General features: G+C 34.9%; 1 protein-coding gene across 6 annotated transcripts; it reads right to left on the bottom strand.

Moving 5' to 3' along the window:
* Nucleotides 1-9,877: 9,877 nt before the first annotated feature.
* LOC149808282 (cytoplasmic dynein 1 heavy chain 1-like) lies at nt 9,878-241,680 on the bottom strand. 6 transcript variants are annotated; one of them, XM_089975555.1, is made up of 93 exons: nt 241,356-241,680; nt 236,626-236,728; nt 235,646-235,819; nt 233,196-233,451; nt 227,645-227,831; nt 225,317-225,537; nt 221,133-221,353; nt 219,791-219,944; nt 215,643-215,734; nt 211,567-211,783; nt 210,850-210,936; nt 209,349-209,504; nt 207,713-207,847; nt 206,784-206,918; nt 205,428-205,499; nt 203,856-203,939; nt 203,076-203,255; nt 202,282-202,434; nt 200,415-200,561; nt 198,109-198,243; nt 192,552-192,655; nt 191,683-191,755; nt 189,275-189,385; nt 186,833-186,952; nt 184,067-184,306; nt 180,162-180,285; nt 177,092-177,112; nt 167,098-167,243; nt 166,442-166,552; nt 165,669-165,878; nt 163,526-163,672; nt 161,021-161,187; nt 157,109-157,282; nt 154,691-154,856; nt 150,008-150,193; nt 148,311-148,511; nt 147,582-147,864; nt 145,193-145,293; nt 142,421-142,592; nt 141,452-141,692; nt 137,028-137,211; nt 133,008-133,220; nt 128,994-129,146; nt 126,479-126,564; nt 124,588-124,744; nt 120,946-121,173; nt 118,934-119,137; nt 114,594-114,761; nt 112,525-112,758; nt 111,482-111,656; nt 109,401-109,554; nt 108,925-109,090; nt 105,729-105,892; nt 103,844-104,030; nt 102,924-103,187; nt 99,972-100,184; nt 95,096-95,187; nt 91,671-91,764; nt 91,119-91,310; nt 90,091-90,270; nt 88,428-88,581; nt 80,235-80,430; nt 75,668-75,785; nt 73,696-73,911; nt 72,078-72,216; nt 71,254-71,354; nt 70,712-70,896; nt 69,847-69,916; nt 67,376-67,522; nt 66,783-66,872; nt 66,413-66,473; nt 65,512-65,765; nt 64,595-64,726; nt 62,577-62,671; nt 60,713-60,815; nt 56,047-56,118; nt 51,116-51,191; nt 47,995-48,155; nt 47,393-47,504; nt 46,676-46,860; nt 45,908-46,021; nt 45,338-45,508; nt 45,004-45,105; nt 42,925-43,046; nt 41,355-41,461; nt 36,860-37,029; nt 32,529-32,543; nt 27,643-27,835; nt 24,679-24,821; nt 20,604-20,714; nt 18,418-18,475; nt 12,302-12,398; nt 9,878-10,932 (listed from the first exon to the last, which is right to left on the bottom strand). In XM_089975555.1, exons 1-93 carry the CDS (start codon nt 241,594-241,596, stop codon nt 10,764-10,766), a joined length of 13,995 nt encoding a protein of 4,664 aa, XP_089831681.1. In that variant the 5' UTR covers nt 241,597-241,680; the 3' UTR covers nt 9,878-10,763. The 6 variants fall into 6 exon arrangements, with proteins under 6 accessions (XP_089831681.1, XP_089831689.1, XP_089831703.1 ...); XM_089975563.1 differs by lacking the exon at nt 80,235-80,430 and adding an exon at nt 79,771-79,966; XM_089975577.1 differs by lacking the exon at nt 177,092-177,112.
* Nucleotides 241,681-243,825: the final 2,145 nt, after the last annotated feature.

Below are 243,825 nucleotides of genomic sequence, written 5' to 3'. Positions count from 1 at the left end.
ATCCAAAGCGTATTCAAAAATATGTCTGTCACTATCAAAATTAGTTGACGTTTCTTAGCTTTCTCGTTTTTTTTTTTTTCAGGCACGTTCGCTGTGTCTTCCTGCCACTGGTCATCCCCAATGACACGAACTATTTTGAACGGACATTTTTCTTACTTGTTTGTGTAACGTGCAAGTAGATTCTTGAACTAACCATTCTTTAGATTTACTTTATTCGCTCTTCTTTTTTTCTTATTTATCCAAATGAAGAGGAAACTTGCGGATGCTGTACTCATTCTTTAAAACTGGCTAAATTGACTTGAAACAATCATAGTATAATAACAACGAGAAACTACGACACGAATTATCTTGTATCCTTTGTATTCTATTAGAAATGAATATGAAAACAGTTTCCTTTTGTTTAGTGTACAGACTACAAGTCAGAATTCCCATTCCCCCCCCCCCATATATTTTTTTTCACAATTGTAGAATTTTACGTGTTATAAGCGATAGCCAAGAAATAGTAAGAAATATATCACCCCCTCCTTCATAGATCATAAAGGGTGTAAGACGAATATCTTAGGATTGCATGCCAGATAATTGTGGGTTGCTTCATTATCTTTCTTTGTGTTGTGAAAAAGTGACAGAAGACCAGGAACAGTGTTTTGGTTACCCCTTTTTGTAAAAGATTTGTGTGTGTTTTTTTTTTTTTTTTTGTTTTTTTTAATATTGGATTCCAGAGAACAGCATCACTAGAAATTAACAGAATGCAATTGTAATTTAAAACTGTAAATGATTGGCCTTCGTTCTAAATTGATTGTTGATCTAAAATTGTGACTCTTTTTTTAAATTGTGAAAATTATTTAAGTGCGACAAACCTAGCAAACTGTGAATTACCTCCGGTAGAATTAATAGTAAAACAGCAAACAGTTTTATTTTGTATTCGCATCATTGTTATCAGGAACCAAGCCGCATGAATGAATGTGAGACATACAAAATAGTCGCATGTTAAACAATATCAGCGTAAAACCGTATTATATTTTCTGTCGTCCTGAGCCGTTTTCTCGTGAAATTACTGGCTTTTAACACGATGACGTAAAACAGCACACTGTGACTGAAAGAAGGGGGTATACTTTATTCAATGAAAACAACGCGGTACGACTTAGATTTACCGTACATCCTCGTATAAAGTGTTGTCCAATAAACGCAAGGACCACCAATATGGGCCATATTTGACACCCATATGAAAGACATCTGTTCTGTCAGTTTGCATGCAGTGGCAAGCATCCCCCCCCCCCACACACATGCGCGTGCATGGCAAAAATTTTGTATAACAACATGGAATGCTTTTTCATGAAGGGAGCTCATCAGAGAAATGCTATTTCAGTTTTAATTTCTTTAATGTTGCATATATAGTGTATCCGTGTCAAAAAAAATAAATCCAAAGATTTCTGTAGCTTGTGGGACACCATTCCACTGCAAACACTAATGATCTTTACACAAACATAAACAAGCAGTAGAAATTTATCTGTACTAATGTACTCCTCCCAAAAATTAGTTAAATATCCTCTACGCCAATAAGGAATCCACCCATACAGTTGAAAACAGCGATCTACATCAAGTTATAGTTTCTTAATAGCAACAGTGTTGTTTGGTCGGGACTGTTTAGGATAGAAACTTACGGTAAAGTTGTCAGTGCGCATGCTGTGCTGTCTATTATAGTCTTAATTCCTTACAATATTATGAGCATACCCTTTCCAGGTCAACAGAGGCTTTGTTGTTGTTGTTGGGTTTAACGCCATTTTTCAGCAAAAGATAGGCTATACATGGCGGCCAGTATTAATGGTGGAGGAAGAACCCGGAAAACCCGGGAATGAACCACCGACCCAAGAGAAGCTACTGGCAAGCTTTCTCACAAGCCCACATTGGCTGAATCTTAGACTCGAACTGCCGCAGACAGAGGTGAGATGGCAGTGATCCGTAAGGAAGAGCGCTTTAAACCACTCGGCCACTCGGGGCCCCTCCAGGTCAACAGAGGCAAACTCATGATAATGAATTACAGCTACTGTTAAGTGGCCTAATGTATGACCAGCTTGTGTCCGTATTGTCTGAAAAAGTTGTTGCATCAAAACAGAAGGCAATTACTTTCTTGATTGTAATTATTGCTAAATTATTGTATACTTCAACCCATTGCACAGACATTCCTTACAAAATGCATGTGGGTGGTCGCGGGTTTGAACCCCGGCCGAGTCATTCCAAAGACTTATATCAATGGTACTAACAGTTGCCTCGCTAGGCGCTCAGTATTAAGAGGTTAGTGTTAACTTGGCGCTCATCATTAAGAGGTTAGTGTTAGGACTTGTCAGCTTGGTGTCAGAATAATGTGAATGGGTGGGACATCATGCTACATGTCTGCGACATGATGCCCCAGTGCTAAACATCACTATAAACTGCCACACTGCAGACATCATAGCGATATGACTGAATTTTTTTTTAAAGCTACGTTAAAATTCCAAATCACACACACACACACACAAACAGAATGCAAAGAAACCTCGTGTATAGTTAGTTATACACTGTGAATATGGATAGGTGCATCTGACTGTCACAGTTCTAAATACTATTAGTCGCATGACTGACTTGTGATCTTCCACAAAGTGCACATGGGTCTCATACAAGAAATATTATTGTGTGCAGAAACATTTCATAGTCGTCATGAAAATAAGATCTTCTCACAAAATGCAAACTGTTCTCAAAATAATGATTTCTATATTCTTCATCCAGGCCAGCATATATTTGCTGATTTACATTGGCAAGTAAAGGATGAGTAAGTTGTCTACCTACCTAAACATATGAGATGCAGCGAAAAAGTGTGTAATCATAAGTTTCGTGTGCATGAATGAAGTTCTATCAGTATATCGCAACAATTAAAATTATCAAAGTAATTGATAATGATGACAAAGGATGAGTGAACAAGTATATATATATATATATATATATATATATATATATATATATATATATATATATATATATATATATATATATGAATGAATGACAGATGATTTATGAATTGGTGAATGAATTGTTTAAGGAAAGGTATGACATGGTGGATGAAATAATAATCAATCCATGGATTAATGAAAGAGCTGATGAAGAAAAGAAAGAATTAAAGAATTACTGGTAACCAGGAAAGAAATAAATTGATGAAGATGCTCCCCTCCCAAAAAAACATTTTCACAAAACAAACAAAACTATTAATAATATTAATAAAAATATTATGCAGCAAAATGCAAGTTTCATTTATCTATTTGGCCAATTTCATAAGTTCATAAAATTGTAAATTGCACTTAAACTCTAATTTTCTAATAAATTTTATCGTAAATATCAAAATTTGATCCTTTTTAATGATCTGATCCTACAATACATTAAAGTATCATGCACTTGCAATCTTCTGATGTTTGGTTAATTTATTGACAAGTTCAGTGTTCATCCTTGTCACATCCACACCCAGTCTAATTCCCTTGTTTGGTTAATTTATTGACAAGTTTCTTTGTTCCTCTTTGTCATATCCTTGCCCTGTCTAATTCTCTTATTTGGCTTGAAATCTGTCCTATCACAAAACAATTTAGTCATGATTATTTGCTAGAATACTGGTTTATTCATCAGACAAGGAAAACAATATATGTTACAAAATCAGGATGTGTTGGGGTGTATTAAATAAAAATAGCTGCATGGTTCTATTCGGTCAATATACATTGTATTTATCCAGTGACTATGTTAATGTGCTTAAAAGTAATCACTAATGATGACAAAGATATCACCTTATGTTTTATTTATGTCCCTCCTGAAGATTCAAAATTTGCAACTAACGATAATATTTAATTGTTTGATGTAGAAATCACCATATGTATATATCACATGCCAATGTGTTTTTATTAGGAGATATGAAAGCAAGAACATAAAATGAGAATGACTGTATAAAGGCTGATAAACTACTGGCTGATTGTCTGGATTTTGACGATACAATTACAGATCATTTTAACATTTCTTACTTAGATTCAAAATATTTATTATAAAAACGTGCTAGTAATGATAAATATTTGAATGAGAAGAAGCATTTTTGCTGTTGTATAGAAGTACTCATACTTATCAAAGATGTCAAAAGATACTGATTTAGATTTATTTTGGTGAAGGTCCTTCTTCACTGACACTTCCTATTTCTAACAATGGTGTGGTAAAACGTATTCCAGGTCAGACACTTAATGGATTTATAAAAGACTGTGATGAGGGGCAAAATCTAAATAAATTTTGAGCAATTTGAGTAAATATACTCAAGCAAAACAACGCATTAATACTGCAGTAAATACAGCCAATTTAAATCTTGTCATCAAGCAATTATCATCCCTTTTCCAAAATCACCTGCTATCAAATCATTTAAAACTAGAAGCAAAATTATTACTCCTTCTGGATTTAGTAGACCTTGCTTTGGCAGCGATTGTCATAAGCTAAGAATGGAATAGAATTAGGCCAAGAAAAGGCTTATATACCAAGCACTGGTAAAAAACAAAGAAAAAAAAAAATGAAACCAAAAATAGATTATATAAGAAACCTATGAATAAAAATATTAATATTTGTAACAATATTACAAGGAACAAACTTTGAAAATGTCAGTTTTACTTCATAACATAACCTTTTATATGTTTGATTCTGTATCATTGCTAGTTATGTCCACTGATTGCACAGGGGGAATCAGGTGGCTGAGAAGTCTAAGGCACTGTACCGCACAGATCACTCACAAATCACATCTGTCCACATGGGTGCTAGTTTTGGCTCAACCAATGTGGGTCATTGACAAAGCTTGCCAGTAGCTTCCTATGGTTTGGAGGTTCTTTCTCCACCAGATATACTGGCCACCATGTATAGCCTATCATGTGCGGAAAACACCATCTAGACTATTATAGGATGCAAGGAGATGGTCTCAATTGGTGTTGCAATGCTTTCTTTATCTGCAGCAGCACTAAGGCGAATCTAAGAAGTCTGGCTGCATTTCTCCCAATGTGGTTTCTTGAGTGTATAATTTAACTTACAAGATGGTGGAAATCTTCATTAGCCATCATGGTGATAGGTTAACATATCGGAATCCTGGCTAATGAAGACAGACTGGACAAAGTGGAGTGTTGTGTAACACCAAAGAGAAAAATCTAAGAACACATTGCCTCACTTGCCATACTCCAAATAAATTAGGCTTCCTTGAACTGTTAAAGTTTATCAGAACACATTTCTTCAAATAAAACACTTCATTTTATAAAGACCAATTTTAATCCATTTTGGTATATTTTTAAATATTAAATTTTAAACGAAAAAATGAAGAAAACAAAAGTGTCCATATTTCAGGATAAAATCTTGGGTTGATGTTTTGAAAGAAAGATATCCCCTTTAAAATGGTAATTCTTATCTCGCAGTATATGGATCTGGTGAAAATAAATCACTTGTGTGCACCTTAGGTGAAATAGGAGTTCCTAGAGCCATTTTTGGCAATATGAAACTGCATAGTTAGTAGTCATCGTAATGTTGGTATACATGTTTGGGTATCAAAAAGAGTGTCATTTGTATGTTTGAAGATAATTAAACTGTTGACTAAGGTGCATTTACGAATTCCAGGCATTTCAAGCCCAAAATTGATCTCATTCCTTGCAATGGACTTGAATTGGAACCCCAGTGTATGCCGTATCTTAGTTCTACACGTCATTATTAATGGAGAAATTAAACATTTCTATAAATAATGGTCAAGAAATGTCTGTGTTCGTGTGCCAGTACCTGTTTAAAGTACCATGGTCCCATCAAATTGGATTTGAATTACCATAGTCCCATCAAACTGGATTTAAATTACCATGGTCTCATCAAATTGGAGGGACTGAGTGACTCACATGTGCCCAATTCCCACTTTAACATGCCCATAAAAACGAAGTAAACACCGAGTATAACAACTATGCAAGGAAGTTTTTTCTGCAGTTATATGAAGTTTCAAATTCATAGCTATGAAGCCATGTTACAAATAAATTCATAGCTATGAAACAATGTTACAAATTAATGTACAAATTGGGTGCATTTGCATCAATGAAATTTTGTGTAAACTGAATCCTTATAAAATGATGTTTTTTTGCAAATATGCACCAATTAACTGATTTTTGTAATTGTTTCAATTACGTGCATAAATCAGACGTCCATGAATGTATTTAGGATGCTTAATTATTAAAACAAATGTGTTCACCATGAGTTTTCCCCTTCAGGCTGTTAAAGTCATTACAATACTAATCAAGATTTTTCTTCTTAAACTGAAATTCACTTTATATTATTAAAGTGCAGATGTACCAAGTCAATCTTAAATTTGAATTAACATGGATATAACATATCCAACAGATCATGTTGTAGATTTAAAATAGTTGGTATTGAAATGGAATGACAAGAAATTGTAGTGCAAGTGATCTTTCCAGAACTGAGTGATTCATACCTCCTTTATCACTAGTGATATGATTTTACTGTCTCTGCCAAAATGAAACACCTTAAAACCAGAGTTTTTGAAGATATTTTTGCTTTAAATAAGGGCAAAATTTTAACAAGTCCTTTTTTCTTCTTTTTTATATATACAAAATAAATATTTTTTCTTAAGTTGTATTTTCATTCTTTAAAATCTACTGCTTCCTGGATTTTGCCACTCTAGGCAGCTGCCTTGTCTGGCCAATGGAAAATCTGCCAGTTTGTCAGCCAATGCAAATGAAAATGGGCTGAATCAAAACATTATTTTCTGTTTAGGCTTAATGCTGCTTTCTATAGAATGCAAGTATCATTCATCCATGGTTAGGAAATCTCCAGGTAAAATCAGAAACAAATGTGATATTCTTAGGGACTACAATGGGTGCAATAACAGCTAACTGGATCAATTAGCGTAGTGATACCTTAATACTTATGATTCTCAAACACGTTTGATCATAAGCAGTCTACATCATTATTTTTGTGTAGTTAGGGCCCCTGTCCTTATTTCCCAAAGTTTGGTTTCTGCAGTATAACAATATCAGATCATTTGATTTTGAAGCTAATTTGGTGTGAAGCTTTAGAGCGATTGGCTGCTGTAAGAGTCTGGCTGTAGGATTTACCATCATTATGTAAAACTGTGGCCCGATTGTTGAACACACCCACTTTTTTTTCTGCAGCCACTCTGTTTAAGGCGTTGTTAATCAAAGCCAGTGGGGCCTTGTGCGATACACCCATAACAATAGTTCTAGTAAACAATTCAAGTGAAGCTATCATTTATTTTGCCCTTAATGTATGAAGTACTTCAACTAATTTCATGACCTCAGGAAAAAAGTAATTCAACTGATTTCAGGACCTCAGCAAATTTTGATGAAAATTATTTGTGTACTTAAGAGTCATCGATTTATAAAACAAAAAGGAATGAAATACTTGTTCTTGATGATTATTGTAGTTCATAATTGGAGAAATACATCACAATATTTATTCTGACAATAGTGTGTCATGATACATATTTGATCTATTGATATAGGATGAAAGAAGAATGAAACTGACACAAAATGATACTAATTTTCTTGTCATTTTGTATTCCAATGAATAAAGCAAAGAACAAGACCATACATAACATGCACAACATTCTTGGCTGTTGTTCTTGTTGTAGGGTTTAATGCCATTTTTCAGCACATGATAGGCCATATATGGGGGCCAGTATTAATAGTGGAGGAAGAACCCGGGAAAACCCTGGAAAGAACCACCGACCCACGAGAAGCTGCCGGCAAGCTTTCTTACATACCCACATTGGCTGAATCTGAGACTCGAACCCACGTAGACAGAGGTGAGCTGGCAGTGATCAATAAAGGAGAGCGCTTTAGACCACTTGGGGCCCCCAACATTCTTGGTAAGAATTTAATAAATTTGGTATTTTAATCCCTTATTGGAACCAACAGCATTCATTCTAAGAATAATTTGGTGGGTATCTTGTGAACACCAGAAAACACCAGCTGGTGCTACAAGACCGAGTCATAACCATCACATTATAAATCATGCTCTATTTTAATACCTCATTTAACTTTGTGACCAAGACTACTGTTGAGTGCATTTGATTATACGGCTATGTCTGAATGAATATTCTTGCAGTAATTAAGTTGATTATATGGCTGTCTGAATGAGTGTTTATACAGTAATTATGTTGATTATATGGCTGTCTGAATGTGTTTTTACAGTAATTAAGTTGTTTATATGGCTGTCTGAATGAGTATTTTGTAGTAACTAAGTTGATTATTTAGCTGTCTGAGCATTTTTACAGTAATGATTATATGACTATCTGAATGTATTTTTACAGTAATTAAGTTGATTATATGGTTGTCTGAATGAGTATTTTGTAGTAATTAAGTTGATTATTTGGCCGTATGAATGAGTGTTTTTACAGTAATTATGTTGATTATATGGCTGTCTGAATGTGTTTTTACAGTAATTAAATTGATTATATGGCTGTCTGAATGAGTATTTTGTAGTAATTAAGTTGATTATTTGGCTGTCTGAATGAGTGTTTTTACAGTAATTAAGTTGATTATATGGCTGTCTGAATGAGTGTTCTTACAGTAATTAAGTTGATTATATAGCAGTCTGAATGAGTGTTCATAAAGTAGTTGATTATATGGCTGTCTGAATGAGTGTTTTTACAGTAATCAAGCTGATTATATGGCTGAATGAGTGTTTTTACAGTAATTAAGTTGATTACATGGCTATCTGTGTTTTTACAGTAATTAAGTTGATTATATGGCTGTCTGAATGTTTTTAAGGTAATACTGTTGATTATATGGCTATGTCTGAATGAGTGTTCTTACAGTAATTAAGTTGGTTATATTGCTGTCTGAATGAGTGTTTTTACAGTAATAAAGTTGATTATATGGCTGTCTGTTTTTTTTTACAGTAATTAAGTTGATTATATGTCTGTCTGAATGAGTGTTCTTATATCAAGTTGGTTATATTGCTGTCTGAATGAGTGTTTTTACAGTAATAAAGTTGATTATATGTCTGTCTGAATGAGTGTTCTTACATTAAGTTGGTTTTATTGCTGTCTGAATGAGTGTTTTTACAGTAATAAAGTTGATTACATGGCTGTCTGTTTTTTTTACAGTAATTAAGTTGATTATATGGCTGTCTGAATGAGTGTTCTTATATTAATTAAGTTGGTTATATTGCTGTCTGAATGAGTGTTTTTACAGTAATAAAGTTGATTACATGTCTGTCTGAATGAGTATTTTTACAGTAATAAAGTTGATTATATGGCTCTGTCTGAATGAGTGTTTTTGCAATAATTAAATTGATTATATGGCTGTCTAAATGAGTATTTTTACAGTAAGTTGATTATATGGCTATGTCTGAATGAGTGTTCTTACAGCAAGTTGAATATATGGCTGTCTGAATGAGCATTTTTACAGTAAGTTGATTATATGGCTGTCTGAAAGTGTTTTTTTACAGTAATTAAGTTGATTATATGGCTGTTGAATGCGTTTTTACAGTAATTAAGTTGATTATATGGCATTGTCTGAATGTTTTTACAGTAATTAAGTTGATTACATGGCTGTCTGAATGAGTGTTTTTACAGTAAATACTATTTGTTTTGTAAACATGGGGTCCTTTTTATATTTTCTCTTGGTTTATTATGCAATGCTATTGTGATAATATTTTAGCAAACATAATTATTGTGATTCAGTTAATGTATATACAGCTCTATTCATATTTGACCTGCTAGTTACATATCATGAATCAACTGACTTGTATGTTATAAAATTGTGTGCAATTATTCAATGTACAGAAAGTACATGTTTGCAACAGAAGATGCATCAATAAGACAAAGCAATTAAGCAATATCCTCTTTATTTAACAGAGAAGACAAAAAACGAAATTTCACAGTGCAAAATTACTGAAAGCAAACAAAACCAATTTTTTTGTTAAATTTCATGTTCAAGTATACATTTGAGTAACAAAGTACATGTGTATGAACGTTTTAAATGAAGTCTTCCGCCTTTTTGCAGTAATGGAGTTTTCACAATTAATGTGATTAAAATAAAGGTAGTATTAATTCATACTAATAAAAAATGAGTTTCTAATTATGACATAATTCATCAATAACAACTTTTAATAATGCGCATTGTTTGACACCAGATACTATAACTAAGTTTGCATCATTCACATTGGCATAAAAATTACTCATCTTTAAATCATGTCTATAATGATTTTTAATTAATATAAAGAATTAACAAAGAAACAACACTAAGATAAACTATTTGACGTATCAATTGCATTTACGATAAAATACATATACAAGAAAATAAATCAAAAACCTCATTCTATAATCTTAAGTTTTGCATTTCAATATAGCTTATTAAGTATTTCTTTTAGCATTATGCAATGGCAGATCAGAGTCTATGTTGTTTGCAGTTGGACTTGACATAAAAGCAAGCATATATGGTATGCAAAACTTGTAAGTAAACAGAAGCAGCATATTTACTAACCTGCTGAACCTTTTAAATCTAAACCATTTCTTCAAATTATTATTTATAATTCATGAAAATAGTCCATAAAATGTCAGCTGTCAAATGAACATTAATTACAATAGCAAATACTTGTACAATAAACATTAAAGATAGGAACAAGAGAAATCCAACACCAAAGAAAATGTTCCAAACAGTATGTAATTCTTAAATAATTCAGGAAAGTCCATGAAATTGGAGTCTCAATCCACTCTAGCCTAGAGTAGAGCTAATAATAGCCACACCACGTTCATAGAAACTGTGATCTTTTCCAGATCCCTCACCCTCAGTGTCAAAGTCTAGGGTGAAAAGGAGCTGACCTCGGGTAGCATTTAGGTATACTGGCAGGGTCACCTTGTTATCGGGGGCTTTTCCATCCAGCCTGAAACATAGTAATGAAAGTATTTTAATAACTTGAATTCAGTTTTTTAGCTTTTGTTTCTTGTGTGTGTGTTAATAACAATGCTTCTGTATTTCACATCAGAAGTTATTAGCAAATACAGTAAGCGGTTGCTAATACCAAGACACTGGCCTGATACAATTCTGATAATCAGTACCACAGACAAGTTTTCCAGCTGCCTAAGTACAAACCATTTTTGCTGTTCTAATTAGAAAGATAATTCAAGTTTAAAATCTTTATTCGAATAATGCCAAAATGTACATAAAAATCTGAAATCCTTGAATCCTCTTGAAAGACAATTCAACTTTTTTGACAATGTAACACAATGTTCTCCATAAGTCATGTATTATTTCCATTCATTCAAAGCAATCTTTTATGCAAATTGGAAAAATATGGTGTGTGTGGAGCAACTATAATCATAACAGTTAGCACCAACCCCATAAAATTAACTATTGCCTAATATTCCTACTGTAACTCAGAATTTAAAGTCCCTTTATTGACATGCATATAGTATGCTGCTTTTCTTATCATTCTTTCCTAGGAGTTGGTTTTTCTTTTTAAAAAAATCAAGCACCTAACATACAAGTACTTTGATCTGGTTGGCATTTTATGGCATATCAACACAGGTAGGTTATTTAGTGCCGAGACAATTGGAGTAAAGTGTCTTGTCTAAGGACACATCATGGTAGGATTCAATACCGCACCCTTGTCCAAGGACACATCATGGTAGGATTCAATCCCGTACCCTTTTGGCCGCGAGCTTAGCATTCTAACCACTGTTGTGAGTTTAGCATTTTAACCACTGTTATGAGTTTAGCATTCTAACCAGTGGCGAATTTAGCATTTTAACCACTGTTATGAGTTCAGCATTCTAACCACTGTGACACTACAGCTACTGTATCCATTAGTTGCCTCTTAATATATGGGAGGGTGCACCAAGCCTGTTCTACATACCCGAGTAAGCAGGAGGAAGTATACATTCAATATACAAAAGTAATACTGTATATACTCACTTATGAGCCCAACTGCAAACTCCACAGACCCAGATCTGCCCTCACAAAATACACCAGCAGATCTGGGTCTATGCAGTTTGTTAGGAGTTATCAGCAGAACAAACAACACAGACCCTGATCTGGAGGCATGTTATGCTACAACATATCTGGATCTTTGTTGTTTGTAGTTTGACTAGAATTATGAGCGAGCATATATGGTACCCAGGTTATGTTCACACTGATCAGTACTGCCCTTATTCCATGGTTTCCATTATGACCAAAGCATATTTATACTGAATTGTTCTGAAGACCAAATCAATGGTCCTAACTAGAGTTTATAAACCTGGTACAGAACTTACTTGATCCATCTGATCAGTGTAAGGGGCAGGTCAGTTGAGATGGTTGATGACAGCTGCAGTTTGTTCTGTTTACATATTGCTCCCTGGAGCTTCAAACCTGCGTAAAAAAGACATTTGACAGTTTAAAAAAAACAAAAACAACAAAACAAGAAGTTTGCCATGACCGCATGTCAAGCCTTCCTTCAAGCTGTTGGTAAACTGGTGTTGTACATATTATTCCCCCCACCAACATTTCCCATACAATCTGCAAAAAAAGTACTGTGTATTGTTGGCAGACTAGTCACACTGTTATTAAGGTTAATGAAAGCACAGATAAAATTCCACATTTTGACTTCCAGTATTATGTAAATCAGCCAGATACTTTATCTGGTCTAAAGCGCTCACCGTTATGGATCACTGCCATCTCACCTCTGTCTGCGTGAGTTCGAGTCTCAAGCTCAGCTAACGTTGGTACGTGAGAAAGCCTGCCAGCAGCTTATCGTGGCTCGGTGGTTCTTCCCAGGGGTTTCCAGGGTTCTTCCTCCACCAATTATACTGGCCACCATGTATAGCCTATCGTGTGCTGAAAATGGTGTTAAACCCTACACAACAACTTTATCCGAGTACACTGCTCTCTCGATAACTTGCGCCCGGATAACTCGCGATCCTGCTTATAACTCGGTGTCCATCTTGGCTCCCGATTTTTTCCAGAGAAAATGTATTTAAAATATCTTTAAAATATGCTGAACATGAAAAAATTATGATAAGAATTGATAAATTAAACCTTGATACATTGCTCATTTTATCATCGAAAATGGTGATTAATGCCCGTAAAAATATAATCCATATTTTGAAATTTGCAAGCTCTATAGAAGAATTAATTTCAGAGATCTCGAAAACGCTTAATTACGTGTATTTGGATGCCATATTTTGATCTGGGATGCAGAAAATCACTGAGGCGGGAGTCCTCCGTACGCATGTAATAGGTGCGCGGGAAAATTCAAAGATTTGCCGGTCCTGTTTCAGCCACCTGCTTTGTGGGAAAATGTGTTGATCAGTTAACTGTGCTGATATTTACAATGACAGAATTCAGTGACTGAAAGACTCTTTGATGTACTGTTGCCATTTTATAACAGTACATTAAAAAAATAAAAAGAACATGATGCAACATCTAGGCGGCTAGTTCAAAGGCTGTGATTGGCAGCCGAGTGAGAAAATGTACTGATATTTAGTGATTGAATTCAGAGGCAGAAAGACCCAGTTTAAAATCCTAGCGAGACCTCTGTTTAAAGGTATCATATATTATGTAAGTTTTTATGACAAATAGTTGTCAGTATACTGTAAATAAACAGTCTGGTGAAATAGCGATCAATGAAAACTTCTGGTAAATGCTAACAGGTGGCAACAGAGAATGAAATAAACACCAATTAAATGTCTTCCTGTGTGAAAGTCACGTTCTAATCCTTTAGTTCCGTTTCAGTGTAAACATTATAATCACAACATATTCTGTTCATTGAAAACATGAAAAGAGTCAATCGACCGTCACATCGAAACCCGTGAGTACTTCTGTGAGAACCTAATTACATGTACATGCCGGCTTTGTTTTGATCAACAACTTGGGGAAGTGTTTGCTGCATTAAAAAAAATTGATTACAAGAGACCTCGGGTGCTGGATTAAGGGTCTTGGAGCTGCCTTTGACGTAAAGCAAAACAGTAACAGACAACGACGATGATAGTGACTTCAAATGTTTCAGTGAAACTGATGTCATTAATGCCGATGCTGTTTGGGAGAAATTCGTACAGACTCATGGTCCTGAGATGGGCGTTTCTCTTGATGATATGGAGGAGTGGATATGTGCTGACAATGATTGCCCCACAGCCGAATACATGTCAGGTGAAACTATAATTTTTTCTATAGTGAACAAATTTGCAGCAGAAGACGATTCTAACTGGAGTAACACAAGTGTTGAAAGTGATGCAGACGCAGATGTTGCACACCCACCCCTCTGCACAGGAAGCAATCAAATATTTTGATATTGCCATAAGGTGGCTGGAGACCCAAAATGTTGACTATGTAAAGCTCATGCAGTTGAGAAATCTGAGGGATTTTGCTCTTGCGGCAGAGAAACCAAGGAGTAACACACAAAAAAAGAATAACTGATTTTTTCAAAAAGTGAATTGATATTTGTCAAGCGTGGCACAAACGGCAAGTATTATTCTAATTTACGTTGTTTTAAATTTGTAGACCAATTAAAATATGTTAGTACTGATTAACCCTTGTTTTTGTTTTGTTTTCCATTTTACTTCCATCGCATTCAAATCTATCTATCTATTGTTCGATCGACACTGTTTCTCGAAAAGAGTCGATCTTTTGTATATAAAAAAAATGTCTAATTTGGATCAAACAATAAAACTAGAATGTATCCCATTCAACATAAACATTAGTGACGTAGTACACAATGTGTGAAGTGGGACACATGTTAAGCGAACGGAAACCATGTGGAATAATGTTTTCGATGATCGCCTCAATATACTGTAATTTATCCTGAAATTAATGGTGTCCTATGAGGAAATAATAAAGTACACCGTTATGAAGAGATATTTATTAACATTTAATCTCAGAACGATTATAAAGTGAGTATTCAACAGTATAATCTGCCTACCCCCCCCTTATTTCTCCGTTATGTCGTCAATCACTTTATTGGTTTTGGGCTTATTTTATAGGTCCCTCGATAACTCGCGCCTCACTTATAGTGCGGTCGATGTTTCTGGACCCTGATGTGCACGAGTTATCGAGGGAGTGGTGTATAACATTTCATATACTGACTTCCCATATTAAGTAAATCAGCCAGTAACTTTATCCGAGTATAAAATTCCATATACAGTGTGACACTGCTATAACACGCTCCATTATCACATGAATACGGATACAACACGGTTGTGGCACAGCTCTGGAAATTTTATTTACATGTATTTTTCTCATACAGGAAAAAAACAAACTTTCTTAAAAGTACAAAAAAACTTAAAAAGTTTATAATCATTTTGGGGAAGAGATTGTGCATGAATAATATAAGACGATCATGGCATGGCTCCTGAAATTTTTTGTATATTTCACTTGTACAGGAAAAAAGTTTTTTCTTCTTAAAAGTACGAAAAATAATGTGTAAAAAGTTTATTTTGGTATCATGCAGAGCTTTGCCAATGTCGCAAACTGTGATTTTATTTTAATTATTGGCTGCAATTATACCATCTGGCAATCTTTCTTTATTGATGACATTGTTGCTGTTTAAACTTTTATATATAACTATTGGTTTGTAGTGGAGAAATTCAGAGGCTCCATGAAAGGAAGCCGCAAACTTGATATAAAATGGACTGAAATTTATCTACTGTTACAGAAACAATTTCTTTGACAATATTGACAAACCATCTTAACAGTGCACTGTTATATCATAATCAGCTTATGTTGACATCGAGCATGAGTACTGTATGTTGTGAGATATCCACTTATTTTGTTGTTGACATTTCTGGTAGCGGAGATCAACCGGACAAGGCATTATTTTGTAATCTATCTTTTGTAGGATTTTCGGCTCCTCTCTAGTAATTAATTAGTAATTAATACATTTACACAGACTGACATCTGTATGTGGATGGTAAGTAAAATTCCTCTTCTTTTCACTCAGAATTAAATCCTTCAGAACACACATTTTCTGTACTAATCCTTGTCATCAGACCAGAACACCTGTGTCTCTATCATCCGTCGACCCTTTGCTCAATTTCTGATGCATGTGTGGAAGGCAGCATCACTCCGCTACCACAAATGTAAAAAAAAAAACAAACCAAAACCCCCATCTTACCTGTTGGTCTATTCAAAAGGCAGGGAGGAACAGTAACTACAATCAACCAAATGATGGCAGATTCCTTTGAAGCACCAACTGTTATGAAAACGTACTAAGCAAATGGAAAAAAACAAACCAGTCTCAATCATGCAATACATATATTTGATATTGCCGCCACAATAATAAACGTCATTTGTTTGGTTGTCCTTTAGTGGTGACTTCAACACTGCATGCACGTTTCATCAAAGAAAGCCAACTACAATCTTCAATAAAACCAAAGAACTTTTCTTCAAAGGAAGTCAGAACCAAATTTAAATAAAAGCAACGGAATCTGATGAATTTTTTCATTTTCCAACGTGACTGGAACACGTTTAATGTGCCAAGTTTCCTTTTTGCAGGGAAAAAGTTAATGCTTACAAATGCTACAACTATGGCTTGAAACGCAAATTAACTTGTTACCGACTTGGGACGGACTGAAAAGTAAATGTGCTTCATCACTCATTACATGATTGTGCTATGTTTATCCACTGAATTCTGACCTATATGACCTGTGACAAAATTATGGAATATTTTAAAAGTGTGTTTGCATATTTTCGATGGAATTACATGTATTGTGGATTCAATGTATGTGATGAGATTCGTGGGTGAGTACACGGTGTTGATACTCTGTTCATGCTATACATTAGACATGTATATATAAACAGTATACACGTATATGTACCAATCTGTGGTTCTCTAAATAAAGTAAAATATTATATAAGCCTTCTCTGTTTTCACTACAGGTGTATTTCTCATTTAATATGCATTGATTTAAGATGGTAACTGTGCCAATGAAGCACATATTTTACAGCTCGCATTTATTACCTACCCCACTCCATCCCCTGCAAATTGTTTGGGGTACATGCATCATATTCTTCAGCTAACTGACCTGGTTGCTTACAACACGGTTTGGTCTATAACACGGTCAGGTTCTATGGCTCCCAACTACTGTGTTATAGCAGGGTCACACTGTACTGACTTCCAGTATTGAGTAAATCAGCCAGTTACTTTATCCGAGGATAAATTTCCATATACTGACTTCCAGTATTATGTAAATCAGCCAGTTACTTTATCCGAGTATAAATTTCCATATACTGACTTCCAGTATTATGTAAATCAGCCAGTTACTTTATCCGAGGATAAATTTCCATATACTGACTTCCAGTATTATGTAAATCAGCCAGTTACTTTATCCGAGGATAAATTTCCATATACTGACTTCCAGTATTATGTAAATCAGCCAGTTACTTTATCCGAGGATAAATTTCCATATACTGACTTCCAGTATTATGTAAATCAGCCAGTTCTTAAGACAGGGTGAATTAAAAAAATCAACAAAAATGCATAGGAACATCATACTTATCAGTGAATTCACTACCTTACCAGGAACTGATAATTATGATTTTCAAGGCCTGGGACTGATCATATCTAGCCCATCAGCCCTTTAATATATTTTACTTGTTTTAATAAATTGAAGACAATGTGCTTTTTAACCTGTAAACAGCTTAAAATGGTCATAAAGGTGCACAATACAAGTGGAAGTTGCTTGACAGTAAAAGGCTGTTTAACATGTTCATTCAATTAAATTATAAATGTCTTTCAAGCACTACACAGTAACAATCTTCTATGACAAATTTTGCAATTATCACACTGTGACAATGTATGTTTATCATACAAACAGCAAGAATAGAGATGGCTTGTACCCACATTAAACATGTAAAAACATCAAGAATCGACATAGCTTGTGCCCACATACACATATATTCTTACACACTCCAAGAATAGACATGGCTTGTGCTCACATTAGACATGTTATTTTCAACAGCAAGATTAGACATGGCTTGCCCACATTAGACACATATTCTTATAAACAGCAAGAATTTATAATAATATATATATTCTCTCTGTAAGGTGGCCGAGTGGTCTAAAGCGCTCTTCGTTACGGATCACTGCCATCTCACCTTTGTCTGCGGCGGTTCGAGTCTAAGATTCAGCCAATGTGGGCATGTGAGAAAGCCTGCCAGTAGCTTCTCGTGGGTCGGTGGTTCTTTCCGGGGTTTTCCGGGTTCTTCCTCCACCATTAATACTGGCCGCCATGTATAGCCTATCGTGCTGAAAAATGGCGTTAAACCCCACAACAACAACAACAACAACAACTCTCTGTAAGGGTCAATAATATAAGGATTATGGATTTCAACTTTATCCTTCATGAATGTTTGCTTAGCAAAGAGGTGCGATTAAAAATAAATAACATGTAATTACCTGTGACACAGAAACTGCATGGATCCAGGGAACTTTCTTTACCATTACTAACGCTTACCTAAAAAATAATTGTTAAAAGAAATGTAATTTTTCACATCGAGCATACTTGCTAAATAAGGCAACTTTTTTTTGTAAGCCAACTTCACAGTTCAAGACAGTATTTCATAAACCATCTTTGCATGTGCTAATGGAAACCCCAAATATTTTTCTGCAATGTGGCATCAATTTTCATTGAAACTAGATACTTGTCCAAGAAACATGGATGGCCCTGCCGATATGGTAAAATGAGGAAAGCTTGGTGCAATATACAGGGCAAAGTTTAAAGTAAACAAGGCCAATAGATCAGTGACCCAGGGTCTGACAAATTTCACAAGAGTAGTGTAAATTGCATATGATACACCTGTGTTGCGACTTTTTTCAATGCTTATGACCTTGACATCTGAGGTAAGTACTTGACAATTGTACAATAAGGTGTGAACCTGGGCAAATTTTCATCAAAATATCTGGTGTTAGAAAGGGACATCCTGGATAATAAAACAGGAATGACTTGCAGCATTTCCTGTTGTGACCTTGACCTTAAGGCCAAGGGGTATGACCAAATGTAAGACAAACTGTCAAGTCAAGATATATAATTAGTTAAAGTTTCTTTGAATTATCTTCAATGGTTCAATAGTTATGAAGATGTATGGACAAAATCCCAGTTTTACATTTCCCTTTTGGTGACCTTGACCTCGAGATAGGGGCATGGCTAAAACGCACTGTTTAGTCACGATACATGTATATAACTTGTTAAAGTTTCTTGGAATGTTTGGGGAATGCAAATTATTCAAACAATTTAGAATACACATATTTATAATTTTATGTGTCCCATTCATATTTTGATTTTTTAAAATATATTTTAGAGAACTTTAACATCTTTACATTTTATAATTTATCTTGTTGTACTTCATGTTTAAATTTATTTGGAGGTTTTTTTCTTCTGACCAAGTGCTAAACATCTATTTCATTGTCTCTTTCATAGATGACATGTCATGGCCACTGTGGATACATACACTGACATTTTATTATTAAATAAAGTACACTACTGTAAATTAGCTATTATAACATATGGGTTACCCATGTTTTTCCCTACCACCACCCCTCCCATTGGTATATATATATCTGCATGTTATACAATTTGATTTTTAATCATATTACCATGTTGTATAAAAATTTTAATAGAATCGTTTCCTATTTCAAACAACACACCAAGTTCAAAAAGTAAACAAGTCTAATGTTGATTATTTGGTTATTTTATGTTTCAGCTAAATTTTTTTAAGTTTAAAGATGATATAATAAAAAGAAAAGATCAACATAATAAAATCAGCATCTTCAATCTAATAACTTACTAATTTATCAATGGCGACAATGCTTTTGTGTTTACAAAATCTTAAACTGCCATAGATATAATTTTAGAACATGAACTTCTATAGCACAATATATCAATGTCAATAATATTAAAAAATAAGTAACACATTTTTTGTTAGAATTTAAATATACTCGCTGTCTTGAAAAATCCATAACCTCAGCTGAGCATGCTTCAGTGATGGTCAAGAACCGTGATGCTGCATTTGATTCAGTATCATAGAGTCAGTGATACATGAGTTGACTTCAGGAAGAATTTCACATATACGGAGTCAACTGCAAATAGTAGCTGTTGTTATTCTTGCCCAAGCTGCTGTACTCTGACTTCACTTTTCACTGGATGTGTGTTATATTTACTAATTTATGGTAGCTGGATCTATTTCAGACAAATATGAGTGAAGCTTTCATATCGTTGAGAGTCATCTGTTTGGTTCTACCTCAAATGAACAAAGATGGTGACTGACTGTCCTTGCCTTTCTTACCATTCAATACAATGACATGGGAATGAAAAAACAAATCCTTATACATATTTGCAAAAACATCACATAAAAATTAATTATTTACTGATATAATGTAATTGATAATCAGTACCAATTTTGAGATCAATTAGCCAGCAAGCTTTAGAGCTGTATTGTGGGCTTGCCTTGGACAAAAAGTTTTCTTTCATAAATATTTTTTTATGAGTGTGCAAAAACATGGGACAGGTTTATCATGAGCATGAGAGAAATAATATAATAAAATCAAGTATTCAGAATTTTACACAAACACAGGTAATGACTCACATCTAGGTAGAGTTCCTCCAAGGACCAGCTGTTAGCCTGAGCAACATATTGTCTGGTGGCTGTGATGTATGCTTCAGGGATGAAAAGGCCTCCAAGCCATACTTGCAAGTTCTGTAATAGTCAGACAAAATAGTCTACATTGAAGCTTGTGAATAAAATTCCAAAGATACTGATCCAGAATAATAAAAATGCAAATTTTTTTATGTTTTGTGCATTGGATATAGTCCATTATACATGTAATACTACAGGCCCAACAGTCTGCTATTCACCACAAATATCATTTACAGTTGTATGACTGTGCAACTAGAGTATGTTTTGTACTTTGCCAAACCTTGCATTAACAATGTTGCATACTGCTTACATTTATCTCTTGTGCAAAAAAGGTGTTAACATTCCATAACTGTCCGTATCAGTATAGTTAAATTTTATTTCAAGTAAATAACAGAGATCCTCATCAGATGTTTTATGAATACACTGAACTGAATTATCCTCTCTTCACTGACTGTGCCATCAAGTTTACTGTACACAGAAATGAAATCTATGTGGGAACTCTGTCTTCAATAATATTTCAAGTACAGCAAATCCAATTATACAAGATAGACAAAAATTAAACATAATGTGAGGAATTATCATGGTTTATGCATGTGGTTTTATAACTTCCTGTTTCAAACAAAGAAAAAAACATCTATAATGGATACAGGGTATCTTCATGCAAGTAATTCTGATAAGAAAAGTTTCAAGATGTGGGTGCCATTCCGGTTATCAGATCAGCACCATTTTCATTTAGGACCATTCAGATGTCATAAAAAGTCTTCTGGTGAACATCGTCTATGACAACACTACTTTCCATTCAGAAGAAGCAATAACAAGATTTTAACGTTGGCCAATGTGGCAGCTATATATTGGAAATCAGGTTGGCTCTATTTTCATTCAGGACCTACCAGACATCATTAGAAATCTTTTAGTAAAAACTCGTGTTAATTTGACCATTCAACAAGATTTTCAAGACGGCCATATAGGATACCCATTTTCGTTTAGGGCAAACTAGACCATGGGATAAATCTATGTAAAATTTCATGGCAATCTTACAAGTATTTTAGGAAGAGCAGCGATAACAAACTTGTGCCAACAGAAGGTTGGACTAGGGACCATCCCATAAGCTCTTCTGGTCGATGACCAGTGAGTGGATGTGAGCTTCCTGAGTTTGCATTCTGTCCTTTATGCAAAGTGGATTTTAAGACAGAATATGGAGGAAGGTATGATATCACCAGGCACATGCACACACCATTACATATGAGCAATAATTATTTTGTATCAAACACAACCATTTTGAAGGCCCTATTTGACACTGGATCAAATGTTGTGTCATTGCCACATTCCAATGTTTGTATCAAACAAACCCATTTTGAAGGCCTTATTTGACATTGGATCAAATGTTGTGTCATTGCCACATTCCAATGTTTGTATCAAACAAACCCATTTTGAAGGCCGTATTTAACACTGGATCAAATGTTCTGTCATTACCACATTCCAATACTTGTATCAAACAAACCCATTTTGAAGGCCTTATGAAAATGGATCAAATGCTCTGTCATTGCCACATTCCAATGCTTGTATCAAACAAACCCATTTTGAAGGCCTTATGAGACTGGATCAGTCATTGCCACATTCCAATACTTGTATCAAACAAACCCATTTTGAAGGCCTTATGAAAATGGATCAAATGCTCTGTCACTGCCACATTCCAATGCTTGTATCAAACAAACCCACTTTGAAGGCCTTATGAGACTGGATCAGTCATTGCCACATTCCAATACTTGTATCAAACAAAGCCACTTTGAAGGCCTTATGAGACTGGATCAGTCATTGCCACATTCCAATACTTGTATCAAACAAAGCCACTTTGAAGGCCTTATGAGACTGGATCAGTCATTGCCACATTCCAATACTTGTATCAAACAAACTCACTTTGAAGGTCTTATGAGACTGGATCAGTCATTGCCACATTCCAATACTTGTATCAAACAAAGCCACTTTGAAGGCCTTATGAGACTGGATCAGACATTGCCACATTCCAATACTTGTATCAAACAAAGCCACTTTGAAGGCCTTATGAGACTGGATCAGTCATTGCCACATTCCAATACTTGTATCAAACAAAGCCACTCTGAAGGCCTTATGAGACTGGATCAGTCATTGCAACATTCCAATACTTGTATCAAACAAAGCCACTTTGAAGGCCTTATGAGACTGGATCAGTCATTGCCACATTCCAATACTTGTATCAAACAAACCCACTTTGAAGGCCTTATGAGACTGGATCAGTCATTGCAACATTCCACTGCTGATACAGACAGCACATTCTCCACTTATTGAAAAATACAGAGCAATTCAAGGGAAAATCTGGACCAGAAAAGTGAGAGCCTGTCAAGTGTGAAATATAATAACCACAATAAATATCATCAGTGGACACCGGGCAGTAAACTTATGAAGGAACAAAAAAAATGCTTGCCAATTTTTATAAAAAACCTTAGCAGTGAATGTGATAAAAAAAAATCTTCCTTTTCCATTAGATTGGAAATACCTCAAGCAAAATGAATTATTACTGTACACTTACCACCCGATGAAGGTTGTACAATGACTACATATTATATATCAATAAGTGCTCTCGTTTTATTTTTAGTCTCCGTAAAACTTAAAAATTTATGTTTATTGAAAGCAATCAACTGTTCAAAATTTTTAAATGTACTGATTTAATATTCTGGTTCTGTCACATGCATCTGATCTGAATGTGACATCCCCAACCCACATCCTTGGTTTCACCTTGCCACACAGTCTGAGATGCACATCTTTACACTTATAGGAGATTCATGATATTCAAAGCCTGTTCCCCACTGACACTGAATAGACACCAAGATACAGGGAGGGGTGGGAGAAAATTCTGAATCAAGACCATTCCTCAGACCAGTGTTCAAAACCCAGCACTTAGTGACTGATGCTTAGAGAGAAAACATGAGAATGGTACTGATCACCGAGTTTCAATGCTATCTGAAACAACATTTTCCCAGATCTTTTCCAGATCTTTTTCCTTGATGAAATATATTTTTTCATGGTTCACTTTAGAACCTTACATAACAGAGTTACTATTTACATGGTGGTAATCTTTTTGAAGCTGCTAAAAATAAGCCGATGTAAATGACATCATAAGCACGAAGATGCTGTGTAGTGTCCAGCACACAACAGCAATGATAAAAAGCTCATCTAAACTTCGATAGTGTTTTCCAACATGTGTTTCACCCTCGAAAATCCCTCTCCAATCTGCTGGAGATGTTGGCAAATTTTGTTAATGTTAACCCTTTACCTCAGTATATGGCTTTTTAGCCCTTCGATACACATGTAGCAAAGTTACCCAAGCAATGTAGTGTATGTTACGTTTAACAGCAATTTGAACCATTTTACGTTTTTGGTACACATCTGTTATGTGCGGAAAAATTTAAGAGTAAGGTCCGATCGTTATAGCTGTGTAATTATTCTTCATGGAAGAATTTTTTAAGTGCTTTAAAATCTTGAGACAACTCATTCACCATCAAGTCAGTGAAGCCATGTGGCTGATGTAGCTGATATTTCACATACTCAAAATTTACAAGTTTTTGTCAGCATCTTCATCACTAAGTCATCTGAATTTGATAATTGATAAAAACTAATTGCTGCCTATATCAATATCAGAGCCTTTACCTAGGTTATTGAAGCTTTCATAGTTGTTTCATAGTTCTAATCATGAAAACTCAAGTACTGAACAAAATCTGCAACCTCCATTTTGGAGAGTGGAGAATATGACCCAGTTACTTTAAACAGATTTCGACCAGAGCATAAACAGTGACCATGTGATCTGACGTAATGGTCATGTAGTATCTAATAGGGGGTTTTCCCCAAAGGTAGCGCTACGAAAACCCGCTTAAAAGGGCTGATGTTTACAACAGATGTAAAAAGGCGCTTGTATGCGAATCAGGTAGAGGCATCCAAAGGCGCTTGCATGAGGTAAAGGGTTAACCTTGCATGTATTTCCTGTGTATACCTTGAGGTCCTTGGCTCCGCCCTGCTGGGTGGTTTGAACAATGGTTTGAAGCTGCTTGACCCTCAGGCTGAAGTCTGTAATCCACTGTATCACGGTAATACCTGCAGGTACGGTGTAACATCGCCATGATCGTGGGATGATACCTGTAAATAAAAATACAAATCTCCCGAGTCCTTTGCAATGAATGTTGGACACCTGGGACTATGACATTTGATCTACCATACATACATACTTTAAAGTCAGGGCCAACTGCAAACAACATAGACCCCGATCTGCCAATGCCTTATGTAACAGCAGATATGGGTCACTGCAGTTTGTAGTGGGACCTGACTTGTAAACAAGTATAGATGGTATCATTAATCGACCATTTAGAACGTTTCAACATTCAAATAGTACAAAAGTTCTTGTCCCTCTTGATGTGTCCGGCATCTAATACCATTTCATACCCCAAAAGAATAAAATATTCCGTTTCTCACTTTAAATTTTCTCTCCAGTCAATGGACAATAAAGGAAAGCAAGAGCAGACAATGCTGCCTGTTCTCAACTTTTCTGACATTGTAATGGGTGAGGTAGCAACTTCAAAATACATCGGAGGGTATATTTTTCTAAATGACTATCATGTACATAGAGTTTTCAAAGGTCCTCAGACAAATATGAACTTTTCATCTACAAACTATGTATTGCAGGATGTAGTTGGCCCTTGAAAATTACAGGAAGAGAATTCATGAGAACAGGAGCTGTTACTTTTAAGCAAACAGTAAGTTACTCCTGTGTGATCTGTTAAGCCAATAAATGTTCCTTGATCTTATAATTATGTGGAATTATGTGTTACCTATTTACTGTATATTAACAACTATTCAAACCTTTCAACTGACTGATTGCTTGGTTTCACTTCTCGTGTCTCCTGGTTGATTTAGTCGATAACCCAGTGCGCCATGTTTACATGTCATGATATACCTTACTTCAAAACTCTACCATCAACATCATTTAAGGTACACCAAAGTGGGTGGTATTACAGACAAGATGTATGTAGCTCTACCAAGATACCAAAAAAATGAAGACTTTTTACATGCATTACAAAATACAGCAGGAAAAACCCAACTTTTGCAACTGGATTTTTAAAGGCCAAAATTTACTGGTTTTCAGAACAGGAATTTGTGTACACATTTTATACTTTTTGGTCCAAAGTAAAAAAGCTAACTGGTCTAAACTGCACATGGACAGGAATCTGTTGCAAAAAGTACAATATGTTTGAGATTTGCTGCAAAACGTGGCCAGGACAAAAAATTCATTGGTTCAATATGAATTTTTTATAAAAAAAAGTATTTTAAACAGTTTTTTTTATAAAAAGTCCAATTTTTACCATTCTGCACATGCACGAGTGAAACAGCTGATTGAAAATGTCTTTTATACACCAAGGCATATGGCTAAATGAATATCTCGGAAGCAGATGTATTTGGATATATTCAGAAGTAACCCCAAAAATGCATTTCCTATTCCATTTCAGGCACAAATGAAAAGAATCTCCAGAGGTTAAGGAGTTATTGGTTCTTTTAAACAATTTCACACAGTAATACATAGTAATGAGCTGTCATGAAACAAATGACATCATATTCATTGATAAAAGCATGCAAAATGGTTGGTGTATGTATTAATAGCTTCTAATAGCGCAACAATATAATCCTATTTAGTTTATATATGCTCATAAAGGCATACACATCAAAAATAAAGACAAAAAAAGGTAACTACAATGTCACATTATTTACATAAACTCTTTCAAGAAATCCAAGACCTCAGCTGGAACATCATCACATGATACATCTCTGAGCAAGAAAGTTGCCTAGACAAGTCTCCATTTATGATATACAGGAAGGAACATCAGGCATATCCCTAAGCATACAGGGGCAAAGTGGTCTATTCCATATCCCTAAGCATACAGGGGCAAAGTGGTCTATTCCATATCCCTAAGCATACAGGGGCAAAGTGGTCTATTCCATATCCGTAAGCATACAGGGGCAAAGTGGTCTATTCCATATCCGTAAGCATACAGGGGCAAAGTGGTCTATTCCATATCCGTAAGCATACAGGGGCAAAGTGGTCTATTCCATATCCCTAAGCATACAGGGGCAAAGTGGTCTATTCCATATCCCTAAGCATACAGGGGCAAAGTGGTCTATTCCATATCCCTAAGCATACAGGGGCAAAGTGGTCTATTCCATATCCTAAGCTGACATGGGGCAAAACTGGCCAAAACAACAAAGTGGAGTTTTGACTTTAACTACACACCCACATTTAATGACCACTTCCTCTACGATTACCATTTTCAAACAGGAATGGTCACATAATGCAAGGTGTACAGAATTAATTTTAATCATAATTAGTGCTATTCAAAGTTACATTTACAAACTCTTATTACCACTGCCCAAATAAAACCACAACGACGAAAACAAACTTGATTATCAAGCAAACAGATGATGGATTTTACACATGGAAGTACATTTTTGTTCAATATGGTTTCAAAAATCCACCAGGAAATATCATTTGCTAATTAAGTTTACCCAAGTTTAGAAACAATTCATACAATGATGTCAAAATGGACAGAACTTCTTTATATTCAGATCATCAGTGCATCATTGTAACCAGTCATGATCTAGTGGGTGGGTGGAAACAAAAACAAAGACATAGATGTTAATAGCTTTAATTGTTAAAAAATGTGATTTGGAGATCTCGGATACCCATCAGATTACAGCTGCAATGGATTCCGGGTGTATTTCAATTTCACATATGGTTACTATACACACTCTTCGTCCCCACCAAAAATTGAAATGAAAAGCCTAAGTTAACCTCACTGTTCTAATTCCAGATCTTTTCTCATGCAATTAATTATATGAAACAGTAAAGTTCTGGCAAAAAAATGAAGTGATATCCAGTTTTAGAAACCATTCATCCAGTCATCCTGCTTACCTTTTGCCAAGTCAGCCATCATGGTCCTGTGGTGGTTGGTGGGTTTCTTCTCACCTTGGCACACTAAAAGTACATCCTGCAGATCTTGTCGCACATCAGTCAGCAGTCGTGCCCCAGTGTTAACCTCACGCTCAAAGAAACGGAACAATGGATCCCTTATGTTCTCTACAGTCCTCTTCATTGCACCCAAAGTCTGAGACATGGAATTTTTTTAAAAAAAAATGTCATTCATTGCTAAAATCCAAAGTTAAAGATTTATTTATTATATCTCTGTTAGTACTATATCAATATCTTGTCACTTTGTCAACGTCTCCAAAGCTCAAAAAACTTGTATAATTTGAAGGATCAAGTAACTACAACACCCACATGACCCAGAAAAGCTTGTGAGATCTGTCTTCAAGACAAAAAGGCATCATATACTAGTAATTAACATTCTGCATCCAATCAAATGATTGGATTAGATGTGTTTGAGTCAATGAGATTCTACTGTATTTAAAGATTTTGCTCCATCCAATCAAATGATTGGATTAGATGTGTTTGAGTCGATGAGATTCTACTGTATTTAAAGTTTTTGCTCCATCCAATCAAATAGTCAAGCTATTAACTTATTCAATCGCAGTCTTTCCTTCACAGAAGAGGAAATCTAAATGTAAAACTCTGGCCACAAGTTTGATCAAACTATTAAGTTTCAAGTTAATAACCATTTCTCAGCAATATGTCCAGTATAGTTTAAACAAAATTACCATTTGCTATAACTGCCATTTCTCAAGATCATGTCAAGTATAGTTTAAAACTAAAATTCTTTTCCCTTTAATCACCATTTCCCAACACTACCTAGTACATCAAGTATAGTTTAAAACTAAATTCTCTTTCTCAGTCTTTCTCTTACATGACAGGTGTTATTTTTGTTGGATACATACCATAGCTTACAAGTTGAGTCCAACTGCAAACTGCACAGACCTATATCTGCCATGTATATAATGTGCTGGCAGATCTGGGTCTATACAGTTTGTTGAGAGTAATTAGTAGTACAAACAAAACAGACCCTGATCTGCAGATGCACTATGTGTTGTTTGCAGTTGGTCTCTACTTACAAGCAAGTGAAAATGATATACAGTGTGACTCTGCTATAACATGCTCTGGTATAACACAAATTTGGATATAACATGGTTGTGGCGTGGCTCCTGAAATTTCATATACATGTACTTTTCTCATACATGAAAAAAAAATTCTTCTTTCTAAAAAAAGTACAAAAAGTAATGTGTAAAAAGTTTATCATTTTTAGGGAAGAGATCATGTATGAATTTTAATATAAGAGTAAAAAGTTTATCATTTTTAGGGAAGAGATCGTGTATGAATTTTAATATAAGAGTAAAAAGTTTATCATTTTTAGGGAAGAGATCGTGTATGAATTCTAATATAAGATGATCATGGCATGCCTCCTGCAATTTCATATACATGTATTTTTCTCATACTTGAAAAGAAAAAGTTTTTTACTTCTCAATAGTACAAAAAATAACATGTAAAAAGTTCAATCAAAGAAGTTTGCCAAACATTTTAATGTGTTCCAGTTTTCATTTCCATATCAATAGCCTCATCCCCTGAGTAACCTTGGCAAGATGATACTGTTTCCAGCTGACCAAAATCTAGGCCAATTTAAGTACATGTACACGTAGCATGTAAACAACTATAGCCATGTACTATTTGTGAAAATTGAAGTTAATTGTTAAGTTATAATTGGATAAAGATCAAAACGCGGACTACCATATAAAAAAATAATATGTATTATTTGTGTTTTCATATGGGATGTGAGTCATACATGAAGTTTATAACATGTGATCTATACTATAATTCATGGATTTATTATATACAAGTACAGTACAGTACTTAACAGATTATGGATTGTTCTACACAAATGTAGGTTCTCAATATACAAGTGTTTTTCAGAATAGTTTGTCTTCATTTAATCAAAAGAACATATTTTTGCATCCGCTTTTATTACCCCAACCCATTTGAGGTAAATGTATAATTTTCTTCAGCTAACTGACTTGGTTGGTTATAACACGGTTCATTCTATAACATGGTCGGGTTCTAAGGACCCCAACTACCATGTTATAGCGGGGTCACACTGTATTCAGTTTCCCTTATATACCTTTTCCCTTTTTAAAGGCATTTTCCTTTCAAAATATTGGACAATGTAAAATTGTTGGTTGGCATTTAAGAACTGTACCACATAATAAATGCATATATCTCGTTAATTCCTGCCAAGTTCATAACTGTCCTTCCAAGATGCAATAGAAAAATATTTAAATTATTTAAGTTAAAAAAACAAAGACAAAAGAAACTGATCCAGATCAAGTTATTTTAAGAAGACTTAATCCATTCAAACAAAAATTAACCAACAAATTAACTGCTTTCACCACTGAAGAGCTTACAAATAGGGCAAAACGTTTGGTAAATATTGAATTTTTTAATTTTTTCTTCATATTATATATTGAATATAATCAGTTTGACTATCTCAAGCAGTTCATCATCCTTTAAAGTATATGTTAAAAAAAGGAAAGTGGACAAATCTTTTGATAAACAATATGGGTACAAATAGCAGAGTTTTATTTTCAAGGTGGAGGTAGGGTCTTTTGCATGTGCAACATTACTAATTATATGAAGCAGGTTTCATCGCATTATTGCAGGTAAATTTTATGCAATATACTGTGCAAATTATCCTGGATTTCTGGGGCACTTGTTTTCATCAAACCCCCCCCCCCCCAAAACCACTAACAACCTTACCAGCTTTCTTCTGCTTTGGATTTCTACTGCAAATCAAACAAGATTCTGGTGAACAAGACTACAATAAAGCTTAATAGTGATTTCATAATCAAGTCTCCAAACTCTGGTTCACTGGCAAAAATGTATTTTCTCTGCTTGTATCATTAATTCTATATTAACCTGTATCGACGATGAATATTAATCTCATTGATCACATTCATGTTAGGAGCAAATGTACAACGGTCAAAATTCACAGATTATTAACCTGCCACAAGATGACATACCAAACGAAAAACACAATTTCTGAATTTCTGACTCCCAAACTCTGAAAAAAATCATGTTTCAAATGCAGCTGTGATTCAGTGAAAGGTGAACCATTCGAGAAGTGAGCAAATCTTAGCAAAACTAAATTTAAATGTCCTGGTTGATGGAATCTGACTAAATGAAGTGCAGCAGTAATCATTAGCATCTTAGTTTTTGCATGTAATGTATACACCATATTGACATTATGGATTGACATTTGCTTTTCCTATACCGCATAATAAATTTTTTGTAACTAATAGAAAGGATATAATTTTTTTTCCTCATACAAACCAGAGCAAGATAATATTTTTCAAGCTATATTAGGGCCAGATTTTTTTCTCTTCAAAAGATTTAAAGCACCTCCACCACCACCACCACCACACACACAATTAAATGACTGGTCCAGTTGATATTCTAGCATGTCCACTGACTAATATGGCACTAACATCAGAATTGGGACAATTTCAGAATGCAGAACTCAAACCCAAAAGCATCTAACATGTTTAAACATTCTATCTGAAGTGGCCGTTGCATGCTTGAAATTCCCTCACAGCAGCGCAGATGCAGAAAGATCATTTTCTATGCAAAGAAAATATCCAGCACAATCTCTAAGTAAGTTCGAACTACAGCACCATTCAGTCTCTGCTGTGTGCAAAGATGGACTGCAATGAGAAATCATCATCAAAGCATCCACTGAACTAGTGACAGCAGCAACGACTGTATCTAGTTAAAGCTTTATTGCCCTGTCCAATGGATTTTAATGACAGAAACTTTCAGTACTTTTCTTTATTTAATGTTTCTATGTGAATATGTGCACATGTGTAAATGTGTGGTGATGATATTTGACAAAGCCAAGTCAACCAACCATTTTATGTTAGAAAGTGTATTATATGCTTCAGAGACAACTGATATTTTTCTTTCTTTTATTCAGTTTGAATTTCCAGTCATTGTGTATAGGTTTACATAAATTCCTCTCAATTGCATGACTTTACTTTCAGGGGAGGGGGCCAACTAGCATTTACATGCCTTGATATCTCTAAATACTCTTTTGAGTCTCAAAAAAAGAAAGAAAAATGTTGCCAGGTATGTCTTACACATTAACAAATAAATGTGCTCACAGATGACAGTTCACCGTTCAAGTGACTCTTTACTTGTAAATTATGCATCAACATAAAATGTTTTATAAAGCCTATGGAATTATAGCCACAATCCCAATTTGGAAAAAAAAATCCCATTGACAAATGATCAGCAATATTGCACACCAAATACAATATATCCATTAGAAAGAAATGATGAAGAAAATGAAATCTCTCAACATCTTGGGTGCCATTCCTACTGCTGGATATGTTAAATCTAGGCTTTAACCACTTCCAACAAATAAGAAGGAAAAAAACGGAATGCCTTTTTTTTAAAATAAATAAAATTAAGAAAACAGAAAATAACTTTTCATGACTTGAAAGAAACCCTTCATCAGATACCTGGAGAAAATACAAATATTAAACCTCAGCAAAATGAAGACAATGGGCAAATATAGTTTTGTATAATAAATCATTTAAAGCCTTGGCCATAGCCTTCATCTAATTGAAATCAATTAATTACCATGATAATGAAGGCACCATCAGTGCTGGTCACCTGGAAATGCAATACCTGCTAAACTAACTGAAGCAGGACTAAAAAGCCAAACTTAAGCATTAAAAGAGGTACTGCTGTAACCAAATCAATGACCATAGGTTTTATCTGAATATTTGTTGAATTAAATGGTGATGTAGGAAACCTTGTTTGGGTGTTGAAGTGGGATACAGTATATACGTACTTACCATTTCTTCACATGCCTAATATATTAGCAAATACATTATTGGATTAGTGACTTTAAAGTGAACCATGAGTAATGATGTCCATACTACAAATTTCTAAAAAAATTCAGTTTGGCTATAGAAGAAAAGATGACATTAAAGAATACTTTAGATTTCAAATAAATCAGTGTTCTTAATAATCACTGAAAAACAAATTCAAGCAATTAGCAAACATAAACTCGAGTATATCTACTAGGTAAGATTAAATTGAAAACATGTTTTGTCAAGCCCACCATGGCATAAGCATGACAGCGATCAATTTGGCATCTGTGTGTCCACCCATCTGTCTGTACTGCCATCAATATACACTCTCCATTAACCTCAATGTTACAGTTTTTTTATGAGTCAATTTCTCAAATACAGTTGGTTACAGAGTCATGCTAATTGGTATGTTGATAAATCTTGATGAGTACAACACTAATTTACCAAAAAGTTTTTTTTTCTTTTTTGGGGGGCCTGGTATACAGCCTGTGGACAGCTTCTTGTATTTGTATATTTATTTTTGTGAAATCTGTTAAGTAATCTATCAATGAAAGCAAATATTAGATAACAATTAAATGTTGAAAATATCACAATGACTTACACAGGCCAGATTCAAATTTCAAAGCTAGCAGTGGATAGCTATACCATTTTAAGAAGTGACATGGTATTAGCCAAGTGATTGTTTGGGGAGAAATCTGCTCTTCAGATGCTGAGGTTGCTATGACCTATCCAGATGAATTGAGGGAATTAATAGTGGAAGATGAATGTTTCCTAGAGCAGATATATAAAGGTGATGAAACCGGTTATTGTCATAAAAACAATCCCTGACACTACCCTGGTTGTGAAACAGATGAACATAAACACAAAGTGCTTAAGAAAATAAAGGAGTGGGTGATTTTACTATTTTGTTTGAATAAAATAGGAAGTCACAAATTTAAACTGTTTTGTATTGGAAAATTAAAGTAGTTGAGGTGCTTTCATTATACATATATGAATTTGTTGTTGTTGTAGGGTTTAACACCATTTTTCAACACAAGATTTGCTATATATGGTGGCCAGTATAAATCGTGAAGAACCCGGGAAAACACCGGAAAGAACCACCAACCCACATAAAGCTACTGGCAAGCTTTCTCATGTACCCACACTGGCAGAGCCCAAGACTCAAACCCACGTAGACAGAGGTGAGACAGCAGTGATCCATAATGGTGAGGGCTTTAGAACACTTGGCTATCAAGGCACCATATGTAAATTAAGTCCTTATCTTTTTCATATAATACAATAAAAAATGTATGATGGCTACTTTGTTTCAAAACGGGTTTCCGAGTAAACTTGCACCAGCAGTTCAATGCCTCCTGAGAAATGCTAAGATGGAGCAGAAGGCATTACTACTGCTGGACATCTGTCCTGTTCACCCACCTCCAGACAGCAAGGTTAGTATGGATTGAGAGATATAAATTAGCGTCCTCGTGAAGAATACCACTTCCATAATTCAACTGCTGGATGAGTGCATAATTTCAGAGAGAACTTGTAAAAAAAAAAAAAGATTATTTCTCATTGGACTTTAGATTTACTTTGGAGGCAAATCCTAGGATGCCATTATACCAAAGTACATTGAGAACTACTGGGAGAAAGAACTGGGGGGTTGGCATGTCCTACTGGTCAGGATAAAGGTGGCGATGTCAGCAATAACAATGACAATTTGATGGTTTTTGGATAAGGATGTGTCGGATACTGAAAGGGCATTTGTGGTGTTAGTGCAGTCATGGCAACATGTGCATGAATGGCTTACTTATGATAAGGAGGGGTCCAACTGTAGATTATGTTTCTGGTGTGGAAATTATTCAGAGTGTTAATGGTGAATATAACCAATGGTTATGATTTGGATGATGACTGGGAATATCACTTCTGTAGGCCAACCACTATGAGCAACATCAATCCAAATCTTACACAGTGTGATGGATGGAAACTCAAGGTATTGATTTATTTAATTCTTCAGTTGAAAAGCATTATTTATTGCGAAATATATGCCACAGGGACCAGGTTTTGAGTGTATTACTTGTCATGACACATTTACCAAGTTACATCACGCTGTATGTAATAGTATCTGGGAAACTAAACAAAAAGGTTAACCCTGGAAAATGTTGAAGGAATGAAGATCACAGCAATCCATTCTAACTTAATGGTATATAACTCCTCATGATGAATCTGTATCCCAAAGTTAGAGGAATCTGCAAGCAACAGTTTCCATACATGTAATTCTACTTGTGGTAGGACAGAAATACTGCTTTTGAAAATTAAAAGATTAAAAAAGAAAACAGCAAAACTGAACAAAACCAAACAAACACAACAACAGTACTTTAACAGCTCCTATTTACCCATTACAGAAAGCAGCCAGAACCAGTCTACTTGGTACCAGAACTGTTATAGCAATGCAGTACCTGAGTAATCAGATTAAGAAGGCTAACAAGCTGTTAATTGATTATCCCACTGTTGTAATCTGGCAAGTTTAAGGCCAAATGTGGGATGATTGGAGGCACTATAAGTCACAAAGGAAACAAAGGTGGTCCATGATAGTTTTAGAGTTTTTATTACAAATCAGACCACCTTTGACAGAGATGAGATAAAAAGGTGAGATGTATAAAAAAATTATTTTGGTAGAAACACTTGAGTAAATATTTAAATACTGTTGTCTTGTTTAATTGTTACTGGGTTCCTCAAGATGTTTTAAGAGGAATATTTATAGGCAGTTCTTGTATTTTAGTTCATGTCAAAATGTAGAAATGTGCACTTTCTCTCAATGCAAAAAACCCACCAGCTAAGTCAGGAAAATATTTTAAATTCAACTTAGGAACTTTCTCCATGGGGTGAACTTAGCTTGCAGGAATACTGAACAGTCTGCAGCCTTAAAAGCACAGCCACAGGAAAACTTAAGAATTTTTTGCAGGCTGAGCATGGTTGTTTTGTCTTTGCCATTCTATTGCTGATACCGAGAGGACATTCTTCATCCTTTACAAAATGCCAAAAGAATCAAGGGAAAATCTGGGCTAGAAAACTATCATGGACCTATTAAGTGTGAAATTTAATAATCAAAATGAATGTCATCAGTGGTCACCAGTTAGTGACCTTGTTAAGGAAACTAAAAATGCTGGTGAATTTGATAAACTATCATATAATGCTTTAATGTCCTAGTTCTGTCATACATATATGAATGCCAGAGAAAATGGGCTGAATGAAACCTATATATTGAGTGCTGCCACCAGATGGACTGATACGGACAAATATCATCAATCTATAAGCCAGAACTACTTTGCAATCCGGCCAATCAATAATAGCCTTGAAATTTTTTTCATTTAAAAGTATATTGCAGGTCAATATTTTCTGTGTGTGAATGTTTGGTTAGACCTAACTAGATATATTGCAGGTCAATATTTTTCTCTGTGTGAACATTTGGTTAGACCTAACAAGATACACTGCAGGTCAATATTTTTCTGTGTGTGAACATTTGGTTGGACCTAACTAGATGATTAACATGTGTAGTATTCATTACTTTCATCTAAGCAGGACCCAAAAAAATCTAAGTAGTGAAAAATGTATTGCACTAATTGGAAAATGAAAAAAATAATCAACAGAAATAAATTCTCCAGCAGGATATCCTTTTTACTTGTGACATGACTTAGGTTAGTTTGGTATTCCATAGATTCCTTGTACATACTCGGTATCAACATGTACATAAAATTATCTTTGTCTTGGTAATCATGTTTGTATTAAGTTAACCTTGTTTCTGAAGAAATGCTAGAGTAATGGCACCTAATTAAACTGAATTATATTTGATTGGCATTTGAACATTAATATATTTTAATATATCAGTTTCACTAAACAGTTCTACAATTTATCAAGGGCAAAAGCTGGCCATGACCTGCAAGTTGAACCAATTCCTAAAGTCTAAATTTTGATAATGAGGGGACTTTTTAGCTAGATAAAGACACATGGTAGCTATATTCCAAATCTGAAGGTGGGATAAAATAATAATGAAAATAAATCTGAAACAAAATCTTAACAATGAGGTTAATGCAAGGTTCAGACAGATGTACTGATGGACATGAACATGGTTGCCAAGGCAGCCTGACAAAAACGAAGGATGAAACTAGTGAAAGTACTAAACTCCAGACCTTAGATTTCTCTTTTAGCTGTTAAGTGACACACATGTGCTCTTGAAGAAATCTAAGAAAACTGAGTGAACAACAACAGTGTTATTAACAGATGCACACCAAAGCTAGAATGATGGCTGTTGGTAGATATTTATTTCATATTACCTTTGGTATGAGGTCAAGCCATGTGGTCACTGAGCTTTGTAATGTACGCATCCAGGCTGGGCGCCCATCAGCCATACGCTGCTCCTTCTTATCAGTGGATTCCACGTACTCCAGATCATCATCAGCTTCCAGAATCTGGGTCCTCATCAATTTGGCTATCATTTCCGATCCTGTAACAGACAGACTTATCAATCTTTGGCAGACTGATGCTGATATTGGGCCATTAAGATTTATGATAGAATTTTAACTCCTCATCTGATAACAAGGGTTCCATTTGATATGAAGCCTTTCATGCAAATTTAGCTATAGCATATGCAACATGACTTTCAAAAGACTTAACAAAAAAGAGGCTCAAGTAGAACTGATATTACTCACCTGGATGAAATCTGCCTGATTGCCAAATACATGAGCAGCTGGCCAAGAATACATCCACTACCTGGCAAATCAACCCCTTTCATACATAATGCATATTAGAAGTACATCCACAACCTTGCAAATCCACCAACCTGTTTAGCAAGAAAAGTGCTAAAAAGTCATCTGCTGACTGAGGTGGAAGTCAGATGAAGCATGGTTTTCCTCTGGATGGAGATACTGGCACTAAATCCCATCCACTGGTCACTTACTACTTCTGCTTTTGCATAAAATCTTAATCTTTTGGAGTCCTTGCAAAATTGAGTCCAAATGTGCCTTTTCACCAGCTGAAAAATTCTGTAGTTTTCTCACACAAGTGAAGTATACTATATTTCTATTTATTTCTTTGACTATCTCTAGTAAAGATGAATAATTCACTCTTCACTTGTCTAAGTTCATAAAATAAGCATGTCCTTTTCAGCCTGCCCTAATGTCTACAGTACATCAACTTAGTACTAGCCATGGTCTATGAATATAGCTGATTGTCAACCATTACATGTTGTGAGGTCGGGGATCTAATTATCATTATCATTTTATAAAATCATAACTATCCTCTCAGAGTGAGTTCAATGCTAAATTGACTGACTTGACCTGTTTATGCCATTATTTTGCTCTCTCTAATTCATTATCCCCGAGTGCCGCATTTCTGTGCCAATAGGTAGTATTGACTGAAGTGGATGATGTTAAGAGAAAAGAGCAAAAATGTAGCTTTACAATGATACCAAATAATGAAAACGTTATAACAAATACAGTTGAACAAGCAGAAATTTTAGACCAGATGTTCTCTTTTCAGCAAAAAATTGCTGGCTCCAGAAATTGAGTTTGTGTTTGGATTTCAGACTACTTGCAAGTTTGAAATTTGTCGAAGAAGGGGAATGGAAGCAACTGAAAATTTCTTTTACATATCTATGCATATGGCTACACTAAATCTGTCTGAATCAATAAAGCTTTGTTTTCTAACAACATCTAAAGTGAAAATCAAAATAATCTCTTTGGTGTGAGTAACGCTGCCAGAAGAGAACCATGATGACTGTACTCAGTCAAATTCTGTTTGATGGGTTTCTTTTGTGTGTGTGTGTGTGTGATTAGGATTTTTAACGTAGCTTTTAACAATTTTTCAGTGTTTTTTTGGGCAGGTATTACATTATTTTTCTATTTTTAGTAATAGTTTATGGCAGATGTGTACAAAATTAAAAGCTCTTCATGTCAAGATGCTTTATATCACATCTGGTCAAAATCTGTTTTTTGGAATAATGTTTATTTTTAGCTCTATTGATCGTAGAGTGGAAGAGCTTACATATAACATGTTTCCACTATCTGTCTGTTAGCACAAATATCACTGCTCATAAACTACTTTAAATATTGCCATGAAACTTGATAGTAGTAGTAAACTGAAGTTGCTTCTCTTTTTGTTAATGGTGGACATATCTGATGGGATGCCAGCAACATTTGCACAAATTAAATGACCTTCTTGACTGGATGTTTTCTGTTAAATTGGTCATATTCTGTTGGGTTAATTGACAAAAGGCTTTCATATTCAGTAACAGCAACCAAACTGGATTATGGATCTACATCCTTTAAACAAATCTGATAAAAGGCCTTGATGCCCGTATGTAAAATCATATGCAAACTGGTCAAGTTGTTTTTAAATAAATTACAAATAACTGAAATGACACATGGCAAATGAAGGACCATACCACAAGCTCACTTTACCTTATGGCTAGGTCATTTAAAAATTTCTTCATAAAATCTGATCATCCTTCATGATGCTGATGCTAACTTGAAATCCTTATCCAGCTGGCTGAGATATTCTGAGAATTTGGGATGCTTACTTTTCTAGCCTTGCTGATTGTGTCAATTTGGTTGTTCTTAGGTACCATATTTTCTGCATGTCTTTGGACAGCAAAAAATAACTACTTTTTTCTATTCAAAAACATCTTAAAATATTATGTTCAACTAACTAAATGTTAACTTACATGTACATTTTAAGTTGTCAAAGCTTGGAGAACCAGGTTTAACTGTTCACTGTCTCGCCAACAATTGTATAAAGAATAATATTTGTTTAAAATTATATTACTCACCCATAGATAACAGTCTCATTGGTAAAACTGAAGAACATGTCACCCTTTATTAAAGGAGGAAACCATTAAAGTGAAAGTCATCATTTCAAAACTTAGTTTAACACCTCCATTGTAGATAAAACTACAACCTGCACCTGTCAAATACAGGCCAATAAACAATTCAATTCCAATACTGAAACTTTAATAAGACTAAGAGCAAACTACATTGAATCTGAATACTTCCAAAGTCATATATATGTATATTTTCATCCAATAAAAAAGCCGATTCCTATATATGTGACCAATCTGAAACAAGATGCAGGTTTTAGTTATCTACACTGAGGTATTGCACAAACTCTTTGAGATGAAGACATTCTTGCTGATCTCTTTTAATAAACGGTGACATGTTCTTCTAATGTCTTTTTAACAGAGACATTTTATCCACAGGTGAGTAATTTAGTTTGTACATATGTTATTCATTATATGTGTTGGCAAACTAATTAATAGTGAAATGTGATTCTCCAAATTGGATCAAAGATCTGACTTGTCAAGGTTATTTTCTAATTACAGCAAGCTATTCCCCAACTTTCTGAAAGAGGCACATGTCTATCTTATTTTATCACAATAGCTGCATATGTGTCCAAAAACTCAAGTATATAAACAAATTCTTTTCAAACAATGTCCAAATATTGAAGGCAAGAAAATAAGATTTTGGCACCAAAAACCCCTCAAAAAACCTTACATTCTCAAAAACAGAAAATAGTGTCTGACAACACATAGAAAATAAGGTAATCGGGTAACAAAAAAATTTATTTTGCCCCCCCCCCTTTTCAAACAGTGTCTGACAACACATAGAAAACAGTGTCTGACAACACATACAAAATAGTGTCTGACAACACGTAGAAAATAAGGTAATCGGGCAAAACTGGCTTCCATATTTGCAGAAAAACAAGTCAGTAATCTGATGCATAAGAAATAAAATAATTAGTTTTGCTATCCTCTTTGATTAATAAATGGATGGCGAAGATTTTCTAATTGCTGGCACCAAAATCCCAGGCTCCTAGTTACATCATTTATTCCTGATCTGTTGAGTTTCAATAAAGAAAACAAGGCAACCCATTTAACAGGATTTCTTTGTTTCAGTGCCAAGCCCAACATAGATTCTATTAGTTTTGTACACTGCTAATGATGGAAAGATCAAAATAATTTGTTTATATGAAATCCTGCTACAATAATTTTAGGACTAAAGTAAATATATGATGGATTACTGAGTGCACCGTGATACAATAATTTTGTGGATGTCTTCTAAAACACAGATTCTTGAATCAGCCGGTATGTAGTCAGAGTTTTTAGCTCAACTGACATATATGTACTAAATTTACAAGTTCATAAAGATACCCAATTAGTTTTAAACAGCAAACAAGTACTCAATTTAAAATTGAAGTCTTCTACCTTATAAATTAACCCATTATGCAACAGCAGATAAGGGTCTATGTTGTTTGCTGCTGGACTCGACTTATAAGCAAGTATGTCATTTAGCAAAATTCAATAATGGGTCCCTTTCTCCAATCCATAAATTTAAGTATCCAACAAAATGTACTGTTTGGAAAACCATGAAAACTGATAGCAACAAAAATAACTGAATTTTTGTTTAGTAATGCATAAACTTGTGGATTCTGTGGCTCTAAATGCTAAAAATTTCAAGACCTAGTGTACCATAATCCTTTTGTAGGAACAACAAAACTGCTTTCCAAATCAATGAATTTAGGTAGCAATGAAAAAAAACATGAATTCAAGGTAGAATGCAAATCACTTAGCCATTTCCTTGCAACTTGTTTAATGCACAAATTCTCAAAAAATAATAAGAAAAACATTCATTTTCTGAAGCATTCTAAGTATGTACCTAAAATTCCAAAGCTGATGCTATTTTCATTTCTTTCAGTTTCCATACTTGCCATTCTAATTTTACAACTCATTTTTCTCTTCAAAATTCAGGTTTTACATAAAAATTTTACTTAACTTACCAAGATTTGTAAGCAATACAGTCTCAGCATTGTTGGGCAGACCTAACCAAGATGGCGATTGCTTTTCACTTTCTAGGTGCTCTGCAAACTGAACAAACTGCTCACGTCTGAAGAAAAAAAATATATTGCAGGTGATATCCTTCTGGCAACACATGTATGAAACAGAAAATATAGAGGTGATATAATAAATATATATAGCATCACTTTCTTTGCACAAAATGGACAAGCAGTTTACATTATCTGGGATCTGGGCTAAGCAACACTCTTTTAATGTATATAATGTCTACTGCGACCATTCTTGAACAGTTTAGGTTGCATGCAGATTTTCTTGGCCCTTTCAATAATTATGTAGGGCAGTTTGACAATAATGTATGGGGGAGGCTATTAACTCCACACCTGGGGCAGTACTCAAAGTTTCGAGTTACTCCTCCAGTTTGGTATATAGTTACTTGAACTTTTTTATTATTAACAATCCATAATGTATGTTGATGCCTGTAATTTCAAATTTGCATTTTGCCAAGCTGCCCATGAAACATATAATTACAATATATTAAATAGTTAAAGACCTCTCTACATAAATATGCATGGATGTCACTCATAACTTAATTCATCTTGAGGTCTTGGTGGTACAAGTTTTCATGTAAAGTCTGAAAAGAAGCCTCAAGAATGTCAACAAACAAGTGTTGACTGATGGAGAGATCATGCATGATGGATAAAATGCCATACAATGAGCTCATGTGGCATTTGGTCAGGTGACTTAAAAATAATTTTTAACTCAAAACTTGATGCAAATTTTCTTGCTGTGACCTTGGCCCCAAGGTCAAAAGGCAAGCAAGCATGTTGCGTAATGAATTGTTCTAACTTCCTAATGACTCATCCCAAGTATGAACAAAACCCATCATATAATTTTGTGAAATATAAGTAAATAATAAAAAAAACTAAACCAATACCTTAATGGAAATTTTCTATGACTGTGACCTTGATCCCCAAGGTCAAAAGGGCAAGCATGTGTGTTAAAGAATGAACCGAGCTTCATAATCACTTAGCCAAGTATGATGAAATTCTATTATAGGGCCTTGGAAATTAAAGTCTTTAACCCAAACCATAAACTATTGATGCTGTTTCTGCAGACAGAAAGGTAACTGCTACGTCTTTTATCTCACTAATGTGGGGCTCAACAAAAAAGTGGCAAGTAAACTGCAGATGTACACAGGTTAATTTCTTCTGAAATTCAGTTGAAAGAATCTTGAAATGTGGTAGTTTGAGAAAGGTTAACATACATGTTCTCTGAGGCAAGTTCGAGTCTATCAATAGAATGTGCAAACACCCTGTATAGCCATACCATTATCATACACTATACAGCAAACACCCAGTATGGCCAGGCTATTATCAAACACTATACAGCAAACAAACAGCATGGCCAGGCCATTATCATATACTATACAGCTTGTCTGGATTAAAGATATTCAAAATGTGCCATGATTAATTAAAACTTAAATTCTGAGGCAAGGGTGGGGTTGGGGTTGTAGAAGAACAATATAATGGGAAGACAGAGGTGGTTGCAGCTCACCTGAATCCATCTGGCACAACAATTTTCTTGCTCTGACCTCCAACAGATGCAGCCACTAATGTGAAGTCACTCTCAAAGCTCTTGGCTGTGAACAACTTCTGAATGAATGAGGTCAGCAGACGCTGTGAGCAGAAAGATTATTTTTTGAAGGAAATATTTATCTGATGGTCTTACACAAGAGCTCATTTGAAATGAAATTTATGAAACAAGTCAAATAATTTATTTTGTGAGCCTTGGTGAGCACATGAGTGAAATTATTCAAAGCGTTACATAAATCACAGTTGAAATGAGCATAAGTGTAAAACTCTACATGATGAAAAATACTGATTTTATTTATGAATATCGTTAAATGACTAGGAGTTACTGTATATACTTGCTTATAAGCAGAGTCCAACTGGAAACAATGAAGACCCTGATTCACCATCACACAGTAAGCTGGCAGATAGGGGTCTTTGTTGATTTTCTATTGATTACTCATAACATACTGCATACATTTTGATCTGCCTGAGCATTACGTGAAAGATCTTTGTCAGTGTAGTTTGCAGTAGGTTTGTACTTAGGAGCAAGTATATATGGTAAATTCTGATGCCTTGGACATGATGTCCTCAGCTTATATGATACCAAGATATTATTTGTAATGTTTTATGTGTATAACATACCCAAGAAATATGGGTTTCTCCACCTAACATAGTATCATGTGATACAACCATGTCTCACAAGTCTCATTCTGTTACTATGATTATGCCTTTATCTTCCTCTACGATGCAAAAAACATACTGCATGACATGATATTGCTTGTTTGTCTCTAAGTCAGCATAATTTTACTGGGAATGGTTTGTATTAGTTATTATGACAAAACAGGGGCCAATCTGTGAGCTCCATATGTCCTTGACTATACTGCAGGATTTCAGCCATAAAGTAGGTGATAAACGAGAGAAATTATGGGTTTTGTAATATCGATTTCAAACACTAACTGATGTTCTTTTTATATTCAAAGACTTTTTACAATTGATTAAACTGATAATTGCAGAAGAAAAAACTATCAAGCCTAAAAGTGATACTATTACAAAACATCCATCCACAAATCTTAGATCTACACAATGACTCAACTTTTACAGACATCATATACATGAGACCACCTTGCTATCAAGCCCTACTTTAAGAGACATCACAAACAAGAGACCACTTTGTTATCAAGCCCCACTTTAACAGATATCATAAACAAGAGACCACCTTGTTATCAAGCCCTACTTTAACAGACATCATAAACAAGAGACCACTTTGTTATCAAGCCCCACTTTATCAGATATCATGAACAAGAGACCACCTTGTCATCAAGCCCTACTTCAATAGACATCATAAACAAGAGACCACTTTGTTATCAAGCCCTACTTTAAGAGATATCATAAACAAGAGATCACCTTGTTATCAAGCCCTACTTTAAGAGATATCACAAACAAGAGACCACCTTGTTATCAAGCCCTACTTTAAGAGATATCACAAAGAGACCACTTTGTTATCAAGCCCCACTTTAACAGATATCATAAACAAGAGACCACTTTGTTATGAAACCCTACTTTAACAGATATCATAAACAAGAGACCACCTTGTTACCAAGTGCTACTTTAACAGATATCACAAACAAGAGAGAGACCACTTTGTTATCAAGCCACACTTTAACAGACATCATAAACTAGAGACCACCTTGTTATCAAGCCCTACTTTAACAGATACCATAAACAAGAGACCACTCTGTTATCAAGCCCTACTTTAACAGATATCATAAACACGAAACTACTTTGTTATCAAGCCTACTTTTATTTGGCTGAGGAGAAACTGTAATATTGAACTATTATGTAAAACTTTGGAAATTGTAGTTAATCTAGAATGTGAATGGACACTAAGGAAATGAACATGGATGTCAAAGGGACTGCAATTTCAAGCTTCTCCAAAGGAAGGCTCCATTAAAGAATGTGTCACTCTTTTGGCCTATTTTTCATTCTCAAAGAACATTACTTAGTTGAACAGGCTAAAATCTTAAGATACAAAATCCAGTAGGTCGACAGCATCACCAATTACCTGGTCAAAGTCATTGTCAATTTTTCCTCCATAGATACACTGGGAGAGAAGTGTCTTCACTGCATCCCATGGAACCTTTTCTGGTGACAAATTGGTACGACCCTTTAAATGTAAGAAAAACCATTATCGTGAATTCACCAAATTTGGTCTGTAAAGGCCATTTATAAACCTTATAAGCAAAAGTACAATTTAATAGCTAGCATGAATTATTAAAGTCAACAATAACTGTATTTTATTTTCAACAAACAGTTAAATAAAGAAATCATAATACTATTTAAAAACAGGCATATTTATAAACTGATGTGATAATAAAACATGTAGTGATAACATTTACCATGGCAACAGAATCAATCCATGTATCCAGCATGTCGCATGCTACTCTTAGGTCTGATTCGGTAAACTCATACTTTTTGGCCCAGCCCAAGGGGGTATACCTCATTCTCTCCTGCACAATGGCATGAAACCAGGCAAGGAGGAAGTAGAGTCTGCTCCTTTCATTGGGAGCCTGGAAGACAAATGTTTGTGTTAGCAATGCTGTGATAGTTAAGGAGAGATATCAGCTAACAGCACAAAGACAGTTTTTATTTCTAAAGTGAGCATGTATATTTATGATGAAGCACACGAGGTCATAAGGTCATAAAAAGCATTGATAAATATCTAAGATTAATTTGTACATATTTCTGTGTCATTAATATAAACACTACTCGCTAGTGCCATGGAAAAAAAGGCTGAATGGTTGAGAGATATGCAGAACTTTAAGCTTTATTTGTGTGTATGTCTTCCTGAATGTATGCCTAATAAGATTAGCATTAAAAATGTTAGAACTATGAAAAGGTTAAGAAAAATTTACAAAAAAAAAAAAATCCCAACTTAATTTTGGATAACAAAAAATATATGTTTGTACCTTGCACATCCTAGTGGCTGGCACAGTGCTGAATGTTCTTAACAGATTGGCAGATACACCTGGTGGAGGCTCATAGGTGAACACACGGCCAGCTCGCAGCAAGTTGGTTGGAAGCTACAGCAAGACAAAATATTGTAAAGAAACAACTGTTGCATTCAAATTAAAAGATGTTTTATATAACATTCTTTGGTTTGGTTTACTTTGCAAGGCACAGGAACACATGAAGGTTATTGAGTTTTGAGGCAACTGGAGTAAAGTCCTTTGCCCAGAGTCACAACATGGAATCTGACATGGGCTGATTCAGTGGTAGGATTTGAACCCATACACTTGGCAAGTTTGGAATGCTAACCATGAACTAAATAATACAGCATGGGATAAATCAGCACTTAATTGTTTGCTATGGGTGATCAAATATAATTGCCAAAGAAATGTGACAAAGCCAAAACCTGAGGAATTAGTTTAATTTTAAATGATTCTCTAGATGACCTTCCATAAATAAAAATTAAGACAGCAAAAATAATGTAAGATTATTAAAATTAACAAATATCAGCATGAATTTCAAACTTAATACAACCTGCAAGTGAAAAATTAATATGAAGCCAATTTCTTTATCATTCATCATGGTGACAGAGGTCAAGGTCTGTTCAGTTAGCCTCACTGATTGGCAGATGAAGTTATGGAAATTATTAAAGCTAACATTTCAAGTCTTTAATTATAATTCATTACAGTAGCAACAGTGATCAGTTATCAGTGACCTGTGAGACTCACCTTGGGATTTATCTCCATGGTGAGGAACAGTCTGAAGCTAGGGTGGGGGGCTAGGTTATGCAGTTTTTTCTCCAGTTGTACCAGCCACTGTGGGGCTAGGTGCACGTTTTTCAGCATCACCCATCGTCCAGATTTGCTGGAGGAGTTAATAGCTTTCTCTGCCTGGGTGAATCCTTCCGCAGAACCTGTAAATAGCAATTAAAATTGACAGAATATACATTGGAATTTGACTCAGTTAGCCAAAATGGAATGGATGTCTCAAAGAGTAAAAAGGCCAGCCTTATACAAAGGAAATTCTGATATTTAGTGTTAATTCAATTAATAAACTAAATATCGGCGTAAAGATGAAAATGGAAAATTGATACTGTAGTGTATACCTTGCACAATTTCTGCATCACTTTTACTCTCTTTGAGGGTGGCATGAATATCATGAATCAAAATGTATTTTTGGGGGGTGGGCATTATTAAATATCAGAATTTTTGGTAGAAACTTGGAAAACTGGAATTTTTGCTTTTCTGATCAAAACGCCAGGATGACCCAGAGTAAATCAGGATAAGTGGAAGATCTGTAGTTACATTCCGACTATATGGAGATAACTACATTTTATAGGTATGTACAAGATTTTATGACTATGAAAATCTTTTATCAAGTCTGCAGCAGAAAATTGCACATATCAATACTGTTGGAACAGAATCGTGAGTTACAAGAACACTCACCAATAGCTATTGAGGTGATCTGTTTTCCCAACTCTGCAGCCCAGTCTTCAACTCTACCACTGGCATCATAACCTGGTACTGAGCACATCAGGACTGGAGTGTTAGCTTTTATCTGAGAGAAGATATAACAGCATCAATAGATTATGACATTCAAGTTTTAGCAATCCACATCTCTCCCAAGTCCCATCTTTTGCAGATGCCTTTTCTCTGAATTAAGTTTCAATACAAAAATTTCCAAATTTCAAGAATATTGGAGTCTTAAATTTATACCAGTGAAATAAATAATTTCAGTATATTTGTATGAAAATGAGCTTCATTACGAAGTATCTTTAAAATCAGAACAACAACCTTCGTAATTTATTTTAAAAACTTGTTTCTTTAGAGAAAGTGTATAGCAATCCAAAATTTATTTTCATGTTCAAGACTACTACTGGAATTCAACAATTTCAGAACATTAGATAGCAGAGCATTTACATCCTACTTATGACTCTGTGTATGTCTGTGTGTGTGTGTGTGTGTGTGTATGTCTGTCTGTGTGTGTGTATGTCTGTGTCTGTGTGCAAATATATTACAACAGACCATTGTCAAAGGTTAAAACCTACCTCATCTTCTATAATTTCTGCCATATTCAGTTCTTTTTCTGCATTGTGTATGAAGTTAACACCCATGACTTTTTGAACAAACAGCCTGGCCATGGCTATGAGTCGGTCTGGCCGAAAGGTCTGGACAACTAACAAACTGTTCACAGCCTTCCCAACTGAACCTAGTAAAGAAAAGAAACTATATACAAAAATACTGAAGGTTTAGATGTTTCTAGAATCCCCTGGAACCCAAAATAGGCATAAATTCCAATACAGATGGACCCAATTTCTAAGATAAAGATTTCAAAATTATGACCGATTCCCAATTCTAACAATACATTCATGGTTATGTTTTTTTTTCATAACAAGGTTTGGTAAAGGACCTATTTTTGAACAACCTTGAAAAATCTCTTAGTTTAACTTAGGTTTTCCTGAATATACCAGTGGCTCATAAGGCAACAGGGTTTCCCGATTGCCTGCACAAGAGCAGGTGATGCCAGTCCAATCCATGTGAACTCACACTGGTTGCTTACACTATTTACAGCTTGATCAACCAGTGCAACTGAAACCAGACATATTTCCATAGCAAATCTACATGTGCTATATATTACATTTTTCTCTCCCACTCCTGACCCAATGCTTGTCATCTGATATCAGACCAGTCAACCCTAACATGACTTATCCATAAAGCAATGTACATTTTTTGTAAGTTAGACCAATTTTCTGAAAATTGCAACAAAATATTATGTACTGCTATTGTTGACCTGAAAAATTTACATTGAAAAGGTTCCGAAATGTGATTTGAGACTGTTCAACTAAAACCATTTAGACCTTAATTAACTCCAGTGGTTTCAGAAACTGTAGCTCCAAACCCCATGGAACTCATTGTCTTCTTGCCATCACTCAACTTGACATAGTCTTTGTTTTTCCCTTCAATTTCATTATGTGATGGCAATCATCTCCCCTGCCTTAAGAAGTACTCAGATCAACTAATGTCCAATAAAAACATGACTGTTGCTTCTCTTGCTCCTCCCCAATTCTTAATATTCCATTTTACACTTCAGTGATGACTGTTCTTGAAGAGGCAAATTGCCCCTATCACCCTGAATGTATTTTCATTTGTTGGAAGCATTATCTTGATCATGCTTACATTCTGCATGTGGGGCCCCTGAGTGGCTGTGTGGTCTAAAGCGTTCTTCGTTATGGATCACTGCCATCTCACCTCTGTCTGCGGCGGTTCGAGTCTAAGATTCTGCCAATGTGGGTATGTGAGAAAGCTTGCCAGTAGCTTCTCGTGGGTTGGTGGTTCTTTCTGGGGTTTTCCCGGGTTCTTCCTCCACCATTAATACTGGCCACCATGTATAGCGTATCGTGTGCTGAAAAATGGCGTTAAACCCCACAACAATAACAACAATATTTTGCATGAAAAATATGGGCAGTTCAAAGCATCTGAGGTACTGGTGTAAAGTTAGAATGGTTCCCTGATGAAATCCACTGCATCTGATAAGAAACACAGATAAGCTAGTATCTGGATGTGACTGCAATGATCATGTTTTCATAATGTTTCCTTCTAAGGGTCCATTCAGTAAGACTTATGGTCAAATCGAAAGGGTTTGCAGGTCTGCCATATCTATTATAGTCATGCATCCACCTGTTAAGCTATGTGTGTAAAGCTTGGTCAAAATGTATGACAAAGTACAGCCCTCACTGTAGGAGCTAGTAGGTTTGACTCTGAAGGCTACGGACCAATGGGGGTCTCTGGACCAGGAGTTACAGTTACTGTCAAGAAAGGATTATTTTCTGAATTCAAGTCCAAAGACTCCATACATATAATTAATATCCATTTTCAAGTCATCCATAAAGTGTGGCTAAGGAATTTGCTTCAGAATATAAGTTATTCTGCAAAACCCATATTTCTTCTGGCCACAATCACCATGATATTGTTGACCACAAAATGTACAGGCCTTTTCCATAAATGTGACAGAAATGAAGTCAACTTAGGATAAATTGAGAAATTTTCAAAATTTGGTTATAACTTTTACTTCATAAGAGGTAGGATTTTCAATGAAAATGGTGGAATTTTAACTGCACAAATGTCTTCATCTTTCTTATCTCAATGAAGATCCAGAGCACCTGTCACTATGTGAATAGTTTCTGTTCATCTGAATGAGAACTTGTGTGTGATTTCTGTGTCAGGAAACATTTATTTGGCTATACCTGAATATCAATCTGCTAACGTATGTTCAGCTACAAGTATGGCAAGCAGTGTCTTGGCATGTATACTGTTATCTACATTTGATACCAATTTCATAAACATGGATTTCAGTGATGGTGTACTTGTTGTCATATTTAATATGCTTTCTTGAGATGGTGTTTCTACAAGAGGCATTTTGTCCTCCTTGCCAAGGTAGATTTTAAAGTCAGCTTTACAGGAAAGGCAGGTAACCAATCTGTGGCCTAATTGGTTAGAGCATCCAAGTCTGATGCAAGTTCGCCCCCATCTCCAAAACATACCAAAGACTTGTATAAAAATGTTACTAGCAGCTGCCTCACATGGCGCTAAGCATCAAGAGGTTCATGTTAGGACTGGTCAGCCTGGTGTCATGATAATGTGACTGGGTGGGGGACATGATGCTAAATGTCTGTGGCATGATGCCCCAGTGCTGGACATCACTATAAACTGTCACACTGCAGGCATCATAGCGATATGATTCAAATTATTAAAGCTCCATTAAATATCCACAAATACACACACATTCAGTGGAAGGGCAGAACGTTTACTCATGTCCTCTGAACTTGATTCAAAGAAATTCTACTTTCCATCCATCATTGAAATTTGTGTGACATTTTGGTTGTTTTGATTTTGTCATTTTAGAATTAAGAGATAATGCACATTTAGGTATCTTGACAAACTTTAAACACTGAAGCCAAACTTACTTTATTTTATACCAAATACCAATTCCCAAGTGCTAAATACAAGTTAATGTTTTATTTCATTCACTTATAATATGAAACTTAACTTAAATTTGATAACTTCCAACTTTCTAATTTTGAAACTTGACCACTGTAACTATATTAAAAGCACAATTTACCAGATGATGATGATGATGTTGATGGTTGTGGTGGTAATTTCTATACTTACTAAGTGGTTTAGCCTCTTCCCAAATCTGAGGGACACTCTCCTCTGGAGCTGAACACTCAAGCCAGCTCTGAAACTCCTGAAATGCACAACATTAATACATAGACATAAAAGGCTTCAATAGTACCAGTTTACAGTTTAACATTTAAAAAGGTGAAGGATTTATTTGGCTTTACATACATACATACATACATACATACATACATATATATATATATACACACACACATACACACACACTAACCCAAAGAATAAAAGAAACATTCTTGGGAAAACAGACAACTTCCATATTCTCACTGTGACATTAATAACCTTATTTTTAACCATTATACTTTCTTTTTTAATTTTCAAAATAAAACTGGAGGACAATAAACATCATTTTTTTAATGCAAAAAATATGTGTCCAGCTGTTTACATTGTCTTACTAACATCTTACATGCTTCCATATTCCTCCTTGTAGGCATTGGCTGGATTAAAGCTGGATGTTTTATCTTTTCAACAGAAAATTTAAGCAAGATTAACATTTTTGAGCAAATTTGTTTCCTACTAAAAAGAACAAATGACATGCTGATGTCAATTTCATGACATGGTTCACTGGAAACATGATTTATAATATATGCTTCATGTCAAATTTGATTTAGTTTACAAGGAACACAATTTACCATACATGGCTCACAAGGAACTTGATTTACAATATATGGTTTACAAGAACTTGATGAACTTGATTTACGTTACATGGTTTACAAAAAACATAATATACAGTACATGCTTCACATGGAACTTAATTTGAAATACATGGCTTAAAAGGAACATGATTTACAATACATGGCTTACAAGGGATTTGATTTACAATATATACTTTAGAAGGAAAATGATTTACAGTACACAGTTCACAAGGAACATGATTTACAGTACACAGTTCACAAGGAACTTGATTTACAGTACACAGTTCACAAGGAACATGATTTACAGTACATAGTTCACAAGGAACTTGATTTACAGTACACAGTTCACAAGGAACATGATTTACAGTACATAGTTCACAAGGAACTTGATTTACAGTACATAGTTCACAAGGAACTTGATTTACAGTACATAGTTCACAAGGAACTTGATTTACAGTACATAGTTCACAAGGAAGTTTACTGACGGGAAGAAATATTTAGTACAGTAGCATTTAGTATGAATTTCTACACCAATATTTAAATAAAAATCACCAAAAGCTTTTGTTGAAAAGCAATATAATTGGACAAAAAGAATTATTTACTGTACAGACGTGCAAATCGAAATATAGTTTCAGCTGTCAACCCTGTTTCAAAGCCAGAATACTGTAAATTAATTTCATGCATATCAAGTTTTTGTGGTTCTGCAAAACCAGACACTTCTTGCATTTCTGGACTGGCAAAAGGGTCCTAATGCCTTTGCAGGTGGATTAGTTTGTTGGAATCCTTAAACTGGTGGTTCATAACCACAATATCTGTGATGACTTCTGTGAAAAATCATATTTTGTGTAAGAACTAAAGTTAAATATAGCAAAAATACAATAACTGCAGGAAAACTAAAAATTCAGCAGACAGCTGTGTAAACTGGACACTGAATGGCATACTGATCTCTTTACCGGATTTGCAGAGGGATTCAAACTGCAAGACTAAAGCTGACAGCTGTGTCAACTGAACTATGAATGGCATACTGATCTCTTGCAATGATTGGTAAATGGATTCAAACAACTAGTCTATAGCTGACATCAGTGTAAACTACACTCTGAACAACAGCATAATGATCTCTAAAACTGATTCACAAAGGAATTCAAACAGCAAGTAAAAAAGATGACAGCTGTGAAAAATCAACATTGAACAGCATACTAATATCTAGAGCTGATGTGCAAAGGGATTCAAACTGCAAGTCTAAAACTGACAGCTGTGTAACAGCATACTGATATCTAGAGCTGATGTGCAAAGGGAATCAAACTGCTAGTCTAAAACTGACAGCTGTGTAACAGCATTATTGATTCTGGAGCAGACTTACCAAGGAATTTCAACAGCAAGACTATCGGTAATGAATATGCAAACACTGAATACCAACATACTGATCTTTAAAGCTGATTTACCAAGGGATCCAGATAGTACCGTATTTCATGTTGTTTTTCATACCCTTTAATTTTTTGTACATAATCTAGTTATCAAAATATAATTATTTAAATATATAATATTTTTTTGCATTTTTGAAAAATCCTTTAAATTACTGTACATAACATTTTTACAAAGATCTACGTTTGCAAAAAAGATTGAAAATATCTTACTGCCATTTTGTTTTTTTACAAAAATTAATAAGAGAATAGATATATGAATTTATACAGCTAAGGTGGGTTTTAGTGTTGTTGTTTTTCTTTGGTATTATTTTTAACCTCATATTTTGATGTGTTATGATTGGGCAGGTTCCCATTTTAAACAGCTTCGAAAATATGCCAAGTTAGGATTTATATAGGTCCAGTGGCGAAAGTATTGTTTTGCTAAGTGCATGATATAAACAGTGATTAACATTGGGTCCGTTTTTAAGTAAGACATTGAATAATGAATCAAATGATTAAGAAACAAAAGAATCACTATTTATAATCACACAGAAAGGTCACTTTTAATTTCGCTTATTAATTTTTTTTAACCACATACTTCTGTTTTTCACTTGAACCAAGATGAGAATTTTGCACTTCCAACGGCTTTGAAAAAATACAGATGTACGATATAGATGTCAAACTACCAATGTATTTTTTCTTCTGAGCATAATCCCAAATGAAAAACAACTATCTGTTGCCTCAATTAAAACTTATCCGAGTTTTTGTTAGCTTCCCGCAAATTTGTAACTGAGGCATCAAATAATGAAACAGGTGACTAGGTCTTCAAAGAATCACCATTTATAATTCATTTCATTCTTTTATTACTTATTAAACAAATATGTTGATGTTTTCTTTATTTGAATCAAGAGAGAAGTTAGCATTTTAAAAAGCATGGTAAAATACTGATGTAAAATATAGATACATCAAACTATGATGTGCAGACAGGTCATGGATTATTTCCTTCTTTTATGACTTTTTTTTTTACAAAGTATTTTGATATTTTTGTTTGCTCACGGAGAAGTTCACATTTCAAGCAGCTTTGAAAAAAATACCGCTGTATGATATAGATAAGCCAAACTACGAATACATTGTTTCTTTAACTTTTTTATTGCAATTTGACGAGATTATTGTTACTGTATGAATACCAGTTGCACTTAATTTCTTCATGTGTGGACTCGTATTGTTATGTACAATTTACAAATAAATAATACCCATAACTAATTAATGTTCAAACCATCTTAATCATTTTGCCCAACAGTACACACCGCAACAACTACAAAGAATTATGCTGAAAATGCAAATGAGCTTGCACACGGAGACATTATCCTCTCATAACAACAATGATCTTTTTGAATACTTTTATTTTTATTGTAATTTGATTCTTGAGTTCATAGCTGAATGAGACAGAAAATATATATTTTTTTACGTTTGTACCCTTAGTGTGTTGAGTAGCGCGTGTTCTACAGAACTTGTTTGGGTATGATCCCTTTATTTTTCGTACACAGTCAGTACCACAAAATGATAAAATGATAATTATTTGTTTTACATATAATTTTTCGCACACTGAAATTAATAATCATTTTTTGTGTAAATTTTTTAAAAATGAAATAGGGTAAAGCTACAGCAGACAGATATGGAAACTGAACAGTGAATAACAGCATACTGATCTCTAAAGCTGATTTACCAAGGGATCCAGATAGTAAGGCTACAGCCGACAGCTATGGGACTTAACAGTGAATAACAGCATACTGATCTCTAAAGCTGATTTACCAAGGGATCCAGATAGTAATGCTACTGCTGACAGCTATGGAACTGAACAGTGAATAACAGCATACTGATCTCTAAAGCCAAGGAATTCAAATAGCAGGGCTACAGTTGACAGCTATAGAAACTGAACATGGTATAGCATAATGATCTCCAGAGCTGATTTGCAACATAATTCAAATAACAAGGCTAAATTCAGAAGTACAAACTTACAGGAAACAATTAATGTATGTGGATTGACTTTTATAGTAGGTACTGGTATTTGCTGGGAAAATAAATGTACACAACAACTTAAGCAATTTAGATTTTACATGGAACATTAAACAATATTTTACCTTGCTTCCTATTTTAGCAGTCTATTATATTGGCAAAGAGATGAAGAAAAAAAGAATTAACATAAAATAATATATGGTCACTTAATGAATTCAGAATCCTTGCCTCTGTAATGGAAAATAAACTTGACCACTCTCTCACTCATACACTTTAACACAGGCATGTAATAACTTGAAACATTTGAGTTTGCTGACTTGATATCTTTAATAAACTCAAAATAGATAATGAGTGTCAGTGCCGAAGCCAGACCATCACTTTCTTTAGAACAGATTACAAATGACTATAGCATCATCAATAATGAAGGTGGTAAAATTGGTGCATAAAGATTTTAGCTCATGATCTCAGACCATGCTTGTTTAAAAAAATATACTACTGCTTATGAACCAATACTGTACTTGAAGAAAATGTGACAAAGAATTCTTAATTGACAATTGCTAGTTTTGCAAATAAAATGTTGCATATAACAATGTTCCTTCTCTTTTTAAGGAATACTAAAGTAGAAAATCTTTGCCAATGTTTGCCCTTAAAAATCAGGATTGTTTATAAAACCTCGATAACTTGTGTGCCACTCTGCACAGACTGCTGTAAAATCATTGATAATACCTAAGTATATGTTGTGTTCATTTTTCTTTCTTGAGAATTACCCTGGTTCTTGAGAAAACTTTTCTTAGTGTATTAACTATTTAGAAATTTCACCAGACAAGTGGCTATATGTTCAGATACTTACCACATTACTCTTTATTTCATCAACAATTTGCTTGAACTGTGGAAGCTGACTCAGTCGTGTAACTGCTGCTTGCTGAAATATCCATTAACGAAGACTTTTACAAAAATGTAATAAAGCTTATGACAGATTACCATTGATAGAAGCTATATATAAATATACTCATGGAACATGGATGTCCCACCATAAGTGCCTGAAAACTGACCTAAATGCTAAACAATGTGACCAATAGATATATGGACATACAGATGGATGGAGAGACAAGCACAATGCTATCATTAATATAGTGGGGCAAAGATCTATAAAAACATTATTGCTTGTTGGTGAAATCAGGCACAAAAGTGACAATTCCAATTCTCTACCCCTGAGATCAGGATTTGAATTTCTGAGAAGTAATCATCTTGTAGAGAAACAAATTAAACAAAAATATCAATAAAGGAACAAATGAACTTAAATTGTGAACACAAGATAAATTAAACTGGAATTATATAAAGAAATTATCTAAATGTGTCTGACCCCAATATCTCCTTAACTAATGCTTAAGACAGATTTAATTAATGAGATCCAATCAGATCATATAAGCAAGCAGACGCAAATGGAACCTCATTAAATACAGTTGTCTCTTTTACACAACCTGACTAACTATCTGCTTCAAAAAATGGCTGACAGATGTAAAGCATTTTTGTGTGATTTTCTTGCAATCTCACTCTCTCAACATTCATGTGATATACAACTGGTCATTTTCATCAAACCACAGCGGAACTCTACAAGTTCTTTTTTTTTTCTTCTGCAAATATCAACCCTTACACAAAATAAACAATAAGTGAGGATAAAACCCCCATTATTAATAAAATTGTTAAACTTGCTGCACAATATGCAATAATTTCTTCCTAAGCTGATAAACTACAATTTGTTTCAAAGTTGCTGTTTATTTTGATGAAGTTTAAAAATATAGATAAATGAACAAAAAGAAATTAAAATGTGTTCAGGGGATAGAGATTTCCATATTGATATGATAAAACTAAATCAAGCAGCATTCTGTAAGGGTATGAAGTTGATTCATCATCATGGGGTACATAACTGTTCCACAAAATAAATGAGAAACCAAATTTTGGAGTAAAATATGTTTCTTCAATAATACCTAAGCAATCATAATGCATTAGCAGTAATTACCATGCAAACTAATCAAGGCATTTACAAAAGTGCTAGAAAGTTGTCTGCTTGCTGAAACAGCTGCCAGACAAGAGTGGTCTCCTCTCATATAGACCGCTCCAGTGGCCTAGTGGTTAGAGCACCCACCTATGAAGCGGGCGGTCGTGGGTTTGATTCCCGGCCGAGTCATAACAAAGACTTACAAAAATGGTACTAATAGCTGCCTCGCTATGTGCTCAGCATTAAGAGGTTAATGTTAGGACTGGTCAGCCTGGTGTCATGATAATGTGACTGGGTGGGATATCATGCTACATGTCTGCAGCATGATGCCCCAGTGCTGGACATCACTATAAACTGCCACACTGCATACATCGTAGTGATATGACTGAAAAATTGTTAAAGCTACATTAGAAATCCTAATCACGCACCTCTCATATATAGAGGATTTGGCATTAAACCCATTCATTCATCAGTTACTAATGGAGTTGATGTGCATGCTCACCAAGGAATATAACTACTGTGATGGTTTGTAAGTATTATCATTGACACGTACAGTATTAAACTGAAACAAATTAGTTTCTTCTTTTAATATGTTACCCAATCATAATATACTAGGTGAATAGGTAAGAGATGGAGAGAGACACCAGTCTAAAATCATGTACAGCAGCTTTGAGTAAGATGTGAGATTTGGTCTAGGGTCAGTGCATGGACATAGTTTAGAGAAAATTTTGCTTGTGCAAATCCAGCAAAAGCAGAGTAGTCCATCTTGTTCCAAGCTACTGACTAACCGGTCAAGGTAGTCCATTATGCTCCTGATATAGTGAAATAGACCTGTCAAATTATTTTCTTGTCCAGTGCATTTGCATTTATCATTGCACATCGAGATAGTACGTATGTTTATATTTCCCTCATTTGGGAATGTTTGTGTTCCAAATGCTTCAAATAATAACCATAGTAACAGATTTTGAAAGATGAATTTTCTAAACAAGAAATATTTTTGCATCAGTATATCGTATTTGAATGATTGGTTCAAATATTCATGATATGGGGAAATATTCTGATGCCCAGTTTACACATGAAGTATTATAAACTGTCTTCACCTAGCTTGTACTCAGTAAAGAAATAAGCAATGTATCCATTGTTCTCCACGGCTAAGGTAATACTCATGTGTTTTCATATTTTTTCTTGATCAGTATGATGAAAGTATTAATGTTCAATAGTTATTCTGCTTGCAATTCATTGGGAAATGCTATCCCTGCAATTTGAAATCGGGCACCATTTTAACTTTTAATTTTTTTTGGCTTCCCACTAGAGGGCGTTCATGAAAATATTGTTTCCAAATTTAGTAATATTCATGAAAACTTGTTTAATTTCCCAAAACCTATACATATGGATGAGATCCACCATTCCGGCACTTGTAGTTCAGCTGGGTTCCAGTGCAGGTCTTGAGACCAAACTAAAATCTGTCTATCCAATCTTGACTGTTAAACTTTCTTTGAGCATAACAGCAAGGTAGACACATACTAGCAAGACATTAAAGTATTAAAAGTATATTACTTTCATACAGATTCTTGATGTTGACCGTTCAAGCTTCATCACACTTGAGACACTGCTGACCAATTGCTGTGAACAGCATTTCATTGGTAGTTTTCCAATAAATACTTTGATGAGACAAACTACTAAAATATTGATTATAATACTTGTCTTAAGTTGTTTGAACATTTAATTCCCTCTTTATATCAGACAAAAGTTTTCACATAAGGATTTGACAGATGATAACTCCCACTGTTTCATCATCAACAGAGATGTTTGCTATCCATATAAAAATCATTATTCTGACTGGCATTATTGAAATTCCTACAGAATTTTCTTGCATAAAAAAAGGAAACAATTTATAAGTTTGAGACAATATCCATTACTAGGCAAGTAGGCCAAAATTTAAATTGTTGCTCCCACTAGCTCTATTAAAGAAAATATAATGTGTCTGAAATTACCCATACCATTAAAAAAAAATGTGTGTGTGTGCGTGAATTTTCTGATAATATGAGAATTAAATGAGGAAATAAAGGTAGGGCTCCAAAAGATGATGCATGATTTTTCAGGCATTCTGTTAATTTAAAAATTAGTGTGAATCCTGCAATCATGTCATAGACTAAACCCTGTTCCTGTATTTTTTAAAAAGTGCTCAAAGGACATACAGAGCTAAAAATTGGGGGACATGGTAACAAATATAGTGGGACATCAGAAATCCCCCCACTCTAGGTGCAACACTGACTGGCATCCCATGTCAAAGCCCATAAATGGTAATCTTGGTAATGAACACCACAGTCAACACTGGTCTGCCTTTGATGATGGGACCATACCGTGTCAATATTGGACCAGTAGGTTGTGCCGTTTTATGTTCCGGTTCTGGCAGTGGTGCCAAAAGCTGGGTTGTGGCTGTTTGAGAAGCCCATGATGGCAAAGATCACTACATTTTCTTTTGGAGGGCAAATCTTTTCACCTGGAAAGGTTCAGTGATCAGAAAATTGGTAACAGAGGTAGCATCACTGAAATACACTTTTTCACCTGGAAAGGAGATACAAGTGGCATCTGCATTGTGTGTGTATTTCTTGCAGCTTCTATTCACCCTGGTCAATTGCTTGACTGTGATGGTCACCATTTCCTTTGACCACTGTGCACACACATCACATCTATAGTACAAACTGCACCCCATTCAACCAAAACAGGAATGGGTGGTTATGTTCAGATAAAATGAAAAACTTGCACCTCACACAATTCAACAACCTCTAATTTGAGAAAGCAAGATGATGTCATACACAGATGAAATCAAACAAACATTGCACTGAACTTGCTGTGATGTGTACACCATGAATTAAGATAAATACCAGAAAATAGATGCAAAATTGATCTTATTAAATGGAATGATCTCATTATAAGGAGTAACATCATTTACTTGACATTTACTAATTTAACTAACAAAGAGATAAACTACTAAGTTGAATTTCAAGACCTCTAGGCCATCAAACAGGCAATAAAGATGGCACTGATTTCACATGTGACAAAGTTAGAAAACAGAAGTTTAGACAGAAAAACAGATGGAGTTCCTTGAAGTAAGAAAACTATAAGGAAATGTGATGAAAAAGTACAAAGTAATAATTGGGATTTGGAAAAAATCCAAAGGGAGACCCCTCTGACAGACGTCACTTCTGCAAGCTGAGGACTACTTATCACTTTTGTTGCTGAACTAAGCTCAAGGACAAGGTGAATGTATTATTTAGATTCAAAGGGCCAGATGTATGATGTAGAGAACATGTACTCTTAATCATTGTGATCAGGAAACATATCTAAAAACAGTTGAAAATACAACTTGCATTACATATAAATGAATGGATGGATCCTCAATATTGCTGAAGGGATAGGAGAAAAAAATACTCTTTACTAATGACAAATACTAGCTGCTTTGATCTGAGAAAGAATTCTGAAGAGTTTTATAAATTTGTGACCATGTTCATACCTGCTGTGGAGTCAGTCCCTGTATAGCCACAGCCTGTTTCTCTGACAGAAGTCCCTCCTGACTTCTTAAGAACTGATGGAATTCATTGTCATAGGTACCCTCACTGAAACAATTTTTTTTCAAAGTTAAAAGGAGGAAAATGGCAAAAATACATGTAAAACAATGAATGTGCATGCAAACATACAGTATATCAGCTGTACACAAGCTGAAAAAAAAAATACAAATGAGCCAATTAAACTTATTTATTAAAACAGAATTACATTACAACAGAACAAATACAGATCTCAAGTTATTAGCAAAATGGCCCCACCACTCACTATCATTTACTCCTTGGAGTTTCAAACAAAGAACTTGTATTTGGAAAGCAAAGTTAAGAACAGATTGTTAATCTGGGGCAATTACTCCAATAAATAATGATGTAGAATGATTAAAATCAAACTCAATCAAGGACTCACCAAAATTAATGCACAAAAAGTTGATTGACATGGGCTATAACCATTTCCAAAATGGAAGTAGACAAAAATAGAAAAACACAAAAGACACACCTTGGTCTATGAAACAATCCTAATTAAAGAAACATTCATTTAAATATATCAAAATGGAGTAAATGAGAGAAAACCCATAAAAGGCACATATAGGCTTCAGAGACAATGTTCTTACCAAATTCCAACAGAATTATGTCGCATACTTCTTGGGCTACACTGACTGGATAAAACATTCCAAGTTGGCAGGTGAACATAAGGATTTGCTTGACAAGGGTCATAATTCTGTCAAAGCTGGAGTATGAGACTACATCCAAAAAATGAACATCTACATTTAAGTCATACCAAACTGCCTCAGAAAATACTGAATGGTTCATAAGCTATGCCAGATACAAGGAACCTACAGCGTGAAAATATGCAATTAACTGTCACAGGCTATTACTGTATTAAAAATTTAGTTGACAAGACAAAACCACAAAAAGGCACATCTAAATTTATGAGACAATGAATGCATCAGAAGATGTTGAAAATTTCTTAATTAAAGATGGTTACAAGCAACAAACATTCTATGTGAATATATGAAATTAATGGCCATGGGACAACTCTATCCAAAATGGAGTTGAAAAGACCAAACTGTAAAAAGCACATCTAGATGCAGGGGGATATGTACAAACTCAAGTGTCATAATATACAGAGTGGTCCCTGAGCTATGTTGGTTACAAGGATCTGCTGCACAGATTAAAAAGTGATAGAAAAAGTGCAATAACTCTATCAATATTGGATCTGAAACGATGAAACATTTAAAGGATGTGAAATAGGCAATTCATCTTCTCAATGATATCCAAAAGTGAAGGGTTGCAGTGCTTTGGTGGTTAAAAGAAGTGCAAACAAACAGACAAATTGCTCAACAGAAATGGTGACAACTATAAAGCCACTAACTCTTGTGGAGGAGGGGCAATAATCTTCAGCCTTATCATCTGAAGTAGCTAGCTAAAAAAATTAAAAGTACATAACTAAGTCAATGCACAGTGTTTCAACATAAACAAAATTGTAAGTGTTGTATATAGGTAGATAGCCACAATTTTAAAATTTGTTAAGAAAAAAAAAAACATTTTTGAGCAAACTGATGGCAGCTGACATATAATCATATGGACTTGTTTGTTATACCCAAAGTTTAAAAAAAAATTGGTTTCACAGTATATCATGCTGATTATCTAATTCCACTACTATTAAGAGGGGCATGTAACTAATTGGGAATCATGTATATTATAACGTTAACAATGACATATAATGGTGAGATGACAATAAAATTTAAGCATGAATCTTTCTTCTTTCTTATTTGGTCATCAGAGGCAAATTAATTTGTAAGTGAAAGCACCAACCTTGCCATTCCTTTCAGGTGGATCCTACATAACTGGATGCCAAATGTAACCCTGTCTTCATGCAGCATCCCTCGACCAACTCGAATGAAGGTTTCCTTGATTAATAATGCAGGCAATATATAAGAAATCAACATAACTTAATGAATAATTGAGTAAATATGTAATGTGTTCATTGTTTCTACAGTACAAATGCTCATTCCATGACCAGTATTCTACAGAACACAGTGTCTTGCCTGTAAACAGCAATGATTCTGCTTACTCTTGCAAGACAGGAGCACCCAGCATACCTGGGTATAAACTTCAGACACATACCAAAAGTCTTGCATGAGTATTCATTTGATTAGAAATTTATAAAACGTTTTGAATAATATTAGATGACCACTATTCTGCTGAAAAAATATATCATGTTATAATGTATTATTCAACAAGTTTATTAAATCTGATATCAAATAAACAAAATGTAACATTCTGTTTATCATACAATGTTATGGACTTTGACTTATCAATGAGATTACCACTGCGGTATGTCATGATGATAGTAAGCATAACATGGTAAAGTAATGATGTAACAACAAAATACATCCATAGTACTATGATGATCGGCAACATTTCCATATGTGCCATCATCATGCATTTACTGAGTGTCCTGTTGCTTTCAGCCATCTCCTCCAGTACAGGATTATTTATACTAAAAATAAATTTTACAGAAACAGACCAATGACTTGCATTATGTATTGCTGCAATCCTGACCTTAGGGTTTCTGGTGTGCATGTATATGCATGACATTTTCAAGTCAAGATGCACAACAAGCGAAAATTTAATTAAATGTGTTTATTGGTTCCAAGTTATACCCATACATGGATATTGATTTGTTTGTCCCCTTGCAATATAGATAACCTTGAGATGCAGACCATGGGTATATGGCATATGATACAGTGTCTAGCGATGATATATGATTGTCAAAATTCCATTAAAATATACAGGGTAGTTAACAAATATTTTACTCTGAAATTGTTACAAGCCAGAATAGACTTTTCCTTGCCAGGCAGGCGAGATGCACTGTTTATACATTATATACAACTGGCTAAGTTTCATTAAAATGTCTTCAGTGGTTTGAAGATGTACTACAGAAAAGGGCATGGCTATAATACATAACATTGTATATTCATGATGAAAGCCTGGGAAGAGTTCATTAAAATATCTTTAGTTTCCAATGTTTTACTTTTGACAAATACACAAATCATGGAATTACAACTTCCCCTGCTGTCACACCTTGACCTTGAGGCAGATTATGTGGCTATGGTACATGATACACCATCTAGTCATATACATTTATATCTGTGATACATAACTGGGCAAAGTTTCATTAAAATATCTTTTGTGGTTAAAAGATATACTCCAGAAAAGGATACAAGGCAAAGAAATATATTTTTCCTTCGCTGTGATCTTGTTCTTGAGTCGGGCGTGTGGCTTTGGTATGCAACATAGTGTTTTGCTTTATTACAATATCTTCAGTAGTTTGAAAGTTAATCCACACAAGAACTCAAGTAACAGAATTAAGTTTCATTTGCTGTTTCCCTGACCTTGCAGCTGGAGACAGGCATCTGGTTCACGGTACACCATCTAACTGTGATACCAGAAGTTTCATGAATATTGCTCCAACTAATATAAAGTCATAGGCTGGACAAGCAAATGTTAATGGATGAACTGACAAATCCCCATAACATAATAAGCTCAACTTAAAATGGGTTATAAAAATGAAATATAACAGTTTTAAAGACACAACCCTTCTTGTTGTATATTAATAGGCTATTTAATTCAAAATAAATTTTAAAGATGTCCATTTCTGGGAAATGGATCAAATGCATTTTGCTGATGACATTATAATGCTACATAATCTAACATTTGGTAATTAACCATGTGTGGTATTGACATCATGTGGTGAAGGAAATACAAGTGTGATTAGGTGATACCAAGCAATGTTCACTGATTTTAGGACTATCAAACGGTGATGATACCTGGAACAAATCTGTGGTAATGGTGGACAGTCTAGCCCCATACTCTTTGACTCCCTTCAGGTTGTTATTACTCAGCACTGAATGAAAAATCTCTAAGAAAAACTGCAATGAGTACTGGTACAGGAAGTGAACCTGGAAAGAAACAAGAAAAATCCATTGCAATTATATGCCACTAAAGTAAATTCACACACTGCAAGTTTAAATTTAAGTGTCAAGTTTGAATGAGAATATTAAACTAAATTCAAACTTTTTCTTTTACTAGGTTACACTGTTAATGATAAGGAAAGGGAATGGCTAATATTCACAAACAATAAACTAATATATCTTGTGCATTTCTTTAAAAGTTAACCAACAGGACAATGTGAAGTGGATAGGTTAAGGTGATGAAGGAGGAGGGTGTACATTATGCTTGTTAAAGACTTACCAATCCTACTGAAATTACATCAGGAATTACATAACATTTGTTGATTTATTATTTGTCGATGTATTATGTATACAATATTTTTTAACTCTCTTAACCCATGTTTCATACTGATGACAATAATAATAATGATGATGATGATGATGACAATATTTTATTGGCAAGAAATCAGTATATTTCAGCCAAAAGAACTGGACAACAGGCTAAAAGCAATCTATAGATCTAAGGTTTGGAAAATATATGGACTGTAGCCAGACATTTATTCTGCTAGCATCAGTTGCAGACAATCCCACATGCCCCCTTTTGTCTTAATGTTGCACTGCCATTATTAACACTTCAAATAGGCCATACTTGTCCCTGTAAAGTGATGTAATTAACTTGTTCCAATTAATTCTTCATCCAATTAATTATTTAAACACCAGCAAGCACTTTTTTCCAAGATGACACTTTGCAACAAAATGAAGAAAAATGTCCCATGTAAAGAAATAAAAACTACCTGTTTAAGTCCCTCCAGTGTAAAGTAGATACTGCTACAAGACTGAGCAAGGGGTACATATTGATGCGACACAGCCTCTACTTCTGCCATGATAACGTCTGTCTCCTCTACTTTACGTGCCACTTCTGCAGCCTCAGTTTTCAGTGTCTCCAGATGGGTGATGATGCTGTCATCATCAAGGATACGACCTTTGACCTCATTCAAAGCCTGTAGCAGGGACTTCTCCAGCTGTCTGAGACGCAGCTGGAACTCGCCTGAAGTGTCACAGGATTTTAAAAAGGGCAATGTGTAAAAAGATTACTATGTGTGTTGAAGGTTCAAAACCACTGTAGAATAAATGTTTAATGAAACATGGCGTCTCACCTTTGTCCCTGCAGTGATTTATTCATGAACACACCTCATATATGACTTGCATAAAGTTTAATAAAAATCTCAATGTTGCCACTGCTGGCAGAAAAGTGATACTTATGTTAAACCAGATGGGGAAAATATATAAATAAAAGGTGAACAAGTCAGGCTAAAATGTCCTGGAAGAAAATAAAAAGCAAAATGTTCTGAACTATATACCAACAATCAAATTCTGAAGTAAGCAATGGTTAAAATGAAATGATTAAAAAATGTCCCAATACACAAGTACTTAATGTATCAAAGCTGCTAAAAACAAAGTATTGTTTTCCAATTACAAATGGACTCCAAAAGCAAATGTTTTCATTTCAGATTGGGGAACAAAACTATTTTTTTATAACATAAACCCTACTTGTTTTCTCAAGAAAATCTAAGATTGTCATCATATTGCTAGAGAGACCAGGTATCTGATAAAAACTGCAGAAAGGACTCTCATAACTTTGGGACTGCATATGAATTAACAACTGAGAATTTTAAGTGTTTTTATTCAACTAACCTTGAAGTTTGAGAAGATCTGAACGCTTTTCATCCACATCTGGTCTTTCAGCCTTGAGAACCTGTGTGAATGATAATTGATAGGATGTCAGTTTTGCAACATATACATGTACCGTAGTGTTTTAATGCTAAGAAAGACTAAACATATTTCATAGAATCCAAAAATACCCTGCCATCTCCCTCTTTCAAAGGTCTACAGTACCTGAGCAACTGATGTTAAAACAAAGTTTAAATATGCTGGTAGAGAAGTTTACACTGAAATGCATGTATAAGGATAGGAAAGAATAATGGTTCACGTTGTAAAATGTATTTACTGCACCAAAAACTTTTATTACTGCACCAATCATCAAGTCTATTTTGTTTTGACCCACCTGGTTCAGACACTGGTCTTGCAAACTACTTCTGGTCACTGTGAAGTTAACAAAGGTTACTCTGGAGCAAATGTCAGGAGGAAATTCCACCTGGAAAATAAGATCAATTCAGTCTCAACTGTCATGTTTAAACAAATGCAATCAAATGAAGATAAATTAGACCTTTTAAATGCATCTTTCAGGATCTAAAACCAGACTATCTACACGGATTATTATTCATACAGTAGACCATCTTTTCAAAACAATATGTTCATAAGTAATGTTTGTTTACCTGCTTACATAAATTATGGTGACTTGCTAGAAATCCATCTATAACATTTATGGAATCCAATTTAAGACAAGCTAAATGCAATGATGGACCATAACCAAAGTGATCATCTAACAATTATAGCTATCAAAGTGTCATTTTTGATCCCTGATATGGTAGTTATGATGAAGTATATATATATAGGACTGCCAAATGGATCTGAACTGAGATCTTTAGCATAGATAAAAATGCCCTGAAATAATGTTGTGTCTGTGTCTTCTCTGGAAAGGTAGAATATTTATCATGTAGAGACAGATGCCTAAGCAAGAATGTCTTAAGGACTTACATTGGGGTCCCTGGTAGAAAGGAAAATGGTAAAAGATGGTGACAGATCAATGTCCTGGTCTCCTAAAGTGATAAGCACACGGCCTCCTGTACGTCTCAGCTCTCGGTTCAGTACAGGGTTCAGGATGGGGTCATAGCTCTCTACATCCTAAATAGCAAGGTTAAATATATTTAATTAGATGTTGTCCTTGACATAGTTTATCATACACCCATGTCATATTTTTCACACGATACACAGGCAATATGATGTCATAATGTCAAATCATGATGGCATATAAAGCAAATGTCTTGTTCGAGACATTCATATGTATTTAAAGTCAAAGCACCAAATGAATGCATTTAACTGAAAGAAAATGATTCCCCCAATCATGTGATAAATTGAATCTTACATATGAAATTTACCATTTCCAATTTTAATGCAAGACAGGATAAAAAGATGGAAATTGTCTCATTTCCAAGACTTAACACAGAATTCATGCATTCGAAACCTGGGGCACCAAAATGTCCACATCAGAAATCATAATGGCAGGTAGAAGATACAAGTAAAATGATTACTATGAATGACACACTATATGCCTACTCCATGTTTAATAGTCCCTTATGTAGACAACTGAAAATTTGCACAGAAACCATTTTACCTGTTTCACTCAGTGACCTTGATCTCTGACCTTTCCGACAATAAATTTGATTGGGTTCTTCCTTACTCAAAATGCAAACCATCCATAAAGTCTGATTCAGGTCTGAGATGTAGAATAAATATTATGCGGAAATTAATTTTCTCCCTGACTTGGTGACTTTGACCTTTCACATACTGACCCTAAAATCAATTGGCTTCTTTCTTACCCAAAATGCAAGCCATGCACTAAGTTTGCTCCAGGTATGTGATGTTTTTGTGTGGAAACAATATTTGTTTTTTGTCACTGCGACCTTAACCTATGACCTTTTGACTCCAAAACCAATCAGGTTTTTCCCCACCCGAAGTGCAAGCCATTCAAACAGTTTGATAAGTGCAGATGATGAAGAACTAAGTTACTGTGTGGAAACTATTTTTCTTCTTTCAAAGTGACCATGGCTTTTGACCTTCTGACCCCAAATCAATAGGTTTCTTCCATACCCCAAGTGCAAGCTAACAACAAAAGTTGGTAAATGTAAATGGTGGACATCTTGACTTATTGTGCAGACACCATTTTATTTTTCAGCCAATGACATTGACTTTTGAGCTTTTGACCTTAAAATCAAAAGGGTTCTTTCTTGCCCAAAGTGCAGGCCATTTGTAACGTCTGGTAACTGTAGACGGTGAACATATAGAGTTACTGTTGCTGCTGTAATGTTTAACGCCATTTTTCAGCACACGATAGGCTATACATGGCAGCCAGTATAAGTGGTGGAGGAAGAACTCGGAAAAACCCAGGAAAGAACCACTGACCCACGTGAAGCTACTGGCAAACTTTCTCATGTATCCACACTGGCAGACTTACTGTGAGGAAACCAATTTGGTAACATGTCCTAGCACACAAAATCATGACATAGTATGATCTGCATTTTTGCAGGTATGTACAAACAATAGCAAAAAAACTGGAAATTATACTGAACAGGAACAGAATTTATTGGAGGAGATTAATCTGACTTCCATTTACATAACTATGGTGTCTATATGATACCATAATGGAGAGAACTTTTTTGCAGGTCACTGGAAGCCACTGGCAAGCTTTCTTACATACCCACACCCACTTTGGCTCAGCCTGAGACTCAAACCCACAGGGACTCAGGTGAGATATCAATAATCTGTTTTAACATTGTCTTTGTAAAGAAAGTCATCCATGCCCATGATGAAAATGTCTGTTACCATCTGGTCAAGATTTTGACTTAATCACTTCAACGGAAGAAAATATTTTATTCCTTTGCTTCCTCAATAATGTTTGGAGAAATGATAGGTCACTGAAGAACACAGGATGCTTTACTGCAAAATAACGGACTGCATGGTTCAACGCTGCCTTAGCAGTCCAATGCTGCCTTTAAAAAAAGCCCAAAAATATACTAGAATCTTAACTGGATCTTATTAAATTCAATGTACATTCAACTATCATGTTGAAGTTTAAACTGTATAATCAAAATAATGGACTGACTGTAGGATTCAACACTGCCTTGCTACAACAAAAGAAACACACAAGAATCTTAACTGGATTCTAACATTTGATGCACATTAAACTACATGTCAAAATTTTAAACTGTGCCTTGAAACTGTACTATGATGTAAATTCTTCTGTGTTTGCAGTTAATATCCAGTTGCTGCAGTAAGCACTACTTTGCAGTCAAATAAGAAACAGAAAAACAACATTAGCAAACATAAATTCAACTAATTCACAAATTTTCTATACATATATATACACCATTCAATCCAACTGATGCATTTCTGGGGAACTGATGTACGAAAAATATGCACAATTACGTTTGAAAGTTTGCTCTACTAACCTGCACAAGAAGTGGATTACCGAATCGCAGAGCACTCTCGAGGTTTTTACGGAAAGCATCATCTAGGAAACTGAAACGGTGATCATGGGTCAAAGTTCAGGCAATATTTATTAATATCAGAAAAAATTACTGACAGTTGGTACATGCATGATTTCTAAAAACCAAACTAAATGTTTGTAAATTCTTAAGGTACATGTCAGTTGATTAATATTACAGTTCATAGCTACTGTTCCTTTCAATCAATTTCTATGATGCATAATTCACTTTTGAAATGCTAAAATAGATTGTATTTTTATTATTTTTTTACATATAATTAATCCATCTAATGACACTGTAAAAGAAACCTATCTGAATGAACCTCTTCTAAAACCTGCTTAGATTTCAAAACCCATCCATTTAAATAATCTGATGCAGATGTTGGTTGGTTTTCAAATTCACTTTAACACATTATCGGCTATATAATGCCATGGAAATGGGAACTAAGTGCCTTTCCCCATGACACACCAAGGTAACTGACCCAGGCTATCTTGGACACACGATGAACCCATGAGCCTGGACTACAGGATTAATGCTCTGCTAAATGGGTAACTGCAGATTCTGACCGCATGCACGAATAAGAATTTGTCATAATTTAGTCAAGCTGTTGTAGACAAAACTAGCACTGAAACACTAATTTAAATGTTTCATCCTCTTTATTACTGAACAACAGGAATACAGAATAGTCTCATTTATTTTAATGACATTTTACACAGGTGATTATTCATCGGACAGTTGGCTTAATATGACATTTTTAATGGGAATGATTCTTACTAGATCAATAAGAACACACAACACTAAAATAAATTTTGCTGGGTATGACATGGACCTGGTTTTAGTGATCTTTCTCTCCTTGTACTCATTCAAGATGAAAGCTGTGGCCTGGCCTGATGGATCAATAATAAGTGGGTAACGGTTAAACCTCTTTAACATAATGGCATTCTCCGTACACAGGTCATCTGCTGGCAGGGCATTGGCTTGCCAACGTAGTCTTTCATCGGCATTGGACAGATACTGGAGAACAAGACACGATATTACTGTCATGATAAACAAAACTTATGACAATGTTATATGAAGTGCAAGAGTGACAAAGTGAAATCTAAAGATTTTTGTAAGACATAGTAAAACCTTCATACTATGTAAATTTGTTCTGCTTATATTTTCATATCTGGGTAAATAGATTAGGTAAGAGAAAGATGAAGAGACCTCATTCAGAATAATGTACAAATTACTATGGCCATAAAATTATTATCCAATGACTTACTGAACCATAATTTTAAAACACATTACTACCATCACTGATGCATACTTATTAACAAATACAGTGTTAAACTTCCATCTTAACATGAACAAATTTACTACTTTTCTCACCTCTACTCTGGCAAGGTCAGATCGGAATTGGATGTGAGCCTGTTGCAGGTATGAGCTCCAGGTGGTGAACAGATTTCTCCTCACTTGCTGGTCAAAGTAACCTGAATACAACAGGAAAAAGTTAACACAGGGCTCAGTTGATTTACCCATTTGATTTAGATACATCATTATATTCAATTTATTTTATACAGATTGTGAACGAGGTGTTTACAGTTTATAATTAGAGCTATGCCAATGGCTTGCAATTGCAAACCCCCATGCATTTTATTGTATGCACCTCCCCCCACAGATGGTCCCAAGTGTCATATGCAAAATCAATCCCATGATGCATCTTTCTGTGGTGACAGACACACAAATGAATGAACAGATGGATGAACAAGCAAGAAGACAGAGAGAGGGTCACACAATATACTCCACATAATCATCGCTATAATAAGCACTTTTGTTTGCTCCTATATTTATGCCAACGACCTTTGTGGTGAAAGAAGCCAGAAAATCTGTACAAAAACACTGGCATAATTTCACTGTGAAAACTCATTTACTTTTATTTGGCAAACCCACAAAAAGTCTGCATAACATTTGCTTGCCAATAATAATGTGCTCGACACATTAATAAAGCATAGCAGTAATCTTCTTGTCCTTTATCAAATTTTAGTTTATATTCCTCCAGTTCTCGTAACCATTTATTTGTTTATTATAATGCAATAGATATTCTAGATTTATTAATAGTGATACAAAATTACACTGGCTCCACAGACAGTAACATTTATTCAATGTTTCTAATGCCAATAGAATAGGAATAATAATATCCAAGCTTCCATTACCTGCATATGCCATAAAGGCAGAGGATAGCAACACGTCTCCAACGATGGTAGCCATTTGGTTCTTGAAGGTTTCACTGCCAGCTTCCCATCTCTGCTTCTCACTGGCCAGACTGTTTAGCAAGGCAACACTTCTTTCCACCTGGCAAAAAGATAAGTGTGGATTTTTACTGATGTCTAATCTTTCAAATTCATGTCAGACCTAGCCAAGCAACAATCTGAGAACGTGAATAAGGGCTAAACCTGAGGAAGAATGGTAAGCAATTTGCTCACATAAATATACCCTTGCCTCTCCCACAAACCCACACATGCCCCATGACGGAGATTAGTCTACAGCATTAAGATAAGTGCGTAACTCTTTGACTGGTGAACACATATATTCTGACAATGACCACAATGTGTATTAAGTCTCAAAATAATCCTCTGAAAACTGCAAATACCATGTTTTCTCTGTTTTTGGAATTTAAAAAAAGGCTGTCTGAAAACATTAAATTACTTTGGTATAACAAAAAACAAAAAAAAACATGAGGAAAAAAATTAATGAACAATAACAAAATCAGAAACAAAGATAATGTATGAGACGTGAATTAAAAATGGCAAATTTGTACCCATGTGTTTAGATTTGTTTCCGTATCTCTCTATAAACAAATGTAAGAGGTGTTAACATGTATGTACATGAAAAATAAGTCATGCGATGATGGCAGTTTTATTACATACATTTGTATTAATAGTATTTTATTTGTATCTGCACTGTAGAAAACAAGAGAAATAATACTACATGCCATTATTTACTTTACAAGATTGCAAAACCGCGTGCACAATAAACTCAATTACCCCCCCCCCCGACTTGTATTTCTGTTTTTTGAGTCCTGTAACAAAAACACTAACACTGCAAAAGTGATTCTGTGTTTAAAAATCTGCTATTTTAAATGTGGGCAAGAAAACAAATGGCAAGAACCATTCATAACAGGAGAAGCCAAGAGAAGCACCTTATAAATATAACCCCATTAAACCAAAGGGAGGTCACAAAAGTTCACAATAATGAAATCTGTGACTTTTAAGACGGAACTTTAAAGTTACTAGCAAGACATTGAAAAAAAAAGGTAAGCAAGCTTCACTACCCTATCTGAAATGGCAAGAAAGAAAATGTGTAGAGAAGGGATACAATAAACCATGCAGATGCCATAAAACTGAGAAGTGTAGGTGTCCTATGGTTCAACCTCAAACAGCTTTTACGATACGAACCAGAAACGGAACCCTTAAAATATTGACATGTGTTGTTGTGGGGTTTAACGCCATTTTTCAGCACACGATAGGCTATGCATGGCGGCCAGTATTAATGGTGGAGGAAGAACCCGGCAAAACCCCGGGAAGAACCACCGACTCACGAGAAGCTACTGGCATGCTTTCTCACATATCCACATTTGCCGAATCCTGGACTCGAACCCACGCAGACAGAGGTGAGATGGCAGTGATCCGTAACGGAGAGCACTTTAGACCACTCGGCCACTCGGGGCCCCATTGACATGTGACCGTGACCTTCAGGGTAAGACCCCAAACATGCAATTCAACACATTCTCTAGTCACAAAGCTTCGTTCATTTATCTTAAACAGCTCTTACCTTTGTTTCCACAGCCGAGAGGTCTGCCTTAATAGCCTGGGCCTGACTGATGAGCACGGCATATTCCTCCTTGTATCTGGCAATACTTTTCTCCAGATCAGCAATCAGTTTGTTAACCTCATCACCCTTCTTTCGGTTCTCCTCTGCTTGAGATTCAAGGGCTTTTAGTTCATTTCTAAGTGGCTCCACTCGTTTCAGCATATCCGCATAATTGATCTGAGCAACGAAAAATGTACATTTCAAAATGGAAAACGTTTGAAAAGAAGAGTATTCTCATCCCAAAGATAATGCCAAGATTTTATTTTAAGTGGGGATCTCTCTCCATGTCATCAAAATAAGGGGAAACAGAAAAAAATTGGATGATGGGGGAATCATTATAGTTTTTTTATTTACCCACCCTTTCAATATTGGTCACTCTTTCTCCACCCTGTTTCATCTCTATTGAAATAAAAATACTTGTAAGATTTCCCATCTAGTTATACAAGTATTGATCTCTTGACTGTTTCTGATCTTAATCTGTTCCTTACCTCTGTGTGTGTGTGAATAGTCTTGTATACTGAGAATACCCTTTTATAGTCTGCCGACTGATTGTGTATGTGCACAAACTGCTTATCCAGCTTCACCAAGTTGGGAAATTGTTCCTTGAAGGGGCATATGCACTGGAAACTGCTTTTTATGGTTGTTTTGTAGCATTTTCCACAGTTCACAGGTATTGTATGACTATCTCTGCTCCAAAATGCATGCAATTTTGTGATTCAACATGTCCTGTAAAGGCTGATATACTAAAATTCAAATGCTGATTTCCGACATAAAAAGGTTATAAATCCCCCAAACTTTTGCAAATATTACACAGCATACTTGTTTTCTTGGTGCTGTGTTGTAAACATATATTTCAACAGCCAAGATTTCTAAAATTCTGCGTCATATTTGAGATTTTTCTTTGGAGGTTCATTTAACCTGGCATCAGACAGCATTTTAGAATTCTTGTCCTTTCTTTGGTTCCTTCACTCACTTCATTCTGCCATTTAAAGCTACCACTGATTTGAAGATGAAAAGATTCAGCAATTTAGCTTTTTTTAAGTACTAACCTTCATCTGCATACTTTTGGAATGGATAGAGGTATTTAATTTGAATAAGTATCTGTACCTTTTCATTTCTTTAGATTCTTATTTATTCATTTATGTTCACAGTCAAATCAAGATTGTATATTTTGCAGTGTGTGTTTTTATATACATGACTTTTAAGATTTTTCTATTTGGGACCAGTGGAGCTAATAAAACCATGTAAATTATGTATAATTCTGACATGAACAGCTGTATATTTTTCAACACATCAATATACGTTTTCAATGTTAATTTTTTAAAATCACTCTGCAATGGTATGCTCCATGATTTTTTAACACTGCAACACTGGAAGTGGGTAAAAATCCACTGAAACTTTCACCTCTTTTCAACTCATATTCTTTTGTGTGTGTGTGTGTGTGATTTGGATTTTCAATGTAGCTTTAACAATTTTTCAGTTATATCACTAATGATGTCTGCAGTGTGGCAGTTTATAGACATGCCTAGCACTGGTGCATAATTCCGCAGACATGTAGCATGATGTCCCACCTAGTCACATTATTCTGACACCAGGCCGAATAGTCCCAACACTAACCTCTGCTGAACGTCTAGTGAAGCAGCTGTCAGTACCACTTTAATAAGTCTTCAGAATGACTTGGCCAGGGTTCAAACCCCTGACCTCCTGCACCCGGTGGATGCTCTAACCACTAGGTGACCTGAACAGTCGTATTTTTTTGAACTTGCTTTTAGAAAATCAAATGTTGGAAGCTAAAATGTTCAGATAAGTAGCAGTCACAATAAACGCTGAATTTACTAACTTGTGAAGCCAAAACATGATTTGTTTCACAACTTCCTTAAGATTTTTATTGTGAATTCAATAGGACCTCTCACAGTTATGTATCAACAATTACCTGTGCTATGGCCCATTTGACCATAGGTCCACATGCCAAGCTGGCTCTATTGACTTTCTCATAGTTGTATTCAGGATTGCTCAGGTACTTGGATATCATTTTGTTTCTGATATCATCACTGAAAGACAAAAATACATTAATCTTTTTGCCAAGTCCAACTTTTCAGTTTGCTTTATCTTTTATCTTTTTTCTTTCAATATTTGGACGAAATATATGCAAATGGACCCAAAAAAATGGCACCAATGAAATGAACTAGTGTTATTGCAATTGGTACATCACAAAGAGACCTGCTGAACACAATCTGCATAGCAGGACTTGAAATATTTCTGTCAGAAAACCAAAGTAAGGAGAAGATGGGCATTCAGGGGTGACAACTTTCCTAAATGATGATGTAGAATGCTGGAAATCAAACTCACACAATGACTTGTAAACATAAAGCAGCATACCTATCAAATTTGGGTGAAATCCAACAAAATTTTTAAAAAAATGGATAATTTGGAAACCAAAGAAAGGAGAAGGGACAAGCAGGGACCATATTTTCTGTAAATGATATTGTGGAATGTTGAAAACTGAACCCACTTATGGTTCCACCAATCTGAAGTCACATGGCAAATGAGGATGACATCTAACATTTATCTTGCAGTAACATAACTCAGGAGGATAATCAATCAGGGGTCATAACTGTTCTAACTGTTCATGTCAAGTCATTCAGACAATGTTCGTATCAACATTGCATATGAAGATATGAAATTAATTATCAACGGCCATAACTCTATCCAAAAAGAGTCAACAAGACAAAACCCGTAAAAGAATCTATCAGACAATGTACAGAATAACTGCATCAGAATATTCTGACTGGTTCTGTGCCATGCTAGTCACAAGGACCTGAATATTTCAATTTTGTGAAAATGGGAAATAATCAAAATTGGAATTGAAAAGACAAAACAGCTAAACAAAGAAGAACAAGAGCTGCATGTTGAGCCCATGACAATAGTGTTGTTATAAAATGTGACCTTGACCCCAAGGTCAAAAGGTTAAAACAGCAAACCAGAATGAATTAGCTTGATAATGATTCATACGAGTATATAGTGCTTTAAGAAGTAAAAGCAAGTGAAACAAATATAACCATAACTGTAACTCATATTTTACATGACTATGACCTTGAGTGACCATAATCTGCCAATTAAAATTCAAACATTTACATTCTACATGAAAAACAATTAACCAAAACATGAACAAACTGTTGATACTACCATTTCATTTTTGGAAAAATGACTACAATGTCTTGCTTCCTACTAACATGGAGTTGAGAAAAAAAAGGAAGCTTTGAAAAAACTTTAATGCAAATTTTCTAAGACTGACTTTGACCGCAAGGTATAAAGGGCAAACAAGTAGAATGATTTTTTTTAGTTTCAAGGGGTTTATGATCTGAAGGCAAATGAAATTTTTAAATAAAACATTAACTGTTGACAATACCGCTACTGCTGGAAAGAGACTGCCTCATCTCACATCACAAAAAAGTGGGCATGACAAAAACATATTTACTGATAGGAAATTCACATACCAAGTGGCACAAATCATGTGCAAGAATTTCAGAACTATGGTAATTACAAGAAGTGAGAAACAGGACAAGTGATTACCATAGCACTCCAGCATCTCACTGGGAGCCCAAGTAACTCATATTAAATTCCCAACAATTACTTAAACATATGTGAGCAGATATGATTAATATTTGAATTTTTTATTGACTGAGCAATCTGTCAGTGTTTATGAAGATGTTTATATGGATTTATGTGTCACTGACTACGTATATATAGATGATCTCAACTGGCTAATGATTTAATATTGAATTTATTAAATGAGTTGAATAATGTCAATCTTTTGCTCAACAAGGCTTGCAAAGGCTTCACATTCATCAGGTTTCATAAATTTAATATCAAATCATTACCCATTTGAGATTCTGTTTATCACATAGTTTTTATTTTAATGGAAGTAGTTTAGACAGAAAGCAGAAGAAATAATTTTGTTCATTCTGACTCAGACACTGCATCTTTCAGTTGTTGCATGCAAAAAATAGTACAACCCTTGAAATGCTTGAAAAAAAAGATCACTTTGCCCTAAAATCACCACAAATATAAATTGTCGTAAACCTAGATCAGGTGGCAGTGCTGATGCTAGAATTTACAAGCAGGACCAAAGCTTGAGGTACAATTTAGGCAAAATAGCCACCCCAGTGCCTTTAATGTTGCCCAATTAGGCAGAAATCACAAAACAGACTTCATCTTTATTTGAGTCAACATCACCTGGAAGCTTTTGTCTTCTGAGTACATTAAAAATCATTGCTTTTTTTAATTCTTCAAAGAGCAATGTAAATATGTTTAAACTGTTTTCATGCCTTATGATAAACTTTTGTGTCAATGACTATTGAGTTGATCCATTCATTATTTATGCTGTGGGCAATATAGTTTTGGGCTTTTGGCTGTAAATAAATTTAATGTGTTATCATAGCTAACTCTACAATTTATAGATAGGAAAATTGAGTGATGCATTGCAGTTACTTTACAATACATATGCTATAATGCCAACAAACTTCATGAAACTTTAAATAAAAATAAATTTTGTGATTAATGTATTTTGGCTACATAGTATTTTCAAATGAATTCATGTAATATTTTAGCAAAACTATGATTAAAGAAAATACAGGTACAATAAACATGAGTATTTTTTATTAAGACCACCTATCCTAAGTGACCACTTTTTGTTGACAGAAGGGGTGGTTGCACCAGACAGGTTTTACTGTAACAGTAACCTGGTGTTTTGTGTAGATAAATTAGTACAATTGCTATGGTCAGCACTCCAGGTCTATGCATATCTTAACAGGGTAACCTTGGGTTGCAGCCAATCACACCTTGTTCTTCTGCTGTTAAATTGACCAGCACCTGTGTGGCAACTCCCCCAAAGTACTTGTGTTTGAACTATTGATGTATGGGGCAAAAAGTTTACCACCACTCTTAAAAATTCTTGACAAATTATACAGTTGTACAAAAAATAACTGTAAAATCAACTTTGGCTATAATTGTTTAGACATTCAAAAATAGAAAAAAACTGAAGAACCCAGCCTCAATTTTTGCAAGTTTTATCACCTTCATTTTAAAAACAACTAAAACTGTTTGTATTCACAGAACAAAAGAACAAAATTTAGTTTTAGACATCAATGCATAGAAAAAAACTATATTCCCAAAGCTGAGAGATCCACACTCTTATCCAGTGTCGTACAAAATTTGATACTACTGTTTGCAATACATCTGCTGAAAGTTGTTATTTTATGCCAAGCATACACAAAGGAACATTTTCAATAAAATATTTTGTCTATTTTTCTTTTCTTCTGAATTATTGCACGTTTTAAACAAGCAATCTAAAGGTTGTTCCCCTCTCTCAAGTACTGCCAATCTTTTAGAAGGCATCTTGTTGAAAGCTAAAATTATACATTTAAACCAAAATGTTCCCCTTACCCGTTTCAAACTTCTACAATTCTATTGTAGAAGGATGGCCTCGTAAGATGGGGATTGCAGTGTGACTACATGTGTGCTTCTCAAGAGAAACACATGTTGATTTTGCAGATGGATTTTAAATATAATATTGTTTTACAAAAGTAACAGCACAGACCAATTGAAAATGGCAAGAAATAAATCTTTCACACACAATTTTGGAACAAACCACAAATATTCAACAATATGCTGTTTCTTCCTGCTGCATGCTATGATGCAACCCAAACATATCTGGTTTAATGGTTGATATAACTATATCTGGTTTAATGGTTGATATAACTATATATGGTTTAATGGTTGATATAACTACAGATGCTGCTGTGGTTCTTGCCCTAAAGTGATATATACCTATATCCTGCCACAAAACAAAAGTACTTTAATTTACCACCAAAAATCAAGAAATTTCTGTTGCATGAGAAGCTACATTTTCCTTTTAGCATTTCAAAGATAAAACCTTAAGCTCTAGCATCAGTGTATTGGTTAGTTTACATCAATAATGGGTATTTTCAAAGCTACAGGTTCGTATTTACCCAGTAGAATACTCTCTCTCTCTACCTGATATCATTGGTCTTCATGCTAACGATGTTGGGGATGAAGTTATCTTTCATCAAAACTCCTCGAATAGATTTCCAGTCAGTGACTGGTTCCCCCAGCAGAAGGCAGATTCCTTCCAGGGCTAACTTCACTGCTGGAGGCGGGTTGGCCATTGTTCGTACCTCAACAAGATCTTTCTTCTTGATTGATTGCACAGCTATAGCAAAAACAGTTTGAATTTATCTAAATGTCCTTTATATTATGGAATGACAGAAGCAACATGTGCAGATGATTAAGTTTCCTATTCAAATAAGGAAAAGATTAGGAGTGTTATTTAGTCCAAGAAAATTCACCACTGAATAAAAACCACACCCAAAACAATATCAAACATGCTTCATCTATACCGTTTCCATTTAGGACACTATCATATACCTGCACATGCTTCATTCTGTCATTTCTTTAAAACTCAGCATGCCATAACTTACGATATGTCATCAGTCTTGAAATTGACAATGCTGGAGATGAAATTTTCCCGCATGATAATGCTACGAATTGACTTCCAGTCGAGATCCTGTTCACCCAGAAGCATGCAGATGGATTCCAAAGCCAACTTGACTGGGATGGGAGGATTGGGGAGGGCTCGCACTTCAACAAGGTGCTGCTTCTTAATAGCTTTCACAGCTAGGGAACAAAAGTGCAAAAGCAAAAGTGCAAATAATAAACAAGCATGCAAAGGAAAAGCTTGTGAAATAGCACTTCAACCAATTTAGAAGAAATGACAATAATGACCCTAACTTAAACAGAACCTTGTTTGCTATATCAATGCTTCTATTAATAAAGGAATATTTTCATAAAAAATTATAATTAAAACCTACAGTAATGCTATCTCATGTTAGGTTTTCCGTAAGGTGGGGTACTCTAATGAGTGTTCTGTAAAAAGTGACATCTCATACTTGTCCATATAGTGACTTTTGTCCCCCTCCCCCTGTACCTAAAACTGTAACAAAACAATCATGGTTGACACTCCCACCATCACAAGAGGAAAAGGTTACCTACGAATCATCATGCTAATGCCAGTTACAAAAAAAGACAAAAAAGTTTCAAAGTTGTTGTTCCTAGTTACATTTTTCTATCTTATGCATTCCTTAAAAACTATTTTTTTTCCATTTTATTCAATGAATGACACAAAATATTAATAAACAAGCTGCAACAAGTTGTGTATATAACACACCAATGGCAGAATTGAGGAGAAAAGTAAACTTCTAAAGTATGTCATCAATGGTTCCTGAATCCATCCTTTATATTGATAGAATGTAGGAAATTTTTGTTTTAATTTCATGAGTTTTTGAAAGACCAGCACAGGAAGTAAAGATAGTCTAATTTCCATAAGTTTAATTTAACCTTTTTTTCTAACTTCTGATTTATTTAAATTTCTTGCATATAGTGTAGAAGACAAACTGATCTTATACACATACACACACACACACAGAAACAGATAAATATTCTGATTTTACCAATTTTAAAGTTGCAACCAACTGTGAACAAGTCTGCACTCAGCAGATCAGGGGATTTGTGCCATTTATTCTACATCTTATTCCTTGCAAACAGCATAGAACCAGGCCATATATTCAACTGATTTCTCAAACTCAGATATCATTTATTACATGGCATCATATTTGGTTTTTCATGAAATTACTCCCCATAGTTCACAACAGTCTTCAGCTTAGCAAGAGTCTTTCAAGGGGACTGATGCTCTAATGGGCAAGAAGAACTTCCAGGAATGAAAGAAACAACCATTTTTTCCTTTTAACTGTAGAGTGTTTAAACCATTTTTAATATTCTTCTGAAATAACAAGATTTTCAAATTACCTGCTCTGGTGGACATATTGGATGTCAGATTGCACCATTTTCATTGGGAAAAGTAGACATCATAAGAAGTCTTTTAGTGAAAATCCACATATCATAATGGTCAGGGGATTAGTGATAATATTTTTAAGACAGTCAACATGGCAGCCATATTGGATGTATGACTGGCACCATTTTCCTTTATGGGCTAACTAGGCACCATATGAAGTCTATTGGTGAAAACGTGGATACAGCCATCCATTTTGAAGTAGAGATACTTTAATCATAGCCACCATTCTCGCCATTTTGAGGCCAACTCATTTTCAAGATGTATGCTGTGGTGGCCATATTGGGCATCACAGCAGCACCATTTTCACAGGGGACAAACTAGATATCATAAGAAGTATTTTATTGAAAATCCCATGTTGATATGAACATCCATTCCTCTGGAGTAGAGATAACATGATTTTCAAGATGGTTATATTAGATGTTTGAGCTGTACCATTTTCACTCAGGCTCAACCAGACCAGAAGATGAATGCGTGCATAAAGTTTCTTGTCAATTCTCCAAGTAGTTCAGGAGCAAGTCATATAAAACCTATATTTAACAGACAGACAGACTGATGGCATAAAAAAGAGCACCCCATAATCTCTTCTCTGTATGACCAGTAGAGATAAAATTAATAACTTACAAATGAGTTTGTTCACAACTGAGTATACAAATCTGAGTTACAGTGCACTCAGGAGTTCTGTAAAATAAGGAGTAAACTCAAGCTCAATCTTCGCAAACTTTACCTTTACATAACTTTGATAAGAATGAAGTTAGAATCCTACATGTCAACATTCTGGATCTTCTTGTGTTCTTCCATTACTTGAGGAACTGCAAGTCAGCTCTTTGACTGGGGGTTCTGGGCTGGAGTCTGAATTTTTCTTGCTCAACAGGTTTTGTGAATGAGGGGCCATTAGACATCAAACTAGAAGATTGATTTTGGCTGTCAACAGTAGTACAACCCAATTTATAGATAAATATAATGCCTCTGAATTGCATGACAGTTGTTACTGTACAGGCCTGAAGGTATGAGGAAATATGTATTACTGGACAGAAACCTTATGACAGAATTGCTATGATAGGGAAGACTTCAATGTAGAGGGTAAGATGTTAGGAAGTGAGGAAAGATTAATTGAAATGCTTGGGGTAAACTGCTGAGGTGTGGCCAAATATTCAAGTATTCCCTACAAGTCATGATAAAATCCATGGCAAATGGCAGTGAAATGGGAAGTCTAAGGTTATGTTCCAGTTTTCATAAAATTTCATTTCCTTGCATGTCATCTGCACAAGGTTCAATTCTGTAAATACATATGCTCCTACTAGAAATCTGAAAAATTCCTTTAATGCCATCAACATGTACATCCAATTAAGGGAGCCAAATTTCACTTGTCTACATCGAGTGATTTTGCACACTCCAGCCAACCAGCTTTTGGGGGCTGACAGACATAAGGAAATATGAACCTATGGACAGGACCTAATCTAAATGCCCCCAAATGGAGGGGCTAAGAAACTAAATTTTACAAATTGAATATGAAGTTTATCTTATTTTCAAAGCCTTTTTTTGCAGTTAGGAAAAGATATTGCATATTTGGGCTGCAATGTTTAAAAATATAAATGGCGTAGCTTAGTGAACTGCTTGCAGATGTTTTTAAAAGTTGGTAAATATGTAAACGAACATGCATGTGCCTGACAGTGATGCTGGAATTACCCATCAAGATTAAATGATATGCTTCCATATCTCTGCTTATGAGGACGGTATTTCTGTTAATTCTTTCTAAGAGTATGTTTTCACTTCCAATAAAGCATCACTAGGAAAATACTCAAGTTGATGAGAATTTGTTTTAATGCACATTTTTGCATACTGCTGATTTAAAAATAATGTTGGTATAATTATTTAAAAAAAATATAATTTACCTTTTAAAATTATATTTGTTAACAGAACCTTTTGATTAGTGATTTTTATTTTAAAGAAATAATGTTTCAAGTTTGTTAGCCATTGTGTGCTTTCTTTGTTTTTCCATTAAAAGTCCTAAAAATATCCCATGCATGTATCCAAACAATATGTCCCAGATGCATCTATTTACAAATCTTTTTATCATATACATGTCTGTAGCAGTGGGATCTAAGTGATCTTTGACTAAAACGCCATATGTACAACAAAGACACACTAAAACTTGCCATAATAAGAGGTAAAAGAAGTATAGCAAATCAAACTATCACAAGTCCAGTAAAGTATGGCATGAACATTTTTACATCAGTCAGCTATTTACCAAGTCTAACTGGTAGACGCAAAAAGTTGAGTTTTCAATCATTTTAATTAAATGGCATTGTTTCAATTATTGTAAACCAAATACAACTTTAGAAATTTTGATAAATGTTTCAGCCTTATTGCATAAGTCAATGGATAAGGAACAATTTACATGCTGCTATGTTTCTTGATATCCTTTCTTTCAATATCTCTATAAATATATTTTCACAGTAGAACCCTTATAAAACTTCCATTACACCTTTGCCATCTTTGCACATTAAACACCACCAAATATTAGTATTTAAATAAAAATAACTATTTAACCAAAACTATATAAAATAAAATAATATCATGCAAAATCAATGTAAAAAGACACCATTCAACCGATATCAGTGAGAAGGATTAATGATCAATAGGTATTGGTTTTATGGCATCATCCTTTGATGACGAGTATGTATTTTTGTATGTATATATATGGTTTAACTGCACTTTACCACAATGCTATCTATATGGTACAGTTTAAAAGTTAAATTCTAAAAATGTAAAAATAAATGATGAAATGATGAAACCTTTAAAATAAAACAAAAACATGTATTACTACAAATATATAGAAGTACAGAAGTTAAAATTCTCTTAAAGGTATATAAAGACAAACAAAACATAAAATCCTTAAGGTATACATTACAAACAAGTCTTTAATATATGATTTTCTCTGGTGGAACATCATCAGAAATTTTCAAATTGAGTTTTAAATATTTTTTACTTTGGTCTTACAGGATGAAGGTTAATATACTCAACAAGAATGTAACCTAATGGTGTTTTTTGTACATGTTTAATTTGAAAGGTTTAATATGTCTGAAAGGTTTCTTTTTGTAATTTTTTCATGATAAGATTAAAAGTGTGACCTCAGTCAATCCTTCAACAACCATGATTATTCATCCCAAGAAGATAAATCCAATAACAGTTTCGGCATTTTACCATGGAATGTTTTCAGGAATATATCTGTCATGGCATTGTCTCTGCTGCTATTAAAGGATATTTATAAACCTGTTTACTAAAATTGGCTTCCCATCTTTTTTCAATTTCATGCATGTGCACCAGTTTGAATTGCATTCATTTATTAGTGTGATTACATTCATTTATTAGCACAATTGCATTCATTTCTTAGTGCAACTGCATTCATTTCTTAACATAATTATTAGTGTATAACTCAGCAAATCATGCTTAAAAATCTCATATAAAAATCCAGATGCAAAAACGCTTAAATAAAAGACTTTCTTTTTCAAACATAAAACTTTTTTTAATGGCTCAAAACAATCTATTCAATAATATTGGCATAGAGTATAACTTTTTAGAAAATTAAATTTGACTTTATAAAACAGACTGCTTTATGACTTTCTCTTGCATCAATATAAATGCCAATAAGATCAGTTTTTAAAACTATGTAGAGTGCTGACTAGTTGGTCAATGTACATGATCTAGAAGTAAAGTTATTATGCCAACTTTGGTCAATGTACATGATCTAGAAGTAAAGTTATTATGCCAACTTTGGTCAATGTACATGATCTAGAAGTAAAGTTATTATGCCACCTTTGGTCAATGTACATGATCTAGAAGTAAAGTAATTATGCCAACTTTGGTCAATGTACATGATCTAGAAGTAAAGTAATTATGCCAACTTTGGTCAATGTACATGATCTAGAAGTAAAGTAATTATGCTAACTTTGGTCAATGTACATGATCTAGAAGTAAAGTTATTATGCCAACTTTGGTCAATGTACATGAGCTAGAAGTAAAGTTATTATGCCAACTTTGGTCAATGTACATGATCTAGAAGTAAAGTAATTATGCCAACTTTGGTCAATGTATATGATCTAGAAGTTATTATGCCACCTTTGGTCAATGTACATGATCTAGAAGTAAAGTAATTATGCCAACTTTGGTCCATGTATATGATCTAGAAGTAAAGTTATTATGCCACCTTTGGTCAATGTACATGATCTAGAAGTAAAGTTATTATGCCAACTTTGGTCAATGTATATGATCTAGAAGTAAAGTAATTATGCCAACTTTGGTCAATGTATATGATCTAGAAGTAAAGTTATTATGCCAACTTTGGTCAATGTACATGATCTAGAAGTAAAGTAATTATGCCAACTTTGGTCAATGTATATGATCTAGAAGTAAAGTTATTATGCCACCTTTGGTCAATGTACATGATCTAGAAGTAAAGTTATTATGCCAACTTTGGTCAATGTATATGATCTAGAAGTAAAGTAATTATGCCAACTTTGGTCAATGTATATGATCTAGAAGTAAAGTTATTATGCCAACTTTGGTCAATGTACATGATCTAGAAGTAAAGTAATTATGCCAACTTTGGTCAATGTATATGATCTAGAAGTAAAGTTATTATGCCACCTTTGGTCAATGTACATGATCTAGAAGTAAAGTTATTATGCCAACTTTGGTCAATGTATATGATCTAGAAGTAAAGTAATTATGCCAACTTTGGTCAATGTACATGATCTAGAAGTAAAGTAATTATGCCAACTTTGGTCAATGTACATGATCTAGAAGTAAAGTTATTATGCCAACTTTGGTCCATGTACATGATCTAGAAGTAAAGTTATTATGCCAACTTTGGTCCATGTACATGATCTAGAAGTAAAGGTATTATGCCAACTTTGGTCAATGTACATGATCTAGAAGTAAAGTTATTATGCCAACTTTGGTCAATATACATGATCTAGAAGTAAAGTAATTATGCCAACTTTGGTCAATGTTCATGATCTAGAAGTAAAGTAATTACACCAACTTTGGTCAATGTACATGATCTAGAAGTATAGTAATTATGCCAACTTTGGTCAATGTACATGATCTAGAAGTAAAGTTATTATGCCAACTTTGGTCAATGTACATGATCTAGAAGTAAAGTAATTATGCCAACTTTGGTCAATGTATATGATCTAGAAGTAAAGTTATTATGCCACCTTTGGTCAATGTACATGATCTAGAAGTAAAGTTATTATGCCAACTTTGGTCAATGTATATGATCTAGAAGTAAAGTAATTATGCCAACTTTGGTCAATGTACATGATCTAGAAGTAAAGTAATTATGCCAACTTTGGTCAATGTACATGATCTAGAAGTAAAGTTATTATGCCAACTTTGGTCCATGTACATGATCTAGAAGTAAAGTTATTATGCCAACTTTGGTCCATGTACATGATCTAGAAGTAAAGGTATTATGCCAACTTTGGTCAATGTACATGATCTAGAAGTAAAGTTATTATGCCAACTTTGGTCAATATACATGATCTAGAAGTAAAGTAATTATGCCAACTTTGGTCAATGTTCATGATCTAGAAGTAAAGTAATTACACCAACTTTGGTCAATGTACATGATCTAGAAGTATAGTAATTATGCCAACTTTGGTCAATGTACATGATCTAGAAGTAAAGTTATTATGCCAACTTTGGTCAATGTACATGATCTAGAAGTAAAGTTATTATGCCAACTTTGGTCCATGTACATGATCTAGAAGTAAAGGTATTATGCCAACTTTGGTCAATGTACATGATCTAGAAGTAAAGTTATTATGCCAACTTTGGTCAATATACATGATCTAGAAGTAAAGTAATTATGCCAACTTTGGTCAATGTTCATGATCTAGAAGTAAAGTAATTACACCAACTTTGGTCAATGTACATGATCTAGAAGTAAAGTTATTATGCCACCTTTGGTCAATGTACATGATCTAGAAGTAAAGTTATTATGCCCAAACCATTTGTCATCCTTCAATCAGTGACCCTGACTTCTGACCGTAATATCAATAAGTTTCTTTCCTAACATCCTTTGGTTAAAGAACATGGTCCAGAACTGATTTTGTTGTTGCTGCAGAAACCATTTTTCATTTACTCCAAGTACAAACCATTTACAAAGTTTGGTCCAGGTCTGTGATGCAGAACCGTTAGGTGAAAACTATTTTTCTTCTTGCAGTTGTGATGACCTTCATCTTCAGTCATAGTGACTTTCATATTTGACCCTTTCAACCCAAATTCAACAGTCTTTGATGCCCCAAGTGCAAGTCATCAACAAAGTGTGGTAATGTTATACGGTGAAGTTATTGTGCAAAAACAAACAAGGTAACAGACTACTGGAAGGACAGCTGTCATAACATTATATGTTCCACCTTTTTCCAGACATGTGAAAATAGATTTGACATATATTATCATGTAAAACCTGAAAAGTAAATAAAAGCTAATATGAAAGATCAATAATTATGGAGTGACTGTTACAACAGCAAAGATATCATGTAATTCTATGTCTTATCTCAAACAAGTCGGCCAAATCAAAATCCAAATAGATCTGGAAAATTATCATTCATAATATAACATAAGCTTCCTGATAACTAAAATCTTATGCAATTGCTCTGAAAGCAAACTGTGCATGTTTTGAGCAAGAACTCATTATGTACAGATTCAGAATCCGTATTACGCCTTAATATTTAAAGCTGTGATTTAAGAAGCTGACCTTGTTGTGCCTCTATGACTGCTGGTTCCACTTGGGCCAGATCTTGTTTCACATCTGCTTGCTTGATGGCAATCACTTTTGTCTGCTCTGAGAGAGCCGCCTGGATTTCCTGTGATGTCACTTTCTTACGCTCTGCCTCTTGCTGATCTTTAACCTACCAAGGGTAGAATGTATCAGACATGTATACTACGTGTTCTCTATAAAATCATAGCCATAGTAACAAAAGAAAAACTTTTAATACATGAAAATAGTGAACCTGTTTACTTCTATCTGAATAATAAATTAAATTGTACAAGAAATTTTACCATAGTAGTAGTTGAAGTGGTAGTGTTTGAAAGCATATTACCACAATACTGGAAATAAGGTACCAATTAAAAGTTCTAAAAATGTAAATATACAGAATTGCATTAAAAACAAAAACAAAGAGGAAGATAAAGCCCCCACACATGCAACATTTTTAGGTTCACCATAAAGAAGTCATGTACTATTAATTTACGTGTGTTTGATACATGATTAGCACAATATCAACTAGTCTTTGGTAATTGTTTTATAAGTAAGCCACTCTCCAATGGTGGGTTTTATTCTTTAAAGTTTGTCTGTGGAGTTTTCATTCCACATGCTTTTGCCAGGCATGAAGAGAATGCTGTTGATTTATATAATATCTAAAGTCATTATATGGAATCTTCCATTCAGAAATGGATTACCATTGGGCAGCTTTATCTACCCTTATTACCAATGTGACTAGGCAGCTAACAGTACAGAATACTTTTTCCAGATTGTATGAGCAAATCATGTTTCTGTATGATCTGGGATGTTGAAGGTTGCTAAAATTTCAAGTTCTGTATGCTTTCAGTGTAGTAAGGGAATCCAAAAATGTATTTTGGGCAGTTTCAGTGTAGAAATGGAATCCAAAAATGTATTTTCGACAGTTTCAGTGTAGTTCAAATATCTAAGTATGGCTGTAATTTCAGTTCAGCTTAACTATACCTGCACAAATAAATGACTGAGGTATTTAATTCTATTCTTTAAACACTACTGTACAAATTACTGGTGATGGAATATCATGTACACTGAAGAGTTATCCTGAAAAGAGACACATTGTGGAATATGACAAGCATCATACATACAAAACTACCAATAAACATGAATGCACCAATACATATAAGTTATCTCTCAATTTCATGACCGAAAATATATATAGCCTTTGATGGCTTGACAAAATCATTTCTACAACAGAGACACTCATATCAATAACAGATATTCATATAAATAACAGACAGGCATTCATATAAATAACAGACAGGCATTCATATCAATAACAGACAGACATTCATATCAGTAACAGACATTCATATCAATAACAGACAGATATTCATATCAATACTTATATTGGACATGTAAACCTAATCCCAAACATTCTTATGAAATTGTTAAGTTTTCAACATTGCAAAGACAAATGTCTCCTGGTAATTTTCATTTCTATTGGTACAAGAAAACTGGCTTGCAGTAATAAATTCCATTCTCCTGTAGCATAACAATGGCAGTCATGGAAAGGAATTTCCTATTCAATACTTTATGCATACATCAGGCTTGTAAATCAGTAATTTAGTTTTTATTCAGATATCTCATGCCTGTAATATGGAAATATTATTAGTGACATTACCATCTGTTTGAGCTTGGCATTGGCAGCAGAATTTTTCTCCTCTAGTTCAATACGTTTTATGGAGAGGGACTTCTGCAGCTCCTCAACTTGCATCACGGTGTCCTGGATTTTCTGCAGACCAACATTCAGATGAAGTTGCTGTTCCTCAAGGTCGGATCGCTTCTCCTGGTACAGCTTGGCCTGGATGACAAGAAATGTTTATACATTACTTACCAACGTACAATAGACACCAAGCTCTCATCAGTGTAGACCCAGATATGCCATAATATAATGCACTACAGATCAGAACCTTTGCTGTCATTCTACAAATGATTTAAAGGAAACAGCTTTGACATTGATCTACCAGTATGTTATGAAACTGCAGATCTGGGTCAAAACTTTGATCAACATTGCATGTACAAACAGTTCTGAAGCAGTGTGGATTAAAGGTCTGCACAACAGATTCTAGATCAATAATTAAGGAGTCTGAGATCTGACATGGAACTGCTGTTGAGCCCTAGGGACAGGAACTTAGACTCATCTGCTACATCTGACCCAGCAGCCACTGTCCCTCAGTGGTTAAGGCACTTGACATGCGACTAGAAAAATGTGGGTTTCATTCTCACCATCTTATAGCCATAATTGGCTACCATAGTGTATTCTTGGGCAAGGCACTTTAATCTATTGGCCTCAGCACAACACAACTTTTACATTTGGCAGTAAAGCAAACTATACCAAATCCAGCTGAAGCAGCTGTAAATAGATATCAACAGTTATGTGTATCTTTGTGTGTGTTTTTCTTGAAACACCTGTAACATGATGCTACACCTGTAAGCTACCTTTGGAACCACCTAGTCATTTTCATGAAAAATACTATCTTTTATAAACTACTTTCGTGACTAATTGCTCATACAATGTAAAACAGGTTATATCCTACCAAATCCAAAGTCTAATGTTTCAATATCAGTTTCCTCCAAACAGAAATTTCAGAATGCAAACTTTTCATCCTACAGATTCTTTAATGCTGAGGATCACAAACAATTACTTACAAAGTGATTAATGAAGTCAAGGTAGTGCCTGGGAGTGATGGCCATGATTCGGCCACCTCTCTTGACAAGGCGAGTGTTTGCCTGGTGTAACGTCTGGTGAACGAATACAAATGTGTTGATGACAGCTTCCCTGTGTGAGGGTGGAGAGGGCAGGTTGTCCACCGCCATGGGCAAATAGTCAGGTGCAATGTACTGGAATAGATGAAATTTATGTTACATGTGCATCCATTTATACATCACTCTCTTTGACTTAAATTTTTAACAAATCTTCACGAGAAGAATAACAAATATGTTTAATATTTTTTTTTATTTCTCCCATTTAACAAACAACAAAATTCAATGGAGCTTCCATACAGTATTTGTATACATGCAGCTCATATAGTAATCACTGCATTCTTGTATTCTAATTCACAGTTTTTATGAGTGAAGTTCAATAGAATTAAAAGTGTGGATTTTTTTGTTACTTAGTTTAGAAATATCCCAAAGAAACAAACAACCAACCAACCAAATGCTTAACTTTCATTTAACTCAGTTTCAGGTTTCTTCACTCACATTTCCCTTCTCCAGGTCAATCTTGCTGGTGAACTCACGGCCAACTTGGAACAGTGCTCCTCTAGACCAGTCTCCAAACCAGTTCAGCACACACCTGTAAGAAAATGTATTAGGTAAAAAAGGAAAAAAGGTACAGGGCAAAAAAAAAGTGGGTTGAAATTTAGACAAGGTTAGGGCTACTGTGTTGAAATTTAGACAAGAAGCAAGGGCTAGCGGGTTGAAGTTTAGACAAGAAGGCAAAGGGTAGTGGGTTGCAATTTAGACAAGGCCAGGGCTAGTGGGTTAAAGTTAGATAAGGACAGGGCTAGTAGCTTGAAATTTAGATAAGAAGGCCAGGTCTTGAATGTTGAGTCCATGATCAAAGCATTGGTGAAAAAGGTGTGACCTTGACCCATGGTAGAAACAATTCATCAAGCACGTCACATGATGAACTGTCTAATCTTCAAAATGATTCATCCAATGTATAAACAAAATACATCAAGAGCTTTTGGAAATATAAGGAAGTACCACAAAAAAGCCCCCCAAACCCCGACCATAATCCAAATGTTATATGACAAAAAAATCAAAGGGGCCACAGCATGTTAACAAATGAATTGCCTTAATTTCATAATGATACATTCAGGTAGAAGAAACTCCATGAGTTTATAAGTACAAAAAATGAAGAAAAAAAAACAACCTTTAACTAAAAGCTTAATGTAACTTTTCTACGACTGTGAACCAGATGCTAAGATAAATGGGCCAAGTGTGCATGTCACCAAATTGTCTTAGCTTCATGTGTCATCCAAAATATGAAGAAAACCATTTTTTGTATTTGGGATGTATAAGCAAATGAAACAGCTTTAACTAAAATCTTAACTTGTTTTCTCCAAATGTGACCTTGACCTCAAGGTTAAAGGAAGGGGAAAGCATGCATCTCACCTAATTGGTTGTCTTAACTTTACAATTAATTCTTCATCTCAAATATGAAGAAAATAAATCAAGAAGTTTAGGAAATGTGAGTAAATTTTATTAAAAAATACTTTTATCACTGTCATGAAGTGTTACAATACTTATAAGAGCTCTAACTGGTATCCCTAAAACATCATAAGCATGGGCCGACATGATATCACATGACTAAATTGTACAGTTCTGAAATGCATAATTTTAGCCAGAAATATACCCTCTTGGGCAATAATTTGTCAAGTAGTAGTAAAGGCAATTCATGACATAATGTGAAATAACTAAGATGGATCATAAATGAAATCGATATTATAAACAAAAACAAGTGTTCCTCACTGCACTTCAGGATCACAAAAACAACATCTATGAAATACATAGCCAATCTAATCACCTTACCATACCCTTAGAGAAGCAGCAGTAAATTTTCTTTACAGTGGGAATTTCATTACATACTAAGAAATGATGGCTCGTTACTGACTATAAACCATAACGTAACAATTGTCTTCAACAATCAGACATTCTTAATTATGTAACAAAATATGTTAGTTATAAAATTATGCTTCTCTGCCAAAACTGCAAAAGCCACCTCCATTTATAATCTGAAAAGATTCTGCTGTCTCCTTTCAATTACATGCATAATGGCTGGCAAATACACACTTAAGATACTCCCATCCCTCCGATTTATAATTTCTGTTTAAAAAGTCAATACAAAGAAGTTGATTTACATGAATAAGAAAATTCTCTACATACACACAGTGTGAAAATACACTGGTTCAAATAATGGCAGGCCAATACATCCTTAAGATACCATTTAAATACATACAGATTTTAAATATACAAGGACAGGACAATGCAAAACATGAAATATATACCCTAACAAGAGTCTCAATACAATAAATGGAAAAAGATACCATGTAGCTATTATTGTGCTGATGTGCTGTTAAATGCTAATATATACAAATGTTTAGTACTCTTTCATTTGATCCCAAATCCCATGTTATCCACATAAAGCATGCAGGGAAAAGGCATTCAGATTAACAGTTAATGCCAAATCCCATGTTATCCACATAAAGCATGCAGGGAAAAGGCATTCAGGTTAACAGTTAATCCCAAATCCCATGTTATCCACATAAAGCATGCAGGGAAAATGCATTCAGGTTAACAGTTAATCCCAAATCCCATGTTATCCACATAAAGCATGCAGGGAAAAGGCATTCAGATTAACAGTTAATACCAAATCCCTTGTTATCCACAGAAAGCATGGAGGGAAAAGGCATTCAGATTAACAGGTAATCCCAAATCCCTTGTTATCCACATAAAGCATGCAGGGAAAAAGCATTCAGATTAACAGTTAATCCCAAATCCCTTGTTATCCACATAAATTTAGTATGCAGGGAAAAGGCATTCACATTAACAGTTAATCCAAAATCCCTTGTTATCCACAGAAAGCATGCAGGGAAAAGGCATTCAGATTAACAGTTAATCCCAAATCCCTTGCTATCCACAGAAAGCATGCAGGGAAAAGGCATTCAGATTAACAGTTAATCTCAAATCCCTTGTTATCCACATAAAGCATGCAGGGAAAAGGCATTCAGATTAACAGTTAATCCCAAATCCCTTGTTATCCACATAAAGCATGCAGGGAAAAAGCATTCAGATTAACAGTTAATCCCAAATCCCTTGTTATCCACATAAATTTAGTATGCAGGGAAAAGGCATTCACATTAACAGTTAATCCCAAATCCCTTGTTATCCACATAAAGCATGCTGGAAAAGGCATTCAGATTAACAGGTAATCCCAAATCCCTTGTTATCCACAGAAAGCATGCAGGGAAAAGGCATTCAGATTAACAGTTAATCCCAAATCCCTTGCTATCCACAGAAAGCATGCAGGGAAAAGGCATTCAAATTAACAGTTAATCTCAAATCCCTTGTTATCCACATAAAGCATGCAGGGAAAAGGCATTCAGATTAACGGAGTTGATACACTAGATCTCACAGTTTTACTTAGTAAGTGGGAATTGCACTGGCTTAGGGGTTTGCATGCCAGACTCAAGATTGCAAGGATATGGGTTCAAATCCTACCATCTGATCAACCTGGATCAGCAACCGTGGAAGTTCCTTGGGCAAGACACTTTACTCCAATGGCCTCAGCACAAAATAACCTTCTTAATTTGATGTGCCATGCAGTATCAAACCAAACTAAACTTAGTGTAAATAAATCAGTGTACATAATGAAGAGTGCCATAAAGCATCAAACCAAATTAAAAACTTAGTGTAAATTAATCACTGAGTACCTAATGAAGAGTACCATAATGCATCAAACCAAATTAAACTTAGTGTAACTAATCACTGTGTACCTATTAAAGAGTGCCATGCAGCACCAAACCAAACTAAACTTAATATTAATAAATCAGTGTACCTAATGAAGAGTGCCATAACGCATCAAACCAAACTAAACTTAGTGTAAATTAATCATTGTGTACCTATTGAAGAGAGCAGGTGATGTAGATGCTCTGTCTTTCAGTCCTTCTGATGATGGATTCATGGTAAATACAACATGAAGGTTCTTCATAACCTGTGGAAAGAATTTAAACACCATCAAGACATTTGAAAATTTAATAATAGTAATAATAATAATGATATCAAGTCAGCAAATTGGTTCATCTAGGATCACTGCAGTTTAAATCATCTGCCTTTGTATTGACACTGTCAATGATAATACCTTCTAAATATAAAATTGGAAAAGAGCACTGAATTAAGAGTACAATTCCAGTAGGTTTTAGAATGTGTGTTTTTTGGATTTTTTTTAACATAGCTTTAACAATGTTAGTCATATTGCTACAATGTCTGCAATGTGGCAGTTTATTGTGATGTCTAGCATCATGCTGCAGAGATGTAGGATGATGTTCTACCCACTTCCATGATCCTGACAACAGGCCAACCAGTCCTAACACTAACCTCTTAATGCTAAGTGAGGCAGATGCAAATAACAATTTTATAAGGCTCTGGTATGATTCAGCCAGGTTCAAACCTGTGACATCCCGCATCAGGTTAGAAATTGTTACAAGGGAAGAAACTATTTTCATCTTTTGCATAACTTCAATAGAAAATAACAGCACAGTAAACAATTTCCAGAGGAAAATGTTTCTTTGATGATACTTACCTCATCATTATATAAAACTGCCACTATCTTGCAAATCCAGCCATCCCAAGCATTTGGCTATTTTTAGAAGCAGTGCTAAAATGATGCATGCTTGCTGAGTGGTTTCCCCTGGTCAGTTGGACTGGTAACAAATCCAATCAATTGTCAGTTATCACAAGGCAAGCCATGAAATCAGGAGTCATCACAGGGCAAGCCATGAAATTAGGAGTCATCACAAGGCAAGCCATGAAATAAGGAGTCATCACAAGGCAAGCCATGAAATTAGGAGTCATCACAAGGCAAGCCATGAAATTAGGAGTCATCACAAGGCAAGCCATGAAATTAGGAGTCATCACAAGGCAAGCCATGAAATTAGGAGTCATCACAAGGCAAACAACAGTCTGAGTTGAATAATAAGACTAAAGTGCTAAGTAAGCAGGTCTTGTATGATAGACAATTATGGAGGCTCTAGACTGTGGTTCAAATGGTGTCTTGAACCTGATTGAGAAAGCTTGTGAACATCATGTCTGGATGAGAGAAAAGCTGGGACATGATAAAAATAAATGTCATTGTTGAAAAGGAACTGAGAAAAGCATTATGCGTTTTTTTACTAAAGGTTGCTAAACTTGTGTTTTTGGTCTAAGGTCTAAGCTGACGTAGAAAGTCCAATTTGAATAGACTTGATGGTCAACAATGTGGTCTCGATCATTAGCTGAGATGACTGCTGTGTGCAGAATCCTGGTATGTTTGTGCTGTGACTCTAACCCCCTCTGCTGGAAGAAATCATATATCATGAGTTGTTTATGTCTTCCTTCCGCAAATAGGATATTAGAAAAGGGTGACATGAACATGGTGTCATCTTCAAAGGAAAGGGTAGAATTTGGATGAGATTGATCTTTCTCTCAGATTACAGTGTTTCAGTTGTGGAGTGTTGTCTCTTGCTCTGGGAAACTTTCACTGCAGGAAAGTTTGTTTTGAGAATTTCTTGCCATTCTATTTCTCTGATCCATCTTGTGAAATGAAGACTGGGCATTGGGTTGAGGAATATGAAATATAGTTGCCCCTCTAGTGGCATATTTCCTGATGTGTACAGAATTGGAGACTGAAAGACAAAGGCTGAGATCTGAAGGTTACCTGGTGATGGAGCAGCAGAGATGTAGAAAAGAATTCATCTCTCTTTACAAAGTGGAAACTAATGGAAGCACTTATCAAACTTGGGGGTTGAAGCTGCCCTGGTATATATGTAAGCCATACTATGCAAGCTTCATTCCAAAACATGTCTATTAATCGTGGTCTCAATGGTGTGATCTAGATGATATTCAGCTTGTTGAAAAATGACCAAGCATTGAGGCAATAGCTACAAAACTACACATTGCATGTCAAACAAAGGTGTCTAGTCTGTGTGTACAGAGGATGGCAGTCTATGGTTGAACATTCAGTATGAAAGACAGATGTGCAAGCTCTGTAAAAGGTACAACTGAAGTTAGATTGTAGGATTCATTACCAGAATAAAGACCTGGTATCACATACATTTTTGCATCTAGTTTTGCGTCTGAATGGGTGCACTAGACAGGTAACAAAATAAACTGATCTATGAGAAAAAAGGAGTACTTTCAAATACATTCAAAGAAATGGAGTGTTTATGACTATGTGATTTATATCCTTAACTTTGTGAAAACAAATGACTGATAAGGTGAAACCTTCTTGAAATATCAAGACAAAGCAACACAAACTAAATACCATTCTACTGTGAATGAAAAAAAATCAAGAGCAACAAAAGTCACTGAAAAAAAAGTAAACTGTAATTTTAGACAACCTCCAAAACAACTGCACCTTCTATGGATATTTTACACCACAACTACCCATAAGACTAAAGAATCTGCAGGAGGCTGTGACAAAAGGCATAAATTATGCATAAATGCATTTTAGATGGAATAATGCACTTGGACCTTAAAGTTACCTTTTGAAGCAATGCAAAATGTCAGCAACTTGAGCAGACTGTAGTAACTGTCTGAATGAAGACTGGTCATTTTGGTTTAAAGGTCAATATATTCATGGAATTCTACAAATGGTTATTTGCTGAGCTGAAGGATGAGGACAGAACTCTGGAGGCAGAAGATGGAAAACTGATGAGGCCATCTTCAGAATAATCAGAATGAAGAGCCAATAGTAACAATGACTCGGTGGGAAAGCAGGCCAGCAAATGTATGTCTTCAAAGTCAGAGTGGAGTTTCAAAGAAGCCTAAGGGAATAGTAACAATGACTGGGTGGGAAAGCAGGCCAGCAAATGTATGTCTTCAAAGTCAGAGTGGAGTTTCAAAGAAGCCTAAGGCAATAGTAGCAATGACTGGGTGGGAAAGCAGGCCAGCAAATGTATGTCTTCAAAGTCAAAGTGGAGTTTCAAAGAAGCCTAAGGCAATAGTAACAATGACTGGGTGGGAAAGCAGGCCTGCAAATGTATGTCTTTAAAGTCAGAGTGGAGTTTCAAAGAAGCCTAAGGCAATAGTAGCAATGACTGGGTGGGAAAGCAGGTCAGCAAATGTATGTCTTCAGAGTGGAGTTTCAAAGAAGCCTAAGGCAATAGTAGCAATGACTCGGTGGGGAAAGCAGGCCTGCAAATGTATGTCTTCAGAGTGGAGTTTCAAAGAAGCCTAAGGTAATAGTAGCAATGACAGGGTGGGGAAAGCAGGCCAGCAAATGTATGTCTTTAAAGTCAGAGTGGAGTTTCAAAGAAGCCTAAGGCAATAGTAACAATGACTGGGTGGGAAAGCAGGCCAGCAAATGTATGTCTTTAAAGTCAGAGTGGAGTTTCAAAGAAGCCTAAGGCAATAGTAACAATGACTGGGTGGGAAAGCAGGCCTGCAAATGTATGTCTTTAAAGTCAGAGTGGAGTTTCAAGGAAGCCTAAGGTAATAGTAGCAATGACAGGGTGGGGAAAGCAGGCCAGCAAATGTATGTCTTTAAAGTCAGAGTGGAGTTTCAAAGAAGCCTAAGGCAATAGAGGCAATGACTGGGTGGGAAAGCAGGCCAGCAAATGTATGTCTTCAGAGTGGAGTTTCAAAGAAGCCTAAGGCAATAGTAGCAATGACTCGGTGGGGAAAGCAGGCCAGCAAATGTATGTCTTCAGAGTGGAGTTTCAAAGAAGCCTAAGGCAATAGTAGCAATGACTCGGTGGGGAAAGCAGGCCAGCAAATATGTCTTTAAAGTCAGAGTGGAGTTTCAAAGAAGCCTAAGGTAACAGGAGCAATGACAGGGTGGGGAAAGCAGGCCAGCAAATGTATGTCTTTAAAGTCAGAGTGGAGTTTCAAAGAAGCCTAAGGCAATAGTAGCAATGACTGGGTGGGGAAAGAAGGCCAGCAAATGTATGTCTTCAGAGTGGAGTTTCAAAGAAGCCTAAGGCAATAGTAGCAATGACTGGGTGGGGAATGCAGGCCAGCAAATGTATGTCTTCAGAGTGGAGTTTCAAAGAAGCCTAAGGCAATAGTAGCAATGACTGGGTGGGGAAAGCAGGCCAGCAAATATGTCTTTAAAGTCAGAGTGGAGTTTCAAAGAAGCCTAAGGCAATAGTAGCAATGACTGGGTGGTGAAAGCAGGCCAGCAAATGTATGTCTTCAAAGTCAGAGTGGAGTTTCAAAGAAGCCTAAGGTAATAGTAGCAATGACTGGGTGGTGAAAGCAGGCCAGCAAATATGTCTTTAAAGTCAGAGTGGAGTTTCAAAGAAGCCTAAGGCAATAGTAGCAATGACTGGGTGGTGAAAGCAGGCCAGCAAATATGTCTTTAAAGTCAGAGTGGAGTTTCAAAGAAGCCTAAGGCAATAGTAACAATAACTGGGTGGAGAAAGCAGGCCAGCAAATGTATGTCTTCAAAGTCAGAGTAGTAGATGCTGATGACTGGATTTGGTTCCAATCACTCCATCCAAGGGGAGATCACATCTGTCTCACTTCTTTCTCATCATGCAGGGATGTTGTAGCACATTTAAATTCCAAACAAGCAAAAAGACATGGTTAACATCCTTCTCATTTTGGAGGGCTGGATCTGCAAGGTATTGGATGTTGTTCCTTTGGTTCTATGATGAAGTAATGCATTTGAAGAAGAAATGACAATGATGTAGACTGACCTAACTTACATTGACTGGTTTCATTAAGAGGTCACCATCAATATAATTAACATACACAATTCTTCACTTCGTATATCAATACCACAAACCCCCTTCTCACCTGCTGTGTGAACCACTTGTACAGTTCCTCTGCAGAGTCCAGCATGAGTCCCTCCCTCTGTGCTCCCTCCTTACATTGAGTCATGAGGGTTGTGTACTCATCCCCCTCAAATAACCCTGGTACCTCACCATTAGCAAGCAGGGTGTTCATTCTCTCCAGAAAGCTGGAATCCAGTACATTCGACTCATCCATAATGAAGGCTATCTTCTCATCCTATAGGATAAAGAATAACAGCAAATTAAGTACAAGTTCAACTGTCACTGAGATGTATAGACATACCTGATCTTGACCCATGTTTAAAAACATAGGCAAGTTTATTTTGAATGACAATGAAGACTTGGTTTGTTTGAAAATCAATTATTTGTCAATTAGTTTTTTTTCAACAGTCATTTTATTGTTGCTGTTAAGATAAAAGAATTGAATTTGTCTATGTGTGCAACATATCTTTGTTGTTCACATGTTAATACAAGTTGCTGATGGAATATGGTATGGACAACCAAAAATCCCCATTTCCAATGGACTGATCAAAAGTTCCCATATTTACCAAAGTTAATAAGTTTGTCTACATCTTTTCAGATATGGAGTCAACCTCTGAGGTTGTATTTTGATTGTTACATTTGATTCAACACTTGCGACATAAGTGTTTCAAATCTCGTAAATAATGCAAAACTTACTTGGAGAATTTCTCGATGTTACTACTACATGTATGTGTCTACACTACTACATGTATGTGTCTACACTACTACATGTATGTGTCTACACTACTATATGTATGTGTCTACACTACTACATGTATGTGTCTACACTACTATATGTATGTGTCTACACTACTACATGTGTGTCTATACTACTGTATGTGTAACTCTACACTACTATGTGTCTACACTACTACATGAATGTGTCTATACATGGATCTAGCATTCCATTATGACAAGTTTTATGACTATACAAATGAATTCAGTGATGACACAATTCTTTTGATTACTACCAATAAAAGAATAATAAAGTAATAAAACTGGAATCAACAAAATGTCTGACATTGTGAAGCATATGCTAGGTCCCTTCTGGTGCTTTAGATAATATTTACCTCGGTTATAACTAAATACAGATTCTAATGATGTAAAGTTTGGTATCCCTTGAATTTTGTTTTATCCAGAGTTCACTGTATGTAGGTTAAAATGCTTTTTAAAAAAATGATTATTGATATATGAAGTTGAATGTTATATAGGATTTCAAGGGTTTCACGACCTTTTTTCAGACTCAAACAACCATCTTTATGTTGCTATAGTAAGTGTACAGAGAGTTATTGCATGGGGGATTTAAGTAGTTTTCATGCTGTGGCCCAAAAGCAGGCCTCAAGGGGTAGGAAGAGACCCAGGGGCTTCAAAAAGAGAGTTCCTTTTGTCATTAATTTAACCCTGAAAATACATTATACTTGTGACTGTTGAAGAATTTGCATTGCAACTTGCCAGACTATTGTTTTGACTGCAAAATAAGTTTTAATGGTAATTCATTGCCACCTGAACATATGAATTGCATCTAGTGACTTTGGCAATGCTAGCACCAACACACATGGTACAAACATTTACTTGCAATAAACAGTGGGTGGAGTTTTTAAATTATTTCCTTACAAAAAAGTGCACCCAGGAATACAAATTTGGGTACAGGGAGACCAGTGATCCAATGCTTATGGTGCAACACTGAGGTTATCTCAGTGGGTATCTCAATGGTTTTTCCCACACTATGACAATAGGTTGGGTTTCAGGTATATGGACAGATCCAGGAACCAATAATAATTAATTCTCATTGTCATTAAAAGTAAGTGCATTTACATTTTTCAGATGGAAAGAAACAGTTTTAAAGAGCTGTACCAAAATGTGGTCCCTATGGAGTATGGAGATAGTGGCACCAATACTAGTTGCATAAAGGACTTGGCCTTTTCATGCTGAGGAAGTGTACATCCGGTTACAAGGTACTGATCGCAAATGTTTCCAACCTATGACCCAAGTTCTGGGCCCCAAAAGGTAACAACGGACAGAGGGGCATGACCCAGGAGCAGTGATGGTTTGAAAAGAAACCATCTCCCTATTCATATTTCTAAAGTTAGTTTTAAATTTATAGGCTTGCACAATATCTTTAATAAGCTTACACAATCTCTTTAATAGGCTTGTACAATTCTTTAATAGGCTTGCACCACGTCTTTAATAGGCTTACACAATTCTTTAACAGTCTTGCACAATGTCTTTAATAGTCTTGCACAATTCTTTAATAGGCAGCATGTCTTTAACAGGCTTGCACAATGTCTTTAAAAGGTTTGCACAATGTCTTTAATAAGCTTACACAATTCTTTAATAGGCTTGCACACTTCTTTAATAGGCTTGCATGTCTTTAATAGGCTTGCACAATGTCTTGATTAGGCTTACACAATTCTTTAATAGGCTTGGAAAATGTTTTTAATAGTCTTGCACAATTCTTTAATAGGCATGGATATCTTTAATATGCATGGATGTCTTTAACAGGTATGCACAATGTCTTTCTTAGGCTTACACAATGTCTTTATTAGGCTTACACAATGTCTTTATTAGGCTTACACAATTCTTTAACAGGCTTGCAAAATGTCTTTAATAGTCTTGCACAATTCCTTAATAGGCTTGCACAATGTCTTTAACAGGCTTACATGTCTTTAACAGGTTTGCACAATGTCTTTAATAAGCTTGCAAAATTTCATCAACAGAAGGTTTATTCTGCTGATGCCAACAAAAAGGCAAGACAAAAATCCATCCATGTATCTATAATGTAAATCTCTAGAGCACAATAGGTAAACATCCAAAGAGACATACAAGTGTGAGGAACATCTACAATAAATGATATTCCTACAACCATCAGGATTATTTGTAATTTTTAACTTTTCCACTTGTAGAAGTTACACATTTTTAATGTTTGTCATTTTACCTTGCATCCTGATCTTCTAAGAACAATCCTCAGATCTTCATCAAAGTCGGCAGCTGAGTACTTGTTGTGTACTTTGATCTGGTACACTGTCAAGCCATTCATCCAGGCTACAAAGCGAGATAGAGTTGTCTTTCCTGATCCACTTACTCCAATCAGGAGAACATGACCCTGGGGCTGGCGGAAAATTCTGTCAATCCGCAAGACATGGTCCAGTACTTCATCAAATAACACCAAGGGTACATCCAATTCCTCCTCATAGAACACCTGCCAGTGGAAAAAATAACAGTAGCATTAACTTCAGTAATCTCACTATCTAGAAAATTTGATAGGACAATGGGTGTTCCAAAGGTATCCTATTTCATCTTCACAATCCCATACATATCTGTTGATCATGCTCATGCTGAAATGAATAAAACATTATATGCAATTTACAAGAGTACCATGTGTGGTACCGTCAATGAAATCTGGTCAAGTTATAACGTTTTGCACTAAACTTGCTGTGCAGAAACCATCACTTTCATATCAGACTTGCCATGACCATGAACAATGATCTTTGTAACCCAAATGCTATAAGTTTCTGTAAAATTCTAAGAGCATGCCACACACAAAGTTTGCTCAAGAAACTTACTCTAGAAAAAATGTTTATTTTCCCTTTGATTCACAATGATCCAGATCTTTGACCTTTTCGCCCCAAATCAACAGACCTTGTCCACATCTTAAGTGTTAGCAATCCACACATTTCGGTCAAGAAATGTGGTCTAGAAAAAAATTCTCTAGCAGAAATCAGTGTTCTCCTTTCGATCAGTGACCTTAATCATTGGACTACAGAATCCTATCCACATAAAAAACATGAATAGACTGTTTAGCTAGAGCTCTGCTGGTGCAAATAATCTGCAGACAAGATGATGAAATAGGTTTACCTTCAATCTGGCCTTGACATAGTCTCGCAGCTCCTCTCTGTTGACGGGCACGTAGTCCTTGGACAGCCAGTTGCTGAATAGGATGGGTCGGCTCAAAGACTTCTCATGGCTGATGCTGGGGAAGTGTTTCAATGCCACCATGTCAACATTTTCATCAGTCCATCTCCTCTCTTCATCTTCAATAAGTCTATGTGATTACACAAACAGAATCTTTCAATGAGAGCTATTCAAAAATTGGTATTTTCAGGGAAACAAGGTCTCAGTTGTGAGCAACACCATCATGTATGTTACCCAACTTTCAATGAACCTAAGCAAAGAATATTAAAATCTTTGTACACCCTGGGGAAACAAAAATGGGATAACAGATTTTTGTTTTCTAATAAACAAAAATCCTTTGAAGGGACTGATACTCTACTAGGCAAAAAATTTTTTCCAGGAATTCAACGTGAGACCACTACTTCCTTTCAAGTGCTGAGTGCTGCAACCATCTCTTATAGTCTTCAGCAATAGTAAGATCTTAAAATTAGATGCTGTAGTGAACATATTGGATGTCAGATTGGCACCATTTTCATTTAGGACAGAGCAGAGATCATCTGAAGTATTCTGATGAAAATCCCATGTCATAATGATCATCCATTCATGGGGATTAGTGACAAGATTTTCAAGCTAGCCACTATGCCAGCCATATTGGACCTCAGACCATTTCATTTAGGACCCAGCCATATTGGACTTCAGACCATTTCATTTAGGACCCAGCCATATTGGACCTCAGACCATGTCAATATTACTTCTGTTTAGGAGGAGTAGATTTTCAAGCTGACTCTGTGGTGGCTAAATTGGACATCAGATTGGACCCATTTTTATTTAGGACTAACTGGACATAACAATAACTCTTCAAGTGAAAACTTCATGTTGATATGACCATCCATTCAAGAGGAGTAGTGATAAAATCGTAAGAAGTCTTTCGGTGAAAACCCCACACCAATATGACTTTCAATTCAGGAGAGTTGCCCAAAAAAGATTTTCAACATGACTCCTATGGTGGCCATATTGGCTATTAGATTGGCACCATATTATTAAGGTCGACTAGTCATCATAAAGAATGTTACCTTTACAATATAAGAGCTCTGCACTGGCAGATAACTCAGGAATATTATTTGGAAATCAGATCTGGCTTGTGAAAAAAAGCAAATAAACTCAAATAAAATTTTTAATGCATCAAACACAAACCCTCTAGTCAGGAAAACACAAAATATAATACAAACACGGGTTGTCTGGACTTGCATGAAAATGGAAGCAATATACTTACTAGTAAACACCCAAGATAAACAAGACTGAAGGACACTTCACTTGGTGGCAAGTATAATCTTAATATTTGCAAATTACTAAAATCCCCCAAAATGTAGATAAATGTATTGTGTACAAAATAGAGAAATGAGAGGGATAAATACTGTGCATATATGCATTTCTGTATTCGTATAATGAAAGGAAAACATAAAAATATACAAAGAAGAACCTGGCAGAACATTTTGAAAAGCCACCTAATCATGGGAAGCTACTGGCAAGCTTTCTCATACAGCCAGATTGGCCAAAACACACTGTATGTTGCACCTGTAAGACGACCCCTACCCTGCATGACAGAATTGCCAGCCAAAAAAAAAAAAAACGTCAACTTATGAGTATCTGCTGGAATATATTAAAAATGCAGGCAATTTCCTATTTATTTCAAATTTCTAAACTCTTTGTGCTGCAGAGTACTAACAATGCATAAATGTTTAAATAATGTGGTTAAATTTTGTATCGAGGGGTACCAATTTTCATAGATCATGTGGAAGCTATGATCCACACTTTAAAAAATACAGTTTACTAGGTGATGGTAATCTACCTGTCCTGGAAGAGCCTGAGTGCCTCATGTGCCCAAATCCTGACCAGACCCTCTACTGAAAGGGTCTCTAGGGGTCGCAGAGCCTCACATATCCCTCTGACCCAGCGGGTCATCTCTCGGGGGCTGTACACATAGTGTGGCTGCATGTCCTGGGTGAAGCGCTCCTGTATGTCAAGACAAATAAATATAATCACATTATATAAAGCGATGATCAGAGGTTGCCTCATTGCAAAAGTCTGCATCCAGAATGCAAAATACATCAATCTGGATGGAAAAGAACCTACTTTATACCCATTTAACACAAAACAATCAGGACTGGGATACAACTGCATTAAAATTTGCAATGATTTACATTTAGTTGTTTACAATTGTCCATGGAGTGGGAATTGTTTAAAATTACTAATACCAAAATAAAATGAAAGCTGTAATTTCACTGTTGGCATACAAATTGTTCATGCTTTGATATGCATCTCCAACAGTAAATGTACATGTAGCCACTGCTGATATTGATTCTGTCCTCTTTATTTAGTCTGGTTCCCAATCTCTACCTAGCTACAGTGTGCTCATAATATCAATAAACATCATTTTTTTTACTTTTCATTTTTTTCTCACGTCTATTGCATAGTTCATGAAGAGCTGCTTCAGAGCTCTGAACAACAATCATGCGACTCACATGACAGTAATAAAGAAAAATATTGCTATGACAGCAATAAAGAATGACATTGCTATGACAGTAACAAAGAACAATATTGCTATGACAGTAATAAAGAACAATATTGCTATGACAATAATAAAGAACAATATTGTTATGACAGTAATAAAGAACAATATTGCTATGGAGAGCAAGCTTTACATTGTCTATGGTTAATCTATTGGTGTGTATCACCTGTGCACTGATATAATGAATGCGCTATACTTGTATATTTAGAGTAACCATTTTTTTATAAATGACAGTCATACTGGATGAACAATTGGTACCATCATTTAGAACCAACAAACAAGGATCATAAGAAGTCTGTTGCCGAAAACTGCAAGTTGATATAGCTATCCTTTGGAAGGAGTAGAGATGATGTTGTCAAGATAACATGGTGGTTGTAGTGTGGGTCAGTTTGTATGCTTTTCATTTAGGACCAAGTCTACACCATAAGAACTCTGTTGATAAAAGTCTATGTCAAAATGACTTTCCATTTAATAGTAATCATTAGGATTAGCAGCAACAAGACATTATAAGAAGTCTTCTGCTGATGAGCAAATGTTGATATGACATTCCATTTTTGTTGAGAAAGAATAACAAGAAATTCAAGAAGACTGTCATGGTGGTTATATTGGAAACCGTATTTGCATCATTTCCATTCAGGACCAACTACTCAAGTCTTTTAATGATAGATCAGTCATCCTGTGGTAGCATTAAGATTTTCAAGATAGCCATATTGGAGATCAGATTGGCACCAATTTTATTTATGACCAACTTGATATCATAAGAAGTCTTTCAGTAAAAAACCCATGCTGATACAACCATCCATTCAGAGTTGTGCTAATAAGATCCTCAAGATGACCATTGCGGTGGCCATATTGGATTGTGACTGGTACCATATTCATTCAGGACCAATTAGACATCATAAGGAATCTCCTGGTAAAACCCCAATATCAATATGATTTTTTGTTCAGGAGTAACAATGACAAGATTTTCAAGATGGCTGTTATGGTGGCCATATTGGATGTCATATCAGCACCATTTTCATTTAGGCATCACAAGGGCTCTTTTAGTGTAAAACCACACATTGAGATGATGTTGTCCAACCATTCAAGAGTAGTGACTAGAGTATGATTTTCACTTTTCATACTGGATGCCCATGTAGTAAAACTTTTATTTATGACCATGCGATAAATGTGTGTAAATTTGTGTGGCAATCCTCATAATAGTTTAAGAGGAGTAGCAATAAAAAACTTTTGCTAACAGATGGACATAGGATGGATAACAGACAACAGACTATCCCACAAGCTCTTCTGGTCACAGATCAGAAGAGCTGACCCCCCAAAATAAATTATACACCCGACCCATCCATTTGTTATAGTCCTCCATGTAAATAACTGAAATATGTTAGCAGAAACAACTTTACTTCTTTCAGTCACTGATCCTGAACTTTGACCCCAAGATCTTTGCTCCAGATCTGTGATGTACAATTACTTGTATTGTGCAAAGACAAATTTTTTTCTTTCAGTTGCACATATCCTGATTCAAATCTTGTTGACCCTAAAATTGATAAGCTTCTTCCTTACCTAAAGTTCAAACCATCCACAAATTTAGGTCCAGGTATGTCATGTAGATCTAGTGTTATTGTGCACAAAGCAATTTTATTTTTCTAGTCAGAGTGACCTTGACTTTTAACCTTTTGCAACAAAATCTACAGGGTTCTTCTGAATTCAAGTTCTTGTATGATTTTTCCATACCACCATCCACAAAGTTTGATAACTGTAACAGTGGAGAACTAAAGTTATTATACATAAAACCATTTGTCTTCTTTCAGTCAGTGACCTTGACCTTGGACATTGTGACTCCAAAAGCAACACTGTCTTTCCTTTGCCCAAGTGCAAGCTATCTACAAAATTTCATATCTGTCGACAGTGGAGAACTTGAGTTATTGTGTGGAAACAAATTGGGCAACAGACAGGGGGACATAGAACACAATCTGGTGAGAAGTCCCAGACAAAAAAAAAACATTTTTTTACACTTTTATGTTTAAGGTTTCCATCCAAATCCCCCAAATCATATTAACATTTATAAAATAATAAAGGTAATTTTCGGAATCAGTTTAAATTCATATTAAGAGAATAATTTGTAAAAAAAAGCATAAATATGGACCTTAAGTTTTTAAAGTAATCCAGCAGGTAAGGCAAGAATTTGCAATGGCCTGGAGATGACAGAACATTTTTGTACTAATGCAAACTCAACTTACAATTATGACATCTAATTTGTTACAAGTTTACAGTGGCCAATTAGACATCTAATTTGTCATGAGTTTACAATGGCCATTATATTAGTGTGAATAACAGTATGGTGCGTCTTACTATATGGCAAAACACAAGCTCATATGTGATAACCACCCTGTTACCTTACCCTTTCAATTATGCTTGCACACAAGTACACATGCATGTGAATTTATAAAATTTTTAACTGATTATTGTGTCTGTGTACCTGTGACATGAGGTAGAATTCAACCATAGCATTGGTGAGAGGTTCAGCAAAGGTCTTGAGGCTAGGGACCAGTCGCAGCATAGCTCTGTTGAATGTGCCATAGATCTGGGTCAGTGATATCTTTCCAGGATAGTCCACATACACCACAGGCACATGGCGCAGGAACCTGTTGACAATTTTTATTGTACAATATAAGCATTTTATTATATTTTGGAAATGGTTTTATTATAATAAGGTAAATCAGTCTTGTCAGAAGTCTATGTATTAGTCAAATCTCAACCTATGTTACTAAACTGTGTCAGAAAATGTCTTTAATTTTTCGCTACAGATAAATAAAAAAAGATTTAATCTGATCATGATCTCTACTCTATACACTGACCCATTCAGAGTTAAAATGTGTGGACTGATCTAACTTCAAAGGATGTAATTAATGATATCATGGTACCAGGTGCTTTTGGTAGTTATGTAATTGTTACCTGTGTGAGAGTGGCTTTCTGCCTGGATCAGTTGGAGGGTTACAGGCTCCCACAAACTGGATGCGCTCGAACTTAACCCATGTCTGGTCGGAGGTCCTGTAGAACCCACCATACTCCAGCATTTGTCTCAAAAAGGATATCACCCTCTGTGTACCTGGAATTTATAAATCAGCATTAAGGTGTATGTATGCAAGATACTTATCTCCTGCTATTTAACATCTAAAATTTATATTCGTTTCTTCAAATATACACTACGTACATTTTCCAAGTTTTTCCTTCACTAAACTTAAACCAAATTTTGCTTTTGTAAAATCTGTATTTACTACTTTGAAAACTGAGGTGTCTAGTGAGTATTTCCATTTGAATATTTCTAATAGTTCATGACAAGGATCAGGAAATTTCATCACATAATGTGGTCCAATTTTTTATAAAGCAGTTACTTACAGAACTGTTGTCTTGTCAATAAAACTACTTCACTGGTACAGACCTGCCAACCCTAAAAGGACCATCTATATAAGGCAGTCTGTATTTTCCCAAAAGTTTGACGAATTTCCAGTAAGGGTTAACAAAATATCATGTACTGATGTTGTTGATCCTGAATTTGAAATTTCACAAGTGTGATCATTATGCTCAACCAAAGTGTTTGTAAGGTACACTTCGACCTTAATTACTTACCATACAGTTTCTAGTCCCATACAACATGAAACTCAATGGCGTCAAGCAAGATCTCTGAATCTGATGTAATCGGTACTTATTTTTTAAAAACTTTCACACATTATGACAGCAATCTCTCCTTCTGTGACACATATACAAATCAACAACTTGTTTAATAACTTCCTCTTTAAGATAATGATCATCCCTTACTTCTTTAACAGGTCTTGATCTGCATGAAAAACATGGGCAGATTAAACCATCAAAGGTACTTCTGCAAGGTTAGTCTGGTTACCTGACCAACTCCACTGAGTCTAATAAGAAACAAGGTTCCAGATAAAACATGGACATGTCAAATATCTGGACATGAATGCAACAATCATATTTTCATACTTTTTGCTATTATTCCATAGGTCAGTAATTTAAGGGTCATTTCAGTAAGACTTATGAACAAACTGGATGCAGTTGACAACTGAGATGATGTTAGCTGCAATACTAATTGTGTCCACAGGTTTCTTTTGTATATAAATGTCTCTTTGAAGTAATATGATTCAATAAAAACCTGCAGATGCCAACCCCTCCAAAAAAAGAAAAAAAAAAAAAAAGAAACCTAAATGTAAACTACAATGATGATGAGCAATTTGATAATGTAAATATACCCCCACCCCTTCTATTTTCCACCACTATACAATGATGGAGAAGAATCAAGCATAGAAAAGCATACAACTTGTCTGAATACTGTGTAAATAGATGGAGATGAATCAAGCATAGAAAAGCATACAACTCGTCTGAATACTGTGTAAATAAATGATTTGTCAATATGCATATCTTCTCATGCTGACCAAAATCTGTACTAAGTTTCACAACAATCCACTAAAAATTGCAAGGGTAGTTGCATTCCAAAAATTCTGACATGCATCCATTTTATGTCATAAAGAGCAATAACTCTTACAAACTCACACCGCAAGATCTTTAAATGATTGTAGTATGTACAAAGTTTCACAGCAAAAAGGGCGACAACTAAGAAAATTGTGGGAGCCAAGCAATTTGTTGATATGTGCATCTTCAGGTATGACCATAATATTTATCAAATTTCATGACATTCCATAAAAAATGTACAGAAGCAGTTATGTTAACGAGATTGTGTCATATATTGCATTAAGCTACAAAACAGAAAGCACAATAACTCAAACAAAATTTCCAAGACCAAATTGATTTTGTTGATAATCACATTGTAAGATGATGACCATAATGTTTACAAAGTTTCATGGCAATCCATCAAAATCTGGGGAATTAGTTGTGCACATGAAAAGTCTATTAGTTTCATTAATATACATTCCAGAATAATCTGTAATATCAATGATTGAGAAAACTCCAATCAAATAATTACTGGAAAACCACAATTGAACTTATTAATTTACTTGTCTTACCATAATTGTCCATGTTGGGCAAGTTGATTTCATCACAAAACAGCACAAGCCATTTATTGAGCTGTATAGGCGAGAGAACCACACCATTTGGAGTCCTTCTGTACTCACAGTAGTGATCAAAGGTCTTCAGAAGCAGCTCAGGTGTTGTGGCACTGGAGAAGTTCAGGCCTACAACCTGAAAAAGGGTGAGATGAAAGTTACATTATTACATGATCAAAATAACTTTATTTATTGCTATACCTTCAAATCTTTAAGTCTTGAGAAAATTATGAAAAAAGACAAAAATAATTCTGAGCTATTGTCACAAAATTTTAACACAAAAGCTGTAATGGGACAAAAAATATAAACCATCTGTACAAAATTTATCATGCTAATGGGATGATGACATATCTGAAAAGCTCTAAAGAATGATGTGGACAGACAACATTGCTAAAAGTAATTATGCTAGTTTCTGGAAATTTTTATTATCTGTATTTTTCGTGTGTGTGTGTGTGCATCCATTATGTATAGCATTTATTGGAATGTCAGTACAATACTGGTTATACTTTGATGATTAAAAGTTCTAAACGTATAAAGTTTCCAAAAATGCACAAAATTGTTCAACGAAGATAAACTCTTAAAAAAGAAACTTGTTATACAACAATACGCAAGATATAAGGGTGGTAGGTAGGTAGGAATAGGGTATAATGGCATGTTGCACCAGTCGTGGTTATTGCCCAAACAGAACTGAAGTTCATGTGTCTGGAAAAAAGACAATAAGGACCACATAGGATTATAGTTGTAAAAGTTATCATTCTGATTTAATACATTTGTGCATATGATATGCAGTTTTCTATATGTATTACGCCAATATCTGGCTTACCCCTATGTCAGGCAGGCACCTGAGGTTATTTCCATTTGTATTACACCAATGTATAGTTTACCTCTATGGTGGACAGGCACCTGAGGGATTTCTATTTGTATTACACCAATGTGTGGCTTACCTCCATGTCGGGCAGGCACTTGAAGGATTAATATTTGTATTACACCAATGTGTGGCTTACCTCCATGTCGGGCAGGCACCTGAGGGCACTGAACAGAGTCATGGTTTTTCCTGACCCAGGGGGTCCACACAATACAAGGGGCTTGTGCTCTGCCAGCCAGGTGTACAGCAGGGACTCGTGACGGACAGTGTCAATAGTTGGGATGACAACATCTGGTGCTGCCACCTTATGAGTTTCCACTTCAATCTGAGGAACACGAGACTGCCATGGTACCCACTCTCCAGTGATTGACACCTACATAAATCAGCAAATAGCATGAAATCACTTATAAGTATTGCAAGAAAAGCAAACTATACCTGAAGTAGAAACTGAATAAATAAAATATACTGAACATTCTTATGTGTTAGCATCATTAAATTTTCACAAATTTGGTAATGGCAGCTTATTCCCAACAACAGTGAAAGAAACTTGAAACCTTGCTTCATGATCTTTATTAAAAGCATTATTTGCATACATTTTTCTTGACTATACTTAAGCAGACCATATGCATGAGACAACAATGTACTGAATTACAAACGTAACAAGATCTATGGTTCAAGGTGAAATGATCCACACAGACAGAGGAGCCTTAAATGACTTGAATATTCAGGAGTTTAGAAAACAGGAACAAGATTTGTCCGGAGATGACACATACTCTGAATCCACCAATGAAGTCAATCAACATCAAGAAGTTCTCAACTTTTATAAAGAAGTCATATAATCTGAAAAATTGTCTTGATTAAAAGAAAGTGAAATTCATCTTAAGTTTTAACTTTTAATGTGGTTTCAGTGAATTATCATAAATATAATATGCCCATTTGCATGCAAACATAAAAGTGTCAATCAACGGTCACAGTTATGTCTTTCCATAAGAACCTTATTAAGTGCCAACTACCTTTTGATCTCTGACACGCAGAAGTGTTTGTTGTATTGTTGTAATCAATTAAAAGCAGACCTGCTCTGGATTATCACAATGATTACACAACAAATCAAAAAGGTACAATTAAAAAGTTAAACAGCATGCAAATCCTACATGCGCAAGAGCTAGCCATCATGGTCATGTCAACTCATTTCAGCTAAGCTATCACCCACCCTTTTAAATGCTATTATGTAACATAAAGAAAGTATCTAGCATAATCAGTGGTTTATCTAATTCATTCTTAAATGTGATCAAGGATACTATGGAAACCAAGTGATCAAGGATACCGTGGAAACAATGTGATCAAGGATACCATGGAAATAAAGTGATCAAAGATACCATGGAAACAATGTGCTCAAGGATACCATAGAAACAATGTGCTCAAGGATACCATGGAAACAATGTGCTCAAGGATACCATGGAACCAATGTGCTCAAAAATACCATGGAAACAATGTGATCAAGGATACCATGGAAACAAAGTGAAAGGCATATTCAGTGCATGAAAAGCTTTGTTTCTCCAACAGGGCTCATTACACAGAGACTTCCATGGTTGTAATGAAACTCATGAATTGGCATTCACAGGTTTGCTCACGGATAAGCAAAACGTTTTATACTACTTATGATAAAATTAGAGCATTACCGGTAATATTTTATTAATAGAACAATTAAAAATAGACCTCTGACATTGCTGTTTCTCAAAATAAGTATCCATCTTTTTGAACAAAAGACCAGTAGAATGTATCCACTTTCACATACAAAAAGTACCAATGTAATATGCAATGTTTGCAATGTTTTCACAGGTATACATGATATTTGTTTTGAATCCTCTTGGAGTCCTCTTTTTAATGATCTTTCAGACATCAGTTATCTTGATAATAAAGTATTTTATACAGAAGTATTATTGATAAGTATTCCTTATGTGATCATAAATTAAGTTTTCAAGCAACCAATAATTCCCAATGTTGATGTCCGTCTTTTTTCTTAATTTTTCTAATGTCCTTCTGTAACTTAAGCCATCAATTATACTGCAGTCTAGGTTTCTGGAGCCCACTTTGTGTGAATTAAATATCTGAATCTTTCCAAGAATTAAAGATACAAAGATAAAAAAAAAAGAGAATCGTCTTTCACATGCAGTTTATGGTTAAAAGTACATAAATATGCTTGCCTACCTCAAAGTCAATTATCCTCAAGCTGGTACTGGGTGGGAGGGGTATGGTCGTAATTCCACGAATGAACATACCCAGGTCCTCACGAACCTTGAGACGGCCATCTCCAGCAAAGGACCACAGCAAAGAGTGTACCAGGTATTTGGTTATGTACTGCTCCATTTGGTCTTGCTGTAAGACAAGGTATAAAATATTCAAGATCGGATCAGTCTGATTATTACAAATGTTTGCAAGTGCCCACATTTCTTTGTGCAAAGTAATTTCATAGGATCAAACAGTACAAAGTACCTACTCCAATAATCATGCACTCAAATGTTTAAGGAATGTCGATTTGTTTAGATTCAATAAACTATGAACGGAAAAAACTGCAAACGATATGATAAGCATAGTGGAAGATAATACAATTTTTTTTCTCAGTTTTGGGGGTTCAAACATGAAATAAAAAATATTCTCTGAAATTCTGTCCAATCAAGTATTAATTATATCCAGCATAGTGGAAGATAATAAATTGTTTTTCTTCAGTTTTTTGGGTTTACACTTGAACTAAAAAAAAATTCTCCGGTCAATCCTTAAATTACGTTTTACATCTATTTAATGATGAACTAAATAAAATTCTGTCCAATCAAGTATTAATTATATCCATCTGAAACATTTTTTTATCAAGCAAGGACACACACAAAATAAAGCCATCACTCTGTGATTTGCATACAATCAGGAAATTGTGACCAGTTGCCTCTCAACATGGTATTAACCCCTCATCATTGAAATCTTATTCCGCCTCAATTGGGCCATAAAGTCAATTTAACTAAACTGAAATCCACAGTGAAGAAATACACATGATTAAACTGCATAATTAATTTCTATTAATTTAGTATCTTTACATGTATTTCCTAATGTCACAAATCTGGGAGTAGCATCTTTCACAGCACACACTGCAAGTAAAGAACATTTGTCACTGAACTTTTTTTCCCCATTAATGTTCCCAATATAATAAACAGTTAATGATAATGAATAAAAGGCCAACTTAGGAAAATTACTGAAAGAAAGAGAGTCATTACCTATGGATTACATAAATTTGCAACATACCCCCCTCAGAAAACGCCAATGCCCAGTATGAAATCAATTTGGGTTGAGAAAAGTTAATAAAAAAAGTTGTAAAGCTAAACCTGGGGATTGCCTGTAATTATTATCAGTAAAGAATCATTTCCTAATCAAGTTTTTCAGTTAATTTCGATTAATGTCAAAGACAGCTTACACTGATTTAATGAAGGAGTCAACTAAGTGCAAACACTTTAAATCTACAGAAATTCTGTTTAAAATGGAATTACACCTGAAAGAAAGTCTTTTTTTTAAAAATTTATGGCATGATTTTATTCAAAACATGCAAACAGGACAAACTTAACTAATCCAACAAGAATCAACTTGTTGTGACCTTACTAAAACTAGATGTAGAACATCAGAATCCTTGCTCTGTTCTCTCTGGATTATCTAAATAGTTAGTTGATTGAACCTTAAACCTCATATTTTCAGAGTATTTAAAGTTGAATTACTTAAGTTTTGGTCATTCACAGCGTTATTAACATAATGTACACAGGAATAGCAATTTCCAATCACAGTGACCTTATTTTGCATGCAAACAAATACAACATCATATTTGCTTGCCATTTTTATTTCACAAAAGCATCTCTACAAATGTTTGAAGTTTTGCAAGTGTGTGCAGCTAATTTAACTTTCAGTTGATACAAAGAAACTCAAAAAGGGCATAACCAATCAGATTGCTGGATATCATAATGAAAAAAATGAAAATTTAATTATTACATGATGTTGTACTAAATGAGAAATTTGAAGGAAACATTCCTTCGGTTGATTACAGAAAGATACCATATGTACTCGCTTATAAGTCTAATCAAAATAAAGATTCTGATTTGTCTTATCATAGGGTGCCTGCAGATGAGGGTCTATTATGTTTGTTCTACTTATCACTCCTAACAAGCTGCAAAGAACCAACCAGATCTGTCAGCAATGGCAGATCTGGGTCTGTGCAGTTTGCAGTTGGACTCATAAGAAAAGTATATACGGTACTGCAGTGTCTATTCCATATGCTGATCACTAAAAATGTCGTTGATGGTGGTGATAGTAGTAAAACAAATTTTGATGATATAATATTTACCTACTGCATTCTGGGACAGATTACCCACATTCATATATAAAAACTCCATCCTCCCATTAGACAAACTGTATTAGAAAGTTCAGAACAGGATTTAACACAGACCCAGTCAGCTCCCTATGCACAGTAGTCAACCTCCATTTAGGTGCTCTGACTACCTGTAGGGTATCAGAGTGGAGTGGGAGGTGGGAATCTGCCAGTAGCAACAGGTATTACAGCATTAAAAAGCTGAAAAATATATGTAATGCACTACCTGTCACTATTGTCTTGCAGAATTTGCTAGGACAGTGGGAGGCTGATGGCCTCAAAAAACTGAGATAAAAAAGGATATGCTCACCCTTACAATAGGAATGTCCACTACTGAAGTTCATATCTGCTTGGGCCACTTTTTGTGCTGTTGCTAAGCACCATAAACAATCTGCCTTTGCTATGATGTGCTACTGAATGAAGGAGTTAGAACAGCCCATTATGTGGCTTTATTCTTCATGAATATAAGATCTCTACTAGTAAGGAACTGACAAGCCCTCTTGATTGTATGGTCAATCCACCAAGCAAATATCAGCAGAGCTGTTCAATGGAGGGGAAAGGTGCTTCCAACCATTCCTTCTTCTTTTAGAAGAGGCAAAATAGAACTATAAAGCCCTAACAAGGCATACAAGTCAATCCAGCTCATCCGTCACACAGATATGGTGAAAGTGGAGATCTCTATAGGGTGTGGTGCCACCAAAGGTAGCTTTTTTCCTTCTAAAATATGTGGTTGGCAAGGGAGATAAACTGACTCATAAGTGCTTTTGAACGGTAAACAACCTTCAGGGTGTGAAGCTTACTTCTGTGACAAAAAGGAGATCAGGAAACCAGTCTTATGGGTAAGGTTCTCAAAAGAAATTTCACCCAAAGGTTGAGGATGGGATGGGGTGATTTGTCAAAGAAGATAACATGAATGAGAGATTCCATCTGGGTGTTTGTGCATGAGATACCAGTCTCTGCAGTTTAAAACATCTGCCTTAAGAGGTGTGCAACAAACATTTAACAATGGGTTAATCAAAGGTGTGGATGGAAGAAGGGACATATATACAAACATGGATGGAAGAAGGGACATAAATACAAACATCGATGGAAGAAGGAACATAAATACAAACATGGATGGAAGAAGGGACATACATACAAACATGGATGGAAGATGGGACATACATACAAACATGGATGGAAGAAGGTACATATATACAAACATGGATGGAAGAAGGGGCATACATACAAACATGGATGGAAGAAGGGACATATATACAAACATGGATGGAAGAAGGGGCATACATACAAACATGGATGGAAGAAGGGACATATATACAAACTGGGATGGAAGAAGGGATACCCACACAAACACAAAAAGGATCACTATACTATGCTGAGATTCTGACAAGGCAGGTTTATAAACAATATAACTGCCATGACTAAGACAGAATTCCTACAGATGACAATCACACCTTACTTTTGCTTTCATTATTAAATGGGAATTTTCCTACAAATCAACTAACAGTGACACTGGGTTACTAGACCTTGCATTCTACTCAATGCTCTGCGAACCCTCTGGGTAATGGGCAATGCTGTTGACCTGTATTGTTTATAGTGAAACAGTCTCAATATATTTATACAAAAACCCGCATAGAGAAGTCATGATAATGACAACTGTAGATACTTTTGCTCTGAATACCCTAGCTCCGCACTGAGAATGGGAGCTTATAGCATGATCTGATAAATTCCTTAATTTATTTCTTATACTCATTTATAAGTCGAATCAAACTACAAACAACAAAGATACTGATCTAACAAAGTATCATGCTGATCAGGGTCTAGGTTGTTTGTTCTACTGATTACGCCTAACAAATGCACAGACCCAGATCTGCAGGCACATTATGTGATGGCAATTCATGGTCTGTGCAGTCTGCAGCTGGACTAGACTTATAAGTGTGTATATGTTAAGTACAACTGAGAAAATTCCATGATACTAGAACGCATCAAGTAAAATTTATATAACTGATAAACAGACATTAATACCTACTGGTGGTGATGCTAGTTGTAGGACACAATGCTTGAACATCCATGATGCATGAATGCATCAACCAATAATATCGATGCATCATGAATACCGTCTGGCATGAACCTGACACCTAATACTAACCTGCATGGGGAAGTCAGGATGATGTTGGTTGTAGGAGGTGATATTTCGAACTCCTTGGTTCAGCATGGAGAAGAGTGAGCTGAGAGCACGAAGTCGCGTAAAGTCCATGATGTGGTCCAGATTCATGGCATATTCCAAACACCGGCTGATCAGACCATCTGATGTAAAATAGGGTGACAACACTGCAGCACAGTCTCTTTGAACCTATAGAGAATTAAATTATAAAATAACAAAATCTCCAACTATCAATATGTCAGGAGGATGTGGCTACATCACCAAGAGTGCTTCATTGAAAGTGTGTATCGTATCATAACTAAGCACTAAACACCAACATGTACGTCATGATCATAATGATTTCCAAATTCAACCATAAGTGATTAGAGATCTTGTATACAGTGTCATTCATTATCAATATCCAATCAGGAACCACAATGCTTTTATTAAACTAATTATGCAGATCCAATGCTGAAAAATTTAAATAAACCAAGACATCATTAACATAAAGTTGCATACTGAGCTATTAGGCAGAAAGAGAAGTTGGACAGTTCGACATTGTAAGGTCATAACTGTACTAAAAGATGATGTTACATACCGAAGATGTAACTAAGCATCACTAACAATCAAATTAAGCTGAAGTCTCATTAATACAAAACAACCTACTAAATTTGTTAAAAACCTTATAAGGGAGCCATTCATGCGCAGAAACAAGTATGGCCAAGTCTCACAATCAGGGACCATAACTCTGCAAAATGATGTAGAATGTTGAAAAATGAACACAGCGGAGGTCTCAACAATGTAAAGTTGCATATCAAGCTTTGACGACATCCAATTCAATTATTTGAGTTATTTGACAGAAATTAAAGGGAATGGAGTAAAAAACTGGGGGCTATATCTCCGCTAAATAATGACAAAGAATCAAAGTGCTGATAATCAACTTAAAAGTTATTTTGTGAAAATGTAAATGGGTGGACCTGGCTATAACTATATCAAAAGATGATACAGAATGCTGACAATCAAAACTCAGTTGATGCTGAATGAAAATCAAGTGCATAGCAAATCTGGTTGAAATGCAATAATAATTATGGGAATTATTGTGTGGAAAGAAAAGTGGGTGCATCTGACAAAGAAGGTTTATATCTTTTCTATATAATGCTGAAGGCTGACGATCAAACCCAAGCAAGGTCTCATGAAAATTAAGCTATATACAAAATTTGGTTGAAACTCAAGAATAATTAGGGACATATTTTGTTGAAACAAGAGTATCTGGGTCCAACAATAAGGGGCTATAACTCTCATAAACGATGATGCAGCATGCAAACAATGAATTTTACCATAGTCTCATCAATATCAAAAAGTGTACAAAATTCGGTTGAAATCATATTATAATCAAGGTGTTTACTGCATAGGATAGAAAGAGGATCAGTCTGACAATCAGACCTAACTCTGCTAAATGATGACGCAAAATACTTACAATCACACTTTGCAAAGGTCACATCAATATCAAGCTGCATATGTAATTTGCCTGAAATCCGATCATAATCACAGGACATACTGTCCAGAAATAAATGTGAGTAGGAAGGGCTTTGACTCTGCTAAATAATTCAGAATGCTAACAAATGAAACTTGCGCAAGTGTCAAGAAAACCAAGCAGCATACCCAAGTTGATGGAGATCCAATAATAATATGGGGAACTGTTGCGATGAGATAAAGTTAGCGGGTCCAACAATTTGAGGTATAACTTTGCGGACAAGTGAACGATGCCAGGGTTTCATTAATATCAAAGAGCATTTCAGTAATAATCAGTGGAGTTAATGTGTGGAAAACAGAGTGGGTCAGTCTAACTATAGGGGGCTATAACTCTACTAAACAATAACACTGATAAATGAATCAATGTGAACCTTATCTAACTGTATACAAAATTTGTGATGCACAGAGAAAAGCCCAATTCAATGAGCTTCCTTTTTCTACAAATAGCAGGGGACAATGATCTTATTATCAGAATTAGGAATTACCTGCATGGCTGGTGAGACAATTTCCTCCTGCCCCTCCTGTTGTGCCTGTTTCCCAATTCTAGCCTCCTCCTCAGCATCATCCAGTGACATGTTTCTCAGCTGATTCAAGTAGTTCTCAAAGATTATATCTGTCGACAGTACATCTTCACTGAACCACACCATACCACAGCGACTCACTGTGGCAAGTGTGGCATATCTGAGATCCTGCACTTCAAACATGATCCTCACCTGCAACAAGAAAATAAATGAAATACTCCTCACGTCCCTCGCATTTATACTTGTATGCATCTGTATAGTCTTTAGATGTAACACGAGTTCCTCAAAGGGACTGATGCTTTACTGCTCAACAATAATTTCCAGGAATTCAAGATAAGGCCATTTATTCCTATTACCGCTGAGTGTTGAAACCATCTCTGATATTATTCGGCAATAAAAAAAAGATTTTCAAACTAGCTGCTGTGGTGTGTGTGTGTGTGTGTGTGTGTGTGTGTGATTTGGATTTTTAACGTAGCTTTAACAATGTTTCAGTCATTTCACTACAATGTCTGCAGTGTGGCAGTTTATAGTGATGTCTAGCACTGGGGCATCATGCATGTAGCATGATGTCCCACCCAGTCACATTATCCTGACACCAGGCTGACCAGTCCTAACACTAACCTCTTAATGCTGAGCGCCAAGCGAGGCAGCTATCGGTACCATATTTGTAAGTCTTTGGTATGACTCGGCCAGGGATCGAACCCACGACCTCCCACATCCGAGGCGGACGCTCTAACCACTAGGCCACCGGAGCGGTCAGTTGCTGTGGTAGACATAATGGATGTCAGATTGACACCATTTTCATTTAGGACAAAGTATACATCATCAAGTGATTTGGTCATAATGATCATCCATTCTGGGGGAGTAATAAATATTTTCAAGAGTCCCATCATGGCATCCATACAACTGGCACCATTTTCATGTAGGACCAACTAGGCATCATAACAAGTATATTACTGAAAACCCCATATTGACATAATCATCCATTTGGGAGGAGTAGAGATAACATTTTCCTGAGAAACACCATGGTGGTCATAATAAGGTTTGTCATTTTCATCATGGACTATCTAGACATCTAGAACTCTTCTAATGATAACCCCATGTAAAAATGCATCTGGGAGGAGTAACGAAAAAATATTTTTAAGATGGCCACATACTAGACATCAGATCTGCACTTATTTAGTTTATGATCAGCAAAACATCGTAAGAAGTCTTTCAATGAAAACCCCATGAAGATGTAAGCATTAATTCAGGAGGAGTAATGATAACAAGATTTTTAAGCAAGGACCAACTAGACATCATAACAATCCTTGTGGAGATATCATGTCATAAAGACTTTCCATTCAGGAGGAGATTTTCAAGATGTCTGCTGTGGCAACCATATTGGATATCAGATCATCACCATTTTCATTTAAGACAGCCAAGGCAGCATGTGAAGTCTTTTAGTGAAAATCTAATGATGCTATGAATGTCCATTCAGTAGAGGAAATGACAGCAATAAGAAGGGTCTGAAGAGAGCTGATGTGACACCCATACTGGACGTCAGATTGGCATCATTTTTATTTAGGACCAACTAGACATCATAATGTCTTTTAGTTTAAAAAAAACATAATGATGTGACCAAAATGGCCACCATGGCAGTCATATTGTATGTCCATGGAGAACCATTTTGCTTAAGGACCACTATAAATCATATGAAGTCTTTGGCAAAAACACAATGCCGATATCACTTTCTGTTCAGAAGAAGCAGTAACATAATTTTCATCATGGGGATGGGAGACTGGATGTCATTTTAGCACCATTTCCTTTTAGGAACAACTTGACTTCAGAAGTAGTCTGTCAGTAAATCCCATGTTGATATGACCTTTCATTCAGGAGGAATGGTGATAGCAAGATTTTCAAGATAGGCACTCTGACAGTTATAATGGCTGTCCAAGCAAAACCATTTTCATTCAGAACCAATTACATATTATAAGAAATCTTCTGGTAACAACCTATTTCAATATGACTTTCTGTTCAGCAGGAGTAGCAATAAAAAAAGATTCTCCAGATGGCTATCTGCTATATCCTTCCTTACCATTGCCACAGGGGCCTGCAGTGTACTACACTCACACCCATGGTATAGTGTATGTCTGTTTATATACATGCATTCAAGATTTTGGAGGCCCCTGTGACTATCTCCGTTTTAGAAAATAAGCAGAACAATTGTGCACCACATGCAAACTGTCTTCCAACAAAAAGCAATAAAAGTGAATCTTTGATACCAAACTGGTCAATCAAATATCTCATTACACCAACAGAATTAGGCTTTATGACTGGTAAACTCATCATTTTGTGGGCATAGACTAAAGTGTATTGTAAATGGTGTGCTAGTGCACAGGATCTGCAATCAGAATATGCAGAAACACTGATACAAATCTGGAACATTAATTCTCACATCACAAACTTTGTTGACAATACATGGTTGAGAACTGAAGTCTTTCTGCAGAAATAATATTTCTGGAAGTGACCTTAACCTTTGACATCCTGAACCCAAAATCTTGTCCCAAGTGCATGCCATTCATAAAGGTTGATCAAGGACAGTGATGTAGAAATAATACAACTGCATAAATAATATTTCTTCTTTCAGTCATAGTGAGTGACCCTGGTCTTTGAACATTTGAGCCACAAATTTAAAGGCTTCTTCCTTGCCCCAAGTGCCAAAACATCCACAAGGTTTGGTTTAGGTCAACAACATAAAACTAATGTTACTGTGTGGAAATCATTTTCCTTCTTTCATTTGGTAATCTTGATCTTTGTAGTGATGCCAATCTAAAAGCATCATTATAAGGAATCCCAGCATCAATTTTTCAGAATTTAGGCAGCTCCTCCAGAATGGATAACATATTCATTAAAAGTAACAAATTTCTAGACAAACATATTGTATCTTCCTATCAGCCTATACATACCTAAGTAACAATCAGAGTCCAATGAGAATAAATGAGTATCCATTCCTCCCATTCCAGAAACCTACATTCCTTCTATATTTTCTGCCAAAAACAACAACTACCAACACTACAGTTGCTTTGTGATTTATATCTATATTCTTTTTCTCTTCACCTCTGCTGCCATTTTAAAACTATTTACAATATAGCTGACTGATTTCTTGATATCTATATCCCATTTTTCACACTAACAAACTATACTCTCTATACAATAATTATGCTTAAATATTTTTCTCCCAACCTGTGTCCACAGAGAATTCCTAATCAAACATTTATCCCACATAATTATGATTTTTCAGAATTCCGTCAATATGCTTTGTAATGTGGAATTTTCAAAGAACATTCATAATAATTCTGCAAAATATGGAAAAGATGGAGGAATATCGATACACAGTATGCTCCACATCATGGCAGACATACAACAAATCTTTCAACATACAAATATTCCTTCTGCAACAGATATGAAGACAAGCTTAAAAACATGAATTAACTGAACACAAAAAGTCTGCAATAATATCGATGTCACTGAATGAAGAAGTGTTTAAAAAAATCCAATACTACTCTGCAGCAGTGATGTACACAATATCAGCAAACATTTCCTATAAAACCCTGATGTACTCACATTGGGTGGGATACCAAGGCGTTCTCCGTTTGGCAAAGTCAGAAGCTTATTGTCATCTAGCACAGAGTTTAGGTTCTCAACCCATTCTGGGTCCACATCACCATCAAAGATGATCCATTGCCGCTTCTGAAGTTCACCCCTCACATTGTCAATAATCCTATAAAAAAAGATGCAGGATTTTTAAAAATAATTTTTTGGGGATAAATATAGATTGGTATTTATTTTAGAAAGCCCATAATGTAAAGCTCAATCACAGAATTTGGATGAAAGACAAACAAACAAGAGTCCCTCAAAAATGTCATGGTCTACATGCTGAAAACTGCTTCCAGGACTCAAAGATAAGAAAGTTTCTTCTTGTTTACTCCCAATAAATGAAACCAACTCTCGTACTCTTGAGCAATATTAAAATTTTCAAACTGGCTACTACTGTAGCCATATGTGATGTAAATTTGGCAGCATTTTCTTTCAAGACCAACTAGAAGTCACCAGATGTCTCTTGGTGAAAACCACATTTCAATAAGATGATCTTATTATTCAGGAGAAACAGCTTCAAGCTTTTAAAGAGGACTATTGTGGCAGCCATATTGGATAAGACTGGTACCAGTTTCATTTAGGAAAAAAATACATCATGAAAGGCTTTTTAGGGAAAAAGAGTATTGATAACATTATGTTCAAGATGACTGCAATATATTTGATACTGAATGTCATATCTGTACTATTTTCATTTTTAGACATCATGAGAAATGTTTTAGTGAAATTCAGTAGCAACAGCAAGATGTGTCTGGTGGCATATTCAATATCTGGGTAGGATTGAGTTCAGCAATCTGAGAATACAATTTCTTCTTTTTAAGTTCTGAGAAATCGAGATATTCTAGGATTACCTCTGTCATTATGAATATCCATTCAGCAGTAGTAACAATATTAAGATTATCATAATGGCCACACTAGCCGCCACATTGGATGTAATAATCACATCACTTTTATTTCAGATCATCTAGACATCACAAAGTCTTTTGGTGAAATCCCCATGCTGATTTGATAGCAATAACATTATTTTCAAGATGGCTACAATGACAGCACAATGGATGTCAGACTGGCATCATTTTCATTAGGTCCAACAAGACGTAAGAAGTCTTTTTGTGAAAACTCTAGGTCCAGAAGTAGTAACAATACAATGTCCAAGATGATTGCTGTGGTGGCCAAAATGGACATCAGATTAGCACTATTTTCATTTTGGACCAACCAGTCACAAAAATAAGTCTCTGGCAAAAACCCATGCAACAATGACTCTCCATCAAGGATGAATAGCAATAACAAGATTTTCAAAATGGCTGAAACAGTGGCCATTATTGGCACCATTTTCAGTACCAACTAGACATCACAAGAAGTCTTTTGGTGAAAACCCTATGTCAATATGACCACCCATCCAAAAGAAGTAGTGACAGACTTTCAAGTTGACAGACTTTCAAGTTGACCTCCATGGTAGCCATATTGGTGGTCAGATAAGCACCATTTTATTTAGAACCAACCTGACATCATATGAAGACTTTTAATGTCAATACAACCATCAGCTGAGTTGCAGAAAAAAGATTTTCAAGATGGCCACTGCAGTGGCAATATTTTACATGTTTGGGCAGCACTGTTTACATTAGGATCAACTAGACCTTGAGCTGAACGTGTATTTCAAGTTTCATGTCAATCCTTTAAGTAGTTTGAGGGGAGTGGGATCAAGAAAACTGTGCTAATGGATGGATGGATGACAGACAACAGGCATAATATAAGTTCGTCTGATCTAAGACCATTGGAGCTAACAGAACCAATCACCCTAACATTCTTGACTAAATTTATTTGGATCTGTGAGACAAACATTGCTATTAAAATAAAGACTTGCTTTCTGAGTGTGTGGGTGAAGAGACCATCAGTCCATTCTCGTGTGTTGGGGTCCATGTTTCCATACAGAGCATCTTTAGAGATAGACTGAAAGACAAATATAATGAACACATATACACAGACTGAAAGACAATGATAATAATGCTGAACATATACATGGACTGAAAGACAAATATAATGATGCTGAACATATACACAGACTGAAAGACAATGATAATAATGCTGAACATATACATGGACTGAAAGACAAATATAATGATGCTGAACATATACATGGACTGAAAGACAACGACAATAATGCTGAACATATACATGGACTGAAAGACAATGATAATAATGCTGAACATATACATGGACTGAAAGACAAATATAATGATGCTGAACATATACATGGACTGAAAGACAAATATAATGATGCTGAACATATACATGGACTGAAAGACAACGACAATAATGCTGAACATATACATGGACTGAAAGACAATGATAATAATGCTGAACATATACATGGACTGAAAGACAATGATAATAATGCTGAACATATACATGGACTGAAAGACAATGACAATAATGCTGAACATATACACAGACTGAAAGACAAATATAATGATGCTGAACATATACATGGACTGAAAGACAATGATAATAATGCTGAACATATACATGGACTGAAAGACAATGATAATAATGCTGAACATATACACAGACTGAAAGACAAATATAAAGATGCTGAACATATACACAGACTGAAAGACAAATATAAAGATGCTGAACATATACATGGACTGAAAGACAAATATAAAGATGCTGAACATATACATGGACTGAAAGACAAATAAAATGATGCTGAACATGGTCATTTTCAACTAGAAATTCAAGTACAGACAGTCAATTACCCCTTTATTCAACGACTGTTACAGATACAACAATACAACTTAATCATGTTGAATTGGGAAACATTTTTACAAAGCAAACTGATTGCTCTTTCAACATCTCTTTAGTGAAAATCAATTTTCTAAATAGCAAATACACAAACCTACCCTTCATTTTTCCTTTTTTCTGCCATAGAAAATTATTATCCAATTTGGCATTAAAAGTGGACTAGAACAGAAAATAAATATCTCTTTGCAAGAACCAGACCTGTAAATCTAGAATTTTGAATCAATATTGAACCAGACCTGTAAATCTGGAATTCTGAATCAATCTTGAACCAGACCTGTAAATCTGGAATTCTGAATCAATCTTGGAAAATCTCCTGACTATTAGGAATATAACAATTCATCAATTCATTGACAATTATGACATGTTGGCCACAATACCATACTTGATATATTTGTCCTGTACTACAATAATTTCAAAGCAGAACCTTGAAAATGTAAATATTGTCTTTAATATGTAACTGTCTCACTATCATGTCCATATTGTTAGCACTATCTAGCGACAGTATCCTTACCACTAAAACCAAATTCATAAGAGAAGAGTTTTCAATGGCTAATGAAAGCATGTATGAAAATCTATTTCGGTCATGGTGCCTGAGGTCAAGATTGAAGGTCGACCTGCAAATTGAAATTGAATCAAGAAATCTGGAATATGTGTCAACAAAACCATTTCTGTGCAAAGTTATTATAGAATTAAAATCAATGCCATATAACATGGTTGTGTGGGAAAAACAAATACTGTTATGTTAGAATAAATTTTATGGTACAAAAATTCAAGTCAAATCGAGTTTATCTTCAAGCCAACCTTTTTTACACAATGCATTTAAAGCTAGACTAAGTCCTGGTTCTCCAAGAGTGGAGTAAGTTACTGTTTAGAGGGATACCTTATTAAAGATTTTCGTGATTCATTATCTGTTGAGCAATTAGTTTCAGATAAAGCTCAGATTTCTATAAAGTAGGTTTTCTTCTCCTAGTTTCAACTTTGACTTGCAGTACAGCAAAATATGGTATCATATTATAACAAGTGTGCATAACACATGTAACAAGTGTATCATGACACATATCATAACAAGTGTATCATGACACATATCATAACAAGTGTACCATGATACATATAACAAGTGTACCATGATACATATAATAACAAGTATGTGTGTGTTTTATTTGGATTTTTAATGCAGCTTTATAAAAAAAAATCAGTCATACCACTATGATGTCTGCAGTGTGGCAATTAATATTGATGTCTAGCACTGAGGAATCATGCCACAGACATGAGGCATTATGTCCCACCCAGTCACATTATCCTGAACTTTGGTATCAAAACTGGGGGGCAAATTCAAAATCTGGGGATCTCTGAAGCACAAATGAAGGTAAAGGGAAACACTGACTATATGTTACCATGATACATATCATAACAAGTGTACCATGATACACATCATAAAAGGTGTACCATCATACATATCATATTGTGACTCAAGCCTATAAATAAAGCACTATTCATATTAAAACTTTCCTTGAGACTACCAGTGACATGTATGACTGGATCTTGTATTGTTTTCCACATGTGTCAACACTCACCTTGGGATCAATTACATGCGCAACACCCTCCAGCCCCTCCAGTCTCTCAAGGGCCTTGAGAAGCACCCTCCAGGCTGTTGACTTGCCGCTGCCACTGGGGCCAACCATCATTAGACCATGATGGAGCTGGGTGATTTGGTACAGCTGCAGCACCTAAACATGTGACAAGGAACTTCATAAGAAGGACAGTTTTAATGGCAAGGAACATCATAAGAAGGACAGTTTTAATGGCAAGAAACATCATAAGAAGGACAGTTTTAATGGCAAGGAACATCATAAGAAGGACAGTTTTAAGGACAGTTTTAATGACAAGGAACATCATAAGAAGGACAGTTTTAATGAAAAGGAACATCATAAGAAGGTCAGTTTTAATGACAAGGAACATCATAAGAAGGACAGTTTTAATGGCAAGGAACATCATAAGAAGGACAGTTTTAATGGCAAGGAACATCATAAGAAGGACAGTTTTAAGGACAGTTTTAATGACAAGGAACATGATAAGAAGGACAGTTTTAATGGCAAGGAACATCATAAGAAGGACAGTTTTAATGGCAAGGAACATCATAAGAAGGACAGTTTTAAGGACAGTTTTAATGACAAGGAACATCATAAGAAGGACAGTTTTAATGGCAAGGAACATCAGAAGAAGGACAGTTTTAATGGCAAGGAACATCATAAGAAGGACAGTTTTAAGGACAGTTTTAATGACAAGGAACATCATAAGAAGGTCAGTTTTAATGACAAGGAACATCATAAGAAGGTCAGTTTTAATGACAAGGAACATCATAAGAAGGACAGTTTTAATGCTTCTCATTTAAGGAAAAATTCTGCTTTCAACTTTTTTAAAACATACGTTACAAAACACTATGCATACATTTCTAATTTCAAGAAAAAATACAAATGGTTGCTACATTTGGTGAAAGAGACATTTTGCACATAAGACTGTACGTGGAAATAAATCTTCATTTACTTTGCACAAATACAAAAGATTGATTGATATCAAGAACTGCATTAACACTTTATATATATATATATAAGTTCTTAATATAAAATCATCAACTTTTGTATTCATGTAAGGTGGATGAAGATTAAATATAGTTCATACAGAGTCAGGAAATCCAAACACCTATCAAGAAAATTTAATTTTCAAGCAATAAAATTAGCTACATATAAACTTTGGAAAAATGTGGATTATGGTATGTACAATTCACAAAATTTCAAAATTAAATACTTCATTCTTTAGAAAGAACTCCAAAATATTTGTTCTTAAACCAGGTATTTGTGATGACACCTAACCAAGAGGCTTGGGGGCATGATGGTAGAGAAGCAATCATCTCATTTACATCAGTTTGGGTGTTAACAGTCTTATTTTCTAGAGCTTCTATCTCCTTGGGGCTTTCATGTTTAAGCAAAAAATGTTCTAAATTGTTTCTATTATCAGTATTTCATTCTTGTTAAGCTTTTCTCTCTAGCCATAAGTCTTCAAAGCACTTTTACTCATTGATTTAGTTGTGTATGTATCTACACTGATGACAAGCACCTCAGAGCAGAGATCAAATGCATGCACAACTTCCACAAAGTTGCCAGATTCTCATGACTTTACATTTGGCACTAGTTCTATGACTACATTAATTAGAACTAAATTTTAAAAAAATGCTGTATCCAACAGGTAATTTTTAGGTGCAACAGGGCCAGATGTTTCTACCATCAGTATGACTTACTGTGACCTCAGCTACCACTGAGCCCATGTCTTTCAACACAGTTCTTTGTTTATCACTTGGCCTTGCCCATATATACAGTGTGCATAGTAGTGATTATGGTAATTTTGTTTGAATATATACTTCGCATCAACAAGCACAAGATCAACCTTTTTGTTGCCCGCCTTAACAGAATAGCCACCAAATATTAATTCATTTATATCATGGAATGGTAATAAATCCCAAATGAAATGGTTATAAATGACGATCTGGCATCTGCAAGCACTCTTCCATTACTCTTTGGAATTGACCTAAATTTCAAACATTTTTCCAGATTACCACCAAAATTCCAGCACTTTTCCGAATTTGCATATTTGCATCAAGGAATTTACAAGAAAGAGAACCAAGGGGTACGGGGGGTTACTCATCAAACTTCTCATGTTTTTCCTAACTTAGCACATATAGGGGGTTCTAAGGAAATAGTGTCCTTTTTTTCTACCTTTTAAGCGATAGAAAATGTAATGTCCTGAAATTTACAAAAACCTCCTCAGCTGTAAAGGGGTTTTTCTTTCTAAACTTCATATACAGATTGCACGTCATGTCACCTTCATTTGTTCAATTTCAACTATGAAAATGAAACAGTCCACTGCTAGATGAAACTTAGGATCATACTTGTGTTTTTTGCTTGATTAATCAGCATCAGATTCCTCAGCAACATGAAAATCATCTCTGCATCATCTGCCATTTTTGTCTGCTTCATTAAATTAGGTAAAAGACTTGTTAAGTGCTAAGTATACACAACTATGTGTAAGACCCAGCCATGTTATAGCAATTTCACTACCCCTTTCTGGTACAATTACAAACACATGCACAATGGCTAACTGTCAGTGAATTTCACATGCAGAACAGCACAAACTTAGAGAAAGGTGACTAGTATGTTGCCATGGAAAAGAGAAAGCTATCTTAATTTACTATCATTATTGTGCACCATTAGATCAAACAGGTGTTGACATTATTGCTTTTGTTTGACTCCAGTCCCTTTTAAACGTTTTCTTGCAGGAGGTGCTAGCAGAATGGAAGAATCCCACCAAAAAGCCTGGATGCAGCAATGGTTTGTGGGAACAGCTTTAAACTGAATTTATGACAAGTAGCATTAGCCTTGAATTTCTAATCATCGATATATCTTTACCTACAACAGTATATCTTTACCTTTGACAGTACATCTTTACCTATTATAGTACATCTTTACCTATTAAAGTACATCTTTACCTATTATAGTACATCTTTACCTATTAAAGTACATCTTTACCTATTATAGTACATCTTTACCTATTAAAGTACATCTTTACCTATTAAAGTACATCTTTACCTATTATAGTACATCTTTACCTATTAAAGTACATCTTTACCTACAACAGTATATCTTTACCTACAACAGTATATCTTTACCTATGACGGCATATCTGTACCTATGACAGTATATCTTTACCTACAACAGTATATCTTTACCTACGACTGTATATCTTTACCTATGACAGCATATCTGTACCTATGACAGTATATCTTTACCTGTTATGGTACATCTTTACCTTTACAGTACATGGTTACCTGTTACAGTATATTTTTACCTATTATTTTATTGTATATCTTTACCTATTACAGTATATCTACACCTATTACAGTGTATCTTTACCCATGACAGTATATCTTTACCTATTATGGAACATCTTTACCTATTATGGTACATCTTTACCTATTACAGTACATGGTTACCTGTTACAGTATATTTTTACCTATTATTGTATATCTTTACCCATGACAGTATATATTTACCTACTATAGTATATCTTTACCTATTACCATATATCCTTACCTATTACAGTACATCTTTACCTATTACCGTACATCTTTACCTATTACAGTATATTATGTTTAACTTTTTCAAATACTACATAACATACAGAAAAATATCATTGATGATATAGAACAATGACCTTAAAATTACTGTTATCTAGTGGTATCTATGATACTGATAATTTTCAAATACTATCAGACATCTTCAAAACTAGTCTCCATATAAAACAAAATGACATAAATCATTCTCAATATTTTAGACATGGACAATTCTTGAATATTTCAAGCTGTAAAAGCAGTTTCCAGGCAGGGTGTCAATATGGAAACTTTAGGTGCGCAATATGAAATCACCGACTGAACATGTCTCAAATGTCAGATAAGCCTTGTATGATTAAATGGGTATGTAGCACACTGAATGCCTATCTAGGAATGTCTGGCATAACCAGAAATGATTTTTTTTCACCTTCTCCACCCATTGGGTGCCATGTTCACCAGCCTCTCCATAGACAAGGTACAATTCCTGGCAGACCTTCCTGACCTCACGTCGCAAAGCAGTCATTGCAGCAGGCGTGTATGTGACTCCAGGGAACACATCTGATAGAAGACTGTGAAGGAGAGGAATGTCTTCAGCCACCAGCTTCGGTACCATGGTCTCCATCACACTCTGGATCAGGATCTGAAAAACAAATGGCAGCATAACATACTGATTAAAACATGAAGAAGTGGATAAAATAGATGAAGGATTGTGGCCAGTAAGCTACTGTTTAGATGAAAGAAAGGATAGACTGATTAAAAAAGAAAAGAGAAAAGACAAAGATAAATACAGTCAAATCTTGATTATGTTGGGGGTGTCAAAAAATCAATAAAACCAGGTCCCAAGATATCAGTTTAGTTGACAAAGCTACTGTAGAACAATGACTATGCATCATAAATACAAACAAATGAGTTTCATTTTTTAGAAACAAATGGTATTTCTAATGCACAATAAACATAGTTCAGTCATGCCAGCTTACTGAAAATAAAATTGGAGGTCTTTTAAATGAGATTAATTAACAAGTCACACATTTTTTTACAACACTTAAGTTACTGTAATAATGTCAGTGGTTTATAGTTGTTTTCATTTCCCTATGAATAGCCTCATCCTGTTGGTAGCCTCAGCAAGAAAATACTTTTCTCATGCTGACCAAAATCAATGCCAATTCAAGTAAATGTACAAGTAGGACTGTACTTGTTCTAAGTATTTTCTCTTGTCAGTGTTGACTTGTGACTAGCAGCAAAACATAACTGTCCAAAACTGTGTGTGAAAATAGATCACTTGTACTGATCATCAGAGGTTCCTTTACACCAGTATATATATTTTTAGTGATAAAATTTGCCTCTGTACTGGAAAAAGATGATGCTGTCAGTATTTATGTAAGTTTTCTTTTTAGTCTTTAAAGTTAACTGTCACTACATAGATTCTGTAAGACTCTGCCTTATTCTAATTCATACAGTTGTAATCCCATAACCTCCTGACTCTGATCAGTGATCGTTGGCAACAACACAGCACCAGAAGAGTTGGCATATTACTTTGATGGATTGCAAGGCTTTGATATTTAAGATAAAAAACAAAACAAACGAAAACAATCCTCTTTCCACTTCACAGACGTTAATCCTAGCAATAACTATCTGCTCATTTCCTTTGTGTGGAACAATCTGTTATGGCACAGCGAATTTTTGTTTAGCTATTACCCCACAAGCCATACAGTATGCAACTTGTTTTGTTCTTTAAACTGTCCATTAACTCAAGTTTGCCAAAAATGTTACATGCTCTACAGTGAGTGCCAATTCTTCAACTGGCCAACAAGAAAGTGCAATAATATATCAAAAGAATTAGGTGTGACAAGCCAAAGATGAATGATGCAGCTACCATATGCAAGTGCACTGACAAAAGATGAACATTTGTGAATCTTTGTTTCCTTACACTGAGGGGCCCAATGGTATGAACTGTGATTGCTTAATTATTTAATGTTTACTTGACACATGTAGATTAATTAATAATGTAATTAATTAATTAATTACCGATAGCAATCACTAACACACAACTACAGAATTATATTTAGGCAACCAACAATAGGTAACCAAAGGAAAAATTTAACAATCAAATGGTAATTGCTGGAAAATATATAAACTCACATTATAATTATGACATGATCATTTTTAATAATGTTTTTCTCTTGCCCAACCAGGACTTCTCAATGGTAAAAAACAGATGCTTAGTAAAAAGAATTAATTGTCCTTGGCTTCCAGGAAATTGACTTTTCTGAATCAGACTAAACTGCAACCCTTAAGTCTTTAAATAATCTAAAGTTACATAGTGGAGAAGAAAACATGACAAAAGACATAAAATACTGAACCATGACCTTAAAGGTAGAACCCCCAGATGTGGTACTGTCATATCATCATATGATGCTGCAAAAATATACAAAGTTTCATCCCTAAATCTCAAACAGCTTTCATGTTACAGTGTGGAAGGGAAAGCGTGACAGATAGAAGCTGAGATACTATGTCCATGCTTTCTCTCAAAAAGTGGAGGGCAACAAGCAGTACAATGTAAAATACCCTCAAGAATTTTGTAATTACTGAATCACAACTGAATTATACAATCCTGATTATAAACATATGCAATTAAGCATTTCTGGTAAATAATCCATTCCCATGTGTAACTGCACAAGACATTCCAAATTCAATCCAAGTGCAACCAGATGTCTGTTATCTCACTTCAACAGAAGTGTTTAGACACCTCTACCATAATCCATCAAAGCTAACAGTACTGATAAACAAATAATATTTGCATGGTGAATTTTCAGCGCCACTGATGGGTAAATCCCCTCTAGCTGAACAAACATTCTGAAAGATTCTACGATGTCATAAATGTGCTAGTGTATTAAGTAGGAACTCACCACTTGATGTACAAGTAAGAAAGCTAATGTTCATTCTGTACTTTTGAAAGAAACAACAAGCAATAAATAGTGAATCTCAGAAGTTTTAAATATGCATATATTAATTTTAAATAGCACTGAACAGTTTTTTTCTTCTGATATTGGGATCATGCAAGTTGGTGGAATGCTGTTCTATTCATAGCACACTGTACAATGTAGCAAAAGATATGTATACTGAGCTGGTGGAGTTGATTACAATATTTGACATTTTTATCATAATAAAAAAACGTATTAAAGTCAAAGAAAAATTCAGTCTGAGGATGCCAAACTTGCTTTCTGAATAAGTTTATTTTTTTAATAGATCATAGTGGATTCATTTACAGATCTTCCTATTTCTGATTGTTCATTTCTTTTTTGTAATATTTGCCCTTTACCAATCTACCATCTTCATGTAAAATGCTTCCAAATCTTACTGATGAGAAAAAATAACAAAACCTAATAAACAGCACATATAAAAAACAAGGTGTTTTCTTGCAAGCATGAATTCCATTGCCAAGAGGAGAATATCTAGAGTAGCCAACAATTTACAGAATGGTATAGCACACCAATGACAAGCTAATGGAAGTTAAAAAGCCTTGCACAGAGAAATGCAACAACAGTCATCCTATGCTGGTCTGAGGTGGATTTGAATATATTTTCCAATGGTTTTGAGTCCAAGCTATTGAATGTGCCACTATGTGGAAGAAGGAAATATGACTGCAATATACTGCTCATAATGATGGATCCACATGCAAAGTTTCATCAAATTAGGGTCAAGTTGTTTGATTAGCCAGATGTAATAGGGTGTTTAAGGTGTAGGTGCAGCAGGGTCCCAAATATTGAGGATATAATTAACAAAAAGCAAAAGATTTAAAAGTTACTAAAGCATTAAAACAAGATCAGTAACTTTCTTTTGATACGAATGACTTTGAAATGCTTTGTTTGTTTCCATTCATGCAGGGTCCAATACAATGAGATGTAAATATGGATCAATGAAGCATGAAAATTCTTCCTTGATAAGGTCATGTCCCCTCCTCGAGGTACATCCACAAATTGGTTTCAATGTGCGTAGGTGAATTATGATCCAAAATATTAAGGCTGGTACAAAAAAACAGATAGTCAAGCTTGAATATTGGGTCAGTGACCTAGTTTTAGTTTGGCAAAGTTACTTTCCTGGAGATGCATCTACATAAAAAAACTTCAGTGTACTTAAAATAGGGTTTAAAATAATGTGGGCTCAAGGAATGAACCAACACATGAAAAGAATACACAAACACATAATGGAATGAACAAACACATCAATGAATATACAAACACATCAAGGAATGAACAAACACATCAATGAATAAACAAACACATCAATGAATATACAAACAAATGGGCACAATTTTTTAATCTATCACAACTTTAAAAGCAATGGGATAATATGATAATTCATTCTTCACTACTTTAAAAACTAAGAATACATCCTTATTATTTATATTTTACAGTATCCATTATTAACTAAGGTGGTGGGTACTAACCTCTTGCTCAGGAAGGTTCTCAGCGATAGAAGCCTCCTCAACTTGTTCTCCTCTCTCCAGCAAACCTTCTTTGATCCTCTGGATATGGTCCCTCTTAACATTGCCGGCACTGACAAGTACACTCTTTAGGGCTCGCAGGCCAAAGTCATAGTGAGACTGAGGTGACAACTGCTCATCACACAATCTGCAGGTAAAGAGCAAGGTAGTTATCATCATTTATAGGTAGTGATAGGTGCTAAATTCAGGATAAAGGCACAAAATAATAAAGTACAATCTGCACATAAACAGCAAGGTAGTTAATTATAGGTAGTGATAGGTTCTAAAATCAAGAGAGGGGCACAAAATGCAAGGGTAAAATAATGAGTGCTGGAAGAGGTTGCAGAGGCATACAACTTAAAATATGCAGCTGCCATAACTACCAACCTTCCAGACAGAACTGAAGGTTTTCAAGACTCAAAGTTTTTTGAGGTCCCAATGGGTGGCAGTGTCCACCTGCCCTTAATATTCAATGGAATGGGCAGTGGAATACAGTCGTAACTAGATGCAGTTTTTGTTGTACTCACTAGTTCAGTCTGGCAGAGTGGTTTTGAAGGTGATGAGACTAGTCATTTGCATCCATCTTTGCACTCATCTGAGACTGGATGGTAATGTAGTTCAAACTTCCTTGAAGATCTTGTCAAATATTTCAACAGCATAGAAAATGATTCTGCTACATCCACAATATTGTAAAGGAGTGTCCAACATGTGATAAGCAGTGTGGTTTAAACATGTGATAAGCAGTGTGGTTTAAACATGTGACAAGCAGTGTGGTTTAAACATGTAACCAGGTAATTGCTTTGGGATTCAGCACAGCATTCATGCTTTGTCCTGGTGCTGGGCAGTGTTAGGGAAGAACAATTTCATTTCGGGGGGGGGGGGGGGGGGGTGGTGCGAGGCATGTGAATTTTTAAAACATTTCCAGCTTCAAATAAGCTTGAAATTTTTTTTTCTTGCTCTGCTTTGCAGGAAAAAAGAAACAAAGCAACAAAAACTGATTCATTCCACCAAAAATAAGTGTTAAGTGTTTCTTTATTTGAGAACAGGATATGCCCACCCTGTTACTTTGGCTAATGGCATATTGGCACAACAACTGTCAAGTGGAGCTAAACTAAATGAGCCTCTACTTGTACTAGGGTATCAGGCTTTGATGCGACGTGTAATTCTCCAGGAGTTTAAAATCATCCTAATTAAATTTGGATTTATAGATTCTATACATAATGAAAGATTGTAGCCAGTTATCTTTCCTTTACACCGCTAGGTGGCAGCATGGAACAAAGCAGTCAAATATTATTATTATTTCTGGTATTATATTTTATGCTCAACAAACAAGCAATAAAAAGATAGCATCTTCATCTTGCTTTACAAAATGTCTCAATCGGATGGATTATGGACGTTATCATCGGTGATGGAGGATTTAAAAATGAAGAGGAGCTAAGCTATCTGGGCAAGAAAAGGAGTTAATTGATATATAAATAAATATTAAGCACAATCGGTGATATTGTAGTTGCAAATGGAACATCAAATTTTCTTGTATCTGCCAAAAAATAAAATATTCATTTTCACATAATTAACTCCTGTGATTCTCTTTTGAAATTATGATTCAACATATTCATATCCGAAAAAATCGTATAAATCATGGACGATTCAGCAATTTATTCTGAATAATTCCTTAGATAGTTACTTGGTGGGGTAATTTAGTAAAAATGTTCAACTTCTTTAGACACAAATTTCACTGTTTAGTTTGGAAATATACAAGATTCTCGAATATTTTTTACATTAACTATGTATCTGATATGTTATTAAGGAAATATCATATCTGATTTTATATGCAACTGTAAATGTTCTTTTTCTTTTCAGGATGTCATTCTAGACCGGTATTTTTATAAGTCATATAAGTGAAAAAAGTTTGCTATGTTACTGCTGCACTCCTCCAGAAAATAACTTTCGGTTAAAAAGACAGTTATTATTAACTTTATTGAGAATGCTATACTTCTTATTTAAATTGGGTTTAAATAGATATTAAGCCATAGATTGGTGAGAGAGAGAGGATGTACAGGTGTGTGTGTGTGTGCTTTGTGTGTGCATATGTGTGCAGTGATATATATCAGAATTGCTATATGTGAAATGATCAATTTTCATTTTATTCAGACAACCTATACATAAAATATTACTTGGAAGAAAAAAAGGAGAGAATTATCATGGTCTAAATAAAGTTTTATTGTTCTTGGTGTGTTAAATTCAGTTTTGCAATGAGAGTGTAACAATATGATTTAGAACATTAGATTGGATTTTGTTGCAATGAAACATCTGGTACAATATTTTAAAAGGAAATTGTTTCTCATTACCCCCCCCCACATCTGTTCCTTTTTTAATCAGTTATTTATACAAGTCCTGGCCCTATTGATAGAGGTACCTATTATGAATTCATACCAAGTCTATCTACCTCTTTGTGACCATATATGCAAATTTTGTTCACCAAATAAAGGCAACTATTTTAAAGTTTAAATAAAGAACTATTTTTACAGTTGTTCTGAATAAATTGTCTTATAATACGTGAATAAAAATAATAAGACAATAAGATGTGTATTTTGTATTTACTTAAGTTCTTCCTTGCATGTAGTTAATTATAAAATGCAGCATTCCATTTGTAACTATTAAGAAATGTTTATTAGACCACACTAATCTGGTGGTTTAATTAAGGCCACAATAATCGGAGGATAAGAAAATAAAGTTAATAGCATTAAGATTTTATATATAATAGGATGGCATTAAAGGTTTCAACATAAAGGACACCAAAAGTGGTAATATATGTTTTATTTAAATAGAAAAAGAAGACAAATGTTGATTTTAGTGTCTTATAATGCTAATATAGACAATTTTAGTTTTCACTGATACGAGTATTATTGTAGTTTTAACAATTATTTATCACTCGATTGATCAACAATCGATTGTTCTGGCTAACAATAAACCCCGAGGATGACCTAATATCAGGACTGGGTTTTTCTGTGGCTCCACCTGTTGGAAAGTTAACTGGCTATGATCCCTCATTTTCCTTCATTTAGAACTGAAGGAGTTATTTGGGCCCCTTCATATAATGCTAAATAACTTGACACAAGTTCATGGCTGGTGGTTGTTAAATTCTTTGTGTCACTGTATAACAGGAAATGATCAAGGGGAAAACTTCGAAAGACATGCACTTCAGCTCATAAATAATGGTTGCTAGCATTAACATAATGTCATCCACAAACTAATAACACTATTATTTTTATCCATGACTACTGTTTGTATCTTTCCTGTTCTTATAGCAAGTACATGATAGGGTAAAGGTTTTGTGTCAATATGGAATAGTCATGTCCATTATATCTTTCATAAAGGTACATAATATGGAAATAATGCTTATGTTAGTGCTTATTACCATCACACTTGTTAGGTTAAGAGTACATGAATCACATGTTTCTGCTGCAAGATTATATGGAGATTCCTCACTTGGAAAATAGTGGGATTATTGGACTCGACTCTGTGCGTGTGTGTGTCTTTGTGTGCATGTATGCACACATGTCTGCATGTGATATCCATGTGGATTTATTAGTGTTTTGCCATTTTTTCATTGGTTTTCCTGTGTACAGATTCAGTGTTTTCATAATGCACAGTTTGCAATGTGCAGCAAGCTATTCTTTTCAACATCCTATGGCGTTTCTGTCATAAAAGGAAAGTTGACCAAGATGTTGACATGATTTGATGTACCAATGGACCATCCATTCTTTAGAAGAAAAAAAGTCAACAATTATTTTTTTTACTTCAATGCTAGAGACTGAGACTTGCTTATTTCTTGAGAATTTTCTTGGAGTAATTTAATTCTCTTTTCTTTTTATACTGTTCTTGCTTCAAAGTGACATGGTCGTTTATAACTAACCTCTTCAATTTGAGAGTTCTTGCTGCTGCACACTGACTCAAGTGGGCATGCTGTTACACATGGCACTCATTCCTGTACATCACCTTGTTTGGTGTCACCCTCAAATTTTGCAATCATAATTTGGACTAATATGGCAAAAGCATCAGAAAGTATCTAGGCTCTATGGGCAACAGTCTGGATTACAACTTGGAAAGAAAACCTTGCCCCTAAGATCATGATCAGTAAGATAATCTGTAGCCCAGTCTAAATCAGACGGTCTAGGACCAAGTTAATTTGGTCATGGTCACTAACAAAGCCACCTAGTTTAAATATACTTCTTAACATCCTATCTTTATGTGCTATTGCACATGAGAGTGTCCCATTTTGGCAAAGGTTTATCAATGTTTTAGATGATCTCTAAGTCAATGTTGTTCACTGTGTAAAATGTACGAAACAAAACTGGTATTTAAAACCCAAATTTAGCTGGACTTACTTGAAGAATGGCACAATCTTTCTAGCCAGTTTCTCGGCTGTCCTAAAGCCCTGGGAGTAAAGCATAACTTGGGCTATCAGTTGTCTGTCTGGCTTTGTCATTGCCAGGTTACGGAACAATTTCTTCAAGTTGTCGGGCAAGTTGGAGCGCCCAGCATATCCAGGGTTCATTGTGATGAAGATAGCCATGTCAGGGTTCACCTTTACTTGCTTGCCAATCAGCTCTACAGTGATAGGGGCACCTGTTGATTAATGAGATAACTTTAGTACATTTGTTATTAAACATTTAATATTAATTACTGTCAATTAATCAATATCAATATAACCAAATAGTCTGACACCTCAATTACAGCATGTGCTTATAACAATCAAAACATGAGTGAGTACCAGTCATGCAAGTTAAAACAAAGCATTCCAATCCTGAAAGTGAGAAACAATGTTTTAAAGATTGTCTCACTGAAGATACATTTTACAACAAAGCAAAGGCTCTCTAAAACTAAATGTTTTGACCGACTTGGTGCTTTCTAGACTTATCTCATACAACGACCTTCTTTCAAACTTTACACATCATATTATGGTAATAATGTAGTCCAATCAAAGTACATGAAAAATGTTTTACTTAGACAACTGATTACAGTTCAATTTATAGCCCTATATGGTTCAAAATGTTCCTTTATGATACCAAAGCTGTATGAAGTGTGCATTTCTATGGAAAATGTGCTAAAGTGGGTATGTTTTTTAAACATATCCTTTACAATACACGTGGAAATATAGGAAATGCATAAATACAGCACATACAAGTATTTATATCATCTGTGATTCTACACATATCAGCCAAAATAGATATCTAAATCCTGAATGAACTGTAGAATTATTCTGTTATAAACAAAAGAACTTGCTTCAGTTCTCATCAATAAAATTCTTTTGCTTCTCAATGCATGCAACACTAACTGTCTAGTGAAATCTGTACCTTTGTCTCCTGCCTCTTTCTTCTCTGGTGAGGCCAGTTCCTTGAGTGCCTCCTGAATAGTCTGTATTTGCTGTGAAACTGCAGACAACATCCGCTCCTCCAGACGGTTGAACTCATCAAAGCAGCCCCAAGCTCCCACCTGACACAAACCCACAAAGATCCTACCCATTGCCTACAAACAAAGAGATAAAATAACACTACATCCTTGCAAACAGTCAACTGACAAGGAACAACTTAGGTGCTAATCATAACTTGGACAATCCAATATGCAGATGCAACTCAAACTATATACCTCTATCACTAGATGCATATGCAGCAAATACCTCTATTACTAGATACATATGCAGCAAATACCTCTATCACTAGATGTATATGCAGCAAATACCTCTATTACTAGACACATATGCAGCGAATACCTCTATCACCAGATGTTGATGCAGTGAATAACCTTATCACTAGATGCATATGCAGCAAGTACCTCTATCACTAGATGCTGATGCAGTGAATACCCTAATCACTAGATACTGATGCAGTGAATACCCTGTCACTATATGCTGATGGAGTGAATACCCTTATCACCAGATGCTGATGCTGTGAATAACTCTATCACTAGATGCTGATGCAGTGAATAACCGTATCACTAGATGCTGATGCAGTGAATACCCCTATCACTAGATGCTGATGCAGGTAAGGTAGGACAAATTTATCTAGCTAACCTTGTATGATAGAAATGCAAAATTCCTTCAGGAATATTTCATAAAAGTTTACCTGGAGGAGGAACAGAATGTTACTATTCTGCCTAACAAGCTTTACAAAATATGATTTAAACTAACTATTTCAATATTCATCATTTTTTTGCTAACACCTACTTCACCCCATTCTCTTGCAAAATTTACTGTTACACTACACTTGAGATCACTCTCAGTTTCAGTCAAATTGGAGAGTCCTGACGTTGGCAAATATGGGTTATACAGAAGGCATGACAATGTATTAGTGTTCATGACTTACAAAATCTTAACACAAGATTCTAACATAAATGCCATCACTACTATCACCAATGAAAAGTGACATGTGCCATCACCTGTCACTAAACAAAAGTGACACCTGTGCAGCATTTTCTCCAACTTTAGAAGGAAAGAGGCCCTTAAGGTCCCATGAGTTAAATTTATGGAGTACTTTTCACTTAAGAACTCTACTTATTATTTCATTATTTACTATGAAGTCTTGTTTATTACATCACCACAACAATGAAGATTTACATAAAATTCCTTAACACAATTAATTTCATAGAGATACTAACTGCTGATACTAAGCTATTGTGAAATTATTTTCTTATATTCTTATTCAATACAATTCAACAGGCAAACACATAACTCCATGATTTCATCTTTGAAATTGGTGCACATGCGAAAAAGAAATATTTCATTTTTAAACAATTTTTTTCTGGATCATAAGCAAACTAAATATCAATCTGTCATGCATTTTCCATGCTCAACTGGCCAGCTATTGCTTCTGGCACAGGTATTATGTGTACTGGCAAGAGAGAAAATATAAACATGCACTGGTTTGAGAACAAGAGTTTGTTTTGTTCATTTGTTTTACTGGTTTTATGGACATTTACAGCACATTACTGACTGTCAAGGAAGTGCAAGCTTTGTGAATTTCCCAAGGACACAAGAGGCTGCCATAGATGGATGACCTGACTAAGTATTAAAACCTGCAACCTTTAGATTAAGAAAACAGGAGTCCCATGAACAGCACATTATGCTCACCTTGTTTAACAGTCCTCTATGAAGGCACTGTTGATGATTGCTGAACAATGCATCTTAATGAAAACCATAATTTTCTTACTGACTTACCATGACTACTCTCACAAATAGACTATAAAATCTACAGGTCTTATATTAACCTAAGTGTAAGTCATCCACAAAGTTTGGTCAAGGAACTTGCTCTATCACAAGATTTATTCTGCAAAACACATTTCCTCATAGACATATTGACCTCAACTTTTTAACTGTTGACCCCAAAATGAATAGACCTATTCTATACCATAAAAGCAAGCCCTATATTAACTAACATTGTAATGAACCTTGTAGTCTGAAAAAAAGAATTCTTATCTTATCTTATTGTAAGCATGGGTATTACCATCTGCTGCAATGATAAACTGGAGAACACTGACAGTCTCATAATATGCTAGTACAGATGTACGTGTGGGGGGTGTGTGTATGCGTTAGCATTTAATGGTAACTCATCACAATACTGGTCATAAGATACCAATTTTCAATAATTTTTCCCCCAGATCAATGTGTCTGAATTCAATGACTAATATAAAACATGAACAGAGTATCAATACTGTTTACTTGCCATCTGATATTGTACCATCGGGGCTTACAATTAACTCATATGTAATTCCATTGCAAAAATTGCATACATATTTAAACTATACTGATTTACTCATGGATCAGTAATAAGTGACATTTTCAATAATGTTTATTTTGGCATAACACTTCAAGAACCTGGCGAAATTGTTAAATTTCAGAAGCCAAGCCACGATCGTATTCGATTCGAATTCATACATAAACTCTTCTTACCACACGTGGTTTGGTCACTGGGTCTACAGACTAGATTTAATGCAAGAATAGAAAGATACTTAAGATTATAGTTTCTTTGTTCATTTACCACGACACAGAGGCTTTTTGACGGGGAAATCCAAATACTCCCTGACAAAGTGTTAAGTCCCTGAGTACAGGTGAGTCAAAAACAGGTGCGTACCTGGAAGTCGAATGTCTCATCACAGTTGAAGACCAGCACAAAACGTCCAAGCTGGTTTCCAAGAGCCTTGACAGATTCAGTCTTCCCTGTTCCTGCAGGACCTGTAGAAGAATAAATCAACTGGTTACAGACATGATTATAAGTATGTATATATGTGCTCAACTTGCTTTAAGAGATCTGTGAAGGGTTATAAATGGGTGAGAAATATGGGCAAAAGGCTACCCACTTATATCAGCATTGTTTATGTTGCCAAAAATTCAAAGTCCTGGGCCTATGGTCTTTTGTTACTACCAAATTTGTCATGCTTATGTTGACATACAGAAGCCCTTGGTCCCAACCTGAACAAATCCTTTGTTTTCTAATCATCCATCAAGCTTCCAGTTCCTATCCATACTTTGTACCAAATATTTGATGCTTCCACAAGGCTGTAACATTGCCATCACATTAACAAACAGGCATATGTTTGGTCCTCCAAAGCTGACCTTTCATGACAAATACAACAAAACATGTACCCTTCATCAAAGCAAGCCAGCTAAATTTCCAGAATAATGCAACCTTCATCGAGGAAGCCATCACCAAACTAATTTTGCTTTATGTTTGTGATGTTCTTAATTTAAGACATTTTATATTAAAAGATTTGTCATTAAATGTTTTGTGATCATCTGTCATCAATATTTTTACTGCTATTTCAAGAGAATTCATATCCCTGTGAACAGCTTGCTTTCTGCTGTATTCATGGGTACAATATGTTCTGGTGATATTTCTTTGTCTGCATAGGTTGTGGAGAGGGCATGTCAACATTACCCCATTTGACTCCTAAACAATTCTACTGTATTCAGATACAGTCAGTTCTGGTGCAATTCTGTATCTTCATTTGTGGGGCGGTGGTGGAGACAGCATCTTGACATCACCAGGGAGACTAAATCAACAGTTCTATTAAATTCACATGTTCTAGTGCTGTTACTGCATCTGCAGGGGGAGGAGGTAAAGAGGGCATATCGACATCCTCCATGAGACTAATCAATAATTCGGACACAAGTTGTATGTTAAATGTTCTGTTGTTATGTATTGGAACATGCTTTTAAATGCATTATCCAAACAACTTAGAAGTTTAACAGTATATAAGTACAGCAACTGAAAATTTCTCTAGTAAAACTGAATGTTACCACTTGAAATCATGTGACAATAACAGCCAATAATTGCAAAAATAAGAATAAATTCACTGCAATTCACAGAAATGCTGCATTCTGACTTAGTATATGATTGAAAATAAAAGTTGGTTTATTTAAAATTTAAGTATTTTAGTACACTAATTTTGATGGGCTACCAATTTTCATGGATTTTGTTGTTGCCCGGAACCACAAATTTAAAGACCCAACAAAAAATTCACGCATGATAAAGAAGCCACAACAACCACCACAACCAATTTCTTACTATGTTTCATTCCTAGAGATCGAACAAAGTTGTTTGATAAATCAACATCATTTCTGCAATCTGGTCATAAAATATTACTTTCTAAATGTGTTTATTTTAACCCTTTAAAATAAGAATTATAATGGATTTTAAATTGTTTTAATGCTCACATATAGAAACGGTATCTGTTAGCTAATTTCAACTTACTGCCTTAAATCAATATGTTTTTATGTAAGGACAGAGAGAAATGACAAAAAGCATAAGGTATTCAAACACTAACATTACTGAAAAGGAATAATAAATGATATTAGTACATGAAAATTAAATAATACTTATTCAAAGAAATTCTTATTCAAGTTTTAACTGCTGTCGAAATATTTAAATCCTCATGAAAGTGTCTCATTTTATCCATGCATGTTTAATCCCAATGAACAACACTACTGTAAAATACTAGAGGTACTGCACGAAGCATAATTACTAATAATTTGGTTTGGTTTGGTGTTTTAGGGCTCATCGACCCAAGTAGGTTATTTAGTTCTAATTACTTATGAAACACTGTGTTTATACACCAATTACTGCAGGGTACTGAAATTAGTGCATTACTGATTTTCAGACAAAATCACTGCAGCAACATTTTGTCAAAGTCTAATGGTGTACATAAATGTTTGTCAGGTAAATTATCTTGAAATTATTGAATCAAACAAGTCCAACATTATCAAAGCCACATATAATAATGAAATCTTTCACACATTTTTGCAGGAGCCAAAATTATCTATCCAGTATATAAAGACGTTCCATTTTTCCAGGAGGGTAGAATTCAGAGGTAGCAGAGAAGTTATCCTAATGTATCAGATATATGAAGGAGAAACAGGTAGGACTGTGTCATGTATCTGTAATATCGCTAACAGTCTATGACTGACATTGCTATGTTTTGAGCTAGATATGGCAGAATTGTGACAACGTGGAACAAACATACCAAATGGTGATCCTCCCAGCCTAGCCTCCAGTGCCTGAGTCATGGTCAGATAGCAACGATCAGTGAGTGGGGTCTGTACCAGTTTCTCCTGCACACCCAGATACTCAAAGCCATAGTTGAACCTGGCGTTGGCCATCTGGATTGACAGCTGCTCCAAAACATCTTGGTTCTTGGGGTCAAAGTAGAATCTCATCTGTGACAGCCAGTCAAATGATTTAGGGCTGTTTACTTTATTTCTGATTAAAGCTCTTGTTACATCTCTCTGGTGAACAAGCTCAGTGATCTGAAATAAAATGAATGCTACTGATTAATAAATATTTCACTCCTGACTACCAGTCAGCACCAGTAACAAATGCTATCTAAAGAGTATAAGATTCTAGTAGGCTGGTTTAATACTTTCTCATAACTAAGTTTCTGTAAGGAGCTTTCCATGTACATAATAAAACAAATCTCAGAATGTACAGTTCTAACGAAGCAGGATGCAAAAGAGAGTATTGTCCATTAGAACATTTCGTACCTACAATGCCTGCAGTGTGATTACAATGCAATCTGTTTATAAGTAACATGGATTTAATCTATTGTGGATGGTAAAGAAAATATATCTATGTACTATGGTAAATGTTAGTTTCTATTATTATTAAAATTTTATTTTATGACTAAACTTGGCTGGTCAGAAGAGCCTGTTACAAAAGATTCTTCTTTAAAACCACTGATGCATATATTATTTACCAGGTGTTCCAGTTTCTTCCTTCTAACTGGAGGCTGCTCATGCAGAACACAGTCAGCCAAGATGTTCAATGTTGACTCAACAATCTGCAGGACAGCACTGACTGGTTCCAGTTCTGAGCCTTGTTTATTGGCCACCTCCTGAAGGGCCAAGTCCACACTTTCTGACCAGGCGATCTGGGATGCCAGCACTATCAGTTGAGCCTACAAACAGCATAAAACAGGTCTCAGGTATTTTTGTTATTGTATATATTGTATGTGAGAAGAATTTTAGGTTAAAAATTAAAATGACAGTGAATAAAATGAAATCAGTCCTAACACTAACCTCTTAATACTGAGCGCCAAGCGAGGCAGCTGTTAGTACCATTTTTGTAAGTCTTTGGTATGACTTGGCCAGGGATCGAACCCACGACCTCCCGCATCCAAGGCGGACACTCTAACCACTAGGCCACCGGAGGGGTCTGTCCTTAATGCAAGTCATAAAATATTCATGGAATTATTTTTACTGTCCTTAATGCAAGTCATAAAATTGATTCAAACAATTACTATGATCATAATGCCTAAAACGATATTCTGTTCTTTAACATTTTTGCATTTAATATTGCAAATTATTTGACAGAAATACCCGACACTGTACATATCAGTTCTGACAAAGAGTTTTTAAAATAGATATTCAACATATATAATTCAATTTCCTCTTGATTTACAGATGTGAAAACATTACTCATTTAAGAAAGACAACTGACTAATTTTATAAATAAAAAAAAAAGAGTACTGTAAACTGCGAGATACATCCATCAGCTACCGTATGATATTGCATGGACGTGGTAAAGTTTCATCAAAATATATCTATTGGTTAAAAAGTGACAGCCTGGATAGGGAAACATGTTATCACTTATTGTGACATTGGCCTTGAGTCGTGATGAGGTGAGTGTATGACTAACTAAACGAAAACATCTTCACTGGTTTAAAAGATAAACAATAATTCAAGTCATTAATTTATATTTTCCCTTACTGTCCATGACCTTGAGGCAGGGTGGGTGGGGTGATAATGGTATGTAACACTGTCTAATAATAATATATAACTAGTTAAAGTTTTGTTAAAAATCTTCTGTATTTCAAGAGTTGTACTGAATAATGATACAAATCAGTGTGAATATTTTTTCTTGTCGTAACTTTCAATTTGAGGAAGAAGGCAAGGCATGACACACCATCCAGTCATGATATATACTTGGGTTAAGTTTTATTAAAATATTTCCAGTGGTTTAAAATGTATACTCCAGACAAGGATACAACACACAGAATTACATTCTCCCTTATTATGACTTTGACCTTGAGGCAAGTGGAGTGCCGCAGAATGCAAACACCATCTAGTCATGATGTATACATGGGCAAAATTTCCAACAATTACCAAGTTGCTAGCTGGACAATCAAATGTTACTGGACAGATGGAATGAACAACATCACCACATCATACTATGCCCAAATTAAGACTGGCATATAAAAACAACATTTCTGTAAAGTACTTATCATTTTTCACTTACCTTTCATTTATTTTATTAGAAATTTTACGATGAAGTTTTGAAATTTGCAGTTATTATTTCCATCTAAAAGTTTTTTTTTATTATATGTAAATCAAAACAGTTGAGCACACAAAAAAGGGGCAGACCACTGCTGAAGAGGCATCAGATGAGGCTTACCTGGTATTTATCGACCCATTCCAGGTACTTGTTGGGATCTATCTTGGTGGTTTTGAATTCATTAATGTCTTTGACTGCTCCAGCCAGCAGCTTGGCCAGGGTTACTCTCATCTCCTTCTCTACCAGGGTCAGCCATTCATTGATCTTTGGATGGGCAGCAATGGATACTGGGGCGACGAATGCCACCTAGAAAACAATTCTTCTACCATATATTTCTAAACAAATTTGTTTAATATTTACATTTTCTATTCGAAATATTTTGCCATCTGTTCAAATTTAAACTAACATTATCCTTAAATTAGAGGGTCTGCACCAGCTGTTGCACAAAACCAGTTTCTGTATGACTGTTATTTCGTCTTAGCTCCTTGCAGAACATTTTGGATTGGCAGTTAAAACAATATGTATATTAAGTGAACTTTGGTCCCCCTGCTTGCTGTGGTGAAGTCACCAGAAGTACTCAGTAATGAAATCTGGTTGTGACACTTGTGACAGAAATGTCGCATTACTATGTGATCATGGAAAATAATCAAGTTCCTGTTTTAGAGTACAAGTGTAGAAAATGGGAAGAAATCGATCACTGACCTAGCTTGAAGATAAAACCTCGAATGTGATACACAAGATGCCATCAACTCAAGAAACACCTGTGTACCATTGTTTATACCTGAACGTCAAACAGCTTTATAGACAAAGCAAAAACACAAAAGCAAGCATGAAATATAAACAAGCGACCTTGATTGTGAAGACAGAACCCAACTTATAATGCAGAAATGTCATTAGTTTATCTTGAGCTGCACAAACGTTATATAATGGAAGGGAATGTTATAGAATGGAATGAAAAGTTATATAATGGAAGGGAATGTTATAGAATGGAATGAAAAGTTATATAATGGAAGGGAATGTTATAGAATGGAATGAAAAGCATGAAAGAAAACTTCAATTACTGACCCATAATCTTGACCCTGATGATAGGACCCCCAATGTGGTACATGAAACCCAAGCTAATGTACAAGTATGCAAAGTTTAATATCTTAAGCTCAAACAGCTTTTAAACTATAGCAAGGAAAGGAAAGTTGATAGAAAAATTATCTGACCCATAACCATGACCCCAATGTTGTACAGAAGCCACTTTCTAATGGTAATGTACAAGTATACCAAGTGTCATCCCAAAACCTGAAAGAGCTCTTAAGTTATGCAGTGTCAAGAAAAGTGTAAGAGAAAATTAAAGAAAATGAATTTTGTCCTTAAAGAAAGGACCACCAATGTAGTACACAATGCACTTTCTAATGAGGATACATAAGCGGACTAAATTTCATCCCTTAGTTTCAAACAGCGCCTAAGTTACATTACAGAATGAAAAGTGATGGAAATATCAATGTTGTGGCTTTCAAGTTATGGTCCCAATGTGGTACATAACATATTGTCTAATGATGATGTAAAACTTTACCAAGTTTCAAACAGCTCTAATGTGACAGTGCAAAATGGAAAGCGTGATGGAAAACCTAAAATACTAAGGCATGACCTTTACTATGAAAATAATACCCTAATGTAATAAACAAAACATGCAGTGATCAGAAGCAAGTACAATAGCTTTCATCTCTTAATCTCAAACACAGAAGTGCCAACATCTGAGAATATGAAATCTGAGCAAGGCTGAGTGGCCAAGGTGCAATGACACATCAAGCAGGGAAGGGACGGGGATCCAAAATTGGTGCAATCTGTTTTTTTTTTGGTTTATATTTGGGGATATAAAAGTCCTAAATGCAAATGCATTTTTTTTTCCCATACCTTGATACACCTTTGTTCAGCAACAGAACTTTATAAAAAATAAAAATAAAAGTTATCTCTCAAAATGCAAGGAAATGTCTACCATTATTATAATAAAAAAACACATCCATGAAGAATAAAATAAATCTACCGTCCATTTGAATGCCAATAAAATGCACAAAGAAATCCCATCAACTCCTTTGTCCTTCATATAGTATGCATCTTAGTTCCGCATTTCCTGCTGGCACTGTGTTTGGCCACACAAGACAAATATTCCTTTGCCAATACTTTATTAATTGTACTGGTTTTTATTTTGGCAAAAATGTCTTTCTTGGAACTAGCCAAATCAGGAAACATTGTGCAAAACATAAGTCCAGCTTTGTTGCAACAGAAAGCAGTAATTATTTTCAACAAAATAGTGTGTAAAAACTGTTTCTGCATTTATAACTGACAGATAATTTAGTACGTCTCAAAATCTGTTTGTCCACCAAAAGCTAACTTAACACTGGTCTTACACTATGTGAAAAATGCAAACTTGAACCAAGTCTAGATTTTGTGACCCAAGGAAATTCTTTTGGTGCATGTCATGAAATTTCTGTTCATGCTTTCTCTTTTTATGTTCTGGTTGCAGATTAAACTTGGGAGATGGCACCAGGAGCTAATGGCCAGCAGACAACTACTACAAAGTGAATGAATGAACAAAAACAACACAGGCTTAATTTAAATTAAGATCTTAATTTGACCAATGAAAATGCAGTAATTAATATTTCACCAACAGTATTGAGGGCTTTCCATTTGTTCTGTGGCTGAGATGTCTTCCTAATCAAAGAAAGCATTACAAAAATAATACAAAAACACCAAACGATTTCCCGCATTTATAAAATGCATAAATATCAGTTTTGCATATTTTGATAGGAGCATGGATTTTTCTTGGAAGAATGGCCTAATTCTTGGAGCTATTCTGACCATACTGGAGAAGCTGGCATCTCTGCAAATAGCTCTGAAGTTATGGAATGGAATTGAAAATGTAAGGGAAAACTTAAAATAATAAGCCACAACTCTGACCTTGAAGACATCAACCCAACCGAACCCCCTCATGTGTTTTGCAACACACCTTCTAATGACGTTGTTGTATACACGATACCAAGTTTCATGCCTTAATCTCAAATGGCTTGAAAGTTTTAGAATGGAAAGGAAAGTATGAGGAAAAATTTAATACTGAACCTTAACCTTGAAAACAGGACCACCAGTGAGGTACAGGACACATCTAGAAATGGTTTTAAACTTAATAAACAAAAAGGTGAGATGGATGGACAGATGGAACACATAATTATATGTCCCCCCACTTTTCACAAAAAGGCGGGGAACAATTAACTCTTGTTGAAAGTGCATTTTGTCTATGCAACTAACAAAATACTGCATATAATCAGGAACAAGTAATGAACATGTGGCAAGTGGCTTTATGCACAACATTACAAATCCACTTTACAAATCCAATTGACACTACATTACAGATTGACACTAAATTACAAATCCACTTGACAGTACATTACAAATCCACTTTACAAATCCAATTGACACTTCATTACAGACTGACACTAAATTACAAATCCACTTTACATTACTGATTGACACTAGATTACAAATCCACTTTACAAATCCACTTGACACTTCATTACAGATTGACACTACATTACAAATCCACTTTACATTACTGATTGACACTAGATTACAAATCCACTTTACAAATCCACTTGACACTACATTACAGATTGACACTAAATTACAAATCCACTTTACAAATCCAATTGACACTACATTACAGATTGACACTAAATTACAAATCCACTTTACAAATCCACTTGACACTACATTACAGATTGACACTAGATTACAAATCCACTTTACAGTACATTACAGATTGACACTAGATTACAAATCCACTTTACAAATCCAATTGACACTACATTACAGATCGACACTAAATTACAAATCCACTTGACAATACATTACAAATCCATTTAACACTACATTGCAAATCCACCTATCACTACATTACAGATTGACACTACATTACAAATCCATTTAACACTACATTACAAATCCACCTGTCACTACATTACAGATTGACACTACATTACAAATCCACTTGACAATACATTACAAATCCACTTGACATTAATACATTACAAATCCATTTAATACTGCACTGCAGATTGACACCACATTACAAATCCACTTGACACTACATTACAAATCCACTTAACACTACATTACAAATCCACCTGACACTGCATTACAAATTCACTTGAAAATACATTACAAATCCACTTGACAATACATTACAAATCCATTTAATACTGCACTGCAGATTGACACATTACAAATCCACTTAACACTACATTACAAATCCACCTGACACTGCATTACAAATCCACTGAACACTACATTACAAATCCACCTGACACTGCATTGCAAATCCACTTGACAATACATTACAAATCCACTTGACACTGAATTACAAATCCACTTAACACTACACTGACAAACATTGGAACAGAACTATTCATTCCTCTAACACCAGTATTCTGACTGCCTGGTGAAAACAGTCCAACTCATGGTTATGTAATTAACTATTTCTGTCAAAAATGAATGCAGAGCTTCTCAGCAACCAGAACAGACCACATAGGCTCTAAATGCTTTACAGACTTAGTACGACTAATCTGACTTCCATATGCTAAAATTTACTACTTACTGCTTAGTTCTGACTACTAAAGTCAATGGGTTACTTTGCTTTTTTATCTATACTAGTCCTTTGATCATGTAAATTTGGCAGACATCAATCCCCCAAACTGGAGATCTTTTATATCCAACTGCCTAGTTAGTTGAAAGCAAAGGATAACCAAACAGATATCTCACCTCCTCTCCCTCCTTGGATAGGAGTCCTGTAACCAGAGAGTTGTCATCATTCAGTATGACAGAGGCCACACCTGCAAACATCTTCTTGAAGTGCTTCTGAAGACGTCCAACATTCTTGCTGTTCCCAATGATCTCCAGCAAATCTTCATCTCCAACAAAGTAGAACCTGCAAAAATAATAGTGGCAAATATGATAGATATTATCATGTAACCAAAGAAACTTCTGAATATCTGGACAGTACTTATTTTGGATCTCTGCTGTCCAGGTTCAATTCCCAAATCTGACAACTGCATAGACAAGTGGTTGCCCTTCAAGTGGTATTATTGGAAGAGTGGTGTCTTTTGATTTTCTGATTAGCTCCATCAAAGATCAATTCATGCTAACATCCAAGCCATCGACTTTTTCTGATTGTCTCCATGACAGATTAATTCCTGTCAACATCTGAGCCATCAAAATTTTCCGATTAGCTCCAACAACGATCATTTCATGCCAACATCTCAAACAAGATTTTCTGATTAGTTCCGTGAAAGACCAATTCATACCAACATACAAGCCATCAAAATTTTCTGACTAGCTCCATCAAGACCATGTGGAATGTTATTAGTTTTACAAAGCTTTTGCACATCATTTAATTTTGCAATTCTCTGCCATAACTCTGTCCAAAATGAAACTGACATGGGCCATAACTCTGTCCAAAATGAAGCTGACATGGGCCATAACTCTGTCCAAAATTGAGCAGGTGAATCAAAATCAATAAAAAGACACATCTAGGTCAATGAAGCAACCATCACATCAAAAGTGCGTTAGAATATGCCGAGTACAAGCTACATTCCACACAAAAGAAATGAAGCTGACATGGGCCATACCTATGTCCAAAATAGTGCAGATTAGTACAAACCAATAAAAATACACATCTAGGTAACATCAAAGTGTGTTTGAATATGCTGATTAAAGGAACATTCCATATAAATTATATGAAGCTGAAAAGGGCCATAACTCTGTCCAAAATGGTGTAGATGAGAACAAACCCATAAACGGCACAATGGCTTCCCAAAGACTTGGCTTGACAAGTGGAATAACTCTATCAAATGGAGTAGACCTGAATAATTCATGCTCTTGAGCCATACAGTTACAAGTAACATCCCCTATGAAGATATAAAGATATGAAGTTAATTGCCATGGCCATAATAACAATCACAATACATAATAAACTGCATTCAATAGTTGATGAGCTATGCTGGTTATAAGCCATTTTCGAGTGCCATAACTCTTTTCAAATCAAGTTAATGAAACAAAACTAGGTCTATGAGATAATGTACACAATAAACTAAACCAGAACATGTTGAATAGTTACTGAACTATGCTGGTTACAACGATATGCTGAAGTAGTCACATAAAACTGATGGAAAAGAAGACAATAAAGCCATAAAAATTAGTCCTGAAAAGATGAAACAAATTCAAAAGGCAAGTACAATACCCTCTTGTTGATATCTTACTTTGCAGAAGCAAGTTCTCCTTCCATAACTCCTTTTGTTAATTAACTTTTTTTGCTGTAATTGAAAAATGTGCTGCAATCACAATTTGTGATCACTTTTACATGTGAAGAATGTGCAAGAAAATTGAAAACGTTTTTTTTTGATGATTACAGTAACCAGGTCTTTTATGCTTTAAGTCTTCTCATTGGAAAATTAATGTGATAAGTGTAATCTGAAGATGAGAAATGTATCAAATTAAGAGCTGCATCATTAAGTTTCACACAGTTGCACAGATTAAACATTGAACTTTGTATACTGAGCTTTCCAACTTAAATTTTCCTATTCATTTAGGATGAAGGATTTAGTTTAGTGAATTTCAATGATACTAAAAACTGAATATTCAAAATCCCTTATAACTGGATCCTTTCAATCTAATATATGTGAATGTAATGCAATTATTTAATTGGTTATTGCAAAAATGTGTCATGTTCAAGTATGTCACGATACTTATGTCAGAGTATGTGATATACACAACAATATAAGTGATCATTATTTTGGATTAAAATAAGCATCAAATCTTAATTTTTTCACCATAAATCCCATTTAATCCCAACTTTGATGGAATTATGAGGGAATGCAACTACTGTCAGGCTAATATAGAACTATCTAATGCAAAGTTTTAGATGTTACTACCAAGCACATGGGGAAATTGCAAAATAAGCTTGTCCTGCTTTGACATAATTCTGAACTTCTTTCATTTTATTTGCATCTCTCAGTATATATATATTGCACATAAATAAGTTTTGGAAACATTCATGAAGGTAAATACTTTTGCTAATATCTCTATCTTAAAAAGTGTATTAAAAGCAAAACACAAATTTCAATTTCCAAGAGTAAACCTAAATACAAGGCATTGCTATCACCGAATCTCCTCTATATGTACCTAGGAAATGAGGCTCTCTCCCTCTCCAAGTACTCTCCAAGGGCCTTTTGGATCTTGCCAAGAAGGTCAGCCAGTCTTTCCAGTTGCCGCTGTACATTGGGGATGTTCACCACATCCATCACAAGTGGGGACTTTGTTACCTTCTTCATCAGACCAAGGAACTCTGTGCTAACACTGGAAAAGAAAAACACAGATTTCAACATTTTCAAAATAAAGCAATGGTTCTTCTATGAAATGTGCTATGATGTATATGTTGCAAGAGATTTCAAAGTTTAAAACAAAACTTTTAAACAAAGTCATAATATTAACAAGGACACAAATGACACCTGCAAGCCAGGACAAAATCTTATATAATTCTCAGTCATTTCAGGACTCATGATAATAATTCAGTTTCCATAGTAAACCTATGCAAACACCATATAATATAAATTCAATAACTTTATATTTCTGAATGCCTGTATTTATCAGTATAGATGAAACCTCGATTATGGCTTCTGTATAGAGGAAAGGATATGAGCCACAGCATTTTCTGGACCTACATGTGTTACGTGCTTTCAATTCCAAAGAGAGTCAGGTGCTAATTTCAGCAATGAGTGTTCCAAACTCGAGACTGTTAAAGGAGTGAAATTCTGTTAATAAAACGATGTCTCTATATTTTTCACTTAAAAGTAGGATAAGCTCTCAAAAAATTCTTCTTACTAAAATCTAACTTTCATTATCAACCAATCCTGGCCAGCCAAACCCATATATACTCTGTTTTATCTTCACCAATTTCCAGTTAGGATCCCATTTTTCCATACCATTAGTACCACGTGTCCTACAAATTTACACATGAATTAGAAGAAGCAATTTTCATTATAGGACAGTCTTAAAAATACTAGAGCTATCAGATATGAATGCATCATTAAGACACAGCCCAAATAATGCCATAATTTGGAAAATTATTCCATAATATCTTAACGTTACGACTCTGTGTTGGGAACAAAGTTTGGAAAAAATGGGCAGTCAATGGGCCATGACTCCTCTATAATGTTGTGGAATGTTGATATTCCGCTTTTAGGATTCAACAATACAAGCAGCATCCTATTTAATATCCAATGCAAATGGACAAGGGCCATAACTCTGTCAAAATAAAGTAGCCGAGACAAAACCCCATAAAAAGATACATCTTGATCTAAGAAGCAATTTTTACATCAAAGTGCATCAGAATATGTTGAATGGTACTGAGCTTTGCTGATTACAATCAACATTCGATATAAATATATGAACACTGCCTGACAAAGTTCCATAACTCTGTCCAAAATTGTGTTAGTGAGATAAAACCTATAACAGCATATCTAGGTCTATAATACAATGTTCTTACCAAAAAATTTGCTTGACAAAGGGAAAATCTCTGTCTGGATTAGACCAGACTACATTCATAAAAGGTGCACAGAAATATGTTGAATGGTTCTTGAACAATGCTGGTTAGAAGCAACATCCATGAGAAGATATGTAGTGAAATGTCAGGGTCATAAGTCTCACCAACTCCTGATGAGACAAAACCCATAAAAGACACACCATGGTCTAATGGTCTACAAGACAATGTAAGCACCAAAATATGTTAAATAGTTCCTGAGCTATGCTGGTTTCAATGATATGCTGACATTTAGAGATAAAATTGATGGAAATAACATCATAAAAATTGAACCTGAAAAGATGAAACAAATTAAATAGGTATGTCTATGTGTAAAGTTAATCATCTATCAAACAGCATCCAATTCTATGTAAGGTTTGCAGAGCTTTGCTGGTTATAAAAAGTGTGAATGGATAGATTAACAGACAGACCAATGGATGAACAAAAATGGCAATTGCTTAAGGGCACCTGCTTCTCAATGCTGGGTCCTAATAAATTCTGCAGTCTTCTCATATTTAATAAGATGATACAGGTACTATTATTATTTGTGACAATGTCTCTAAAGAACAACAGCTAGTTAAAACCTAGCTAGATAAGCATATACCGAACATTTTGTGGATGAAAACAAACACCTATAAAATTTGACTGCTGAAACAAGTGCTGTGGATGGCACAGTACACACCAGCCCCATGTTTATTAGTTCTCAATGTAGATAATGAAGTTTTGTTCAGGAACCATTTTTTTCCCACTGTCATAATGACAATGACCTTTCATCTTTTGACCCCAAAATCAACAGACTTCTTCCTTACCCCAAGTGCACTCTATCCCCAAAGTCTGGTCCAGGCCTGTGATGTAGAACTAATGTTACTGTGCAAAAATAAGTTTTCTCATTCAGTTAGTGACCTTGACCTTTGACTTCAAAATCAAAATCATTCTTCTTTACCTCAAATGCATGCCATCCACAAAGTTGTGTCCACGTATGTGCTGTAAAACTAATTTCATTCTGTGGAAACTTTTCATATTCTTCCAGTCAGTGATTGTTACCATTTATACTCCCAAAGTGACAGACTACTTCCTTACTCCAAATGCCATTCACAAAGTCTGGTAGCTGTCGACTATGAAGTTATTGTATAGAAACCATTTTTCTTCTTTCAGTTGTTGTTCTAGGGTTTAACGCCATTTTTCAGCACAAGATAGGCTATACATGGCGGCCAGTATAACTGGTGGAGGAAGAACCCTGGAAAACCCAGGAAAGAACCACCGATCCATGAGAAGCTACTGGCTCTTCTTTCAGTAAGAGTGGCCTTGACAAATGACTTTTTCTGGGCATTGAAATCAATAGGGTTCTTCCTGTCTTCCTTACCCCAAGTTCAACTCATCAACAAAGTTTGCAAACTGTATAGATTAATGAAGACTCAAGTTACTGTGTAAAAGCCATTTTTTCTTCTTTCAGTAATTAACCTACCTTGACCTTTGACATTCTGACCCTAAACCAATTGGGTTCTTCCTCACCCTAAGTGAAAATATCCCCAATGTTTGTAACTTCTGAATGGTGAAAAATGAGTTATTCTATGAACTTTTTTATATATATATAGTTACAGTGACAATAACCTGGGCTTTTGGTAAAACAATTGATATGGTTCCTTTAGTAACCCCAAGTGCAAGCTATCCAAAATGTTGGCTAACTACAGATTGTGGACAACTTCAGCTATTGTGTGGAAACAAAACCAGTAACTGACAGATATCATCATGCTTTATGGCAAAAATTTAATTACATAATATGCAGTCAAAATCCCTATAATATTTCTGAACAGGAATTAGTAATGCGGAAAGAAATGAACAACATATAAAACATATGAACAGAACATTATATGCCCTTTGTTTAATAGTTCTCTATGTAAATAACCTGATCTTGGATCTTTAAACGCCAAATTTGATAGGCTTCTTCCTTACCCAAAGTGCAGGTCTTTCACAAAGTTTTGTCCAGGTCTGTGATGTATATCTAATGTTGTTGTGCAGAAACCATGTTTCTTCTTTCACAGTGACTGGCCTGTGACCCTAAAATCAATAAGCTTCAATACCTAAAGTGCAAGCCATCCACAGTTTGGTAACTTCAGGTGGTGGAGAATTTTCAAGTTATTGTGTGGAATCCATTTTTCTTGTTTCAGTCGCTGACCTTGATCTTTTGATAACTTTGGATGGTGGAGAACGAGTTATTCTGTGGATCTCATATTCAATCAACTAAAAGATTTGGTAATGGTAGATTGTGGAGATCTGGAGCTATTGTGTGGAAACTATTTTTATTCATAGAGTCACAGGGAGCTTGACCTTTGAGCACTAGACCCCAAAAGTGAAAAGGTTCTTCTACCCCAAGTGCAAGTCATCCACAAAGTCTGGTACCTGCAGATGGTGGACAATTCAAGTTATTGTGCAGAAACCAAACTAATGACAGATGGACAGACAGATAAACATCACAACATAATACACTATGGCTTATACTAGGCATATAAACCTACCCCTGGAAACGTGATGTTTCGACTGGCAGCAGGTGCTTGATGTCAGCACTGCCAGTAAAGATTCCTTCCAGGTAGACCCAGCGTCGCTGGACATCGATCCAGACATCAAACAAAGCATTGATCCTGTTCAGCTTCTCCTCCCATGCCAATGCATCCTCCTCAAATTGCTATAGCAGGAAGCATAAGTGAAAAATTAACAACAAAGGTAAGTTGGGGTTATTCCATAAGCACAGTCTTATTGTGGTTGGGAATAAGAAAGTACAATAATTAAACATTGCAGGTGTCAGTGATTTAAGTGCATTTAATTTTACAATTATGTGACATACTTGATTAAAACATTTCTAAGTGGTGCATGTATTGAAAAGGTTTTCAATAACCACATCCTCCTTCAAATTCAGTCGTTATTAGAAACATTGTGAAATGTTTAGTAAAGACAGTTATATTTCATAGCAAAACACCACCATTCATGTAAAACAAAAAGGGGTTCAACCTAGGACACATTTCTTTACATCAAAATGGATCACAATCTGTAGTGTGGTTTCTTTAGAGGTTATCAAAGGGTTTTCCTATTTTTAGTAACAGCAGCAATATATGACAACATAATGGAATCATTTATACAATCATAATGCCCTTTCATGCCAGAATGTTTTCTGTAAAATTTGGTCAAATTTAACTGAGTGGATTCTGTGAAGTTGACAGCAAATCTGCATTGTCTGTATAAACATTAAAGTCAGTAATACCAAAATGCTTACTATAACATTTGGTCAATTTTGTGCTGGGCAGTTTCTGAGAAGACGTTTAAAGTTTGTTCTGTTTTAGCAATGGCAGCATTATTTGATGGCAGCTAGGCATCACTTGTAGAAATTTGAAAGGTCTGCATGGCAGAATATTCTCCGTCAAATGTGGCCAAATTCTACTCAGCATATTTGAAGAATATGTTTTTAAAGGTTAGAGTAATGGTGGCATTATTTTACGGTTCTTCGACATCATTTATACATGGTTTATATGCAATAATGCTTTCTATCAAATTTGACTGAATTCTTGTCTCTGGTATTGTGAAGCCATTTAAAGGTTTTTCCATTTTAATGTAACAGTGGCCATATCTGATGCCAGATCCACCTGAAAAGCCTTTATGCCAGTATGATCTGTGCTATATTTGGTTGAAACTAGTCAGTTTTTGAAAAGTTGAAAATAACAATTTGATGGATGACAGATTTTCTATTTTTGGCAACATCAGCCATAACTGATATCAGATCAGCATCATTTGTAAAAACTTGAAAGGTCTTCATGCCTTGACGCAGATGGCAGCTCAACGTGATTTGTACAAATTGAGAGGCCTTTATGCGAAGATGTTTTGTGCTAAGTTTGGCTGAAACTGGTATGGCTGTTTTTGAGAAAAACTGTAAATAGTAATTACTGATAAATAACAAACAGGTTTTCTACTTCTGGAAATATCAGCCATATTTGGTAGCAGATTGGCATCATTTGTACCAAACTGAAAGGCATTTATTGAAGATTCTTTTGTGGTGGTTTTTGACAAGCTGAAAACAGCAATTCTCGACAGATATTGGATGGACAATTCATGGGGAAGGGCTGTACTATAAGTTCACTTGGTCTTACTGCCAGGTAAGCCAAAACTGAACTTAATGCAAAGATTTACTATAATCACTAAATGGTAATATATATATATATATATATATATATATATATATATATATATATATATATATATATATCAAAGTTACCTTATTTTCAATGGCAGGAGTAGTACTCCATATTACACATCTAAACAAGAACTTAATTGACTCAAAGAGTAAAGCTGTCTGTGAAACTGACCTTAACAAAAACCCTAACATAGGAAAAAAGGTTAAAGCCAAATGTACAAATCAATGAACCAAGAAATGAAATATGTTGTGGTGACCTAGTTTTTATGAGAAATATAGGTCATTATTTAAATTTCAGTGAACTTTGTAGTACTCTAAAGACACTTCTAATAGCCAATTTATATAACTCTAAAAGTAATAGTTTCTGAGAAACAACCTCAACACAAACTCAAATCAATGTGTTGATCCCAGACACCATCAATCCATATGCAGCTATTGGTTTTCTAATTCATCCAAACATTTGAGAATTTTTTAAATATAATGGTCTGAATAATCTAATTATTAATACAAATTTGCTGCCAAATTTAATGGTCAAACTAAAGTGATTTTTTTAATGAAATTCGATTACAATAATTTTTTGTCAAGTTCAAGACAAAAATTGAAAAAATTACAGTCAGTTATCAGAACCTAATCAGCTCTTTGGTCCCACTCAGGGTAATAAATATCCACTCAGGGTAATAAATATCCAATTAGGTGTATTTGGCTCAACAGTTTTTCATCAATCATGCTGACAAGAAAGTGTGTAAGGTGGACAAGCAGTACAAAATCAATCTGTTTTACTCTATCTCGAAAAAAAAGATCAATATTTAACAAAAATACAGAAATAGTTTATTTTCCATACCTTGTAGTATGGAGAGAGCTTCATTGCAGAGACGCTGTTGATGTGCTCCTTGACCTTCATGAAGAGGTCATCCCAACCTCGGATCAGACGGCATTTGTTCTGGTAGTTGATTAGGTCCAGTTGGTAACCTCGCCAAACCTCGCTCACCTGAAGTAAGATACAGGTATGTTTAGATCTATGACAAACACTACATATCACTTTTAACTGTATACAGTGCTCCTGCTTTATAAGACCACCTCTTCTATCTTCCGCAATGAAAAACATGGATTTGTACGAGGAATGGTTTCTCATGCAGTGGATTTAATTGTTAAAATGTATACTTTTGATGTAGGGTTAAGGTTTATCTTAATTCAAGTGATGGCCTTTCTTGAGCGGGACCTCAAAAGAATGACTCAATATTGTGTCTATTTTAATGCTAACAGGTAGTCTTCATTTAAAAAATGTTACTTCGTACATGAAGAGCTGAAGTATTTCCATTCTACTATCAAATGCAAAATGGATTCTGTTGTGATTTTCTACCCCTCTTACAGATTTTGGTACCTGCCACCTAATTAAAATCTTTTCAAAATCTTAAAATTTTGGTACAAAGCATGGAGATGTTACTAGTAACAAAGTTAGTGTAGGAAGAAAGAAATCAATGCCTGACATCACTTTGGTAGGTCAGATATATGCAATATAACTTAGAAAACATAAAGCAATCCATATTTAGTTAAGAGATCACTAATTCCAAGTTTTCTGAGGTCACTGATGCAAAAAAGCTTGACACCAAGAAAAAGTGAATCATTTGACTAACCTTAAAAACTACTCTGATCAAATGCAATGCCCCTAACAAGGGCCATAACTCTGTCCAAGAATGTTACCATCCATCAGATATTACCTCATATTTGTTCTGCTGATTGATCCTGACATACATACCCCAATTTTAAGAGATTTTGGAAAACTTGTGTGCAATTTTAATGAAAAGTATTTAGAGTGGTTGAAATATAAAATTACTATTTCTATAATAATAAGTTATACATGTAAATGCTGGTCTTCAATGAACTGAGGTGCTGTTAACTAAAGTAACTCAATAAAACAGTGAAAGAACACAAAATAAAACCTCCAAACCAGGACATGTTGTATCCTCCATTTATATGACTAAAAATGTTATCACAAGATCTTAACAACTGTGATGTGTTTCCATGTCCATTGAAAGCTCTGCATTTTTCTGCTGTGTTTCCATGACCTTTGGAAAAGCTCTGCCTTTTCTGCTGTTTCACTGTTGGTTGGAAAAGCTCTGCCTTTGCCGTGTTTCCATGTCCACTGGAAAAGTTTTGCCTTTCTATGCTGTGTTTCCTGTCCATGGAAAAGTTCTGCCTTTCTCTGCTCTGTTCCCATGTCCACTGGCAAAGCTCTGCCCTTCCATGCTGTGTTTCCATGTCCATTGGAAAAGCTCTGCCTTTCTCTGCTTTGTTTCCATGTCAGTTGGAAAAGCTCTGCCTTTCTATGCTGTGTTTCCATGTCCACTGGAAAAACCATGCCTTGTCTGCTGTGTTTCCATGTCCATTGGAAAAGCCATGCCTTTCCATGCTGTGTTGCCATTTCCATTGGAATAGAAATCCCTCTGCTGTGCTTCCTTGTCTATTGGAAAAGCCATGCCTTCCACTGGAAAAGCTCTACCTACATCTGCTGTGTTTCCATGTCTATTGGAAAAACAATGCCTTTGCCAGTTGTGTTGCCATGTCTATTGGAACAGCCATGCCTTTGTCTACTGTTTCTCCATCTCTATTGTAAAAGTTCTGCTTTTGTCTGTTGTGTTTCCATATCTGTAGCAAAAAAGATGCCTTTGTCAGCCGCTTTTCCATATCCTTTGAAAATGCTCTGCCTTTCTCTGCTGTGTTTCCATGTTTACTGGAAAAGTTATACTGCTGCTGTGTTTCCATGTTCCTTGGAAAAGCCGTTTCTTGTCTGCTGTGTTTCCATGCCTATTGGAAAAGCCATGCCTTTGTGTGCTGTTTCCACATCTATTGGAAAAACCATGCCTTTTGGTGTGCTTCCATGTCCATTGTAAAAGCCATGCCTTAGAGTCACTATTTGCTAATTTATATGTGCTGTAAATTATACAGTTAATTTGAAAACCTAAAATGAATAAAGAAGATCATACTTGTTTCAAGAATTCCTCCAGAGCCATTTCTCCCTGGGCAACAAGGATGACATCCTTGACAATGGGCTCATTTTTCTGCAGGTCTACATCCCAGACATGGCCAAGGGTCAGCTCTGACAAGACCCACTTGACACTGAGACGGCGAGTCAGCTGCTTCCAGTGTCGCTCCTTCAAGGCCTCAGACTTCAGCTCCACAACCAGCATGTTCACCTAAGTTAGTATTGAGGGTTGACAGTAAATGAATGAAAATCATATATAATATTTCAAAGCTCCAAATTCCTCACTATTTTCAAAACAGAGTTGTACATAAAGGTCTAAATTCAATTTTTTTAATCTGCATCAACTTAAAATCTAATGTTTCTCAAGAAAAGCATGCATTTAATAAATGAAACAATAAGAGTTTTGAGAAAGGATTCAATTTTAATGCAAGTCAAAAGATTTTTGTAATGGGTTCATTTCAGTTCCTGGAGGGCAGTGATGAAGCATATTTCTAACACATATTCTGATCATAATAAAAGCATTTAAAACCTACAGATTCAGTCCTAATTTTAATATAGTCCCAATGCTAACATAGTCCCAAATGATTCAGTCCCAACACTAATATCATCTATATATTTATTTCTGTCCATGAAGAAATTTTAGTTTAATGAACAAATTCTACTTATCCTATGAGATATAAGCAGGTGCCAATGCAGTGGATACCATGATTACTAAATGGTTTAGAGGAAAATTCTTCCATGGCAAGAAAATGGAAGAACACTTGTATATTGTACCTTGGCATAGTTCTGCAACGTCCTCTTGACATACTCATAAGAGGCATATCCCCTCAGTCGGGCTGGCAACTCCTTCAGCTGGTTCAACAAACCATCCAGGGATTGACGAATCTTGAATAAAATTTAGAATAACATAGGATGAAATAAGTTAGGTTTTCATTTAAATATTTATGTAGTGAATATAATATCTATTCTGTTCTTAATCTTTCTAAAACTTAAGTCGGCGCTTTATTTGGATCTGAAAGTTTTTCTTTCCAATGTCACAGCATTCAGTGAATAAATCTAATATTTTTTACATTATTACACCAAGCTGACATTTTTGTATTCCCATGAAATGATTTCATGAAAGTACATCTGCATAAACACTAATGCCAAGAAATAAAATCAGAGGTCACGACTGACATGTCTTTTTCTCACCAGGGGCTTTAGCTCTTCTATTGGCCCAACTTACCAAACTCATGACCAGCATGTTGTAGGTTCAAATTTTGCCAACAGCAAATCAGTCTGACTGCCACAGTACATTTCTAGATGAAGCACTCTACTCCCATTTAGACAATATATACTTTTTCCTGATGTGCTTTAAGAATGCACGATTCAATAATCAATACATCTTCCACCATGCTGCATCTGAATTAAGTAATCATAGTAGTTCCTACCTTTCTCGGCTGTACAGAGAGCCATGGTTTCTCCTTGAGTTCATCAATCTGATCCCAGATTCTGTTGAGTTCAGACCAGACTCCCTTCAGGTCCTGTAGCTCTTCTAGTGCCACCTGCACACGTTCTTCGCTTGGACTCAGCTGACCTACACACAAAAACAAGGAGAGACTTTATTCTTGCCATGCCATTGTCTACCCTTCAGGAGTATGCACAGCACTGAAAAGAATGCATACTTTTTTTTAACAGAACAATATTTTGTTTAGCAAAATCAAAAGTGGCATCCTGCCCCCCCCCACTCTGCTTACATAACAGGTGACCATTCCACTAAGCATACAGCATTATAAAAATGTTAGCTGTCTCTAAAACAATTATATCATGCTGATTTGACCTAATTTACTATAGTTTAATAGAAATACTTTCCAACGATATGGACATGTCTAATATACATCGTCTCTTGCTCATAATCAGAGTCATCGAAGAGCTTTAAATGTTAGGCATAGACATGAAGACTTAATTTGTGCTTGAAAAAGTCAAATGGCTTTCACACAAAGTGAAATTCTCCCTGCTTTTTTTTAAGGCCATGGGTTTCTCCGCTCCATGTAATTTTAATTATTTCAGGAGAAAAGCATAATGGGGTATATTTATAAATTATTTATTAAAAGCTAAAAACAAATAATATAAATAAAAAATAAAAATTTCAAATAACTTTGAGCAATGGTACTGAATATATGGAATGCTATAATATAATTGCAAAATAAATTTGATAGTTTCTCCAAGATGCACACATGCATGAATGCACCCTATATTTAATGAATTCAGCTTTAAAAAACAAAGCAACCAGCCAAAAACCACAAACATTTATTTCGCTATTACCGTCAAGAAACTTGTATGAATACAGCCTAAATCTGATCATGTAAGCACTTGACTTCAGATTAACCACCATAATCAAGCACTTACTAAGTTACTTTTTTCTAATTGAGCAACACGATGCTTTGATTGATTAGACAGTTATTAAAAGCATTTTACCAAATGCACTTGGCAAAGCCATACAATGGAAGAAAGGTAGCTTTCAGTATTTGGTGGTAATATCACTGCTGTTACATGCACTTCTAATGACGGGGTGCCATAGTCCTAACAATCAATCCCTGTAACTGTGTAAATAATGAAGGTAAAGAATATCACTGCTGTTTTATGCAGTTCTAATGACAGGGTGACTTAGTCCAAACACTCAATCCCAGTAATTGTGTGTATCCCTAATATCCCTGCTGTTACAAGCAGTTCTAAAGCAAATGACACAGTGCCTTTTTCACAGCACGATTCCTGCCACTGTACAGATAATGAAAATAAACAACTGCAAATTTCACCTTTATTCATTTGAAGTTATATATCACACTTCTGCTGAAGCGTATTAATAAAAGCCCCACCCCAAAAACTGAAAGACATTCCTGTGTGAAAATCCACGAGTAATCACTGTTGTTAACATAGAAATAACAAAATGTGTCAGGTACTTTAACATTATTAGAAACAGTCAATCTCTGTCACAAACTTGCTTTCAAAGTTTACAAATTTCAGATGTGGAAAAGTTTGAAGAGATAATTATATTCAAATAAATTAAACAATTTTAATAGAAAAATGAACAACTATTTGTGAACAAGTAATTACAACTGCGTAAAGAAATTCTGATCCCTAATTACAACACTGCACACACTTTTACACTAGCCTGCAATGATACATTGTCTCAAATACAATGCATCTAATCAAATGTTTCCGACATTACCTCCCTTTGTCCACTCACAACACACCACTAGCATAGTGTCTCAAGATTGTAAATAATCACTGGCTTTAAAAACAGATCTTAAGACAATTTTTTTTAACTACTTAGGGCAATATTTCTTATACTTTTATTTCTTATATTTCTATTTTATACTCTATTCTTCACTTCAGTGATAAATTACAAATTATACATTATAACCTCCAAGGTGTATTATTTTACCAATCTTAAAAATTGTTCAACTGAATGTACACATTTTCTATTGGATACTGTTTTAAATGTCTGGTTTGCATTTCTGCTGAGCCATGTTTAATACAAGATATGTATGTTAAAAAAGAAAACAAATTTGATTACACTGCATATGAATCAAAAACTATTTATAAATGTATTGAATTTCATTAATACACACAGACCTTGTTAATAATAAAAAATTCTATTGACTTCTTGATAATTAAAGTCTATTTACAAAGTTTGACAAACACTTGACTGGAAATGGTCTTCAAAATCTTGAAAACTCAGCAAAGCTAAAGCAAGATGATAACCTCATCAAAATATGTTAATCTTGCTCCTAATTGTACTCCTTCCTCTAAGATCCTGAGGTTTAAGTCTATTTGCCAATTTTACTTAAAATCAGATGGAAAATAAAATCTCCAGTTCAACCAATCAGATACAATAATAATCTCAGTAATGTCGAACATTTTACCAAACTCATGTGAGACTCTGATCATACAAGCCTACATCCCAAGTTTTGTCAAACCCTGATCATACAAGCCTACATCCCAAGTTTTGTCAAAACTTTATTGAAATATGGCACAACAAGCTCAGCTTATGATATACAAGATCACATCATTTTTATGCATTATCTTACTTATTACTAATTAGGTCCAAAAATCTTGATGATATAAACACAAATTCCAAATCTGATCAAAATTCTATCAAAAATGTGACTTTCAGAAAAGCAACATGCTCTGCCAATCAGATGCAAGATCACTTCATTACTATGTGTATCTCACTCATTATTATAGTAGCGATCTTGATGTTATATCTTCCAAGTTTGAGAAAATCTGGACCAGAGAGAGAGACTCCATAATGATAACAAACCTGGCCAATCAGATACAAAATTACATTATTAATATGCATGGATCTCACTCATTATAGATATTGATGATACTAGTATATATTCCAAAACTGCTCAAATCCTACGAAATATAGTCTGGGTGTTGGGGTTGGTTTGTTAAGAAAATCATCCAATCAGATTCAAAATCGCTTCCTTAATATGCATGGATCATGCTTATTATCAACACTGTATGACAATTTGATGATACATATACAAGACCACATTCAAAGTTTGACTAAAATCAGAAATACTGACTCAGGCATAGTAACAAGCAAGTTTTGATGGACAGACAGACTACAGTGTGCATGAGGGACACAGGGCCAAACTACATGCCCTCTTGGCGTTACGGTGAAGTGAGATTTTTTTTTACATGATAAAGGTTTTTTTGCCAGAATTTTTTTTCTTTTCTTCTCAAAATCAAATGTGGCAATCTACAGGCACGTCCCTCCCTCTGTTCCAACACTAAAGCTAAAAACAAGAATCAGAATCATCATATTGTTTGGTGCTGCCTTCTTGATTAAAAAAGTATTCACTATGTCTCACTATCACAAAAAATGTTATTTAAAAAAATCGCTTGAATATAAAGGTTCCATTTCTAACTCATTTCATTATCAAACTGTCTGATTAACTACACAGTGTGAATTCTCTATTTTCAAATGGGCACCAAATTTGTTGTTGCTAAAAAATCAACCTTCTATGAAAACAATTCTCTGATCCATGAGTTTCACATTTTTGGAAATATTCAAGAAATCAAAGTGATAAATGTTAATGAATTCATCCTATTCAATACATTAGACCTTTTCTGTATGTAAGTATACTGCATATAACTAACCATTCAAATATAATGTTGCACTTTCTTCTTTGAATTCCTGACAAAATGTATTATCACTGTATTTGAAAAACTGACTCCTAATATTAGTTTAAATTTGTTAAGAGAATTTTTGGACACGGAAGCATGCAACTGTTCTTGTTATGTGCATGCATTGTGAGGCACATGAGATTAAAATAGCATTATTAACCGCCACTATTATCGCTATGTAGTCCTATTTCCACAATCAGCAATAATTAAGTTTTATTTGTGGCAATAAGCAGGTAAATAAAGATTCCAAAACAAACCATTCATAAAAAATCATTGATTTGTTCCTGATGAAGAAAACTAAAACAATATTCAATCAAAATGAAGAAAAACAAAAACAATGAGACCCAAGTGAGCATGAGCCTGATATCACTCACCAAGCTGATATCTGCTTAACAACCAGAATGCAAGAGCAGTTAGCCATGAAACTATAGGTCAAAAGGATGTTTTCTATTGAAATTTCTTTCAATATTGTTTTATTACACACTGGTATGTTAAGAAAACTATCACTTCAGAAAGTCTCTCTCAAGTTTTTGTACCTTCACATGTGATAGCGCATCAGCATCACTTGTCTAATCTGTCAGGACACTTTGTGACATAGTCCAAGTTTCCACCTCATTTCTGATATTTGGACATTGATGTTGGGGTATAGGATCAAAGTCCATTGCCTATCAAAAAGTTGGAATTCGACAACACCATCTGGTGTCAGCATAGGGTAGCTGCTAAGTAGCTGGCCTAGCAAATTTGAACGACCTTTCATCAAGATATACCTGCTTGAAATCGATAGGAATTTGATTTACTTTCTCAAAAATCGCGAGCACAGCATTCTTCATGTCTTTAATCTGCAGACAGACAAAATGAAAGTACATCTTTGATGAAATTTTACCTGGATCTCGCCATTTGCATTTCGAGTCACATGACTATAAAATCTCGCAACCTACATGTTAATGACATCAGACGTCATATAAGCCATTAAGAATATAGTGATCCCACACAGACAAAAAAAATCTTTAGAGTCGGTTACTGGCTGGTCTCTGGTCGTTTCAGTCAATAAAAGATTTCAAAAATGCTGGGCAGGTCTGAGGAATAGAGGCAATAATTATGGGAATCAAAGTGGTTTCAAAGTTGGATGGTCATCTATTCAGTCACATTTATTTGAGTACCCATTGAAAATTCCTTAGTTTATGTTCCTCCATTATCTTTTCTTTTCTGTTGGCTTAAAAAATATACTTCGTGTTTGGAAATTTTAGGTATTAACTAAATTTTAGGTACTAGTGAAAATTATTAAAAAGTGGACAGAAAATGTCAGGGTCTATAGATTTGGAATAAAATGACAGTACGTTACCTTACAAGACTAAACCATGACTTAATGCCCAATTTCACACTGTTATATTTGAAGTTAACAATATTAAGCTATTTATCACTGTTTTCTAATAACTATTCAAAGCTATAACCTGTCATAAAGCGTCAAAGATAGTCCCATGTCTTTTCCCTACAATGAACAAGATTACAGTGACGATTATACATCCTGTACAGGTACTATTACAATATGGTTGACTTCAGGATTATTGGCCTCAAACTTTGGCCAAGGCATTAAGCTGTGAACTAAAACTAATGTGCCGATAACATTAGTCTCTGATCAAACATACCATGACAGTGTTCTCTGCCCTCTGGATTCCAGAATCCATAGGTTTCTTTATTACCTTATGTGCAATGTGCAAGCCACAAAGTTTTGGTCAAGTAACTTAGTTTAGAACATAACTTATTCTACAAGACTCGTTTTACTTTCAATCACAACCCTGACCTTTGACCTTCTTTTACCCCAAAATCACAGTTTCGTAAAGGTATTACATTTATGTAAATAAAAACTCAGAGTGACCTGGACCACAAATCTCTTGACCCTAAATAAAATGGCTTCTATATTACCAAATGTACATGCCACCTACAACCTTTGGTGAATGTACCTGGTTACATTTGTGCAGAAACCATTTTTCTTTCAGTCTGGGATCCTGTCTTAGACCCTTTTAATCAATCCAAAATAAAGTCTTCTTTCTTACCAAATGTGTAAGTCACCTACAAATTTTAGGGAAGGTTCGTGTTTGATAACTACACTTTTTGTACTGAAACAATTTTGCTTTCAGTCAGTGACCATGACTTTTGTCCTTGTCAATCCCTAAAATCAACAGGCTTCTTCCCTACCCCAAGTTCAACCATCCTTATTTGTCCAGATCTGTGATGCATAATTACTGTTATTGTGCATAAAACATATTTGTTCTTTCAGTCACAATAGCCTTCACCTCTGACTTTTTAGCTCCAAAATTAACTGGTTTCTTCAATACTCAAGTGCATGTTATCCACAAAATCTGGTTGGGGTAAATGATGCAGACTAATGTTACTATGCTGAAACTGTTAGTCTTATTTCACCCAGTGGCCATGACCTTTCAACTTTTGACCTGAAAATCAATAGATTTTTTCCTTACCCCAAATGCAAGTTATCAATGATGTCTGGTAACTGGATGTAAATGCTTATGATTGTTTGAATAAATCTTAAAGGGTAAAAAAAAAAAAAATAACAGGTCACAATGACCTAATTTTAGTAAGGAGGTGTACAAGTCATATCCACATAAAAAGTAGCAATGGATAGACACGGATAATAATATGTACCCCTTAAATATACTTATTTTTCAACATGTATGTGAATAAGTAGTATGTACAGTCACAAAAATGGTTCAGTAATCATCCTAAACCATTAGTATCATACAATTTCCTGCTCAAGATCACTCATGATGACAAAAAAAAAAAAAGGAGGAGGAGAGATAAATAGAGCTTGAAAACACTCAATTAAGGTATCCTGTATCTTGGATAATTTAGGTAGCATGTATCTCGGATAATCCTTCAAACTAGTCTATTTTTCACTAGTTTGGGATTGAGAGAGATATCATGAAAGGTTGTAAGAAATGTAACAGTGTACATGGTGCTCCTTGGACACTATTTGTGCTTTACATATAGTTAATGGAAGATCTTCACGCAAAGACATGTTTCTTAAATCTATTAAAGACTATAAGAAGATGGGGCTCAGAAATTACTACAGATGTGCAGGAAATATATATCTTAAAGACGAAAGTATAATCTATAATTAGAATCTACAGAACAAGGAAAAAAGAAATCTTGGAAAAGTGATACAATCGGTATGGTGTTCAGATCTAAATATACTGATAAAATATGCTTAGGACTGTTCCTGTTAAACATACTTGGAACCTAAGGAAGGCACCTTCAATGTGGAATAGTCACAGTCACATGCAATTTATAATTTTTTATCACTTTATTATGAACTCAAGAGTACCCTGGCCTATATGTTTTTATTTTTAAAAAAAAGCCTTCCATGGATACTATGCATGTTTAAAAGGAACAGCCCGAGAAATTTATCAAAAGACTGACTGGAGAATAAAGATTAAGAATTCTGACAAATAAACAGCATTGCAAGATTGAAATATGGATTGCAGGAAGGCAAAGTGACTGGTCAGCGACAGCTTACAGACAAAGTAAATCTCATCTAGCTGCAAGAATGGAAGCGACATGAGCATGCCACTGAATACAGTGCTTGTTCTGGCTAAATGGACAACCAATATTATAATATTTTATACTCTACCCGTATCTCATGTTTACATCTGGAAAAGTTTCTCTTCTGGAGTTGTTTGGATATTATTTGTATTTACATTTTCTGAACTTAACTTTTAATTGGCAACATACACTTCGTGTTATACTGACATACAATTAAACCCACAGACATACATTTATTTTAATGGTCAACTTTATCAAAGCTCTTAAAAGGTAATAATCATCGAGTTTCAAGTTTAAATTGTAATAAGCATTTAGTTTCACTTTTAAGAAAATCCAGACTCTATTGCTTCACGAATACTGATCAATACCTGCAAGCATACTGCAGAACACAACTTTTTAAAACCAATACAGTGATCCTTTATGCCTCTTGTACGTCATCATTTGGACAAAACACACAACTTGTTACTATCCATCATAAACCAGTGATTTCCCTTAGATTCATGACAGTAAATGTTAGGTCAAACATGAAAGTATTTTCTACTTATGAATAATACAAGTAGTTGCCTTTTTACTGAGAAAGTATCATATTCCAATTTTTGTGACACAGGCGCTTAAATCAACACAGCAAAATAAAGTAACTATTGGAGCAGATACTGTATGACATGTTACTTAAGAGCAATACAACATTATTTTCAAGGTTTTATCTTCTGCCTCTTGATCCCCTCCATACTGGATGCTTTGAACTACTATGAATTCATTCATTTTTGGTGGGATGAATCTGTATGGCTTTGAAAAGCGGAGACTTTCTTCATTTCTTAAACGAATGGCTGTGGAAAGGGTTTCTTTACTTCTTGTAGTTGGATAATTTCATTGGATATGTAAATGGTCATCTCATGAAATGCAGCGAATTCACATTTTAATTCATTTCCTCATTAGAATGGGACACCTCTTTAGTTTAAAAGTTTTAAAAAAAAGATGATATGCCATCATTAACAAGTGCCAAGCTGTTAAATTTCTGTCAAACTAGACTTTAAGGACCTTTTTAAAATAACTTTTAATTGTAATGGTGATGACTGATGCAGTTTGGTTTGTTTTACAGCACAGCATCACACATAGGTTCTTTAGTTCCAAGTGGCTTGCTCAAGGACACACCAATGTAGCCACCCCAAGCTGCCCCATTGGTAGTATTCAAACCTATACTCTAGCATGCAATAGTTTAGCAAGAAATCACTGCACCACCCCAGTTCCTGTCTCAATTAGTCAACTCATGGGAGGGCACATCAAGCCTATTCTACATCCCTGACACTGCATGATGATGGGCATAAAATCAGGTTTCTTCAAGTAAAAAAAAGTTTGCGAACTCCTCAATTCTAAACTTGTCAGAAAGTGATTCTTAAACTGCTGAAAGACATGACTTCTTGGTCACCATTCCATTTCATGCTTCTGCAGCAATAAACTTTACACAGATAAACAGAAGCAACATGTCAACAAAATAATGGAATGACAGTACTGAAAAGGTAGAAGCGATATTAATTTACTTAAGACAGATGGAAGAACATAACTCCAGTGCTATTGCTATTCATAGTAGACGGCTCTAAGTAATCTTTATAATATTATCCAAAATTTTCATTTATGTTACTAGAGAATTCATATTAAAATCTGAAGCAATATTTGAGGAATTATTAAAGTGATTTTCTTTCAAAAGTGTTATCTACAATTGTTTGAAGTATTATCACAAGTGGAACAATCTCAAAAAGGGAGATGTGTGTGTGTGTGTGTGTGTGTGAGATTTCGATTTTTAACGTAGCTTTAACAATTTTTCAGTCATATCACCATATCTGCAGTGTGACAGTTCATAGTGATGTCTAGCACTGGGGCATCATGCCGCAGACATGTCGCATGCAGTCACATTATCCTGACACAAGGCCGACCAGTCCTAACACTAGCCTCTTAATGCTGAGTGCCAAGTGAGGCAGCTGTTAGTACCATTTTTGTAAGTCTTTGGTATGACTCGGCCTGGGTTTGAACCCACGACCTCCCGCATCCGAGAACGCTCTAACCACTAGGCCACTGGAGCAGTCAAAAAAGGGGGATAGATACCATATGTTCTAATCACATAAATTTTAGTTAAACCATATAAAACTGACCTGAAAGGCCAATGCTTCTATTTTGTTACTAATTTTAGCAAGACCCTACAGTCTGTTACTATTATTAATAATATAAACTATATTTGGTAAAGGGATGGATACTATGCCATATACATGGATGGAACAATATTAAATCCATCCCAGCCAAAAATAATACAAAGAACAAAATAGCTACACTAGTCTTGATCCAATGAATAGGTATGCTTGGTTCAGAATATAGCTTCATAAGCTTCCCCCACTTATGGTTTCATATTACAGCAACAAATCAAATCCTGTGCATTATTTTCCCTCTGTGCTTGAAATATTTTCTTTAGATTAACAATCACACACCAGAAAATAACACCAGCGATCCTATCCCCACCACAAGTTATAACATTATTCTATATTATCTATATATACCACATATTGGTTTCATGAACTAATTCTACTCTATGTATTATTACAAGTCTGTATGCATGTATATATATATATATATATGTACATGTATATAAGAAATAGAGTATTTAGTGCATAAAGTACATGCAAAGCTAATATTCAATACCTATTCCACCCATGGAAGATCCTACAACCATAAAAATAACAAAACAACAAAATAAAATGTGAACAACATCACATGCAATTCTTTCCACACAAAAAAATACAAATGAAACAAGAAAATAATCATTCTAATCAAAATAAAATACTTGCAATATGCTGTCATTAATATCTTAATTCTGTCTCTAATTTATTTTACTATAATACTGTTATGAAGACAGATATTTTGTGTAATTTATAAGAGACTGTCCTTAATAATATTTCTGAAAAATCCAAGGCAAAATGGCTTCAAACGAGAAGCATAAACAGAACCACTTTCACATAAATCTAAATGCAGAAAGGAAGAAATGAAAAGTTTTGAAAAAATATTTAAGGCCCAAAATAAACTTATTAGATACATGTGTAACTGATATTTATATTCCAAATAATCTGCAAAAGTGTTCCAATTTACATGTTTAATTTTTTTAAGTCAAACAAATTGTTAGTAAGGAGTATGTAACTGAAATAATGTAATGTGTGCATTTTTAGTGGTAGCGAAAATTTTGCGATTCAGCAGTCAGGAAAAAATTCCATAAATATTTACCACTGTAACTCTCAAGTTTTGCAATTGTTCAAATATATCGAGCCAAAAATAAAGTCTCATCTTTTTAAATAACAAAATCGCCAACTTTTATGACCACAAAAAATACCCACTATATAGTAAAGTCTCAAATTCATAAAAAAAAATTACCAACAAACTTTGGGCTGTCCCAGTAAAACATACTTGGGACTTGTTAAAGACACTAACAATGTGGTATATTAACCCAATTAGACTTTTATTTTATTTTCAAACCAACTTCTTGTAATCAAGGTACCTTGGCATGTTTTTTAAAAGCTGCTTTCTATGGGCACCATATATGTTTAAATGGAACAACCCTTATCCATTTTGGACACTGAAACTAAAAATAATGGATCACTGACCTAAAAACAATGCAAACTTAACGGGACATTAGAATGTACCTACAGTAAAACTGACATTAACAGCCACCTCTGCAAGACAGACATTTTTTAGCACCCATTCTATGAACAATAATAACTACAAGTTAACACAAGTACCATAAACAGCAAACTATAAGCCTGCCCAGTGTTTAATAGTCCTCTACATTGAGAACATGAATTTTTTTGCTGAAACCAATTTTCTTCTTTCAGTCACAGTGACCTCTGACCTTCTGGACCCCAAATCAATAGGTATCTTCCTTACTGCAAATACAAGATATTTACCAAGTTTGGTCCAACTCTGTGATGTAGAGCTGATATTATATTCAGAAAACATTTTTTGTTTTCTTTCATTCACATGGACTGAATACTGGTCTTCTGACCCCAAAATTTAGTTCTTTCTGGCCCCAAATTCAAACTATCCACCAAGTTTGGTACCTCTAGATATAGAACTCAAGAAATTGCATGGAACCCATTTTATTGTTTCTTTCAATCACTGTGACACTGATCTTTGAACTTGTGGCCTCAAAATCAATACGGTTTTTCCTTACCCCATGTAAGGTTTTTCCTTACCCATCTGTAAGCCACACAAAAAGCTTGTTGTTGTCGTAGGGTTTTAATGCCATTTTTTTTCAGCACAAGATAGGCTATATATAGTGGCCAGTATAAATGGTAGAAGAACCCAGGAAAACCCTGGAAAGAACAACCGACCAACGAGATGCTACTGGCAAGCTTTCTCACATGCCCACATTGGCCGAAACCAGAGACTTGAACCCACACAGACAGAGGTGAGATGGCAATGATCCGCAATGGCAAATGCTTTAGATCACTTGGCCACTTGGGGCCCACAAAAAGCTTGAGTGTATGATTTGGATGTTTTAGATTAGCTTTAACAATTTTTCTGTCATATCGCTACGATGTCTGCAGTATGGCAGTTTATAGTCATGTCCAGCACTGGGGCATCATGCTGCAGACATGCCCAAAAAGCTTGTAACTGTAGATGATGGAGAACTCAAGCTTTTCACCCTGAAATTGTTAGGATTCTTCTTTATCCCAAGCGCAAGCCATCCACGAAGTTGGGTAACTGTAGATTGTGGACAACTTGAGTTACTGTGTTGAAACTAAATTGGTAACAGACAAAATATCATGTATGGACTATTGCTGACTCTGACACAATATCATGTATGGGCTATTGCTGACTTTGACAAAATGCATCTGAACAGTTCATAAATGTGATCTGATGCTGATCCAGAGAAGGAAAACTGTATGTTCAACTATAAAATTTGTAAAGTACACTCAGACCTTAATTACCTCCAGCAGAGTCTCAGAAACTGCAGTGCTAAACCTCATGGAGCTCAGGGGCTTCTTGCTTACACTCCCAACTTGATGTAATTAATCACTGGGTTTAATTTGAATTCCATACTGAGATCACTAACATTTCTCCTGCCATGAGAAATACTTATATCAACATGTCCCATAAATGTAAATGTTGCCTTTTTTCCTAAGAATCTGCATATTCCTTTTTTACATTTATATGCTGATTGTTTCAACTTTTTAAGAGGCTTATTGTCCTTGACATCTGCAATGTGTTTTGTTCAATGGATGTTATTTTTTTTTTAAAATGTACATAAGCAACAGTTTGATAATGCAGGTGTTTGGCATGAAAAATAGACAGGTTCCCTGAAGAACTCCAATGAATCTAAGAAACCCAGACCAGGATCAAACACAGCAAGTCAGATTCTGGATTTAATCTAAAATGATAATATTTTCATAATTTTTGTTACTGTTCCACGAGCCCATAATTTAAGGGTCATTTCTGTAAGATCATGGTCAAATAGTAAGGGTTGACAGGTTTGGTCACCACAAGAAAACATTTGATACCATTATAAGGCTTCAGTGGAAGACTATGTTTCACCTTTAATATGTGCTATGATAAATGTTATTTACTTTAACAACAAAAACTTAAAATATTGATGAAATTTGTAGATTGTTCATGACCAAAGTGGTTCTGTTACTGTCAGTAAAAAAAAAGGCCTAACACAGATGAGACATACAGCTTGCTGCCAATATTAAAGTCCGTGTGTTACGACTATGCCACTCACCTGGTTCAGCGAGTTCCAGAGCTTCCTTGGCCTTGGCCACATTCTCGCGTTCCTCCTTCAGACGTGAAAATTTCCCTTCCAAGATTGTCAAACCCTTCAAGGCAATATCAGGACGCATCTCTCCCTAAACAAAGAGTTCAAGACAATATCAGGACACATCTCTCTCTACACAAAGAGTACAAGGCAATATCAGCACACATCTCTCCCTACACAAACAATTCAAGGCAATCACTGGACGCATCTCTCCCTGCACAAAGAGTACAAGACAATATCAGGATGCATCTCTCCCTACACAAAGAGTACAAGGCACTCACTGGATGCATCTCTCCCTACACAAAGAATACAAGGCAATATCAAGACGCATCTCTCTCTACACAAAGAGTACAAGGCAATATCTGGATGCATCTCTCCCTACACAAAGAGTTCAAGACAATATCAGGATGCATCTCTCCCTACACAAAGAGTTCAAGGCAATATCTGGATGCATCTCTCCCTACACAAAGAGTTGAAGACAATATCAGGATGCATCACTTCCCTACACAAAGAGTTCAAGACAATATCTGGATGCATCTCTCCCTACACGAAGAGTTCAAGACAGTATCAGGACACATCACTTCCCTACACAAAGAGTACAAGGCAATATCTGGATGCATCTCTCCCTACACAAAGAGTACAAGGCAATATCTGGATGCATCTCTCCCTACACAAAGAGTTCAAAACAATATCAGGATGCATCACTTCCCTACACAAAGAGTTCAAGGCAATATCAGGATGCGTCTCTCCCTACACAAAGAGTACAAGGCAATATCAGGACACATCACTTCCCTACACAAAGAGTACAAGGCAATATCAGGACGCATCACTTCCCTACACAAAGAGTACAAGGCAATATCTGGATGCATCTCTCCCTATGCAAAGAGTTCAAGACAATATCTGAATGCATCTCTCCCCACACAAAGAGTTCAAGACAATATCAGGACACATCTCTCCCTACACAAAGAGTTCAAGACAATATCAGGATGCATCACTTCCCTACACAAAGAATTCAAGACAATATCAGGACGCATCACTTCCCTACACAAAGAGTTCAAGACAATATCAGGACACATCACCTCCCTACACAATGAGTTCAAGACAATATCAGAATGCATCACTTCCCTACACAAAGAGTTCAAGACAATATCAGCAGAGCTGCCAACTCTCCTGACTTGCAATTAGTGAAAAGTGGTATAAAAGTTAGTGAATTCTGAACGCAATTAGTGAAAAATTATATCATGACACTAACTCCATCCACTTTGATGGTCAGTACTGCATTATATGAAAATCCCAAAATAAAACATATTACTTACACTGATTAAATGTACTACTTTATTTGCAGCCAAATTTACTGATATACACAAACTTCACGCTTTTTGTCATGATATGATGCTGTGGCAGTCTTGAACTTCCTCAATCAGGCTATGGTAAATTTGTTTTCAAAACAGTTCAGGCTTCTTGTCTGTTGGTTCATCTTGGTGACTAAAACTGTTGCAAATTTTCAGTACCTAAGGATGCACTAAAGTTTGTCTTATTTTTCCTTACAATAGGAAATATTCTTTCACTGCCACTGTTGCTGATCTCCAACTGAGAAAGGCAGGTTATGTTCAACAAGAAAGCTCACAAAAAATGCTTCAGCAATGGTAGCATTGCAGGACTTAGGAAGGTGGCTTAAAGTACTCCAAAACTGAAATCTGCTTGGGGTGCTATAGCAGTCTGCTTTTTCACATCGTTCTGCGACATGACCACAAGGACTTGTATCGTTGCCTACAATTTATCTGTCTTACAGGTGCTATATAATAATATTACTACATGGTACATGTATGACAGGTAAATTGTAAGCAGCAGTACCATCCCTTGTACACATTCCCAATTGTAAAATTCGCAGCACACTACTGTGTGAAAAGTATAATGGTCATCGCTGTTTAATGGCTGAATGCTAGGCCAAATTTGGGCATACTCCAATCTATACTTCACTTTTTGTGGAATACAAATCTTTTTCCTTGGAGGTGAAAACATTTTAACTGCAGTGTAGCGTAATTATGAAATGGTATTAATCCAGAAGATGAAACATTGAACGGTGAACGATTAGTGGTGTCGACGCATGCGCAGAAAACTCAAGCAAATTACGACATATGCTAATCTTTCAATCTAAAACATTCCAACACAAAAAGCTGTCTCCATGTAGTTTATCAACCTCTATATGCTTTCAGCTACCAATGTGCTTCCTCACATCGTTCCTGCCACCATGCCCAATGCTAAAATTTGTGGCACACTTTGTGCAAAAAGCATGATGTATATCGGTATTTAATGGCTGAATGCACAGCCAATTTTTGGTATATTCCAAACTTAACTTCACTTTTTGTGCAATACATTTCTTTTTCTTTTGGTGGTGATGAGGTTTTCAAGACGCAATGCCGAACTATACTTTAAATAAGTGTTGGTAGCGCATACACAGAGAAAAATTCCGGTTAGGCCTTGGTTTCTTTCAAAAGCATTTGTAAAACTACTCTTCAATAGATAGATTAAAATACACTAAAATGCTTGCTACCGGTCCAACTGTACAAATTGGCTATAGTTCTACTAATATCGTGACTAGCAGAAACGGACCATTTCGGCAACTGCTGAAATCACGACAAGCACTTAATGGGAAAATTTAAAATAAATGGGAATTGGGGAACTTGCAATTTTTTTGCATGCGGCGTGAATCTGTTAATCACTGTAAAAAGTCGTGAAATTCACGCAAAAATCGTGAGGGTTGGCAGCTATGTGTCAGAATGCCTCTCTCCCTATACAAAGAGTTCAAGACAGCTACAAGTCTCTGCACCTACTTGCAATGCTAATTAATACTGATTCCATTGAAAGAGACAAGTGCATGCTTCCATGGTTCTTGTTGTTATGGGTTTAAAGACATTTTTCAACACAAGACAGGTTATACATGGCAGTCAGGATGTTTCATGGAGGAATAACCCATAAAAACCCTTGGAAGAACCACCAACCCTTGGGAAGTTACCAGCAAGCTTTCTCACATAGCCATATTGGCCAAGTCCAAGACTCAAACCTAAAACAGGTGATATGTCAGTGATCGGTAAAAGCATGTACCTTAGACCACTCAGCCACCTGGGGCCCCCACATGCTTAATTGGCATGCTGTGCATGTTGTAAAGACATTAATTTGATAAAGTGATACTTACATGCTCATCGTGATATTAATCTCTCAGAGAATATGAACTGCATCAATTACACAATGGAAATATATATTTTTTTAAATATGTGGAATCAGATATTTTAACAAAAATATAATTGTATTAAATTCCGTTACCATTTTAAATGCACAGAAGTTTTATTCCCAATGAAATTTTGTGGTTTTCAATGTGTATACAGAAAATATCCAAAAATTTCTGTTAGTGATGAGGAACTAATAGTATAAGAAAGTAATGAACACAAGTGCATTACCATATGTATTCTGAGACACCCTGTTCTGAACTAAAGAAAAGCCAAAGAATATCTTGCTAATTGAGAACTTGGAAATAGATTAGGACATGTTTATTTTGCTCTCAGTCCTGTTTTCATCCAAAGCCACAAACTTGTGTCTCGTACAGTATAGTTATAATTTTTGACTAAGTAACTGGTGACTACCATTTGGATTCTATCTACTACTCAAAGACAACACCTTCTTCACAAATGTTCTAACTTACGAATAAGTGGATGAGATCGTCTCAGAAAGACAAATAGCTTTTAAGCATAGCTCTCTGAGCAAAACAAGCTCACTGAACAAGTTGTATCAAGAGGGAAATTCCTTCTTCTCTCTCTCTCTCTATATATATATATGAATGATTGTCCTTACTTATGGAAATCATGTATACTCACAGCTACAGGCTTGTCCTTCTCCCACTCCTGGAGCAAGTCAACTGTCTTGCTCTCAACAACTTTGTCCTCGGACACAATCTTCATCTGCAGGCTTGCGACCTGTGTCTGGATGGAGGAGTCCTTTCTCTTCATGATGTCCATGAAGGCACCCCACTCACCATCAATGTTGTCACTGTACAGCCAGTTTGGTGGGAACTGGAATCTCTGGCGTTCCAGAATGCGCTGGCCTTCACTGTACAACTGTGAGAGAAAAAGACGTAGATGTATTTTATTTCAATGTGCAGAAAAGCATTTCGGTCCAATGATGAACAACTTTCAATAAAGTGATATACAAATATAATTTTATGCTATACCAATGACCATAAAAGCTCAAACAACACTATCATTGTTGGACATTTGCACTGTACTGTTATTTACCATGATAAATCAAGCTTCACACTGGCATAACTGTCAGTAAACTGCCAACTGACTGATGCAGGAATGCTCTACCCAAAACAGCAATTTCAAAGCTAGTAAAAAAAACAACTTGTCGACTAGCCTGAATGTTTTCCAGTCAAGTTGTCACCAGCTAGAAACAACACAGAGCCAAAACTTACATACAGCTTTAAAATTAAGTTCAATTTTGCATTCATACTATGTCACATTTGTAATCATGATTGATACTTACATTTTTAACTGAATTACATGCTCAGAAATGCTCTGAAACTATTCATAGTAACTGACGGTCCTTATAAATATCCAATAATATCAATATAGTGTGTGTGTGTGTCTGTGAGTGTGCATGCAAGGTAAGAATGAAATTGTAGTAACATGCAACTAATATGCCAAAATATCTCAATATACCATAGAATATTCTTGGACGAATTTGTCTGGAAATTGTTTAGAATTTGTTTGCATCATTTCAAAATGTGTAGCTTCAGAATGAATTTATTTGTGTATTTTCAATATGTCACACCATAACAATGTTCAGAGACCTGCCAACCCAGATGATTCTGTCTCATGTAAGGCAGTTGATTTTTTTCCGTAAGACTGACCAGATTTCAGTAAGGTGTAACAATATATCAATAACTGCTATTGTAAAGCTGGAAAATGTAATTAAAAGTTTGATGCATCGACGAAAAACATTATGTTCAACTGAAAAGTTTGTAAAGTATGCATGGATTTTATTTACCACTAGTACAGTTGCACAAACTCTAGTTCCAAACCCTATGCAACTCAATGGCTTGTTGCTATCTCTCAACTTGACATAATTTTTGGAAATTCTTTTCCATTTCACAAGACGACGGCAATCATATCTCCTGCCACGAGACATACTCAAACTGACACGTGATGCCCAATTTTCGTAACTATTTCCTTTCCACCTTAGTACTAATGTGACTAGGCAGTCAACAGTACAGAATACTTTTCCAGGCTGCATAAGCAAATCATGTTCTGGCAATATCTGGGTTATTATGAGTTGCAAGATCAGTTTTTGCAAGGCTTTAAGTGTGGAAAAGGAATCCAAATAGATGATGAAATTTGATTTTGACTGGTTTCAATGAAGGTTGGATCCTCGAGTATGGCCGTGATTTCTGCGGTAAAAAATGAGGCTTTATCCAGTAACCAGCTGGTTGCAGCATCTGACATCAATATAAACATCAATGAATATTCCCAAAAGCACCTGGATGCAACATCCCACATCAATAATATTTGAGTTTTCATGGCCACAGGCTTAATATAGTGAAATCTGTTTAAAATGAACTTTACTTCAAATAAATTTTCCAATACAAGGTACTGTCATTACCTATAAAGTCATGGGGGGGGGGGCAATATTATTTTGTGGGCAGAATAAACTTTGAATTAAAAGTAAACAAAAAAAAAAAAAAGGATAAAGGCAACACTAAAAGTAAGTTTCTTCTCCCACTGTATGTCATCTTACAGAATCACTCGTTTGTTATAATAACAATGGTATTTATTGTATATATATATATATATATATATATATATATATATATATATATATATATATATATATATATATATATATATATATATTATATATATATATATATATATATGTAAAAATGGCAATTTATTTATTATGATTTTATTTACATGCAAAATTTTTTGAACCTGAAAAGCTCTAAACTAATGTATTAATACAATCTGGTGTTACAGTATTACGTGCAAAATTAGGTTTTGTGTCCTTCTTTATGCACAATGCATGTATTAAATCTATTTACAACAACCAATATCCAATAATACTTTATGTAATTGAATGAAATTTTGCAAACATCTCAGAAATGTAAAACCATTTAAAGCTTAAAAGAATTAAATATCAGTCAGTTTTTTAAGAACACAAATACATGAATAAATAAGCTGTTTATTTATGAACATATCCAACATAAGGATTACAGTTAGATGCTGTTCCACTCTGAATATACAGATTAACGTGAAGGCAATTTACTGTGTCTGATTCAAATAGTTCTTGTTTTTATGAATAAAAAACATTTTCATTATACTTTTTATTCTAAAGATCACAAGTACTATTCATTATAAAACTGAACAAACAGAACCCTAATCATTTGCCACGCGGCTAGGCTATTTTGAAACTCTGTCTAGGCGTGATATATACCCAGGCAAAGTTTCTTGAAAATATCTCCAACCTTTCCGAAGTTATGAGTCAGACAAGCAAATGTTAAGTAACAGATGGAAAAACTGACAGAGGAACTATCTGTATTTTCTAATTCAGAATACATGCTTTCTAATCATATAAGCTGAATCTACCTCAACTTCCTTCTCCCAGGATTTCATCCTGCGTTTAAGAGCCTGGACCTGGGTAATAAGACTAACTGCTTCTGATGTGTTGGCTGTGTCAATTGACTGCTGCTCCAGTTCTGTTCGGGACTACAAGTGAAAAAGGCAGATTCATAATCATTTTTAAAGAAAATTTATGGAATGAGAGAGAGGGTGGTTGGAAGAAGAAAAAAATCATAATATAGTGGTCTGGTTATTAACAGTGCAACTTCTCTTTAATAGCCAAATGTGGTATGCAACAAAAAGTTTGTGGTTTTGGGAATTAAAACATATTTGTAAAATAACCATTAGAAACTTCAAATACAAAGGTGACTGCATAATGGAACTGACAATCATGGAGCGTTGCACTATATATGCAACAATTTTATGTTGCTTTACACTAAGATCTGGACAGAGAAATTATTTATATCTTTATTTTTTTACAAATTGCTATATTTCATGACATTCACTGTAAGGATTTTGTAAATATGGATGCATACCCATTACAAGTGATCTTGGCAAGATGACTGTCTTTGCACCTTACCTGTTACGTGGAACAGGTACATATTCATACCAATGGTTCAGGCAGTCACCCATCAACACAGTACTGAAAACTGACAGGTGACAATCTCTCTCTCTCTGCTTTATAGGGATGATCTACCAACACACAAGTATTTTTAAACCTTGCCACAGATTGCATATTACAAAATCAGTAAAACCACACTCATTTATATCAACCCAACTGCTACTGGCATATTACCCATTCTCATCATGGTTCTCAAAAAAATCTGCAAATATGTATTAAATCAGCCTTTTGTTGCTTTTGCTCTAAGTCTGAAGAGCAACAATTAATACTGGAATCATTTTTTCAAAAAGCAAACCCAACTCTCAATTAATCCATCTTGCTTACACCACTCTGCTGGGGAGGGGGGCACACATCAAGAGTTAGCTTTTATTACTGATACATCCAGTTCATGGCTAAATAAATATATGCAACAAAGAATTGTAGAATAATAAATTATTTACAAAACAACATTTATTTTCTTTAAGGAGCACAATGACATTTTTAAATTCACCCATTTTGAAAAATTTGGATAGTCACTGATGCAAGCTGTGATGACATTTCCAGATCACTGGTACTTCTTAAAATGATTATCCCTACCAAGATATTTGGCATAAAAATGTAAAAGGAAATAAATGTATGGAAAAAAAAATGAACTGGAAACAGCACTATGTTTATAGCCTTCTATAAATGTACTAGCAGGGCATGGTTGGCTGGAGACTGTTGACCAATGGGTCTCAAAAACCTGGACTCTGGGTCAAGGCAAACAGTCCTGAACTAAATTTAAATGTGCAGAAAGTGTCCCTTTCTCATTACACTAGCTGTGATTGTGACCTCACACCTTTAGACCCCAGAAACTTTGTTAAACAATAACAGCTCCTTATATGCCCACCTACTGTTTAACTGACCTCTATGTACATACTTATCACACTTAAATTAATGTACCAAAACCATTTGTTTATTATTAGACTCAATATGACCATGACCTCTGACCCCAAAATCCAAAGGTTTATTTATTACACCAAGTGCAAGTCATAAACAATGTTTGGTCAAGGAATCTAGAGAGCAAACGTTTTTCTGCAAAATCTGTTTTTCTTTGAGGCATAGTGACCTTGTCCTACTGACCCACAAATCAATAGGTCTATTCCATACGATAAGCACAAGCCCTCCACAAACTTTGGTCAATGTATGCTGTCTAGAATTAAAGTCATTATGCCAACATTTATCTTCTTTCCATCACAGTGACCTTTACCTTTTGAAACAAAAGTAGTCTTTTACCCAACCCCAAGTGCAAGCTATCCACAAAGTTTGGTTCAGGTCCATGAAGAATAACAAATGTTACTTTGTGGAAACCATGTTTCTTATTTCAGTCACAGTAACCCTGACCTTTACCATTTGACCCCAGAATCAACAGGCCCTTTCTGTACCCCAAGTGAGAGTGAAAGCCAGACAAAAAGGGCTGGTAACTGTAGATGGTAAAAAACTCAAGTTAATGAGCAGAAATAAATTTGGTATGAGACAGGTGGACAGTTAAATGACAATAATATATACTCCACTTTTTTCACGGGCATATAACAAAAATATATTATTGTGCCACTAGATGGATGATGAGACCTGGTTCATCATAGTGAGGAATTCAGCTCCAATTGGGTTATTTTCTGAGATGGCCGATAAAGCAAACTATCTGCAACAGAATGATTTATGTGATGAATTTTTTTAGACAAGGATTTAGACAGTTGCTTCTTTTAGAGACTAAAGGAAACTAATTTTAATGTGTAAGATTGAAAATAAACTGAAAACTGATTTTAAAAAGTGAAATAACGGTTGTGTTTTTTAAAGAATGGTAGGATGCCATTACAGGATTTACTTACCTTGGAAATTTGGGCGTGGAACTCGATCATTTTGTTTCCAAGAAGTGTACCAAACTTGCTTAAAACTTCCTTATGCCAGGAGTCATACTTCAGGGATACCTTGGACTGGACCTAGACATAAAAAGAGTTCTGAGGAATGTTATGTACTGTGACAATCACTCTTTAACATACCCAAGTACAAACGCTGAGCACACAGCAATCTTGTCCCATAATTTTAGTTAAATAGAGCAAATGATGTAATAACCATAGGGCTCCCATAAACTACCACATATACTTGCTTACAAGTCAAGTTCAACAGCAAACTGCACACTCAGAGCTGCTGGCACAAGATGCAGCAAAGCTGTGCTTAAGGGGTTTGTTAATAGAACAAACAATACAAACCTTGATCTGCAAATGCATTATGCAACAGCAAATCAGGGTCTCTGTTGTTTACAGTTGGACTTGACTTGTAAGCAATTATAGATGGTACTTTGGTGCAAACATTGTTGGTTCTATTTTTACTTTCAGAAACTTGACACTGTATCTCACAATCTGCTACCCACAGACCAGTAAAACATCCAGTTGTAAAATATCTGACAGTGCCATTATCAGCCTTTCTGAAATAAACAGTTTGGCTTATTGACAGGTGAAATTCTTACTAATATGGTTATCAAAAACAGACTGAGATCATACTGTCAAGGAATACACGATGACACCGGAACATACCAAACTTGTAATCACACTTACAAAGACTATGGAGTTCCTATGGAGCTGATAAAAAAAATGTATCTGTTGAAATTATTATCTCAGCAGCAAACTTTCTTACAGTTAAGATAATGTGAACAGAATATTCTACATAAAGATAATGTGAACAGAATATTATCAACCGTAAAGATAATGTGAACAGAAAATTCTCAATATAAAATGCAATGAGAACATAAAATTTTCAAGGTAAATGTAATGTGAATAGAAAATTGTCAGGGTAAATGTAATGTGAATAGAAAATTGTCAGGGTAAATGTAATGCAAACAGAAAATTGTCAGGGTAAATGTAATATGAATAGAAAATTGTCAGGGTAAATGTAATGTGAATAGAAAATTGTCAGGGTAAATGTAATATGAATAGAAAATTGTCAGGGTAAATGTAATATGAATAGAAAATTGTCAGGGTAAATGTAATGTGAATAGAAAATTGTCAGGGTAAATGTAATATGAATAGAAAATTGTCAGGGTAAATGTAATATGAATAAATATAAGTAAATATAAGGACAAACAAAAAATTGTGTGCTTCCGGTTGGTTAACCATCTCTATTTCTCATTGCTGACTCTAGCACTTTTTACCCCCATGGTAAAAAAAAAAAATCACAAATAATCACATTAGATATATGTAATGTTTAAAATATTTTGTACAAAAACGACCTGCATACCCTAATTTTAAGAACAGTGCAAAGGGAAGCATTTTTTGTCTGGCCTAATGTGAACAAATTTTAAAGGTAAATGTTATATGAATAAAAAAATTCTCAAGGCAAATGCAATCAGTCTGCTCAGATGGCCAAAGTGGTTAGAGCAAATATGAATAGAAAATTCTCAAGGTAAATGTAATGAGGAGTACAACAACACTGTAATAATGTAGCTTTCACACTCTGTTATGTTTTGGCCAGAATCTTTATCATAACACAGCAAAGTATTTCTCCCAATGATAAGACCAGCTTAAGAAATCTGTCAAAAGTAGGGTTTGCATATTACCAGGCAAAGACATCTAAGTAAGTATTTTGTCAAAATGTTGAAAAAATAGTGTATGTCTTATCAAGCATCAAATATCATTCAATAAAAAAGGACAATCAAACATGTGACTGTCAACATCTTACCATGATGAAGGAGCGTGTGTGCATAATTAAGATTTTCAATGTAGCTTTAACAATTTTAGTCATACCGCTATGATGTCTTCAGTGTGGAAGTTTAAGTGATGTCTAGCACTGGGGCATCATGCCACATACATGCAGCATCATGTCCCACCCAGTCACATTATCATAACACCAGGCTAACCAGTCCTGACACTAACCTCTTAATGTTGAGCGCATAGCAAGGCAGCTGCTAGTACCATTTTTACAAGTCTTTCATATGATTCAGCCAGGATTCAAAATCATGACCTCCTGCATCCAAGGCAGATGCTCTAACCACTTAGGCCATCTGAGCGGTCTGAGCAAGGAGTACAATAATTAGCTTCTATGTTGTGTCTATCTAAAACATCAATCTGCAATTCTGACCAATAGAAAACATTCATCTATTTCAATTACAAAAAAATCAAATAGCTGGACTATGCATGCTATGCCATGATAAATCTTTAAAATAGGAAATAGCAAGTTCACTGATAAACATTTATAATTATATTAAGGAAGTAAAATAAAAAAAATCTGATTTTTTAAATACCTTTCCAAACTGTACAATGATTGGTCCAAGCTCCTTCTGTGTTTCTGATGTGTCAAAGGTTTTTCTTGAGGCCCTGAAAGGAGTACGATACAATGTGAATATTTAACAGTTTTACACCAAATTAAATGGTAAACAAGGTCTTCTAGGAGTGATCCTTTTAAGATATAATGATGCTAAAGAACTCCCATTTTTTTTCCCCATTTGAAGTAGACAACTTACTCCCCCCCCCCCAAATGGTATTGAGGTCATGCTTAATCAATGAGATTTTTGCACATCTAATAATTAACTTAAGGGACAAGAAGATTCTTGAATCAAGACCAAAATATTGTCTAAACAGCATAATTTGTTTCAGCCAACAATTATGTTGACAGTTAAATCATCTACCAGCAAAGCACTAAGCCAGGACTAATTAGTTTTTTTACAACTGTTCACTAACTGACTCAATCTATGTGACAGTGTTATCTTCATGAAAGCTTAAACCTAATTTAGAATTTAGTCTGGTCTAGTTTCATTTATCCTCTGAAAAGTTTGCCCCCTTTCCATGTCAAACTAGCCAGACTGTCGGATATGTATCAAGTCATCAAATAACTGTCCCCTACATGATATTGTTTTAGAGCAACAGTCCTATACAGTAAATATTAATGTAAACAGACCATTATACAATCCTCATTATAGAAGAATCAGAAGCTCATTGAGTTTCACATAATAACTCAGATGAATTCCATGAGCAAATGCACATGGTATACCTGTTACATTTAACAATGGCTGGGACATGTCTGTTTATTGATGCTTTACCTAAGGTAACTAATACACTGTACGGTTCTGAAAGCTTACATAATTCCCATCATCCAATACAAGACTAGACTTACTTGATTTCCTCCAGTGTGTTCATCCAGGTCTTGACATTAAATCCCATTCTTTCATAAAGAGCATCTGGAGTCAGGTCCCACAGAGCCTGGTATCTCAGCCACACCTGAAGCCAGTAAAAAATGTGTTTTAATATCAAAGTCCCTTCATGAGATCAACACTGCTGACTGAAAATAATTTCTGGGAATCCAAAATAACATCATATATTCATTTTAGCTACTCAGTGTTAAAAGCATCTCTGATACAACTAGTCATTGTGGTGGTCATAACAGATGTAAAATTGGTAATACCAACAAGATGTAAAATTGGTAATACCAACAACATATATCATAAAGTCTTTCACTTAAAACAACAATATGGAGAAGCAACAACCACAAGATATTCAAGAATGCCACCATGGTGGCTAAACTAAATACCACATCTGCAAACTTTTCATTAGGACGAACTAGACAACATAAGAAATCTTCTGATGAAAACCCTTTTTCAATACAAATTTCCATTTTGGAAAAGTAGTTATAAGATTTACAAGATGGCTGCTATGGTGGCCTTATTTGATGTCATATCGGCATTTATTTTCATTTCAGACCCAAAAGACATAATAAGTCTTTCAGTGAAAACTTCATGTTGATATGTACATCCAGTAGTGACAAGATATTCAAGATGGCCATTGTGTTGGCCATACTGGATGTATGAGTAGCACCATTTTCATTTAGAATCAACCCGACCTTTGCTTGAATGTGTGAGTCAAGTTTCATGGCAATCCATCAAGCAGTTTTGGAAGAGTTGTGACAACAAACTTGTGCTAATGGACAGAGACAGATGATGGACAACAGATCTAAGTCTATCTCAAAGGCTCAACCAGTCCATGACCAAAACTATTGCCCTCAGTACAATTACTAATGAAACAATGTACAGCTCTCCCTCCATTATAACATGCTTTGATTCAGGATATAATGCATTAACATTATGGACCCCCATATTAAAAATTATAAAAACCACAATTTAAAAAAAATAATTAAATAGTTTTCAAAAATCAGCTGAAAAACATTACTTCAAAACTACTGTACTTGATTTAGACATTACCAAAACACGTTTCCACAGTCACAGTTTAACATATTCAGGAAATGTAAGATATTGTAAGGGCCATTCAAACAATGAATTGTCACTTTGTAGTGAAATCAGATTTAAAGTGAGTTCAGTATTATCAGCATCTGCAAGTGAATTAAGACACTTATTTTGCAATGGAGACAGCCAGGAAAAGGAAAGCTTATTCTGTGAATAGGATTGTGATTTTTGAGGGATTCACAGAAGAGGACACTGAAGAGGCTAAAGCTGTGTTAAGGGAACGATGTTCAGCACATCTGATAAAGACTTTCTCACTATGTAATGTAAGACTGATGCTGACATCCATTTCTTGATTGGTGCAAAAAGAGAAAGCTAAGATCCCAATCAACAGGAAGTAGATTCTACCATTGACCAGGAGGACCATATGCTGTTTCTGAAGCCATATTTACATTTCAGATGCAAACTTTGACAGGCAAAACCACAAATTTAAGTACCCACAAAAATGTCCTTTAAAAAATCAAGAAAACCGAGACACACAAAAATAAATGGATACTACAGTTTTAATGAAAATGGCTTTTAAGTTTTAATGCTCTTGGTGTCCTTCTAACAGATGCAAAGTTTTACAATGGGGAAGGTGGAATGAAGTAGATTATAGATGGACTAGTGTTGTACTTGGGGATTCTTGCATTTTCAGACACTTAAGTTTTAGAAAGTGTGTAACACTGCCTTAATTTAGAAAAAGCTGCTGTATTTTCCCAATTTGGTTTACACATGATTTATCTTTATGTTTACAACCAGTACACATAACTGCAAAGTTTTTCATCATGGCATATCCCTACCAACTTTTCATCATCAAGGGTTCTTTCATTAATGTTCATTTCAAATCATATTCACGAAAGTATTTGAGAAGTTTAATACACTTCACTTCAAATGAACACAAATGTAAGTTTCTATAACCACAAGATGAAATACACGTGTTCAATAATATGATGAAATAATGCCATGAAATAACTTTACAATTTTTTTTGCCTAAAATGATGTAACGTTGTCATATTTAACATAGTGAGGTATTTTTTATACGTGTAATGTGGAAACAAGAAGACCTGGGTCTGCAAGTGTAGCCAATGATCAAGGCATTGCTGTAAAATGTGTGACCTTGACCCCAAAGTAAAAAAGCACAGCAAGCTTAATAATGATTCATGCAAATTAGAACTTGATTAAACAAAGAGGTTTGGGAAATGTATACAAATGAATATGTACAAAATGAAAAACTGTAGCCAAACATTAACTTTATCAATGCTAGTAACAATGGCAATGGAAAAGCAACTGCTCTGTCTCAGTTCATGTTAATATGGGCCCAACAAAACGTTTTTCATGATTGTTAGCAAGACAGAAGTCATGCAATCAGTAACTCCAATGACCTTAAAGCACAACAAAATGTGTGTGTTCTAAGCCTAAATACAAGATAGTGTATATTATATACTGGGTAAGGTGTAGCTGCTTTGCTCTCTGCAATTAAAGGCAAAGAAATAAATTCATTTAATTTTTGTCCCCTGCTCATTACTATGAGGACATCATTCCATGATCTCTAAAGCCTATAAAATTACAGAGTGGAAGGGAAGGAAAGACTTAAAATAGTGAAACTCAACCTTGACCTTGAAGACAGAACCCCTGTTGTGGTATACAGTATACCACCAAGTCATGATGTTTAAGTATACAATCATTGGTCTCAAATGGTCTGAAATTTATGGAGCTGAAGTGAATTTGTGAGAGAACTTAGGATAAAGAGCTGTGACAATGACCTTGAAAATGATGAACAGGACATACCTTCTACTGGTAAAGTACAAGTATATGAAATTTCAATCTTTAGGCTCAAATGTCCCTAAAGTTAGCGCAAAGAATGGAAAGATTGAAAGAAACCCTAAGTTACTGAGCCTTGTTCTTCAACATACAGCTCCCCGTCCAAAATGGTCTCTGACATACCTTCTAGTGACAATGTACAATTGCACCAAGTTGAATGCCTTCATCTCAAATGGTTTTAAAGTTATGGAGCAGAAGATGATGGAAAACTAAAAATATTGAACCGTCATCTTGACCTTAACAATTGGACAAACAATATGGTATGAAGCATGCCTTTTAGTGTTTAAGTATACAAGTCCACCATGTCTTATCCTCTAATCTCAAAATGGATTTAAAATTATAGTGCAGAAGGAAAGGAAAGGTGTGATGCAAAACAAAAAATATTCAGATGTGACCATCTGCAAAACCATCAACCCATACATGCCAACCCCTGATGTGTAATCAAAGTGGACAAAAAGAGTAATCCACATATAACATGCTAAAAATTCAATGAGCAATGATTTATTTACCCCTCTGGTCTTCTGACATCCTTTATTGCTTCAAGTTTTCAAATGCAGCACTTTTAGCTTTAGAAAGCAGCAGATTTTCATGTTGCATTTCAAAACATTTTGTACCAGCTGAGACCATGAATGTTTTGCACACCAGTAGAGCACTAAGTACTGGGTTACTGAGCCTGGATCTAAATTCAGTTTTATTTTTGTTAACAATCTGAACAATCTCTCTCACAGTCAGCATTAGAATGGTAAAGAACCAATATTCCTTTCATAACCTGACAAAGAAGAGGAAATTTGTATCTTCCAGTGATTGGGTCTTCTAGCTGGGAAATAAGGTGCCATTGCACATCAACTCTATCTGCATTATGTATATTGTCAGGCAAGATGCCAACTTGATACTTCATGAATTCTCCTTCCAGATGATCCAAGGTAGACAAGGGTGGCAATAGAAAGGGATCTCTCTTGACAAAGAATCTAACACTTTTAAAGCTTTTTGACTGTCTCTCATTTACATCAGCAACGGAAGCATTTAAAAGCACTTCATCTCCATATGGGAATTGCTGGAGCATGTAATCAGAGGCTGTAGCATAATAATCTCTAACATTATCATAGAACACCTTCACAGCAAGAGTAGAATTGTGTTCTACGAATTATCTTGCTTCTGCACCAATATCAAGATCTTCATTATCTTTCTGGTTTGCTGTCATGAAAGTCTATATCAGTTAAAAGCTTGGCTGATGAAATGATTTCTGGCTTAATAAACCTTATTAGCAAATCTGACAAATGTTTGACAGAATCTTGTGCATAATATGAACGCATGGTTCTTCTTTCTGTAAGTCAACATTTGCTCTCAAGCTGGATTGATATAGGCTCATCAAATAAAAATTCCATGGATTTAAATTTCTTCCTTTCTGATAACCCATCTTCTTTATCGTTAGTATTTCTATTTATACTTTCATCTCTTGTTTCTCTTCTGACTTATAATAACAGACTCTGCTTTTGTGTTACTCTTCTAAACTTTTTTCCCGGTATTATGCCATTCATGTATTCATCTTCAAATATATGTAGGTTTCGTATTTTTTTTTCTTTCTGACCCATCTGTGAAATTATTTGAAAAAATATTTGTGCCCTAACACACACATCGACTAGAATCCATCTGATGACTTTTGGCACGAAATATTAAAATTCTTTCCACACAGCCTGCAATGGACATGATGCTGCCCTAGAATGGAATACTGTGTTAGGTCATTTATGTCTTCATCTTTGGAGGATTCTGTTATTTTTTGTTTCGTTTATTTTTTGCCTTTTTCTAATCCATCTGTGAAATTATTTGAAAGAAAAACAGTTTTGCACTAACACACGCATCGACTAAAATAAATAAGACTTTTTAGCACTAAATACCTATAGACTGGTTCTGTACCAAATATGAATTAGAACAAAGAATCTGCGAGTAAAGATTAAAAATTAGAAAACCAGTCTGCTCTCTCCTCACTAAGCCATACAGCTGCTATAAAAAGAATTTGAGGTCAAAAGTTTGAAAGTAGAAACCAGCATGTTTCTTGGAAATAGGATAGCTGCTATAAATAGAACATAATACTGTTAGAAAGTGCATGCAAGTTTATGGACAAGTGTACTCTTATACTGTAGTTAAACAGAAGCCATCTTTTCTAGAATACGGTCTGTGGGATTAATGGGATGCTAATAAAAATGAGAAAACAAATTACTGATTTCTTGTGGAAGGTGGATATACCGAAACCGTGTAATCCATATTCAATTACGCATAAGGTGTAATTTAGTGGAAAAAAGCGTAATGATTGCACCAAAAGCATAATGGCTGGTATGTATAACAATGCTTGGATTACAAGTCCAACACTCCACCTACCTTACCACCACTTTAGACAGTTTTATTGGGTCTTTAAATTCATGGTTTGTAGCAATGGCAAAGTCCAGGAAAAATGGTACCCCACACAAAATCCAGGAAAACTGGAACAGTATATAAAATCCTGGAAAACTGGTACCCAACATAAAATCCAGGACAATGGATACCCAGCACAGAATCCAGGAATACTGGCACCCCACATAAAATCCAGGAAAACTGACAGTTATAATGCATAGGACATATGGTGTAATGTGTTCTTACCATGACATAATCCTCCAAGTTCTTGATTATTTTTTCAATGCCATCGTAGCACTGATCCAGCATCTTCAGTCCATCAGGCAACTTTGTCAAACAAGTCTTGTAGGTGGAGGACAAGTCTGCATTTTCAGAGCTGACCTAATCACAAAGGGAAACTAAAAAATTAAAGATGTTCCAGGAATAGATAAGACTATAACTTTATATACAATCAAATAGCTGATACACCTTCAAATTACAAAAGTTATCATTTTACCTGTAATTTTTTTTACAATAATTTATAATTTGACAGATATAAAGGCATCTAAAAACTATTAATTTTGTTACTTATAATTATCTGCACACCCCAAGATATCAATTCATAACATGAGCACAGTGCACAGCCTATTATATGCCCACCCCACCAATAAGTCTCAATTATTTCCAAATTTGGGAAAGGAATGAATTATTCAAATAAATTTAATGTGCAAAAACCATTATTTTCTTATTAGACTTAACATAACCATGATGTCTCACCTTTGCACCCCAGAAGCTAAATTTATAAAATAACAAAATGCAAGTTTGGTGAAGGAACTTTTTCTTGATATGTACATTACTTATTATCATTTAAAGACACCTCTGCAAACTAATGGCTATATGGTGTCAATTAAAAGTGGCTTTCTAAAAATGTGAACAATTAGTCGCACAAAAAATTTAGGAAGACAAACCCTTCCAAATCAAATATAAGTACAAGAAGATAAAATATAACAGGTAAATATGTTACAATGCTATAAAATGTACATAAAATAAACACTAAAAATTAAACTCGTAATGTTTTGGGTAAAATATTTTATAGAAAAAGTATTTCTCAAAATATCTAAGATTCTTTCGGTGGTACATCATAAAGATCATTAACCTAGTTCACATAAAAACTTCAATCTCAGAGAGTATAAGCTGATAATGGTTCCCACTGTCAGTGGCCATTGACAGGCATGCACTCAAGTCGAAGTTGAGTCTTCAGGAAGTATGCATCAGTAAGGAATTCGTAACACTGACCCTGATCTTGGACCTCAAACAGGCCCCTTCCATACCTTAAGTGCAACTCTTCCAATTTAGTCATTGTACATTGTTTTGAAATGGAAGTTATTATGCAAAAACCATTGGTTTTTTTTAGTCATTCTTAAGTCAACTGAAAGCCATCTACAAAATTTGCGAGCTATAAATGGAGACCTCAAGTTTGTGCACAAACCATTAGTTCTTCTCCCAAAAGCTTTCTTACCCAACAAACAAGTCATCCACAAATTTTTGAGAAGGTATATAGTTGAGGACTTAAGTTTTTATCTGGAAACTATTTCTCTTCTTTCAGTATGTGACCTCAAACCCTGATCTTCTGATCCACTACACCGATAGGCTTCCTCCTTACCCAAAGTGTAAGCCATCTACAAAATTTGGTACAGGGATGTAATACTGATATGTTATTGTGCGAAAAACATTTTTCTTCTTTCAGTCAGTGATCTAGACCTTTGACCTTTTGATCCCAACATCAACAGGCTTTTTCACTACTGCATACGCAAGCCATACATAATGTTTGGTAACCATAGATGGTGGACAATTTGAATTGTTGTGCACAATGTTGGGTATAAAAAAAATTGTTTAAAAAAAACCAATAATTACGGACAGTGCAGATTATAAACCATGTCAATTATTTTTTAACATGTTAGATTTTTATTCAGCTAATGATCACTGCAGTAACACTGATGACACAATATATGGTAGACAACTTGATTTGTTCTGCAGAAATGTTCAGTACATAAAAGGTATATGAAAAATTACTGACAATGCTGATTATCTCCCCTTGATTATCTTTCACAGGTTAATTTCAAATCAAATGATCACTGCAATACCATTGTCATCAGAATGCATCAACCACCCAAGAAAATGAATGAAATAGATGCTTATGGCAGTATAAAGATATGGAAAATGAAGATACAAGAATGAAAGCACATACCTGTACATTGAAGATAAGTGATAAAGGAAGATAATTGTTACAAGAGGTTGCACTTTATAGAATTTGGCAAATATGACCTATAAACCTGGTTGCATAAATGAATAATATTTTCAAGACAAGAAATAGAGCTGCCGGAAGACAGCAAAGCATGCATGCACATAGACAGAGTTGAACATAAAAGATGAACATTTCTTAATGCCAATGCCATCTCCAATGATGACACAGAGGGGGAGGGAGGAGCACAGCGTAAGCTCCTGCACTTGGTGCATGTGAGTTAAAAATAAGAAAATGCTGAATTCTCACCAATCTGCAATATATACTATACCTGGTATCGCGAGTGCTGAATCCTCGGTAGACTGGTAATGATTGCTTCCCATCCAAACAGCTCCTGCATCAGATGAACACGGGCCTCCTCTATTGGTGGACTTAAATACAGCTCCTGGTTTGTTATCCTCAGCTCATGCACTTGAGGCTGGAACAATAAGACAAAGATACTGTATATATACAAACATGTAAATATAAGCTGTCCAAAATTATGACAAGCCTATGACATAACAAAACAGATCATTGCATAAATCATGTCAACATAAATTTGAACCAAAAAAACTGTTTTTGAAAACTAAAATGAAACAAAATGGAAAACAAAAAAAATTGCCTCAAAAATTGAAAATATGACAAATACATTTTAGAGCTATTAAAATTAATGATATATGAAACAAGAGACCCATGAAGGGACTGATGCTCTACTGGACAAAAATAATTTCTAGAATTCAAAATGGGACCATTTCTTCCTTTTAAATGCCAAATGTTAAAACCACCTCTGATATTTAGGGTAAACTGATGGATGGATAGAAATATCAAGAGAATGTCCATCACTTTTCTTCAAGGAACAAGGAACCAAATAAAAGTTTCAGTAATGTGTATAGTATTTAACATTGTTGAAAATATATATCAAGCATGACTTTTAGACCTCAATTTTAGACATATTTGTTTTAAACATGAATTCTCTCCAGAAATTTGGGCAATATCTGATGGAGCTCTCATTGGATTTATTTAATATTTTGTTCTTAAAAATATACTCATGTAATTAAATTTGGTTTTAATTAAAGTTCTTTGTCTTATTGTAATCAAAATGGTCATTGTCTTGAAAAACATGTTGGTTCATGCTTGATTGCTTGCCTTGAAGATGAACTGTGTATCAATCCAGGACACATATTACATGTTATGTTTATTTAATTTGCATTGTTTGTTAGGTTTTTTTTAGTTTTTTAAAATTTTATTATATGCTATTGTAATGTAACATTGTATGTTGGACTTGACCTTGTCCAAAATCAAGTTTATTTTCAACTTGACCTTAATTATTGATTTTTTTAAGTTTTATTCTGTAAAATATTCTCTGTGTGTATGGATTTATTATCAGGATCATTATTAATAGAAGTAAATATGTTAATATGGATCTGGTTTTAGGTTATTAGAATTCCCCTATAATTTACTTGGTGTACTTGACACTGTCCAGATTTTATATTATAATTTTAGTAAAAGACTTTCTAATAATAAGTAATATTTTTTTTTGGTAAACATTAAGAACTTTCTAGAAGGTTATTTTCTATAGGTAATGTTTTTTTCAAAAAGAAAATGTTAATTGTGACCTGAGGTCAAGTAGAGGACTATATAACCTTATCACTGGAAAGATTATTCATTCCTGGTTAAGAACTAGCAGAATCTATTTTTATTATTGTTGTGACCAGTAGTTCATTTGGGCTGGAATTTATTCCTACAAATTATTCAAGTGATTTTTCTCTAGAAATAAAAAGTGCTCTGATAACATTCTTGGAAACAGAGACTTGGATTTATATTGCAATATAAACAAAATTATATATTCTCAGATTGTATTATTGTGATCCAACAAAAGACTTTTAGCACATCAGTATTATACAGGTCATATCAGACACATCAACACTTCAGCATTGGACTTAATTTGGATTTCTACTAAAGTTTATTCAGAACTTTAAATTATTTGGACTTGTGTCTGTAATTCTAGGATTATTTTGGGATTTAGTTCACATTACTGAAAGTTCTTTTTTCTTCATTTTCTCTGTGTTCTAGGGAAATAAATTATTGTTGAATTTTACAAAGCTTGTTGCTTTTCACTTTTGTTACTTATTTTAAGAGCAAAGACTCATGACATATACCCTTATTTTTGGGTCTCCTCCTGGTTTGTTGACAGGTTGTTGAGGTGCATCTGTGTCCATGCTCTGATCGACAGTGTCTTCTTTCCTTCCTGACAAACATGCATACCATGCCTTTAGCGCAGCCTCTAGACGGCCAGCAAGGCGTTTCTCCACCTGTTATGAAATTAAACTTGATCAATAAGATCTTAACTGCAAACATACTTTCATGATTGTTGTTGGGAGAATATAAATATTTTTTGAAGTTGGGGGAGTACAGACATTTTTGGATTTTGTTGTTGCTTCAATTTATAAAATTAAATGACTCAACAATCAATTTATGATGACAATAAAGTCTTATCTGCTAGTTCAAGTAAAAATAAAAATGCAATTGTCTTCAAACTCAGTAATATTCATACCGACAAAAATTAAAGAATTCACAGTATTCTTTGTACATATTACTGGCTGAGTTACAAAAACCATAATTAAATGTAGGCTGGCAAAAACTGTTTTGAAAGGGAAAACAAAATTAAGATTCCCAAAAAAGCAAGACTCATTCTGTATAATCAGTAATAACAGATATCAAAAGAATAACTCTTTCTTATTACTAAAACTAAAATTTCATTAAAATTCCAAGATTATTTTTTAAAAAATTCTACCAGTAATATTCTTCAGTTCAAATGCATGACTAATGTTGGAGACAAGGCATCTCTTTACATATATATTCAAAACAAATCTGCATAAAACCACTCTTTATGTCCTTGAGAAAGTACACAGAAAGAGACAGAGAGCAAGCAAAAAGACAAGACAGAATCTACCTCATGATCAAGTTTAGCAACCCACTGTGGCACATTAGCATAAGAGTGGAGACTGAGGTTGTCCACAGCTTTCTGGATTTTCGTCAGGATTTCCATAAATGTGGTGGTGTTGTAGGCACAACTTTCTAATGTTTTCACTTCAAGATCTATTTCCTCCTCCATTGACAGAAGATCATCCACCTGGTATTTGAAAAAAGATTTAATCAATCAATCAATCAAATAACTTGCCAAAAGAGTTAAGGCACAATATTTAAGTTCCTAGAACATCTGGCTTGTGCTAAAGTTTGTTTTTGACAACAGGGTAATGTAAATAAAATTCAGAAAGAAGCCAGTACCTGGAAGGGATCAAGCACACTGAACAACTCTACTCATAATTTTTAAAATTCAGATTCTTTTTTAACAAGGACCCTGACCATCTGACAGTGCTTTTGATTAATACAAGTCATAAAGTACAGAAATAACGTCAGAATCATATATATATTTCTACTTAAAGACCCCAAGTGTACAAACCATTTTTATCAAACATATAACAAACATCAAGTTAATATGCAATCAAAGGATGATTCAAAGCTTGAGATCATTTAAGTGTTCATTTACATTTTAAACCATCCGAACAATGTCAACTTAAACAAGTTCTCTATTCAGTGCTCAATAACAATCAGCAAAATGATAATTCATGCTGCCTACTATTACAGTAGTTGAACTGACCACTCTCAAACCCATCATTAAAGTAAGGCTGTATGTATATTTCTACTACAGCAGTATATACATCTCTCATACCTTGTCCTGGAAATTGAAGATGGTCTCTGCTAGACGTTGAACATAAGGATCCAGCTTGTAAGATTCCCACACCAACTGTACACCCTATTGATAATAAATATACAGTGAACAAAAATTATTTTCATCAATTTAGAGATTTCAAATAAGCTACTAACAGTTAACAGAAAAGAATGGATTTTACTTGGAGGATTTTGAATGGGTCTCCAACAATCATTTTGGAAAAACAAATTTGCTTCATTTGGAAAATTTAAGGGCTAAATTGCTGAAATGGCAATTCTGCATGATTATGACATATTTTACATTTGTACTGGAATCTATATTTGGTCACAGGCTCCTACACAATTATCTGATGCCTGTTTGATTGTTGTTGTCATAGGGTTTAACGCCATTTTTCAGTACAAGATAGGCTATGCATGGCGGCCAGTATTAATGGTAGAGGAAGAACCCGGGAAAACCCCGGAAAGAACCACCGACCACGAGAAGCTACTGGCAAGCTTTCTCACATGTCCACATTGGCCGAGCCAGAGACTCGAACCCACGCAGGCAGAGGTGAGATGGCAGTGATTCGTGATGGAGAGCGCTTTAGACCACTCAGCCACGATGCCTATTTGAAATAATCTGTTCTGGTTAAACCAATCAAACTTGCAAAAGGTTGAGAGCACCACGGAATTTCTAAATGATTTATGATTACAGTATCACTGAATCTAAACAAAAGTAAATTAAATAAATACTTTTCTCCAAAAGTTTAAATTAAATTTCTTTTTACAATTATGGTATCCAAGAAATACCAAACTATGCATGTTAGAATGTTTACTTCCAATCTTCTAATGATATAATACAGTGAATTATTTTTATGGTATCAATTTCTAGTGGCTATGTGAAAAAATAATTTTCTGCAGTACTTAAATTGATGACCTGAGAATGAAGTCACATTGTTTCAACACAAAACAATATAATGACTCAGCATCCAGAAAAGGAAAAAAATTCATCGATATGCCATACCCATCTCTGCAATATCATACTATGTCACTACAGTACTTACAAACATGAGCTTGCTAATCTATCTCTCAACGGTACTAGTTTGACAATTGTACTTCTGTCATGAATGCATCATTCTCACTATGCTTGACTTGTATATGTATGTCTAACCTGTATGATAGTATTATTTGTATTAAAATATTAATTCTGCCTATTATTATCAAACATTCTTCTATAGGAATCCAGGGATAGCACTTTCAATTCTGCCTGGTGTGTGTATGTGAGTGTGTGTATGTATGTATGTATGTATGTATATATATATATATATATATATATATATATATATATATATATATATATAATTCCTTTATCATTCATCAATTTTGTTATACATTTAGCAAGAAAATATTTCTAAAAATATATCAATATTCCAGCTAAATAAACTTGGACCCAGCTACTGATGCAATTTAAAAGTCTGTATCATATTCTTCTATTTTGCCAAAACTTAAGCAGGTACTTCTAGAAGAGATTCGGATTTGAAAACAAAAATAAGTGTCTCCCTCACAGGTAGCCGAATTAAAAAGATATATATACCTCAGAGACCAAAGTCTGCAGCTCTCTTCTCAGGCCAGCAACCAGCAGTGAGATGGATGAACAATCTTCAACCTGTTAGAACAAAAATTTGATTGATCTCCTTGTGAAATTTAATTTCGCAAATTTATAAGTAAGTTCATGAATTTCACAGTTCAAAGCTAAAATGCAAGTCTTTCTTTGTTCTGCCCTCATTTACTAATTCATGTAAAGTAGTTAAAAATTGTGTTGAAAATTTTCACAATATGCATGATAATGCAGCATAATATTTACAAAATAATCATTTTCACAATCCATAAATTCTAAATTATTTTCTTTTGTAGATCAATCGTTTTTCATGATCAAATGCTGAATAATGGTATAGATTTATATGCGTTAATAAAGACGCTAAAACCAGAAACAAAATCATTATAAATAATATATATTAAAAGGAAAGAAAAATTGCCCAACTATGGAAAGCAGAGCCTGCCAAATCAAGACACAGAGTCTCTGATATACCAACTGGTTTCAGAAAAATCTTACAAGGTATATTTCAAATATAATATTAAATTTCAATGTATTTCTAAATTTTTGTAAACATCCATTTAAGACGTTTCTATTAATGATAACAAGAAGCTGATAAAAAAAATCTTTAAATTTAGAATCTAACATATTGGGGTCATGCCACTTGCGAATTAATATTTTCTTGTTTTCTTAACATTACGTAGTGTCCTCAGGCAAGGATCTCCTTAAATTAACAGAAAGCTTAACTTGATTAGCCTTAATGATAATTACAACAACTCATTATAACACTTATCGGTGACATGATAAAGTGGTTCTAGTTATGCTTGTGATTTTTTTGTTAAATTATGCATATTACTATTACTCTGCTAATAAAACTTACATCAGTGTCTCCACTGCTGCTAATTATTATATTAATACTTTTTTGGGTTTTGCACCCATTCAAGTTCAAGATGTACAGTGTTCTAATCAAGTTGCTCAATTTCAATTCAATTTATGCAAACATGCCTAGTTATAGCTGATGCAATATTATGAAAACAGTTATTGTCTTGAGTTTTATTTTGACAAGAGAAAGTTTTTATAATGAATTTAACAAAAATGAATTTTTTTGTACTCCTTGGCTATTAGTCCAGCATTAACAGCTTTTATTACTGTTTAGTTACTAATCTGTGAAAATTGCTAAAAGTTCATGTTTTCTTTCTTGCTTTCTATTTGACACTGACTATTCAGACTCTAACCACTAGGCCACTGGAGCAGTCCAGACTCACTGCAAAATCTGCCCCATATTTGTGGTGTCCTGTCTGATCACGCACTGTCCATTGCAGTTTGAAGTGGATATGGTTATGTGTAATTGGTTACCTTCTGTAATGTCTGCTGATAAGTGCGAATGCTTTCAATCAGGGACATGGCGAATGGATACAGCTGATTAGCTTGATGAGCTTTATTGACGATAGCTAAAGGAACCCGGAATCCAAGCCATCTCATGTTCCGTACCTGGAATAAATCATTGTATACATTATCCTCATCACGCTGCCTTGTACAATAACAACTGCGTCTCAATATCTATATAAACAAATGCTATGGAAGAACACAAAATATATCCGGAAGGAAATCATACAATGTTTACAATACAATCTGAATGATTTCTATGTTCTCTTTATCATCTGACAAAATATAATGAACAAAGGTACATAATTGAAACTTGTTTCTGTATTTTTACAAATCTAAAAGAAAGAAGAAAAAAACAATTATAGATACTTAGCAATGTACAGGCATAGTTGCTACAGTAATCATTAGCCTTGGAATAAAGAACAGCAACTGTTTCATACACAAGGTTTATTCTCTTTAAAAAAAATCTCTGTAAATCTGTAACTGAATATAACTGAGTACTTATGATGATGTTCTTTGATAATACCCATTTAATTATGTTCTCTTTACATGTGCTACCTTCATCTTTGATTTTTTTAATACTTTTCATGGAATTGTAACACACTTGTACATTTGTATTGTCTTGCTGTATTCTAAGTTTACATTAATTTGAAAAAGTTTATCTTCTTGGACTGACTTTTTACATGTTTTATATTATATCCTTTTGTACATAATAGGAAGGGTTTATCTTCCTAAATTTTGGTGCAATTCTTAAATTTTACCTTTAGTTGACACCATGTAGCCACTTTTGTTTCAAGGTGGCATGAAACACTACAACTACAGTTATTGTTTCTTTGATTGTTTTTAAGAAAAAAATTTGTTGGAGGCTTTAATATCATGGAGGGAATGGCCATGATTACCTCCTTGGAGAGTGTGATAATCTCTGGCTGGAAGTTGACTCCTAGTTTCAATGTCTTCCCTTTGCCTCCAGTGATGGTCTTGATGCTGGTGATGGTAAAGATGCGGCCCACCACTTGTAAATTCCTCTGCTGGACCTACAATGTAAATTTGGTAGATCTTGTACAAGTGTTTATTCCGTGCAATACAAATTTAAATGAATCCGCAATGACTAGTATATTATATTATTCAACAAGATTCATACATTTTGCTTTAATTATATTGTAAATGCAATACTTAACATGTTTCTTGATGTTATGTCATGGTGAGCTATATGACATCTATTAAGTGAATGCATGAAACTAATTGTTATGTGACAACATATCTTCTAAATAGCTCGTAGTTTTAGAAACAAAAAGATAGTAACTGGTTTTAAAACTCAAAAGAGTCAGTTACTGTCTGGCAAATTAATAATCTTTTCATTATGAAACATTTCCAAGAACAGTTTCATCCCTTTGTGAAATTAAAGTTACTCAAGTCGTGTAGAGAAATGGTACATACTAATTCATCACAAGTTGTCATTTTTTAGAATTTGATTCTTCTTTAAATATTGATTATACATTTTATTTTGCTACTTGTTGATCAATATTTCTTGCAAGATCGTAAATTAAAAATATCAAATCAGTATGAGCACAATTTTTGACAAGGCAAACCAAAATGGAGTTATCAAGGGTAAACAAAACTGAATGCTGCACACTATGATGTCAGAAAGAAAGCGCCACATACATGTAAAAATGTGCAATATGATTTTACTGATCAGACCAGACATTCACTTTTAATGATCCATTTTAGTACCTGACAGCCACTGTAAAAGTCCAAAGCAGCTGATAATTTTCATCTCAAAGTTTTATTATTAAGGTGATTACACAACAATCAGGAATGAACAGTAAAACTACATTAGCAAGTCTTTTATGTAAGATTAATAAAGTTGCCTACATAAACACAATGATATTCACTTTAGACTAAATCATGAAACACAGTTTAGTGAAATAGTTACACGTGTTTACATAAAACATGTTAAGATTATAATCTACTGTTGCTGCAATTAAATATTCATGAAATCTTTATGTGAAACTCCTATGAAGAAAGAAAGAACTGTGTTACACATTAATTCTGCAAATGCCAAACTTGGGCAAGTTCCTAAAATGGAACTACTGGTGATCATTTTATCTAATCTATAACAGATTTACAGAACAACGACACCTGGTAATTCAGTGGAATATATGAGTAGTCAGTGGTAATTGGTAATTCAGTGGAATATTTATTAGAGTAGTCACTGATAATTGGTAATTCAGTGGACTATTTGAGTAGTCACTGGTAATTGGTAATTCAGTGGAATATGTATTTGAGTAGTCACTGGTAATTGGTAATTCAGTGTAATATTTGAGTAGTCACTGGTGATTGGTAATTCAGTGAAATATTTATTTGAGTAGTCACTGGTAATTGGTAATTCAGTGGAATATTTATTTGAGTAGTCCTTAGTATTTGTGCCAACTTGATCCCAAATGAAGTCTGCACCAACAATCGGAAATCCATGTTGCACACAAAATGCACATTTCTCTACAACACAATGAACATCAAATAATTCCATTAACTGACCTTTCGAGACCATTCTTCAAACAGTTCATTGGTGTTGAGTTTACTACGGAAGCTGTCTCCATCAGCCTTCAGTTTCTGTCCCTCCACATGGCTTTCCCAGCCTTTTCCAAGAACATCTTCAACTCGGCGAAGAGTTGCATTCAGCTGACGTTCAATCTAAACAAGAGGATAAAGATTACATGTATTTATAGACAGGGATGCCTGATAAATTAGGGACAAGATGGTAAAAAAATTCATGATTCTATTTGACCATACGTGACACTTATTGCAGCAAATAAAAATTCCAATTGAAAGCCAGAAGAATGAAAAAAGCATTTAAAAACATTACAAAACATGTCTATGTACAGTTATATAACACTACCTATAATACACAGCACTATTTATAATACATAGCTCTTTGTTTTCTTTTAATTGGCCTCCAAACTGCTTCCGGCTTTTTTCAGCTTTGCCAGAAGATCCTTTTCCAATATCATTTCATGGCAATCAATATGGACTTACAGTCACTGTTTGATATTTACAAGCCAACGAACACAAAAGATTTATAGAAACACTGCCGATTAGAGTTTGCAAGTAAAGACAAACACTGTAGAAATCTAATTTAAAAAAAAACCAAACAACACAATGCATCATGAAGAAAACACAATCAAGCATAATGAAGCATTCCAAATAATGGCACAAAACTGATCAAACGACATGAATTACCATAAAAGACTGGGAAGGACTGAAATGAACTGTTCTGTAAGACATTACATGCCGGAAACTGGCCTTATGTTTCAAATTACCAGAAAGACAGGCATGGACCAAATTACCAAAAAGGCAGGCATAGACCAAAAACATTCTCAAGTTGCATGCAGGAAAATTATATGTTAAAAATGAACAGAAAAGACTTAAAGAACTGAAAATACTCTCTAATGGCTTAAACGTCCACCAAATTTTTCTTATAGGATTTTCGTCTGCAATGGCATCATTCATGAACATGCTCTGCAATTTGGGATATTCACACCAAATTTGGGAAAATGGATATTGATATAGATATTACTGCATTCATCCAATGCATACATTAATTAAAAGGCACACCCTGTCACCTTCAAAATTAATTGAAATTTTCAATAATATTTAGATGTATGACACGATATATACAGTATATAGTCTATTTTTTTATATAAATCTTGCTGCCCTTTATCCAACTACTGCTTAAAAACAATGCCATGAATGGGATCCATACCTATTGAAAAGCATTAATACTGAACATATCTCTCAATGTGGTTTATCATACATTATTACTTCTGATTCACAAAATTAGATCTTAGAAAGTTCTCCACCTTGCTAATTCAAGACAATGATACAATGTTCCAGTAGATCTGTGTTGATCTGTTCATATGTTAGGAGTGCAAAACACCAACCTGAACATATTTTGTGCTTTATGCAAAGCAGATCTGGACCAATACCGTGTTTGTATTATACATGTATATTTCATACACAATATTTCAAAGAGCCCTACCTCTCTGGCCCAGATAATTTTGCCAGCCTCTGGTGGAAGGTCTCTGCCACGGCTCATCTTCCATGCCTTGCTCTGTGAGTAGCCCACCTATTACAAACACAAAACAAATCAAATCATTCTGAGCTATGTAGTTATCAATACTTCAGACCTGTAACAAAACATGTCAATAACTTACTGCAAAAAAAACTACTTTAATGTATGACAGTATAAATATTGATAAACAGCCTGACTGTGTTAATGTGCCATTCAATCTACAAATCAAACCATTTCATTAATTTTGTTTACAGATTTTGATCTCATGCAAATAATACAGAGCACTGTACATGGAATGGTAAAATGAAAGTAGCAGAATATATGCTTGGTTAAACAACGTTAAACTCCAAAATTAGATAAAACGGTAACAATTCAGGCATGACAAATAGAACACAGCTCAATTCCCATAACAGTTTTTTGGAGGTTCTTGAAATTTTGATATTTACATTTCATGTTAACTAAATGACAGCAACAATTCTGCAATGAAAAAGAAACCATTTATAAGCCTACTTAAATTCTGTGATTTTCAAAACTGATTCCTAGGTCCAGTTTGTATCCTATTTTTTAAAATTAAATCTAAATATGCAACTCCATGGCATAAAAAGATTAAAAATAATTAGAACATTTTAAATTTACTGAAAAATTTGCAGACCCTATCAATCATCTAATAAGTTCATCATGTACCTTAAACTTCTCATGGAGAGATTCAATATCATCTTTGACTCTCTGTACCAGTTGAGTCTGATATTCCCGGATGGCCCCTCGGATATGAGGTCGCACAAAGAGGGCATTGAAGCGAGAGAAGATTCTGAACATCTCATTGGCATTTCTGGCAGTACCAAGCTGATCACGAAGTCTGGCAGTAATACGAGTCTCAACTCTATCAATTCTTTCCTCATACCTAATAGAAAAAAATGTATTTTCTAATACCTCAGGTGGACACCTACATGCATTTGCAGAAATATAAATGAAGCAGAAATTATGATCACAGAAGAGTATGATTTCATACACAACAACCAACAAGAACCCAAGTGATCCTGAGATCACACACTAGGATGACATTTGCCTAATAGTCAACTGAAAAAGCACTTGATCAAGATATAAATCTAGATCAGTAGAATGCTTTCTAAAGAAATTTCTTCAAAAATGCTGTTGACTGCATTTGTTATTAAAAGGACTGTTTCAACATTTATCTAATTTAATTATATCTTCATCTATATTTGATAGCACATGAATAGTGTTTATCCCATGCTGAAAGACTCCTGTGCCAGGAATCTTTGGATCAAGGTTGGTCAAGTTCTGTTCAGTATTTATTTTTAAATAGATAAAGTGGTGTACATATTTTCTATATTTTAGTAATGTCAGTCATATCTGGTGGTAGAACAGCATTATTTGTATGAATCTGAAAGGTGTTTAAACTAACTAGGTCACTTTCTGTCAAATGTGGTCAAAGTCTGTTGAATTTACTAATTGTTTATCAATTTTTGGAAACAATCTCCATATTTAATGGCATATTGGAATCTTCTGTAAGAACTTCATGCCAGAACGCTTTCAGTAAAAAGTGGTCAAAATCTGTTCAGTGTTTTCTGGGGAGTAGTCATTCAATGGATTTTCTGGGGGAGTAGTCATTTAATGGATTTTCTATTTTCAGTAAATAAGTAGCCGTATCTGATGGCAAATTATTTAAAACATTTTGAATGTCATCATTATCAGAATTTATTCATCAAATTTAGTTGATTTCTGCTGAGTGAACATATTTTCTAATATTTATAAATGGCAACAATATCGCAGATTGCATTTTGTCTGCACAAATTTGAAAGCCACTCATGCCAGGATGCTTTTTGTCAACTTTGGTCAAACAATCTAAAGAAGGTTTTCAGAAGATGTCATTCAAAAAATGTTTAGTTTTAGTAACACTGACCATGTTTGATAGTGGATCAGCATCATCTGCACAAAATTCTAAATCCTCTATACGTAATGCTTTCTGTCAAATATGCTCAAATTCCATAGAACAGTATTTGTAAAATTGTTTTAAGGTTTTCCTATTTTTAGTAACTGTTGCCATATTTAATAAGTTGCACAACCCTGAAAGCCCAATATGCATGATGCATTCTGTCAAATTCTGCTGAATGGTGTTTGAAAAGTGGTTGCAAGATTTTTCTGATTTTAATAAGTGGCCCAATATGGTGGCAGACAAGCATCATCTGTATAAATTTAAAGAGTCTTTAAGCCAAGATGATTCCTATCAACTTTTCCTATTCTCCTCTGCTGTTTTGGCAAAACAGTGGTTTAAAGATTTTTCTATTGTTAGTAACAGTGACTTTTCTCATTTTACTAATGGTGACCATATTTTCTTGATTGATCAGCATCATTTGCACAAATTTGAAAAGTCGTCCCGGTAAATCTGGACAAATTCTGTTCTGTGGTTTCAAGAAATCACAAAGTTCTGTTTATTCTTTTTTTTAGTAATGGTAGCCATGTTTGATGGTAGATCGATATAATTTGAAAAAATAATTGAAAGCCCTTCATGCCCGGATACTCTCTGCCATATTTGGTTAAAATTGGTTCATTAGCTTTTTTGAGAAGAAGTTTAAAATAACAAAATGTTAACATATGGATGCAGGGCCATGCCATAAGGTACGGACCCAATGGCACAGCTTGGCAAATCCCAATGCCTTTTACTACATACCAAGCGTGTCTTCCAAAGCCAAAATCTGTTACAAATATATGTGTCCTCCATGTATGACCACACATGTATAAAAATGAAAAAGTTTGGTTACAAGAAAAATGTATTTAAAAAATAATAATTGTAAATTTTGAATAGTCATTATATGGCATCCTCCTCCAGAAGCCTGAGATCACTCCCCAGGATATCTTCCAAACAGCCGCATGCAAGAGCAGTCGACCAACAAATCTGGGATGCTTTCTGTAGAAATTTCTTCCAATGCTGTTGACTGCTTATGATATGACAACAGTAGTTTCAAGGTTTCTCTAATTTCTGAATCTACTACTGATTTAAAGTCGGCATCATTTGTGAAGTAAAGAAAGATTTCTATTCCAGAACACTTAGTATCAAATTCTGTTCAAACTCTTTCTGAGATTAAGTTGTGTGAATTTTGTATAGTAATAGCAGCTGGTTTGGCATTATTTGCACGAGTCAAAAAGGCCTTCAAGCTTTGGCACTATAATCAAATTTGCTCAAATTCTGTTAATAGGTTGTTTAGAAGAAGTTAACAGTTTATCTATTTTTAGTAGCAGTAGCCATTTTAGATGGCAAATTGGCATAATCTTTTAAAGCACTTCAAGCCACAATGCTTTCGGTCAAATTAAGTAAAATTCTCTTGAGTGGTTTATGAGGCAATTTGTAAAGGCTCTTCTAGTTTGAGTAAATATTGCCATATGAATCAGCATGATTTGTACAAATCTGAAAGTTTTTCAGCCAGGATACTTTCTGTAAAATTTGTTATAATTCTCCAAAGCAGTTTCTGAGAAAAAGCTAGTTAAGTTTTAGGGATTTTGGAGGGGGGTTGTTTCTTTTTACGGAAGAGGCGGCCAAGGCAGTGGATTGGCATCACTTGTAGTTTGAAAGCCCTTAGGACTGGATGCTCTCTCTCAAATTTGGTCAAATGGGTGTTCAGCAGTTTTTCAGAAGTTGTTTAAATGCTTGTTTATTTTAGAAATGGTGACCATATCTGACACTGGATCAGCACCACTTGTAAAAACAATAATTTCAAACCCCTCAAAGCAGGAAGTCAGATTTGGTCCAATTTTGTTCAGCTGTGTTTCAGAAGAAATTTAAAAGTTTTTTCATTTTAGTAAAGGTGGACATATATGTAGGCCAAGCAACAACATTTGTAAAAAAAATATAAAAAAATTAATTCATAGTACTCTTTTCTGAAACTGTCATTTTAAAGTTTTTACATTTTTAGTAACAGTAGATATGGCAGATTGGATTTATTTGTAAACAAAAGCCAGGATAAAATGTGAAATGTGGTCAAATTCTTTAAAGCTGTTTATAATAATAATAATTCACTTAAAAGGTTTCTATTTTTTAGTAATGGTGGCCATGTGATGGCAGATTGGCATCATTTTTAAAATCTGAAAGCCCTTTATGCAAGGATGCTTTCTATTGGTCAATTTCTGTTCAGTTTTCATTATAAATATTTAACGGGGCAATAATGGAGGACATAAAACAAATCTGAAAGGACTTAATGCCAGAATGCTGCCAGTAAAATCATGTGAAAATGGACAAGTGGAATTTTGAGATGATCTGGTAAACAATAGTTGTGAATGATCTACAGACACTCAACTCCATGCTAGGTGAGCTAAAAACTGTACATCTCTCACAGGCGGATATCTCATTGCAACCAATATACCAAACTTTGTGAACTTTCACCCAGCAGATGGATAGACAGAGGGTATTACTGCACCTCTAAAAAGGTATCAGTAAACAATGGCATAGAGAAATCTATTAAACATCATAACCTATCCTTTATAAAAGCAAAATTGTAGCTAACAGAAATTGAACAATTTACATCTTCAATGCATGTAATAGAAATTTTACCAGAATGTTACAAAGCATAAAGCAATTTTATGTAATTGACAAAATTACATTATAAACTCTTATCTGATATTATATTATACTTCTAAATGCTAGGTGCACATCCTACAGAGAACATGATCCAAGCATGATCATTTAGATCTTAGTTATTTCATCTTTAGCTGCTCCTTTATATCCTCATTCAATGTATCATAGATACCTCTTCATTGCTGCTTCCCAGGCATCTGATCCTTCTTTGGATACATCAAGTCCATCCACTTCTTTCACATTCTCATAGGCTAGGTTCACCTCCTGGTAAAAGTGTTACGGATTTCATAAGGAATAAATCATAAGAATAAAAATGAAAATAAATAGGTTTTATCCTATAGAGAGTATCTATTAATTAACTTTTAAGAACTATTATAAGAATATCACGTTAAACAAGAGTCTTTCAAAGGAACCGATGCTCTACTGGCAAAATTTGCAATGACTAGACATCACAAGAGGTTGACTGGTAAAAACTTCATGCTGAAAAGACTTGGCATTCATCACAAGTAGCAATAACAAGAATTTCAAGATGGCTGCCACAGTAGATATAGTGGATGTCAGATCAGAACTATTTTCATTTGAAATCAACTAGACATAAAATGTCTTTAGCAAAAATCACATTTTGAGATGACTATTTCAGAGAGGTAGTGATAACAAGATTGACAAGATGGCTGCTGTTGTGGACATATTGGATGTCTGAGCAGCACTATTTTTATTTAGGGCAAACATGAAATCAGAAATTAAAACCCAAGTCAATATTTTCTTTTCAAGCGGAGCAGCAAAAGGATTTTCAAGATTGTCACTGTGCTGGCCAAATTGGATAACCAAGCAGCACAATCTTCATTAAATGGCAATCTTTTAAATAGTTTAGAAGAGTAGAAATAGTTTAGACACCTTGTGATAACAGATGCAGACCTGCCAACACTGATGAGACCATCTCAGTAAGGCAGTTGATTTTTTTTCTGTAAGTCTGACGAGTTTTCAGTAAGGTGTAACAAAATATTATAAACTGCTACTGTGAAACTGGAAAACCTAATTAAAAGTTTGGTTTTCAAAACATGCAGCAACAGTAAACATTATGTTCAAGTTTGTAAAGTACATGTAGATCTCATTTACCGCTAGTACAGTTGCACAAACTTCACAAACTCTATGCAGGTCAATGGCTTGTTGCTATTTCTCAACTTGACGTTAAGGCTTGACTACAATCATATCTCCTGCCATGAGACATACTCAAATTAACACATGATGTCCAATAAATGTAATTATGTCACATCCTGCTTTTATTCACATAAATCTGAATATTCCTTTTTATTCTTCTGTACTGATTATTAACACTTTTTAAGAGGCTTAATTTCCGTTTCGTCTTCAACATGCACTGCTTGAAAAAAATGTGCAGTTTAAAGCATATGAGGTACTTCTGTGAAGTTAGTCTAGTTCCCTGACTAATTCCACCAATTTTAATATGACACCCTGATCCAAATCAAACACAGATGAACCAATTATCTGGATTTTTCAGCAACAGTCATTATTCCGTGTTTTTAATTTTATTCCGCAAGTCCATCTTTTAAGGATCATTTTCGTAAGACTTACGGCAAAATCATAAGGGTTTGCAGGTTTGCGGATGGACAGAAAACTATCTCAAGAGTTCGTCTGATCTATGAACAACAGAGTGAAAACTAAGCCAAATTCAAATGACAGTTCCAATTTTATGATCATTCCATGCTAAACAGCAATGTATATTTTTGTTTAGGTTTTTAAATCACACTTACTGCATCAGATATACTTACTCCAATAACATTTTAAATGAGTAAAAAAATATGCATGCAAATAATATAAAACTATACAGTATACATATGTATAAAAACATGTCTGCCAAATTTCCTGTCTAGCTTCTAATGACTGAATACTTATTTTAAAATCATACTGAGAATTCTCAATTAATCATGATAACAAAAGATTTTGTCAAACAAATGTCTATGTGCAAATTCAAATGTCTATGTGCAAGTTCAAATGTCTATGATCAAGTTCAAAAACATGCTTTAAAAAACTGAAAAATTGCAACAGTAGCCTGAATATTTAGTCAGGTCATCTAAACATTAATACAAAAAAGCACACCAAAACTATATTTGCCTACGTCAAGTACTTTTTGCTTAATCTAGTAAGAAAGTTTTAGAAACAAATTTCAGAGTCCAAAAAGATTATAAAAATTCCAAGAAGTCCTGATAACGTTCACCTGCCTTACAAAACATAACAGTTGACCACTTCACATAGCAAATTTACGTAGTATTGTAACATAATGTGGGTACACTATCCTCCAAACTTTAAATCATGTTGATTTTACCTATTTTGTTACAGTCCAATAAATATACTTTCCAAGGGCAATGGCATAATTAATAGGCGGTCCCTTGCTAATAATCTAAGTCATCCAAATGCTTTTAAACATAAATTTACAGTGAAAGCTTTGATTCATAGTCTACCAAGTCACATGGCTTTCAGACAAAAGATAGTTTTAATTCACAGGTTGTTTTAGGTAACACAATGGTTTCTTTATTGTTGGAAAGGTTTCACAAGAAAGTCATTTTGAGGAATTTATTTGCATTAAAAGTTAAAACTACAAAATATTTTTTTAAAAAGAAAATAGCACAAAAGATTTAAAATACAATGAATAATGCACAATGCATATGATCAAAAAAGGGCCTGTGTTTCTGGTACTTTAACTTGGTATTACCAACTGTCAAACTATTTCATCACACATACCAAACTTGTTTCCAAAAATTTCAGAATTATAAAAGTGGCAAAGTTTTAGAAATAATTCATTGCAAAGAAAATTATAAACTTGAACAAGAATTTTACAAGAAATATGTAACCCTTGGCACAAAAATCACAAGAAAAAAGGCCAAACAATTCGTTGAAAACAAATATCTACAACTGTGTATAGAAATACTGATCCTAAATTACAATACTGCAGATACAGTGTGACCCCACTGTAACACGATAGTTGGGGTCCATAGAACCCGACTGTGTTATAGACCGAACCATGTTATAACCAACCAAGTCAATTTAAGAAAATGATGCATTTACCTAAAATATGGCAGGGGGTTGGTGGGTGTTAATAAAAGCGGGTGCAAATATACATGCTTCCCTTAAATGAAGACAAACTAGTCTGAAAAATGATTATATATTGACAACTTACACAATGCACTGTTAAGATGGTTTGTCAATATGAACAATATCTAAAAACAGATCAATTCCAGTGCATTTAATATCAAGTTTGCGGCTTCCTTTTATGATGCCTCTGAATTTCTTCACTCCAAACCTAAGGCTGTATATACAAGTTTAAACAGTAACTAATATCAGGGGGAAAAAAAATTGCCAGACCTATATTTTGTCACCAGTAATATGAAATTTTGGAAGCCACAACACAACTGTGTTATATCCGAATTCATGTTATAACAGAGCATGCTATGGTAGGGTCACTCTGTAGTTTATTCTAGCCTGCAATAATACAATTTCTCTAAAAACATTTTGGTCTTATACTCTTTTTTCAGTTATAATTTACAAAATATCTGAATTCCTTTGGTGCATTATTTTCCAAATTTTTATATATCATTCATTAAATTTACTTTTCCAGTTTACTTTAAAAAATTATTTTCTTGTTTGCCAGTTTTTCTGCAATGGGAACTCTATTCAACCAAATACTGTACTTCTCAAAATTAATTATAATTGATTACTTCCCTTGCATTTCTTAAGAGATGACAGGTATGTTAAGGAAAAACAAACTGATTACATTAGTTACAATCTGATAACTATTTCTAACTGCACTAAATTCTGTCAATATGTATCGTTGTTCCTCATAATTAAAATGCATTGGACATCTTGTTCATTTAAGACTATTTATTTAATATACTCAAAATCAAATACAAAATATTCTCTAGAGTGGTAAAAAAATGAGCCAATCAGATGCAAGATCACTTCCTTAATATCCATGGATCTCATTCATTATCGAAGATCTTGATCGATCAAGCCTTTCTAAGTGTAATCAAAATCTGATCAGAAATATGGCCACCAGTGTTAAGAAGCTCAGCCAATCAGATGCAAGACCACCTCATTAATATGCATGGATACTGCTCCTTGTCAAATTTATCTAGAAGCTTGAATATATGATAATCCAAGTTTGATTAAATCAGATCACAAGTATTGCATCCAAAATAGTAATCAGATCCCAGCAAAGTGAACTAAAAAAAATAAAACTTGAACTTAATGGCTTGAAAGTCTAAACAGGTTATCTGCATATGGATACAGTCCAGGTTGTGATCATACCTCAATTGCATTGGCATCAGCTGCCTCATCAACAAAAGGTCCATAGATTGGTGGGAGTTCCTCTGTTCCTGGGGTGCCAGCCCTAGTCTTGGAGGTCACAGGTCGCAATACCCTGCCAATAACCTGTCTCAGCTGCTCATGCTGCCTTCGGAACCTGGTAAGCAAGACAAATATAACATCAACTGTGAACCCATGGTGTTATAATTTCAGTACTATCAATACATCATCTGATAATCTGTCAATCTCATCATGCATTAAACCTAATATTAGATCTTAAATTCTACAGCATTACTGCAAATTAATTAATCTAGATCTTGCCGTTTTAATATAAATATATGATATAAATATATGAACTGTTTTACATGGATTATGAATATGTCTAGTTACACCAAAATTTTGGCACGGTCAAAGGTTAAATGAAGAGTTTATCATGTATATTCTGATGTGTGTCAAGGTGTCCATCCTAGTTCTGATGCATGACACACATATGATGCTAAAAGAACAAACACTGAACTGAAATGAAATTGAAACAAAATTTGTCCTTCTTTAATTTCAATAAACATTAAATTTGTAGACCAAAATGAATATGAAAATGTTGGTCCCAAAAGTCTTGCACTAAAATGAACTTCATAAAACTGAATAACAGAGCATGTGGTCAGAAAAAGACCATTAGATGACCTAAGGCTGTGCAGATTTAATTAAAATCTAAATTGCAGGTTGAAAGAAACACAAAAAGATACATGACTTTCTACTATAATAGACATATGCCTTTAAACATGAATGACTATTAATATTTATATGTGTATCTGTGTATTAAATGTACACCTGTCACAGCTCGTATTTAGATAAAAGAGAAATCCTCATTAAACAGAATACACTTGAAAATTGAAAATGTAAATTGGTCCCACCGGCTTTCAGTTTTAACCTAAATCAGCAAGATCAGACATTATCATCTACTTTAGCACACAATCAGAAAGTTAGTGCTACATTAAATTCAACTGAAAGCCTAATATTAGTAACATCTTCCCACTTTGGCAGAGGAAGCATTAACTAGTACTGGCACCATCAACCTGGGCTCTTTAAGATAGAGACCAGCCAGTCAAGAACTTTTTCCAAAATTAAACTAACAAGTGTACTCTCTCAATTGCAAATCTGACAAAGAAAAACTTTTGTACTTTTAAACTATGGAACACATTTTATATCAAAAGCATTGTAGCACTACAACTGCACTGGAATGGGATATAACAACTACTTTCCTTGATTATTATCTACTGTACAGACAAAAGTTCGGTGAATCCACAAGTCCAAAATAAACCTGACAATTCTCATGCCTGAAACTTACTTCCTCATGTGGTCTAGCCTGGCCTGAAGACGTTTGTGGGCCGGGTTGACTCTCCATACCATGCGGAGATGCTCCTCCCGCTTTTTCTTTACGAGGTCCCTCAACAGTCCCTGTAGCTTATCGTACTCATCATCCCATGTGGTGAACACCTCAAAACATGCTAACATCACCTTTTCAAACTCATCATATGGGATATGCATCAGTCGTCGGGTTCCTAAAACCTAGCATAATGAAAGACTGGTTATAAAATATGCTCTGCACCAACATGAAAGAGAACCAATAAATGAGGCATGATCCTTTTTGGTTCTCTACCAGGGCAACAGAACAAAATTCTAAGCAAGTATCACATTAAATATAATTCCCCATCAGCACATTTCATTGCCTGTATGGACACACTGAAGCTCTAAAGAACTTTCTACAGCTTCTGTTGTAAGAATCAAATTATAATATGAATTAATACGTTTTCTGTGACCATATCCACAAAGAAGCAATGAACTATTTCAAAGGCGATAACTACTCTTAGACTATTCATTTTCAATTAGGATTAGAATCTGAGTTATGCAAATTTATATCACATGAATGGCTTGTCATTATCAAAAGGCCAACAGATATAAATATAGATAGTCCCTTATTGTTAGCAAAACCACATGCGAGATTCATAATTACAACCAGTTCTCATCAATAAATCAATTTCTTCAAATTTCAAAATTAGTTTTCAGCACGTTTCAATACCTCAACATTAAAATTAATTTACTTCAATCTGAACAAGAAAAATCCACCTAAATTTTTCTATCACAAATAGCCTGCCTTACAAACCATTTTTAACAATAACCTTGCTAAAGCTGAGGCACAAGCCATACTTAACAAGTTTTCATCATCTACCTCTACAGTGCTGTAGTATATTTATTTTAGTGCTTTGTTTTATTCCACTAACATTTTTATGCCTATTATCTTTGTAGTGATGCACCATTAATATGGAAAAGATCTTGCAACTTTCATCAATTTTAATTGCTGTCCAAAGTTTCCCCAAATACATGGCTCCCAAAATAAGATTTTAAAAAATAAACATTATCAATGGAATAATAGCAAGTGCTACACCTAATTTATCACTCATTTAATTATTAAATGCTGCTAATGTGGGTACGTGAGAAAGCCTGCCAGTAGCTTCTTGTGGATTGGTGGTTCTTTCTGGGGTTTTCTAGGGTTCTTCCTCCACCAGTTATACTGGCCACCATGTATAGTCTATCATGTGCTGAAAAATGGCATTAAACCCTACAAAAACAACAACATCATAATAATAATAATTAAATACATATATATTTATTGAACTGTCAACTACATGTACATTCATTAAAGTAATGATTCATGATTATTTCCATTTATTGATCAGCTGCTGTGCATTCATTAACTTAGCATGCAAAGCAATATATACAAGATGGATTTATAGCGATCTACAACCACTTTTTTAATCAACATCATGGCTCCCATGCTTTAATTTCCAGGATGAAATCACTTTTTTCAAGGTTCAAATATGACCGTTACTGAATGGAACTAAAGAACATTTTAGATTATAAAACATGTATTTTCTAAATCTAAAGATTTTTCTCTTTCAGGGCTCTCCAAAAACAATGAAGTCAGAAAAGATGATCATGTACAAAACCACAAAATGTATCACACGAAACAAGTTTGATTATATTCCTATAAATTGTCATGTAAAGTCATTTCAATGTACATAATAAAAATTCCAACTTGATTTGGCTGCATTATGTTGCTAAGTGGGAACAACATAATGAACATAAATTATATTTTGTTTCCTTTCAAACCTTTAATTCCAAATATATATATATATATATATCACAGAAAGTAACATTACCTATTATAGTATAAAAAAAACAACAATAAACACAAATAATTAGAATCTTGTCTTGTAACGAAAAGAGTTTAACCCTGAGTTTATCTGTGTCAATAAAATCCCAAACAAGATTTTTCAAACAACCTAATCTCCTTAAGATGATCTTGTTAAAAATATATCATTTAAAAAACATTTTCAAAAGGGTTGATTTAAATTTTGACAAAAGACCTTCAAAATTATATACTGTTGTATAAACAAGGACTGAATTTTCTGTAAAATCAACTTGTCTTCTTGTATTTCATTCAACCTGTCCCCAAACCCATACTGATACCGGGGCTCACATCGGTTTTTGATATATAATACATGGGACGAAAATTTCATATTTCAGCTCTGGGATTCAACAATCTCGACTACAAATTTAGCTTAAAACGAATAGCCGTCCGTTTTCTAATATGAGTTTTGTCCAAATATTCCCACCCCATATTTCATATTTGGACATTTATGTTGGGGTGTGGGGTCATTGCAACTGCATATAGAAAATTTGGAATTAGCCGCCACCATGCGGTAGCGATATATATATGGTAGTTGCTTACCAGCGGGCCTAGAAAATTTATACTTATGTTATATTGACTCATACCTGTATGAAATCAATAGGAAAATGATTCATTTTCTCAGAAATGGCAAGTATTATAATCATTATGTCATTATTCCACTGACAGACAAGATGAAATTACGGAACCACTCCGATGGCCTAAGGTTAGAGCGTCCGCCTCAGATGTGGATGGTCATGGGTTCGATCCCCAGACAAGTCATATCAAAAACTTACAAAAATGGTACTAACATCTGCCTCGCTTGGTGCTCAGCATTAAGAGGTTAGTGCTAGGACTGGTTAGCCTGGTGTCAGGATAATGTGACTGGGTGGGACATTATGCTACATGTCTGTGGCACGATGCCCCAGTGCTAGACATCACTATAAACTGCCACGCTGCAGACATCGTAGCAATATGACTGAAAAATTGTTAAAGCTACATTAAAAATCCAAGTCACACACTCACACACACGAAACTACAACCCAGTACTCGCCATTTGCATTACTAGTCACATGACATCACAAATCTAAAATGACGACATCAGAAGTCCAAATAGTTGCGTGATATCAACAACAAACTCCTTTATAATGTTGTAGTACAGAAAAATTCAATTATATTAAATGAAAGTCAGATAATTTTTGTAAAAAACCAGCAATCTGGCCAGTCTGATTTATCAAGCAGAGAGCAAATGTCAATGTGGTAGTCACATGATACAACAAAACTCCAGAACTCAGAATACATAAATAGGGAAAATTGTATGTTCTTTCGTTTTTGTATTTTTATTACAACCAGTATATGACTTTCACTTAATATTTTTTTTCCTACAACATCTGAAAAAGTGCATTGTTAGATTTGTGTACTCATGCGACTAGCAATGAAAATCGCCGAGTACCAGGTCACATTTAATCAACAATGTAGTTTTATCTTGTCTTTCAGCAGACTAAAGACAATGATTTTAATACTCATAATTTCTGAGAAAATAGGTAATTTTCATATAAATTTCATGCATGTATCACTCGATCAAAGAATGTTTAAAGTTTGCTAGGCCATCTGGTAAGTGGCTTTGCTTTGCCACCACTATGTTGGCCTCTTGTGATGCCAGACTGGTTTTCATAGCTTCCATGCAAGGAAAGACATAGATATCGAGCCGACTTTGAAAATAAAGTCTACTTGACGAATCTAATCCACTGGGTGTTTGGATTGACTCAGCATATATGTTTATTGCGGCAACCAAATGATCCTTACTGCACCCTCTGAATATTCTGGTTAGAACTCGATGAATTTAACTCATGGTCAGTTTAGTTATGACTCAATTACATGATTGTTTCGGGCGTCAAATGGAGGCGGAAAATTCCCAGGTTTTTCCTGGCTGTCAGTAATATTTGTGAAATTCAAGGACTTTTCACGGTTGGGGAAAAAATTTAAAATTATCATTTCCCCCAACTTTTCCCTGATTTGCCAGAAGCATGGGAACCATGCAACATATTTGCACATCAATGTTGACTTTTTGCTCTTTAAACTTATTTTGAAAGTGACTAAAAGCTAAGACAATACAAAACAAATTTTAAGATTTATGCTTTTTGTGAGCCATAATGAGAAATTGTTGCTGACAAGAACGAGCATGAGGCCAGCATGTTACAGACATTATTAAAAAAGGAAAAAAATCTGGTACTCTTACAGTGGCTGTAGATACCACGGCATGTGCATTTTAGACTTAAATGTTGTGTATATTGTTTGAATACCTTCAAAAGCTGAGTGCTAAGGTCTCTGGAGATGGCTTCAACTAGTCTTAGGGCCCTCTGGATTGGGTACTTTGTGGGGCGGATCTTACGGAGGTGGAGGAATATTGCCTGCAGTGCCTGTCGAATCCGGTCAAGCTCAGTCGCTGAGAGAAGATCATTAAGAGGGAAATCCTTCATCAGCTGGTTATAATCATTCACTGTGGCCATTGCTGTCTTCAAACCTTGTAACAAATGAAATTGTATCTAATGATTTCATACTGCTGCAAAGAGTGGAATATTCAGTACAACCTTCCTTAAACAGTGATCAGCTGGAAAAAATTTTGGCTAGGTAAGGAAGGTAGTTGCAGAGAAAAAATAAAATATACAGATAAAACGAAGAAAAGGGAATGTAAGACCCTGGCTGGATACAAGAGGCTGTTGTTAAAGTGAGGCAACTGTTATGGGAAATAGCACTCTACAATGACAAGGAGCCTAGAAAAAAAAAAAACAATCCACACCTAGACAAGACTGAATTTCTACTTGCCCTACTTTTGAACACAACAATTTGCAAATTAGTTTAGAGTATGTGACAAATCCACCCCATGCACACGATAATTTACTCGTGATCTTCATCTGAGGTAACAGCAGGCCTCTTGTATACTATCAAAATGTGCATCAATTGTGGGAAATGCAAGTTAAGATTTCAAACTCTTGCTTCATTTTGTGGAGTGCAAAATTTGGCGGTGGTATGCAGCATATCAGTAATAAAACTTCTTAAAATGCATCAATTTGTTTTTCTACAAAGCAGATTAATAGTTGCGGTAAAAAAATCTTTAATAATTCTTGAGAAAACACTAAATTTGTAACTATCTATTTGCACAATATCTTGTAGGTATATTTATGCTGGATTACGTTTTACTATTTGCTCAAACTGGACATAGGTCAGGTAGTTAGACAAACAGGGTATGTACGATTTAGTCTATTGAAATTTCTTCCAATATCGTTTACTGCAATCTTTCTGAAAACAATTTTCCCAAAGTTTCTCTAGCTTTCTATTGTTGTTGTTGTTATGGGATTTAGTGCCATTTATTCACCACAACAAAGGCTATACAAGATGGCCAGTATCACTAATGGAGGAAGAACCTGGAAAAACCCTGGGAAGAATCACCGACTCACATGAAGCTTCTGGCAAGCTTTCTCACGTACCCACAATGGCCAAGCCTGAGACTCAAATGCATGCTGACAAAGATGAGATGGCACTGATCTGTAATGGTAGGTGCTTTTGACCACTCAGACGCTGGGGCCCCTGTAGCATTCTGTTTTTTATCCATATCTGATGGCATAACAGCATCAACTGTCCAATACTGAAATGTGCCTATGCCAGGACATGGTGTCAAATATTTTTCTTCTTCACATAGTGGTGGCTTGCCATTATATAGCATATTCCAATGCCCTTATGCCAGGATGCTTTCTGTTGAGCAGCTTTTGAGAAGTCATTTAAAGGCTTTTCTCTTTTTAATAATGGCAGATCATTATCTTTTATATAAATCGAAGAGGTCTTCAAGTCTGGATGGGCTGTGAAATATGATCAAATTACACAAAGGAATCGATTTCAACATATTTACCAAGCAGACCTAAGTCATCAAAACAGGATACTGAACATTAAAAACTATATTCCTTTTCAATCAAAAAGCACAAAACAGAATGACATAAAACAAAATTATAATTATGTTCGTTAAATGTAGTCATCAAATAAGTCATATAGCATTTCACAGTTGACCACATGACTCCAAGCATACCCTAGCAGATAAATCTTTGGCCCAGTGTTAAATTTAAGCATATAACAAAAATTCAAAGCAAAAACATCAGTACATCGATCATTGCTATGTATTTCAACTATTTAAACAGCCAGTCAAATAAAATTTGTTTTAATCAGGAAATATGTATCCAACACAAGTAAATGGAGGAGCACTCCACTTCCTTGTCAGTGCTTCGACAATGCAAACACACTGGAGAATCTGAATACTTGTTATTCCAAAATGCACTTAAAAGCAATCAAAATCTTTCATATGATCAAGGAGTCCACTGGCAAGCAAAAGGTAAAATTTTGTTTCTGATGCGTTACGGATACAAATGGAATGAAAAGAAAATTCTATCAAGCAAAATTTGCTAATGGAAACTGGGGCCACCACGTGGGCCTAATTAATATAGCAGAATCATTCCTGAATATTAACTGCCTATCTAAACTTTATAGTATCGAATAATTAACATGCCCCAGTTAATAACAGGGACATAATATTGGTTCAGATAATCGAGGTGGAATTACATTCTGTTCCTTAAAAAACATACCTGTATCTGTGTCAAAACTGACAGTGGCATGGAATCTCTTGCCATGCTTAAGGATGTCAAGGGTCAAGACCACTTCTGAACTTTCTCGCTTTTCCTGGATCTTCAGCAAGGCTCGCTCCAGGTTCAGCCAGAACGTAATCTCCTGTAGTGCTGTACCAGATGCTGGATCACGATCTAACTTTGTCACCTACAATGTAAAGTCATGGACTCATTCATTTTTTCCCCCTCACAAAGGGCAACATCATGGTACTGACATACCCTATAATGCACTGCAAGTGGTAAGTCTATTTAGTAACAAATATGGACTATTACCACTCTACCACAGTTTGTTACACAACTCTGTTCTCATTTAATTGTGCTTGGTATATAACGCTCGATCCATTATAACACGAGTCAATATATAACACATATAGTGGTTATTTGCCCTAACTACTGTATTAGAATGAGAGAAAGCTACAATCACAATTCACTGTTAGGTAATTTCAAAATCGTTTAAGCTTCCTTCTGAAAACAAGTCCATAGCTGTAAGCTAGATTTACATTGGCTGAATGCTACAAAATCATCCAATCAAATAAGGCCAAATATACTACAACTGGTTCTCCTATTTGTGCATTCTACTTTCGTTGCTTCTGGTCCTGCAAAAACATCAACTGGACCTGCAATGATTCAAAACTTGTTTGATCAAGTGTCTTTCTAGAGTAAAATATTAATTTCCAAGACTGTATTCAGGTTTACACACTGGGTCCCTGGGATAAGAAATGTCTTTCTAGAGTAAAACATTAATTTCCAGGTTTAAAGGGTTCATGTCTGGAGCGAATCAGTCACAATAGTCACAAGACTACTTGTCATTTCATCAAGATATGAAAATAACGCAAAGTTAAATTTACCTTTTCTTAAGGACGCATTTTCCACCACCCCAACTTTTTAAACCCTTAAATGCTTTTGTATTCCAAGTACAAAATCAGCTCTTTGGTGGCCGTGGGGCTGAAGATGTAAAGACTGTTTAAATATAGAATACTCACGACATATTTATTAACTTTATGTCGTTCCATCTCTGCAGCTGCAGTCTATTAAAAAAGTCATAAAGAAGCTAGGAGTGAAATTCCCTGCAGTTGCAGCCCAATCACAGTCAAATTGTTGAGGTTTATAGACTGATTTCAAATCAAGACAACTTAATTTCATATTTCATCTTGTAAAAGTAGAAATAGTGGACTTATATTCCACCATGTCACCACTTTTTGCATGTAACCTATTTTTAAGGTTACCATCTTTTACAAAAACAAAGCATAGGTGATACAAGTTTTGTTCAAACTAAGAAAAGTTTTAATAGTTTTTTTTTTACAGTTCCATGAGTACTGCTTTTGTATATTTGGTTAAAATGTTCAAACAGCTAATTTAAGCTAATGTTTTGAACATTCCAAATTCTAACCTCTCTGCACTCCCTTCTCCCTATTTTCCCACTACTTTGCCCTATACAGGTCACATAAGTCACTTTAAATCTAGCATGGATCCTGTACACAGACTTCAACAACTACTTCTGATATCACAAAAAGATGTCATGTTATAAACGTAATTTGCCCGGTAAGATTTATAAGAAAACAGAGTTATGAAATATCAAGAATTTGGTTTGGTGTTTTACAACAGGCTAAAATAACTTTGGTCAGGAGCCCATCATGTTAACCACCTAATGTGGCTCTTGCCTCCATTAATCATCAAAAGAAGTCAACAAACAAGGCACTGATTAAATGGAACAAGCATAATCTGACTGGTTCTCCTTCTTGTGCACTCAATTTGTGAATTCGGCTTCATCACCAACAAAGCATAGATAATATAACAGAAAACCAGTCTGTGCATTGATATAACACATCTGAGTTTCTAAAAAGAGTACAACAAAACTAGATATGTACTTACAAAGTCCATTATGTCCAAGCACAAGATTAAAACAAAGTCTAAAATACCCCAAACCACTGAATACATGCAAAACTCATCTCAACAGCTCATAAATCTAATCATTTGTGTATCAAATTCTGCTCTCATAGATCAAATGGTTTCCAACTGATTTTGCCAAGGTCTTCACAAAAATATGATTACCCACCCACCCCAAAAACTTGATACAAATTGCAATATCTCTTAATTGGCATGAAAATTCAATTATGCATCCATATATACATTTGGATATGCTCACCAAATTTCACTTGCCCAGATCACACTATTTCTGTGTAACTACTCACCAGATTTCCATTTAAAAAGACTTCAGAAAGTGAAAAATACAACAAGAGACCAAAGTGAACCTGACTACACTCACCTAGCTTACATATAGCAGCGTATTTCACTAAGCAGATGTGTAGTATTGTCAGAATACAACTTATGAAACTATTTCCCAAAATCCAGTATCATGTTGATTTTACCCCATTCACTATAACCTTATAATCAAACTCATAACACCCTGATAATATAAGACTATTTAACAAGTTTGATCAAAATCTGATCAGAAATATAGTTGCCAGATTTTCAATCAGATGCAAGGTCACATGATTAATATGCACGAATTTACCTCAGAATTATTCTCAACCAAAAACTTGATGACATGCACAGTTTACCAAGTCTGACCAAAATCCTAATAAACATACAGCCTCAAGAGCAGTAAAAACCTCATCCAATCAGATGCAAGATCACCTCATAAATAGGCACTGGTCCTGCTCCCCACCCAAAAAACATTCAACATCTGAAAATATGAGTCAATTTATAGCTTGAATAAGATCAGGTCAGAAATACAGTCTCTCAAGTGGTAATCTAAGCCAATCACATTCAAGATCACTTCATTAATATGCATAGATTTTGCGTATAATAAAACACATTGTACTTCTTGATAATACAAGTCTTTTTACCAAGTTTGATAAGTGTGTTCAAACACTGATTTCAGTGTCACCTTGCTCAACCAATCAAATGCAAAATCACTTCATTAATGTGCATGGACTTTTTATTCATAATGGTACAAGATCATAATGAGTTAAGCATATTTACTAAACTTGATCAAAACTGGAAATTTCTAGAAACTCATGCAAGATCTCAATTATATATGCTGATATTGAGGTGCAGAAATGTTGTCAAAATCAATTTGTCCACAAACAATTAAGAACTGTGCTTGTCTGTTTACAAATCAAAATTGTCCATACTTTTCAAAGTTATAGAAAACTGTGGAAGACAAGACTAACAATTTATAATTTTATTAGGCTGCACCATTTAAATGCATGCAGTGTGGATCTGTGTCATGCAAGATATACTGGCTAATATTTTTATTATTATTTATAAATAACCCTGAAAATCATTCAACTGTCACAACCACATTTACATGTGGCTTCATTCCACACTGATTATTCAAATGAACACAAATCAGAACCTATGGTTTGTTTCATATTTGCTCTGGTCTTATTATCCTGAAATTTGTGAAAGACATCCTGAAGAAAGGTTACATTAAACTGGCTGAAGCTGAGACTGCCATGTACCTGGTTGTGGTTCAGGCTGAGGCTGGCATGTATTTGTTTTGTGGTTCAGACTGGTATAACTGTCATGTACCTGGTTGTGGTTCAGACTGGTACAACTTTCATGTACCTGGTTGTGGTTCAGGCTGAGGCTGTCATGTATTTGTTTTGTGGTTCAGACTGGTATAACTGTCATATACCTGGTTGTGGTTCAGACTGGTACAACTTTCATGTACCTGGTTGTAGTTCAGGCTGAGGCTGTCATGTATTTGTTTCGTGGTTCAGACTGGTATAACTGTCATGTACCTGGTTGCGTTGCTAGCTAAGACTGTCATGTACCTGGTTGCGTTGCTAGCTAAGACTGCCATGTATCTGCCTCATGTGATTAGTTCCATTCTGAACACAATTTCTTTTGCTGCTCACAAATAAATTCAGTCAGAAAAGATTTTCACTGTACTCTTGTAGCATGTGCTGTATTGAACAGCTTCTTTTAACACTCCATTAGGCTCACATTGTATTTATAATTTTAATAGACATACACTGTGCTTTTCTGACATTTTAACAGTGTCTTCCCTTGAGAAAACCTGTCCTGTAAACAATTCACTCATTTGTTTACAGTAGATGGGTACCTCTAAACTCTATTGCAAAATTTGATTCTTCAATCTTCACTGGCCTGAAACAACCAATTGTCTATAAACTCTCCGTTTCTTTCATCGTATTACCCTATCATAGTCAATTTTAGTTTTTGGTCATTTTCTTGACTTTTCATTCAACTTGCCATTTGGCCCTGGTTTTATGAGAAAACAATCTATCCAGATACATTCCCGGGAAAATATATCATGCTTGCAATGGTTAAACAGGGTCCAGCAATTAGTTCAAGATGATGAATTCCTTATGGAAGCCTTAATGTCAAGCCAATAAAGTTCACCATGTTGTAACCATCAAAAGATATTGCCTAATCCAGTATTATCTGCTCCTATTTGTTGTAATCGAAGAAGCTGTGGCCAATTTTTGTCATGATCAATAAAACTCAGCATAGTGTACTAAGGTGAAATGATACAACTCTGCAGCAAACTGATACAATGCAAGATACACAGCCTATGATACATTATCAATACATACAGCATATGATACATTATCAATCCACGTACCAACTTGATGGTCCTTCAGCTTTAGAAGGAAAGGTATCAGTGGTAGGAAGGAGATCACAGACTTAGACTTATCATCCATTCGTATGCCATTTTCATCCTTGACAAGATAACAAAAAATACTTCCAAACACACTACCTATTAAATGTAAATGACTTTTATTCAACCGTTTAAAGCCATTTCTGGCTGTACCATTAGATCAGATGCTAGACTCATCTCAGTCACCACATCCTTTGTTTTTCACCAACTCTGAAAATATGTGCAAAAAGTTCTGAAGTGTGGATTGATGCAGTGCAGGTGACATTATGTTCAACTAAAGTGTTTGAAAAGTACACTCTGGACTTCATTAACTCCTGGACTGCTTCAAAAACTGATGTCCCAAACCCCACAGAGGTCCATGACTTCTTGCTATATGTCTTAACTCGCTGCAATCGTGTTTTAATTCACATCGTGGCGGCAATCATTTATCCTGCCATAAAGTAATATTCAAGCCAATACACCTTTATATCCAATAAATATCACTTTCCTTTTTACTCCAGCAAACACAAGTATCTGAATGTTGTCTTTTTCCTAAGGCTGAATGTTCCACATCCCATTCAACATGTTTTCATCTCTTGAACGAAATTTCCCGACTACACAAAAGCTTATCCATGCAGACTGTTTACATGAACATGTGTAGGTTATGGCATCTGAGGTACCCTCAGTAAAGTTGGTCTAGTTTAAAACCCAATCCAAACCAAACAGGGAAAAGCCAATAGCTAGGTTTGACCAAAATTCATCTTAGTTTTAGAGATTTGTTCCTTGTGTCCTTAATTTAATTTCAGCAAACATTAAAGTAAAATCATAAGGATTCACTGATCTGTTAATGTGTTGCTAAAAATCAGTGAAGAAAAACTTTGGCTGTACATGAGAAAGACTTACCTTCTGTATTTCCCTGATCCATCTGTTAACACCACTCTGAAGGGCATTAAGAAACTGGGCATCTTCAACTTTGTCCCCAAAGTCCTCCACTTTGGCCTTCCGGTTCTCCTCACTGGCCTTCTTGATGGCAGCTGCAACTATTGGATGTACAGGCAGGTTGATTTCAGGAATGTCAATATTTTGCTGAAGATGCAGGAGTCCCATTTCTAATTCAGCTATTTTCTTTTCTACTGTTGGTGCCATTTTGTCTCCATCCCTGAAAAATATGAAAAGATTTTCAATTTGTTTCAGTAATTTGCCAAATGTATCTCATCCAAATGAAGAAGTCTGGTAAATGATAAATCAGTAGCTTACTAAATGGATCTAATTCCAACAAAAAAAGATCAAAGACAAATCAAACAGATCTTAAGTTTCATAAATTGTCCCCACGACATGTCATACCATAACAGTACAATGTAGCTGCATACAAGGAAGTTATATACCAGACAACAGTTCATATACAATGAAAACAAATTAGCAAGACTTTCATGTCATATAGACAGGAGTTGAAGAATCCATTGCCTGGGTGTCCAGGACAGCTACAAATTAATGCAGGACTATTTTTTCTCAGTGTGAAAGCTCAGTCAGTCAACTGGAAGATTTATTAAAAGCTGATAACGTTAAAACCTGAAATATGAATTATATATCTTCAGTGACAACTGTGCTTTATCAAATTGTCCCTCTGTACATGGGATAAGTGTCTGTAAAGTTTCAATCCTCAAGGTAGATTGGGAACAGCGACAGAAACTTGTGCAAATGGATGACAGACCATCCCATAAGCAATGGACTGAGAGCAGTAGAGCTACAAATAAAAGAAAGACTCGACAGTAACCTAAAAAAAATAGGTTACTATTTAAATCACGTGACAGAGGTACAAGCTCTTTCTTAATAATTTCATTGTTTACATGTACCATGTTGTGCATATTTAATTTGTACTGTGAGGTTTTTGTTTTTGTCTGTAATTAAGGGTAGAAGTCAGGCCTACTGGACTAATGTCACATTTTAAAATATGTTTACTTGGATTTGACTTCAGGACCTTGGTTTTTCCCTGTTAATTTCTATTATCTACCTGATTTTTGTCATGATGTTTACTTTGTTTTTTCAATGTATCTGGGTGAAATGACAGGCATTGGGCAACAATTTTGTCTAAATTGTCTTGCAGCATAGACCCTGTTTTGGGGATTTAAAAGATATGGCCACTGCACAAAAATTATTGCACCATTAAATATGCTTTTAATTTTTTTTTTTAAACAAGATAAATTAAAAATGTAAGGTGAAGGATTATTAACTACATGTCCTAATTTTCATGTCAATAAAACTCAACAATATCCACATTTCCTAAAACAGGGCCACAACATGCAGGTCAAGCCCACCATAAAACATGGCTATGCATCATGTGACCTTGACCCCAAGGTAAACACTGACAACTGATTTCTTCCCAGGCCATTCAAAGTCCATAGGCCAGAAGAACTTACATAGAAAGTGCCTCATTATTAGGAACACCAACTACTCATACTTAAAGAGAGCAGACACAATGTTCAGTCTCAGCCCTCGAGTTTTATGAATTCAAGGTATGAGTTTATCGAACCTTTAAGACCAAGAAAATTATGGTACAATATTTTGAATAATCCTAGGTTATTGAAATTTATTAGGAATTGATGCTTTTAGTTTTGTGTGGTTTAACACAATTTTTCAGCACATGATAGGCTATACATGGCAGCCACTATATTTGGTGCAGGAAGGCCCCAGGAAGAACCAACAAACCATAGGAAGCTATTTGCAAGCTTTCTGACATCCAGTGTTGGTCAAGCAGAAACTCAAACTCATGTGGACAGATGAGATGTGCCAGAGATTTGTAAAAGCAAGTGCCTATAACAATTTCGTTACCTAAGGTCTCCATAAAATGAGAAGAATAACTGTTGATAAATTTTATAACTTTGATGAATCTAATATTGTTGCATCCAAGCTAATTATCAAAATATATTACATTCTGCCTAAAAAGGAAATTCATCCTGAAGATAAAATGAGAACACATGGCCATGTGTTTTACAGGTTGAGTCTGGTAAGGTTCTGTGAGAATTCTCCTTAACATCATTTATACTGGTGCTCAAAATTCCTGAAGTCAGACGTTCTCGGCTCAAAACCAAGTAAAAAGTTGGACAGTCTCAAAAGGTTATGCCAAACACTCGACAGGCAAAGTAAGGATTATTTGATTTCATTATATTTTATTCAAATCTACTATTAGCACTTACTTTTAATAACAAAAATATATAAATTTGGGACAAACTTCACTTTAATTTGGAACAACACTCAACTCTGCCAAAACTGTAAATAAAAAGCCCAGAACTCTGGAATGAACCAAAACAATTTCAGTCCCTTTTACAGCTGGATACCATACAGACAATTCTTACCTCTCAGCTTTTCCTGTTTCTCTGATGTAAGACTTAAAGAAGGGAGCAACAGCATTGCTGATACAAGCATGGAGAGTCTCATATGGTGTTCCCTCACAGAGATTCAACATCATCAGCTGAGCTGGTAAACTTTTATCTGCCTCCACCACAGGCCCTCTTTTCATCACTATCAGGCTGGAAGGTAAAAAGAAGAATTCCAAGGAATTGTATGTCTTTCCTACTCACCAGAATGATTATGAATGGTTATGATTCTTGCCCTTAAAAATTATATGATGATAGACTGCAATTGCAAATAGTGTGAAAATATACCGGAAACACTTTGTGATTATAAAATTTACACTCCAAGTTTGACAGCAATTCTATATGTGTTTGGCACCTACATGTATCACCATACAGGAAAGAACTTTTAAAATAAAATATGCCAAGTTAAAATTTTCAAAATTCAATGACATGCCTATGGGTCTAATGGATGTTGGTGGTGCATGAAAGCTATGAAAGCTGAGTACAGTACATGTATTTATTGCAGCAATCCTTTCAGCTTGAAAAGTGTTCCTTATATGATGCCTATGCTTTGTTGATGAAGCAATTAATACATTCCAGAAAAAGAAACTAGGCCATAAAGTGTGATCCTAAAACAAAAACAGCTAAGAAACAACAGGAATCACAAATGGCTTTAATGGGTTTTTGTTCATTCAAAAAGTTTAAAACACATTTCATTATCAGCTGTGCCACTGGCCTTGGTAAACAATCATACTCGTAATTCAAAAGGTTGCTAGTTTCAATACCAACCAAGACAAGCCCAAACTGACTGCTTCAGCATGTATTTAGGAAAAGCACTTAACTTCTCAATACAATACTGTACCAGAAATGCCATTTAAATGAAGAAAGAAAAAAAGACAAAAAAACAATAATAATAAAGTCTATACTTTTCCCTCTATGTACACTGCTTTGCTTTGGAAAGGAATGTGATTAACAAATACCTGGTAATTTTGGAGTTTGTGAAGCGAACTTCAGAGGAAACATGATAAGTGACTGCTCCCTCATTGTCACCATCCCCACCCTCTGCCACCTCTTCAGATTCATCTACAGGTAAAAAGCAAAAAATACATAAAAACTTGCATAAGTATAAATCTGTATATCAACAACACAAGTATTTATGACCCCATTCTCCCAAGATTATTAACATTTTTCAGCTCTATATATATGTCCATCATAAGATGACCGATTTGTATTGGCATTGTTATAAATAAAAGCCAAATAAATGATAAACGTGTATAGTACAAACCCAACTATGAACAGACATACCTATAAGATAAGCCCAATTACTAAGTGCAAATACCCAGACTTGCCATCATATAATGAGCCAGCAGATCTGGATCTGTGCCATTTGTTAGGAGTAATCAGTAGAAAAAACATAAGCCCTGATCTGCAGGCACATGCTATAGCTGATCAGTATCTTTGTTGTTTGTGGTTTGACTTGACTTATAACACGTATGTACCGTAGGTATCATATATACTTTCATATGCACACTATATAGAGCCTGATCATGTTTCATAACCTATACCATTTCAACTGTGAGGTAGTGATCTTCATAAAGTACCTATCCAACTTTTGTAGTCACTGTGACTATAATGCTGGGTCATCAAGCGTAAAACGGTCCATTTAAACAGAGAGATGAATAAGCCAATTGGGTTGAATATTAACTGTTGTAAAGGACAAAAATAAAGGATTAAGTTACCAGAAACTAAAGATTAATTATCAACACCATACAGTTATCTTTAACAGCATAACTACATATGTCTGAAAGAACTGTCAATGGTCATCATCCGCTCATACTCGGGTCATTCATTATCCATGTAAAATTGTTTCTACATACTGCAGGACCTCAATTTCACTGATAAAGGGCCATAACCTCCATTTCTTTTTCTCCTTATGGCAGTTTACATTATTTGTTCTCTATGTATATAATTACAGTTTATATAATTGCATGGAATAATGGGTCGATTTTGGACTGCTAGCTATTCTTTTTACAGGGCTTTAATTGCAAATACAGACACATGAAACTGAGAGAGCAAATGATTAATGATTAGAGTACACAAAATGGTAACAGAAATGAAATAATGACTAAAATGTACTAACGGTGTCTGAAAAACAATTGTGATGGAAGATGTAAATCCTAAACACGATCTACTATTTTAAAGTGAACAGAAAATATTACAAATATACACGTTGGTCATACTGGATTCAAAGTTGTACATGCTGGATTGAGAGGCCCAACACTTTTTCCTACTGAGATCTAAGCATTGCTTCCATGAATTTATAAATTTTGTACAAGTCTGCTTGCTCAGGTCAGGACAAGCAGACTGGAAATTTGCCCTTGGGAAATCTGAGCTTGTCTTAAACATAATAGAAGAATACCATACATATATTATTCCCACTATGAAAACAAAGTCATATGGAGAGCGTTCTTTTGCATACCAGGGCCCATCAACGTGGAATGAATTGCCCACTGAACTTAGACACAAAGACACAGTGATCCCATTCAAGAGTGCTCTCAAAACTCACTTATTTTGACTGCAAGAACAAACTTAAAGACCTAATAATGTTTCCTACCTTAAATATTCTCAGCATGTTTTTTTATGTTTTCTGATTTCATGGTGTTTGTTTTTGTAATCATATCATTATATGTTTTTTATCTTATAGGTGTTGTCTAATGTTGTAAACCGCTTAGAGCTTCTAAAGATTAGGCGCTATACAAAGTCCTCATTATTATTATATAAACACTAGATAAAGGTGCTGATACTGTGGTGAGATTACTGGGTATAAAACTTGCACAACATCTAGTATTACAAATGAAATTCAACCCCTCCATCCATCTCACTATCAATTTTTGGGAACTGCCAATAGGGACAAATCCCACAGAAACTTGATCTTGCCTAAGCAACATCTGGGCTTGTCCCTGGAGTCTGGGAAGTGGATTTGTAAATCTTTGACTCACATTTGGCAAAAATGAAAGAAGAATCTAATAAAGCATATTTTTATAAATTCACTGCAAGCAGAAGAAGAAACAAGACAAGCGTCCGTAGATGCAGTGACTGCATGTACAAAAATGTAAACCCTGCATACAAAATGATTCAGCTCAATATAATTATTGATTTTACAAGCTGCTGCAAGCTACTCAGATGGATGAATCACCAGACCATTTAACCAGAAGTTACGAATGTACAGTATGCTGTTTGGATCGGAACTTCCTTTTCAAAGAGTTTTATCAACAGCATACCTAGAATAAACAAATGAAAAGTCCATATTTCTTTAACTGATGGGGTGATTTGCTCTGCAAAGGTTCCATATCTGCAACAACTTCCACAATTAATACAGTCAGGACTAAGTATTTGAAAATAAATCTTCTATTTGAACATTTCTAAAAAAAACAGCATTCTCATTTCAATGCCTAGTTATCTGTTTTGGTTCTAAAATGGGAACTTATGCACCTTTCTCAAGGTCAGATGTGGATTCATGACTCGGAATTCATGCACCTTGTTGAAAGTTAGATGTCGTTTTATGACGGAGTTGTGCTGCACTAGTCAGCAGCCTATTATGATTTTCACAAAATTTCACTTTCTGCACATATGTAATCTGTTAGACATTGTTGCAGATATGGAACCTTTGCAGAGTAAATCACCCCATCAGTTAAAGAAATATGGACTTTTCATCTGTATATTCCAGGTATGCTGTTGATAAAATTCTATGGGCTGTCTTCTGGTCATACATCATTTCAGCATTTTGTCATAAACATTTTGATTCAATTTATAACCTTTTTCTTCTGAACTCTTATTTTTTATCACCTACATACAATGCATGTATGTATGTATGTATGTATGTATGTATGTACCAGCACAATAGTGGTTATATGCTGCCAGCTAAAAGTAAAGATAAAAAATTTAAACATTAAGAAATGCACAAAAACTTTAGAACTTTAGGAAGATAAAAAGTTACAAATAAATGTTAACAAAGTAAAACAAAATTAATTATAAAAGGTAAAGACGTTAAAATTCTGTAAAAAGTATAAAGAATGAAATAAATAATGGTATAACATGCTTTAAAAAAATCCTTAAGCCATACTTATTGTATTGGCAACACAAGGTTGCAAATAAGGATGCAGACATACAGTAGCTTGAGACCAATCAAGGGTAGACACATCTGTAGCTCCTACTACCAGGTGTTATAGAATACAGTGTATATGTCTTAATCTTTTCAAACTTGATTATACTGAGGAGAGAAACGTACGAAATTACTGAAGCTCATATAACAGAAACCCATTTGAGCTATTTACCTGTCTGCTTGAATCATTACATTTTAATACAGCTATCATTTGCAATGCTCTGTGAAAATCAACTATAGTGTTTTGCCTAGCGTCACTTTTGTTCCCATGCATAACATAATCTTGATGATGTCAATGCGTGTTCATGGGCTGAGTTTAAAACTTATCTGTGTGACGTAAACATTCAACAAGCATTGCTGCACCCTGGTTGAGCCGTCTCGGTTTTATGTATCGGTTCCCCTATAATAAGCAAGATATGCGGATTTTATAACTTATGAGGAACACGGAGGAGCATCATGATGAGCATGTTCCCTTAGTCCTACAATGTAAGACATAGCACATGTTTTTGTTTTAGTGCTATGTCTTACTATCCAAATAACGGCCTTGTATAGCATGAGTAATCAATGTTTCAGGAACATCACACACACTTGGCAGACTATATCGACACTCTTCCACTAATTTATGTGTTATTAATATACTCACTGTGCTGTCTTTATCCTGGCAGAATGAAAATATGATGCTAGCAAATGGACGCATTTTCACGTTCCGCTGACATATATTTTAATTTGCTGCAATGCGACAGTAGTCGAGGTATGCCGAAGTAAGTTAAAGTAGGTTCATGATGGGGATATGTTTCTTGAACGAAATGAACTATTGCTTACAGTTCCAATAGGCATAATATATTTTTATTTGTTTTGTTAAAGAATAATATTTTGGCATTCCCGGCTTTCATCCCTTTCCAGCCAACTGAAATGTAGGCCAACGAAACTTGAAAACAGGTCCATTTCTTTTGTGTAAATTTGAATTTATTAGAGAAAAGACACCAGAGTAAGTAAAGTTTGACCAAAACATTATGAATTTACTTTGCAGAAAAGTTTCGTTATTTTAGTTGTCAGTTGTGTGAAATATACCTGAAAATTTGACTTTCGTAATGATGTTAGTCGACATCAAAACATGCTACACAGCTCTGTTAGTTAGGCTGTAAGACCTTGACGCCCACAACATCAATATTAGTGTCGAGGTCTTACATGTAGGACTAAATGGTTCCCTGGGCTTGCTCATATGTAGAACTAAATGTTCCCTGGGTTCGCTCATTGTGCAACACTGAACATAGGGGCAGATAAAACTATAATTACCCAGAATAACATCTACAAATTCTATTGGCTGGGTAATTAGACTCATGTGGTAAATTTATGGGTAAAAAAAATAAATACTAATATTAATACACCCCCACCCCCCAACAAAAAAAAATTAACGCTGGATGTCGGATTTGTTTCTACAGGGCTTGAATTATATACAACACCGGTAGGCGGCGACTTCACGGATTCGAGATAAAAAATAATGAAAGAAAGAGGAAAAGAAAGAAAATATGTGATGGAAACAAATACCTTTTGTAGATGCTCTTTGAACAAGCAATGATGCAATTTGTGGATCGCTCAGGAATTTCTTGATAATCTCAGCATTTTGCTTGTCATACACTGCATTCCGAAGTGTTGGGGGAATGGCTGGTTTGTCATGTTCAAGAAGATAGGTCGCCACATTACACAAATATTCCGAAAATGTGTCGAGATCTGCCACCGCCTGGACAACTGGAGGCTGCCCCTCAGTAGGTTCGGGCACCTCCGACATCTTTAATGGCGGTTAACTTGTCAACCTTGTACTTCTTCCGTACTGATGCGGCTAGAATATCTGATGTGTGATAGGATGTTCCGATTGGTTCTATCACCCTCTAGCGAAATGAGTCATACACGGCGAAAATGGGGAAACAACTCTTTATTCGAATGCAGAGAAAATTGCCCAAATAAATTTGGCATGAAATGTTAGTGTGTCTACTGGATTTCCAAATTTAGATAGCGACACGTGTGTGTGTGTGTTCTTGAAGAAATTATAAATTTGAGAGTGTCATTTCAATGATAACACCCCAACTTGATTCATTATTCTGTCAAGTGATACTGACGTTACAACAGCATTATAACGCTGTTGTTTTGATTTAAACGGTTCAAAATACTGTCCCACCCATTTCAGTAGCAGCATTGCCATATTAAATGACAAAAATACTGAAAAAAGAAAAACATATAAGGTTAGGTGCAAATATTTAAATAAATTTTGTACAGTGTACTTTTTGTGCAACATTTGACTGACTTTCAAATATTCAGAAAATTCCATTTTTAGATAATAATTAATTTGATCCCCGTATAAGGTTCAACATTAGGTCCGAAATGGTCAGAACATGGCCAACTTACAATAAACAGATAATCTACAGAGATATGTTAAAGAAGAAAAGGAAGAGAAAAAAAAACCCAGAGAAAATGCAATCTCCATCAATAAACGATTTTACACAAGAACTCAAAGTATACAAATAATTGATAGAGTTTTTTTGTGATATTACTGTTTTGTTTACGTTTTCTGTAAAATCAAACCCAAATAAAGACTTATACTATAAAAAGGTATTTCTTACACCAGTTAACTATTCGTGATTAGGTGCTGTCATTTTTTTCTACTTCAATTTGTTTGTGTATTGAATCAAACAGCTCATTTATTGGGGGCTAACTTTGATGTATTTGTTTCAAAACATAAATGAAGGGATTTAGCATATTGAATTTTCAAGTGTAGTTATAATATTTGTCAAAAAAGCATAAAACTAAACAAATCATCCCATTGTTCACTTCCTAAAATATTTATTTTGTAGACAAGTGTTGATTATTTTGACAAAACTGTATAAAAACAAGTGTCATAAAACAATGCCAGAAAATTTTAGGTAATGTCAGTCATGAAATGTACTTACGTATGGACGCATGGAAGGATGGATGGATGGATAGATTAGGTAGACATGTAGGTAGGTATACGAGCGGAATGGCATTTATATAAATTTTATTACTAATGACTTGAATTACACTTGAATTACAGAGTAATTTGAATGATGTGCCATACACTAAAGCCAGTGTAAAATAAACAGTAGCTATTATGATATTTTAAACAAAAAGGCCAAATTGATTCTGAAAGGGAGTTGCTAAGACTTGTTTGATACTGTCTTGTTACCTTGTCCTTTACATCATACAAGTAAATTTGCTGTTTTCATGATTAGTGTCTTTAAACTGCGTTGTCCAGTCTTAATACAATATTAAGTCACGCAACATGTCATTTACAGCAACAACAGTGCATGTTTGGTCCATTTTTAAATTGTGGCAAAAGACTTAGATTGAAATTCGGGGCTGAATCTTTTGCCCATTATCCGTTGGTACAACATGGTTTCACTTTTAAGGAATTATACCATGAGATGTGTTTCAAATCACTCCTCAAATTGGCTGGTTTGATCTCTTTTATTGTCATATTAAATTATTGATCAAGTAAAAATATAGGAAAATAACTTGCTTTGCCTGGGAACAGTTTTTTATTTTTATTTATAGTAATGCATTCTAAAATGATTTGGATTGAAACTAAAACGTGCTCATATAGTTCCAGAATTTCAGGCGATCGAATATTGGTTATGACTGGAATAATACAGGGCGTTGAGAAGACATGTATATTCTGACTGGTACGCTAATATAAAAAAATGCAAGTTCCAATTTACCAATTTGTACAGATTTTCGCTAATCAAAAATTAATATGCGATCTTATGAAATGGACAGTGTCGTAGACTTACCATTTCGCAGTCCCAATAATGTATATTTCTTTCATTTGACATATTACGTATTATTTAAAGAATAATAGTCTATAGTATCATTATTTTGTTGTTGTTATTGTTGTTTTGTCTGTTCTTTTTGCATTCTTCCTTTGGGAAAGAAGGTTTATAATAATATATACACTTCTTCAACTTATTCACCATAAATTTCAAAAAAGTTAACTGAATTTATCCCC

Source organism: Sinohyriopsis cumingii, chromosome 1 (genome assembly GCF_028554795.1).
Source record: "Sinohyriopsis cumingii isolate HCF-2022 chromosome 1, ASM2855479v2, whole genome shotgun sequence".
Taxonomy (NCBI): Eukaryota; Metazoa; Mollusca; class Bivalvia; order Unionida; family Unionidae; genus Sinohyriopsis; species Sinohyriopsis cumingii.
The sequence above is the reverse complement of the archived record's forward strand: the minus strand, read 5'-3'. Positions and strand labels throughout refer to the sequence as shown.

Excerpts from the sequence above, each read along its gene's own strand:
- LOC149808282 (XM_089975555.1), bottom strand. The coding sequence starts at position 241,596 with ATGTCGGAGGTGCCCGAACCTACTGAGGGGCAGCCTCCAGTTGTCCAG. Across the intron at positions 210,937-211,566 it reads CTCTCCATGAGAAGTTTAAG|GTGGGCTACTCACAGAGCAA; the intron begins GTACATGATGAA and ends TGTTTGTAATAG. Across the intron at positions 200,562-202,281 it reads GAGGAGACCCAAAAATAAGG|CCTCAAGTGCATGAGCTGAG; the intron begins GTATATGTCATG and ends TTATTGTTCCAG.